A 288,358-nucleotide genomic window follows, 5' to 3' on the forward strand; every position below is an offset into this window, starting at 1 on the left:
CTTATGACATATGTCTTCTTGCTTTTATCTCAATCATGCGCGCGCGCACACACACACATCCCACGTATACATGTATACCTCTCACTCATGCACGTTTAAGGTCTCTATGTCTCCATACGTAGTTAATTACCCTCAACCCTAACGCCACATCGAATCGTTCTCTTCTTGTGTGCACATAACTTACGCATGGATGGGTAAAACACACACTCACACTTAACAATCTCCTTCTAGCTACCCCCCTCTCACTCTTCCCCTATTTCCCCGAAACCAATAATACCATCCCTTCGTTTAATTCCCGCCTGCATGCACCATCGATATATAGTAGTCTTCCTCGGTGTCTCTCGAACAAACACGTTCTCTCGATGTCGACTACTCTCACGTGCACACACCTTCTCTTCCCTCTCTACGGGCATTTTCTCTCTCGCACCCCATCGTTGGTGGCCTCTACCATACACATCACCTCTCTATGATGAAGCCATGCACACTTAAATTACATCCTCCACCGAGGACCCCGCGACACACACACACGCACGCACCCACCCACCCACCCACACACACACACAAACACACACACACTAAGACTCCATCACACACACGCACACACACACACACTAAGACTCCATCTCTCTCTCACACACACAAACACACACACACACACTGAGACTCCATCTCACACACACATGCTCTAGGCGGAGCATTTGTTCCTACCACCCTTCATCCACCCTTACCCGTATGATAAACAATCACCTTAATTTACTTGTATAACATGGACAAATTCCACTTTACTTTAGTAGTTAGCAAACTTATCATCTCTACCCTTATAAAAAACCGACTTTGCGATGATGGTGTGCCTGCCATCTTGTAATATAGACCATTTTATCTATATCTGACGGATAGAAAGAAAACTATGATAATTTTACAAAAGATAGCCGCACCTCTCTCCACATCCTTATCTCCCACAACCTCATTGCTAAGCAATTAAAAAAGAAAGTCTCTGGAACAATCTAGCATGGTGGCCGCTGCCGCCTACCGGCGCCGTCCATCCCCATGCCTCCACCCATTCCGACCACCAGTCACCACCATGCTCCACTCCTCCTCACCTTATCTCTCATCTTTCATTTTCTCGATGACATTCTCGAGATACCAGTTTTCTGATAAAATTCTCGAAATATCATTAGTTTTTACACATGGGATTACTCATGCATGGGTAAATCACAACAGGTGTTTTGTAAAAAAATGCATATTGATGTTCCGTGCAATGCACGAGCATCTTGCTTGTAATTATATAACACAAATCACGAGCAGGAAGTGACATTTTTTTACACAACCACGTTAACATGGCCACGTAAATCACTAGATAAAGTAAATACCATTATACTTATATCCTGATGCGAAAGGTTGAGTACATGTCCGAAGAGTAGAGTCGCACACACGCACTCTGTCTCTCAGAATCTCACACACACACACACACACACCAGTTACGTGACGCCCACTTAAGCAGACACGTATGTTACAATTTGTGCACCCGCGGGTACACGTGATGCTGTGCATTTATTTAAGCCGGAAGGCGAACCCAAACAGTAGCTGCATTCATTCCCCTCCCGCCGCCTCTTCTCTGGTCGCCGTCGCCCGGTAGCCACGGTCCGGCCAAAGGTAACAACATACGCCATACTCCCGCCGGAGCGGCGCTTTAATCTGGAAATTTTAGTGGTCATGCATGCATCTTTTTGTGCTAGCACTCCTATATAAGGGTTGATCGGTCGCTTCCCGCGGACGTGCGCGGGCGGTGGAAGAGGAAGGAGAAGGGAAGCCGGCTGTGGAGTAACATTTTTTACCACAATTTCTTAGGAAACTGAGTGCAATAATTGAGTAGTTTTGCAAACTACCAGTACTACACCTGAAACGGTTCAAAACCTATACTCCCTTGCCAGCGCGCGCTTCCCGCGTGAAACAGTCAGCGTCGCCCTGGAGCGTCAGTGTCGCATTAATGCCCGGCCAGAGCAGAGGCGACCTCTCACTGGTGCCTGCTTTGAAGCGGCGCGACGGCCGAGAGAGCGCCGCTTCCCGGTGCACACGACTGCTCCGCGTCGAGGCTGGCCATAGGCCCTGTTTGGATCCATGGGTTAGAGTTAGTTTGAGCTAGTTGGGGCTCAAATAGCCTTAAAGTATCCAAGCATGAGGGTTTAAATTGGAGCGTGTTGCACCGAACCCACCAAAAAAACTATCCCACCCAAGAGGTGCTAACTGGAGATAGTTCTCATTGGGACCATTAAAAAATCACTTTTCTCTCTCTCCATCAAGTGCATTTATTGTCAATCTAACCCTGTAACCCAAACACCTCTTTGGCTACAATTAGTTCAGGGTTAGTCATGAGTTAGTAACTTGCATGTCCTATACTGCTCCTATTTGGATACTCTATCTTAGCTAAAGAGGTTAGACTAACTATACCGCTTCCCTACCATTCTGTGTGCGGTCGTGGGCAGAAAGGAACTCGGCACGGCGGGATGCCATCGCTTTCTTACCGGTTAGTGTGCGGCGCGGTGGCATGAACGACGCTTGGTGACAGCTCTGGGGTGGAGTCGCCGGACAGCCGTAAAGTGCATTGGTTTGTCAAGAGCTCAAGGACAGAAGACGAAGGAAATTTGGATTCCCCTTCAATCCTAGTCATTTATTACCAAGTAAAATGCATTGGCGGTCATTGAACTTGTCTTGATAGCTCACTATGATCATTGGATACGAGATATGGTGATTATACGGTCACTGGCTCAGCGTATAGCTCTGTATTTGTCTGGTTGACCAGTCAAACAGTCCACATGCGCCTCATCAGCTCGTGTTCTTATCTATCTATCTATGCGGGCCTACCTGTTAGTGGAGAAACAAATAAAAACCAAAATTATGCGTATGTGACATTACTGTTTAGACATTTGCTGGAGGCCTCCGCGAACACCGAGCATGTAGTCACCTGGCTCAACACCAACGGTCATACTCGTGACTCGGCGCCTTGCTCATGTATATCGTCCATCACAACGACAATCTATAAAACAGCCTAGCTAGAGAGGGTACTATGGTGCGGAGTATGTACTATCGTGAGCAACCGATCATAGTGCCACTGCACACGAGTGTGCGTCTGATCGATTCGTCCATTATTCGTAAGTTATGCATGGTTGTGTGGTGTCTAATGGTGGTCGCCGAATGCTAGCTGGCGGCAAGAGCGGTTGCATGGACGCCTGGTTGTCAATACGTGCCGCATACGCTTCAAAGGCTCGTCATCCATGAGTTCACATTTTACCACCACACCAGCGTCTGACCGCCCTGGCCTACCAAAACCCCTTCCATCGCTAGCGCGCGCTTCCCACTTGAAACGATCACCGTCTCTCCAAAACGTCAATGTCGCATTCACCGGCCTTAATTGCAGGTGCAGTTGGTGAGTCACTGACATGCAGGCCAGATGCCCATTGGGCCCACATGTCAGTGAGACAACGCACCTGCGATTAAGTCACTGAAGCAGCGTCTGCATTCACGCCCGACGCGACCTCTCACTGGCGCTGGCATTGCAGCAGCGCGATGGCCGAGAGAGCGCCACCCGCGCGGCATCCCAGTGCAAGCGACTGCTCCGCGTTAATGACACCACGACCATCCTTCCGTCTGCCGCCAACATTAATGACACACGGCTGCCGACGAACCTACTCCGGTGCCAGTCGTCCATCCCTCGGTCGCGGCTCATTGCCATTCACCTGCTATATAAACTTGAGCCCCAGCTCCCAGCCATAGCCAAAGACCCACACTCATTCTCCTCCGGTCCCTTCCTTCTGTTGGCACCACTCCAACCATGGCCTCCGGGCACTCCAAAGCTCTCTTGGACGTACTGTCGTAGGAGCAGACGAAGGACATCGGTGGCTCCGCTTCGGGCACGCTCCGAAGCTCTCTTGGACGTACTCTCACAGGAGCAAACGAAGGAGATCGCTGGCTCCCCCCCGGCCGCCCTCCGCCGCCACGACCACGAAGCCGGCGCTCGTGCGCGGGCGCAGCCGGCAGCGAGGAAGAGTAGTACATGGTAGGTCGCCACTGCTCTGGTCCCAGGAAGGCCACTGGTCCTCCACTCAGTCGACGCCGACCTTGGTGGGATAAAAATTGGCGGCCGATTAGTAGCTTGACGGTGACGTGGAGGCGGAAATCTTCATAACCTTGTGCTCCGGAGGAGGAGGTTATCGAGGCGGATAAGGAGGAAGCAAAAGCAATGGCCGGCTTTCTAGAGTTCATGGCCGGACATGGTGGTCGCGGCCCGGCGATCCTTTAGATTAGGTTTACAGTAGGTTTTAGTACGGTTTGTGCAAAATATGTAATGAATTTCGTCCAGTTTATAGGAAAAGTTCTCGAAATGTAATGAATTTCATCCGGTCAATTTGAAATTTGCTTTGTTTGCACGAATTTTGTCCGGTTAGTTCATATAGGGGTCGAAAGGTATGCGGGCAGCATTGGATGGCATCCATCAGTGTCCTCGGACAGATGCCGGTGTAAATTTGAGGGCCTACGCTAGAGATGCCCTAACTATCATGCTATAATCGCTAACAGTGCTCCATTATTTCACAGGGAACAGTTATCCCTCGATCAAAATCAGATCCGCCGTGTTTCGCACTCCTCCCACGTAAGAGTGTAGACTCTTGCTTACATAAAAATGGAGTAAGTGGACGGCACTGAAGCATGTCATATCACTCAAACTAGTCCGCCTAACGCGCGGGAAAGCACCGCCCTCGTCATTTTGTTCTGGATTTCTATCAATCGATCGCACGAAAATGTTATGCTTTGCAAGTTCAAAAGGAAAAGGCGGCACACTTACAACTCGTACGCGTCGCGTTCCCGTCGCACCCCCGACAGTCTGGCTCGCACGCCGCTCACCAGAGGGGACACGTGTTGTCTTGCATTTTCACTGACATGTGGGACTGCAATTGAATAAACCGTCGATAGCCGAAATCTAATCGCTCGGCGGGCGTCGGCTGAGAGGAGAGAGACGCGGGAGGGAGAAGAGATCGCCCACCCACCGTGCACGGCCTCCAAGAAATATGTGGTGATAATGTGAGGTGGGCCATGCGGGATTCCACACCGCTTCCAAGCCCGCTTCTTACCGCCCTGGCCCACCAGAACCCCTCCCCCACCCCACCACCTCCCCGCGCACACTCCCCCCTCAGAGGCCAGTTGCCCGCATTCATAGCAAGTAGTACCAATAAAATTCTGGGCTATAAAGGGCATGTACAATGGTTGATAAGATAGTATTATCATAAGTCTTGCATGTAATTTAGAGATGACAAAAAAACATGTGTACAATGGATCATCTCTTAGCCTTATCTTCAATAACTAGTTATTCCTAAAAACATGGTGAAACATATTGTGCTAAGAGATCATCTCTTTAAGGGAAGACAAGCCTTTTCTTATGATTTCTCTTTCCTCCACCTCATCATTTATCCTATGTGGCATCCCTACAATAGAACCATTCTACATGCCCTAAGCCCGCTTATGTGGAGGAGAGAGAGGCATTGACAAAGTCAAGGAGTGGGATCTGCAGGAGCCCGTCTCTACACGTGCTCCTAGGTATAAAAAACTAATTCTAAAAAAGAGGCATAAAAAACAATTGTGTCTAAAAAAATAAAGGTAAAACACATTTGAGAGGAAATAGATAGAGAGAAAGTGAGAAAAAGTTGTAACCTTATAGCCAACCTTATAGTCAACACTATGGTAGTATTACATGAGGAAGGAGGGAGTGGTGCACATGCCAAGTTCACTTGGCTGCGGTGTTTCACACTCCTCCGTCGTAACAGTGGAGACAATAGGTTTCATCAAAAATAAACAATGAATACTCGTCGGTCGTCCACTATATAGGAAAGAATACTTTCATTCGCCGACATGTGGGATGTTGACCATCCTGGTCCACCTGCCATGCACAAAATTATCCTAGTCCACCCCGGTCGTAGCGCAGGCTCAACCTTTCCCACTGTAAGTTAGTCGGACGAAGAAACCATCATGACTTCGTTGAATTCCGCTTCTTCAAGAAAACTTACTCTACCCACAGTACTGCTACCACACGCGAAGACTGGATGACAATGTACCACGTCATATCACTAAAACCCACTAGGCCAAACTAGCCCTCCTAGGATTTGTACTCCCTCCGTTTCAAAGTTAGTAGTACAAAGTTGACTCATCTATTTTGGAACGGAGGGACGTCTCTGTACTGCTATGATTTTGTGTTGTACGTCTTTGTACATTTGCTACGATTTTCCTACCCTATGAACCAAATGAGGCCTGAACATATCTGTGTCGACTATTGTCTGATCGATCGCTAAGCCTACAATTTTAGGAGCTTGGGCTATTGGCCGATCGATGACGGATCAGTATAAGCGTACCACGAGCTCATCAGCCCCAACATTTCTCTTCGGTGAGTGTTTTGCAAGTACTATAGCTCACACAGTAGCTAGCCTACTAACACCAAGAATCATCAAATAAGTCCTGCTGATATGATAAACAGTTCAAACTTACATCTAAGCATGCCATATATTACATCAAAAGCTGCTGAGGATATTTTTGTTTCCATAACTCGGAGAGGTTTCGCATGATTCACTATCAAACAAAAGTAGCAAGTACCGCCCACACAAGACAGTGCACTAGCCCTAAGATGGTTTGATAACACGCATCGTTCTGGTAATTAAACACAGGGCAATGCAAACTACCCTGAAGGATTAGCGCGACCAACTATTTCTTGTGATCGATCTCTCGGGCATTGACCACAGCACGGACAACGGCATGGGAATCGATCTCTGGGGCGATGTCCACAGAACTGACCGCGACATCGAAATCGATCTCTGGGGCGATGTCCACAGGATGGACAACGGCATCGGAATCGATCTCCGGGGCGATGCCAACAAGATGGACCGCGACATCGAAAACAATCTCTGGGGCGTTGTCCACAGGACGGGCCGCGACATCGGAATCATCAAGGACGTCCACCGGCACCTGCACAACCCAAACATATTAGCAAGCACATTGCAAATAATCAAAAACCACAACTATGGTAATAAGGCATTATTTTTTACCTTGTGCAGCTCACCCGGGGATTCCATCCCTCCGGGAGCCATCTCCTCGTCCTCGATGGGGGCCATCACCTTGCCAGGGGAATACTGCTTCTCAACGGCGACTATCTCCTCAAACTCGCCCTTGAGCCTCGCATAGGTGGCCATCAGAGTTTCTGGGGTAGGCACGGTGGGGCCCTTGCTGTTCTTCCAACTTTATTTGAGGAGTTCGTCCGCCAACGTCGTCAACTCTTTGGCCAGTGCTTGTTTCTTGGAGTTCTTCGTCTCCATGGGTTGGCTCGCCAACATGGTCAACTCGTTGGTCAGTGCTCGCTTCCTGGAGATCGCTGTCTCCACTGGGTTTTCCGCCGGCAACTCTTTGCCTAGTGCTCCAGGATCCACCAATGAACTGACAAACAAAAAGCAATCGAAAGGAAACCACAATTGCAATGGAAACGGGAAAAGAATAGGCTGTGAGAATCGGTCGGTGCTTCGCAAAAAGAAGATTCTTGGAATGAAAATATAGCAGCATCACTGATTCGCCCACCTTTCCTTCGTCGGTATAGAAGAAAAATGGTAGAAGTGAGTAGCCTGGAGTGAGGTTTTCTTCAAGAAAAGGGAGAAAGGGCTTCAACGAGCGTTCCAGTGAAATGATGGTTGCTTCGTCCAATCCAACTTCGAGGCCACTTTACCACTGCTGGTAAAGGTGTGGGTTTTGTGATATGACGGGTCATAACGGCCACACCGGGGTGACCGGTGAGTTTCGACTGTAGCACCTCGCTGTGATTTGGTGGATGGCACGCGGGCCCGGATGCTTTGATGTCCCGCATGTAGATAGAGCGGCTAGTCATATAGGAGTACTCAATATTGTGCACTGCGACTAAGGCGGAGAGGAAAACGAGAGAACTACGTAATTAATGCATGAGTTTAATTAGGGTAGTTTTGATGAGATTTGAGCCCTATAAACTGGAATGGAGATTTGAGATTTGAGATACTGCACGCGGTGTAGTCTAGTCACTTGTTGGAATCTCTAGAAAGACTTATACCGCATGATTCTTTGATCCTTCTTACTACTACGTAGTACTTCGCCGACATGTGGGACAGCCAGCAGCATCCGGGTCGACGTAATATGTGTCATGCACCAGATTAGAGTGCAGAACGGATGGGGGGCATCACCCCGGTCGTAGTGCCTGGCCCTGTTTGGATACTCTAACTCAGTTAAAGGTTAGAGTTAGATTCTAATCCTGAACTAACCCTGAAGTAACTCTAGCGAAAGAGGTGTTTGGATGACAGGGTTAGATGGAGCGCGGATACGGCGAGGTGCCTTCATGGGTGGTGCGATAGGGAGGGAGGGAGAGGATGAGAAGCTTCGAGGAAGTGGGGAGGGATCTGCTGCAGGGAGAGCGAGAGAAAAATGTGTTTTTTAGTGTCCCGAGAAGAACTAACCCAAATAAGCACCTCTTGGGTGGGTTAGATTTTTTGAATGGGTTAGATGCATCTAACCCAAACTAACCCTCCTGTTTGGATATTTTTGGGTTAGTTGAGTTCAAACTAACCCAAACAAACTCTAACACATGGATCCAAACAGTAATGCGCCGTCAAATCGCACAGCCCGACCTTTCCAGCAGTAAGTAAGTTGAATCCGCTACTCCCTCACCCTCCTCGCATCTCTGTCAAACCGCCTATGCGAAAACTGCCGCGCGTACTGCCCGGGAAAAGCCCCGCCCTCAACTTTTAACTATGCAAAAATAGTTCGAGCTTGTTCGTTCTATATAAATACTAGTACTGTATGTTTATTCACCCGTGGGGTTGTTCAATGAATGGAGGGCCGGGGAGCGCAAGTGAACAATACTACTACTAGTAGTAGTAAGTAGGAGTAGTACAGTTAGTGACCTTAAATAGAGAGAGTTTCTTTTCTTTAGTGCCACGGACACAAATTGAAACGCTTGTTGTGGAGAGAAAAAGATAATCACTCCACTATATATGTACGCAAGGGCCTGAGTGCTTGCTTTACTAGGGTTGCTCTCTTCATTCTCTCATCCTCTCCAGATATAAACAAGACAGTGGTAGCAAAATTTTCCCTCTGATCACCGCTAGTCACAGATCCGGCCGGATCCCTTCGGCTGGTGTGTGTAGAGGACTAGGTTCATTGTTCACGCGGTCATCGCCGGCGAGGGAGGAAACCCACAGCTGCCAGAGGGGCCCAATCCTCTGCCCGTGCCGTTCTCTCCGACACAGCGCCGACTCGGGAGGTCCTCCGACCCTTCTTCCTCCCTGCCGTATTGTCCGTAGATCCGACCTGTCGCCACCGACATTCCGACGACCCTCAGGTATAAGTTCTTCGAAAGCGGCCTTGCTCTACTGCCCCAGCTCCCCACGTGTCTGCATGTGCATCTTTTTCTACTCCCATCAGCTCTTCCAAAGCCACCTAAATTTTTAGTATTATTAGAGGTAAAGCTACTTCATGCATTCGAATCTAGGACTTTGTTCAAACAACGAAGAAAGGGGGGAAAGTTGCACCATGAATCTAGGACTTGATTCAAAGAGGAAATAATATGGTGAAAGTAGTAGAGACCGGATACCCAACCAGTCTCTTGGTTGAAAAGGGAAATAATGGGAAAATGCAGTACAAACTGGATAAGGAACAGATCTATTATTGGTTGAAAAAAGGATAGAAAGTTGCGGCTGGTGGACAAGTCAATAGAGTATGTCCAGGATTAGATTTGTTGCCCTCACATAGTAAAAGGTCTCTAGGATTAGAATTGTTGCCCTCACATAGTAAAAGGTCTCAGGATTAGATTTGCTGCCCTCACATAGTAAAAGGTCTCAGGATTAGATTTGTGCCCTCACATAGTAAAAGGTCTCCAGGATTAGATTTTCTGCCCTCACATAGTAAAAGGTCTCCAGGATTAGATTTGCTTCCCTCACATAGTAAAAGGTCTCCAGGATTAGGTTTGCTACCCTCACATAGTAAAAGGTCTCCAGGATTAGATTTGCAGCCCTCACATAGCATGAACAAACTCGGCATCACCACTTTATGCCTCCTTGTAGGTACATTGTGCTGATGCGTCCACTGTCGCATGTCCTTATACCAACCTTTTGTTGTTGTTAATGTAAGGTTGCATGTAAAATGAAGCGATCACACTGTTAGCTTAGGGACATCTCTAACCAGTGTTATTGTTAATCTAATGCCTCCAGTGATAAGATGCAATTAAACTGTGTTACAAATGGTACTCCTGTTGTTTTCCCCAGTATGATAAGTAAGTTGCTCCTTTACGCTGCTGAGTGTCCTGGTGTCCCCACGTTCCCATGCCCTTAAACCAACTCTTTAGCTGCTGTTGATTTACTGTATCTGGTAAACAAGCAATGCCACCATTAAAGTAATCCCATATTTGAGGAATCTCATTGTTGATCGTAATGCTTCTGGTAACATGAAGCATTGTCGGCGTTTTAAAATTCCTACTATCCTTGCATGATTGCCATGAACATAATTAAGATGCTTCTTTTCATTTCGTATATGTTTTGTATATTCTTATTGACCAGCAACTGTTTACTTTCATGTTTTTGTGCAGATAGGGATATCCATTTCACCATGTTGCTATTGTGACCTTTTAGTGAACTGCACAAAACATTTTTTTGGAATGAGTGTCTTGTGCAGTTCAACTAAAATGTCACTTGGGCAACATCTCTCAATTTTGGTGGAACTGCACAAAATGGTGATTGGAGTTTCCAAAATCTCCGTCAAATTCTGCTGGTAATCTCGTGTAACATTTTATTAGCCTTTGCAAGATGAGCCGTCACTGTCACCACAATGGCACTTTATTTTAGTGGAACTGCACAAAAGGATAAGCAAATTATAGTTGCACCTTACATGAGCCGGACAGCCAACCTTAATGTTCCTCAATTTTAGTGCAACTACTAAAGAGGAACCTGCCAGCTCACGAGAGCAAGTACTTCTTGCTAGCCGAATGATGCAATCTTTGCTTCATTTCAGGTGAACTGCAGAAAAAGGTGCATGAATTGAATCATGGAAGTCCAGGCAGGCCTCATCTGAGTGGAGCTGCAGGTTGAGTTCAAAGAGTGCCACTATTATAGTAAGCATGCTCTTCTTGTTTGTGTTGTGCAAACAGGAATACTCAACTACAGATGTTGTGACGGTCAAGAGCATTCGCCAAGTTCTTCGATTGTATGACATGGCTAGCCAAGATGGATTTAATCCCGATATTCACTTTATCAAAAGGCTCTAATGGGTTGGTTCTAAATCTTGCAAGCTGGGAATCAATGAGATGTGTAGGCATCTTTGTTGTACTTATTATTTGGATCTTATTTGTTGGTTCTGAATCTTGCAAGATGGGAATCAATGAGATGTGTAGGCATCTTTGTTGTACTTATTATTTGGATCTTATTTGTTGGTTCTGAATCTTGCAAGCTGGGAAACACGACATGATGATGCAGAGGACAACAACCATAACAAACAGTTCAAACTTGGTAGTATTATCTTTGTGAAAGTGCGACAAATGTGTTGATCGTGTGCGTCCTGAGAATAATAATTCTAATTGTTGTGCATGTTGATCCTGTGGCACTGATAGAACGAGTCAATGCATTGCTAGTTTTAAGTATAAATTTCTATTAAAGCTAATTAAATTTAAGTAAAGTGACCACTAACTCCTATTATCACAGTACCAATACAGACGCGCTCGTGAACCGATGTGTGGCCGGACTAGGTTTCTTAATGGACGCGTTTGAATGCGTCCAGGGTGCATCTTCTGTCGGGCGTGCAGCGGACGAGGGAGGGGTAGTAACTGTTGTCGCCTGTGCACACTCAGTTTACTGTTGAATCCAGTTCCCCAAGAGCTGAAAAACGAATTGCTGCCGCCGCCTACACACTCGTTCACTTGAAGAGACTCCAATGGCGATCCGAGGGGTGAGCCTGCTGGATATGGACTTCAGCAAGGAGTTCCCCTTTGAGTTCGCCATTCAGTCCTATGGCTGCACCAAGTTGAATGTGATGTACACCAACGATCCGGACTCGGTGAAGCTTTGCCTCGCCGAGTTTAAGCAGTACCTACAGGACGAGAAAGCACAAGGTTGCAGGACTAGACCTTGTGCCCGTCCATTCGCCTCCTGAAAGGGACCAGCGGATCGCCGTCGCCCAGGTATGTGTGCGGGACGAGGTTCTCATCTACCACTTCTGTAGGGCCATCAGAGGTTCTGGAGCATTCGGCCATTTCATCGGCAGCACCGACTGCACCTTCGCTACGGTGGAGAGAAGGAAGAACGCGGCGATTCGGCCATCTGGTGCAACAAGCTTGTCGACATCCAGAAGCAATACAAGATCATCAACAACAGGCAGGAGAAGGACTCCGTGGTTGACTTCGCCGAGACCATCATCGACCCCTGATACGCCAACATGAAAGAAGACAACGATACCAAGGACCTGAACACATGGGAGGTACCTCTGAATCTAGCCTACATAACCTACGCGGCCAAGGACGCATACGCATGCTACGACATGTACAGGCAGATCTTGGACATGAGGGCGTGTCTACTTCCCGTAACCGACGAGTACATGGACAGCCGCAGCGTCATGATCAAGCGTGCCAGGAAGGTCTAGATGTTGTACTTTATCTGTTTATAAGCACCTTTATCATCTGGGTGTTTCATGCATTAGCCTATGTGTCGTAATTATCTGTTTTGTCCAAAATATTTCTTTTAAGAACCCATTAACCTGTTTGCTTTTTTAGTGGCTATTTGCTTATGTATGTAACTAGTTCACTTGTCCGTTAAAAAAACTAGTTCACTCGGTTGTCATGCTTTGATTCTACTTCCTCACAACATATTTCCCTCCTCAGGTGAACCCAGCAGGTCTCGTACACAGACATATGGGACCAACCACCTATCCATTTGTATTTCTTTATTTTGTTCAATCTTTCGTCCTCTTCCTATACAACGGCTGGCCATCATAGCCTATGGCGTTGGCCAGGCCATCCCTCTACTACCACACATTGTCCGGCGGCGGCAGCTCCACCGGCCCACCCTGCACCCGAACAAGTCAACCCTCATACTCCCCTCTGCCTGCGTCTTCCCCCACTCCGGTTCGTTCGGCCGAGGTCTCGACGTCGTCCTCCGCCATGGTGCTCTAGCCGCGGCGCCTCCGTCTATCGTTCCCAACATGCTCAGTAAAACAAGAGGAATCGGGAGACAACTGTTCATTGAGAGGCTGACAGTCCCGGGCCCACCAGGTCCATGGCCTAGGTTTTGTTGTTTAACATGGGCAGCCCACGACATGTTTCAACATTTTTTGGATCCAGCAGGTATCAAGCGGCCTCTGGGCCTCCCAACCTAGCTTGTCTATAACATCAGCAGCCCAAGTTATGTTTGTTTTTTCAAGACGACACACAACTCAGTTCTATTTTTCTATAAGAATGCAAAATTGAACCTATTTTCTATAAGAATGCAAAACTAAACCTATATTTATATCTTATTTTATTATATATATATATATATATATATATATATATATATATTAGAAACAACATAAGTTTCCTTTAAACTTGTCGTTTGTCCAACCATTTTATAGACCTTCCCACTTCCTTTATTTTTTCGTTTTCATTAATCCTATATCTGAATTTTCTCCCACTTTCTTTTTCGATGTAAACTGAGTTTTCTCCCAGTACTTTTCCCTAGAACCTACTCAACTGTCCCACGTCTAGCCTAAAAAATAATAATACCCCACGTACTATTAACTCATCAAATTAAAATTATATTTTATTTCGTAAGTTGAAAGTTCTTAAAAAATAATAATAATAATAATAATAATAATAATAATTGTTTATATATAACTTGGCAAGTTAACTCCTAGTGATTGCGTACATAAGCTTGCAAAGATTTTACTGACCAATGCAGTAATAGACGTGCAATCATGTGTTTATGTTTTTATAACATTTCTCCGCCTAGCCCAACATGATATTTTCACCCAGCCCAGCAAGTCCGCGGATTTCGAGAAAAATGCAAATCGGCTTTAAATTCTACCATATATATAAACAGGCTACATAGATGCTACATCATTGTTTCACCCAGCCCACCAAATGGACTAAAAAACAAATGGACTGGCTGACATGTGGGCCAGTAGGTCGAAGCCTAAGAAGGTGTTGGATTTACATCCAACGGCTGGCATTCTTCTTCAATCCCTCGTCTTCTTCCCCCAGCACTGCCGGGACCGCCTGCTCCAGCCTTCGGCGTCCAGCGGCATTGTTTTGCGCTCCTCAGCGAAACACTACCCCACTGACGGCTAGGCCATCCCTCCACTCCGCACCTCCTATTATTCTCTGCTGAGTGTAGGCCCACTCCGCACCCGAACCAATCAAGTTTCCCACTCCTCTCCATTTGTGACTCCAGTGCCGCATCTTCCCCATCTCAGGGTCATTCCAGTCTGGGGCCTCGCCGTCGTCCACCGCCTCGGTGCGCTCGGCACGGCGTGGTCAACATACAAGAGTCATCGAAAGAGGACTATACGTGGAGAGCCTGACGGCTAGGACCCACGAGGTCCATGGTCGCACGCAAGGAAAGTTCCTCCTTATTACGCACTGTATGTGGACTGTACGTGGGAAGGGCTTCTGTATTTCGCGAAAAAAACGTCCCCCCGCTGACAGGTCAGACCCACCTGCTATATCTTCGCACGCAAGGAAGTGCCTCCTTATTACGCACAAAAAAATGAATACCCCCTGCTAGCTGGGACCCACCATAGTGGGTGGCTGACTTGTTGGCCTACTAACTTGACGGGGACGGAGGGCTTTGTCAACTTAGTCAATATGAACGATTCTAGCTCCAGTGACCGTACGATGTCCATCCAACGGCCATAGTGCTTCTTCAACCTCTGGTCTTCTTGCTCCAGCCGCCCAAAGCAGCGCCGGTCGAGCCGCCTGCTCCTGCCTCCCGTGGCTGGCTGTGCTGCCGCGGAGGCCTCACCGCCCCCATACTACTCCCACAGCTGGCCAGGCCATCCCTCCACTCACCCACATCCCCTGTTATTCTGCGGCGACGACAGCCTCACACCGCAGCCAAACCAGTGAACCCTCGTACTCCTCTCCGCATGGGCATCCACTGCCGCGTCTTCCTCGGCTCCACGTCGTCCCCTTCCTAGGCCTCGCCGTCGTCCACCGCCTTGGTGCTCTCGGCGCGGCATGGTCAATGTGGTCAACAACCGACTTCCATCGGAAGAGTACTGTACGTGGAGAGGCTGACAGCTGTGTCCATGGCCGCAACTGGGTCCACGGCCACAGCCCAGTTTTTTTGTGATTTGCCAAGTAAGTCGCTTTGTCAGGCCTGTTGGGCTGCAAATCTTTCAAGGCGAGGAGAGCTTCATTCGGCTGGACGAGAAAATGGCCTATTAGTAATGAGAAATGGGTTGTACATTTTTAAAACACATCAAACCGGCAATTAGTTTCAAATTTCTTTTTTTCATTTCGAGATTTTAAATTGCATTGATTTTTATGCGTGGACAATTTGTTGGATTTTATATTAATATACATTTATTTTTAAAATCAGTTTGAATGTGACTCGGAATTTCGGGATTAAAAATAGTTCGGACCGCACCGAAATATGCAAAATTTCGTACAATTTTTTAACCGTGGCCACAATATGGGCTGTAATGCTAACAAAAAGAATACGGGCTCCAAAAAAAAACTTAAGAATTAGCAAATGGGCTGTAAATTATTAGAAATAATGGCAGATGGGTTGTATGTTATTTTCCAGAGATTTGAGGCTTTCCTATAAAAAGGTTGACGGACAAGCAGTGACTGTTGGATGTCCATCCAACGGCCGTCGTGCTTCTTCAATCTCTGCTCTTCCTGCTCCAGCCGCTCAAACAAGCGCCGGTGGGACTGCCTGCTCCCACCTCCCCGCAGCCGGCTGTGCTGCCGCGCAGGCCTCACCGCCCCACCGTACTCCCATCGCTGGCCTAGCCATCCCTCTACTCACCCACATCTGCCGTTATTCTCCGGCGACGGCAGACGAACCAGTATACCCTCGTACAGTCGTACTCCCCTCTGCGTGGGAAACAACTGCCGAGTCTTCCCTGGCTCCGTGTCGTTCCCTTCCTAGGCCTTGCCGTCGTCCACCGCCCTCGTGCTCTCGGCGCGGCCTGGTCAACGTGGTCAACGACCGACATGCATCTAAAGTGGACTCTACGTGGAGAGGCTGACAGCTGGGTCCATGGCCGCACGGAAGGAAATGCCTCCTTATTACGCGCAAAATAATGATTCCTCCACCTGACATCAGGGACCCACCGAAAGGGCCTCTGTATTTCGCAAAAAAAATGTTACCGCCGCTGACAGCTCGGACCCACCAGCTATATCTTCGCACACAAGGAAGTGCCTCCTTATTACGCACAAAAAAACTGAATACTCCCCCTGCTAGCTGGGACCCAGTATAGTGGCAGGCTGACTTGTGGGACTACTAAGTTGACGGGGACGAAGGGCTTTGTCAACTTAGTCAATATGCACGATTCTAGCTCTAGTGACCGTAAGATGTCCATCCAACGGCCGTAGTGCTTCTTCAACCTCTGGTCTTCTTGCTCCAGCCGCCCAAACCAGCGCCGGTCGTGCCTCGTCCTCCTGCCTCCCGTGGCCGGATGTGCTGCCGTAGAGGCCTCACCGCCCCCTACTACTCCCACCGCTGGCCAGGCCATCCCTCCACTCACCCACACCCCCTGTTATTCTGAGGCAACGGCAGCCTCACACCACAGCCAAACCAGTGAACCCTCATACACCTTTCCGCGCGGGCTTCCACTGCCGCGTCTTCCCCGGCTCCGTGTCGTCCCCTTCCTAAGCCTCGCCGTCGTCCACCGCCCTGGTGCTCTCGGCGCGGCGTGGTCAACGTGGTCAAGGAACGGCTTCCATCGGACGTGGACTGTACGTGGAGAGGCTGACAGCTGGGTCCACAGCTGCAGCAATGAAGTGCCTCCTTATTACGCGCAAAATAATTATTCCTCCACCTGCAGCGGGGACCCACCGGACGGGCCACCCTATTTCGTGAAAAAACGTTTCCCCCTGACTGCTGGGACCCACCAGCTACATCTTCGCACGCAAGGAAGTGCGTCCGGGCAAAAAAAAACGATTCGCCCCCCTAACTGCTGGGACCCACCAGCTACATCTTCACACGCAAGGAAGTGCCTGACAGTCGGGACCCACCTGGTCGAAGCGTACGCAGCGTTGTTATTCTGGTCGCGAACGTGTACGTACATACTGGTCGATGTAGAGGCGCGCACGTGTCGTAGTAGAGGCGCGCACGTAGCATGTACACGTACGTACAGCGGCGAGTGTGCAAGAAAGAAAATACGGTCACGTACGTACATACGGGCAGGGTCTCGAACACCTACTCGCGCATATGTACGGCCAGGGCTCGTGTACATGGCTGGGTCGGAACGGAGAAACAGCGTCATCGTCGTGTTCAACGGGAGCCAACCGGCTGGGTGGGAACGGAATGTGTCGTCGTGTTCATCGGGAGGGCTTGAAAACGAGGCCTGGCGTACCGTAGAACGGAGGAAACGGCCTTGTGTTCGACCAGCCACGTTCGAAATGGGATCCTGTTCATCGGGAGGGGTCTAGCGTACCGCAAAACGGAGGAAACGGACCTCCTACGATCGAAACGGGGGTCCTGTTGATCGGGAGGGGTGTGGCGTACACCAAAACGGAGGAAACGGACTTGTGTTGGATCGCTACGGTCGAAACGGGGGTCCTGTTCATCGGGAGGGGAGTGGCATACCGCAAAACGGGACTCCACGGGATACTGTTCATCTCCACCGTCGACCCCCTTGATGTCTACTACGCAACCTTCTTCTTGTAGACGTTGTTGGGCCTCCAAGTGCAGAGGTTTGTAGGATAGTAGAAAATTTCCCTCAAGTGGATGACCTAAGGTTTATCAATCTGTGGGAGGCGTAGGATGAAGATTGTCTCTCTCAAGCAACCCTGCAACCAAATAACAAAGAGTCTCTTGTGTCCCCAACACACCCAATACAATGGTAAATTGTATAGGTGCCCTAGTTCGGCAAAGATATGGTGATACAAGTGCAATATGGATGGTAGGTATGGGTTTTTGTAATCTGAAAATATAAAAACAGCAAGGTAGCAAGTAATAAAAGTGAGCGTAAACGGTATTGCAATGCTAGGAAACAAGGCCTAGGGTTCATACTTTCACTAGTGCAAGTTCCCTCAATAATAATAACATAATTGGATCATATAAATATCCCTCAACATCGAACAAAGAGTCACTCCAAAGCTACTAATAGCGGAGAACAAACGAAGAGATTATTGTAGGGTATGAAACCACCTCAAAGTTATTCTTTCGGATCAATCTATTAAAGAGTTCGTACTAGAATAACACCTTAAGACACATATCAACCAAAACCCTAATGTCACCTAGATACTCCAATGACACCTCAGGTATCCGTGGGTATGATTATACGATATGCATCACACAATCTCAGATTCATCTATTCAAACCAACACAAAGTACTTCAAAGAGTGCCCCAAAGTTTCTACCGGAGAGTCAAGACGAAAACGTGTGCCAACCCCTATGCATAGGTTCATGGGCGGAACCCGCAAGTTGATCACCAAAACATACATCAAGTGGATCACGTGATATCCCATTGTTACCACAGATAAGCACGGCGAGACATACATCAAGTGTTCTCAAATCCTTAAAGACTCAGTCCGATAAGATCACTTCGAAGGGAAAACTCAATCCATTACAAGAGAGTAGAGGGGAAGAAACATCATAAGATCCAACTATAATAGCAAAGCTCGCGATACATCAAGATCGTATCACCTCAAGAACACGAGAGAGAGAGAGAGATCAAACACATAGCTACTGGTACACACCCTCAGCCCCGAGGGTGAACTACTCCCTCCTCGTCATGGAGATCGCCGGGATGATGAAGATGGCCACCGGTGGGGGACCCCCCCTCTGGCAGGGTGCCGAAACAGGGTCCCGATTGGTTTTTGGTGGCTACAGAGGCTTGCGGCGGCGGAACTCCCGATCTATTCTGTTCCCCGATGGTTTTAGGGTATATTGATATATATAGGCGAAAGATGTCGGTCAGGGGAGCCACGAGGGTGGAGGGCGCGCCCAGGGGGTGGGCGCGCCCAGGGGGTGGGCGCGCCCCCCTACCTCGTGCCTTCCTCGTTGATTCCCTGACGTGTACTCCAAGTCCCCTGGATTGCTTCCATTCCAAAAATAACTCTCCCAAAGGTTTCATTCCGTTTGGACTCCGTTTGATATTCCTTTTTTGCGAAACACTAAAACAAGGGAAAAACAGAAACTGGCACTGGGCTCTGGGTCAATAGGTTAGTCCCAAAAATAATATAAAAGTGTTTAATAAAGCCCATAAACATCCAAAACAGATAATGTAATAGCATGGAACAATCAAAAATTATAGATATGTTGGAGACGTATCAGCATCCCCAAGCTTAATTCGTGCTCGTCCTCGAGTAGGTAAATGATAAAAACAGAATTTTTGATGTGGAATGCTACCTAACATATTTATCCATGTAATTCTCTTTATTGTGGCAAGAATATTCAGATCCATAGGATTCAAGACAAAAGTTTAATATTGACATAAAAATAGTAATACTTCAAGCATACTAACAAAGTAATCATGTCTTCTCAAGATAACATGGCCAAAGAAAGCTATCCCTACAAAATCATATAGTCTGGCTATGCTCTATCTTCATCACACAAAATATTTAAATCATGCACAACCCCGATGACAAGCCAAGCAATTGTTTCATACTTTTGATGTTCTCAAACTTTTTCAATCTTCACGCAATACATGAGCGTGAGCCATGGACATAGCACTATATGTGGAATAGAATGGTGGTTGTGAAGAAGAAAAAAAGGAGAAGAAAGTCTCACATCAACTAGGCATATCAACGGGCTATGGAGATGCCCATTAATAGATATCAATGTGAGTGAGTAGGGATTGCCATGCAACGGATGCACTAGGGCTATAAGTATATGAAAGCTCAACAAAAGAAACTAAGTGGGTGTGCATCCAACTCGCTTGCTCACGAAGACCTAGGGCATTTTTAGGAAGCCCATCATTGGAATATGCAAGCCAAGTTCTATAATGAAAGATTCCCACTAGTATATGAAAGTGACAACATAGCAGACTCTCTATCATGAAGATCATGGTGCTACTTTGAAGCACAAGTGTGGTAAAAGGATAGTAGCATTTCCCCTTCTCTCTTTTTCTCTCAGTTTGTTTTAGGCCTTCTCTTTTTTTATGGCCTCTCTTTTTTAGTCCGGAGCCTCATCCCGACTTATGGGGCAATCATAGTCTCCATCATCCTTTCCTCACTTGGGACACTGCTCTAATAATGACGATCATCACACTTTTATTTACTTACAACTCATGAATTACAACTCGATACTTAGAACAAAATATGACTCTATATGAATGCCTCCGGCGGTGTACCGGGATGTGCAATGACTCATGAGTGACATCTATGAAAGAATTATGAACGGTGGCTTTGCCACAAATACAATGTCAACTACATGATCATGCAAAGCAATATGACAATGATGAAGCGTGTCATAATAAATGGAACGGTTGTAAGTTGCATGGCAATATATCTCGGAATGGCTATGAAAATGGCATAATAGGTAGGTATGGTGGCTGTTTTGAGGAAGATTTATGGTGGGTGTATGATACCGGCGAAAGGTGCGCGGTATTAGAGAGGCTAGCAATGGTGGAAGGTTGACAGTGCGTATAATCCATGGACTCAACATTAGTCATAAAGAACTCATACACTTGTTGCAAAAATCTATTAGTTATCGAAACAAAGTATTACGCGCATACTCCTAGGGGGATAGATTGGTAGGAAAAGACCGTCGCTCGTCGCCGACCGCCACTCATAAGGAAGACAATCAATAAATAAATCATGCTCCGACTTCATCACATAACGGTTCACCATACGTGCATGCTACGGGAATCACAAACTTTAACACAAGTATTTCTCAAATTCACAACTACTCAACTAGCATGACTCTAATATCACCATCTTAATATCTCAAAACAATCATAAGGAATCAAACTTCTCATAGTATTCAATGCACTCTATATGAAAGTTTTTATTATATCCCTCTTGGATGCCCATCATATTAGGACTAATTTCATAACCAAAGCAAATTACCATGCTGTTCTAAAGACTCTCAAAATGATATAAGTGAAGCATGAGAGTTCATCTATTTCTTCAAAATAAAACTATCTCCATGCTCTAAAAGATATAAGTGAAGTACTAGAGCAAACGACAAACTACTCCAAAAGATATAAGTGAAGATCAATGAGTAGCCGAATAATTATGCAACTATGTGAAGACTCTCTAACATTTAAGAATTTCAGATCTTGGTATTTTATTTAAACAGCAAGCAAAACAAAAGAAAATAAAATGACGCTCCAAGCAAAACACATATCATGTGGTGAATAAAAATATAGCTCCAAGTAAAGTTACCGATGAACGAAGACGAAAGAGGGGATGCCATCCGGGGCATCCCCAAGCTTAGGCTTTTGGTTGTCCTTGAATATTACATTGGGGTTCCTTGGGCATCCCCAAGCTTAGGCTCTTGTCACTCCTTATTCCATAGTCCATCGAATCTTTACCCAAAACTTGAAAACTTCACAACACAAAACTTAACAGAAAATCTCGTGAGCTCCGTTAGTATAAGAAAATAAATCACCACTTAGGTACTGTTGTGAACTCATTCTAAATTCATGTTGCTGTAATATCTACTGTATTCCAACTTCTCTATGGTTCATACCCTCCGATACTACTCATAGATTCATCAAAATAAGCAAACAACACATAGAAAACAGAATGTGTCAAAAACAGAACAGTCTGTAGTAATCTGTATCAAACGTATACTTATGGAACTCCAAAAATTCTGAAATAAATTGGTGGACCTGAGGAATTTGTCTAGTAATCGCATGCAAAACGAATCAACTAAATAGCACTCTCTCGTAAAAAGTTTTAGCTAATCTCGTGAGCGCTAAAGTTTCTGTTTTTTACAGCATGATCATAAAGACTTCACCCAAGTCTTCCCAAAGGTTCTACTTGGCACAAACACTAATTAAAAAACAAAATCACATCTAAACAGAAGCTAGATGGATTATTTATTCCTAAACAGAACCAAAAAGCAAGAAACGAAAATAAAATTGGGTTGCCTCCCAACAAGCGCTAACGTTTAACGCCCCTAGCTAGGCATGATGATTTCAATGATGCTCACATAAAAGATAAGAATTGAAACATAAAGAGAGCATCATGAAGAATATGACTAGCACATTTAAGTCTAACCCACTTCCTATGCATAGGGATTTTGTGAGCAAACAACTTATGGGAACAAGAATCAACTTGCATAGGAAGGTAAAACAAGCATAACTTCAAGATTTTAAGCACATAGAGAGGAAACTTGATATTATTGCAATATATAGAAGCATATGCTCCTCTCTCATAATAATTTTCAGAAGCATCATGAATGAATTCAACCATATAACTAGCACATAAATCATTCTTTTCATGATCTACTAGCATAGAATTTTTATTACTCTCAACATAAGCAAAAATTTTCTCATGAATAGTAGTGGGAGCAAACTCAACAAAATAACTATCATGTGATTGAAAATTTAGATCAAGATGACAAGTTTCATGGTTATCATTATTCTTTAAAGCATACATGTCATCACAATAATCATCATAGATAGGAGGCATGCTTTCATCATAGTAAATTTGCTCATCAAAGCTTGGGGGACAAAAAATATCATCTTCATCAAACATAGCTTCCCCAAGCTTGTGGCTTTGCATATCATTAGCATCATGGGTATTCAAAGAATTCATACTAACAACATTGCAATCATGTACTTCATTCACATATTTTATGCCAAGCATTCTATGTAATTCTTCTTCTAGTACTTGAGCACAATTTTCCTTCCCATCATTTTCACGAAAGATATTAAAAAGATAAAGCGTATGAGACAAACTCAATTCCATTTTTTTGTAGTTTTCTTTTATAGGATAAACTAGTAATAAAACAAGAAACAAAAGGATTCGATTGCAAGATCTAAAGATATACCTTCAAGCGCTCACCTCCCCGGCAACGGCGCCAGAAAAGAGCTTGATGTCTACTACGCAACCTTCTTCTTGTAGATGTTGTTGGGCCTCCAAGTGGAGAGGTTTGTAGGACAGTAGCAAATTTCCCTCAAGTGGATGACCTAAGGTTTATCAATCCGTGGGAGGCGTAGGATGAAGATGGTCTCTCTCAAGCAACCCTGCAACCAAATAACAAAGAGTCTCTTGTGTCCCCAACACACCCAATACAATGGTAAATTGTATAGGTGCACTAATTCGGCGAAGAGATGGAGATACAAGTGAAATATGGATGGTAGATATGGGTTTTTGTAATCTGAAAATATAAAAACAGCAAGGTAGCAAGTAATAAAAGTGAGCGTAAACGCTATTGCAATGCTAGGAAACAAGGCCTAGGATTCATACTTTCACTAGTGCAAGTTCTCTCAACAATAATAACATAATTGGATCATATAAATATCCCTCAACATGCAACAAAGAGTCACTCCAAAGCTACTAATAGCGGAGAACAAACGAAGAGATTATTGTAGGGTATGAAAACCACCTCAAAGTTATTCTTTCGGATCAATCTATTAAAGAGTTCGTACTAGAATAACACCTTAAGACACATATCAACCAAAACCCTAATGTCACCTAGATACTCCAATGTCACCTCAAGTATCCGTGGGTATGATTATACGATATGCATCACACAATCTCAGATTCATCTATTCAAACCAACACAAAGTACTTCAAAGAGTGCCCCAAAGTTTCTACCGGAGAGTCAAGACGAAAACGTGTGCCAACCCCTATGCATAGGTTCATGGGCGGAACCCGCAATTTGATCACCAAAACATACATCAAGTGGATCACGTGATATCCCATTGTCACCACAGATAAGCACGGCGAGACATACATCAAGTGTTCTCAAATCCTTAAAGACTCAATCCGATAAGATAACTTCAAAGGGAAAACTCAATCCATTACAAGAGAGTAGAGGGGAAGAAACATCATAAGATCCCACTATAATAGCAAAGCTCGCGATACATCAAGATCGTATCACCTCAAGAACACGAGAGAGAGAGATCAAACACATAGCTACTGGTACATACCCTCAGCCCCGAGGGTGAACTACTCCCTCCTCGTCATGGACATCGCCGGGATGATGAAGATGGCCACCGGTGAGGGATCCCCTCTCCGGCAGGGTGCCGGAACAGGGTTCCGATTGGTTTTTGGTAGCTACAGAGACTTGCGGCGGCGGAACTCCCGATCTATTCTGTTCCCCGATGGTTTTAGGGTATATTGATATATATAGGCAAAAGAAGTTGGTTAGGGGAGCCACGAGGGGCTCACGAGGGTGGAGGGCGCGCCCAGGGGGGTGGGCGCGCCCCCCTGCCTCGTGCCTTACTCGTTGATTCCCTGACGTGTACTCCAAGTCCCGTGGATTGCTTCCGTTCCAAAAATAACTCTCCAGAAGGTTTCATTCCGTTTGGACTCCCTTTGATTCCTTTTTTGCGAAACACTGAAACAAGGGAAAAACAAAAACTGGCACTGGGCTCTGGGTCAATAGGTTAGTCCCAAAAATAATATAAGAGTGTTTAATAAAGCCCATAAACATCTGAAACAGATAATATAATAGCATGGAACAATCAAAAATTATAGATACGTTGGAGACGTATCACCCCTACAGCCTCCACGGGCTACTGTTCATCCACCGTCGACCTCCTCCAGTCTCCACCTGCGACTGTTCATCCACGGGCTCCTGTTCATCCAGCCTCCACCGCACGCTACTCCACCGGCTACTATTCAACCAGCCCTCTCCACGGGCTCCTGTTCAACCACCCCTCCACGGGCTACTGTTCATCCAGCCCTCCACTGTCTACTTTTCATCCAGCCCTCCACGGGGTGGTCCTGTTCATCCAGCCCTCCACGGGGTCCTATTCATCCAGCCCCAACCGGCTCGATCGATGGGGACCTGTTCATCCAGAGGCAACACCACGGGGTCATGTTCATCCACCCCCACCGGGAACTGTTCATCCAAACCCCCCAGCAACGCTCACTGTTCATCCAGAGGCAGCATCGATCGGCTTCAGTTAGCAGCAATAGCGAAGGAATCGCTCGATCGGGTTCAGTTAACAGCCATCGATCGATCGCTTGGGTTCAGTAACGCGTAGCCTGCAGTGCAATCGCTCGGGTTCAGTTAGAGCCCAATGCCTCGCTCGGGTTCAGTTAGAGCCCAACGCCTCGCACCCACGCGCGTGCGTGTACGAGAGAAACGTGCATCGCTTGGCCCCGACCACCCACCGTAACCGGGAGCACCCTGATATTTTCCTCGCCCTCGCTTCTACCACGGTTTTTTCCGTCATGGACGACCCAAAGAATGTCATGCAGCTGCATCTCCGGCCTGCCCAGGACGAAAAGCCCATTTTCTGTCATGATTTTTTGTCATAGAAGTAGGAGCCCACCACATCTATGATGATACCGGGGTCACAATTATCGTCATAGAAGTGTCATAAGTATGATAGAAAAAAATTCGTTCGGCCCAAAATGTCACGGATGTGTCTTTTTTTTGTAGTGTAGGGCCACCGCCACCAGCATGGCCATGGTCGCCTCCAAGCTACACCAACCTCGTCGGCTACGAGGACGAGCAGTGGGCTGCAGCTCCACCGCGCGCGCGTGCTTCGTTGGCCACCATAGTTAGATCTATGGTTTAGTTATTTTTTAGTTATATTATTTTAGCTTAATTAATGGAACGGATTTTTGAAGGCCATTTATATACTCCCTCTAATTTAAACACACTTATATTTACTTATATTTCTTTATGGAAGGAGTACTTTAAATCAAAAAGGGAAAAACCTGAAATGTGTCATGCGCGTTGCGTGCACTTGCAGGCCCGTGGATACAGGAGAATATTTGGTGTTCCCTTACTACCCAAATGGACAAAAAAAGGACACATTTTGTGTCCATTTGAGTTTGTCCATTGGAGTTTCCCTTATGTACATACTTTTTTTTATATTCTCTTTCTATAATTTTAAGATAACGGTTTTAACTTTCTTTTGTGAGAAACTTTCCATCTGTTCGTCTTCAATCATGGCAGTGCAAAGAACAATAGAGATAATAAAAATTACAACCATGTTCGTGGACCATATAGTGATGACTACATGCACTGGAGCGAGCTAAAGACGCAATACCGTCATTGCCCCTCCATCACCGGAGCCGGGCAAACCTTGTTGTAGTAAACATGTTAGGAATTCGTCGTGTTAAGGCCCCATAAGACTAGCACACCAGAGCAGCAACCATCACCCATGAAGAAAGTCGTAGATCTGAATGATCAAAACTGTAAACACCCAAACGAAGACCGGATCGAAACAGATTCATAGAACAGGAGCACCGACCGAATCCCGTGAAATGCGGTGAAGACTTTGCATGCCCTCCGATGATGTTAGATGCACCATCTGGACGGGGATAGAATGTGGGAGACATTATCCATACTAAAGGACATCGAAGCCACACAGTCCGAACCAAGACGTTGAACCTATCAAAAACGAGAACGGGGTCCCTCCCGCCGGTGGGGTGCCAAGATTCTCAGCACCTCCATGGTCCAGAGGCCTTCAGAGATGGGGCGGACCGGGGCGACGCCAACGGAAGGAGAAGGGGCATTTTTTATGGAGGAGGAAAGAGATAACAGTTTTAATTTTAATAAGGAAACAGGGTTCCGTGAAGCTCGGGATATAATTTGCACTTATCCATCCTCAGTTTGAAGCTCTCGGCTTTTTTTGCGGGCAATTCAGAGAGCTTTATTTAAGCAAGAGCATTCCTTGGACAGTCAGCCAGAAGGCTGGTCACAAGGAAGCTAGGGGTCTCGCCGACCAACTTTCAGCCAAATTCAGTATGCAGGCATGTTTTGCACAGAGATGCGCTGGTAAGTTTGCTGACCTGCTTCCATGATGAACATCAAAGGTAGTAACAAAAGTACTAAGCTCTCCTATTTCTAACAAAATCGGAGCCACAATAGATCGAGAATTCTGGCGAGTTTCCCAGAGCATCACCAGCTCGAGACAGTCGACCTTCATCATCACATGCTGGAAGCCTCGTAGAGTAGCCAATCGGACTCCTTCCTGCAGTGAACACGCCTCAATGATCAGGGGATCAGACACCCCTATAAAAGGTTTGCACCATGCGCCTAGGAACGCAGTGGATGAACGAGCAACACCACCAGCGCCCTTCGTCCGTCTGTGAAGTTAAGTGCGCCATCCGTGATGACTTTAATAAGCCCCACATCAGGTGGTCGCCAGCCAAAACCTGGCAGGATCGAAGCCGCCTTCCGAGGCAGTTGTAGAAGAGCAATCGCCTCCTTCGTGGATCGGATGGTTGCAGTAGGATCTCGACCTACCTCCCCATGCTTGATCCGATTCCTAGAATGCCATATAGACCACATAATGGTTGTGATCTTTGCACGATCATCATCAGAGAAATGTGGGCTACATGTGATATCACATGCCCATGTCTCCCGCGAGAGATTCGGCAGCCGGAGATCAAAGCATGCACATGCCTCCTCTCAAAAAGGCCGAGCATGCGAACAGGAGAGAAGAGCATGGTGCAAGTCCTCCTCACCGGCCAAGCAAACTTTCAGCTACTAACGTCTGCAATATGGCGGTTCTTGAGCGTGTATTCATCTGGGAGAATGCCACGAAGTACTCTCCATCGGAATACTCTTACTTTTGGAATAACATTAAGTTTCCATAGGGCTTTCCACATCTATTTATCATCCTCTGAGGTCCCGGTAGCCGTCCCTTGCTCTAGAGCTAGTCGCTCTTCCTGAGTCACTAGAGCTCGGTACGTCGTCTTCATAGTGTAGTTGCCCGATCTATCAACCGCCCATGCAGGAAAATCAGGTCCCCCTCCTTGTCGAATAGGAATGTTTATAATAACAGCTGCATCCGAGGCAACGAAAGTCTTCCGAATCAAATCCTGTCGCCACGTCCAAGTATCTGAATCGATTAAGTCTGACACCTTCTCGACATGTGTGTTTGGTGGCCTCGCTGATGGAGTCATGGAGATGGTGCTCGGGATCCATTTATTAGCCCACACTGATATAGTGGAGCCATCCCCCACTCGGGAAATCAAACCAATCTCAAGAGCCTCTCTCCCCGCTATGATAGCCTTCCATGTAGCCGAGGCCGACTTGGGTGCTGTTGCTTGCATGAAGTCTGAATCTGGAAAATAGCGACCCTTTAGAACTCTTGCGCATAGCGAGTTTGGATTTGTCAAAAAACGCCATCCATGTTTACCCAACATAGCCAGATTAAACGGATGTAGATCCCTGAAGCCCATACCACCATTACACTTGGGTGTAGCCAGTTCCTTCGAAGACACCCAATGCATCGACTTTTGGTTAAGAGAACTAATCAAAAAATACTTAGCCATAGGAGAAGTTATGCTCTTACAAACCTTCTTGGTCAGTAGAAAAGTACACATCGGGTAAGTAGGTATAGCTTGTACCACTGTTTTCGGCAAGATCTCACGTCCTGCACATGCTAACAGCTTCTCTGACCAACCATAAATTTTTCCACGAGCTCGTTCACTCATATGATCAAAAGTACCGCTCGTGATACGCCCGACTGCCGTGGGCAAACCCAAATATTTCTCACTAAAGGTCACCACCTGAATGTTCAGTATCGCCTTCAAAGAATTCCTCACAGTATTAGGAGTGTTAGAAGAAAAGAAAATGAAACTCTTGTCATGATTAACACGCTGACCTAAAGCATCTCCATATATTCTGAGAATCTCATTCAATCTTAATGCGCTTGTTGTTTTTGCATTGATGAAAATCAAGCTGCCATCTGCAAACAGCAAATGTGTTACCCAAGGTAATCAGTAGCTAACCCGCAAGCCTCGGTCAACAGTACCTCCATTGTAATTCTTGAGCAATGAGGAAAAACCTTCCCCGCAGAGCAGGAACAAATACGGCGAGATAGGATCGCCTTGTCGGAGTCCCCAGGACGGGATGAAAAAAGGTAAAAGCTCACCATTCACCCTGACTGAGAACCGCACAGAAGTCACACACTTCATAATTAACCTGACAAAAGCTATGCTAAATCCAAGTTTTGATAGTATCGCTTTCAGGTGATGCCACTCGACACGATCATAGGCATCATCATATCAAGCTTGACCGCGCAAGAATAATTTTTTCCTTTTTTCCTCCTCTTCATAGTATGCACACTCCCATATGCCACTAGAACATTATCAGTGATTAGCCGGCCAGGAACAAAAGCACTCTGTTCCTCGCTAACAATCTCATCCATAATACCCCTTAGCCTGTTAGTAATTGCTTTGGATGCAATTTTATAAAGAACCGGACAAAGGGCAATAGGGCGATACTGAGATATGGACTGTGGGTGTTTTACCTTGGGTATAAGAGTAATAGAAGTATCATTTAAGCTCGAAGAGTAATAGTGACGTCGCCACCCAAGAGGCCCCAGTGTCGTTGGTAAAAACCTGCTGTGTATCCATCCACACTCGGCTGAGAACTTCTAGACGCAAACTAGTTGGTGAATACTCCCTCCATTTCATAATGTAAGACGTTTTTTGACACTACACTAATGTCAAAAAACGTCCTATATTATGGGACGGAGGGAGTACTTTCGTAAGGGGTATGTACAAGGAAAACAAATCCTTGAAAAGTAGAGTAGTACGTACTAGGATAAGTGGATGAGGCCACGCAGACGTGGACAAAGGGCTTGTTTGATTGAAGACCTGGTAAAAATTTGCCTGGCCTGAAACTTGCCTGGGAGTTGCTTGGAGTATGTTTGGTTGGTATCCTCAAAATGTGGACACTAGCCTGGCCTGGAACGTAATTAGCGGGGCCCGTCTTCTCAGTCGTTCTATTAACCAAAAATGACCCAAAATGATCCGGGACTAGTCCTTTAGCCGCCCCAGCTGTTGCTTCCAAACTCGATTAATCCAAGCGGGGCCGGTCTTCTCAGTCGTTCTATTAACCTAAATAGTATATCATTTCATAAGTGTGCGTGGGGTAGCTTGGCGTGACGAGACCGTATCTCGTCTGGCGGGCCTACCAATATTCCGTATTATTACGTAATCTCTCTCCTCAGCCTGTCATCTAGCTGAAGCTGATGCCGTGATTAAATTATTTGTTTCGGTGCAGTGCGACGTCGACCGTAATAGAGTAGCATTAAGGTAGCCCGCTGTTCTTTTCTCTTCGGAGAAATAAGTGCAGATCCGGAGATGCCATTGCTTTGGCGCTCACGTGCAATCGGACGGCGGCCGTCGACAAGTGATACGACTCCTCTCAGTAAAAAGACAAGTGATATGACTGTGCTCGCTGCATGCATGTGCCTGGTCATGAGTCATCAGCTGTGGATTAGTTAGGTACGTGACCCTAGCAAGACACGTCGCGCTGTCTAATTTTCTTAGTCCATCCCTCTCCAAGAGTGGGTGACACTTTGTTCTGTTCCATCTTGTATTTTGTTTTTTTACTTGAGACGTGGCAGTGCGTGTCAAGCATGATCATGGACACCATGCTGTTGCCTGTTACGTGCATGTTGCATGCATGCAGCATACTAGAAGTCGGCATGCACACACTGCTCCGAATAAAAACGTCATGTCTTGTGACTGTGTGCAAGAAAACAATTAACTGTTGATCCTACTAACTCCAATTATTGCGACAGGCAACTATGTCATCTCATCATGTTGCATGAAAACACCCACATTAGAATGCACATGCATGCCAATCATATTCAAGACCAACTTCAATTATCCTACCATGCAACTATGTCATCTCACCATGTCATCATGCATGGGAAAGTGCCCTCATTGAATGCATCATGCATTCTACTCATGTTCAATAAATATTGTATAACTATAGAATTATAAAATGGAACAAATTATATGTATTTTGGTTTCAGTACACATATTGTTAGTTTAAATAGTAATGTTTCATACAACAAAATCACACCAAAACAGTTGCATCCATTTCACGAATTTCCGTAGCAACGTGCGGGATATCATCTAGTTAGTACAGTGATGGGTGCAAATACGCGAGGAATATATAGAGCAATCTGGGTATTCTTTTTAGCGGACTAGCAATATACACAACAATTTTGGTAGTATCCGTTTGGACGCTTGATTGACTGAAAGGTGATAAAAGTTGATAATAATGGGCATTACACACCTTGATACCCATGAAAAACCAAGCACGCACATACATGCGGATTACCAACATATATGCTTGCTTGACAGCCGATGAATTGGCTTGCTAACATTTTTCTTTTCTGAAATGGATTAATTAAGGCAAAAGCTACTATGATATTCTAATGATGGAGTAGTCAAACTTTTTTGAGTCCGACTATGATGGTAATAAACTAGGTCATAAAAATCTATTATTGCTTAGAGAAATATCAAGAAGGGAATAATGGATCTACCTATGTAGACTTTAAAGATCGCGTGTATTCCAAATCTTTAATACGTACATTTTAATTTATCTTACTTCGATATTTTTATTCTTTCATTAGTCATTACCGAATCAATAAAATCATGTTTGTATGCATGTCCCTAACCACTTTGACCTCCCTAACATATCCTTATTCTGATGATCTGATCGTGTGTACTTGCGTACGGATCTGTGCCTCTCAAAATAAATACATCATATTGTTGTTCTGAGAAGATGCATATCCTAACCACTTCTGTGTAAACAAGGCCTGGCAGTGATCTCCTACGCTAAACGTAGATGCCTCCGGATGCACCTGCTCGACCTGGACAATGTCAGCCCTATCTATCTTCTAGAGACTTCTATCTCCTTCTGTGTGATAAGGACTCCAGAAGGGACGAGCTGTCCCTTTTGGTTGATGCAAGCCTTCTGTATATCTCCTTCCTGGGTCCTCTCGTTCGGCCTTTTGTTTATACCGTTCTTCTTCGACGGAGGCAAAATATTGGTCTCATATATTTAATAAGAAAGAATAGAGTTTAAGTTACACGAGCCAAAAACAACAGGTTGTTACTCTCCCGGCATATAGTGCCCAACTTCTTCGCCCCGGCGGTAATCCAAAGGATGGCCTCGCCCTTGATGATATTCAGCAATATTAGGGGAGGGTTGCTCTTTTGCCTGAGATCACTATATATTATGATTCTCGTCACTCCCATATATACCGGACGAGCTGTACATACATCGATCTGTACCTCCAGGCCAGGTCGAGGGGTCGGCGTGCATGGCAGGAAGTTAGGGTGCACGCAAGAATTAGCTCTTGGCGCATGCAGCGAGACATAACCCCGCTGCACCGCGTCTCCGTCGACGATGAAACCAGAGCTCTCTACGCCTCTACATTTTCAAATTTTGCTTTCAGAAAACAGAAGACCGCGATCGATGCGACAACTAGCCAGTAGTTAATTAGTGATATAGGCCCGGCCGGTACGTTGCCGTCAGAACCGCGATGGCCGCTCGTTGCTGAGAGCTAGGGCAGCTGAGCTAGTCCACACAGTTGCTCGTCACCATGCGGCGGTGAATTCAACCGGACACCTGTCACATTCCCTGTGGCTATCCGGCGGTAATACGACCCGGTGCACGTGGGTGATCGGGTGCACCTACCGGTCCGGGTGCCGGTGAACGAATGGATATCTTCACTGATTCCGATCGGATAGATCGTGTGTGACACACTTGATAGCTTTGGGCCGACGGCCGGCCTCCTCCATCATCAATCGCATCTCGGCGGGTTTGGATACAGTATCGGATAAACAAATCGCAGGCGCGCGGCGCGTGCTACTTGTTGTCAAACACACAGTAGTAGAGTATCGCTAGACAACTAGCGAAAAAGAAAAACACAACAGCTCGAGTGAGTGTATCCGTGTAGTACATATCCACAGCTTTATGATCTATCGGATTAACAAATCGTGCCCGCCGTGTACTATCGCCGTATATAACACGCCGAAGGACAGACAGATCGAGTGTGTGTGATGGTTGAACCCGGCCCAGATACATAAGCTTGGCAGATGGGAACAAATCCATACATTTTTTTAAGAAGAGCGGTTCACTCGCCGTAAAAGAAACTCTACCGCCGGTCCGCCTAGTCTCCGGTGGCCTTAGGATTATGGGAGCGCGACAGATCCTGGCCCTTACTGGTGGGAGGGCACCGTTTTTATATGTGTCTTCGAGATTTGTTAGGGTTTGTGTCCAACTCAGGAAGGCGAGACGGCGGCGGCTCCCTGTAGATGGAATAAGGTTCTCCCCGCCTAGCCCCCGTTCCGGCAGTGCGTTTAGCATCGTCGGTGGGTATGTGGATGTGTGTCTCCGGCGGATCTGTCCTTGGTGGATTTGCTCGGATCTGTTTGTCGTTTGTCTACGTTCGTGTGTTTTCATGTAGGATCCTTCCGATCTACGCTACTCTTTATCGGCGGCGGTTGATGTTTTGGTGCGCTGGTCCTATTGGGCCTTAGCACGACGACTTCCCGACTGTCTACTACAACAGGTTTTGCCCGGCTCCAGTGAGGAAGGGGCCATGACGGCGGCGCGCCTTCGGCTCGCTTCAGTGCTTGTAGTCGTCGTTAGGTGGTTTACGGATCTGGATGTAATTTTTATTATTTCTAGTGTTTGTTGTACAACCATGATTGAAGATGAATAGATTAGATGTTTTCCTGCAAAAGAAACTCTACCAGTGGGTTCATAGTAGGTCGAACTCGTCGTTTTGTCAAACACATGGCAATGTTGTTTCTCAAATATACCCTTACACTAGTGAGGAATCGTGCTAGACCCGTTGTCTATTGGGGAACGCAGTATTTTAAATTTTTTACCTATGATCACGCAAGATCTATCTAGGTGATGCATAGCAACGAGCGGGGAGAGTGTGTACACGTACCCTCATAGACCGAAAGCGGAAATGTTGGGAATATAACTATTGGGTGTGACCTGCCCAGGAGGGGCCGGGTCATACCACTGGCGGTTCATAATGACAAGGCTCATGAAGATGTTGAAGATGGCGGTTCGCGAAGCAGGCTTACTGAAGGGCCAAGACCCAAAGACGGCTTGAGGCCCACGGGTGTGAACCGCCATATATGTATGACTTGTGTTGTAAGGCATGTGTAGTTAGTCACCGAGCCGGACACGTTGTGTATGAGCCGGCCAGGACTCTGTGAACCGCCGGGCGTCTACCTGTGTATATAAAGGGACGACTCGGCGGCGGTTTAGGCAAGAAAAAAGAGATCGAAAACTAGGTCAAGCGTATTCGCTCCCTGATAATCGAAACCCAAGCAATACCACCTAAAACTGGATTAGGCATTTACCTTCACGGCAAGGGGCTGAACCAGTATAAACTCCCTGCGTCCTTTGTCCCGTTTAACCCCTTTAAGCTAACCTAGTTGCGACGACTAAGTCTTTCCGCTAGGACATCTGCCGTGACGATTCCACGACAGTTGGCGCCCACCATGGGCCCAGCACATGGTGGTTTCGAGTTCTTACAGGGCAACTTCGAAGGGACCAAGGGATATGATGTGGGCCGGATGACCAAGAGTCGTCGCGGCAAGCCCTACATCGACGATGCAGGCTAGGGCCCCAAGGCCGGCTCAATCGAGTACGGGTACCGGGTCCTCTTCGGCGAAATCCACGTCTTCATCGGCAAGATCGGCGAACCGGGCCCTGAGGCGGACATCTGCACCGACCTCCTCGAGACGGCTCAGCGTGCGCGACCCGCCCGGGTTCAACCCGCCGTGAAGCATGCCTTTGTTGGTTTCATCCATGGGGCGGAAAATTGAAGACGGATCCGAGTCTGGCGGTGAGACGACCATCTATTCTGATGGTGAGTCGTCCACGGGCGAGACGAATTCATTGTATCAACTGCAAGACGGCCGGCTTGGGGGCTATTCCGATGGTGACAGTATTCCGGACCCCTATGAGCCGCCGAACAGGGTTGCGATCTTCATGGTCGGCACGCAACCAGCGCTTGGTTCAACAACCGCCGCGGCTATGACCTCCAGTTCAATGGCTGCGGCGGTGGCTGGTGCTAGCGGCTCTGCGCGCCCGTCGGCTCAAGTTCTCACAGAGTTGTTAGAGGCTCTGGCGACTCTGATGGGGGTGGAAGTAACCCCGGACAACCAGGAACAGCACAAGGTGGATGTGGCTAAACTGCGAGATGAGATAGCTCAAGCCAAGGAAGAGTTGGCGGCTGAGAACACCAAGATGGCTGCAGAACGGGCTGTCTTGTATGCTCAGGCACAACGGATCCATGCAGATTCCTTCCGGCTCACCGTCGGTGTCAAAACCAGCGGATCTCGGGTAGGGGGTCCCGAACTGTACATCTAAGGTTGATGGTAACAGGAGACGGGGGACACGATGTTTACCCAGGTTCGGGCCCTCTCTATGGAGGTAATACCCTACTTCCGGCTTGATTGATCTTGATGAATATGAGTATTACAAGAGTTGACCTACCTCGAGATCGTAATGGCTAAAACCCTAAAAGTCTAGCCTGTATGACTATTATTATGATTCTTGCCTCTACGGACTAAGCCCTCCGGTTTATATAGACACCGAAGGGGACTAGGGTTGTACAAAGTCGGTTACGGAGAAAGGAATCTTCATATCAGGGCGCCAAGCTTGCCTTCCACGCCAAGGAGAGTCCCATCCGGACACGGGAGAGAGTCTTCGGTCTTGTATCTTCACAGCCCATCAGTCCGGCCTACGTATCATAGTCCGGACGCCCGAGGACCCCTTAATCCAGGACTCCCTCAGTAGCCCCTGAATCAGGCTTCAATGGCGAGGTGTCCGGCGCGCAGATTGTCTTCGGCATTGCAAGGCGGGTTCCTTCTCCGAATACCCCAACACAGTCTTCGAACACAACGAACGTGTCCGGCTCTGCAAAACAAGTACCACACACCACCGCGGAGAGTATAATATTTCACGAGTCCAATCCGCTGACAACTTTTTTTGTAGCGTGATATCACGTCACCACCCGGTTATTATTTTGAACCATTTTTAGCCTGTCGCTCCACGTTTTGAGACGCAGTTTCATTGGCTCGTCTTGTCGAAGCAGAGATCGTGTACCCTTATTGCGGGATCCTCATCAATACGGGTGTGGGTATCCCAACCGTTCTGTTGGCATGATTCCTTAGGAATAGGCAGGTTTTAAAGCTTAGGAGGAGGCGTTCGATATTCATCGCCTTTATAAAGGGGCTAAGACCCGTCTTGCTCCTTCACGCCAACCCTTTCCTCAACCTCTCCAACCTCGAGTTCCAGCACCCAAGGTTCAATTTAATGGCTTCGAGCTCCCCAGTCATGTCCGGACCCAGCCCTCAAGGTCGGTGGGTGGCTTCCTCTGTCACAGAGGAGGATATTGCGAAGCTCCGGGCAGCAAGATACCTGACCGCAGAAATCCCCCACAGGCTTCCTGCTCAAGGACAGGTTATTCCTACTCCCAGATCCGGCGAGAGGGTTGTATTCATCTCCCACTTCCTCTGAGGGCTAGGGTTCGCTCTTCACCCCTTTGTTTGAGGGCTCATGTTCTATTACGGGCTAGATTTTCACGATCTAGCTCTGGACTCCTTTCTTCACGTCTCGGCATTCATTATCATGTGCGAGGCTTCCTCCGTGTTCCCCCACACTTCGGCTTGTGGCTCAAGACTTTTAATGTGAAGCCGAAGGTAGTTGATGGGAAACAAGCGGAGTGCGGTGGTGCTATAGTGAGCAAACTCATCAATGCTTCTTGGCTAAAAGGATCCTTCACAGAATCTTCCAACTTATGGCAGCGGGAGTGGTTTTACATCACTGAACCCCATGTTACCAAGTGGGTAGCTACACCCGCGTTCCGATCTGGCCCTCCAATTCAGATCGCATCATGGATCAATCGACGAAGTGCAGACTCTACAGAGCCGCATCCGGAGTCTCCTTGAGAAGGACGCCGATCTCATCGACATGATTCAAGTAATGTTAGTCCGCCGGGTCCTCCCGTGCCAGCGACGGCCCCTCCGTATGTGGGAGTTTAATCCAGAAGGACCACGAACCCTTCAGCACGTCTTCGGCGCGATGCACAGAGGAATGTGGAAGTTATTTTTCGGGACACGAAAACAGTGGCCGGACACCACCGAGGACATCGGCCTCGACTGCAACCATCCGGATACCTCGGTAAGCACTTGACTCCTGAACACAGCTTAGTTAAATATCCTGTGATAAGATACTGAGAAAACCATCTTCTTCCAGGGCTGGATAAAGAAGGCGGAGCGAATTAGGTGTTCGGCCCCTCTTCCCGAAGACTCAGCTAGTCCTGTGCTAACAAGGATGCTGGTCCCGGCACCATGCCAGGTGCCGGTGAAGGAGGACAATGAGGAGAGCAGGAAGGCCAAAGGTAGCCTCCATTCTGAAGGTACACCAAACACTGAGTCCGGGGAGATTAAGGCTCCCTCTTCCGAACGCAAAAAAGAAGGAGAAGCTGACATCCTTTCTCCCCATGGTAAGAAAAGGGCCGCCTCCGAAGGTTGGGAGGTAAAGGCTCCTAAGCGAGGTAAGACGCCCCTGTCAGGCGGTTTGGGCTCGGAAGGCGACGTTGTCGCACAGTTTCTCCGTAAGGACAAGCCTTTAGCCGAATCATAAGTGAATAAAGGTGTTTTAAACATATCCCATTCCTTTTCCTGTTACAAGGGTAACATCTAGAATATATGTTTTGCAGTCCCACACACGGTCTTCCTCAACAATCCTCTTCCTTGGGGGATCTTCTTCCAGAGATGATGGAAAGCGAGAAGCCTTCCTACCTCTTGAGCACTGCGTTGGTTTTCCCTTGAAGAGGAAAGGGTGATGTAGTAAAGTAGCGTAAGTATTTCCCTCAGTTTTTGAGAACCAAGGTATCAATCCAGTAGGAGACCACGCGCGAGTCCCACGCACCTACACAAACAAATAAGAACCTCGTAACCAACGCGATAACGGGGTTGTCAATCCCTTCACGGTCACTTACGAGAGTGAGATCTTATAAAGATGATAAGATAATATTTTTGGTATTTTTATGGTAAAGACTAAAAGTAAAGAAAGCAAAATAAACGGCGCCAGAAATAGCTTGTTGTTGAGAGATTAATATGATGGAAAATAGACCCGGGGGCCATAGGTTTCACTAGTGGCTTCTCCCAAGATAGCATAAGTATTACGGTGGGTAAACAAATTACTTTCGAGCAATTGATAGAATTGAGCATAGTTATGAGAATATCTAGGTATGATCATGTATATAGGCATTACGTCCGTGACAAGTAGACCGACTCCTTTCTGCATCTACTACTATTACTCCACACATCGACCGCTATCCAACATGCATCCAGAGTATTAAGTTCATAAGAACAGAGTAACGCTTTAAGCAAGATGACATGATGTAGAGGGATAAACTCATGCTATATGATATAAACCCCATCTTTTTATCCTCGATGGCAACAATACAATACGTGTCATTTCCCCTACTGTCACTGGGATCGAGCACCGCAAGATTGAACCCAAAGCTAAACACTTCTCCCATTGCAAGAAAGATCAATCTAGTAGGCCAAACCAAACTGATAATTCGAAGAGACTTGCAAAGATAACCAATCATACATAAAAGATTCAGAGGAGATTCAAATATTGTTCATAGATAATCTTGATCATAAACCCACAATTCATCGGATCTCGACAAACACACCGCAAAAAGAAGAGTTACATCAAATAGATCTCCAAGAGAATCGAGGAGAACTTTGTATTGAGATCCAAAGAGAAGAAGCCATCTAGCTAATAACTATGGACCCGGAGGTCTGAGGTAAACTACTCATAAATCATCGGATAGGCTATGGTGTTGATGTAGAAGCCCTCCGGATCGATGCCCCCTCCGGCGAAACGCCGGAAAAGGCCCCAAGGTGGGATCTCACGGGTACAGAAGGTTGCGCCAGTGGAAATAGGGTTTTGGCTCCTCCGCTGATGGTTTGGGGGTACGTAGGTATATATAGGAGGAAGAAGTAGGTCGGTGGAGCTACGAGGGGCCCACGAGGGTGGAGGGCGCGCCCCCTTGCCTTGTGGCGTCCTCGTTCGTTTCTTGACGTCCACTCCAAGTCCTCTGGATCACGTTTGTTTCAAAAATCACGTTCCCGAAGGTTTCATTCCATTTGGACTCCGTTTGATATTCCTTTCCTTCGAAACACTAAAATAGGAAAAAAACCCAGCAATTTGGGCTGGGCCTCCGGTTAATAGGTTAGTCCCAAAACTAAAATAAAAGTGTATAATAAAGCCCATTAAATATCCAAAACAGAATATAATATAGCATGGAACAATAAAAACTTATAGATACGTCGGAGGCATATGAAGCATCCCCAAGCTTAATTCCTGCTCGTCCTCGAGTAGGTAAATGATAAAAACAGAATTTTTGATGTGGAATGCTACTTAGGATAATTTTCAATGTAATTCTCTTATTTGTGGTATGAATATTCAGATCTGAAAGATTCAAGATAAAAGTTTAATATTGACATAAAAGTAATAATACTTCAAGCATACTAACTAAGCAATTATGTCTTCTCAAAATAACATGGCCAAAGAAAGTTCATCCCTACAAAATCATATAGTTTGGTCATGCTCCATTTTCGTCACACAAGAATGCTCTCATCATGCACAACCCCGATGACAAGCCAAGCAATTGTTTCATACTTTAGTAATCTCAAACATTTTTCAACTTTCACGCAATATATGAGCGTGAGCCATGGATATAGCTCTATGGGTGGAATAGAATATGATGATGGGGGTTATGTGGAGAAGACAAAAAAGGAGAAAGTCTCACATTGACGCGGCTAATCAACGAGCTAGGGAGATGCCCATTGATTGATGTCAATGCAAGGAGTAGGGATTGCCATGCAACGGATGCACTAGAGCTATAAATGCATGAAAGCTCAACAAAAGAAACTAAGTGGGTGTGCATCCAACTTGCTTGCTCATGAAGACCTAGGGCATTTGAGGAAGCCCATTGTTGGAATATACAAGCCAAGTTCTATAATGAAAAATTCCCACTAGTATATGAAAGTGACAAAACAAGAGACTCTCTATCATAAAAATCATGGTGCTACTTTGAAGCACAAGTATGGAAAAAAAGGATAGTAGCATTGTCCCATCTTTATTTTTTTATTTTTTGGGCATTTCTCTTTTTCTTTTCTTTTGGGACAATGCTCTATGAATGATGATCACACACTTCTATTTATTTACAACTCAATGATTACAACTCGATACTAGAACAAAGTATGACTCTATATGAATGCCTCCGGCGGTGTACCGGGATGGGCAATGAATCAAGAGTGACATGTATGAATAATATGCATGGTGGCTTTGCCATAGATATGATGTCAACTACATGATCATGCAAGGCAATATGACAATGATGAAACGTGTCATGATAAACGGAACGGTGGAAAGTTGCATGGCAATATATCTCGGAATGGCTATGGAAATGCCATAATAGGTAGGTATGGTGGCTGTTTGAGGAAGATATAAGGAGGTTTATGTGTGATAGAGTGTATCGTATCACGGGGTTTGGATGCACCGGCGAAGTTTGCACCAACTCTCAAGGTGAGAAAGGGCAATGCACGGTATCGAAGAGGCTAGCAATGATGGAAGGGTGAGAGTGCGTATAATCCATGGACTCAACATTAGTCATAAAGAACTCACATACTTATTGCAAAAATCTACAAGTCATCAAAAACCAAGCATTACGTGCATGCTCCCAGGGGGATAGATTGGTAGGAAAAGACCATCGCTCGTCCCCGACAGCCACTCATAAGGAGGACAATCAAAGAACACCTCATGTTTCAAATTTGTACACAACGTTTACCATACGTGCATGCTACGAGACTTGCAAACTTCAACACAAGTATTTCTCAAATTCACAACTACTCAACTAGCACAACTTTAATATCACTACCTCCATATCTCAAAGCAATCATCAAGTATCAAACTTCTCTTAGTATTCAACGGACTTATAAGAAAGTTTTTACTAATCTTGGATGCCTATCATATTAGGACTAATTTCTCAATTTAGGCAAATTACCATGCTGTTTTGTAGGACTCTCAAAATGATATAAGTGAAGCATGAGAGAACAATAGTTTCTATAAAACAAAACCACTGCCGTGCTCTAAAAGATATAAGTGAAGCACTAGAGCAAAAATTATATAGCTCAAAAGATATAAGTGAAGCACATAGAGTATTCTAATAAATTCCAAATCATGTGTGTCTCTCTCAAAAGTGTGTTCAGCAAGGATGATTGTGGTAAACTAAAAGCAAAGACTCAAATCATACAAGACACTCCAAGCAAAACACATATCATGTGGTGAATAAAAATATAGCTCCAAGTAAAGTTACCGATGGACGAAGACGAAGGAGGGGATGCCTTCCAGGGCATCCCCAAGCTTTGGCTTTTTGGTGTCCTTAGATTTACCTTGGGGTGCCTTGGGCATCCCCAAGCTTAGGCTCTGCCACTCCTTGTTCCATAATCCAGCAAATCCTTACCCAAAACTTGAAAACTTCACAACGCAAAACATAACAGAAAATCTCGTGAGCTCCGTTAGCGAAAGAAAACAAAACACCACTTCAAGGTTGTAACACCCCGGATGTAACTTGCCATATTTGTAACTCCGACTCTTGCCATTTCTGTCTATGTGTTATGATTTTCCCTCCGTTGTCGGGTTTTGTTTTTCGTTTTTGCATTTTGTTCATGACATGCATTTCATATCATGTCATCATGTGCATTGCATTCGCATACGTGTTCGTCTCTTGCTTCCGAGCATTTTTCCCGTTGTCCGTTTTGCAATCCGGCGCTCATATCTCCTCCGGTGCACCCCTCTTGTTTTCTTTCGTGTGCGTGTGTCAAACTTTCTCGGAATGGACCGAGGCTTGTCAAGTGGCCTTAATATACCACCCGGAGACCAGCGGTCAAGTTTCGTTCCATTTGGAGGTCGTTTGGTACTCCAACGGTTAACCGGGCATCCGCAAGTCCATTTGTGTGTGCAGCAAAACCGCCTCTAAAACCAGCCCAAAACCAACCAAACTCTCTTCCATTCTCTAGGTCGTTCGATCACGATCGTGTGGGCGAAAACCGCACCTCATTTGGAGCCTCCTAACTCCCTCTACCTATTTATATGTGAGCACCCCGAAATTACAATCGCAGTCCAAACCCTACCTTTCTTCCACCTCGCGCCCGGACGAAATCCTCCGCCGCCGGACGTGTCCGCGCCGCCGTCCCGGACGAATCCCGTCGCGCCACCTCATCCCGCGCCGCGCCCTATCTCTCCTCCCCGCGCCGCCGGCCCGCCGGGCCCAGGCGGGGCCCGCCCAGCCCAAACCGCCGCCGCCCGCGACGCCTGCCCGTGCCCGAGGCTGCGCCGGCGCGCCACCGCGGCCCCGCGACGCCGCCCGCCGCCGGCCTCCCGTCGCCGCCCTCCGCCGCCGCCCTCCTCCTCCGCCACCGACGGCGCACTCCTCCTCCGGCCGCCGGCGCCTCGTCCTCATCTCCTTCCTTCGACACCGGCCTCCATTGACGAGCCCGAGGCCAGATCCGATCGATAGAGCACTGTACGCGTTGACTTCTCCCGTGCCCGATTTTTTCCCAAGTCCTTGATTTTTTTACAGCATGTGCACTTGTTCGTGATGCCATAACTCCTTGCATGTAGCTCGGATTCGCGCGTGTAATATGTCAAATTGTTCGTATCATGATGATCTACATTTTGTTCAATTGCACCATGTTCATTAGAGGTCATCTTGATGCCCGAATCTCTGTTGGAAGAGGGCTAGTTGCTGTTATTCTCTGGTTCTTAGCAGAACTTGGAGATTTGTCATTTTTGTATCATTTAATCTGTGTATCTTTTCGGCATGAGCTCTACATGTGTTTTGAAGTATGCCATGCCATCTTTCCAGTGGTATATTCCATGTATTTTTGTGATCTTGGTGGTGACTATCACAAGCATGCAAATTAGGCCCCGTAATATTTCTGATTTCAGGGACTTAGTGATTTCTCTAAGTCCTTGTCTGCTGTTATTTTGTTGTCATGTAAACTTGATGCTACAGAGAGATCCGTGCATATTTTGGAAATGTTCAGTAAGGATGTTTTGTAGCTATTGTTGTAATTGATCCAGTCCTGCCCTTTTTTGCAACTATGGTGTGCCATAGCATGACTCAATCTTGCTCTACTTGTGCTATAAAATATTTCTGGCAGATTCTTAACATGATATGCAATTTTTCCAAGCTTATTGTAGTTGATCCATTCATGCTATGCTTGTGTTCTTGCCATGGATAGCTTCATAAACATGCCATCTTGCTGTAGGTATGCTTGGTTTGTCATGCGTTGCTCTGTAGTGAGTGCATCAAACTCACAAAGAGGCCTACATATTATTATTTCTGCCATGCTCTGTTTTCTGCTTAGTCTGAAACCTGATAACGAAACTTGCTATGTTCACATGCTTGCTATCATATCTTCTATTCCTTTTTGGCTTATGGTCAGTAAGGGACTTTTGTCATATGCATTTAGTAGAACACTACCATGGCTTGTTTTGCTATGTTAAGTTCCTGTAGCATGTTGATTTCGTGCTCTGAACATTGCTACCTGATGCTGTTTTCTGCCATGTTCAGTTTTTCACCGTCTGTGATCCTGTTATCTTTTGCTCTTTTGCCATGTTTGTTTGAGCTTGATATGTTGTGAACTAGCCGTAGCTCAGTGTTCATCTTTTGTCAAGCATCTCCTGTAGTTTACTGCCATGTGCTTTGTTGCTATGTTGGAGTGCTGTAGCACTGTTGCTTGCTGCATTTTAAGTGCTATCATGCTGTTAACCGCAGATTCGTGTCATTCTTGTTTTGCTTGCCATTTGCAAACCGTGCATCCGTTTCCGGTGATCTTTATATCGATTTCGACCGAAATCATCTCATCTTTCCAGTGGCATGCTTGGTTTGCCAAGTTACTGCCTTGTTCATCATTTTCCTTCCGGAGCACTCATATGCATCGCATATCATATCTTGCATATCATACATGTTTTGCATCATGTTGCTTGTGCATTTCTCGTGGTTGATTGTGGTTCCGTTTGTTTGTGTTCTTGTCTTGGGTAGAGCCGGGAGACGAGTTCGTGAACGAGGAACCTGTTGAGTACGCTTACGATGATCAAGCTTTCGACAACTCTGAGAATCTTGCAGGCAAGATGACCACCCCTCGAAATCACTTCTATCTTTGCTATGCTAGTTGTTCGTTCTATTGCCATGCTCCGCTACCTATCACTTGCTATATCATGTCTCCCATTTTGCCATGTCAGCCTCTAACCATCCTTTCCTAGCAAACCGTTGTTTGGCTAAGTTACCGCTTTTGCTCAGCCCTTCTTATAGCGTTGCTAGTTGCAGGTGAAGTTGAAGTTTGTTCCATGTCGGAACATGGATATGTTGGGATATCACAATGTCTCTTATTTTAATTAATGCATCTATATATATTTGGTAAAGGGTGGAAGGCTCGGCCTTATGCCTGGTGTTTTGTTCCACTCTTGCCGCCCTAGTTACTGATATACCGGGATTATGTTCCTTGAGTTTGTGTTCCTTACGCGGTCGGGTGATTTATGGGACCCCCTTGACAGTTCGCCTTGAATAAAACTCCTCCAGCAAGGCCCAACCTTGGTTTTACTATTTGCCGCCTAAGCCTTTTCCCCCGGGTTTTCGCGAGCCCGAGGGTCATCTTATTTTAACCCACGGGCCAGTGTTCCTCTGAGTGCTGGTCCAAAGTAGAGCACCGTGCGGGACCGTCCCTTGGCAACTTGGGTTATGTTGGTACCTGTACGCTTCGCTTATCCGGTGTGCCCTGAGAACGAGATATGTGCAGATTCTATCGGGATTTGTCGGCACATTCGGGCGGCTTTGCTGGTCTTGTTTTACCATTGTCGAGATGTCTTGTAAACAGGGATTCCGAGACTGATCGGGTCTTTCCGGGAGAAGGTTTATCCTTCGTTGACCGTGAGAGCTTATGATGGGCTAAGTTGGGACACCCCTGCAGGGTATTATCTTTCGAAAGCCGTGCCCGCGGTTATGAGGCAGATGGGAATTTGTTAATGTCCGGTTGTAGATAACTTGTCACTTGACCCAATTAAAATACATCAACTCCGTGTGTAGCCGTGATGGTCTCTTCTCGGCGGAGTCCGGGAAGTGAACACAGTCTGTGTTATGTATGACGTAAGTAGGTGTTCAGGATCACTTCTTGGTCATTGGTAGATGACGACCGTTCCGTTGCTTCTCTTCTCGCTCTCATTTGCGCAAGTTAGCCACCATATATGCTTATTGCCGCTGCAGCTCCACCTCATTACTCCAACCTTTCCTATAAGCTTAAATAGTCTTGATCTCGTGGGTGTGAGATTGCTGAGTCCCCGTGACTCACAGATTCTACCAAAACAGTTGCAGGTGCCGACGATGCCAGTGCCGATGATGGGGTCGATCTCAAGTGGGAGTTCGACGAGGAACGTGGTCGTTATTATGTGTCTTTTCCTGATGATCAGTAGTGAGCCCAGTTGGGACGATCGGGGATCTAGCATTTGGGGTTGTCTTATTTTCATCTGGATTTTGACCGTAGTCGGTCCATATGTGTGTATTTTGGATGATGTATGATTTATACTCATGTATTGTGTGAAGTGGCGATTGTAAGCCAACTCTTTATCCCATTCTTGTTCATTACATGGGATTGTGTGAAGATGACCCTTCTTGCGACAAAACCACTATGCGGTTATGCCTCTAAGTCGTGCCTCGACACGTGGGAGATATAGTCGCATCGTGCACGTTCGCGAAGTTGGAAGGAAGCTCAAGTTGATAGGCGAGGTCGCCTCTTTTGCCAATGATCTTGAAAGGACCCACGTATCTAGGGACAAGCTTTCTAAAGTGGCTCATTTCCTTCCAATCAAAGAATCCATCACAGCAGCTCAGCTAGCAGAGCTTTACACCTCCAGAATTGTCTTCTTGACGGCATTCCACAATTGATTTCTTCAGATCGTGGAAGCATCTTCACCTCCAAGTTCTGGGACTCCTTCCAGAAGGCCATGGGCACTAACATTCGCTTCAGCGCAGCTTTCCATCCTCAAACTAGTGGCCAAGTCGAGCGAGTCAATCAAATTCTTGAAGATATGCTCAGGGCTTGTGTCATTTCCTTTGGCATGAAATGGGAAGATTGTCTTCCATATGCTGAATTCTCCTACAACAACAGCTTCCAAGCGAGTTCGGGCAAGGCCCCATTCAAGATTCTCTATGGCAGAAAGTGTCGTACTCCTCTAAATTGGTCAGAGACTGGTGAACGCCAACTTCTTGGCAATGACTTAATCACTGAAGCTGAAGAAATGTGTAAAGTCATCCGTGATAATCTCAAAGCCGTGCAATCGCGCCAGAAGAGTTACTATGATAGTAAGCATCATGATGTGGCTTTCGAGATCGGAGACCATGTCTACCTCCGCGTCTCTCCAATGAAAGGCACTCGTCGCTTCGGTATCAAAGGGAAGCTTTGATGGGAATCATAGCATAATTTAAAATTTTCCTACGCTCACCAAGATGCATCTATGGAGTCTACTAGCAACGAGGGGAAAGGAGTGGATCTACATACCCTTGTAGATCGCGAGCGGAAGCGTTCCAATGAACGTGGATGACGGAGTCGTACTCGCCGTGATCAAAATCACCGATGACCGAGTGCCGAACGTACGGCACCTCCGCGTTCAACACACGTACAGTGCAGCGACGTCTTCTCCTTGATCCAGCAAGGGGGGAGGAGAGGTTGATGGAGATCCAACAGCACGACGGCGTGGTGGTGGATGTAGCGTGTCTCCGGCAGGGCTTCGCCAAGCTTCTGCGAGAGAGAGAGAGGTGTTGCAGGGGAGGAGGGAGGCGCCCAAGGCTTAGATCTTGCTGCCCTCCCTTCCCCCACTATATATAGGGCCAAGGGAGAGGGGGGGGCGCAGCCTTGCCCCTTCCTCCAAGGAAGGGTGCGGCCAGGGGGGAGTCCTTCCCCCCCAAGGCACCTCGGAGGTGCCTTCCCCCTTTAGGACTCTCCCCTTTTTCTTATCTCTTGCGCATGGGCCTCTTGGGGCTGGTGCCCTTGGCCCATATAGGCCAAGGCACACCCCTTACAGCCCATGTGGCCCCCCGGGGCTGGTGGACCCCCTTGGTGGACCCCCGGACCCCTTTCGGCACTCCCGGTACAATACCGATAAAGCGCGAAACTTTTCCGGCGACCAAAATAAGACTTCCCATATATAAATCTTTACCTCCGGACCATTCCGGAACCTCTCGTGACGTCCGGGATCTCATCCGGGACTCCGAACATCTTTCGGGTTTCCGCATACATATATCTCTACAACCCTAGCGTCACCAGACCTTAAGTGTGTAGACCCTACGGGTTCGGGAGACATGCAGACATGACCGAGACGCCTCTCCGGTCAATAACCAACAGCGGGATCTGGATACCCATGTTGGCTCCCACATGTTCCACGATGATCTCATCGGATGAACCACGGTGTCGAGGATTCAATCAATCCGTATGCAATTCCCTTTGTCAAACGGTATGTTACTTGCCCGAGATTCGATCGTCGGTATCCCAATACCTTGTTCAATCTCGTTACCGGCAAGTCTCTTTACTCGTACCGCAATGCATGATCCCGTGACCTACGCCTTAGTCACATTGAGCTCATTATGATGATGCATTACCGAGTGGGCCCAGAGATACCTCTCCGTCACACGGAGTGACAAATCCTAGTCTCGATCCGTGCCAACCCAACAGACATTTTCGGAGATACCCGTAATGCACCTTTATAGTCACCCAGTTACGTTGTGACGTTTGGCACACCCAAAGCACTCCTACGGTATCCGGGAGTTGCACGATCTCATGGTCTAAGGAAAAGATACTTGACATTGGAAAAGCTCTAGCAAACGAAACTACACGATCTTTTATGCTATGCTTAAGTTGGGTCTTGTCCATCACATCATTCTCCTAATTATGTGATCCCGTTATCAATGACATCCAATGTCCATAGTCAGGAAACCATGACTATCTGTTAATCAACGAGCTAGTCAACTAGAGGCTTACTAGGGACAGGTTGTGGTCTATGTATTCACACATGTATTACGATTTCCGGACAATACAATTATAGCTTGAATAATAGACAATTACCATGAACAAATAAATATAATAATAACCATTTATTATTGCCTCTAGGGCATATTTCCAACAGTCTCCCACTTGCACTAGAGTCAATAATCTAGTTCACATCACCATGTGATTAACACTCACTGGTCACATCACCATGTGACCAACATCTAAAGAGTTTACTAGAGTCATCAATCTAGTTCACATCACTATGTGATTATCACTCAATGTGTTCTGGTTTGGTCATGTTATGCTTGTGAGAGAGGTTATTAGTCAACGGGTCTGAACCTTTCAGAACCGTGTGCTTTACGAATATCTATGTCATCTTGTGGATGCTACCACGCGCTATTTGGAGCCATTTCAAATAATTGCTCTACTATACGAATCCGGTTTACTACTCAGAGTCATCCGGATTAGTGTCAAAGTTCGCATCGACGTAACCCTTTACGACGAACTCCTTTCCACCTCCATAATCGAGAAAATTCCTTAATCCACTAGGTACTAAGGATAAGTTCGACCGCTGTCATGAGATCCTTTCCCGGATCACCATTGTACCCTCTTGACCAACTCATGGCAAGGCACACTACATGTGCGGTACACAGCATAGCATACTATAGAGCCTACGTCTAAAGCATAGGGGACGACCTTCGTCCTTTCTCTATCTTCTGATGTGGTCAGGTCTTGAGTCTCACTCAATACTCACACCTTGTAACACAGCCAAGAACTCCTTCTTTGCTGATCTATTTTGAACTCTTTCAAAATCATGTCAAGGTGTGCTGTCTTTTGAAAGTATCATCAGGCGTCTTGATCTATCTCTATGGATCTTGATGCCCAATATGTAAGTAGCTTTATCCAGGTCTTCCTTTGAAAAACTCCTTTCAAACAACCCTTTATGCTTTCCTGAAATTTTACATCATTTCGGATCAACAATATGTCATTCACATATACTTATCAGAAATGTTGTAGCGCTCCCACTCACTTTATTGTAAATACAAGTTTCTAACAAACTTTGTATAAACCCAAAAACTTTGATCACCCCATCAAAGCGTATATTCTGACTCCGAGATGCTTGCTCTAATCCATGGAAGGATCGCTGGAGCTAGCATACCTTTTAGCATCCTTAGGATCGACAAAACCTTTCTGATTGTATCACATACAACCTTTCCTTACGAAAACTGGTAAGGAAACTTGTTTTGACATCCATCTGCCAGATTTCATAAATGTAGCTAATGCTAACATGATTCCGATGGACCTAAGCATCGCTACGGATGAGAAAAACTCATCGTAGTCAACTCCTTGAACTTGTGAAAATACTCTTTGCCACAAGTCGAGCTTCATAGATGGTAACATTACCGTCCATGTCCGTCTTCTTCTTAAAGATCCATTTATCTCAATGGCTTGCCGATCATCGGGCAAGTCCACCAAAGTCCATGCTTTGTTCTGATACATGGATTCTATCTCGGATTTCATGGCCTCGGGCCATTCGTCGGAATATGGGCCCACCATTGCTTCTCCATAGCTCGTAGGTTCATTGTTGTCTAGCAACATGACTTCCAAGACAGGATCACGCATTACTCTGAAGTAGTGCGCATCCTCGTCATCCTACGAGGTTTGGTAGTGACTTGATCCGAAGTTTCATGATCACTATCATAAGCTTCCACTTCAATTGGTGTAGGTGCCACAGGAACAACTTCCTGTGCCCTGCTACACACTAGTTGAAGCGACGGTTCAATAACCTTATCAAGTCTCCACCATCCTCCCACTCAATTCTTTCGAGAGAAACTTTTCCTCGAGAAAGGACTCGTTTCTAGAAGCAATTACTTTTGCTTCCAGATCTGAAATAGGAGGTATACCCAACTGTTTTTGGGTATTCTATGAAGATGCATTTATCCGCTTTGGGTTCGAGCTTATCAGCCTGAAACTTTTTCACATAAGCATCGCAGCCCCAAACTTTTAAGAAACGACAACTTAGGTTTCTATAAACGGTGTCGTCTCAACGGAATTGCGTGGTGCCCCTTTTAAAGTGAATGCGGTTGTCTCTAATGCCTAACCCATAAACGATAGTGGTAATTTGATAAGAAACATCATGGTATGCACCATATCCAATAGGGTGCAGTTATGATGTTCGGACACACCATCACACTATGGTGTTCCAGGCGGTATTAATTGTGAAACACTTTCCACAATGTCTCAATTGTGTGCCAAACTCGTATCTCAGATACTCATCTCTATGATCATATCACAGACATTTTATCCTCTTGTTACGACGATCTTCACCTTCACTCTGAAATTACTTGAACCTTTCAATAATTCAGACTAGTGTTTCATCATGTAAATACATTCAGCATCTACTCAAATCATCTGTGAAGTAAGAACATAACGATATCCACTGCATGCCTCAGCACTCATTGGACTGCGTACATCAAAATGTATTACTTCCAATAAATTGCTCTCTTGTTCCATCTCACTGAAAACGAGGCCTTTCAGTCATCTTGCCCATGTGGTATGATTTGCATGTCTCAAGTGATTCATAATCAAGTGAGTCCAAACGATCCATCTGTATGGAGTTTCTTCATGCATATATACCAATAGACATGGTTTGCATGTCTCAATCTTTTCAAAAATGAGTGAGTCCAAAGATCCACCTACATGGAGCTTCTTCATGCGTTCTACACCAATATGACTCAAGTGGTAGTGCCACAAGTATGTGGTACTATCATTACTATCTTATATCTTTTGGCATGAACATGTGTATCACTACGATCGAGATTCATTTTAGGTGCAAGACCATTGAAGGTATTATTCAATAAACAGAGTAACCATTATTCTCCTTAAATGAATAACCGTTTTGCGGTAAACATAATCCAATCATGTTCAGCGCAACCACCAAATCTCGATGGTAGAGGGAGCATGCGATGCTTGATCACATCAACCTTGGAAACACTTCCAACACATATCGTCATCTCACCTTTAGCTAGTCTCCATTTATTCCACAGCTTTTATTTCGAGTTACTAACACTTAGCAACCGAACCAGTATCTAATACCCTGGTGCTGCTAGGAGTACTAGTAAAGTACACATTCATATAACATATATCCAATATACTTTGTCGACCTTGCCTGCCTTCTCATCTACCAAGTATCTAGGGTAGTACTGCTTCAGTGACCGTTCCTCTCATTACAGAAGCACTTAGTCTCGGGTTTGGGTTCAACCTTGGGATTCTTCACTAGAGGAGCAAACGACTTGCTGTTTCATGAAGTATCCCTTTTGCCCTTGCCCTTCTTAAACTAGTGGTTTTACTAACGATCAACAATTGATGCTCCTTCTTGATTTCTACTCTCGCGGTGTCAAACATCGCGAATAGCTCAAGGATCATCATAACTATCCTTGATATGTTATAGTTCATCACGAAGCTCTACTAGCTTGGTGGCAGTGACTATGGAGAACTATCCTATCTCATCTGGGAGATTAACTCCCACTCGATTCAAGCGATTGTGGCACTCAGACAATCTGAGCACACGCTCAACGATTGAGCTTTTCTCCCTTAGTTTGCAGGCTTAAGAAACTTGTCAGAGGTCTCATACCTCTTGACGTGGGCACTAGTCTGAAATCCCAATTTCAGTCTTCGGAACATCTCACATGTTCTGCGACGTTTCAGAAACGTCTTTGGTGCCACAATTCTAAACCGCACCGAACTATCACGTAGTTATCAAAACGTGTATGTCAGATGTTTTGTAACATCTACAGACGACGCTGAGGTTCAGCACACCGAGCGGTGCATTAAGGACATAAGCCTTCTGTGCAGCAATGAGGACAATCCTCAGTTTATGGACCCAGTCCGCATAGTTGCTACTACCAACTTTCAACTAAATTTTCTCTAGGAACATATCTTAACCAGTAGAACTAAAGCGCAAGCCATGACATAATTTGCAAATACTTTTTGACTATGTTCATGATAATGAAGTTCATCTGATTATGAACTCCCACTCAGATAGACATCCCTCTAGTCATCTAAGTGAAACATGATCCGAGTTCAACTAGGCCGTGTCCGATCATCACGTGAGACGGACTAGTCAAGATCGGTGAACATCTCCATGTTGATCGTATCTTCTATACGACTCATGCTCGACCTTTCGGTCCTCCGTGTTCCGAGGCCATGTCTGTACATGCTAGGCTCGTCAAGTCAACCTAAGTGTATTGCGTGTGTTCCGAGGCCATGTCTGTACATGCTAGGCTCGTCAACACCCATTGTATTCGAACGTAAGAATCTATCACACCCGATCATCACGTGGTGCTTCGGAACGACGAACCTTCGCAATGGTGCACAGTTAGGGTGAACACTTTCTTGAAATTATTATAAGGGATCATCCTACTTGCTACCGTCGTTCTAAGCAAATAAGATGCAAAAACATGATAAACATCACATGCAATCAAATAGTGACATGATATGGCCAATATCATCATGCTCCTTTGATCTCCATCTTCGGGGCACCATGATCATCTTTGTCACCGACATGACACCATGATCTCCATCATCATGATCTCCATCATTGTGTCTTCATGAAGTTGTCACGCCAACGATTACTTCTACTTCTATGGCCAACTCGTTTAGCAACAAAGTAAAGTAATTTACATGGCGTTATTCAATGACTCGCAGGTCATGCAAAATAATAAAGACAACTCCTATGGCTCCTGCCGGTTGTCATACTCATCGACATGCAAGTCGTGATTCCTATTACAAGAATATGATCAATCTCATATATCACATATATCATTCATCACATCTTCTGGCCATATCACATCACATAGCACTTGCTGCAAAAACAAGTTAGACGTCCTCTAATTGTTGTTGCAAGTTTTTACGTGGTTTGTAGGTTTCTAGCAAGAACATTTCTTACCTACGTATGACCACAACGTGATTTGCCAATTTCTATTTACCCTTCATAAGGACCCTTTTCATCGAATCCGTTCCGACTAAAGTAGGAGAGACAGACACCTGCTAGCCACCTTATGCATCTAGTGCATGTTAGTCGGTGGAACCTGTCTCACGTAAGAGTACGTGTAAGGTCGGTCCGGGCCGCTTCATCCTACAATGTCGCCGAAACAAGAAAAGACTAGTAGCGGCAAGAAGAATTGGCAAACTCAACGCCCACAACTGCTTTGTGTTCTACTCGTGCATAGTAACTACGCATAGACCTGGCTCATGATGCCACTGTTGGGAATCATAGCATAATTTAAAATTTTCCTACGCTCACCAAGATGCATCTATGGAGTCTACTAGCAACGAGGGGAAAGGAGTGGATCTACATACCCTTGTAGATCGCGAGCGGAAGCGTTCCAATGAACGTGGATGACGGAGTCGTACTCGCCGTGATCCAAATCACCGATGACCGAGTGCCGAACGTACGGCACCTCCGCGTACAACACACGTACGGTGCAGCGACGTCTCCTCCTTCTTGATCCAGCAAGGGGGGAGGAGAGGTTGATGGAGATCCAACAGCACGACGGCGTGGTGGTGGATGTAGCGGGTCTCCGGCAGGGCTTCGCCAAGCTTCTGCGAGAGAGAGAGAGGTGTTGCAGGGGAGGAGGGAGGCGCCCAAGGCTTAGATCTTGCTGCCCTCCCTTCCCCCACTATATATAGGGCCAAGGGAGAGGGGGGGGGGCGCAGCCTTGCCCCTTCCTCCAAGGAAGGGTGCGGCCAGGGGGGAGTCCTTCCCCCCCAAGGCACCTCGGAGGTGCCTTCCCCCTTTAGGACTCTCCCCTTTTTCTTATCTCTTGCGCATGGGCCTCTTGGGGCTGGTGCCCTTGGCCCATATAGGCCAAGGCGCACCCCTTACAGCCCATGTGCCCCCCCGGGGCTGGTGGACCCCCTTGGTGGACCCCCGGACCCCTTTCGGCACTCCCGGTACAATACCGATAAAGCGCGAAACTTTTCCGGCGACCAAAATAAGACTTCCCATATATAAATCGTTACCTCCAGACCATTCCGGAACCTCTCGTGACGTCCGGGATCTCATCCGGGACTCCGAACATCTTTCGGGTTTCCGCATACATATATCTCTACAACCCTAGCGTCACCGGACCTTAAGTGTGTAGACCCTACGGGTTCGGGAGACATGTAGACATGACCGAGACGCCTCTCCGGTCAATAACCAACAGCGGGATCTGGATACCCATGTTGGCTCCCACATGTTCCACGATGATCTCATCGGATGAACCACGGTGTCGAGGATTCAATCAATCCGTATGCAATTCCCTTTGTCAAACGGTATGTTACTTGCCCGAGATTCGATCGTCGGTATCCCAATACCTTGTTCAATCTCGTTACCGGCAAGTCTCTTTACTCGTACCGCAATGCATGATCCCGTGACTAACGCCTTAGTCACATTGAGCTCATTATGATGATGCATTACCGAGTGGGCCCAGAGATACCTCTCCGTCACACGGAGTGACAAATCCCAGTCTCGATCCGTGCCAACCCAACAGACACTTTCGGAGATACCCGTAATGCACCTTTATAGTCACCCAGTTACGTTGTGACGTTTGGCACACCCAAAGCACTCCTACGGTATCCGGGAGTTGCACGATCTCATGGTCTAAGGAAAAGATACTTGACATTGGAAAAGCTCTAGCAAACGAAACTACACGATCTTTTATGCTATGCTTAAGTTGGGTCTTGTCCATCACATCATTCTCCTAATGATGTGATCCCGTTATCAATGACATCCAATGTCCATAGTCAGGAAACCATGACTATCTGTTGATCAACGAGCTAGTCAACTAGAGGCTTACTAGGGACAGGTTGTGGTCTATGTATTCACACATGTATTACGATTTCCGGACAATACAATTATAGCATGAATAATAGACAATTACCATGTACAAATAAATATAATAATAACCATTTATTATTGCCTCTAGGGCATATTTCCAACAAGCTTGCCCCTAGATACGTGGGTCCTTTCAAGATCATTGGCAAAAGAGGCGACCTCGCCTATCAACTTGAGCTTCCTTCCAACTTCGCGAACGTACACGATGTGTTCCACGTGTTACAGCTCCGCAAGTGCTTCAAGACGCCTGAGCGCACTATCAACTTCGAAGAGATTGACCTCCAAGAAGATTTGTCTTATCATGAGCACCCCGTTGCTATTCTTGAAGAAACTGAGTGCAAGACTCGCAACAAGTCAATCAAATTCCTGAAAGTGAAGTGGTCGCACCATTCCGATCGGGAAGCCACCTGGGAACGCGAGGACCATCTCCGTTCCGAATATCCGGAGTTCTTTCAGTCCTAGATCTCGGGACGAGATCCTATCGTAGTGGTGGAGTGTTGTAACACCCTGGATGTAACTTGCCATATTTGTAACTCCGACTCTTGCCATTTCCGGCTATGTGTTATGATTTTCCCTCCGTTGTCGGGTTTTGTTTTTCGTTTTTGCATTTTGTTCATGGCATGCATTTCATATCATGTCATCATGTGCATTGCATTCGCATACGTGTTCGTCTCTTGCTTCCGAGCATTTTTCCCGTTGTCCGTTTTGCAATCCGGCGCTCCTATCTCCTCCGGTGCACCCCTCTTGTTTTCTTTCGTGTGCGTGTGTCAAACTTCCTCGGAATGGACCGAGGCTTGTCAAGTGGCCTTAATATACCACCCGGAGACCACCTGTCGTGGAATTGTCATGGCAGATGTCCTCGAGCTAGGACTTAGTCATGGAGCCATCGCAACTAGGAAGCTTAAAGGGGTTAATGCGGGACAAGGAACACGAGGGTTTATACTGGTTCGGCCCCTTACGGTGAAGGTAAAAGCCTACGTCCAGTTGAGGTGATATTGATTAGGGTTACGATCACCAGGGAGCTAAACTGCTATGCCCGGCTCTCGATGAGATTGTTCTTGTCCCTAAACCGCTGCCGGGTCGTGCCTTTATATAGGGAGGCTGACGCCCAGCAGCTCTCAGAGTCCCGGCCGGCTCATAAGAGTGTCCGGCTCGGACTCTCAACTATTCTTGGCTCACTACAAGTTCTACCATAATAATGATTGCAACTACGGGCCTTAAGCCATATCCGGGTCTTAAGCCCATCTTTGGCCCACCGTCTTTAAGCTTGGCGCCGGGCTTCTGGCAGTGACCATATGAGAAACCCGGCCCCTCCTGGCGGTTGACTCTAAGGTCTATATCCTCAACATTAGGCCCCAGATTGATTTGAGCCGGCTCATATCAATCTTCCATTCCTTTGACAGAAAACCTCCGGCTTACAATTGTGTGAAGGCCATAACCCGGCGTGACGTCATCCTCTGGACTCCGGATAATCCGCCGTGACGTCATCTTCCATTAAGTCCGTTTTTTACTCCGCCAGATCCGCAACGGATCTTTTCTTTACTGTCATCCCGAAAATCGAGGCGTTTCGTGGGGAGATAACCACGCCGTGGTCTCCTTGAATCTCGCGCCCACTTATGAACTTGCCTTATAAATAGGCCGGCCCGACGGGCTCTCAGCCACTTCTCTCTCCATCTTCTTCCTCGTGCCATTGCTCCTCTGCCCGAGCTCTGCTACTGCCACCGCCGTCACGCCCCCGGTCTTCGTCAACCTTGGCCGCTGCATCACGCTGACTCGGACCAGACAAACGGCGGCAACCTCCGCTCCTCTCCAGCTCCGGTGAGTCTCCGCTATTCCATAGGGCAGATCCGTACTAGGGCTCGAGTAGTTCGTCCGTGTTCTTCGTAGTTCATCACCATTGCCACAAACTCCGGTAGTTTTCTTTCTTATTGCTCCTTTTGATCTTAGATCTACATAGAACTATTGCGGTGACTGTTTAGCACCCATTTTACACGCAAGCAGCTCTCTTTTTACTGCATAGGAACTCTGTTTGAGCCCAAGAACCCTCTCGCTTCTGTTTCTAGGTCTAGAAATTTTTGTTTTGCCCGACCATTTTGATCCAAAAAAGTTACTGCAATGTGTGAAACCTGTTTTACCACACTTAGTAAAAAACTGCAATCATTGAATCCCGGCGGTTTATAGTTCTGGTTTAAAGAAACCACGCGCCGTAGAACCGTCCGGCTTAAAGAAAACCATGCGCCATAAAAATTTCCGGCTTAGCTGTAATAAGGCCTGTAGACGATCAAATTACTCTCAATCCCTCGGCGGCTTAAATAGCCTGATGCACTTAAGTGTATACCATTAGTCCCCTTCATAAGCCGCCACCTTGACATTGAACTGTAGATTTCCTCCGGCTCATAATTAACCCGGACGTTTTTTCCTTTTATCATAGACCGCCGACTTTCACCATGCCTCCCAAAGCTCCCATTACTTGCAACTGGATGAGGTCCAATGTCACCAATGAGACCCTAGCAGACTTTGTTAAGGCCGGATATCTGCCCAAAAAGGATGTCATGTCCTACCGTGCCCCTGACCCGTCTGAAGAGAGACCACAGCCAAAGGACGGGGAGGTAGTGAGTTTTGCGGATCATATGAGCCGGGGCTTCGCACCGCCCGGTTCAAAGTTTTTCAGAGACGTTCTGAACTTCTTCGACTTGCGGCCTCAAGATATAGGACCCAACTCAGTGTCCAACATCTGCAATTTCCAAGTCTTCTGCGAGGTTTATCTTGGAGAAGAACCTAGTCTGCTGCTCTTCAGAGAGCTTTTTTACTTAAACCGTCAGAATGAGTGCGCCAATGGACCAAGTCTAGAGCTAGGTGGCATCTCCATTCAGCGGCGAAGAGACTGTCTTTTCCCTTATGCCGAGCCGCCGAGCCATCCAAAGGACTGGAACATGACTTGGTTCTATTGCCAAGATACGTCACCGGCTGATGAAAGTCCGCTGCCCGGCTTTCGCCCATCACGTCTGGAGTCAACACACCCATTGTTAGACAAACTGACTCCGACGGAGTGCCAGCCTCTGCTTCCCACCATCAACAAGATCAAGGCTCTCCTGGGCAATGGTCTAAATGGAATCGATCTGGTCCAGGTCTAGATCTCATGGCGGGTGATCCCATTGAGCCGCCGCCTCGGCTTAATGTGTGAGTACACGGGCCGAAAAGACGACCCTCAGAGACACAGTCGCAATGATCTTCTTGAAGACGTTGCAGAGGAGATGACCAAGGCTCTCTTGAACGAGAGCCTGGCAGACTATGGAAGGACCGGGTTAGCCCCCTTCTGCAAGACCAACCCAGCCCCAGCGGTAAGCCGCCAATCTGATCATCCTATCTTCTTCTGTATATAACCTTCATCTGAATCGTTTGAAGAAATCATCATTGTATTTTTCAGGCTGACGACAAGTTCTGGTGGGTCAAATATGACCATGAGGCGGCCAAGAAGGCCAGAAAGGTGAAGAAAGCCGCCAAGAAAGCCGCTCCCCGTAAGAAGGGAAGTAGGCCCACTGCTTCGGAGCTGTTGCAGCTAAGTGACAGCTCCGAGTCTGAGGTAATTCCTAAACCTGTAAGCTCTTGTTATACTTGTCGTTTATTTCTGTCCGCCTTATCAATGCTGTTTATCAATAGGAGGACACCGGAGCCAGTAACCCGGTGGTCAAAGAGGTAACAATACTTTCCTCCGACTCGGAGCCCTTGCCAAGGCTGAAAACCCGAAGAGTAACCCGGAAAGTAAGCTTTTCCCATCCTTTAGCTTACCAAGATCCTCAATTTATTTTGAAGCGACAGGTTCACGAGAGCCGGCGGCACACCCGGACCAGCAAGGACACTGACCTCTCCTCCGGATTACCTAATGCATCAAGGAAACGCCGGACCGAGATGATCGCAAAATTATACCCTTTTCATCCTTTTGCGGGTGTTAGACGCCAACCGCTTAATTCTTCTGACTCAAATTACCAGGAGACTTCCCCTTCTTCTGGCGACTCTATGCAGTCGAATCTGCCGGCTTTCAAGACCGCGCCTGGGTAACGATAATCATCTCATGTTGTTCTGATCTTTATTCATATTTTTTGTACTAACCTTTGTTGTTCTTTCAGTGCCCAGGCAAAGCTCACCAAGAGGGTGAAGAAAACCAAGTCGGCCGGAGTGCCGGATTTGCCTGAGCCGGAGGTGACGGTCCAAGACCCGCCAGCTACCTCCGCCCCCGAAGCCACCACTCCAATGGACACGGCGCCTGTAGAAGCTTCTGCCGACCCGGAGGCCTCCGGCTCGGCCCAACCAACAAATGACCCGGACATGGTAATCACCCGGACGGAGTTCGTTGAACCGGGGAGACCTACCGTGCTAGCCAAGTGCTCCGCTAAGGGGGAGTTGCTGCAGCCCCACCGGGTGAACCTGGACCTCTCCGACTACACCAACCTGAGCATTGGAGAGCTCGTCTCTGGCTACATCAGCCAAGTGCACAAGAGCCGGGACGCCGAGGTTGCCATGGTGACCCAGATCCAGCAGAAGTCTGAGGTACCATCCTTTTGTCCTCTTATTTACTCTTTTGTCCTCTTATTTACTGCTTAGTTACCTGTACCATGCTAGCCCCCAAGTCGACGACTTATGACTGAGTACGTTGTAGACTTAGGTTCCGGCTTACTCCATTTGAACCGGCAATATGTAGATAGAAAATGTTCAATATGCATTAGCCCCCAAGTGCCAAGTGTCTTTGCTTGGAAAACGCTTGGGACTTTAAATTTGTAGAGTAATTGTTCATGCCATAACCCGGAAACTTACACAGGCTGCTGGCAAGAAGCTGGAGACTGACCTTGCCGATCTCACGAGCCGGCTGAAGATGCAAGAAATGGAGACCCGGAAGGCAAACACCAAGTTCGTGTCCAGCATCGCCGCGCAAGAGAAGCTGAAGACGGAGTTCGACGCTGAGCGGAAGGCATGGGCCGAAGAAAAGGCCGCATTGGTGACCCGGGCTGAACAGGCGGAGAAGACTCTCTCCGAGAAGACCGCTGAGCTCTCCGGCCTAAAGCGCCAAGTGTCCCAAATGGTGGCCACAATCTTCGGTAAGTCGTCTCGCCGGCTTTTATCAAGTTTTTAGAATGTGTATGTCTCATAATTTCATCCTTGTCGGCGGCTTATCTGTCTTTGTTAAACAGGTCCCAGAAGTGCCAACCTGAATCAGAGTGTGGTGACCAAGCTGAAGGCCGTATACACCCTGGTGGAGCAACTCTACACCGGGTCACAACGTGCCTTGGCTGTGGTGGCCCTCTCCAACGAGGTGCCGACTCACCTGGCGGAAGTCCTTCGCCGGCTCGCCGTTCTTCCTCAACGGATCCAAGAGCTGCGACGGGCCTCTGCAAGAGCCGGAGCAATCGCCGCACTGAGCCGGGCCAAGGCGTTCTTGCCAGAGCTAGACCCGGCGGACATCGCCCTCGGCTACCCAAGCCTGAAGGAAGACGGCACCGCCTTTGATCAGAAGGACTTCGCAGCTTGCGTGAAGGCTGTACGCCCGGTGGCTACTCTCATTGGCAACGATACAGATCTAACCAAGTACCAGCCGGGTTACAATGTAGAGAATCAGAGGATCCCAACCCCTCGCTATGAAGCCCTCAACTTGATCCCGCCGGCTCGTCAGCACACTTTCGCCCCGGAGATTGACCCGGCCGGTTAATTGACGAGGAAGCCCAATTCGAAGCTCTCAGCGGCATCGACTGGAAGTCATCAACTTTCCAGATCTTGGGATCAGCCGGAGGAGAAGATAGGGACGAGCCGGAGACTTCCGCTCAGCCAGCGTCGTAACTCAGCGGGCGGTTTATGAAACAATGCCTCACCCTTGTGGACTTAGCGAGTCTTGTAATAGAATAGGTGCAACAGTTTATCTCTGCCGTGCCATCGTGCACGTATTTAATGCTGAAGTCTTTTGAAGTTGTCTCTTTGATGTTTCCCCGGGTCATAATCAATCCTTTGTTTTTCTTAACCTCAAATGAGGTGCCTTTAATTATCCTGCATAAAAGGGCAAATCACAAGTCTCGAGGCGGTTTACCACCCTGAGAATCATAAATTTTAGATAACCCGGAATATGAATCAAAAAGGACATGTCTTCAATTATATCCTGAATACAGCCGTAAGAACATACTTAACGGCCGGCAAGCATACTTCTGGTTTAGATAACCCGGAGGAGAAAGGATGGTACCGCAACTCCGGTTTACCTGTCTTATAACACCCATTGCGTTCAGCAATACTGTAAACCAAAGTTAAGCCGGCAAAGTGAGACTCGGCTGTCCACACCTTGACATAATCAGAGAAAACTTGTGATAAAGCAGAAGAACTTAGGGGCTTCCGGTTCGAATACGACCAGAGACCCGGCCCAAAGGGGTTAAGCTAAGATTCGGATACGATCATATAGTCCCCAGTGGGTGTGGCGATGCCAATCAAGAGGGTACCGACAGCTATGTTCTCTTTGGTTCGAATACGACCCATGTTTGAACAGGAAGCCCCCAAGTGATTTTTAAGAATTGTTTAACGACGCTGATTCGAATACGATCCACGTCGGTTCTCAGAGGGGTTAAATTATGATTCAAATATGACCAAAGGTAACCTCCCAATGAGCTCGGCACTTTGGCAATCAAATGGGTATCGACAGCTATGTTCTCTTTGGTTCGAATACGACCCATGTTTGAACAGGAAGCCCCCAAGTGACCTTATTGCTTACGGCAAGATTCGAATACGATCATAAGCCGGATCCTCCTTTAAGTCATCATGTAATCTTGCAATGAAATCAACACGTGCATATTTGGAGGAGAAAAAAGGACAGAGGTCCTGTTTTATTACTTATCATAATATATACATGGCTGAAAGAAATATGTACACCACGAGAGCCGGTGGCTCAAGTGTAGTAAGGCCGAAGCTGAGCTATGTTCCACGGCCGACGGGTCTCTTCCTCCGACTTACGTGAATCTTTCTGCTCCCGAATGTCAATGAGGTAATATGACCCGTTGTGCAAGTTCTTGCTGACCACAAAGGGCCCTTCCCAAGGCGGGGATAACTTGTGTGCATCTGTTTGATCCTGGATGAGCCGGAGCACGAGATCGCCTTCTTGGAAGACCCGACATTTAACCCGGCGGCTATGATAACGGCGCAGGTCTTGTTGGTAAATCGCTGAATGGGCTGCTGCCACATCACGCTGTTCGTCCAACAAGTCCAGAGCATCTTGGCGCGCCTGTTCATTATCCGCCTCAACGTAAGCCGCCACGCGAGGTGAGTCACGACGGATGTCACTGGGGAGGACTGCTTCTGCTCCATAAACCATGAAGAAAGGCGTAAAACCTGTAGACCTGTTAGGAGTAGTGTTGATGCTCCATAACACGGAGGGCAACTCCTCCACCCAACAACCCGGCGTTCGTTGCAAAGGGACCAAAAGCCGGGGCTTGATGCCCTTCAGAATCTCCTGATTAGCTCTCTCAGCTTGACCATTGGATTGAGGATGAGCCACTGAGGAAACATCAAGTCGGATATGCTCTCGTTGACAAAACTCTTCCATGGCGCCTTTGGAGAGATTGGTGCCATTGTCAGTTATAATGCTGTGCGGAAAAGCAAAGCGGAAAATCACCTTTTTCATAAATTGAACCGCCGTGGCTGCATCGCACTTGCTAACTGGCTCAGCTTCCACCCACTTTGTGAATTTGTCAACTGCCACCAAGAGGTGGGTCTTCTTATGTTTGGACCTCTTAAAAGGCCCAACCATATCAAGGCCCCAGATCGCAAAGGGCCAAGTGATTGGGATCATCCTCAGCTCCTGAGCCGGCACGTGAGCCCGTCGTGAGAACCTCTGGCAACCATCACACTTACTGACCAAGTCCTCCGCATCAGCATGAGCCGTCAACCAATAAAAACCATGACGAAAAGCCTTAGCCACAAGAGACTTTGAGCCGGCATGATGGCCACAATCCCCTTCATGGACCTCACGCAAGATTTCCTGACCTTCCTCAGGGGAAACACAACGCTGAAACGCTCCCATAACACTGTGGTGATGCAACTCTCCATTGATAACAATCATTGACTTAGCCCGCCGGGTTATTTGCCTGGCCAAAGTTTCATCCTCAGGCAATTCGCCCCGGGTCATGTAAGCCAGATATGGCATTGTCCAGTCTGGTATGATATGAAGAGCCGCCACCAGTCGGGCCTCCGGGTCAGGGACAGCCAAGTCTTCCTCTGTAGGCAACTTAACAGAAGTGCTATACAGGACGTCCAGGAAAGTGTTGGGCGGCACCGGTTTTCACTGAGAGCCCAGCCGGCTTAAAGCATCCGCCGCCTCGTTCTTCCTGCGATCGATGTGTTCCACTTGATAACCCTGAAAGTGCCCAGCAATGGCATCGACCTCGCGGCGATAAGCCGCCGTGATAGGGTCCTTGGAATCCCACTTTCCTGATACTTGTTGAGCCACCAAGTCTGAGTCGCTGAAGCATCTTACCCGGCTTAAGCTCATCTCCTTAGCCATCCGAAGACCATGGAGCAAGGCCTCGTACTCAGCCGCGTTGTTAGTGCAAGGAAACAGCAACTGTAGCACGTAATTGAACTTGTCACCTTTAGGGGAAGCCAACACGACTCCAGCCCCCGAGCCCTCCAACTGCCTGGACCCATCGAAGTGGATAGTCCAATATGTGTTATCCGGCTTCTGCTCGGGCACTTGTGACTCTGTCCAGTCATTGATGAAATCCACCAAGGCCTGAGATTTAACAGCAGTGCGTGGCACGTACTTGAGACCATGAGGTTCGAGCTCTATAGCCCACTTAGCTACTCTCCCTGTGGCCTCCCTGTTTTGAATGATATCACCAAGAGGGGCAGAACTGACCACACTGATGGGATGACCCTGAAAATAATGCTTGAGTTTCCGGCTTGCCATGAACACACCATAAACAAGCTTCTGCCAATGCGGATATCGCTGCTTGGACTCAATGAGCACTTCGCTGACATAATAAACCGGCCGCTGAACCGGATGCTCCTTGCCCTCCTCCTTGCGCTCCACCACCATAGCCACACTGACGGCTCGTGTGTTCGCCGCCACGTACAGTAATAAGGGCTCCTTATCAACCGGAGCAGCAAGGACTGGGGGCTCTGCCAGCTCCTTTTTCAAATCCTCAAAGGCAGTATTAGCCGCATCATTCCAGACAAAGTTATCAGTTTTCTTCATCAACTGATATAATGGCATAGCCTTCTCACCCAAACGGCTTATAAACCGGCTTAAAGCAGCGATGCGACCCGCCAAACGCTGAACGTCATTTATACACGCCGGCTTAGCCAGGGAGGTGATGGCCTTGATCTTCTCCGGGTTAGCCTCAATGCCTCTATCAGAAACCAAAAAACCCAAGAGCTTGCCTGCAGGGACACCAAAGACACACTTGGCCGGGTTAAGCATCATTTTGTAGACCCGGAGATTATCAAAGGTTTCCCTTAAATCATCTATCAGGGTTTCCTCTTTTATGGACTTAACCACAATATCGTCCACATAAGCGTGAACATTGCGCCCAATCTGTTTCTGAAGGCAGTTCTGTACACAACGCTGGTAAGTCGCCTGTGCACACTTAAGTCCAAAGGGCATAGACACATAGCAGAAGGCTCCAAAGGGAGTGATGAACGCCGTCTTCTCCTGGTCCTTAACTGCCATCTTAATCTGATGATATCCGGAATAAGCATCCAAGAAACTTAAGCGCGCACAACCTGCCGTAGCATCAATGATTTGATCAATACGGGGGAGGGCAAAAGGATCAGCCGGACACGCCTTGTTTAAGTCCGTATAATCCACACACATCCGCCAAGTGCCATTCTTCTTGAGTACGAGCACCGGGTTAGCTAACCACTCTGGGTGAAAGACTTCAACAATAAACCCGGCCGCCAAGAGCCGGGCCACTTCTTCACCAATAGCTTTCCGCCTCTCTTCATTAAACCGCCGACGGAACTGCCTGACTGGCTTAAATTTCGGATCCACATTGAGAGTGTGCTCAGCGAGCTCTCTAGGCACACCTGGCATGTCAGAAGGTTTCCATGCGAAGATGTCCCTATTCTCACGGATGAACTCGATGAGCGCGCCTTCCTATTTTGGATCCAGATTGGCACTGACGCTAAATTGCTGAGATGAGTCTCCTGGAACGAAATCAACAAGTTTAGTCTCATCAGCTGACTTAAATTTCATCGCCGACTCATTCTCCATAGTCGGCTTCTTCAGAGAGGTCATATCTGTTGGGTCAACGTTGTCTTTGTAAACTTCAACTCCTCTGTTGCACAAACAGATTCTGCATAAGCCGCATCGCCTTCCTCACACTCCAGAGCCACTTTCCGGCTGCCGTGAACCGTAATGTCCCATTATGACCCGGCATCTTGAGCTGTAAGTATACATAACACGGCCGTGCCATGAACTTGGCGTTAGCCGGCCGTCCAAATATAGCATGGTATGGACTTCTTATCTTGACCACCTCAAAGGTCAATTTCTCCACCCTGTAGTTGTTCTCATCTCCAAAGGCCACTTCCAACTCAATCTTGCCGACTGGATAAGCCGACTTACCAGGTACCACCCCGTGGAAAATAGTGTTGGACTGGCTGAGGTTCTTATCAATCAACCCCATACGACGGAATGTCTCATAATAGAGGATGTTGATGCTGCTGCCTCCATCCATGAGCACCTTAGTGAACTTATATCCTCCCACCTGAGGAGCCACCACCAGGGCCAAGTGACCCGGATTATCCACCCGTGGAGGGTGATCCTCCCTGCTCCACACTATAGGCTGCTCTGACCACCGCAAGTAGCGTGGAACCGCCGGCTCAACAGCATTCACAGCCCTCTTGTGAAGCTTCTGATCTCGCTTGCACAAACTAGTGGTAAACACATGATACTGCCCACCGCTAAGCTGCTTTGGATTGGTCTGATAACCCCCCTGCTGCTGTTGATGACCCTGGCCAGACTGTTGATTAAAGCCCCCTTGACCGTTCTGAGGACCGTAATTTGAGCCGCCGCCCGGGCCATGAAAGCCGCCGGCGCCTGAGCCGCCGCCCGGGCCATTGTAATTCTTAAAGGCCTTCATGATTGCACAATCCTTCCACAGATGAGTCGCTGGCTTCTCTCTAGAGCCATGCCTTGGACAAGGCTCATTCAACAGCTGCTCCAGCATCGGACCTGACCCGCCGCCTCGGGGAAGGGGCCTCCCCTTACGTCGCTGGTTATTCCCTTGTGAGCTGGCGTTGGCCACAAACTCTAGGCTGCCGTCAGCCTTGCGCTTGCCTCCTCCTTGGTTCCCCGGGTTATGCTGAAGACCCTTGCCGTTGCCGTTCTTCTTTCCCTTCCCTGCCCTTTCATCATCTAAAGGGGGATCCTTGGTACCATCAGAATCGGCGTACTTAACAAGAGCCGCCATTAGTGTACCCATATCACCGCAGTCGCGCTTAAGCCGCCCGAGTTTCATCTTCAGGGGCACGAAACGACAATTCTGTTCCAGCATTAAGACTGCAGAGCCGGCATCCATCTTATCTGACGAATGTATGATCTCCTTGACCCGGCGAACCCAATGCATCGTGGATTCACCCTCCTGCTGCTTACAGTTAGTCAAATCCACAATTGACATCGACTGCCTGCAGGTATCCTTGAAGTTTTGGATGAACCGGGCTTTCAGCTCAGCCCAAGACCCGATGGAGTTCGGTGGTAGCCCTTTCAACCAAGTGCGGGCAGTCCCATCCAACATCATGGTGAAGTACTTGGCCATTGCCGCCTCACTGACCTCCAGTAGTTCCATGGCCATCTCGTAACTCTCGATCCAGGCTGCGGGTTGTAAGTCGGCTGTGTAATTAGGCACCTTCCTAGGGCCCTTGAAGTCCTTAGGTAGACGTTCATTACGGATAGCTGGCACTAAACAAGGGACACCCCCGGTCCTGGTAGGGATGCCCACGTCGACGGAAGTCGTCAGATAAGCCGGGGGGGTCTGGTAAGCCGTCAATTGAGGCACTTGCTCTGCCTCTTGCCGCGCTCTGTCCTGGTCTGCTGCGTAAAAGGCTCCATTGTGAGCCGGGCCGTGGCCAGGGGGCGGGTCATGGCGTCGGACGTTACTTGAGCCGGTTGCTGAGACCATGTGCCGGCTGTAACTCGGACTCTGGCCTGGACGAGGGGTCGAGTGGATCCTGTCCCGGCTGTAGGAGTACGCCTCTTGCTGCGCCAGAGCTGTCTCAAGGAGTTCCCTGACCCGGCGGGTTTCAATAGCCGTCGGAGAGTCGCCGTCAACTGGGAGAGCCGCCAGCCGTGCTGCCGCAGCGACCATGTTCTCCAGCGGGTTATTATAATGACCCGGGGGTATTGGCACGTACTGAGGCGGGGCAGGGGGCACCTGGGGGGGCCCCATTACTCGTGGCTGAATAGGGGCTCCAGACCCGGGCACTATGACCCCTGGCGGGTTACTAGACCCTGCACCTGGCGTGTTGAAGAGGTTGCGTGGATCATAAACCGAAGGGAGTCGAGATTGGGTCTTTTGATGCCTCCTTCTCATGACCTCATTGGACGCGTTCTGATCCATCGTGAGTTGGAAGGACTGCGCCTGGATCAGCTGAGTTTGGGCATCGAGAGACGCCCTCTCTGCAGCCATCCTGATCCAATTTTAACTGTGTCACCTCTGCATCATGCTGAGCTTGATCCGCCGGGTCAACCGTGGCGGTTAACAGGGCTGTCATCTTGTCCGTGAGATCCATCAGTACCTGAGCTGGAGAAGGCACCGGGTTTCCCGCTCCAGCAGCGGGGTTCTGAACAGGCTGCGCGCCAGCCATAAAGACTCCAACCTGACTTGGCGGCTCAAACGGGTCCGGAATACTGTCACCATCGGAACAACCCATGAGCCTGCCATCTTGAAGCTGATACAACGAGTTTGACTCATCGGTGGCCGACTCGCCGTCAGAGCCGGCGGCCACCTCATCACCAGCCCCAGATAGATTAGAGGGCCCTCCGTGGATACATCCCACAAACGCGCGCCTTAAGGCAGGCCGGGACCGGGCGGGTCGTGCACGCTGAGCCGTCTCAATGAGATCGGCGCAGAGATCCGGCTCAGGGCCCGGCTCACCAATCTTGCCAATGAAAACATGAATTCCGCCGAAGGGGACCCGGTACCCGTACTCAATTGTGCCGGCGTCGGGGCCCCAGTTTGCATCGTCGATGTAGAGCTTGCCGCGATGACTCTTGGTCATCCGGCCCACAGCGTATCCCTTGAGCCCTTCGAAGGTGCCCTTCAAGAACTCAAATCCACCGTGCGCTGGCCCCATGGTGGGCGCTAACTGTCGTGGAATTGTCACGGCAGATGTCCTCGAGCTAGGACTTAGTCGTGGAGCCATCGCAACTAGGAAGCTTAAAGGGGTTAATGCGGGACAAGGAACACGAGGGTTTATACTGGTTCGGCCCCTTACGATGAAGGTAAAAGCCTACGTCCAGTTGAGGTGATATTGATTAGGGTTACGATCACCAGGGAGCTAAACTGCTATGCCCGGCTCTCGATGAGATTGTTCTTGTCCCTAAACCGCTGCCGTCGTCCCTTTATATAGGGAGGCTGACGCCCAGCAGCTCTCAGAGTCCCGGCCGGCTCATAAGAGTGTCCGGCTCGGACTCTCAACTATTCTTGCCTTACACTACAAGTTCTACCATAATAATGATTGCAACTACGGGCCTTAAGCCATATCCGGGTCTTAAGCCCATTTTTGGCCCACCGTCTTTAAGCTTGGCGCCGGGCTTCTGGCAGTGACCATATGAGTAACCCGGCCCCTCCTGGCGGTTGACTCTAAGGTCTATATCCTCAACACCACCGATCAAGTTTCGTTCCGTTTGGAGGTCGTTTGGTACTCCAACGGTTACCCGAGCATCCGCAAGTCCATTTGTGTGTGCAGCAAAACCCCCTCTAAAACCAGCCCAAAACCCACCAAACTCTCTTCCATGCTCTAGGTCGTTCGATCACGATCGTGTGGGAGAAAACCGCACCTCATTTGGAGCCTCCCAGCTCCCTCTACCTATTTATATGTGAGCACCCCGAAATTACAATCGCAGTCCAAACCCTACCTTTCTTCCACCTCGCGCCCGGACGAAATCCTCCGCCGCCAGACGTGTCCGCGCCGCCGTCCCGGACGAATCCCGTCGCGCCACCTCATCCCGCGCCGCGCCCTCTCTCTCCTCCCCGCACCGCCGGGCCCAGGCGGGGCCCGCCCGGCCCAAACCGCCGCCGCCCGCGACGCCTGCCCGTGCCCGAGGCTGTGCCGGCGCGCCACCGCGGCCCCGCGACGCCGCCGGCCTCCCGTCGCCACCCTCCTCCTCCGCCGCCGACGGCGCACCCCTCCTCCGGCCGCCGGCGCCTCGTCCTCATCTCCTTCCTTCGACACCGGCCGCCATTGACGAGCCCGAGGCCAGATCCGATCGATAGAGCACTGTACGCGTTGACTTCTCCCGTGCCCGATTTTTTTCCCAAGTCCTTGATTTTTTTACAGCATGTGCACTTCTTTGTGATGCCATAACTCCTTGCATGTAGCTCCGATTCGCGCGTGTAATATGTCAAATTGTTCGTATCATGATGATCTACATTTTGTTCAATTGCACCATGTTCATTAGAGGTCATCTTGATGCCCGAATCTCTGTTGGAAGAGGGCTAATTGCTGTTATTCTCTGGTTCTTAGCAGAACTTGGAGATTTTGTCATTTTTGTATCATTTAATCTGTGCATCGTTTCGGCATGAGCTCTACATGTGTTTTGAAGTATGCCATGCCATCTTTCCAGTGGTGTAGTCCATGTATTTTTGTGATCTATGTGGTGACTATCACAAGCATGCAAAATAGGCCCCATAATATTTCTGATTTCAGGGACTTAGTGATTTCTCTGTCCTTGTCTGCTGTTATTTTGTTGCCATGTAAACTTGATGCTACAGAGAGATCCGTGCATTTTGTGGAGATGTTCAGTAAGGATGTTTTGTAGCTATTGTTGTAATTGATCCCTTCCTACCCTTTTTTGAAATTATGGAGTGCCATAGCATGACTCAATCTTGCTCTACGTTTGCTATAAAATATTTCTGGCAGATTCTTAACATGATATGCAATTTTGCCAAGCTTATTGTAGTTGATCCATTCATGCTATGCTTGTGTCCTTGCCATGGATAGCTCCATCAACATGCCATCTTTCTGTAGGTATGCTTGGTTTGTCATGAATTGCTCTGTAGTGAGTGCATCAACCTCACAAATAGGCCTACATATTATTATTTCTGCCATGCTCTGTTTTCTGCTTTCTGAAACCTGATAACGAAACTTGCTATGTTTACATGCTTGCCATCATATCTTTTGTTCCTTTTTGGCTTATGGTCAGTAAGGGACTTTTGTCATATGCATTTAGTAGAACACTACCATGCCTTGTTTTGCTATATTAAGTTCCTGTAGCATGTTGATTTCGTGCTCTGAACATTGCTACCTGATGCTGTTTTCTGCCATGTTCAGTTTTTCAGCAAGTCTGTGATCCTGTTATCTTTTGCTCTTTTTCCATGCTTGTTTGAGCTTGATATGTTGTGAACTAGCCGTAGCTCAGTGTTCATCTTTTGTCAAGCATCTCCTGTAGTTTACTGCCATGTGCTTTGTTGCTATGTTGGAGTGCTGTAGCACTGTTGCTTGTTGCATTTTAAGTGCTATCATGCTGTTAACCGCAGATTCGTGTCATTCTTGTTTTGCTTGCCATTTGCAAACCGTGCATCCGTTTCCGGTGATCTTTATATCGATTTCGACCGAAGTCATCTCATCTTTCCAGTGGCATGCTTGCTTTGCCAAGTTACTGCCTTGTTCATCATTTTCCTTCCGGAGCACGCATATGCATCGCGTATCATATCTTGCATATCATACATGTTTTGCATCATGTTGCTTGTGCATTTCTCGTGGTTGATTGTGGTTCCGTTTGTTTGTGTTATTGTCTTGGGTAGAGCCGGGAGACGAGTTCGTGAACGAGGAACCTGTTGAGTACGCTTACGAGGATCAAGCTTTCGACAACTCTGAGAATCTTGCAGGCAGGATGACCACCCCTCGAAATCACTTCTATCTTTGCTATGCTAGTTGTTCATTCTATTGCCATGCTCCGCTACCTATCACTTGCTATATCTTGTCTCCCATTTTGCCATGTCAGCTTCTAACCATCCTTTCCTAGCAAACCGTTGTTTGGCTAAGTTACCGCTTTTGCTCAGCCCTTCTTATAGCGTTGCTAGTTGCAGGTGAAGTTGAAGTTTGTTCCATGTCGGAACATGGATATGTTGGGATATCACAATATCTCTTATTTTAATTAATGCATCTATATATATTTGGTAAAGGGTGGAAGGCTCGGCCTTATGCCTGGTGTTTTGTTCCACTCTTGCCGCCCTAGTTACTGATATACCGGGATTATGTTCCTTGAGTTTGCGTTCCTTACGCGGTCGGGTGATTTATGGGACCCCCTTGATAGTTCGCCTTGAATAAAACTCCTCCAGCAAGGCCCGACCTTGGTTTTACTATTTGCCGCCTAAGTCTTTTCCCCCGGGTTTTCGCGAGCCCGAGGGTCATCTTATTTTAACCCCCGGGCTAGTGTTCCTCTGAGTGCTGGTCCAAACTAGAGCACCGTGCGGGACCGTCCCTTGGCAACTTGGGTTATGTTGGTACCTGTATGCTTCGCTTATCCGGTGTGCCATGAGAACGAGATATGTGCAGATCCTATCGGGATTTGTCGGCACATTCGGGCGGCTTTGTTGGTCTTGTTTTACCATTGTCGAGATGTCTTGTAAACCGGGATTCCAAGACTGATCGGGTCTTTCCGGGAGAAGGTTTATCCTTCGTTGACCGTGAGAGCTTATGATGGGCTAAGTTGGGACACCCCTGCAGGGTCTTATCTTTCGAAAGCCGTGCCCGCGGTTATGAGGCAGATGGGAATTTCTTAATGTCCGGTTGTAGATAACTTGTCACTTGACCCAATTAAAATACATCAACTGCGTGTGTAGCCGTGATGGTCTCTTCTCGGCGGAGTCCGGGAAATGAACACAGTCTGTGTTATGTATGACGTAAGTAGGTGTTCAGGATCACTTCTTGGTCATTGCTAGATGACGACCGTTCCGTTGCTTCTCTTCTCGCTCTCATTTGCGCAAGTTAGCCACCATATATGCTTATTGCCGCTGCAGCTCCTCCTCATTACTCCAACCTTTCCTATAAGCTTAAATAGTCTTGATCTCGCGGGTGTGAGATTGCTGAGTCCCCGTGACTCACAGATTCTACCAAAACAGTTGCAGGTGCCGACGATGCCAGTGCCGATGAAGGGGTCGATCTCAAGTGGGAGTTCGACGAGGAACGTGGTCGTTATTATGTGTCTTTTCCTGATGATCAGTAGTGGAGCCCAGTTGGGACGATTGGGGATCTAGCATTTGGGGTTGTCTTATTTTCATCTGGATTTTGACCGTAGTCGGTCCATATGTGTGTATTTTGGATGATGTATGATTTATACTCATGTATTGTGTGAAGTGGCGATTGTAAGCCAACTCTTTATCCCATTCTTGTCCATTACATGGGATTGTGTGAAGATGACCCTTCTTGCGACAAAACCACTATGCGGTTATGCCTCTAAGTCGTGCCTCGACACGTGGGAGATATAGCCGCATCGTGGGCGTTACAAAGGTACTGTATTGAACTCATTATTTATTTATATTGGTGTTAAACCTACTGTATTCCAACTTCTCTATGGTTTATAAACTCTTTTAGTAGCCATAGATTCCTCAAAATAAGCAAACAACACACGAAAAACAGAATCTGTCAAAAACAGAAAAGTCTGTAGTAATCTGTAACTAACGCAAACTTCTGGAACTTAGAAAAGTCTACCAAAATAGGAAGACCTAGATAATTTGTTTATTGATCTACTGCAATTGGAATCGGTATTTTATCATGTTCTGGTGATTTTTAAAAATTGTTTTCGTGAACAGAAAGTTTCTGGAATTTTCAGCAAGATCAAATAACTATCATACAAGAAGATCCTATAGGTTTCACTTGGCACAAACACTAACTAAAACACAAAAACAAATATAACCAGAGGCTAGATCAAAATTTTATTCCTAAACAGGAGCAAAAAGCAAAAAATAAAAAATAAAATTGGGTTGCCTCCCAACAAGCGCTATCGTTTAACGCCCCCAGCTAGGCATAAAAGCAAGGATAGATCTAGGTATTGTCATCTTGGGTCTTTAATTTTTTAGCGGAGTTATGCTCGAATCCGGGAGTTCTTTACGTTTCCCTTCATATTCGGAAATTTTGAGATCTAGAGAATCCAACCGCTTATTGCAAAGGGTAATCAACATATTCATGTGGTGGAGATTTCCGCTAACACTCTTAAGAGGTTCAAGAGATTTTTGTAAAATCTTCGTTTCCTCGCAAATTTTCTCAAAAACTTGCGTTTCTTCCTGGGTATGACGAGGCCCCCCTTTTTGAGGTAGTGTTCCCACTATACCTTCTATAATGTCATGCGCAATACTGGGATCAATTTCAATAAAATTGCCTTTGGCAACCCAATCCAAGAGTTGTCTATGAGACATATTCAGTCCAACATAAAAATTGTGAAGCAAAATTCTAAAGTTCACCTCTAGGGTACAATTACAATAAGATTCCATCATTCTAAACCAAGCATCTTTTAAGTTTTCTCCTTGTCTTTGTTTGAAGTGAAGAACTTCAAACTCAGGAGACAATGGAGTAGTTAAGGGACTAGCCATAACGACGGAGTAAGCGAAAAAGAGGCGAACGGAAAAGAGGGCGAATAAAACGGCAAGGGTGAAGTGGGGGAGAGGAAAACGAGAGGCAAATGGCAAATAATGTAATGCGAGGGATAAGAGTTTGTGATGGGTACTTGGTATGTCTTGACTTATGCGTAGACTCCCCGGCAACGGCGCCAGAAATCCTTCTTGCTACCTCTTGAGCACTGCGTTGGTTTTCCATTGAGGAGGAAAGGGTGATGCAGTAAAGTAGCATAAGTATTTCCCTCAGTTTTTGAGAACCAAGGTATCAATCCAGTAGGAGACCACGTGCGAGTCCCACGCACCTACACAAACAAATAAGAACCTCGCAACCAACGCGATAAAGGGGTTGTCAATCCCTTCACGGTCACTTACGAGAGTGAGATCTGATAGAGATAATTAAGATAATATTTTTGGTATTTTTATGGTAAAGACTAAAAGTAAAGAAAGCAAAATAAACGGCGCCAGAAATAGCTTGTTGTTGAGAGATTAATATGATGGAAAATAGACCCGGGGGCCATAGGTTTCACTAGTGGCTTCTCTCAAGATAGCATAAGTATTACGGTGGGTAAACAAATTATTGTCGAGCAATTGATAGAATTGATCATAGTTATGAGAATATCTAGGTATGATCATGTATATAGACATCACGTCCGTGACAAGTAGACCGACTCCTGCCTACATCTACTACTATTACTCCACACATCGACCGCTATCCAGCATGCATCTAGAGTATTAAGTTCATAAGAACAGAGTAACGCTTTAAGCAAGATGACATGATGTAGAGGGATAAACTCATGCAATATGATATAAACCCCATCTTTTTATCCTCGATGGCAACAATACAATACATGTCGTTTCCCCTACTGTCACTGGGATCGAGCACCGCAAGATTGAACCCAAAGCTAAGCACTTCTCCCATTGCAAGAAAGATCAATCTAGTAGGCTAAACCAAACTGATAATTCGAAGAGACTTGCAAAGATAACCAATCATACATAAAAGAATTCAGAGGCGATTCAAATATTGTTCATAGATAATCTTGATCATAAACCCACAATTCATTGGATCTCGACAAACACACCACAAAAAGAAGAATTACATCAAATAGATCTCCAGGAGAATCAAGGAGAACTTTGTATTGAGATCCAAAGAGAGAGAAGAAGCCATCTAGCTAATAACTATGGACACGAAGGTCTGAGGTAAACTACTCACACATCATCGGAGAGGCTATGGTGTTGATGTAGAAGCCCTCCGTGATCGATGCCCCCTCCGGCAGAGCGCCGGAAAAGGCCCCAAGATGGGATCTCACGGGTACAGAAGGTTGCGGCGGTAGAAATAGGGTTTTTGCTCCTCTGCTGATGGTTTGGGGCTACGTAGGTATATATAGGAGGAAGAAGTAGGTCGGTGGAGCTACGAGGGGCCCACGAGGGTGGAGGGCGCGCCCAGGGGGTAGGCGCGCCCCTGCCTCGTGGCCTCCTCATTCGTTTTTTGACGTCCACTCCAAGTCCTCTGGATCACGTTTGTTCCGAAAATCACGTTCCTGAAGGTTTCATTCCGTTTGGAATCCGTTTGATATTCCTTTCCTTCGAAACACTGAAATAGGCAAAAGATAGCAATTTGGGCCGGGCCTCCGGTTAATAGGTTAGTCCCAAAAATAATATAAAAGTGTATAATAAAGCCCATTAAACATCCAAAACAGAATATAATATAGCATGGAACAATTAAAAATTATAGATACGTCGGAGACGTATCACGCCTCCACAAGCTTCCTCGCCCAATAGGGCGGACGACTTCGAGGTGTCGTCCCGGAGGATCTCTCCGGATCAACAGAGGATAATGAAGACAACGCCCCAAGGTGAAACTTCGGCCGCCCAGGGTCCTGGGTGTGCGGTCCCTAAGGGGACCAACAATAAAGGCCCAGACTATCCGGCTTACAGCCGGAGACGACTCTAGGGTCGAGCAAACATATCCTTTCAAACGGAGTCCGTACTCCCACAGCTGCTTCCAGGAATCCGGAGGCGCCGGATACACTGATGGACATGTTGCGATATCCGTCTGTCTCAGAGGAACATCGTACCTTGATGGGTACGGTGGTTGAGAGGATTCTGTCCGCAAAAAGAGGATTGAATGAAGCCTTGATGAGCCTGATAAGACGCTTCGAGGTACGTAATGTTATATTTTCGATTGTGCTCTATACGCAAAATGCACCTGTGTATAGGTAGTAGCCCCTGAGACTCTGGTTGGCGTCCAAAGGGAGGCAATCAGAGGATCGAAAAAGATATTCCCAGGAAATAATCTAATTAATTGGAACACAGGCTATTGCTTCCATGACTACTGCGCACGCTACAGAGGTTGCAGGTTTGAAGGAAAAAACTTGATGTGGCGGATGAAGACATCATGCTTATTAACCGGCGGCTCGACGAGGCGCGAGGTATGTTTTGGGGCGGTCAGTGTATGTATAATAACATGAGCACAAAGCTAGAATTATATACTGAGACATGCGTAACTGCAGATAGTGCTGCCGCGGTGGAGACCCTTCGGGTTGAGCTTGCCCGAGCCAAGGAGCAAGCCCAGATGAGTAATGTGGTTGCCAAGAAGGCAGCTGATGAGTTAAAAGCCGAGCAGGCTGCTCGGCTCCAGTGCGAGGAGAGAAGTCTACTATGGCGTGCGAGCTAAAGGAAGCCACTGTCCGGTGCGAATTCCTCGAGGGGGATAACAAATCCAAAGCGGCTGATCTCGACAAGGCCTTAAAAGAGGCGAGAGAAGCACGATCCGAGTCTAGAGCGGCTCGGGAGGAGATCCGGCAAGCTGGGGAGATAACAGCCGGTAAGCCTTTCTTATTACAGACTAAATTCGGCGATCCGAAGTATGGCCCGCTTAATCAAATGTGGAGCTCTCCAGACGCATGCTTGGACTTGCCGAAGAGCGCCTCCGATGCGGCGCAATTTTACCAAGCGCAGGAAGGGTACATATGCAACAAAGAAGATTTTCTGGTCACAATTCGGCACGCCAAAGCGCCCGCTGTTGCTGAACGAACAGATGGCCCAGTGGGCCCAGCTCCACAAGATATCCGGTTCCGCCATGAAGGACGTCATGGTCCGGCTGTGGCCGACTGAGCCAATTCCGAATAGTTATTTCGGCTTGATGCAGCGACTTGTTGATGTGGTGTCGCGTATCGACGCCGTTAAGCGGTCAACGTGCATTGAAGGTGCACGGATGGCCTTTGCCCGTGTCAAGACGTACTGGGCGAAGATAAAGGCCACCGATATTGCAGCGAAAAGTCCACCCAAGGGTTAGGACCATCACACGCTAGAGCATTATTTTGAGGAGGTCTTAGAGGGTGCCCGCTTGATAGAGGGTCAGTGGTCGAAAGATATGATATTCGAGTGAAATGTATTGAAATTGTAAAAACAATATTTTGATATTTTAAGGCTATGCCTAAAAGTTTTGGTTCCTCCTGTGCGGCCATTTTTGTATAATCTGAAAGTTTTCCAGTCGTCGGCTTTAGCCCCCTCGCATAAAATATGGGGGTGTTCGGAAAAGCACTTAATCACTCTTGACCCAACGTCTTGGTCCGTGAAGGAGGTGTCAATGCGGCGAACTAGGCAATCGGACTATAGGGCTTTAACACTTTCACTTAGCCATAGGAGTTTGATGGTGGGTCTACGATATAGCCCCTGGTATGTACGCAGTTATCAGAATACGGTGTGTTACATCGGTGACCAGAAGAACGGTCCTTCGTGTAAAACGGAAGGAATCACGAAAGATTCTGATAAGTCATCGAGTGGTTGACCAGCTCTGGCCGCATCATGACAGTCAATTTTCGGCTTTCTCTACTAAGGTGCTCATCCAGATAAATGTGACGCCCCGATTTGACCGTACACTAATCATGCACGCAAATGTGTACGATCAAGATCAGGGACTCACGGGAAGATAAATAAGTCATACAAGCATCATAATACAAGCCAGGGGCGTCGAGGGCTCGAATACAAGTGCTCGATCACAGATGAGTCAGCGGAAGCAACAATATCTGAGTACAGACATAAGTTAAACAAGTTTTCCTTAAGAAGGCTAGCACAAACTGGGATACAGATCGAACGAGGCGCAGGCCTCCTGCCTGGGATCCTCCTAACTACTCCTGGTCATCGTCAGCGGGCTGCACGTAGTAGTAGGCACCTCCAGTGTCATAGGTGTCGTCGTCGATGGTGGCGTCTGGCTCCTGGACTCCAGCATCTGGTTGCGACAACCAGATAGAAAGGAAAGGGGGGAAAGAGGGAGAGAAGCAACCGTGAGTACTCATCCAAAGTACTCGCATGCGAGGAGCTACACTACATATGCATGGGTATATGTGTAAAGGGGCATATCAGTGGACTGAACTACAGAATGCCAGAATAAAAGGGGGGATAGCTAGTCCTGTCGAAGACTACGCTTCTGGTCATCTCCATCTTGCAGCATGTAGAAGAGAGTAGATTGAAGTCCTCCAAGTAGCATCGCATAGCATAATCCTACCCGGCGATCCCCTCCTCGTCGCCCTGTTAGAGAGCGATCACCGGGTTGTATCTGGCATTTGGAAGGGTGTATTTTATTCAGTATCCGGTTCTAGTTGTCATAAGGTCAAGGTACAACTCCGGGTCATCCTTTTACCGAGGGACACGGCTATTCGAATAGATAAACTTCCCTGTAGGGGTGCACCACATAACCCAACACGCTCGATCCCATTTGGCCGGACACACTTTTCTGGGTCATGCCCGGCCTCGTAAGATCAACGCGTCGCAGCCCTACCTAAGCACAACAGAGCGGTCAGCACGCCGGTCTAATCCTAAGCGCGCAGGGGTCTGGGCCCATCGCCCTATGCACACCTGCACGTTACGAACGCGGCCGCGAGCAGACCTAGCAACCCACACGATCACGGCGGTTACGTCAAAGCGGTCCAACACGGCGCGCGCCACTCAGTCGCTGACGTCACGAAGGCTTCGGCTGATACCATGACGCCGGGATACCCATAACTACTCCCACGTAGATGGTTAGTGCGTATAGACCAAATGGCCAGACTCAGATCAAATACCAAGATCTCGTTAAGCGTGTTAAGTATCCGCGAACGCCGACCAGGGCCAGGCCCACCTCTCACCTAGGCGGTCTCAACCTGCCCTGTCGCTCCTCCACAAAGATCCACTTGCGGGTACTCCTACGAGCCGACCCGACTTTAGTCATCACATGTGTCATGTATATAGTATATAAGTATATACCCGTGATCACCGCCCAGGTGATCACGGCCCGATAGTATAGCACAGCAGACGGACAAGAATGTAGGGCCACTGATGGAAAACTAGCATCCTATACTAAGCATGTAGGATTGCAGGTAAAGGTAATAACAGTAGTAGCAAGGATAGGCTATGCATCAGGATAGGATATCGGAAAGCAGTAACATGCTACACTACTCTAATGCAAGCAGTATAGAGAAGAATAGGCGATATCTGGTGATCAAGGGGGGGGCTTGCCTGGTTGCTCTGGCAAGTAGGAGGGGTCGTCAACTCCGTAGTCGAACTGGGCAGCAGCAGTGTCGGTCTCGTAGTCTACCGGAGAGAAGAGGGGGGAAGAAACAGTAAATACAATGCAAACATAAGCATGACGATGCGTGACATGACAATGAACAGTGCGAGGTGTGTCCTAACGCGACAGTAGGCGGTACCGGCGAAGAGGGGGAACATCCGGGAAAGTATTCCCGATGTTTTGCGTTTTCGGACAGATGGACCGGAGGGGGAAAGTTACAAGTTTGATAGGTTAGGGAGGTGTGGTGGACGAACGAACTGCGTACCCGGATTCGTCTCGTCCTTCTGAGCAACTTTCATGTTGAAAATATTTTAATCCGAGTTACGGATTAAAAGATATGATTTTCTAAAGATTTTATTAATTTCCGGAATTTAATTAATTATTTAACTTAATTCGAAAATGGATTTATGACATCAGCATGATGTCATGCTGACGTCAGCATTCAACAGGGGTTGACTGGGTCAACCTGAATGGTGGGTCCCACCTGTCAGGGGCTGTTACCTAATTAACTACTGTTTAGTTAAATTAATTATCTAATTAGATTAATTTAAACAGGATTAATTAACTTAATTTAATTTAGTTAATTAATTAATTAATTAATTAAATTTATTTTTATTATTTGTTTTATTTATATATTTACTAATTAATTTATTATTTTTATTATTATTATATTTATTATTATTTTTTAAAATCATTTTTTTACTATTATTTTATTTTATTTTATTTTTCTTTTCTTTCGTTCTGTGGGCTGGGCCCCTCTGTTCAGTGGCACAGAGGCCATACAGGGGTGCGGGTGACGGGTTACGGGCGCGCCCCGTTCGGGCGCACGCCCAGGGGCACGCGGGCGTGGGCGCTTGTGGGGCACGGCGCTGGCCAGGGCCGGAGCGGGGCGAGCCCGGTGCGGGGCGCGACCGGTGCAAGGAGCGAGCGCGTTCGGGGAGCTCGACGGAGGCACTTGGTGCGGGCGACGGCGAGCCTGGGCGAGGGGGAAGAGGCCCGGCGAGGCAGGGCAGTGAGAGGTAGGGGCGGAGCCGAGCGGCGGGCGTGCGGGTGAGGCCAGGGACGAGCCCAGGCGCGGCCAATGGCACGGCGCCGGCGAGGCGCGTTGGCGCGGGGCGACGGGCGCGGCCAGACGGAACAGCGCGCGGCCAGGGCGCGGCCTGACCGCGGTGAGCGCGCGCGAGGGGTAGCGGGCGAGCGCGGTCAGGGACATGCGCGCGCGTGCGGGCGCCGGTGAGCGAGGCCCTGGCCGAAGTGGCCGGAGCAAGGGAGGAGGAGGGGATGCCAGGGCCTCACCACGAGGCGGTGGGGTCTAGGCAGCGGGGCTCGTGGAGGGGGGGTCGGGGACGACGGCGCCGGAGGGGAAGCAGTCCGTCGGGGACGAGACGAGGTCGAGGCGGCGTCGATCCAGGCGGCGGGGTCGTCGGGCGAGCGGGGGACTCCAGGGAGGAGGCGGCGCGGTGGCTCCGGCGAGGTGGCCGTGGCGGTGGCGTTCCGGGCGGGGACGGGCGCGGGGGCGCCCAGATCGAGCGGGGGGAAGAGGGGGACGTGCGAGAGAGAGGGGATCCAGAGAGGAGTGGGGTAGTGGGGGTGACGGGGTGGATAGGGTTAGGGTTTCGGGAGTGGGAGAGATAAGGAGGCCCGATTGGGCCTAGTGGGCCGGCCGGTGCGGCGGCTAGCTGGGCCGTTCTGTCCAGCTTGGGGGGGGTTATTTTATTTCTCTTTTTTGTAGTTTTTTTTTGTTTGTTTCCTCTGTTGCATTTTCTTTTCTTTTTATTTATTTTCTTTTCTGTTTTACATCATTTTTAAAATAGTTAGGCATTTTCTAAAAATATGTTTTCTCCACAATAATTATCAGTGCAATATCTGGCACCCACCGAACATTTTTGTTTAAATTTTTGAAAACTTTTATTATTGACATTAATTTGAATTTAAATTTTGAAACGGTTTCGAATCATCGCGAGGTTAACAACAGTAATCGTGGTGATGTGGCATCATTAGCGTGGGATTACTGTAGCTTAATTATCCGAGCGTTACAATAAACCAGGACACAATCGCAGTAGTTCTCCCTTTACTACCCTAACCGATAGAGCGGAACGTAAGGTAGTAAGCACAGGAGCCGGGCAATCCAACTATTGACCAAAGACACGATTCGGAGCTGATGCATATAAGGCCAAAATCGTGACGCCGAAGTGTGCTATGAAGCTGTTCGGACTTGCTAGCAATTTGGTTTTTCCTATATTGAGCCCCTGGCAATGTGTGCCGAGGTGCGTGTGACACAACCGAAGAAGCAAAATTCAGTTCTTTAGAAAAAGCGAATACTGAATACGGATTATGTTCACTGGAACCTGATTGATATGTCAATTGCCATTTTATAGATAATAACACCGCGACCCAGGATATTTGACATGCCGGTGGTCGAAGGCTGAGGGAGAAGGCACTTTACAGGCTCGAACTAGAGAGTGCGGTCTACGAAAAATTATTTGGACCTCCTGTCGCACGTCTGTGCCGCCCTGCCTCGGTGAAAGGACTCCTTAACAGGAATAGCCTTTGGGTAAGTGTACGAAGCCGAACTCCAGGGCAAGCTCCTGTTTGCGCTCAGCCAGCAGATCATGGGCAACCTTCAGTTCCTCGTGGGCCTGGCGGAACCTTTAGTTCAAGAAGATCCTTTCACTGAAGAGCCCCCGCAGCCTAAGAGCGCCACAGATCCGACTGAAGTCGAAGGCCCAGCCGTGGTCGACCTGATCATGGAGGTTTTGGTCATCACTCCCGACTGGACAGTGCCATACATTGCGTATATCCTTAGGAAAGAACTCCCAGAGGATGAAGAAGAGGCTCGACAGATCGTCCGTCGATCCAAAGCCTTTAGTGTGATAAAAGGACAACTGTTTAGGGAAAGTGTAACCGGAGTCAGCCAGAAATGCATCACACCAGAAGAAGGTCGATTGATCCTCAACGACATCCACTCGGCGACCTGTGGTCACCATGCGTCCTCTCGGACCATTGTGGCCAAAGCATACCGAGCCGGATTTTATTGGCCACGAGCAAATGAAATGGCGAAAGATATAGTCGACAAATGTGAAGGCTGCCAGTTTTACTCCAATATTTCCCACAAGCCTGTGTCAGCCCTGAAGACTATTCCACTCATCTGGCCCTTTGCTGTTTGGGGATTGGATATGGTTGGACCCCTGAGGACTGGTAGGAGTGGCTTCACTCATGTGCTTGTAGCAGTCGACAAGTTTACCAAATGGATTGAAGCCAAGCCTATCAAGAATCTTGAAGCCAGTACTGCCGTCAGCTTCATTAGAGAATTGACATTCAGATATGGAGTTCCACATAGCATCATCACTGACAACGGGTCGAACTTCGATTCTGATGAGTTCAGAGCCTTCTGTGCTTCCCAAGGCACATGAGTCGACTATGCTTCAGTCGCCCACCCCCAACCGAATGGACAAGCAGAAAGAGCAAATGGCTTGATTCTCAAAGGACTGAAACCCTGACTAACGCGTGATCTCAAGCACACAGCAGGCGCCTGGGTTGATGAACTTCCATCAGTTCTTTGGGGATTGAGGACAACTCCCAATTGGTCGACTGGCCGAACTCCATTCTTCTTGGTTTATGGAGCTGAAGTTGTCGTACTGAGTGACTTGCTTCACAATGCACCCCGATTCGAGCTCTTCTCTGAAGATGAAGCAGAACAGGCCCGGCAGGACGCAGTCGATCTCCTAGAGGAGGAAAGAGAGATGGCCTTAATTCGATCGACCATTTATCAGCAAGACTTGCGTCGATTCCACGCCAGAAACGTGAGGGACCGAGCCTTTCAAGAGGAATACTTCGTTCTTCGAGTGGATCAGCAGAAACCACACAAGCTCGCCCCTGCTTGGGAAGGTCCCTTCATTGTCACCAGAGTTCTCCACAATGGAGCATATCATCTTTACAATGTCGAGCATCAGAAAGACGAGCCACGGGCTTTTTAACGCGGAGCTGCTCCGCCCCTTTTATACTTAAGTACTCATTCGGATGAGATGTAATAAGAAATACCTTTGTAGTTTGTTTATCAAAGACAAGAGCTTTACAGTCTTCCTAAATGGTTGTTGTTACTTTTGTTTGCGTCTGAAATCCCCCAGTGGGTGACTTTGCCGTGAATCCGTTTCACCTAAGTTTGAAAAATCCTACCGAGTGGTGAACAAGCCTCTCACTCGGGGGGCTTAGCTGCAGTCCAGTACTCGCCTAAGTTTGTAAAATCCTACCGAGTGATGAGCAAGCTTCTCACTCGGAGGCTTAGCTGCAGTCCAGTACTCGCCTAAGTTTGAAAAATCCTACCGAGTGGTGAGCAACCCTCCCACTCGGGGGCTTAGCTGCAGTCCAGTACTCGCCTAAGTTTGTAAAATCCTACCGAGTGGTGAGCAACCCTCCCACTCGGGGGCTTAGCTGCAGTCCAGTACTCGCCTAAGTTTGTAAAATCCTACCGAGTGATGAGCAAGCCACTCACTCGGGGGCTTAGCTGCAGTCCAGTACTCGCCTAAGTTTGTAAAATCCTACCGAGTGGTGAGTAACCCTCCCACTCGGGGGCTTAGCTGCAGTCCAGTACTCGCCTAAGTTTGTAAAATCCTACCGAGTGGTGAGCAACCCTCCCACTCGGGGGCTTAGCTATAGTCCAGTACTCGCCTAAGTTTGTAAAATCCTACCGAGTGGTGAGCAACCCTTCCACTCGGGGGCTTAGTTGCAGTCCAGTACTCACCTAAGTTTGAAAAATCCTACCGAGTGGTGAGCAACCCTCCCACTCGGGGGCTTAGCTACAGTCCAGTACTCGCCTAAGTTTGAAAAATCCTACCGAGTGGTGAGCAACCCTCCCACTCGGGGGCTTAGTTGCAGTCCAGTACTCGCCTAAGTTTGTAAAATCCTACCGAGTGGTGAGCAACCCTCCCACTCGGGGACTTAGCTGCAGTCCAGTACTCGCCTAAGTTTGTAAAATCCTACCGAGTGGTGAGCAAGCCTCTCACTCGGGGGCTTAGCTGCAGTCCAGTACTCGCCTAAGTTTGTAAAATCCTACCGAGTGGTGAGCAACCCTCCCACTCGGGGGCTTAGCTGCAGTCTAGTACTCGCCTAAGTTCAAAGTCCATCCCCATCCGCAATGACGACGAGGTGCAGGTCGACTGCAACCTTCTCCTTCGGAGCTGCGCCAGAAGTATAATGTGCGCTCCATCCCTATCCGCGAGGACGACGAGGTGCAGGTCGACTGCAACCTTCTCCTTTGGAGCTGCGCCACAAGTACAATGTGCGCTCCATCCCTATCCGCAAGGACGACGAGGTACAGGTCGACTGTAACCTTCTCCTTCGGAGCTGCGCCACAAGTACAACGTGTGCTCCTGCCCTATCCGCAAGGACGGCGAGGTACAGGTCGACTGTAACCTTCTCCTTCGGAGCTACGCCACAAGTACTACGTGTGCTCCTACCCTATCCGCAAGGACCACGAGGTACAGGTCGACTGTAACCTTCTCCTTCAGAGCTGCGCCACAAGTACAACATGTGCTCCCTCCCTATCCGCAAGGACGACGAGGTGCAGGTCGACTGCGACCTTCTCCTTCGGAGCGGCGCCTTAAGGTCAATAGTTGCATCTCAAGTACAAAGATTATTGCAATTGAAGAAGCAAAATCCACTTGAAGGCAAACACAAGCATATTCAGAGATAAACCAAGTTCAGATAAATCCTAAAGTTCCGGACGACGGATCAAAAGTATTCGAGCATCAAGCCCGAAGAAGTTTAACGATTACACAATCACTCGGCATTCCGAGGCAAATAAAGGTGGAGCATAATGTTTTTCGGTCACGCGTCAGGAGGAGGACTGGCTGGATCGCAGAAACTGTCAAGGTCTATGCTGTCTGCAATACGAGTGGCAGCGTCAAGGAAAGTGTCCATGAAGGATTGGAAGGTGTGCCTCTTTGTGTTAGCAACCTTGAGCTCCGCCAGCTTGTCTTCTTTGACGTCTTTGCAGTGCACTCGGACCAAGGACAACGCGACATCAGCGCCACAGCGAGCAGATGACTTCTTCCACTCTTGCACTCGGTCGGGTATTTGATTCAGTCACGCCATCAGAGACTCGAGGTCTGGAGACAGTTCCGCCTAAGGCCAGAGTTCAGCATCAACCCGAGTCATCGCTGCCTTCAGGCGAGCAAGATAAGCAACCGCGCTGTCCATGCGAGATTCCAACCGCAGCACATTCATCGCAACATCATCCTTGACTGGACAATTTATGGGATCGAGACCCGTCTCGACCCGCCCAGTTTTTGCTTCAAAGTCTTGGCAAAGCTCTACACAGTCGAGTAAATGATGAGTCGACGATATAATCAAGCTGGACAGTCGACCGTAATAAGTGAGTCAATCATCAGTACCTTCAAGTTTTAGGACCAGCTTTGCAGCAAGCTGGCCCAGATAAGACTCCAACTCGCCCTTCTTGGCCTTGAGGCTCCCAAGCTCATCAGTCAGCCTGTCCTTGTCTTTCTTCAGTCGCTCGACCTCCCGATTGGCGTCAGAGATAGCAGTCTTCAGTTTGGAGTTCTCCTCTTCTAACTTGCCGACTGAAGCAAGCTTCTTGTCAGCAAGCGCCGTTTTCTCTCGCGCTTCCTTCTGTGCAGCAGCAAGATCCAGATCCTTCTTCTCCAAAGCCTGCTTCATTTTCTCTAAAGAAATAACATTCTTCAGACGGGCTTGGAGTTGACGGTTTTCACTACATACATCTGCTCGAGTGGAGTCACTCGGTTCAAAAAATGGAAAGGAAAAGGGCCGACAGTGAGAAAGACAGTGTATGATTGGTTACCTCCCATGGCAGCTACTTCATCACGAGCAGTCTTGAGATTCTTCTGGGCCAATTCCATATCAAGGTTGAGGCTGATTTGCTGCTTGTTCATTGCGGAAAGCTGAGCCCCAAGATCACAAGATTTCTGCAGTTTAAGCCATATCAGTTGACCGAGATAAAAAGACATCACAATGATAGCTACTCTAAGACTACCGCCGAATCAAACATTCAACGGCAGTCTCGGGGACTACACCCAGTGGGTGCACTTGGCGTTCCCCCACTGGTTTGAATAAACACTCGACATGGTCTGCCCAGTGCGAGAATAAAAAAAGCAGTTCTCAGACCATAGTCGACTGCCCGCAGTCAACCACGGTCTCGGGGACTACACCCAGTGGGTGCACTTAGCGTGCCCCCACTGGCTCTAGTGTCATTCGACCTGGCCAGTCCAGACCGAGTGACAAAATTCAGATTCTCTGACCACAGTCGACTGCCCGCAATCAACTATGGTCTCGGGGACTACACCGAGTGGGTGCACTAAGAGTGCCCCCACTAGTTCAAAGATTCAATCCAAGACGACTCAAATTGACTCGTGCAACTTCAAAACAGTCACACCCCAGTAGGTGATCGGATGAGAAATATGATCAACCGGAAATCAACTAACCTGGACATTGGTCTGCAGAGCAGCTCCGGTGTTGAAGGCCACCTGACTGGCATCATGCACCACTTTCATTTGCCCCATCACAAGATTCAACTGAAGAAGAGCTTCCTTGGCGGCAGACGGTGGGTCGTCCGGGGTTTGATATGTAGTGAAAAGCGATGATGGCAGAGCAGTCGGAGCAACCGCTGGGTCTAATGCGTGGGGTTGTATTGGTACAGCAGAAGTCTGAGCAGCTGATAGCGAAAGTGACGTTGGTACATGCCGGATCTGACGATCGTTCGACTGCTGTCCCAGGCGTCTCAGTCGACTGAGGAACCTGGGCCTCAGGCGCTTTCCCGCTCAGTTCCTTGTCCCTCCTCCTCCTTCCCCTCAGCGGTACTTCTTCTTCATCTTCCGGGAGCACAACAACGTCCCGTGGCGCTGCAACGAACAGAGAAAGTCAAGGAGATAGCTGACAAACAATCCAGTCATCCAAATAAACTCGAGTCGAGCAGACTTACTAGCTTTGGAGGTAGCTGCGTCGTCGGTTTCCTTGTTGTCTGGGGTCTTGTTGATATCCATATCAGTCGCAGCCGAGGCCGGGCTGTAAAGGTTCATCATCCACTCGGTCAGTACAAGAGAATCGGTCAGACCAAGAAAATACAGGGAGAAAATTTACCCAAAAGCAACAGGAACGTCCATCTTGATTCTAGGCAAGGTCTTCCGAGCCTTCGAAGGATTGATCTTGGGCTGCTTGGTGACCTTCTCAGCCAATTCTGGAGTCGAAGACCGAGCGCGCTTTTGAGATGGAGCGCTCGAGGCCACAGCCTTGCCGTGCCTGCCCGCGGGATCATGGTGCTGCTTGGATCGACGTTCAGAATGAGGTGGTGACTCGGCTACCTCCTCTTCGTCTGACTCATCACTCTCATCTTCATCATCGTCGGCTGGTGACTCCCACTCGCCGCTCTCCTCCGCGCTGTCCTCGCCTTCATGGTACTGCTCCAGAGCTTGTTCGCCATTGGGCATTGAGTACATCTCTGTATAAATCTACAAAACAAGGAGCCGAGTGGAAATCAGTCGGATCAACAAACAGTCAGAAAACACATCCAAATTCAATCAGTTGTAATGGCCAAACCTTGTCTGGCTGGTTGCTGTCGCTGAAAGGTTTGACTCTCCTGGCGCCCCTGGGGTTGTCCTTGTTCCCGGTGATGCCCCTCAGCCACTCGGCCACTGTTTTGGTCGTCACCTCCTCCGGATGAACCCGAGCGGTATCACCAGCCCCGGGGTACATCCACATGGAGTGGTCACGAGCTTGGAGTGGTTGAATGCGCCGACTGAGGAACACCTCCAGCAGATCCATCCCGGTGACACCTTGGTTGATCAGTTGAACTACCCTCTCGACCAACATGCCCGTCTCCGCCTTCTCCGCGGCGGTCACTTTCAACGATGATGGAGTCTGAACGCGATCAAAAGAGAAAGGGGGAAGTCCAGTTGAGTGGCCTGGGGTCGCGATATCCTGGCAATAGAACCAGGTCAACTGCCAGCCCCTGACCGACTCAGGAAGAGTCATCGAAGGGAAGGAACTCCTCTTCCTCTTCTGAATACCCAGACCCCCACACATCTGGATAACATGGGTTTTCTCGTCGTTCGAGTTCGCTTTCTTCACTGTTTGGGAGCGGATAGTGAAAATGTGCTTAAAAAGACCCCAGTGCGGTCGACACCCCAGGAAATTCTCGCACATGGACACAAATGCGGCAAGATATGTGATGGTGTTGGGAGTGAAATGATGGAGTTGAGCCCCGAAGAAATTCAAGAAACCTCGAAAGAAGGGGTGTGGAGGAAGCGAGAAGCCGCGGTCGACATGAGTGGCGAGCAGAACACACTCACCCGGTCGCGGTTGTGGCTCCGTTTCCCCCTCCAGCAGCTGCGCAGACTCATGGACGATCAGTCCTAGCTCGGCCATATCGTCCAAGTCTTCCTGCTGAAGTGAGGATTGGATCCAATCTCCCTGGATCCAACCCGACGGCAGCCCCGAGCGCGATGAAGATCCCCGATTCGCCTTCTTGCTTTTCACCGCCCCCGGCGCCTTCTTCACGCGTTCCAGCCCCGCCATTTTCTCCTTCCCCATGGCGGCGGAGCGGCGGCGTCGAGAGTGGAGAAGCCGGACGAGGTAAAGGAGCGAGCGGAAGAAGAAGGAGAATGGGCACACACAGTGCGGACGCCTCAACCTCGCCGCTTTTAAGGGCCTACTTCCGAGTGGCTGACGCGTGGGTCCGGGCCATCCTGTCAAATCCCATAACAGTCGCACATGGGATACGTGGCGTAAAAGGTGGCACAGAAATCGAAACGCCCTACTTATCTACTCCGCTTACCACGGCGTGCTCCGCCTGGCGCGCTTCCACCAAAATTTCGAATCCTGCGAAATCCGGGATCCTCTACAACCGATCACGCCAAAGATTCCATGCCAAAGATAACACTCGACGGATGACGTTATAAAACCAGTCGGTCATTTCTGAATCGATCAAGGCGACTGAAACGAAGCCGAAGTTCCAACAACTGGCATCCATTTGGAGATGAAAGCAAGAGCCAGAGCAAGGTCAACTTCAACCTTCTTTTCACTCGGACCTCAATCCATTCGGGGGCTAATGATGAGGACATAGACCTGGGATAGGGTAATAGGCCTGACCTATACCTCCTACCTAAGGTCCTTGTCCTAGAAGCAAAGAGTTTCAGGAGTAAATAGAGGGGACCGAACGAAGGTGTCGAATGCAATCCACTCGACGACCCCCCATGTTTATGTCACTCGACCACTAAACCACTCGACGTGCAGAAGACCTAAAGCCACTCCGCGCAGCAACGGTCGGGCATTTACTCTTAGACTTAATAGTCATTTATTTTACTTTACTACAGACGTTACCTGTAACGCTCCTTCTTTATGAACATTGAACTCCTTGTAATGTGGGCTGGCTAGGGTCCTGGCGCACTCTATATAAGCCACCCCCTCCACTGGCACAAGGGTTCGCACCCCCTGTAACACACACGCATATAATCCAGTCGACCGCCTCCGGGCTCCGAGACGTAGGGTTGTTACTTCCTCCGAGAAGGGCCTCAACTCGTAAAACTCGTGCGTACAGCTTCTCCATAGCTAGGACCTTGCCTTTACATCCCTACTCCCCATTCTACTGTTAGACTTAGAACCACGACAGGTGCCATGAAATTAACACTAGTGATCGAGTATGCGGTCCAAACTGGACGGGCCCGGATTGCTTCTTTCGAATGGCTTTTTCCGCTGACCAGATTTGGAGCCACTGAATCCGGCATTGACTGCCGTGTCTTCGCCGCTGTCGCCGTTGTTGCGGCGCTTGTGTCTGTTGCAACGTGGCCTGCCGTTGCTATCTTTGGCATCTGAATTGCCAGGATTTCTTGATGTGTTGTTGCTGCGAGCCAGCCAGCTGTCCTCGCCCGCACAAAAGCGGGTCATGAGTGTCGTGAGGGTTGCCATGGACTTCGGCTTCTCTTGGCCGAGGTGTTGGGCGAGCCACTCATCGCGGATGTTATGCTTAAATGCTGCTAAGGCCTCGGCATCCGGACAGTCGACGATTTGGTTCTTTTTAGTTAGGAACCGAGTCCAGAATTTCCTAGCTGATTCCCCTGGCTGTTGGGTTATGTGACTCAAGACATCGGCATCCAGTGGTCGCACATAACTGCCCTGGAAGTTGTCAAGGAATGCGTCGTCCAAATTCTCCCAACTCCCAATGGAGTTTGCCGGCAGGCTATTCAGCCAGTGCCAAGCCGGCCCTTTGAGTTTTAGTGGGAAGTACTTGATGGCATGTAGATCGTCACCGCAGGCCATGTGGATGTGGAGGAGGAAATCTTCAATCCATACCGCGGGGTCTGTTGTACCATCATATGATTCAATGTTTACGGGTTTAAATCCTTCTGATAATTCGTGATCCATTACTTCGTCAGTGAAGCATAGGGGGTGTGCGGCGCCTCTGTGCCGGGCTATGTCACGACGCAGTTCATACGAGTCTTGTCTGCTGTATTCGGCCTGGCCGGATTTGCTTTTAGTATATCCGGCGTGACGGTCGTCATCACATGTTGGGGCGCGCCCCCGTGATCCGTAGATCGATCTTGTATGTCTCGCAGGTCCTGCGTGTTGCCCCGGGCCTTGGTGTTTTTGTTTGACTAGCGACGGGGTGCTAGCTGGACTTCGGGCTGATATGCCGCTTTGTCTCGGCCACGAGGTGGCCGGTCAGCCGCATCATACGCTGGTAGTGTAGGCTTTAATGCTTCCTCCTCGAGTTGGGGTAGCTACCTGCACTTTGGGCAACTTTTGGTTGGGCGTTCGAGTTCGTATTCCTCGGCTGCCAGGACCTCGGTCCATCTATCCACTAGTAGATCTTGTTCAGCTTGAAGCTGCTGCTGCTTTTTCTTCAGGCTTTTTGCTGTGGCTATAAGCCGGCGCTTGAAGCGCTCCTGCTCGACGGGATCCTCAGGCACGATAAATTCTTCGTCGCCGAGGCTCACCTCGTCTCCGGAGAGGGGCATGCAATTCTCATCCTCTGATCGATTCTCCGTCTGTCGCCTGTTCCTTAGGGCTAGCTTGCCCATCCTCCCGCTCAAAGCTTGGCTGGAGGGGATTGTCTTTGTCTTCGGCACTATCCGCAGCATTATTGTCTCTTGTGCCGGTATAGCTGCTTTTGCTATGGCGGGGATTAGAGCGGCGTCGATGACGCCGGTGCTTAGATTGCTTCTCGGGGGGATTATCCTTCGTTGCCTTATTGCCAATGCTTTCTTTGGGGGTGTCCACCATGTATATATCATATGATGAGGTGGCAGTCCAGCGCCCTGTGGGCGGTGGTTCCTGTTCTTCTCCTGCATCGTTGTCCATACCGTCGATGTCTTCGGAGTCGAAATCGAGCATGTCGGTTAAGTCGTCGACAGTGGCTATTAAGTGGGTGGTGGGTGGGGAATGAATTTCTTCGTCGTCCGCTTCCCAGTCAAGCCGGACATAGTTCGGCCAAGGGTCTCCTGACAAGGAGAGTGACCTCAATGAATTTAGCACGTCGCCCAAGGGCGAGTGCTGAAAGATATCCACGGAGGTAAACTCCATGATCGGTGCCCAATCAGATTCGATAGGCATGGACACAGGCGGTTCGAAGCCCGTGGTCGGGGACGAATCCAAAGGTCTGGCAACACAGGTCTCACAGGAGGTAAGGTCAGTATTCGGCTCTATCGCCGCTGAGTGTGCGGCCTCCGTTGTGGGCTCCATCCGCCCGTCCTCGGACGACGCGATCTGATCCGGATTGAGGGTCGGAGTAGCCACAGGTGTGATATCCCGAACACCGTTGTTCCCATGCAGCTGCCAGCCCACCAACTAGGTGAGCACCTGTGTGGTGACGTGCGGCCTCTAGGTCAACTCAGCAAGCACCTGCGTGGTGGCATGCAGATCTTCGTGAAGACTCTGCCACCGCACCAACTCAGCAGCCAACCAGCCAGCATGGCGCTACACGCCTCGTCAACTCGGACGCGCTTCGAAGCCAGGCGAGGCGGCGACAGCTAGGACGAGCTTCCTTGCCGTCCTTGATAAAGCAAGAAGGGCACGTCGGCAGCGCATTAAATGCGTTTGTCCTACGGTGCCAGGAGATAGACTCGACTACTGTACAACTTTCCACCTCCTGTGTGCCATTGTGGCAGCCCCTGTGACTATAAAAGGAGGCCCGCGACGTACTGAGGAAGGATTCAGACTTTTTGGACCCTGCACGCTTTGTAGCTAGTCCAAGAACACCAGATAAACATAAACCAGCAGGAGTAGGGTATTACGCATCACTTGCGGCCCGAACCTGGATAATCCCCCTGCGTTGATCTCTCAATCCCGCTCTTTCCATAGCCCCGCACCCGCCAACCGTAGCAAAAGGGATTCCTCGTGATCCCGTAGGTGTTGTTTCCCCCGACACCATCCTGGGTCAACTCGCAAGATGCCTGCCCAATTGGAAGGCGGCCATGTTACCGAAGATTGGAAGGTAACTGCTGATTACGTCAGCCCTCTGCGCCATCCCAATTGATGCAATGTTGGTAATGGAAATGCCACCCAAAATGTCGATGGCGATGATCAAAATATGTTATGGATTCTTGTGGTGCGACAAGGAAGATGTCAATGGAGGATGTTTTGCGATGTGGCCTCGGACATGGTATGCCAGCCAAAGTGGGTGGGGGATTTGACCTAACTTACGTTAGCTAAACACCACACTGTAAGCCCTAACAAGAGAGGTAGATAATTCATCACTAATTTTTCAATCCCATTGTTGAAAACAAGAAGTCGTTCCTTTTCCAAGCTGCATCCCTCTCAAAAACCGTTGTGGCCACTGCTCCTTGTCGACGACTGTTGGGGAACGTAGTATTTCAAAAAAATCTACGATCACGCAAGATCTATCTAGGAGAAGCATAGCAACGAGCGGGGAGAGTGTGTCCATGTACCCTCGTAGACCGAAAGCGAAAGCGTTAAGTAACGCGGTTGATGTAGTCGAACGTCTTCGCGATCCAACCGATCAAGTATCGAACGCACGGCACCTCCGCGATCTGCACACGTTCAGCTCGGTGACGTCCCTCGAATTCTAGATCCAGCTGCGGCCAAGGGAGAGTTTCGCCAGCATGACGGCGTGTTGATGATGATGATGAAGTTACCGACGCAGGGCTTCGCCTAAGCACTACGACAATATGACCGAGGTGGAAATCTGTGGAGGGGGCACCGCACACGGCTAAGAAATCAACTTGTGTGTCTATGGGGTGCCCCCCTCCCCCGTATATAAAGGAGGGGAGGAGGGGGCCGGCCGGCCTCATGGGGCGCGCCCCAAGGGGGGAGGAATCCAACTCCTACTAGGAGTAGGTTCCCCCCTTTCCTAGTCCAACTAGGAGGGGAAGGAAAGGGGAAGAGGGAGGGAAGGAAAGGGGGGCTGGACCCTCCCCCAATTCGGATTGGGCTTGGGGGGTGCGCGCCTCCACTTGGCCGCCTCCTCCTCTCTTCCACTAAGGCCCATGAAAGCCCGTTGACCCCCTGGGGGGTTTCGGTAACCCCCCGGTACTCTGGTAAATACCCGATACACCTCAGAACCATTCCGGTGTCCGAATACAATCATCCAATATATCAATCTTTATGTCTCGGCCATTTCGAGACTCCTCGTCATGTCTGTGATCTCATCCGGTACTCAGAACTACCTTCGGTACATCAAAACAAATAAACTCATAATACCGATCGTCATCGAACGTTAAGCGTGCGGACCCTATGGGTTCGAGAACTATGTAGACATGACCGAGACTCATCTCCGGTCAATAACCAATAGCAGAACCTAGATTCTCATATTGGCTCCTACATATTTTATGAAGATCTTTATCGGTCAAACCGGATAACAACATACGTCATTCCTTTTGTCATCGATATGTTACTTGCCCGAGATTCGATCGTCGGTATCATCATACCTAGTTCAATCTCGTTATCGGCAAGTCTCTTTACTCGTTCTGTAATGCATCATCTTGTAACTAACTCATTAGTCACATTGCTTGCAAGGCTTATAGTGATGTGCATTACCGAGAGGGCCCAGATATACCTCTCCGACAATCGGAGTGACAAATCCTAATCTCGATCTATGCCAATTCAACAAACACCATCGGAGACACCTGTAGAGCATCTTTATAATCACCCAGTTACGTTGTGATGTTTGATAGCTGATGACCCACAAGTATAGGGGATCTATCATAGTCCTTTTGATAAGTAAGAGTGTCGAACCCAACGAGGAGCAGCAGGAAATGACAAGCAGTTTTCAGTAAGGTATTCTCTGCAAGCACTGAAATTATCGGTAACAGATAGTTTTATGATAAGGTAATTCGTAACGGGTAACAAGTAACAAAAGTAAACAAGGTGCAGAAAGGTGGCCCAATCCTTTTTGTAGAAAAGTACAAGCCTGGACAAACTCTTATATAAAGGAAAACGCTCCCGAGGACACATGGGAATTATCGTCAAGCTAGTTTTCATCATGCTCATATGATTCGCGTTCGTTACTTTGATAATTTGATATGTGGGTGGACCGGTGCTTGGGTACTGCCCTTCCTTGGACAAGCATCCCACTTATGATTAACCCCTCTCGCAGGCATCTGCAACTACGAAAGAAGAATTAAGGTAAACCTAACGATAGCACGAAACATGTGGATCCAAATTAGCCCCTTACGAAGCAATGCATAAACTAGGGTTTATGCTTCTGTCACTCTAGCAACCCATCATCTACTTATTACTTCACGATGCCTTCCCCTAGGCCCAAAAAATGGTAAAGTGTCAAGTAGCCGACGTTCACATAACACCACTAGAGGAAATACAACATACATCTCATCAAAATATCGAACGAGTACCAAATTCACATGCCTACTTATAACAAGACTTCTCCCATGTCCTCAGGAACAAACGTAACTACTAACAAATCATGTTCATGTTCATAATCAGATGGGTATTAATGTGCATAAAGGATCTGAACATATGATCTTCCACCGAATAAACCAACTGGCATCAACTACAAGGAGTAATCAACACTACTAGCAACTCACATGTACCAATCTGAGGTTTTGAGACAAAGATCGGATACAAGAGATGAACTAGGGTTTGAGAGGAGATGGTGCTGGTGAAGATGTTGATGGAGATTGACCCCCTCCTGATGAGAGGATCGATGGTGATGACGATGGTGATGATTTCCCCCTCCTGGAGGGATGTTTCCTCGGCAGAACAGCTCCGCCGGAGCCCTAGATTGGTTCTGCCCAGGTTCCGCATCGAGACAGCGGCGCTTCGTCCCGAAAGATTCCTTCTCATTTTTTCCAGGGCAAAAGACACCTTATACCAGAAGATGGGCATCGTGGGGCTTCCAGGTGGCCCACGAGGCAGGGGGCACGCCCTCCACCCTCGTGGACAGGGTGTGGCCCCCCTCTGGTGCTTTCTTCGCCCAGTATTTTTAATATATTCCAAAACTGACTTTCGTGGAGTTTCGGGAATTTTGGAGTTGTGCAGAATAGGTCTCTAATATTTGCTCCTTTTCCAGCCAGAATTCCAGCTGCCGGCATTCTCCCTCTTCATGTAAACCTTTTAAAATAAGAGAGAAAAGGCATAAGTATTGTGACATAATGTGTAATAAGAGCCCATAATGCAATAAATATGATATAAAAGCATGATGCAAAATGGACGTATCAACTCCCCCAAGCTTAGACCTCGCTTGTCCTCAAGCGGAAGCCGATATCGAAAAATATATCCACATGTTTGGAGATAGAGGTGTCGATAAAATAAAATATGGACATGAGGGCATCATGATCATTCTTAAAACAACAACATATATATATTGTCATATGATTTCTTATGCTAAAGTAACAATCTATTCACAGTGTAAAGTATGAACCAAAAACTTCATTGAAAACTAACAAACTATAATCTCAGTCATTGAAGCAATTGCAATTTATCATAACATCGGAAAGCGTCAATATAAGAGCTTTTCAGAAAGTCCACATACTCAACTATCATTTAGTCTTTCACAATTGCTAACACTCACGCAATACTTATGAGTATGAAGTTTTAATCGGACACAGAGAAAGATAGGGGCTTATAGTTTTGCCTCCCAACCTTTTACCCCAAGGGTAACGTCAACAACAATGCTTTATGAAAACCCACATCCAATTGGATATATATATATATGTATATATATATATATATATATCAGGATCTTTCCAACACATAGTGCTTGCCAAAGGATAAAGTGTAAAAAAGGGAAAGGTGAAGATCACCATGACTCTTGTATAAGGTATAAGACAAAAATGAAAGAAAGGCCCTTCGCAGAGGGAAGCAGAGGTTGTCATGTGCCTTTATGGTTGGATGCACAAAATCTTAATGCAAAAGAACGTCACTTTATATTGCCACTTGTGATATGGACCTTTATTATGCAGTCCGTCGCTTTTATTTCTTCCATATCACAAGCTCGTATAAAGCTTATTTTCTCCACACTAATAGATCATACATACTTAGAGAGCAATTTTTATTGCTTGCAACAACGACAACTTATGTCGGTGTACAAAAGAAGGGGCGCACCTTTGTACCCCTTTACCTGTGCACGGGCAGTCAGAGCCGCACCCATGGTCACACCAAGCAGAGCAGGGGAGGTGAACCGAGGTAAAACCGAAGCCCAAGACAACCAGAGCAATGCCAAGACCAAGGACGCAAAGAAGCAGAGGGGCGGAGCAGTTTCCCCCGGCAAGACCCTTGCCGGGGACGGCCTCAGCAGCCCCGGCAAGACCCTTGCCGGGGCAACACGCCCAAACACCAACAGAGCGGGCCACCCTTGAGCCCACGTCCCCAACACCATCAACCACATTGGGCCAGGGCTCGGGAGGCACCTCTGTGGTGGCATGCAGATCTTTGTGAAGACAAGGAATATTCAAGATCAGATGAGGATTAGAAGGCGGCGATCCTCGGCAAGACCCTTGCCGAGGGGAACCGCAAGACCCCCGGCAGGATCCTTGCCGGGGACGACAGCGCGCCACGACAAGGCCCTTGCCGGGCCACCCGGCAAGGCCCTCACCAAGGGCGCCAGCGGGGCCACTGCCAGACCTGCACCAACCAAGTCTCCGCCGCCGTTCGCATGCAGCTGCCAGCCCAACTAGTTGAGTAGGCACCTGCGTGGCAACATGCAGCTCCCAGGCCAACTCATCAAGCGCCTGCGTGGCGGCATGCAGATCTTCATGAAGGCTCCACCACCGCGCCACCTCAGCTGCCTGCCTGCCTGCCTACATGGCGCTGCACGCATCACTGGCCAGGGCGCGTGTCGAAGCGAGGAGGAGCGGCGACAGACGGGACGGGCCTCGCCCCCGTCCCCGATAAAGCTAAGGGACACCTCAGCGGCGCATTAAATGCGACTTGTCCTGTAATACAAGTGATAAGCTCGCAATACTGTAAGCCTTTCCACCTCCTGTATGCCACTGTGGCAGCCCCTTTCGACTATAAAAGGAGGCCCATGGCATACTGGAGAAGGATTCGGCTCCTTGGAACCACGCACCCCACCATAGCTAGTTCGAGAGCTCAAGAACTCTCTGAAATACACCCACCAAAGCAGGACTAGGGTTTTACGCATCTTCGCGGCCCGAACCTGGGTAAACGATCCTTGTGCTGGCTACTAATCCTGCTCTTCTCGCAACCCTGCGCCCCGGCAACCGTAGTAGGGATTCTTGTGATCCCATAGGTGTCGTTCCACACCGACAACTTACTTGAAGGATCTTACTCAATCCATAGGTAGATATGGTGGACTCTCATGGCAAAACTGGGTTTATGGATGTTTGGAAGCACAAGTAGTATCTCTACTTGGTGCAAAGAATTTGGCTAGCATGAGGGGGAAAGGCAAGCTCAACATGTTGGATGATCCATGACTATATAATTTAATTTGGATATAAGAAAACATAACACATTACGTTGTCTTCCTTGTCCAACATCAACTTTTTAGCATGTCATATTTTAATGAGTGCTCTCAATCATAAAAGATGTCCAAGATAGTATATTTATATGTGAAAACCTCTATTTCTTTATTATTTCCTATTAATTGCAACGATGACCAAAACTATGTTTGTCAACTCTCAACAACTTTTATTCATCATACTCTTTATATGTGAAATCATTACTCTCCATAAGATCAATATGATCTTTTTATTTCTTTTTATTCTTTCTTTTATTCCCTTAGGATCATAGGAAGATAGCAAAGCCCTCGACTCAAAACTAACCTTTATTATATATAGCTCACGGACTCGATTACATAGAAAGATCATAAAGCAAAACTCAAAACTAGATCATACTAAAAGTTTATTCTACTAGATCAAGATATTACCAAAAGGATAGCAGTGTGATGGTGATACGATACCGGGGCACCTCCCCCAAGCTTAGCAGTTGCCAAGGGGAGTGCCCAAACCCATGTATTTATGTCTCTTTCTTCGGAGGTGGTGATGTGATATTCTTAGCGATGATGCCTCTTAGAATATGATAACTTCTTTAAGCATCTTAATAGAGGTGTTATGATCAGCGCTACTAGTTGGAATAGCTTCTACCCACTTAGTAATGTAATCAACAGCAACTAAAATATGTGTATACCCATTAGAGGAAGGGAACGGTCCCATATAATCAAAGCCCCAAACATGAAATGGTTCAATAACAAGTTAATAGTTCATAGGCATTTCTTGACGTCTACTAATATTACCAATTCTTTGGCATTCGTCACAAGACAAGACAAACTTACAGGCATCTTTGAAAAGAGTAGGCCAATAAAAACCGGATTGCAATACCTTATGTGCAGTTCTATCTCCAGCGTGGTCTCCTCCATAAGCCTCGGAGTGACAGTTGCGTAGGATCTGTTCCTGTTCATGCTCAGGTACACAACGTCTAATAACACCATCTACTCCTTCTTTATAAAGGTGTGGGCCATCCCAGAAGTAATGTCTTAAATCATAGAAAAACTTTTTCTTTTGCTGGTGTGTGAAACTAGGTGGTATAAATTAGCAACAATGTAATTAGCATAATCAGCATACCATGGAGCAGTACGAGAAGCATTTATGACAGCTAATTGTTCATCAGGAAAGCTATCATCAATAGGTAGTGGGTCATCAGGAACATTCTCTAACCTAGATAAGTTGTCTGCAGCGGGGTTCTCAGCTCCCTTTCTATCAATAATATGCAAATCAAATTCTTGTAGCAAGAGAACCCATCTAATAAGTCTAGGTTTAGCATCTTTCTTTTCCATAAGATATTTAATAGCAGCGTGATCAGTGTGAACAGTTACTTTAGAATCAACAATATAAGGTCTGACTTATCACAAGCAAATACAACTGCCAAAAATTATTTTTCAGTAGTAGCATAATTTCTTTGGGCACTGTCTAGAGTTTTACTAGCATACTGGATAACATTTAATTTCTTATCGACTCTAGATACGTCTCCAACGTATCTATAATTTTTTCTTGTTCCATGCTATTATATTATCTGCTTTGGATTTTTAATGGGCTTTATTATACACTTTTATATTATTTTTGGGACTAACCTATTAACCGAAGGCCCAGTGCAAATTGTTGTTTTTTGCCTATTTCAGTGTTTTGCAGAAAAGGAATATCAAACAGAATCCAAACGGAATGAAACCTTCGGGAGAGTGATTTTTGGAACAAACATGATCCAGGAGACTTGGAGTGGACGTCAAGAAAGAAGCGAGGAGGCCACGAGGCAGGGAGGCACGCCTGCCCCCCTGGGCGCGCCCCCACCCTCGTGGGCCCCTCGCAGCTCCACCGACCTACTTCTTCCTCCTATATATACCCATATACCCCAAAAACATCCAGGAGCACCATGAAACCCTATTTCCACCGCCGCAACCTTCTATACCCGTGAGATCCCATCTTGGGGCCTTTTCCGGTGCTCCGCCGGAGGGGAATCGATCACGGAGGGCTTCTACATCAACACCATAGCCTCTCCGATGATGTGTGAGTAGTTTACCACAGACCTTCGGGTCCATAGTTATTAGCTAGATGGCTTCTTCTCTCTCTTTGGATCTCAATACAAGTTCTCCTTGATCTTCTTGGAGATCTATTCGATGTAATTCTTTTTGCGGTGCGTTTGTCGAGATCCGATGAATTGTGGGTTTATGATCAAGATTATCTATGAACAATATTTGAATATCCTCTGAATTCTTTTATGTATGATTTGTTATCTTTGCAAGTCTCTTCGAATTATCAGTTTGGTTTGGCCTACTAGATTGATCTTTCTTGCAATGGGAGAAGTGCTTAGCTTTGGATTCAATCTTGCGGTGTCCTTTCCTAGTGACAGCAGGGGCAGCAAGGCACGCATTGTATTGTTGCCATCGAGGATAAAAAGATGGGGTTTATATCATATTGCTTGAGTTTATCCCTCTACATCATGTCATCTTGCCTAATGCGTTACTCTGTTCTTATGAACTTAATACTCTAGATGCATGCTAGATAGCGGTCGATGTCTGGAGTAATAGTAGTAGATGCAGAATCGTTTCGGTCTACTTGTCGCGGACGTGATGCCTATATACATGATCATGCCTAGATATTCTCATAACTATGCACTTTTCTATGAATTGCTCGACAGTAATTTGTTCACCCACCGTAATACTTATGCTATCTTGAGACAAGCCACTAGTGAAACCTATGGACCCCGGGTCTACTTTCCATCATATAAGTTTCCAATCTATTTTTACTTTGCAATCTTTACTTTCAATCTATATCATAAAAATACCAAAAATATTTATCTTATTATCTCTATCAGATCTCACTTTTGCAAGTGGCCGTGAAGGGATTGACAACCCCTTCATCGCGTTGGTTGCAAGGTTCTTATTTGTTTATGTAGGTACGAGTCGACTTGCGTGTAGTATCCTACTGGATTGATACCTTGGTTCTCAAAAACTGAGGGAAATACTTACGCTACTTTGCTGCATCACCCTTTCCTCTTCAAGGGAAAACCAACGCAGTGCTCAAGAGGTAGCAAGAAGGTATACGCCAATAATGGCGCCGTTGCCGGGGAGATCTGCGCCAAGTCAAGACATACCAAGTACCCGTCACAACTCTTATCCCTCGCATTACATTATTTGCCATTTGTGTAAGTGCATCTAGTGCCCCTTAGTGATTTTGGTGTATTGAAGACTTATAGGTTAAGGGAGTAATGTGTTTATGAGTGTACACAGGTCTGTAAGTCTATGAGGAGTTTGATATTTACAGAGAAAGTCGACCCCTAAAAATGAAGTTCTTCGACTGAAGACTTTGAATTTCTGAAGACTTTCTGAAGACTTTGAAAGTGAAGAAATTGGTGTGACCTTGAAGACTTGGTATTCATTTGAGGAACATGAAGCGTGAAGACTTTTGTTTTAGTAGTTTCATTTTCTCTTTCTTGAGTCATAGGAAACACCGTACTGTTAAAGGGGGTCGAGGAAATACTAAGGAAAAATTTCCATGTGATGCTCAACTCAAAATCCTACACCTACCAATCCCTTCGAGTGAAGCCATTGGAAATCTCATACAGTTCAGTCATATTCTTCAGTGACAGAGACGAAGTTCTTCTGGTCTCTGAGGAATTTGTTCTGACTGAGTTAGGAATTCGCCAGTGCAGATTGCCTACACAGTGAGGAACATGATAGCCCTGGGGAATTTGATACTCAAATTTCCGACCGTTGCTGTGCTATGCGCCAGCTGTCCCAAAATACCTACCCACCTAACGGTCATATCATTGAAGGGCATTTATGTCTTATCATGTCGGGCTGCTCCCTAGGCTATAAATAGCCGCCCCCTACAACCACTAGCTGGTTGGCTGCTCTGAGAGAAACTAACACTTGTCATTTGAGAGCATCCCATCCTCCGAGGACTTTGAGCGAAAATCATCAAGTGAGGAAAACCCAAACTCAAACACCCACAAACCCAAAGTGATTGAGCATCACTGAAGAGATTGATCATGTGTGGATCCGACGCTTGTTACCTTTGAAGACTATGCTTCTTCCAGACGGTTAGGCGTCATGGTCTAGAGCATCCAAGAGGAAATTGTGGATCGCCGAGTGACCGAGTCTGTGAAGGTTTGGAAGTCACCTGAAGACTTACCACAAGTGATTGGGTGAGGTCTGTGTAACCTTAGCTCAAGGAGAATACGGTGAGGACTGTGTGTCCGGGACTGTGTGTCCTCAGGTTTAAATACCTAGCCGCTCCAACCAGACATACAACTGAGACAGCAGTTGGAACTGGTCTACCAAATCATTGTCTTCACCAAGCTTACTGGTTCTATTTCCTCAACTCTTTCATTTCCTCGTAACTGTGTTGTGCACTTGTTCATATCTGTGTTTGAAGACTTTGACTGAAGACTTTCTCAATTTCCTCAGTTCAATTTCTTCAGTCTGTTTGTCTTCATCCTGTGCTATCCTGTGTTTACGCTTCTGTACTCTGTGCTTGTCTTCATTTCATCATTATGACCATGCTTGTGTTCTGCTATGCATACTTTTGAGTACTTATTCCGCTTCAAGTAGTTCTTCGCTAAGGAATTTCCTCACTGGCCAATTCCTCAGTGAAGAATTCATAAAAATCACCTATTCACCCCCCCCTCTAGTCAATATAACGCACTTTCAATTTGCCTCTCGTTTTCCTCTCCCCCACTTCACCTTTGCCATTTTATTCGCCCTCTTTTTCTGTTCGTCTCTTTTCGCTTGTCTCTTGTGTGCCACCGTGTGTCGTCATGGCCAGTCCTTTATTTGCTCCTTTGTCTCCCGAGTTTGAAGTTCTTCACTTCAAACAAAGACAAGGAGAAAACTTAAAAGATGCTTGGTATAGCATGATGGAATCTTATCGTAATTGCACCTTAGAGGTGAGTTTTAGAATTTTACTTCGCAATTTTTATGTTGGACTAAATATGTCCTATAGACAACTCTTGGATTGTGTTGCCGAAGGAAATTTTATCGAAATTGATCCCAGTATTGCGCATGAAATCATAGAGGGAATAGTGGGAACACTTCCTCAACAAAAGGGGCCACATCATACCCAGGAAGAGACACAAGTTTTTGAGAAGATTTGTGAAGTAACGAAAATCTTACAAAAGTCTCTTGAACCTCTTAAGAGTGTTAGCGGAAATCTTCACCGCATGAATATGTTGATTACCCTTTGCAATAAGCGGTTGGATTATTTAGATCTAAAAATTTCCGAATATGAAGGGAAACGTAAAGAACCTCCCCGATTCGAGCATGACTCCACTAAAAAATTAAAAACCAAAGATGATAATACTTAGATCTATTCTTGCCTTTATGCCTAGCTAGGGGCGTTAAACGATAGCGCTTGTTGGGAGGCAACCCGTTTTTATTTTTGTTTCTTGCTTTTTGGTTCTGTTTAGTAATAAATAATTCATCTAGCTTCTGTTTAGATGTGGTTTTATGTTTTAATTAGTGTTTGTGCCAAGTAGAACCTTTGGGAAGACTTGGGTGAAGTCTTTATGATCGTGCTGTAAAAAACAGAAACTTTAGCGCTCACGAGATTAGCTACCATTTTTTACTGGAGAGTGATTTTAGGTTGATTATTTTTTCAGATGATTAATAGAAAAATTCCTCACGTCCACAAATTTATTTCAGAATTTTTGGAGTTACATAAGTATAAGTTTGATACAGATTACTACAGACTGTTCTGTTTTTGACACATTCTGTTTTTTGTGTGTTGTTTGCTTATTTTGATGAATCTATGCCTAGTATCGGAGGTTATGAACCATAGAGAAGTTGGAATACAGTAGGTTTAACACCAATATAAATAAAGAATGAGTTCATTACAGAATCTTGAAGTGGTGGTTTGTTTTCTTTCGCTAATGGAGCTCAGGAGATTTTTCTGTTGAGTTTTGTGTTGTGAAGTTTTCAACTTTTGGGTGAAAATTTGATGGATTATGGAATAAGGAGTGGAAAGAGCCTAAGCTTGGGGATGCCCAAGGCACCCCAAGGTAAAATTCAAGGACAACCAAAAGCCTAAGCTTGGGGATGCCCCGAAAGGCATCCCCTCTTTCGTCTTCGTCTATCGGTAACTTTACTTGAGGCTACATTTTTATTCACCACATGATATGTGTTTTGCTTGGAGCGTATTGTATGAGTTGAGTCTTTTCTTTTAGTTTACCAAAATCATCCTTGCTGTACACACCCTTTTGGGAGAGACACACATGAATCGTAATTTATTAGAATACTCTATGTGCTTCACTTATATCTTTTGAGCTAGATAATTTTGCTCTAGTGCTTCACTTATATCTTTTAATACACGGTGGTGGTTTTATTTTATAGAAATTAATTATCTCTCGTCCTTCACTTATATTATTTTGAGAGTCCTTTAGAACAGCATGGTAATTTTCTTTGGCTATAAAATTAGTCCTAATATGATAGGCATCCAAGATGGGTATAATAAAAACTTTCATAAAAAGTGCATTGGATACCATGAGAAGTTTGATACTTGATGATTGTTTTGAGATATGAAGATGGTAATATTAGAGTCGTGCTAGTTGAGTAGTTGTGAATTTTAGAAATACTTGTGTTGAAGTTTGCATGTCCCGTAGCATGCACGTATGGTAAACGTTGTGTAACAAATTTGAAGCATGAGGTGTTCTTTGATTGTCATCCTTATGAGTGGCGGTCGGGGACGAGCGATGGTCTTTTCCTACCAATCTATCCCCCTAGGAGCATGCGCATAATGCTTGGTTTTTGATGACTTGTAGATTTTTGCAATAAGTATGTGAGTTCTTTATAAATAATGTTGAGTCCATGGATTATACGCACTCTCACCTTTCCATCATTGCTAGCCTCTTCGGTACCATGCATTGCCCTTTCTCACCTTGAGAGTTGGTGCAAACTTCGCCGGTGCATCCAAACCCCGTGATATGATATGCTCTATCACACATAAACCTCCTTATATCTTCCTCAAAACAGCCACCATACCTACCTATTATGGCATTTCCATAGCCATTCCGAGATATATTGCGATGCAACTTTCCACCGTTTCATTTATTATGACACGCTTCATCATTGTCATATTGCCTTGCATGATCATGTAGTTGACATTGTATTTGTGGCAATGCCACCATGCATAATTTATCATACATGTCACTCTTGATTCATTGCCCATCCCGGTACACCGTCGGAGGCATTTAGATAGAGTCATATTTTGTTCTAGTATCGAGTGTAATCGTTGAGTTGTAAATAAATAGAAGTGTGATGATCTTCATTAATAGAGCATTGTCCCAAATAAAAAACGGCCAAATAAAAAAAGAGAAAGGCCCAAAAAAGGAGAAAAAGGGACAATTCTACTATCCTTTTTTCCACACTTGTGCTTCAAAGTAGCACCATGATCTTTATGATAGAGAGTCTCTTGCTTTGTCACTTTCATATACTAGTGGGAATTTTTCATTATAGAACTTGGCTTGTATATTCCAACGATGGGCTTCCTCAAATGCCCTAGGTCTTCATGAGCTAGCAAGTTGGATGCACACCCACTTAGTTTCTTTTGTTGAGCTTTCATACATTTATAGCTCTAGTGCATCTGTTGCATGGTAATCCCTACTCCCTGCATTGACATCAATTGATGGGCATCTCCCTAGCCCGTTGATTAGCCGCGTCAATGTGAGACTTTCTCCTTTTCTGTCTTCTCCACATAACCCACATCATTATACTCTATTCCACCAATAGTGCTATATCCATGGCTCACGCTCATGTATTGCGTGAAAGTTGAAAAAAGTTTGAGATTACTAAAGTATGAAACAATTGCTTGGCTTGTCATCGGGGTTGTGCATGACGAGAGCAATCTTGTGTGACAAAAATGGAGCATGACCAAACTATATGATTTTGTAGGGATGAACTTTCTTTGGCCGTGTTATTTTGAGAAGACATAATTGCTTAGTTAGTATGCTTGAAGTATTATTAATTTTATGTCAATATTAAACTTTTATCTTGAATCTCTTAGATTTGAATGTTCATGCCACAATAAAGAGAATTACTTAGAAAATTATGTTAGTTAGCATTCCACATCAAAAATTCTGTTTTTATCATTTACCTACTCGAGGACGAGAAGGAAGTAAGCTTGGGGATGCTTGATACGTCTCCAACGTATCTATAATTTCTGATTGTTTCATGCTATTATATTATCTATTTTGGATGTTTAATGGGCTTTATTATACACTTTTATATTATTTTTGGGACTAACCTATTAACCGAAGGCCCAGTGCAAATTGCTGTTTTTTTGCCTATTTCAGTGTTTCGCAGAAAAGGAATATCAAACGGAATCCAAATGGAATGAAACCTTCGGGAGAGTGATTTTTGGAACAAACGTGATCCAGGAGACTTGGAGTGGACGTCAAGAAAGAAGCGAGGAGGCCACGAGGCAGGGAGGCGCGCCTGCCCCCTGGGCGCGCCCCCACACCCTCGTGGGCCCCTCGCAGCTCCACCGACCTACTTCTTCCTCCTATATATACCCATATACCCCAAAAACATCCAGGAGCACCACGAAACCCTATTTCCACCGCCGCAACCTTCTGTACCCGTGAGATCCCATCTTGGGGCCTTTTCCGGTGCTCTGCCGGAGGGGGAATCGATCACGGAGGGCTTCTACATCAACACCATAGCCTCTCCGATGATGTGTGAGTAATTTACCACAGACCTTCGGGTCCATAGTTATTAGATGGCTTCTTCTCTCTCTTTGGATCTCAATACAAAGTTCTCCTCGATCTTCCTGGAGATCTATTCGATGTAATTCTTTTTGCGGTGTGTTTGTCAAGATCCGATGAATTGTAGGTTTGTGATCAAGATTATCTATGAACAGCATTTGAATTTCCTCTTAATTCTTTTATGTATGATTTGTTATCTTTGCAAGTCTCTTCGAATTATCAGTTTGGTTTGGCCTACTAGATTGATCTTTCTTGTAGTGGGAGAAGTGCTTAGCTTTGGATTCAGTCTTGCGTTGTCCTTTCCCAGTGATAGCAGGGGCAGCAAGGCACGCATTGTATTGTTGCCATCGAGGATAAAAAGATGGGGTTTATATCATATTGCTTGAGTTTATCCCTCTACATCATGTCAACCTGCCTAATGCGTTACTCTGTCCTTATGAACTTAATACTCTAGCTGCATGCTGGATAGCGGTCGATGTGTGGAGTAATAGTAGTAGATGCAGAATCGTTTTAGCCTACTTGTCACGGACGTGATGCCTATATACATGATCATGCCTAGATATTCTCATAACTATGCACTTTTCTATCAATTGCTCGACAGTAATTTGTTCACCCACCGTAATACTTATGCTATCTCGAGAGAAGCCACTAGTGAAACCTATGGCCCCCGGGTCTATTTTCCATCATATAAGTTTCCAATCTATTTTTAATTTGCAATCTTTACTTTCAATCTATATCATAAAAATACCAAAAATATTTATCTTATTATATCTATCAGATCTCACTTTTGCAAGTGGTCGTGAAGGGATTGGCAACACCTTTATCGCGTTGGTTGCAAGGTTCTTATTTGTTTGTGTAGGTACGAGGCGACTTGCGTGTAGTCTCCTACTGGATTGGTACCTTGGTTCTCAAAAACTGAGGGAAATACTTACGCTACTTTGCTGCATCACCCTTTCCTCTTCAAGGGAAAACCAACGCAGTGCTCAAGAGGTAGCAACTCTTTGTCCTAGAACAGCACCTACAGCATAATCACTAACATCACACATAATTTCAAAGGGTAAATTCCAATCAGGTGGTTGAACAATAGGTGCAGAAATCAAGGCTTTCTTAAGTAGTTCAAATGCTTCTACACAATCATCATCAAAGACAAAAGGAACATCTTTTTGTATGAGATTAGTCAGAGGCCTAGAAATTTTAGAGAAGTCTTTAATGTTCCTCCTATAAAAACCGGCATGACCGAGGAAACTTTTTATACCTTTAATGTCCTTGGGACACGGTATCTTTTCAATAGCATCAACTTTAGCTTTATCAACTTCAATACCTCTTTCAGAAATTTTATGCCCCAAGACAATACCTTCATTAACCATAAAGTGGCACTTCTCCCAATTCAAGACAAGATTAGTTTCTTCACATCTCTGCAAAACTCGATCAAGGTTGCTTAAGCAATCATCAAAAGAAGTTCCATACACGGAGAAATCATCCATGAAAACCTCAATAATCTTTTCACAAAAGTCAGAGAATATAGCAGTCATACATCTTTGAAAGGTAGCAGGTACATTACATAAACCAAAAGGCATACGTCTATAAGCAAAGGTACCGAAAGGGCAAGTAAAAGTGGTCTTTTCCTGATCCTCTTTAGACACAGGTATTTGAGAGAAACCAGAATAACCATCTAGAAAGCAAAAATGTGTATGTTTAGATAATCTTTCTAGCATTTGATCAATAAAAGGTAAAGGGTAATGATCCTTTCTAGTAGCTTTATTTAATTTGCGGAAATCAATTACCATTCTATAACCTGTGACAATTCTTTGTGGGATCAATTCATCTTTATCATTAGGAACAACAGTAATACCTCCCTTCTTAGGGAAACAATGGACAGGACTTACCCACTAACTATCAGCAACAGGATAAATTATACCTGCCTCCAGAAGCTTTAGTATTTCATTTCTTACCACTTCTTTCATCTTAGGATTTAACCTTCGTTGGTGATCAACAACCGGTTAGCGTCTTTCTCCAATTTTATTTTGTGCTGGCATAGAGTGGGACTAATGCCCTTAAGATCATCAAGAGTATATCCAATAGCAGCACGGTGCTTCTTCAGAGTTTTCAATAATTTCTCTTCTTCCTGCTCTGAAAGGCTAGCACTAATAATAACAGGATATATCTTCTTCTCATCAAGATAAGCATCTTTAAGAGTATCAGGTAATGGTTTAAGCTCAAACACGGGATCACCCTTAGGTGAAGGAGGATCCCCTAGAATTTCAACAGGCAAGTTGTGTTTCAAAATAGGTCCCTATTTAAAGAATACTTCATCTATTTCCCTCCTTTCATTCATAAACATATCATTTTGATGGTCTAGCAAATATTGTTCTAAAGGATCACTAGGAGGCATGACAATAGAAGCAAGACTTATAATTTCATCTTTACTAGGCAATTCTTTATCATGGGGTTGTCTACGAAATTTGGCAAAGTTAAAATCATGAGACATATCCCCTAAACCAATAGTAACAATATCCTTTTCACAATCTATCCTAGCATTAATAGTATTCAAGAAGGGTCTACCAAATATAATGGGACAAAAGTTATCTTGTGGGGAACCAAGAACAAGAAAATCTGTAGGATATTTAACTTTCCCACACAAGACTTCAACATCTCTAACAATCCCAACTCGTGAAATAGTATCTCTATTGGCAAGCTTAATTGTTACATCAATATCATCTATCTCAGCAGGTGCAATATCATGCATAATTTCTTTGCATAAGGAATGAGGTATTGCACTTTGATACGTCTCCGACTTATCTATAATTTTTTATTGTTCCATGCTATATTATATTCTGTTTTGGATGTTTAATGGGCTTTATTATACACTTTTATATTATTTTTGGGACTAACCTATTAACCGGAGGCCCAGCCCAAATTGCTGTTTTTTTGCCTATTTCAGTGTTTCGAAGGAAAGGAATATTAAACGGAGTCCAAACGGAACGAAACCTTCGGGAATGTGATTTTTGGAACAAACGTGATCCAGAGGACTTGGAGTGGACGTCAAGAAACGAACGAGGAGGCCACGAGGCAGGGGGCGCGCCTACCCCCCTAGGCGCGCCCTCCACCCTCGTGGGCCCCTTGTAGCTCCACCGACCTACTTCTTCCTCCTATATATACCTACGTACCCCCAAACCATCAGCAGAGGAGCCAAAACCCTATTTCCACCGCCGCAACCTTCTGTACCCGTGAGATCCCATCTTGGGGCCTTTTCCGGCGCTCCGCTGGAGGGGGCATCGATCATGTAGGGCTTCTACATCAACACCATAGCCTCTCCGATGATGTGTGAGTAGTTTACCTCAGACCTTTGGGTCCATAGTTATTAGCTAGATGGCTTCTTCTCTCTCTTTGGATCTCAATACAAAGTTCTCCTCGATTCTCTTGGAGATCTATTTGATGTAACTCTTCTTTTTGCGGTGTGTTTGTCGAGATCCGATGAATTGTGGGTTTATGATCAAGATTATCTATGAACAATATTTGAATCTCCTCTAAATTATTTTATGTATGATTGGTTATCTTTGCAAGTCTCTTTGAATTATCAGTTTGGTTTGGCCTACTAGATTGATCTTTCTTGCAATGGGAGAAGTGTTTAGCTTTGGGTTCAATCTTGCGGTGCTCGATCGCAGGGACAGTTGAGGAAACGACGCGTATTGTATTGTTGCCATCGAGGATAAGAAGATGGGGTTTATATCATATTGCATGAGTTTATCCCTCTACATCATGTCATCTTGCTTAAAGCGTTACTCTGTTCTTATGAACTTAATACTCTAGATGCATGCTGGATAGCAGTCGATGTGTGGAGTAATAGTAGTAGATGCAGGCAGGAGTCGGTCTACTTGTCACGGCCGTGATGCCTATATACATGATCATACCTAGATATTCTCATAACTATGCTCAATTCTATCAATTGCCCGACAGTAATTTGTTTACCCACCGTAATACTTATGCTATCTTGAGAGAAGCCACTAGTGAAACCTATGGCCCCCGGGTCTATTTTCCATCATGTTAATCTCCCAACAACAAGCTATTTCTATTACCGATTATTTTGCTTTCTTTACTTTTAGTCTTTATCATAAAAATACCAAAAATATTATCTTATCATCTCTATCAGATCCCACTCTCGTAAGTGACCGTGAAGGGATTGACAACCCCTTTATCGCGTTGGTTGCGAGGTTCTTATTTGTTTGTGTAGGTGCGTGGGACTCGCGCGTGGTCTCCTACTGGATTGATACCTTGGATCTCAAAAACTGAGGGAAATACTGACGCTACTTTACTGCATCACCCTTTCCTCTTCAAGGGAAAACCAAGCAGTGCTCAAGAGGTAGGAAGAAGGATTTCTGGCGCCGTTGCCGGGAAGTCTACGCACAAGTCAACACATACCAAGTACCCATCACAAACTCTTATCCCTCGCATTACATTTTTTTCCATTTGGCTCTCGTTTTCCTCTCCCCCACTTCACCCTTGCCGTTTTATTCGCCCTTTTTTTTCCGCTCGCCTTTCTTTCGCCATGTCTGAATCTGGGGAGGTTATCGCTAATGAAGGCAATAATAATAACATGGGAAACTTTGATGCCTTCGATGATCCTCTTGAGGAACCTACTATCTTGCATACTAAAAAGTTTCGAGTCGGTAGTGGTAATATTATTGGGAAAGGAGTTATTCAAGATTTCTTTACTTGTGTCGGTGCTTTGCCCATCATGGGTGGCTCTATTCTTCATAGAACTAGTAGCCTTGCGGATGCGATATCTTTGCTCGTAGTTGAACTTGAAAGGCAATTTCTTCATATGCATCCTTGCATACAAAGAATTTTCCTAGAATTTTCTAATATTGAGTACTCTTCTGTTAAGCGTGCCGCTACTATCTTTTTGGCCCGTGAGTTCAGATTTATAATGAAAGAGGCTAAAGAAATTTTTGCGCATTATAGGGTGGATGCTGGTCATCCTCCCATAGAAGCTATCATTTTTAATCAAGAAGACATAATGCGTTTACAATCTTTGGATCATGTTGCCTATAATGAAAACCTTAGAAAAAAGGTTCCTACTGATGTTTTAGTTGATAGAATTTCTGAACTTAATGACGACTTTGCTATTCAGAATAATGGGTTAGGTTTTTCTCTTGAGCAAAGACTCATGACTTTTTGTCAAAAGAACGCTTGTAATGATGAATTAGTTGTGCAATATAAGGGGCCAAGGCAGGAACCCATACCTCCCGAGCTTGATCTTGGGGACTTTTGTCCTATTAAACTTAACCCCTTTGATTACTTTTGCTTGCCACAAAGAAAACTTGCTGCTGAACGTAGATAATACGAAAGGAGTTTTCATGATTTACCTTACCATTATTATGGCAATACCTAGATCTATCCTCGCTTTAATGCCTAGCTAGGGGCGTTAAACGATAGCGCTTGTTGGGAGGCATCCCAATTTTATTTTTATTTTTTTTCTTTTTGCTCCTGTTTAGGAATAATTTTTGGTCTAGCCTCTGGTTAGATTTGTTTTTGTGTTTTAATTAGTGTTTGTGCCAAGTTAAACCTATAGGATCTTCTTGGATGATAGTTATTTGATCTTGCTGAAAATTCCAGAAACTTTCTGTTCACGAAAACAATTGTTAAAAATCACCAGAACGTGATAAAATACTGATTCCAATTGCAGAAGATCAATAAACAAATTATCTAGGTCATCCTATTTTGGTAGATTTTTCTGAGTTCCAGAAGTTTGCGTTAGTTACAGATTACTACAGACTGTTCTGTTTTTGACAGATTCTGTTTTTCGTGTGTTGTTTGCTTATTTTGATGAATCTATGGCTAGTAAAGAGTTTATAAACCATAGAGAAGTTGGAATACAGTAGGTTTAACACCAATATAAATAAAAATGAGTTCGATACAGTACCTTGAAGTGGTGTTTTGTTTTCTTTCGCTAACGGAGCTCACGGGATTTTCTGTTAAGTTTTGTGTTGTGAAGTTTTCAAATTTTGGGTAAGGATTTGATGGATTATGGAACAAGGAGTGGCAAGAGCCTAATATTGGGGATGCCCAAGGCACCCCAAGGTAAATCTAAGGACACCAAAAAGCCAAAGCTTGAGGATGCCCCGGAAGGCATCCCCTCCTTCGTCTTCGTCCATCAGTAACTTTACTTGGAGCTATATTTTTATTCACCACATGATAAGTGTTTTGCTTGGAGCGTCTTGTATGATTTGAGTCTTTGTTTTTAGTTTACCACAATCATCCTCGCTGAACACACTTTTGAGAGAGACACACATGATTCGGAATTTATTAGAATACTCTATGTGCTTCACTTATATCTTTTGAGCTATATAGTTTTTGCTCTAGTGCTTCACTTATATCTTTTAGAGCACGGCGGTGGTTTTGTTTTACAGAAACTATTGTTCTCTCATGCTTCACTTATATCATTTTGATATTCCTACAAAACAGCATGGTAATTTGCTTAAATTGAGAAATTAGTCCAAATATGATAGGCATCCAAGATTAGTAAAAACTTTCTTATAAGTGCATTGAATACTAAGAGAAGTTTGATGCTTGATGATTGTTTTGAGATATGGAGGTAGTGATATTAAAGCTGTGCTAGTTGAGTAGTTGTGAATTTGAGAAATACTTGTGTTGAAGTTTGCAAGTCCCGTAGCATGCACGTATGGTAAATGTGTAACAAATTTGAAACATGAGGGGTTCTTTTATTGTCCTCCTTATGAGTGGCGGTCGGGTACGAGCGATGGTCTTTTCCTACCAATCTATCCCCCTAGGAGCATGCGCGTAGTGCTTGGTTTTTGATGAATTGTAGATTTTTGCAATAAGTATGTGAGTTCTTTATGACTAATGTTGAGTCCATGGATTATACGCACTCTCACCCTTCCATCATTGCTAGCCTCTTCGGTACCGTGCATTGCCCTTTCTCACCTTGAGAGTTGGTGCAAACTTCGCCGGTGCATCCAAACCCCGTGATACGATATGCTCTATCACACATAAACCTCCTTATATCTTCCTCAAAACAGCCACCATACCTACCTATTATGGCATTTCCATAGCCATTCCGAGATATATTGCCATGCAACTTTCCACCGTTCCGTTTATCCTGACACGTTTCATCATTGTCATATTGCCTTGCATGATCATGTAGTTGACATCGTATCTGTGGCAAATCCACCATGCATATTATTCATACATGTCACTCTTGATTCATTGCCCATCCCGGTACACCGCCGGAGGCATTCATATAGAGTCATACTTTGTTCTAGTATCGAGTTGTAATCATTGAGTTGTAAATAAATAGAAGTGTGATGATCATCATTCATAGAGCATTGTCCCAAAAAAGAAGAGAAAGGCCAAATAAAGAAAAGGAAAGGCCCAAAAAAATTAAAAAAAGAAAAAAATAAAGAAGGGACAATGCTACTATCCTTTTTTCCATACTTGTGCTTCAAAGTAGCACCATGATTTTTTATGATAGAGAGTCTCTTGTTTTGTCACTTTCATATACTAGTCGGGATTTTTCATTATAGAACTTGGCTTGTATATTCCAACAATGGGCTTCCTCAAATGCCCTAGGTCTTCGTGAGCAAGCAAGTTGGATGCACACCCACTTAGTTTCTTTTGTTGAGCTTTCATGCATTTATAGCTCTAGTGCATCCGTTGCATGGATATCCCTACTCCTTGCATTGACATCAATCGATGGGCATCTCCCTAGCTCATTGATTAGCCGCGTCGATGTGAGACTTTCTCCTTTTTTGTCTTCTCCACATAACCCCCATCATCATATTCTATTCCACCCATAGTGCTATATCCATGGCTCATGCTTATATATTGCGTGAAAGTTGAAAAAAGTTTGAGATTACTAAAGTATGAAACAATTGCTTGGCTTGTCATCGGGGTTGTGCATGATGAGAGCATTCTTGTGTGACGAAAATGGAGCATGACCAAACTATATGATTTTGTAGCGATGAACTTTAGTTGGCCATGTGAAAGGATCGAGAAGAGGTGTCTAGAGGGGGGGTGAATAGACTCTAAGAAGAAAAGTTGCAGTTTTTAATTTCCTTAAGTTGATGTGGAGTTTTGGTACAAGTTTAACCATTCACAATACATATCAAGCAAGCATGACAAGAGTATATGAGCAGCGGAAAGTAAAGCATGCAAGTTGCAAGAATGTAAAGGGATGGGATTGGAGTGTGCAAACGCAATTTGGAGACACGGAGATTTTGTATCCGTGGTTCTGATAGGTGGTGCTATCGTACATCCACGTTGATGGAGACTTCAACCCACGAAGGGTAACGGTTGCGCGAGTCCACGGAGGGCTCCACCCACGAAGGGTCCACAAAGAAGCAACCTTGTCTATCCCACCATGGCCGTCGCCCACGAAGGACTTGCCTCACTCGGGTAGATCTTCACGAAGTAGGCGATCTCCTTGCCCTTACAAACTCCTTGGTTCAACTCCACAATCTTGACGGAGGCTCCCAAGTGACACCTAGCCAATCTAGGAGACACCACTCTCCAAGGGGTAATAAATGGTGTGTTGATGATGAACTCCTTGCTCTTGTGCTTCAAATGATAGTCTCCACAACACTCAACTCCCTCTCATAGGATTGGATTTGGTGGAAAGATGATTTGAGTGGAAAGCAACTTGGGGAAGGCTGGAGATCAAGATTTATGTGGTCGGAATGGAATATCTTGACCTCAACACAAGTGTAGGTGGTTCTCTCTCAGAAAATATATGTTGGAAGTGTACGCATGTTCTGATGGCTCTCTCCACGAATAAAGAGTGGGTGGAGGGGTGTATATAGCCTCCACACAAAATCTAACTGTTATACACAATTTACCAAACTCGGTGGGACCGAATCGTGAAACTCGGTCAGAACGATTCAGTTCATAATGTGACCGTTAGGGTTTTCGGTGGGACCGACTTGCCAACTCGGTGGGACCGATGTCATTAGGGTTAGGGCATAACGTAATCTCGGTGAGACCGATTACGCAAACTCGGTGGGACCAATTTTGGTAATAGACACACAGAGAGTTGGTCAGGCAAACTCGGTGGGACCGATTCGCTCATCTCGGTTGGACCGAAACGTTACAAAAGGGTGACAGAGAGTTTGCATTGCAATCTCGGTGGGACCGATTGCATATTTCGGTGAGACCGAAATTATTGCAATAGGCAACAGAGAGTTTGCAATCCCATCTCGGTCAAACCGAGATCCCTATCGGTGAGACCAGATTGACTAGGGTTTCTGGCAGTGGCTTGTCAACTGAACTCGGTGGCGCCAGATAGAAAGTTTCGGTGGGGCTGAGTTTGACTTTTGGTTTGGGACATATGTGGATGTGAGAAAGTAGTTGAGGGTTTTTGGAGCATATCACTAAGCACTTTGAGCAAGAAACTCATTAAGCAACACCTCACCCCCTCTTGATAGTATTGGCTTTTCCTATGGACTCAATGTGATCTTGGATCACTTAAAATGAAAAATGTAGAGTCCTGAGCTTTGAGCTTGAGCCAATCCTTTGTCCTCAACGTCTTGAAGGGGTTCCACATTCTCTAGTCCATGCAACTCCATTTTTGAACTTATCTGAAACATACTAGGTAGAAGCATTAGTCCGACAAGAGATATGTTTACATTAATTACCAAAATCACCCAGGGAGCACTTGTGCTTTCAATCTCCCCCTTTTTGGTAATTGATGACAACATACATCAAAGCTTTAGATAAAGATATAGAGAATAACAAGTAAAGCTTTGGAAAGACATGTAACATGCATAGGCTCCCCCTACATGTATGCAAACATGTAAATATGGAATATAGGAGCATGTGAATGCATAAGCATGACAGAGTAAGCAATGTGTTACATGTATCTTGGCTATATGCATCAGAGCAAATGATGTGAATATGGGAAATGTACCTTCATGCTCATGAGTCCTTCTTGCAAACAGTATGTACAACAGCAAGAAATCCTCATACACATGACTGTGATGCATATACTTACATTGTGGTCTTGAGTTGGCTTAGGAAGGAATGAACCTGAGTAAACAAGGTTAGTTAACACAGATACACCTACAAGCCAGAGCAAACAAAAGAAACCACAAGAGTACCAAGACTGGGATGACATGTAGAGAGTGAGTATTGAGTACTCTATTGGATATAGACACGTCCCCAAAGGTAAAGATGTGCAATGAATTCAAGAATTTCCTTCCCTTAGATGTCTTGCTCCCCCTGAATCTAGCATGGGATACTGGGAGAAGATAGGGAACAGAAAATCATAGCAAAGACAGGAAACAGAGCTAATGCAAATAATTAATATGAACATGTCTTTCCCCTCTTAAAGACATGTGACTTCTCTCCTCTTGAACACCAAGCATCTGGGGCTTCTACACTCTCCCCCTGAGCATTCTCTCCCTTTATAAAAATGATGGAGCTTTGATGTGATCTCTCTCTCCCCCTTTGACATCAATTTCCAAGAAGGGTTCTTCTGGGTTTATGTTTCAAATGGGTTTGGTCCTTGAGTCACAAAGCAAAGCAACAAGTTGAATGTGATGCTGGTAGAGGACAAGAATCATTGAGTGGAGCTGGAGTAAAAGAATGCAGGAACAAGTGGCAAGCTATCTTTTCTACAGTGAAATCGGTAGCACCGAGTTGTGTGCTTTGGTGGCACCGAAAGAATTCGGTTGGACCGAAGAAAACAAACCGATGTGACCGAGTTCATCATAGTGAAAAACACTTGTCACCTCAGCTCACTAGGCAAATAAAATCTCACAAGGATTTGCAAGGAATTAACTAAAAGATTTGCAATGAATTGGATGCAGGGAATGCAGAACAGAAATGAAAAGAAATGAAAAAAATCTAGATGAAGTTTTTTTTTGAAAGGGGAAACAAATATGCATGAGACAAATGCAAGAGCACGGAGAAACACAAGAGAACTTCATCTAGAATTGGTCGGTGACAAAGTCACCTATGTTAGAGTATATTGACTTAGGAGTCAAGTGAGGTCACTTGATCATAGGTCATACTCATAATTTAAGCTCAAAATGGGGTTACCATTTTTCATTTAAGCATCTTGATGTATTCACATCTTGTTGAGTTGCTTTGACCCATGACTTGGAGTAAAGCTTCTCTAAGATGGAATAACATACCTTGGGTGGTGGAGTTGATCTTGATCATGTAGTTGAACTTGTGTGGGTTGCTCAAGGTTGATGTAGCTTATCAAGAATTGGGAGCGGCACTTGGAATTTTAGTTCATCTACCTACATGGGTTAGTCTTGCAAGGAAGAGCACTTGTGTATCCAAAATGACAATCATAAAGCTTAATATAGAATTTGTCAAAGGATATGTTTGAAGGGTTTCGTGCTTCCTTGTCTTCAACCACCATTGTGTAGAGACTTGGTGATGTAGATATTGCTCAAGATGTGAGTGAGTTGCAATCTCATAGATTTAGATTCATCCAAGTACCTACAAGGGTTATATAGCATGCAAGGGTGCAAATATATCCAAGACATATAAATAGCATCATGAAAGAAATATCAAGGATTAGTCAAAGGCCCATGCCTTGCATGTATCCAAATGGAGTTCCTACTCCAAGTTTGAAGCATCAATGATGTTCAATTCACCTCTCAAACTACAAAAGACTTTCTCATCAAGAAGTTTGGTGAATATATCCGTCAATTGCTTATTGGTGCGAACATGCTTAAGATCAATGTCTCCTTTAGCAACATGATCTCGAATGAAATGACGACGAACTTCAATATGCTTAGTTCGAGAATGTTGCACGGGATTGTGAGCAATCTTAATAGCACTCTCATTTTCACAAAGCAATGGAACATGTTTCACATATATCCCATAATCCTTAAGAGTTTGGGTCATCCAAAGTAATTGAGCACAACATGAACCAGCGACAATGTATTCCGCTTCGGCGGTGGATAAGGATACCGAGTTTTGTTTCTTGGAGGACCAAGACACAAGAGATCTACCAAGAAATTGACAAGTACCCAAAGTGGACTTTCTATCAACCTTGTCTCCGGCATAGTCCGAATCGTAGTAACCAACAAGATCGAAATAAGACCTCTTAGGATACCAAATGCCAAAATTTGGTGTGTGTATTAAGTATCTCACTATCCTTTTCACAGCCTTAAGATGACATTCTTTAGGGGCCGCTTGATATCGTGCACACATGCACACACTTAGCATAATATCGGGACGAGAGGCACATAGATATAACAATGAACCGATCATAGAGCGGTAAACCTTTTGATCAACCGGTTCACCATCTTTGGTCAAATCAAGATGTCCACTAGTAGGCATGGGTGTAGTCATACCTTTGCATTCTTGCATATTGAACTTCTTGAATAAGTCCTTGGTGTACTTTGTTTGAGAGACAAAGGTACCTTCCTTAGTTTGCTTGATTTGCAAACCGAGAAAGAATTTGAGTTCACTCATCATAGACATCTCAAACTTCTCCGACATTAGCTTTCCAAACTTATCACTAAAGTGAGGGTTAGTCGAACCAAATATAATATCATCAACATAGATTTGGCACACAAATAGTTCTCCATTAACCCTTTTAGTAAAAAGAGTATAATCTATTTTTCCAATTTCAAAGCCTTTTTCAATAAGGAATTTGGTCAAGCATTTATACCACGCTCTAGGAGCTTGTTTAAGACCATAAAGAGCTTTGTGAAGTTTGTAAACATGATTAGGTTTCTTAGGGTTGACAAAGCCGGGAGGTTGCTTAACATAAACTTCCTCCTCAATTTCACCATTTAGGAAAGCACTTTTAATGTCCATTTGGTACAAGGTGATATCATGGCGATTAGCATAAGCAAGTAAGATGCGAATGGATTCAAGTCTAGCAACGGGGGCATATGTCTCACCATAGTCCATACCTTCGACTTGAGTGTAGCCTTGGGCGATGAGACGTGCTTTGTTGCGAACTACTTGTCCATCTTCATCTTGCTTGTTGCGAAACACCCATTTGGTACCGATGATATTGTGGTTGTTGTCGGGCTTCTCAACCAATGTCAACACTTGATTTCTCTCAAAATTGTGTAGCTCTTCATGCATAGCGTTTATCCAATCCGGATCTTCCAATGCTTCTTCAACCTTCATAGGTTGAATGCTAGAGCTGAATGAATAATGTTCACAAAAGTTAGCCAAACGAGTTTTAGAGCGAGTGATTCTCCCGGTTTGGATATCATTGTAGATTTGCTCGACGGGATGGTCTTTGGTGACTCTTGCTCGAACTCGTGGGAGCTTTTGCTTGGCTCGGGGTGGAACATCTTCTTCATCTTGTTCTTCTCCTTGGCCTTCTTCATTGTTGACGTTGTCATTCTCTTGTCGTGGTGGAGATGGAGGTTGTTGGTGTTCATCTTGGTGTACTTCCTCGTTTTGGTGTGTCCCACTTGTGGATGCTTCCATATCAACTCTTGGTTCACCTTGTCGTGAGGTGGAAGCTTCCACTTGGACGGACGAGGTACTCTCCTTCACCTCCGTTGGACGAATCTTGCCAATAGACAAGTCTTGGATTACTTCCGAAGGGTCTTTATCTCCTACATCAATTGGAAATTGCTCTACTTGCGAGCCGTTAGATTCATCAAACTTCACATCTACCGTCTCTTCAACCTTTCGGGTGAAATTGTTGTAGACACGGTAAGTGTGAGAGTTTGAGCCATAACCAAGTAGGAAACCTTCATGAGATTTAGGAGCAAATTTAGAACGACGATGCTTATCAAGAATGTAACACTTTGAGCCGAATACTCGAAAGTATCCAACTTGGGGTTTGTTACCGGTGAGGAGCTCGTATGCCGTCTTGCCGAGTAGCTTGTGAAGATACAAGCGATTTGTTGCATGACAAGCTGTCTCAACCGCTTCCGCCCAAAAGTGTTTTGGAGTCTTGTACTCATCAAGCATCGTTCTTGCCTTCTCAATAAGAGTCCGGTTCTTCCTCTCAACAACTCCATTTCGTTGAGGTGTGTACGTAGCCGAGAACTCATGTGAAATCCCCTCTTCGTCAAGAAAGGTATCCACATTTGCGTTCTTGAACTCCGTTCCGTTGTCGCTCCGAACCTTCTTGATCTTCACTTCAAATTGATTTTGGGCCTTCCTAGCGAAGTTTTTGAAGATCTTTTGGACCTGCGATTTGTCATCAAGAAAGAACACCCACGTAAATCTTGAAAAATCATCGACTATGACTAAACCAAATGAGTTACCACCGAGACTCTTGTAGGCATTGGGACCAAAGAGATCCATATGAAGTAGCTCGAGTGGTCTTCTCGTGGTCACGATGTTCTTCACGGGGTGACTCCCTCCAACTTGTTTTCCTGCTTGACAAGCACTACAAGTCTATCCTTGTCAAATATAACATCTTTTACTACAAGGATATGATCACCTTTAATAAGCTTATCAAGATTTCGCATGCCCACATGACCTAACCTTCTATGCCACAACCAGCCTTTAGAAGATTTAGCAATTAAGCAAGTTCTAGGTTGAGCCTTTTTAGTGAAATCAACAATGTAAAGATCACCTCTACGTATACCAGTAAAGACCATTTTATGATTTTCTCTTCGAAACACTTGGCAATCTACTTCAGTAAATACGACATTGAAACCGAAATCAGCAAGTCTAGATACTGAAAGTAAATTGTACCCAAGAGATTCAACGAGCATGGCGTTTTGTATGGAGCTATCATGTGAGATGGCCACCTTACCGAGGCCCACCACCTTACCCTTTGGGTTATCACCAAAAGTGACATACTTTCGAGGGCCGTCGTTTTCAGCAAGCTGGCGAAACATATCTTTGTCTCCGGTCATATGATCAGTACATCCACTATCAAGGACCCATTCCTTTCCTCCAGCCATGTAGCCGCGAAGATTAGCTATAAGACCAAAATGTCTCATCGCATTGTCAAGATCATAGTCACAATCATCATCCTCGTCATAGTATCCATGTTCAACATTGTCTTGTATTTGATCCATTCCTAGAGAGGGTAATTCATTAGATAAATGATCATCACAATGGTCACCTTTATGAATTCTAATAGCTTCGGATATGATATTGCTAATGATTCCAACATTTCCTTTGGCACGCATGAGATTGGTAAGCTCAAATAGACAATCACCAAAGCTAGGATACTAGAATTCATCTTACTCAAGGCAATAGACTTATGAAGAATTTCATCTAGGTTTTGCAAGGAATAGTTTGGAAATCTTTCCTCAAGAAATCTCCATATAGTGTAGGCACAATCAAGAGTAGGCAAACATCCAATCAAGTTTCTAGGCAAGCCTCTAGTGATAAGATTAACAGTTCTAAGGCTGCGGTTCATGTCAATAAACTCATCAAGGGTAGGATGCAAATGATCAACATGAGGTGCACAAGGGCTAGTAATGTACTTGTTCAAATGATATTCATTGAAAATCTCAAGCATTTCATTTTTCCACTCATGAAAGAACTCTCCATCAAGAATAGGCACTCTACGTCTAAGACTCCCCAACGTAGACTTATCCATCTTCCTCCAATGGTGATTAAACCAAAGCAATGGAGACCAAAGCTCGGATACCAATTGAAAGGATCGAGAAGAGGTTTCTAGAGGAGGGTGAATAGACTCTAAGAAGAAAAGTTGCAGTTTTTAATTTCCTTAAGTTGATGTGGAGTTTTGGTACAAGTTTAACCATTCACAATACATATCAAGCAAGCATGACAAGAGTATATGAGCAGCGGAAAGTAAAGCATGCAAGTTGCAAGAATGTAAAGGGATGGGATTGGAGTGTGCAAACGCAATTTGGAGACGCGGAGATTTTTTATCCGTGGTTTCGATAGGTGGTGCTATCGTACATCCACGTTGATGGAGACTTCAACCCACGAAGGGTAACGGTTGCGCGAGTCCACGGAGGGCCACCCACGAAGGGTCCACGAAGAAGCACCCTTGTCTAGCCCACCATGGCCGTCGCCCACGAAGGACTTGCCTCACTCTGGTAGATCTTCACGAAGTAGGCGATCTCCTTGCCCTTACAAACTCCTTGGTTCAACTCCACAATCTTGACGGAGGCTCCCAAGTGACACCTAGCCAATCTAGGAGACACCACTCTCCAAGAGGTAATAAATGGTGTGTTGATGATGAACTCCTTGCTCTTGTGCTTCAAATGATAGTCTCCCCAACACTCAACTCTCTCTCATAGGATTGGATTTGGTGGAAAGATGATTTGAGTGGAAAGCAACTTGGGGAAGGCTAGAGATCAAGATTTATGTGGTCGGAATGGAATATCTTGACCTCAACACAAGTGTAGGTGGTTCTCTATCAAAAAATATATGTTGGAAGTGTACGCATGTTCTGATGGCTCTCTCCATGAATGAAGAGTGGGTGGAGGGGTATATATAGCCTCCACACAAAATCTAACCATTACACACAATTTACCAAACTCGGTGGGACCGAATCGTGAAACTCGGTCAGACCGATTCAGTTCATAATGTGACCGTTAGGGTTTTTGGTGGGACCGACTTGTCAACTCGGTGGGACCGATGTCATTAGGGTTAGGGCATAATGTAATCTCGGTGAGACCGATTACACAAACTCGGTGGGACCAATTTTGGTAATAGACACACAGAGAATTGGTCAGGCAAACTCGGTGGGACCGATTCGCTCATCTCGGTTGGACCAAAACGTTACGAAAGGGTGACAAAGAGTTTGCATTGCAATCTCGGTGGGACCGATTGCATATTTCGGTGAGACTGAAATTATTGCAATAGGCAATAGAGAGTTTGCAATCCCATCTCGGTGAAACCGAGATCCCTATCGGTGAGACAGAATTGACTAGGGTTTCTGGCAGTGGCTATGTCAACTGAACTCGGTGGCGCCGGATAGAAAGTTTCGGTGGGGCCGAGTTTGACTTTTGGTTTGGGACATATGTGGATGTGAGAAAGTAGTTGAGGGTTTTTGGAGCATATCACTAAGCACTTTGAGCAAGAAACTCATTAAGCAACACCTCACCTCCTCTTGATAGTATTGGCTTTTCCTATGGACTCAATGTGATCTTGGATCACTTAAAATGAAAAATGTAGAGTCCTGAGCTTTGAGCTTGATCCAATCCTTTGTCCTCGACGTCTTGAAGGGGTTCCACATCCTCTAGTCCATGCCACTCCATTTTTGAACTTATCTGAAACATACTAGGTAGAAGCATTAGTCCAACAAGAGATATGTTGACATTAATTACCAAAATCACCCAGGGAGCACTTGTGCTTTCACCATGTTATTTTGAGAAGACAGAATTGCTTAGTTAGTATGCCTGAAGTATTATTACTTTTATGTTAATATTAAACTTTTATCTTGAATGTTTCGGATCTGAATATTCATACCACAAATAAGAGAATTACATTGAAAATAATGCTAAGTAGCATTCCACATCAAAAATTCTATTTTTATCATTTACCTACTCGAGGACGAGCAGGGATTAAGCTTGGGGATGCTTGATACGTCTCCGACATATCTATAATTTTTTATTGTTCCATGCTATATTATATTCTGTTTTGGATGTTTAATGGCCTTTAATATACACTTTTATATTATTTTTGGTACTAACCTATTAACCGGAGGCCCAGCCCAAATTGCTGTTTTTTGCCTATTTCAGTGTTTCGAAGGAAAGGAATATCAAACGGAGTCCAAACGGAATGAAACCTTCGGGAAGGTGATTTCCGGAACAAACATGATCCAGAGGACTTGGAGTGGACGTCAAGAAACGAACGAGGAGGCCACGAGGCAGGGGGCGCGCCTACCCCCCTGAACGCGCCCTCCACCCTCGTGGGCCCCTCGTAGCTCCACCGACCTACTTCTTTCTCCTATATATACCTACGTACCCCCAAACCATCAGCAGTGGATCCAAAACCCTATTTCCACCGCCGCAACCTTTTGTACCCGTGAGATCCCATCTTGGGGCCTTGTCCGGCGCTCCGCCGGAGGGGACATCGATCACGGAGGGCTTCAACATCAACACCATAGCCTCTCCGATGATGTGTGAGTAGTTTACCTCAGACCTTCGGGTCCATAGTTATTAGCTAGATGGCTTCTTCTCTCTCTTTGGATCTCAATACAAAGTTCTCCTCGATTTTCTTGGAGATCTATTTGATGTAACTCTTCTTTTTGCGGTGTGTTTGTCGAGATCCGATGAATTGTGGGTTTATGATCAAGATTATCTATGAACAATATTTGAATCTCCTCTAAATTATTTTATGTATGATTGGTTATCTTTGCAAGTCTCTTCGAATTATCAGTTTGGTTTGGCCTACTAGATTGATCTTTCTTGCAATGGGAGAAGTGTTTAGCTTTGGGTTCAATCTTGCGGTGCTCGATCCCAGTGACAGTAGGGGAAATGACACGTATTGTATTGCTGCCATCGAGGATAAAAAGATGGGGCTTATATCATATTGCATGAGTTTATCCCTCTACACCATGTCATCTTGCTTAAAGCGTTACTCTGTTCTTATGAACTTAATACTCTAGATGCATGCTGGATAGCGGTCGTGGAGTAATAGTAGTAGATGCAGGCAGGAGTCGGTCTACTTGTCACGGACGCGATGCCTAGATACATGATCATACCTGGATATTCTCATAACTATGCTCAATTCTATCAATTGCTCGACAGTAATTTGTTTACCCAGCATAATACTTATGCTATCTTGAGAGAAGCCACTAGTGAAACCTATGGCCCCCGGGTCTATTTTCCATCATATTAATCTCCCAACAACAAGCTATTTCTATTACCGATTATTTTGCTTTCTTACTTTTAGTCTTTATCATAAAAATACCAAAAATATTATCTTATCATCTCTATCAGATCTCACTTTTCGTAAGTGACCATGAAGGGATTGACAACCCCTTTATCGTGTTGGTTGCGAGGTTCTTATTTGTTTGTGTAGGTGCGTGGGACTCACGCGTGGTCTCCTACTGGATTGATACCTTGGTTCTCAAAAACTGAGGGAAATACTTACGCTACTTTACTACATCACCCTTTCCACTTCAAGGGAAAACCAACGCAATGCTCAAGAGGTAGCAAACTCGCACTAGCACCCATATCACATAAGCCATGGTAACAATGATCTCCTATTTTAACAGAAACAACAGGCATGCCGACAACAGGTCTATGTTTATTTTTAGTATCGGGTCTAGCAATTCTAGCAGCTTCATTACAGAAGTAAATAACATGCCCATCAATATTATCGACCAAGAGATCCTTAAGCATAGCAATACTAGGTTCAACTTTAATTTTCTCAGAGGGTGTAGGTGTTCTAGCATTACTCTTATGAACCACAGTTGAAGCTTTAGCATGATCCTTTATTCTAATAGGGAAAGGTGGTTTCTCAATATAACCGGTAGGAACAATAGGATCAACATTATAAGTGATAGTCTTTTCTTCAACTTTAATAGGTTCAACTACTTTCACTTCAATGGGAGGATGATATTTAAACTTCTCCTTAGGGAGATCAAGATGAGTAGCAAATGATTCACAGAAAGAAGCTACTATCTCAGAGTCAAGTCCATATTTAGTGATAAATTCACAAAAAACATCGGTATCCATAAAAGATTTAACACAATCAAACTTAGGTGTTATACCTGACTCCTTACCTTCGTCGAGTTCCCAATCTTCAGAGTTACGTTTAATTCTTTCCAATAAATCCCATCTGAATTCAATAGTATTCATCATAAAAGAACCAGTACAAGAAGTATCGAGCATGGAGCGATTATTGAGAGAAAGCCGAGCATAAAAATTTTGAATAATAATTTATCTTGAGAGCTCATGATTGGGGCATGAATATAACATTGACTTAAGCCTCCCCCAAGCTTGAGCGATACTTTCTCCTTCATGAGGCCAAAAATTATATATATAATTACGATCACGATGAACCAGATGCATAGGATAAAACTTCTGATGAAATTCCAATTTCAATCGGTTGTAGTTCCATGATCCAATATCATCACATAGCCTAAACCATGTCAATGCCTTTCCCTTCAAAGATAAAGGGAAGACCTTCTTCTTGATAACATCCTCAGGCATACATGCAAGTTTGAATAATCCACAAACTTCATCCACATAGATTAGGTGCATATCGGGATGTAATGTTCCATCTCCTATAAAAGGATTAGCTAGAAGTTTCTCTATCATACCCGAAGGAATTTCAAAGTAAACATTTTCAGTAGGTTTAGTAGGTTGAGGAGCAACTCTTTGCTCTACTGGTCGGGGTGAAGATACCCCGAAAAAGCCCCTCAAAGGATTATTTTCCATAGTAACAAGTGAAAGTAAATTTCAGCACACTATATAAATTTTTTCTTACCAAAGGAGCTTCACTCCCCGGCAACGGCGCCAGAAAATAGTCTTGATGACCCACAAGTATAGGGGATCTATCGTAGTCCTTTCGATAAGTAAGAGTGTCGAACCCAACGAGGAGCAGAAGGAAATGACAAGCAGTTTTCAGTAAGGTATTCTCTGCAAGCACTGAAATTATCGGTAACAAATAGTTTTATGATAAGGTAATTCATAACGGGTAACAAGTAACAAAAGTAAACAAGGTGCAGCAAGGTGTCCCAATCCTTTTTGTAGAAAAGGACAAGCCTGGGCAAACTCTTATATAAAGGAAAACGCTCCCGAGGACACATGGGAATTATCGTCAAGCTAGTTTTCATCATGCTCATATGATTCGCGTTCGTTACTTTGATAATTTGATATGTGGGTGGACTGGTGCTTGCGTACTGCCCTTTCTTGGACAAGCATCCCACTTATGATTAACCCCTCTCGCAAGCATCCGCAACTACGAAAGAAGAATTAAGGTAAACCTAACCATAGCATGAAACATGTGGATCCAAATCAGCCCCTTACGAAGCAACGCATAAACTAGGGTTTAAGCTTCTGCCACTCTAGCAACCCATCATCTACTTATTACTTCCCAATGCCTTCCCCTAGGCCCAAATAATGGTGAAGTGTCATGTAGCTTACGAGGTTGTGTCTCCCCGTATCTGTTTGGCCAGATTTGGGGTGGTCATCCAACCATATTAATTGCCTTCTTCTCCGGGGCGACAGTCTGTTTCCCAGATTGTCGTTGTCGACATCTTCACGCTCCGACAGGCAACTTCCCATCTGCTGTGTCAACAACGTTTCACTAGCTCTGATGGTGTTTGGAATGTCCAGATGGGTATTGTTGAGGATATAAACCTTGGAGTCACCCGCCAGGAGGGGCCGGGTTACTCATAATGGTCATCGCACGAAGCCCGGCGCCAAGCTTGAAGACGGCGGGCCAAAGATGGGCTTAAGACCCGGAGATGTCTTAAGGCCCGTAGTTACAACCGCCGTTATGGTAGAACTTGTAGTGTAAGGCAAGAGTAGTTGAGAGTCCGAGCCGGACACTCTTATGAGCCGGCCGGGACTCTGAGAGCCGCTTGGCGTCAACCTCTCTATATAAAGGGACGACCCGGCGGTGGTTTAGGGACAGGTAGGATCTCGTCGAAAGCCAGGCATAGCAATTAAGCTCCCTGGTCATCGAAACCATAAGCAATACCACCTCAACTGGACGTAGGCTTTTACCTTCACCGCCAGGGGCCGAACCAGTATAACCCTCGTGTTCCTTGTCCCGTTAACCCCTTTAAGCTTCCTAGTTGCGATGGCTCCACGACTAAGTCCTAGCACGAGGACATCTGCCGTGACAATTCCACGACAGTTGGCGCCCACCGTGGGGCCAGCGCACGGTGGATTTGAGTTCTTGAAGGGTAGCTTCGAAGGGCTCAAGGGATACGCTGTGGGCCGGATGACCAAGAGTCGTCGCGGCAAGCTCTACATCGACGATGCAAACTGGGGCCCCGACGCCGGCTCAATTGAGTACGGGTACCGGGTCCCCTTCGGCGGAATTCATGTCTTCATTGGCAAGATTGGTGAGCCGGGCCCTGAGCCGGACCTCTGCGCCGATCTCATGGAGACGGCTCAGCGTGCATGACCTGCCCGGGCTCTACCTGCCTTGAAGCATGCTTTTGTGGGATGTATTCATGGAGGACTCTCTGTAGGGTCTGGATCTGGAGATGAGACAGCCGCCGGCTCTGACGGCGAGTCGTCCACAGATGAGTCAAACTCGTTGTATCAATTTCAAGATGGCAGGCTCAGGGGTTGTTCCGATGGTGACAGTATTCCGGATCCTTTTGAGCCACCGAGCCGGGTTGGAATCTTCATGGCCGGTGCACAGCCTGTTCACAATCCTGCCGCTGGGTCAGGAAACCCGGTGCCCTCGCCGGCTCAGGTGCTGCTGGATCTCACGGACAAGATGATGGCCCTGTTGACCGCCACGGTTGACCCGGCGGATCAAGCTCAGCATGACGCGGAGGTGGCGCAGTTAAAGTTAGATCTAGTGAAAGCCAAGGAGGATCTGGCAGCGGAAGGGATCAGGATGGCTGCGGAGAGGGCGGCTCTCGACGCCCAGACTCAGTTGATTCAGGCACAGTCCTTCCGGATCACGATGGATCAGAACGCGTCCAATGAGGTCATGAGAAGGAGGCATCAGAAGGCCCAATCTCGACTCCCTCCGGTCTACGATCCTCGAAACGTCTTCAACACGCCAGGTGCAGGGTCTAGTAACCCGCCGGAGATCATAGTGCCCGGGGCTGGGACACCTATTCAGCCACAAGTGATGGGGCTTCCCCAGGTGAACCCTGCCACGCCTCAGTATGTGCCAATACCACCGGGTCATTATGCTAACCCGCTGGAAAACATGGTCGCCGCGGCAGCACGGCTGGCGGCTCTCCCAATTGACGGCGACTCTTCGACGGCTGTTGAAACCCGCCGGGTCAGAGAACTCCTTCAGACAGCGGTGGCGCAGCAAGAGGTGTACTCTTACAGCCGGGACAGGATCCATTCGACCCCTCGTCCAGGCCGGAGCCCGAGTTATAGCAGACACATGGTTCCAGCGACCGGCTCAAGTAACGTCCGACGCCATGACTTGCCCCTGGCCATGGCCCGGCTCATAACGGAGCCTTTCACGCAACAGACCAAGACAGAGCGCGGCAAGAGGCGGAGCAGGTGCCTCAGTTGACGGCTTACCAGACACCCCCGGCTTATCCGACGACTTCCGTCGACGTGGGTATCCCTACAAGGACTGGAGGTGTCCCTTGTTTAGTGCCGGCTCTCTGCAATGAATGTCTACCCAAGGATTTCAAAGGGCCTAGGAGGGTGCCTAATTACACGGCTGATTTACAACCCGGAGCCTGGATCGAGAGTTACGAGATGGCCATGGAATTGCTGGAGGTCAGTGAAGCGGCGATGGCCAAATACTTCACCATGATGTTAGATGGGACTGCCCGCACTTGGCTGAAAGGGCTACCACCGAATTCCATCGGGTCTTGGGCTGAGCTGAAAGCCCGGTTCATTCAAAACTTCAAAGATACCTGTAGGCAGTCTATGTCAATTGTGGATTTGACTAACTGTAAACAGCAGGAGGGTGAGTCTACGACACATTGGGTTTGCCGGGTCAAAGAGATAATACATTCATCTGATAAGATGGATGCCGGCTCTGCAGTCTTAATGTTGGAGCAGAATTGTCGTTTCCTGCCCCTGAAGATGAAACTCGGGCGGCTTAAGCGCAACTGCAATGATATGGGTACGCAGATGGCGGCTCTCGTCAAGTACGCCGACTCTGATAGTACCAAGGACCCCGCTTCAGATGATGAAAGGACAGGGAAGGGAAAGAAGAACGGCAATGGCAAGGGTCCTCAGCATAACCCGGGGAACCAAGGAGGTGGCAAGCGTAAGGCCTACGGCAACCTAGAGTTCGTGGCCAACGCCAGTTCACAGGGTAATAACCAGCGATGCAAGGGGAGGCCACCTCCCCGAGCCGGCGGGTCAGGCCCGACGCTGGAGCAGCTGTTGAATGAGCCTTGTCCAAGGCATGGCTCTAGGGAGAAGCCAGCTACTCATCTATGGAAGGATTGCAAAATCATGAAGGCCTTTAAGAATTCCAATGCCTTTAATGGCAACAATGGCCCGGGCGGCGGCTCGGGCACGGGCGGTTTTCATGGTCCGGGCGGCGGCTCAAATTCTAATCCTCAGAACGGTCAAGGGGGCTTTAATCAGCAGTCTGGCCAGGGTCATCAACAGCAACAGGGGGGTTATCAGACCAATCCAAAGCAGCTTAATGGTGGATAGTATCATGTATTTACCACCAGTCTGTGTAAGCGAGATCAGAAGCTTCATAAGAGGGCTGTGAATGCTGTTGAGCCGGCGGTTCCACGCTATTTAAGATGGTCTGAGCAGCCTATTGTGTGGAGTAGGGAGGATCACCCTCCCCGGGTTGATAATCCGGGTCACTTGGCCCTGGTGGTGGCTCCTCAGGTGGGAGGATATAAGTTCACTAAGGTGCTCATGGATGGAGGCAGCAGCATCAACATCCTCTATTATGAGACTTTCCGTCGTATGGGGTTGATTGATAAGAACCTCAGCCAGTCCAATACTGTTTTCCATGGCGTAGTGCCTGGTAAGTCGGCTTATCCAGTTGGTAAGATCGAGTTGGAAGTGGCCTTTGGGGACGAGTACAACTACAGGGTGGAAAAATTGACCTTTGAGGTGGTCAAGATAAGAAGTCCGTATCATGCCATATTGGGGCGGCCGGCTTACGCCAAATTCATGGCACGGCCGTGTTACGTGTATTTGCAGCTTAAGATGCCGGGTCACAATGGGACCATCACGGTTCATGGCAGCCGGAAGGTGGCCTTGGAGTGTGAGGAAGGCGATGCGGCTTATGCAGAATCTGTTTGTGCAACAGAGGAGTTGAAATTTTACAAGGACAATGTCGACCCAACAGATATGACCTCTCTGAAAAAGCCGACTACGGAGCATGAGCCGGCAATGAAATTTAAGTCGGCTGATGAGACTAAATTTGTTGATTTTGTTCCAGGTGACTCATCTCAGCAGTTTAGCATCAGTGCCAATTTGGATCCGAAATAGGAAAGTGCGCTCATCGAGTTCATCCATGAGAACAGGGACATCTTTGCATGGAAGCCTTTTGACATGCCAGGTGTACCTAGAGAACTCGCTGAGCACACTCTCAATGTTGATCTGAAATTTAAGCCGGTCAGGCAGTTCCTTCGGCGGTTTAATGAAGAGAAGCGGAAAGCCATTGGTGAAGAGGTGGCCCGGCTCTTGGCGGCCGGGTTTATTGTTGAAGTCTTTCACCCTGAGTGGTTAGCTAACCCGGTGCTCGTGCTCAAGAAGAATGGCACCTGGCGGATGTGTGTGGACTACACGGACTTAAACAAAGCATGTCCGGCTGATCCTTTTGCCCTTCCCCGTATTGATCAAATCATTGATGCTACGGCGGGTTGCGAGCGCTTAAGTTTCTTGGATGCTTATTCTGGATACATCAGATTAAAATGGCAGTTAAGGACCAGGAGAAGACGGCGTTCATCACTCCCTTTGGAGCCTTCTGTTATGTGTCTATGCCTTTTGGACTCAAGAGTGCACAGGCGACTTATCAGCGTTGCGTGCAGAACTGTCTTCATAACCAGATTGGGCGCAATGTTCATGCCTATGTGGATGATATTGTGGTTAAGTCCAGGGAGAAGGAAACCTTGATAGATGATCTGAGGGAAACCTTTGATAATCTCCGGGTCTACAAAATGATGCTTAACCCGGCCAAGTGTGTTTTTGGTGTTCCTGCAGGCAAGCTCTTGGGTTTCTTGGTTTCTAACAGAGGCATTGAAGCTAACCCGGAGAAGATCAAGGCAATCACCTCTCTGGCTAAGCCGGCGTGTATAAACAACGTCCAGCGCCTGGCGGGTCGTATTGCTGATTTAAGCTGGTTTATAAGCCGTTTGGGTGAGAAGGCCATGCCATTGTACCAGTTGATGAAGAAAACTGATGACTTTGTCTGGAATGATGCTGCTAATACTGCTTTTCAGGATTTGAAGAGACAGCTGGCAGAGCCCCCAGTCCTTGCTGCTCCGGTTGACAGGGAGCCTTTATTGCTGTATGTAGCTGCTAACAGACGGGCCGTCAGTGTGGCTGTGGTGGTGGAGCGCAAGGAAGAGGGTAAGGAGCATCCGGTTCAGCGGCCGGTTTATTACGTCAGCGAAGTGCTCATCGAGTCCAAACAGCGGTATCCACATTGGCAGAAGCTTGTTTATGGTGTGTTCATGGCAAGCCGGAAGCTTAAGCATTATTTCCAGGGTCACCCTATCACTGTGGTTAGTTCTGCTCCCCTTGGAGATATCATCCAAAACAGAGAAGCCACAGGGAGAGTGGCTAAGTGGGCTATAGAGCTCGGGCCTCATGGTCTAAAATACGTACCGTGCACTGCTGTTAAATCTCAAGCTTTGGTGGATTTCATCAAAGATTGGACAGAGCTACAAGTGCCCAAGGAAAAGCCGGATAATACATATTGGACTATTCACTTCGATGGGTCCAGGCAATTGGAGGGCTCGGGGGCTGGAGTTATATTGGCTTCCCCTAAAGGTGACAAGTTCCATTATGTGCTACGGTTGATGTTTCCTTGCACTAACAATGCGGCTGAGTACGAGGCCTTGCTCCATGGTCTTCGGATGGCTAAGGAGATGAGCTTGATCCGGGTAAGGTGCTTCGGCGACTCAGACTTAGTGGCTCAACAAGTATCAGGCAAGTGGGATTCTAAGGACCCTCTCATGGCGGCTTATCGCCGTGAAGTTGATGCCATTGCTGGACACTTTCAGGGTTACCAAGTAGAGCACATCGATCGCAGGAAGAACGAGGCGGCTGATGCATTAAGCCGGCTGGGCTCTCAGCGAAAACCGGTGCCGCCTAATACTTTCCTGGACATCTTGCATAACCCTTCTGTTAAGGTACCTACAGAGGAAGACTTGGCTGTCCCTGACCCGGAGGCACAGTTGGTGGCGGCTCTCCACGTCACCCCGGTCTGGACGGTGCCATACTTGGCTTACATGACCCGGGGAGATTTGCCTGAGGATGAAACTTTGGCCAGACAAATAACCCGGCGGTCTAAGTCAATGGTTGTCATCAATGGTGAGCTGCACCGCCGTAGTGTTATGGGAGTGATCCAGCGTTGTGTTTCCCCTGAAGAGGGTCAAGAAATCTTGCGTGAGATTCACGAAGGAGATTGTGGCCATCATGCCGGCTCAAAATCTCTTGTGGCCAAGGCTTTTCGTCATGGTTTTTATTGGCTGACGGCTCATGCTGATGCGGAGGATTTGGTCAGTAAATGTGATGGTTGCCAGAGGTTCTCGCGACGGGCTCATGTGCCGGCTCAGGACCTGAGGATGATTCCAATTACTTGGCCATTTGCGGTCTGGGGGCTTGACATGGTTGGGCCTTTTAAAAGGTCCAAGGATAAGAAGACCCACCTCTTGGTGGCAGTTGACAAATTCACAAAGTGGGTTGAAGCAGAGCCAGTTAGCAAGTGTGACGCAGCCACGGCGGTTCAGTTCATGAAGAGGGTGATTTTTTCGCTTTGGCTTTCCACACAGCATTATAACTGACAATGGTACCAATCTGTCTAAAGGCGCCATGGAGGAGTTTTGTCAACGAGAGCATATTCGACTTGATGTTTCATCAGTGGCTCACCCTCAATCCAATGGTCAAGCGGAGAGAGCTAATCAGGAGATTCTGAAAGGCATCAAGCCCCGGCTTTTGGTCCCTTTGCAACGGACGCCGGGTTGTTGGGTAGAGGAGCTACCCTCCGTGTTATGGAGCATTAATACTACTCCTAACAGGTCTACGGGTTACACGCCCTTCTTCATGGTTTATGGAGCGGAAGCAGTCCTCCCGAGTGACATCCGTCATGACTCGCCTCGAGTGGCGGCTTATGTTGAGGCGGATAATGAACAGGCGCGCCAAAATGCTCTTGACTTGTTGGACGAACGGCGTGACGTGGCAGCAGCTCGCTCAGCGATTTACCAACAAGACCTGCGCCGTTATCACACTCGCCGGGTTAAGTCCCGGGTCTTCCAGGAAGGTGATCTGGTGCTCCGGCTCATCCAAGATCAAACAGATGCGCACAAGCTATCCCCGGGCCCGGCGTCGCCGCCCCAGGCCGCCCCGCACCTCTCCTCCACCGGCCACCTCCTCCACCGCCCCGCCCCCCTCCTCCACCGGCCACCTCCTCCACCGGCCCTGCCCCAGGTGAGCTCTACCCCCTTTTTTCCTTTTTTCTATTTTTTTAGTTTTAGGTTTAGTTTTAGTTTAGTTTTAGGTCCGCAAACAACACACTAAAAAAAGTTCGTACATAAATTCTAGTTCGTACATAAATACTAAAAAAACTACTCGGCGTCGCTATCGAGGTCAATCACGGCCGGGCCGTTGCCGCCGTCATCGTCACTGCTGGACCGGTTCGCGACGTCGTCCCAGTCCACCGGGACGTCGTCCGAATCCTCTTCCTCCTCCGCCGCCGGCGCCTGCTGCCACTCCTGCTGCCACTCCGGCGGCACCTGCTGCCACTCCGGCGGCGCCATCGCCGCCTCCTCCTGGGCCTCCAGCGCCGCCGCCGCGGCGGCCTCCTCCGCTGACTGCGCTAGGATCGCGAGGAGCCCGGGCGTGTCCTCCGGGTCACCGTCCTGCTGGAGCGCCGCCTGCTCCGGCGGGATCACAACTTCGGCCGGGGCTGCTGGGGCGGGGGTGGGAGCGGGTATGCACCCGCGCGGCTAGGAGGGCCCGGCTCCACCAGAGAGATCACCGACAGGGAGCCCTCGGGCGGTGCGCTTGAAGGCGCCAATGACGTCGTCGAACCGCTTGCCCTTCCAAAAATGGCGGCGGCCCTTCCGGTTGTAGCGTCCCCCGGGGTGCGCGCGAAGCTCTGCCTTGGTCGCCGGTACGCCCTGCGTGGGGAATCCGTCCACGGAGATCCTCCACGGCCGCGGCACCTTCGCCGCCGGTGGCACGTAGAGGCAGAACCGAGCGAGGTCCTCCGTCTGCCCCAACGTGAGGCTCGACGGCCAGTGGCCGCCCGGTGCCGCGCCGTCGGAGTCCGAGTCGCTGGACGCCATCCCGCGAAGAGAACGCGCGTGGTGAAGAGGGAGAGGAGGGATGGACGGGCGGTGTGACCAAACTCGCCGCGCAGGGCGGGTTTTATAGCGCCGGGAATTAATGCGCGGCAGATGAGGCGCCGTGGCGGGGCGGGGCATTAAACTGCAACAGGGAGGCGCCGGGCCGCGGAAGACGAGATGGCGGCGTGCGGCAGGCGCGGGATGGGACGGGGCGGCGTGCGGAAGACGAGATGGCAGCGTTGACCGCGAGGCATCGGGGCACGCGGGGCAGGCGGGGCGGCAGCCGGCAGCGCGGCAGGCGTGCAGCGCGGCAGCGGGAAGCGGGGGGCAGGAGGTGTCGGGGCACGCGGGGCAGGCGAGGCGGCAGCGGGCAGCGGGGGCAGGCGGCAGTGGACAGCGGGGGCGGCCGACGCGACGTGACGCGGCGGCCGAGGCGGAAGCGGGGGCGGGCGAGGCAGAAGCGGGCGAGGCGGAAGCGGACGGCAAAGGCACTAGAAAGTTTGCCGTCCGCGGCGGACGGCAAAGGCCTTCCGTTAGCCACTTAACGGACTGAGAGCACAATTATTGCCGTCTGCTCTCTTTGCCGTCCGCGGCAGACGGCAAAGGGCCTTTGCCGTCAGCCGCCAGGAAGCAGACGGCAAAGTAGCTGTTTACCGTAGCCTACTTTGCCGGAGCCTTTTGCCGTCCGCGGCTGACGGCAAAGGCCTTTGCCGTCCGCCGTTCATGCCTTTGCCGTCCGCCATGGCAGACGGCAAAATAGCTGATTCCTGTAGTGATAGTCACTTGGGGGCTTCCTGTTCAAATATGGGTCGTATTCGAACCAAAGAGAACATAGCTGTCGATACCCATTTGATTGGCAAAGTGCCGAGCTCATTGGGGAGTTTTCTTTGATCATATTTGAATCATAGCTCAACCCCCTTTGGGAACCGACGTGGATCGTATTCGAATCAGCGTCGTTAAACAACTCTTAAGGTCATTTGGGGGCTTCCTGTTCAAACATGGGTCGTATTCGAACCAAAGAGAACATAGCTGTCGGTACCCTCTTGATCGGCATCGCCAAACCCACTGGGGGCTATATGATCGCATTCGAATCTTAGCTTAACCCCTTTGGGACGGGTCTCTGGTCGTATTCGAACCAGAAGCCCCTAATTTTTGATTTTCTGATTTACAGCAAGTTCTTCTGGTTGTATCAACAGTGTACATGGCGGTTCTTATTCCACCGACTTAACTTTGATTCATAGTGTTGGTCACACACAATCAGCATTATCAAGACTGGTAACCCGGAGTTGACGTACCAACCTTATTATCCAGGTTATATAAACCGGAAGCGTATCTGAAGGCCTGTAAGTATATTATTACGGTTATATCAAGGACATAATTGAGGATCAGTCTTTGGTGACTTAGATTCATATTCCGGGTTATATGTGTGAGACTATGATTCTCAGTGCGGTAAGCCGCCTAGAGACTTGTGACTTGTTTTTCTATGCAGGATAGTTAAAGACAGCTATTTGAGCTTAAGGAAAATGAATGATCAATTATGACCCGGAAGAATATAAGGAAGCAACTTCAATGGAATTAAGCATTCAACACGTGCACGATGGCACGACAAAGTTAAAATGTTGTCCTATTCTATTACAAGACTCCCCGAGTCCAAAAGGGTGAAGCATTGTTTAACAAAGCCGCCTAAAGAGTCAAGACGCTTGCCGGGTCGAAGCTTTCGGCTCATCCCTCACCGCTCCTCCGGCTGTTCCCAAGACCTGGAAGGTTGACGATTTCCAGTCAATGCCGCTCAAAGCTTCAAATTGAGCTTCCTCGTCAATTAACCCGGCCGGGTCAATTTCCGGGGCAAAGGTGTGCTTACGAGTCGGCGGGACTAAGCTGATGGCTTCATAACACGGAGTGGGGATCCTCTGATTCTCTGCGTCGTAGCCCGGCTGGTACTTGGTCAGATCGGTGTCATTCCCAATCAGGGTGGCCACCGGGCGCACGATTTTCTCACAGGCAGCAAAGTCCTTTTGGTCGAAGGGGGTGCCGTCTTCCTTCAAGCTGGGGTAACCAAGTGCAATGTCAGCCGGGTCTAGCTCTGGAAGGAAAGCCTTGGCCCGGCTCAGAGCAGCTATGGCTCCGGCTCTTGCAGAAGCTCGCCGCAGCTCTTGGAAACGCTGAGGAAGAACGGCAAGCCGGCGAAGCACGTCTGCCAGGTGAGTCGGAACCTCATTGGATAGGGCCACCACGGCCAAGGCGCGCTGTGACCCGGTGTAGAGTTGCTCCACCAGAGTGTACACGGCCTTCAACTTGGTCAGCACATTTTGATTGAGGTTGGCGCTTCTGGGACCTGTTTAACAAAGTAAGATAAGCCGCTGGCAATGATGGGAGTTATGAGACATAAGGACTATAAACTTGTCGAGAGCCGGTAGAAGGACTTACCAAAGATTGCGGTGACCATTTGTGACACATGGCGCTTTAAGCCGGAGAGTTCGGCGGTTCTCTCCGTCAGAGCCTTTTCCGCCTGTTCGGCCCGGCTTACAAGAGCAGCCTTCTCTTCGGCCCAAGTTTTCCTTTCAGCTTCAAACTTCTTCTTCAGCTTCTCTTGAGCAGCAATGCTGGATTCGAATTTGGCGTTGGCCTTCCGGGTCTCAGTTTCCTGAGTCTTCAGGCGGTTCTTCAGCTCCGAGATATCAGCCTCAAATTTCTTGCAAGCAGCCTGCACAATTTCCGGGTTATAGTATGAACAATTATTATGCAATTTTAAAGTCCCAAGCACTTTCCAAGCAAAGACACTTGGCACTTGGGGGCTAATGCATGTCGAAAGTTTCTATCTACAAATTACCAGTTCATGGAAGTAAGCCGGAAATTAAGTCTACAACATATTCTATCATAAGTCATAGACTTGGGGGCTAGTATGGTAAAGATGATTATGCAGTAAGCAATAGAGTGGTACCTCAGACTTCTGCTGTATCTGCTTCACCATGTCAATCTCCAAGTCCCGACTGCTGTGCACTTGATTGACATAGCCGGAGATGATCTCTCCAATGCTCAGGTTGGCGTAGTTGGTGATGTCCAACTTGGCCTGGCGGCGCTCTAGCAACTCTTCCTTCACAGAGCACTTAGCCAGCGCAGTGGGTCTCCCCGGCTCGAAAAACTCCGTCCGGGTCATCGGCCGGCTGAGCCGGGCTGGAGATGTCCGGGTTGGTGGAAGTCTCCATGGCTGGCTCGTCGGTTGGAGTGGTGGCTTCAGGAGCAGAGGCAGCTGGCGGCTCTTGAGCTGAAACCTCCTGCTCAGGCAAGACCGGCTCTTCGACCGGCTTATTCTTCTTCGCTCTCTTACTGAGCTTTGCCTGGGCACTGAAAGAACAAAAGGTTAGTACAAAAGTATGAGTAAAGATAAGCACAACAAGAGATGATCATCATTACCCGGGTACGGTCTTGAAAGCCGGCAGGTTCGATTGCATCGATTCACCAGAGGAAGGTGAAGTTTCCTGATAGTTTGAAACAGAAGAATTGAGCGGTTGACGTATAACACCCGCCAAAGGATGAAAAGGATATAAGTTGGAGATAACCTCAGTCCGGCGCTTTCTTGATGCTTCGGGTAAGCCGGAGGAGAGGTCTACATCTTCGTTGGTCCGGGTGTGCCGCCGGCTCTCATGAATCTGTTGCTTCAAAAGAAATTGAGGATCTTGATAAGCTAAAGGATGTGAAAATCTTACTTTCCGGGTTACTCTTCGGACTTTCAGCCTTGGCAAGGGCTCCGAGTCGGAGGAAAGTGTCATTACCTCTTCAGTCACCGGGTTACTTGCTCCGGTGTCATCCTGTGGATAGTCAAGTTAATAAGGTGGCCAAAAGACAGCAGAAAAGCGGAAACAAAAACAAGAGCCTACAGATTCAGGGGTTACCTCTGACTCGGAGCTATCGCTTAGCTGAAGCAGCTCTGAGGCAGTAGGCCTGCTTCCCTTCTTGCGAGGAGCGGCTCTCCTGGCGGCTTTCTTAGCCTTCCTGGCCTTCTTGGCCGCCTCATGGTCATATTTGACCTTCCAAAACTTGTCATTAGCCTGAAATATACAACAAAGATTTCTTAAAGTTCAGGGGGAAATTATTCAAAGGAAAACCAAGGTGTTCAGGTCAGGGACTTACCGCCGGAGCCGGATTAGCTTGGCAGAAGGGGTTCAAGCCGGTCCTCCCACAGTCGGCTAGGATCTCATTCAGGAGAGACTTGGTCATGTCGTCCACAACATCTTCAGGAAGATCATTGGGACTGTGCCGCAGAGGGTCATCCTTCCGGCCCGTATAAGCACACATTAAGCCGGGGCGGCGGCTCAAAGGGATCACCCGCTAGGAGATCGAAACCCGGACCAGATCAATGCCGTTGAGGCCGTTGCCCAGGAGAGCCTTGATCTTGTTGATGGTGGGGATCAGAGGTTGACGCTCCGCCTGAGATAGTTTGTCTGGCAGAGGGTGTTTTGGTTCCAGACGCACGGCACGAAAGCCGGGCAGAGGGCTCTCGTCAGCCGGAGACGTGTCCTGGCAATAAAACCACGTCTGGTTCCAGTCCTTTGGATGGCTGGGCGGCTCAGCGTAAGGAAAGAGGCAGTCTCTCCGGCGTTGAATGGGGATTCCACCAAGTTCCAGGCTCGGTCCGTTGGCGCACTCATTCTGGCGGTTCAAATAGAATAGCTCTCTAAAGAGCAGAAGGCTGGGCTCTTCTCCAAGGTAGACTTCGCAGAATACTTGGAAGTTGCATATATTTGACACGGAGTAGGGTCCTATGTCTTGTGGCTGCAGATCAAAGAAATTCAGCACATCTCTAAAGAACTTTGAGTCGGGCGGTGCGAAGCCCCGGCTCATGTGATCCGCAAATATTACCACCTCCCCATCCCTTGGTTGTGGTCTCTCCTCTGACGGGTCAGGGGCACGGTAAGACATGACATCCTTCTTGGGCAGGTAACCCGTCTTCACAAAGTCCGCTAAGGTCTCGTCAGTAACGTTGGATCTCATCCAGTTGCACGTGATGGGTGCCTTGGGAGCTTTGGGAGGCATTGTGAAAGATGGAAGCCTATGATAAAAGGAAATGTCCGGTTCAATTATAAGCCGGAGGAAGTTTACAGTTCAATGTTTAAAGTGGCGGCTTATGAAGGGGCCTAATGACATATGGCTAAATGCATCGGGTTATCTAAGCCGCTGAGGGCATCGTCAGTAATTCCGGTTGTCTAAAGCTCTATTATGAATAAGCCGGAATTTTATACAGCGTGTGGCCTCTTTTAAGCCGGAGATATGAGCCGCCATAGCTAAACAGATGCAATTTTTGACTAAGTGTGGCGCAAACAAGTTTCACATATCGCAGTAATTATTTTGGATCAAAACGGTCGGCTAAAGAGGAAAGTTTCTAGACCTAAAATAGACGCAGAAGAAGTTCATAGGTTTGAACGGAGCCTTTATGCAGGGAAAAAGGATCTATATACATTGGGAACGGGTGTGAAACAGCTACCGCAACAGTTCTATACAGTTTACAGATCGAGAAGGGGTGGTAATAATGAAATCTACCAAGAGCTCGTGATGAACGGCGACGAACACGGGAAGAACAGCAAGAACCCAAATGCGGATCTATTCTACGGAGTAACAAGGGCTTACGGGTACTGGAGAGTTGCGGAGGTCGCCGCCGTTTATCTGGTCACGTCAGGTTGATGCAGTGGCCTAGTTGGTGAAGACAGGAAGACCCGCGGCGGCGGCGATGGAGCTCGAGCGGGAGAACAGTGGCGAGAGGAGGAAGAAGAGTGACTAGAGGCTCATCGGGCTGGGCTATTTATAAGGTGAGGCCCATAAGTGGGCGCGAGAAACGAGGAGGCCACGGCGCGGTTATCTCACCATAAAAACGCCTCGATTTTCGGGACGGTAATTAAGGATAAGATCCGTTGCGGATATGGTGGAGTAAAAAATGGACTTAATGGAGGATGATGTCACGACGGGTCACCAAGAATCCAGAAGATGACGTCACGGCGGGTTATAACCTTCACACGGCCATAAGCCGGAAGATTTTTCTCTCAGAAGAATTGAAGATTGACATGAACCGGTTCAAATCAATCTGGGGCCTAATGTTGAGGATATAAACCTTGGAGTCACCCGCCAGGAGGGGCCGGGTTACTCATAATGGTCATCGCACGAAGCCCGGCGCCAAGCTTGAAGACGGCGGGCCAAAGATGGGCTTAAGACCCGGAGATGGCTTAAGGCCCGTAGTTACAACCGCCATTATGGTAGAACTTGTAGTGTAAGGCAAGAGTAGTTGAGAGTCCGAGCCGGACACTCTTATGAGCCGGCCGGGACTCTGAGAGCCGCTGGGCGTCAACCTCTCTATATAAAGGGACGATCCGGCGGCGGTTTAGGGACATGTAGGATCTCGTCGAAAGCCAGGCATAGCAATTAAGCTCCCTGGTCATCGAAACCATAAGCAATACCACCTCAACTGGACGTAGGCTTTTACCTTCACCGCAAGGGGCCGAACCAGTATAGCCCTCGTGTTCCTTGTCCCGTTAACCCTTTTAAGCTTCCTAGTTGCGATGGCTCCACGACTAAGTCCTAGCACGAGGACATCTGCCGTGACAATTCCACGACAGGTATCGAGCTTCCCTGATGGCAAGTGTAGAAGGAAGATTGTGTGTAGTTTTTCATTTATGTAAAGATATCCTTCTAAAGGTTGGTCGACTTTAATATAAGGCCTTTGGCCTTTTCACGCAAAAAATTATTACATCGCTGAACCATTTTTGAGCCGCTATCACACCCCTTCAGCTGAGGATGATGGCCATGATAGTCAGTTTCACCACTCGACTATCTGTATGTAGTTCTGTACACTGTGAGATCTTAATCCTTACAACCATCATCATCATTTCCAATCAATAAACAGCTATGATCCTAGCGTCCTACATCATGTCAGTTGGGGTATCTACAGCACAGCACTCATCACAAGGCAACCAGTGGTGTCGCGGCTCTGCTGTCGAAGCTCGGGAGGTTGTCGTCGACGAGCGAACCCATCCCAAAAATCTTGTCAATTCCCAGGTCACTCGAGATCCTATCACAGAGCTGCAAAATACATTCCAAGAAAGCAACATCATTAAGTTATTCACTCATTAAGCACCAGCACTGAAGATGTGTACAGTGAAGTTATGGCAGTTGCAAATTCAGTTAGCGCTCTTGTGTACCTGTCTGTACACTGCAGTGTCACCATGAGACTTCCTAAGCTCTACAACATGCAGAGAGGGGCCAAGCTCAAACACCTGGGACAAGAAAAAAAGAGCACCACAGCTGTTAGCAGTTGATATCCATTGGTTACCCTTCCCACGCGTTTCACCGAAGAAAGGTTCAGGTCGCCGAATTATACCTCGGCACAGACTAAGAATGGTGTGGGGTTGTTCAGTCCATTGCAATTGCCCGTTATTTTGAGCTGAAAGATAACACGGCACATCATTTTCAGTTCCTTCAAAACTTGTACTCAATCATGTGATGCTGAAAATCCTTTACAATGAGAAGCTTCTGCTCACCTTGCTATGCGCTCTCTGAACATGGAACCCCGACTGCGTCGCGGACACTTCAATCTTGTCAAACAAATCCTTCGGTGGATGTGCTGATGTGAACCTGATCTTTCTCTGCGACACTCCCTGCAACAAATTCAGTTGGATCAGATGAGTTGTTGTATAAGGCCGGTGAGGCAGCATTCAGTGATTATCTTGATCTAAGAATATGAGGTGTTTATCTTCAGAAGCTATGCATATGAGTTTTTCTTCCCAGCTTTGCAGACCAAATCACTCTAAATACAGCAAGGGAGGCACTGGAAAATGTTTGTGCATACCTCTTCCTCAAATAAACCTGAAAGATCGAGGGAAGATGACATTCCGATCAGCTGAAAAGCGTTCATCTGATAAGTACTCTTGTCGCCGGGTGCTTCACTAATTTGCTTCAGGATAGAAAAATATAAACCAAAATTCACCGATCAGCGGCTACAGATACGGAACACACGATGCCTATATTAGGACATAAATTGGTCTTCAGCATCATATAGTTTGTGTCATCTTTCCATACCTGTTTGATAGGTAGAATTGCACCAAGCCGTACATCTTCATCATCGTCATCATATGGAGCAGCAGGAATATAGTCCTTCTGAAACCATTCGTGTATTTTGATCTCTGCCATGTTAATCCTCTTCATCGGATTTGGTTCAAGAATTCGACGAAGAAGGTTTTGTGCACCAGGTGAAAGCCACTCCGGGATCTGAGTGTCACCCTTGAAAATCTACACACAAGCAGATAACAGTAGTATCATTGGAATGGCTTCAGAGAACTATCAGAAAGAACACCAAATAACACTTTTTCTTTTTCTTTTTTTTATCGAAGGTCTACCTTCTGATAAAGAACAACCATATTTCGGTCAACAAACGGAAGGTGTCCTACGAGCATTATGTAAAGAATTACTCCACAAGACCAGATATCCGACAATGATCCGTCGTAACCTCTGTTCTGCAGAACCTGGATATATTTGGCACAAGAATTAGCAAATATACAGTAAAACAGATAATTGATCTGAAGGTGGCCAGTCGTTTACCTCAGGAGCAATATAGTTGGGGCTACCACAGGTTGTATGCAGCAATCCATCATTCTGAAAAGTTGCTGATATTAAATTCAATAAAATGAAAATATCCTCGCAAAAAAATTAATAAAAATGATCAATACAAGAAAATCGTGTGATATTTTTTTCTGCCATACCCCAAGATGTTGTGGTAAAGCACTTAGACCAAAATCAGATATCTTGATGTTGCCTTTCCGATCAATAAGAACATTTTCAGGCTGTAACATGTAACAGCGGGGTAAATCAGGAGAACACAGAACAGTCGAGCCGTATTGGTTATCTCGCGAAGTATATGATGCTTCAATAAAAAAAGAACTTCAGTCGTCAGTACCTTGAGGTCTCTGTGGTAGACACCCTTTCCATGGCAATAGCTCACACCATCAATTAGCTGCTGAAAAAGCCTCCTTCCTTCTCGTTCAGATAGTTTTCTCTTTATTGCCTTTTATTTGTAGGAAGGAAATCAACTTGAAGTGTTAGAACTAACAAATGTACCTGACAGAGAATTTTATAGTGCAAAGGAAGGTTTTTAGACAACTAAAAACAAAAGTTATAGGGGCTTACAATCCTGTCAAAAAGTTCGCCTCCGTTGACAAACTCAAGCACCATATAGATCTTTGTTTTGCTAGCAGCAACCTAAAACCAAGAGTTAAAACAATCACAGGATTAATAATACGACAATGATGTTACTTAAACGACCGACGTGAACGAATTCATATGCTCATGTGCACCATGAGTTAGACACTTAGACCTAAAACAATTCTATTTCAATTCTATTTCACAGAAGACAAAGATCATTGCATAGTAGTAGAAAATAAGATGAAGATAAGGACGGGGCTGCCAGCAGCTGGTCGGCATTATTGGATCCTTGACGGCGACGCGTCACATGCAATCCAAATCAAGGATAATCTTAGCATGGAGAAGTGCGTGGCATGGAGTTGAATCTGCCTCTGTGGGACCACTAGCCCATGTCTTCAGGGTTGACCAAGAAGCAAAGATTATGCAACTAGAACTAGATCCAGCCAACTGGACCAACTCCACGTGCTACACGCTAATGATCTCTACCTGTAACGCGCAATGATCTGCAGGCTATTAGCCCACCCTACTATAATATTCAAAAGAGAACCCCCACAATTATAGATAAGTGTTCCTATGAATCTTTGAAAACATATATAGATAAACATTATGATGATTCTTGCAAACTTGCAATCTCCATCTCCAAGCAGGAGTACCATTTTTTAAGGAATCTGCGGTTGATAATTGTATTGTGATGCAGACCGGTCGCATGCCCAGGTCCCCGGATGGTTAGGACGTGACAATAAGTTGTCACCCACCCGAGTTGTCACCTGCCCGAGTTTGAGCCTCCCTTGCTCTGGGGCGGACACATCACTCTCCTTAATAAGCTGTCATTTTTCGATGATTGTAGCATATGATTGGTTGTTCCAGGTCATCATGTTTAGATATGAACTCCTATGTCCTATCCTCCCGCAAAAAGGAGAATGAACTCCTATCCGGTCAATGTTTTGTAACCCAGCTCGATGAGGTCTTTCTAAGTATTAATAATGAGTAATTAACAAACGATAATAATACGAGTAATATTTATGTAAAAAAAAAGAGATAATAATATGAGTTCACCGCCAGGAGAGAGGCAGCAGCACAGCACAGTATACATCGCACGCTGCTAAATGGAAATCTGCCTCTGTGGGGTCACCAGCCCATGTCTGAGGGTGGGCCAACGAACGGAGAACATGCAGTTGGAGACAACTTGCCAACTGGACCAACACCACGTGGTAGGTTTAGTGTCCTACGTGTATATAACACACTAATAAGAACTAATAATCCAAAGCAGAATCCCTCCAACAATTATGTACGAGGACATATATGGATAAGCATTACGATGATGCTCGCAATCCCCACTTCCAAGTGCCCTTTGTTTAAGGAATCTCAGGCTGATAACTGTACCACGGTTCCTCCCGGTAATCAAGATGTTTAGATATAATGAACGCCTATCCGATCAATGTTTTGTAACCCGGCTCGCCTTTTCCTCAAATTTACCAAGGATACATACATCTGATCTAGGGGAGGCAGCAGGCAGCGAAACATACATCGCACGGCACGCGGCTAATTCGTGAACGAATCCACTGGCCGATCACGGGGAAATGAAATCAACAGGAGCGGAGATCGCGATTAGTTCAGAAGAGAACAGGAGCGGCGGGGTAGCAGGAGCGGAGATCGCGATTAGTAGTATTACTAATTACCTCGTGGAGGCGGACGACGTTGGGGTGCGCGAGCATGGTGAGCGTGGCGATCTCCCTGCGGACCTGGTCGTCGGCGCCGCGGAGGGAGAGCACCCTGCCGCGGTCCAGGATCTTCACGGCGAAGTGCTCCCCGGTGGCGCGGTTGCGCGCCTGCTTCACCTTGCCGAAGTTGCCTTCCCCGAGCGTGCGCCCCAGCTCGTACGCGCCCAGCAGCGCCGCCCGCGCGCGGCACCCCGCCGCCGCGTCCTCCGCGTCGCCCGTCGCCCCCATCTGTCGCCTCCGCTGCTGCCTGCCCGGAGAGGGACTCGCTACTGGTGAATCGGGTCGGAGGCGTGGTTCGCGTGTAGGATGACGATGCGATTTGGAAAGTGCAAGGGGGCGTATTTATAGCTCTGAATCAATAATCCTCTCCGAGCTCGCCACTTGGTCTTTCCGTGCGTGTGTGGTTGCGGTTGTGTGTGGTGTGAGGTTTGCTCGGTGTTTGGATTACCTTAATCCTGAAGCCAGCCCAACAGAATAAATACTCTGGTCCATTTTTGTCTACTTTGCATATTAGTTTTGGTTGAAGCCAATTTTTTAAAAAATCGACCAAGTTTACAAAAAATAATATAAAAATTTACAGTAACAAATTTGTATGATGTGAAAATATATGCAATGCTGAATTCAATGATATATATATTTGGTGATATATATGTTAATATATTTTTCTACAAACTTGTTGAAAGTATATAAAGTTTGACTTTAGACAAACCTAATATGCAGAGTAAATAAAAACGGAAGGGGTTAATATTTTTACTGTGAAGGTGACGCGAACGAGGAAAGAAGCTAAGTAAAAAATAGTGTGTTAGGGCAACTCCAACGCAGATACACATTTTGTCTGTCTTTATCCGTTTAAATCTGCATGAATAGAAATTAAGACCCAACGCGACGACGCAAACCTAGTTCATGTCCGCTTCGTGTCCATGTGGGCGCAAATTCACCCTAAATTTGGGTCATGTTTACGTCACACGAACAACAGACAGACCCGCTGCACGTTCGCTCGGTGTCCACCCTGACTCCACACGGCAGTCACCCAACTACCACCGAGTAAGTCCTTTTTAGTGCACGCTTGGGGGGGGGGGGGGGGGCGCTCTTCTTCCTCCCTCTGCCCCCAGCTGGCCGACAGTCAACCCCTAACCATTTTCTGCTGCCCACCATGTCGTGGAAGTGGACGCCTGGAGCGCACGACCACGAGACCGGCCCCTTCTCGGGGCGGCGCTGTCGTGTGGCAACCTTCACCGTGACGCCGCCAGGGATGCGTCGCCGGCGCGTGACCATGTGTAAGTGTTGGTCGATCGGTGCCAGCACTACTGGGAACACACCATCCCTGTGCCCTAAACCAACATGCACCTGCCGAACGACTGGCATTTGAACCCGGATAGGGTTCCAGTGCCGGCCATTTCAGCCTTCGGTCACGCACGGGAGGCGCAGACCCGTCGCCATCGCGCTCAGCTACCAGGCGACCTCTGCCACGACCCAAAGTTCGCATTGGACTCGCCGCACTAGGACACTTGGTTAACCGACGAGCTCGACCAACGTCGCTAGTCATGCTTCACCGCTCGTGCACCAGCGCCCCGGCGCGCTCCAACGCCACAATCCAAGGAGGAGGACGAGGCCCTCAAGAAGGCCATCGAGGACTCCGAACTGGCTGAGCTGGTCTAGTGGCCTTACATGCCACTGGCGCTCCACGTCTCGGCGTTGGAGACCCCCGCGCCGACGCCGGAGCCATGGCCATTGGCAGGGCTAGTGGGGCATATGTGGGCGTGGATGTCCACGGTGCCTTGCACGCTTGAGTGGGTACAACTGGAGTAGCTGCACCCGGAGCAGTAGCATGCGTCGGCGGCAGGACCGACACCGTGGCCATATCCATGGTCGGCTCCAGTCTACATTGACCTCAATGATGAGGAAGACGATGAGGACAACAACGACGACCACTAGATCTAGGTTTAATTTATATAGTTTTGTTATCTTTTTATTTTAAGTAATGTTACGAATGGATTTTTGGTGGTACTATATATATTTTTTATTTGAAATTTCATTAAAACTGAAATGCGGGCGGCGCATTGGGCGCACTGATGGGTTCTGTGCCCGTTTGGCCAGCCAAAGGAATAAAAAAGGGACAATTTTCTACTACCTCCGTTTCAGTTTACAAGTCCTGCGCGTATATCTAGGTTGCCAATTTTATCACCCTAATATAAACTATATAAAACAAAAATTATACGGTTTGAAAATAGAACATCTGAAGTTTATATTGGTATATTTTTTATAATATATGACTTGTATTAGGTTGGTCAAATTGACAACTTAGAGGTACGCGCACGCCCTGTAAACTGAAAGAGAGGGAGTAGCTGTTTTGGTCGGTTCATTGAAGTTGCCCTTTATTTTTGGCGCATGTTTAGCTGTGCATTTTGACCATATTCACTTGTAAAACTAAGAAAGGCTTCCTTGCGCCCCTCCGGGTCAAAACTGGCAATTTTACAAACAAAACGAGAGAGAAGACAGGAATGCTTCCTCCTGTGGTGCGGCTATATATATTCGGTTTTATTAAGCCGGCGCTAATCTGCTTACCGCCCATTGAGGAAGAATAAATTTGTGTCGCCACCACTCGTGGTATGTTTGGCATTTGCTTTGCATTATAATATCCTTTTACGAAAAGTTCAAATGCCATATATTATATATTAAGCAGCACAAATCTTTAAAAAACATCCTTATGTTGGATTTATTGGTTTAGCCTGTTTATTTTATCCAATAATTTCTAGAAAAAGGTCAGAGGCCATGTGGCTCATTCTTGCAGGACAAGAGTTTTCTTTTCCAAAGAGGAGGATTACCCCAGCCTCTGCATCAAGCGATGCACACAATCATTTGTTGAACGAATATAGTATCAAAGTGTCAAAAATATCTCAAGTAGCTAATCGAAGAGAAGGTAAAAAAGAAATAGCCACAACCAGTAAAAATAAAAGATCATGCCTAAACACTTATCATATTATTGGACTGTCACCTAAACCGGTTGAACGTAGCACTTGCTATCGTCTCTCGTCGGTTGCACTCAAATGCCATAAGCTCCCTGGCTTCCGCTTAATGTAGTAATGACCACATATAGATCCATCCAACCTCTTGGTAGATCACATCCAAAAAGTTTGTAATATTTGTTTTGTTAAGCACATATTCATTTCGATAGTTTCAAATTGCCCAAAGTAATGCACAAACCCACACTCAAATTCGTACGGCCATATTAGGCTTTACCCCACCTTACAAGTTACCAAACAGATTGGGTATATTATTAGGCCGAGGTACATTAAATGACACATGTATTGTTTGCCATAATAACTAGGCTAGTAGGCTTGTAAGAAATAAGTGTTGAATCGTTTACTCATGGTCACAGAAACAACAATGTTTACTCCCTTCACACCCATGTGTTTACTGTTGGAAATATGAGCAATTTACCGAATGATTTTATTAACGGAAATACGAAATAAAGCATGACTAATATAGCAGAGATAAAGCAAGTCATGCAATCTGACAGAGAGAAGGTAAATAGCATCTGCATATATGAACTTGAGCTAAACACATCTAGAACAGACACTAGATGAAGTTGCATATATGAAGTAGAACCTAACATATGTAAGGCAGAGACTAGAGCAAAGAACTGTGGCAGGACTTCTAACAGAAAGAGGAAAAACACGTACGGGACAGCAACAGTAGAAGCACTGGACTTGGGGTCGACATCCTCTCCAGCCATGTCATTGATGAGGTTGTTGACGTCGGGGAAGAAGTCATCGTCGGGGAAGTAGTCGTCGGAGTCCGTGATGAAGAAGTCAGTAGTCGCACGGAGCGCTCCCCAAAAACCTTATCACCCTTCTCCCGTACAGGACTCAAAAGGTGCGATTCCGGAGGCCTACTGTCCCGACCTACGGTGCACGCCGCAAGCCGGGATGGGGTAGATCGTAGCAGCAACGCAGTGCTCAGGAACTTGGAGGCGAGAGGGTTGCGTTGTTCTGGTGTGTCTCTCTGGGAGGAGCGACCTCCCTTTTATAGGCACAGGAGAGGGACGCGAATAGGCTGCAACGGGAGGTGAAGCGAACAGGCAGCGACTGAAGAGGCGCGCCGTTCGAATTCAGTGTCCACTACAGAAAACGTTTCAGCTCCCGCGTGACCTTACGTATACCCGTCGTGTGTGGCAAAAACTTAGACATCGGCTCGGCTCATTCCCGCAACATGCGGCGCGTCGCGTCGCGACGAGGCGTGGCGTGGCGAGGCGGGCGGCGGAGGAGGAGCGCACGTGGATGTCCCTCTTGTTCTCATCCTCATACATGTGGAGAAAGAGCCTCCCTTATAAAGAGGTCCAACTCCATCTAAACTAGCAATGTGGGACTAAACTTTTGTTCCACCTCTTGCCTTGCACGAATGGGCTGCGTGGGCCTCTAGGATTTATTATGAATTTCTGAAACTGCTATTGGGCTAGGCCCAAAATAGACAAAATTCCAGCAATCCCCACCAGATCCCAGAGGCACACAAAATTTGCCTTTGGTTCCAAAACACTGTTTTATATACCGCTACTTCAGTGGAGACTGTTAAGTTGAACTTCCACCTAGAACTCTATGCTACACTAGTAAGCAACTTGAACAGTGGACCGGGCCTTGAACTGCAAGTTTTCTGCGAATCTAGCTTCACATAAAGCCTTGACCGATACGTGGCTACCGTGGGTCTTCCCCGCGGGTGGAGCTTATGCGTCATACTCCGAGACCTTTCATGAGTTTACTAGAGCGAACCCTACTCTCATAGATTGCGACGTTTAACAATCAGACTCATATAGGTGTGTTCTTCAAAGATGTTCTGCAGGACAACATCTCTGCTTAAAAGAGCCACTTAGAACACATTAAGATATACATCAACCAGCCATGCAGATTAGAAGAGTATTGCATCTTCATGGAGTGGTATTGTTAATAGTAAGGACACTCTCCTCTCAGTTGACCAACAGCTTGTCTTCCACATCTAATTCACGGGATCTCCGATCACAAAGAATAGGTTACCACTGTGAACAACTCATATTGTGGGTCTCATACCCATCTCCCTCGATGCATTATCTATCACATTACGTGATAGACCCTTAGTAAAAGGATCTGCCAGATTTTTAGACGTTTGGATATAATCCAATGCAATAACTCCGGAGTTTTTCATTTTCCTGACACACTTTAACCTTCTCTGAACGTGTCTTGATGACTTCATGTTATCCTTTGAGCTGCTCACTTTCGTGATCACAGTTTGATTGTCGCAGTTCATAAGGATACCCGGTACATGTTTCTCAACAACCGGCAAGTCATTCAAGAGCCGACGAAGCCAATCTGCTTCGACCGTACCTGTATCTAGTGTTGTGAGTTCTGCTTCCATTGTTGACCTCATTAAGATGGTCTGCTTGCAAGACTTCCAAGAAACAACGCCACCTCCATGAGTGAATACATACCCGCTCGTGGCCTTTATCTCATCAGCATCTGAGATCCAGTTTGAGTCACTATACCCTTCAAGCACCTTTGGGTGCCCAGTGTAGTGAATTCCATAACTCGCAGTGCCTTTCAAATAACGCAAAACTCTCTCTAGAGCTTTCCAATGCACATCTCCTGGTTTTGAAACAAACCGACTCAGTTTGCTAACAACAAAAGAGATGCCAGGTCTTGTAGCACTGGCTAAGTACATAAGCGAGCCAATAATCTGAGAATACTTCAATTGGTCTCTAGCAATTCTTTGATTTTTTCGAAGCAACACACTAGCATCATATGGTGTTGGAGAGGGCTTGCAGTCACTGTAGCCAAAGCGACTCAAGATCTTTTCCACATAGTGAGATTGAAGCAATGTAATCCCACCATCATCGTCTCTCAACAACTTGATGTTCAGAATGACATCAGCCACTCCTAAATCCTTCATCTCAAAACAGCGAGATAGGAAATCCTTGACCTCCTTAATAACATTCAAATTTGTTCCGAAAATCAGTATGTCATCAACATACAAGCAAAGGATAACTCCCTCGCCCCCACCATGGCGATAGTACACACATTTGTCAGCTTCGTTCACAACAAAGCCTGCAGCTGTTAAAGTTCTTTCAAACTTCTCATGCCACTGTTTGGGTGCTTGCTTAAGTCCGTACAAAGACTTTAGCAACTTGCACACTTTCCCTTCCTGACCATCTATTACAAGCCCATCTGGTTGTTCCATATAAATTTCCTCGTCCAACTCTCCATTTAGGAAAACAGTCTTAACATCCATTTGATGAACGAGAAGACCATGTGAGGCAGCTAGTGAAAGTAGAACTCGAATAGTGGTAAGTCAAGCCACAGGTGAGTAAGTATCAAAGAAGTCTTCACCTTCCTTTTGGGTATAACCCTTAGCCACGAGCCGAGCCTTGTACTTTTCAATAGTACCATCAGGCCTAAGCTTCTTCTTGAATACCCATTTGCATCCTATAGGTTTGCACCCATAAGGACGATCAGTTATCTCCCAAGTTTCATTCGCCAAGATGGAATCCATCTCGATACTAACCGCTTCCTTCCAGTAGTCAGCATCTTCAGATGCATAGGCCTCTGAAATAGAACTGGGAGTGTCATCTATGAGATACACAAGAAAATCATCACCAAAGGACTTTGCAGTCCTCTGTCTCTTGCTCCTAGTAGGAACTTCATTGTTCTCCTCCACAGGACTTTCAAAGTGTTCCATCGAAATGGCAGATTCGGTAATTGTAACTGGTTCCTGATTCGATGAACTAGGCATCTCCTGATTAGATGAGGTAGCCATATCCTTCATGGGAAAGATATCTTCAAAAAAGTCGCATCATTCGACTCCATGATCGTACCGACATGCATGTCAGGTACCTCATATTTTACAACCAAGAATCTATAACCAATGCTATGAAAAGCATATCCCAGAAAAACACAATCCACAGTCTTTGGTCCAAGCTTCGGCTTCTTTGGAATTGGAACATTGACTTTCGCCAAACAACCCCATGTTCGCAGATAAGAGAGTTTTAACCTTTTCTTCTCCCATTCCTCGAATGAAGTTATCTCTTTGTTCTTTGTGGGGACTCGGTTTAGGACATGACATGCTGTCAATATCGCCTCCCCCCACCATGCCTTGGAGAGACCCGATGTGTCTAACATGGCGTTAACCAAATCAGTTAGAGTACGGTTCTTTCTTTCGGCCACCCCATTTGACTGAGGTGAGTAGGGAGGCGTCCTCTCATGGATTATACAATATTCCGCACAAAAAGCATCAAATTCATTGGAAAAATACTCTCCACCACGGTCGGACCTAAGCCTCTTGATTTTTCGATCAAGTAGGTTTTCCACTTCAGTTTTATAGATCTTGAAAAAGTTCAAAGCCTCATCCTTAGATTTCAGAAGATACACACAACAGTATCTAGTGGAGTCGTCAATTAACGTCATGAAATATTTCTTTCCACCTTTTGTCAAAACACCATTCATTTCACATAGATCAGAATGTATGAGCTCTAGTGGTGCAAGATTTCTCATTTCCGCAGTCGTGTGAGACTTACGAGGTTGCTTAGCTTGCACACAAACTTGACACTTAGATCCCTTGGCAGTGGTGAAACTAGGGATTAAGTTCAACTTTGCTAGTCGCGACATGCAACCAAAGTTAACATGACAAAGATGTGAATGCCATACATTTGATTCACTATTGTTGCAAACATGATTAACAACTTTATTGCAAACATCTGATAAGGATAAACGAAACAGGCCTCCTGACCCATAGCCTTTACCAACAAAGGTTCCATACTTGGATATTACAAATTTATTCGAATCAAAGACAAGCTTATAGCCATCTCTACACAGAAGAGATCCGCTAACAAGATTTTTATTGACGGAGGGGACATAATGCACGTTCTTCAGCCGCACGATCTTCCCCGAAGTAAACTTCAGATCGACCGTGCCAACACCACGAACAGAAGCACTTGAACCGTTGCCCATCAGCACGGTTGAAGTCCCTGCGGTCTGATAAGACGAAAACATGGAAATATCACCGCATACATGCACATTAGCACCCGTGTCAATCAACCAATCAGGAGAATGACATACTGAAAGAATAGTGGGAAATATACCATACCCAGCATCCTTCATGTCAGTGTCTCCAATGACAACATTAGCGGTCTTGCCGCCTTTCCTAGGATGACGCTTGTCATAGCGATTAGGGCAACTAGGAGCCCAATGATCAGGATCCCCACACACATGACAAGCACCTTTCTTCTTGTCACTCTTCTTCTTGAAGTTTGTGTGTTGCACAGTCTTTTTCTTCCCATCAAACTTTGCTTTACCATCAAACTTGCCCTTGTTCTTGAACTTGTGGGGATGGAAGTTCTTCTTTTGTACCAGATTGGCACTAGATCCTCCCTCAATACCTCGAGCACGTGTGTCCTTTGCTCTTGCCTTTTCTTCCACATCAAGAGTACCAATGAGATCCGGGACGGAAAACTCCTGTCTCTTATGGTTCAGTAAGGTAGCAAAGTTCCTCCATGAAGGAGGAAGCTTAGTGATAATACATCCGGCAACAAACTTGTCCGGTAGCATACAATTGAAGTGCTCAAGTTCTCTAGCAAATGACTGTATCTCATGAGCTTGCTCAACCACGGAGCGCTCTTTAGTCATCCTGTAATCATAGAATTGCTCCATGATGTACAGCTCAGTGCCAGCATCCGAGACCCCAAACTTGGCCTCGAGTGTGTCCCACATATCTTTTCCATTATCAATTGACGCATAAGCATCAACTATGTTCTCACCAAGAACACTCAAGAGAGCAGCTTTAAACAGAGTATCCATTTTCTGAAAAGCATCAAGCTCTCCTTCAGGTTTGCCAAGAGTGGCGTCATAGCAACTCATGGTTTGAAACCATAAGACTGCTCTCACGCGCCACCTCTTATAGTGGATACCCTCAAACATAGGAGGTTTCATGGAAGCAGCAAAACCACTCGGGGTAAATTGCCTATAACAAGGTTTTTGGATTGTTGGAAATATGAGCAATTTACCGAATGATTTTATTAACGGAAATACTAAATAAAGCATGACTAATATAGCAGAGATAAAGCAAGTCATGCAATCTGACAGAGAGAAGGTAAATAGCATCTGCATATATGAAGTAGAACCTAACATATGTAGGGCAGAGACTAGAGCAAAGAACTGTGGCAGGACTTCTAACAGAAAGAGGAAAAACTCGTACGGGACAGCAGCAGCAGCACTGGACTTGGGGTCGTTGTCGACGTCGGGTAAGAAGTCATCGTCGGAGGCCTTCGTGCGAGGCGAGGCGAGCCGTGGCGAGGCGGGCGGCGGAGGAGGAGCGCGCGTGGATGTCCCTCTTGTTCTCATTCTCATACATGTGGAGAAAGAGCCTCCCTTATAAAGAGGTCCAACTCCCTCTAAACTAGCAATGTGGGACTAAACTTTTGTTCCACCTCTTGCCTTGCACGAATGGGCTGCGTGGGCCTCTAGGATTTATTAGGAATTTCTGAAACTGCTATTGGGCTAGGCCCAAAATAGACAAAATTCCAGCATTTACCAAATTGTACTTTGTTAGAATCAGGTCCTTATGTACAAACCACATGAAAATCTTGATATTTAAACACCGTTGTTTCTATGATCATGTACATAAGGAAGTGATTCTAAGAAAGGTACTTCCCACCTATCCTCCGCCGCATGCCTCGCCCGCATGTTGTGATCGAGCCGAGTAGGATCGAGACCTATGCCACGTGTGCCCGCTCCCTTCTTTTTATCGTACAAAAATGAAGCCGGGATGTTTTTGCGCTAGTGGAGAATGAAACCGAACGGTTGTGAATGTTCCCCTTCGTCTCCCCATTAGTGTCTCGGTTTCACTGAATCCACTTCATTTCCAACGTGCCTGCCTCCTAGTTTGGATGCTTTGCGACACCTACCGCGTTCTCATCTCGCTTCTTGGCGTGCCCCGAGAAGTGAGAAGGCAGGCCTCCAGAGCCCTGTCTCTTGCGATCTTATTTTGGGGGAGCGCTCTAGTGCGAATGTTGGATCTTCCTCCACCGTGGTTGAGTAGGACGATGATATCTTCCCCGACGTCGACTACCTCTTCGGCGATATGATGAACTACGCATGTGCATCTTGTTCCACCGCTACAAATGTCTTGTTTTGGCTAACACTTTGCTTTGTTAGTGCTTCTCGGTCTTTTATTGGTGTGGCCAGTGTTCCATAAGAGTATTGTTCTTTTATAGTTAGAATTTTATATTTAGCGACAATCGTATGGGTTCTGCATATATTCATGACGGTTGTTTTCTCTCGAGCCATGTTTTTTCACCAAGAACTGTCTGAAATAAAGGGTCTTGTATTATAAAGGATCTTGTATTGTGTTCAGCTGTATGACTCCCAAGCTATACGGAGGTCCTTATTTTTCTTTAAAAAAAGGAACATGTGAATTTTATTTAGAAGTTCCTAAAAAATCTGAAGTTTTCTACTCCCTCCGATCCATATTAACTGTCACTGATATAGTACATAGTTGTACACATCTAAATGTGTTCTATGTATCTGTAAAATTTCATTAAAAAGTATGTCAAATTGTAAGGTATAAAAAGAGAGACGTTTGTGAATAATCCACATTTTTTTTCTTTTTTTGGTAGCCCATAGATGGAAGATTTTAAAATAGTTCACATATTTATGCGCATGCCATATTTTTTTCATTTTTAAACACTGTTAGAAACATGAAGCTTGGAGTCTACTCCCTCCCTATCAAAATATAAAATGTTTTTAAGACTAGTTTAGCCCAAAAAACGTCTTATATTTTGGTACTAATTTGCATCTGCGGTCTTGTATTACCCTCGTCCAGTGAGCTTACTCTTAAGAGCAACTCCAATGGGGCGACCCATTTCGTCCGCTGCCGTCCGTTTGGGTCGGTGCGGACAGAAAAGTCGGCCCAACGCACCAACCCAAACGGACGCGCGTCCGCTTTCATCCGCCTGCCGACCCATTCCTGGCCCATTTTTGAGCCGGATTTGCGTCGGCGCAGACACAAGACGGACGCGCGCGCTCGCCCTCTCTCCTCCCCCGGTCCGCTGGTCGGTGGCACATCCAACAGCACACCCTCGCCCGCCTACTTCGTCGCCGATGCCGCTGCCCATTTTTTCCGATAGAAAAAGGATACATATATAGTTTTAGCGTACACAGATAAAAGAAAAGATCAACTACTCGTCGCTTTCCGACTCCGACTCGGTAATGTCCTCCTGAATGTAGGCGTCAGCATGCTGCTCGTCCTCGAAGTCCCACCCCGACGTTCCTCGTAGCTTCAGTTTCAATTGAGCAGCCTACTTCCGCGCACGCTTGTCCTCCCGATAGGCAGCTCGCTCCGTCCTCCTCGCCTCCCTCTCTGTCCTCCTTTGCTTGTAGAACTCGCGCTCGTCGACGATGTCCTGCGGGAAGCGTTCGTGCCACACAAATGTCCATCTCGGCGATGGTGAGGCGACGCTGCCGCCTCCGATGGACACTGTCGGTGTCAAAACCGGCGGATCTCGGGTAGGGGGTCACGAACTGTGCGTCTAAGGTCGATGGTAACAGGAGACAGGGGACACAATGTTTACCCAGGTTTGGGCCCTCTCTATGGAGGTAATACCCTACTTCTTGCTTGATTGATCTTGATGAATATGAGTATTACAAGAGTTGATCTACCACGAGATCGATATGGCTAAAACCCTAGAAGTCTAGCCTGTATGAATATGGTAATGAGTATGTCTATCCGGACTAAGCCCTTCGGTTTTTATAGACACCGGAGGGGAATAGGGTTGTACAAAGTCAGTTACAGAGAAAGGAATCTTCATATGCGGTCGCCAAGCTTGCCTTCGACGCAAAGGAGAGTCCCATCCGGAGATGGGTAGAGTCTTTGGTCTTCGTATCTTCACAGCCCATCAATCCGGCCCATGGCTAACAGGCCGGACACCCGAGGACCCCTTAGTCCAGGCTTCAATGACGAGGTGTCCGGCGCGCAGATTGTCTTCGGCATTGCAAGGCGGGTTCCTCCACCGATGACTTCAAAGAGATGTATTCGGCCTTCCATTTAATATCATACCCCTCGACTTCTGTGCACCAGCAACTTCAACCTCCACGTGTTGAGCGAATGCGAGAGGTCGGGGTATTTTTACAGATAACACCCCAGCCATGTAAGAAAAGCATCAATAAAGAGATTGGATCTCAGATCCATTCAGCGCCACACAGAAAAAATCCTCAGAGCCTCGCCAGAGAAGTCCATTCCAGCATGGCTAGTGTTCCCAGCTCTTCTTCCCGTCCCTGCGGCCCAGAAAAAGGCGAGTGGGAGTGGTGCTCCGTTCCCCATAGTCAGCTGGAGAAGCTACAAACACAGGGATTTCTTCCTCCTGCGGATCTGGTCCCTGTTCTAGCAAGGTTGACCTCCTTCAATGGTGAGGCCTAGGCAGAGAATTTCCCCAATCCGTCGAAGGGGGAACGAGTCTGTTTCGTCCCCTATCTGCTGAGAGGCGTCGGGTTTCCAATTCATCCGTTCCTCCGAGGGCTTCTGGAGTATTACTGCCTCCAACTGCACAACTTTACTCCCGCCTCCATTCTGCATATCGCGGGTTACGTCGCTCTTTGTGAGTTGTTCCTGGGTTGTGAGGCCCACTTTGAATTGTGGAGGAAGCTATTCTGCCTTGTCCCGCGTAACCACGAGGGATCAATATTTGAAGTGGGCGCAGCCAAAATATGGCGCATCGCTGAGACCGGATACTTATCCGGCACACCAAAGAAGGCATCCAAAGAGTGGCCTCTCGAATGGTTCTATATTGAGAACGTCGCACTTCCAGACCCAGTTCGGAGGGGTCTTCCCGAGTTCACAAGCGTTCCTTTGAAGAAACGCCACAGCTGGCACCCTCGGAGCCTCGAGGAGGAAGATAGTGCGGAAGTTCGTCAACTCATGAGCAAGATAAAGACACTCGCTCAGTCCGGATTATCGATAGTCGAAGTAATGGCGACTTCCATAGTACGGGGGGTTCAACCACTCCAATACAGAGGGCTTCCCATGTGGAACTACAATGGGGAGGATGACGCCTCCCGCTGCGGCAGAAAGGGTCCGAATACCCCCGCCACTCTGGCCAAAGTATTGGCCGAACTGTTCAAAGGGGAGGAAGAGGAATTCCTGCGTATCAAGCGCAGAGATGGATTTTCCATGTATAGTCCTCCTAGCTGGGTAAGCCCCGACTCCTCTGCTCTACTCGTTCCACTCCCTGAGCTACTTTTAATGAATATTAACCCGTCCATTTATAACAGCACTGGCGAAAGATTTCCGAAGGGCTTCACAGCCCCGCCCCGCAGCCCGAGCGCCACAATCGAGACCTTGACCCCGGATTCGAAGAGGATCCGCATATATTCGTGGTGCTCGAGGACGGGGTGTTTTACCAGGCGAGCTACGATGGCACAAAAGTGGCTATCATCGCCGATTATCCCGGTCTTCTCCCCGCTTCACATGTAAGTAATCAGGAGACATCTCATCCGAAAGAGTTCTCTCATTCTGCCTCACCCACTGCACCGTCATGTGCTCAAAAGGGGAGGCGTTCGACGCGCCATGCTGCCCCAGGGGCATCTCCCAAGAGAGCGGCCCCCACGCCGGGCAAGCCTTCGAAGAGGAAGGCAAACGAAGACACAACCGATCCATCATCGAAGAGGTATGGATTTGCAAATATGTTATTCAGCAGTCGCATCCAATTGTGACTTCTATGTTTGTCCTGTATCAGGAAAAGAGTGTGCCGGGCTATGTCCAGGGGTCTGGCCGGTCATACTCCCCCCAGCCGGGATCCAAATCCCGCCGTAAAGACGGGGGCTGATACGGGGATGACGTCGGATTGTCCTCCAGCCGAGGATTCGGATGATGTATCCGTCACCAACTCGGAAGTGGAGAGCGCCATGAATCATCGGCGCCGAAGGGCCGTTTTACGAGACCCCAGCTTTTCAGAAGAGGCATTTAATGCCTTCAGCTCGGCTGATGCATACATCCGAGCTGCTCGAGACAGGCTTAACAGAGCCATGAGTCAACATTTAAAAGATGTGCAAGTAAGTTTATTTTGTCCGAATATGCTAACCATATGCCAGTAGCCCCCGAGACTTGAAGTAGTTGGCCCAACTGATTTAAGGATCGTTGTACAACCAGGTTCTTACAGAGAAGAACATCCTACTATCCCAAGAGCTAGAAAAGTGTCGGACACAGCTAACTGCTGCTACCGCCGAACTAGAAATGTCCAAGAAGGCGTCTTCTGGTAATATTTCCCTCCATCGAGAAATAATAATTATATACCAGTTATGCTAACACTGTTACTTATCTCATGACAGGATCGTTAGATAATTTGGAGGAGAAGCTGAAAACCACACAGGCGGGAGAGAAAGAGGCCAAAAGACTACACGCCACGGGCGAGCGAGTGCTGACCCGAGCCAGGGAGGAGAAAAACAAGCTCCAAGATTTGAACACCCAGCTGGGCGAAGAGCTGAAAGATTTGCGGGCCCAGCTGTCCGACTCCGTAAAAGAAAATAAAAGGCTGTGAGCCGGCATATTCAGTATGTGACCAAACTTTACCTTATAGTAATTCGGAGATGAAGGGATCTGACAAAGCTATGTTTGTAGGTATGCTAACGGGCCGTCCTGAAGAGGAGGTATCCGGATCGTCGAGCGATCTACTGCAAGGGTTGTCCCAAATGCACGAGCAAGCTCAGCAGGCAATGCGGAGTGTTGCCAAGGCCTTATGGCCATCCGCCTCCCCTCCAGGAAGTATGGAGGAGCTTGTAGAGCTATTCAAGGGAGCGTGGCGGCGTATCCGATTATGGAAAATATCGGCCTGCCGGGAGGGTGCGCGAGAGGCCTGGGTGAAGGAAATATGCCCTAGAGGCAATAATAAAGTTATTATTTATTTCCTTATATCATGATAAATGTTTATTATTCATGCTAGAATTGTATTAACTAGAAACATAATACATGTGTGAATACATAGACAAACAGAGTGTCACTAGTATGCCTCTACTTGACTAGCTCGTTAATCAAAGATGGTTATGTTTCCTAGCCATAGACATGAGTTGTCATTTGATTAACGGGATCACCTCATTAGGAGAATGACGTGATTGACTTGACCCATTCCGTTAGCTTAGGACCCGATCGTTTAGTATGTTGCTATTGCTTTCTTCATGACTTATACATGTTCCTATGACTATGAGATTATGCAACTCCCGTTTACCGGAGGAACACTTTGTGTGCTACCAAACGTCACAACGTAAATGGGTGATTATAAAGGTGCTCTACAGGTGTCTCCAAAGGTACTTATTGGGTTGGCGTATTTCGAGATTAGGATTTGTCACTCCAATTGTCGGAGAGGTATCTCTGGGCCCACTCGGTAATGCACATCACTATAAGCCTTGCAAGCATTGTGACTAATGAGTTAGTTGCGGGATGATGTGTTACGGAACGAGTAAAGAGACTTGCCGGTAACGAGATTGAACTAGGTATCGAGATACCGGCGATCAAATCTCGGGCAAGTAACATACCGGTGACAAAGGGAACAACGTATGTTGTTATGCGGTCTGACCGATAAAGATCTTCGTAGAATATGTGGGAGCCAATATGGGCATCCAGGTCCCGCTATTGGTTATTGACCGGAGACGTGTCTCGGTCATGTCTACATAGTTCTCGAACCCGTAGGGTCCGCATGCTTAAAGTTACGATGACAGTTTTATTATGAGTTTATGTATGTTGATGTACCGAAGGAGTTCGGAGTCCCGGATGAGATCGGGGACATGACGAGGAGTCTCGAAATGGTCGAGACGTAAAGATCGATATATTGGACGACTATATTCGGACTTCGGAAAGGTTCCGAGTGATTCGGGTATTTTTCGGAGTACCGGAGAGTTACGGGAATACGTATTGGGCCTTATTGGGCCATACGGGGAAGAAGGAAAAGGGCCTCAAGGGTGGCCGCACCCCTCCCCTTGGTCTGGTCCGAATTGGACTAGGGAAGGGGGGCGCCCCCTTCCTTCCTTCTCTTTTTCCCTTCCTCTTTTCCTATTCCATATGGGAGGTGGAATCCTACTAGGACTAGGGAGTCCTAGTAGGACTCCACACTTGGTGCGCCCCCTCCTAGGGCCGGCCTCCTCCTCCCTTGCTCCTTTATATACGGGGGTAGGGGGCACCCCATGGACACAACAATTGATCCTTGAGATCTCTTAGCCGTGTGCGGTGCCCCCCTCCACCATATAACACCTCGATAATACCGTTGCGGAGTTTAGGCGAAGCCCTGCGTCGGTGGAACATCATCATCGTCACCACGCCGTCGTGCTGACGAAACTCTCCCTCAACACTCGGCTAGATCGGAGTTCGAGGGACGTCATCGAGCTGAACGTGTGTAGAACTCGGAGGTGCCGTGCGTTCGGTACTTGATCGGTCGGATCGTGAAGACGTACGACTACATCAACCGCGTTGTGTTAACGCTTCCGCTATCGGTCTACGAGGGTACGTGGACAACACTCTCCCCTCTCGTTGCTATGCATCACCATGATCTTGCGTGTGCGTAGGAAAATTTTGAAATTACTACGTTCCCCAACAGTGGCATCCGAGCCAGGTTTTATGCGTTGATGCTATGCACGAGTAGAACACAAGTGAGTTGTGGGAGATATAAGTCATACTGCTTACCCGCATGTCATACTTTGGTTCAGCGGTATTGTGAGATGAAGCGGCCCGGACCGACATTACGCGTACGCTTACGCGAGACTGGTTTCACCGTTGCGAGCACTCGTTGCTTAAAGGTGACTGGCGGGTGTCTGTCTCTCTCACTTTAGTTGAACCGAGTGTGGCTACGCCCGGTCCTTGCGAAGGTTAAAACAACACCAACTTGACAAACTATCATTGTGGTTTTGATGCGTAGGTAAGAACGGTTCTTGCTAAGCCCGTAGCAGCCACGTAAAACTTGCAACAAGAAAGTAGAGGACGTCTAACTTGTTTTTGCAGGGCATGTTGTGATGTGATATGGTCAAGACATGATGTGATATAATTTGTTGTATGAGATGATCATGTTTTGTAACTGAGTTATCGGCAACTGGCAGGAGCCATATGGTTGTCGTTTTATTGTATGCAATGCAATCGCCATGTAATGCTTTACTTTATCACTAAGCGGTAGCGATAGTCGTAGAAGCATAAGATTGACGAGACGACAACGATGCTACGATGGAGATCAAGGTGTCGCGCCGGTGACGATGGTGATCATGACGGTGCTTCGGAGATGGAGATCACAAGCACAAGATGATGATGGCCATATCATATCACTTATATTGATTGCATGTGATGTTAATCCTTTATGCAACTTATCTTGCTTTGTTTGACGGTAGCATTATAAGATGATCCTTCACTAAATTATCAAAGTATAAGTGTTCTCCCTGAGTATGCACCGTTGCGAAAGTTCTTCGTGCTGAGACACCACGTGATGATCGGGTGTGATAGGCTCTACGTTCAAATACAATGGGTGCAAAATAGTTGCACACGCGGAATACTCAGGTTAAACTTGACGAGCCTAGCATATAACAGATATGGCCTCGGAACACGGAGACCGAAAGGTCGAGCGTGAATCATATAGTAGATATGATCAACATAGTGATGTTCACCGTTGAAACTACTCCATCTCACGTGATGATCGGACATGGTTTAGTTGATATGGATCACGTGATCACTTAGAGGATTAGAGGGATGTCTATCTAAGTGGGAGTTCTTAAGTAATATGATTAATTGAACTTAAATTTATCATGAACTTAGTCCTGATAGTATTTTGCAAATTATGTTGTAGATCAATAGCTCGCGTTGTTACTTCCTTGTTTTTGATATGTTCCTAGAGAAAATTATGTTGAAAGTTGTTAGTTGCAAAGATGCGGATTGGATCCGTGATCTGAGGATTATCCTCATTGCTGCACAGAAAAATTATGTCCTTGATGCACCGCTAGGTGACAGACCTATTGCAGGAGCAGATGCAGACGTTATGAACGTTTGGCTAGCTCAATATGATGACTACTTGATAGTTTAGTGCACCATGCTTAACGGCTTAGAATCGGGACTTCAAAGACGTTTTGAACGTCATGGACCATATGAGATGTTCCAGGAGTTGAAGTTAATATTTCAAGCAAATACCCGAGTTGAGAGATATGAAGTCTCCAACAAGTTCTATAGCTAAAAGATGGAGGAGAATCGCTCAACTTGTGAGCATGTGCTCAGATTGTCTGGGTACTACAATCGCTTGAATCAAGTGAGAGTTAATCTTCCAGATAAAATAGTGATTGACAGAATTCTCTAGTCACCATCACCAAGTTAGTAGAACTTCGTGATGAACTATAGTATGTAAGGATGACGAAAGTAATTCCCGAGCTCTTCGTGATGCTGAAATCGACGAAGGTAGAAATCAAGAAAAACATCAAGTGTTGATGGTTGACGAGACCACTAGTTTCAAGAAAAGGGCAAAGGGAAGAAGGGGAACTTCAAGAAGAATGGCAAGCAAGTTGCTGCTCAAGTGAAGAAGCCTAAGTCTGGTCCTAAGCCTGAGACTAAGTGCTTCTACTGCAAAGGGACTGGTCACTGGAAGCGGAACTACCCCAACTATTTGGTGGATAAGAAGGATGGCAAAGTGAACAAAGGTATATTGGATATACATATTATTGATGTGTACTTTACTAGTGTTTATAGCAACCCCTCGGTATTTGATACTGGTTCAGTTGCTAAGAGTAGTAACTCGAAACGGGAGTTGCAGAATAAACAGGGACTAGTAAAAGGCGAGGTGATGATGTGTGTTGGAAGTAGTTCCAAGATTGATATGATCATCATCACACACTCCCTGTACTTTTGGGATTAGTGTTGAAACTAAATAAGTGTTATTTGGTGTTTGCGTTGAGCATGAATATGATTTGATTATGTTTATTGCAATACGGTTATTCATTTAAGTTAGAGAACAATTGTTGTTCTGTTTACATGAATAAAACCTTCTATGGTCATACACACCAACGAAAATGGTTTGTTGGATCTCGATCGTAGTGATACACATATTCATAATATTGAAGCCAAAAGATGCAAAGTTAATAATGATAGTGCAACTTATTTGTGGCACTGCCGTTTAGGTCATATTGGTGTAAAGCGCATGAAGAAACTCCATACTGATGGGATTTTGGAATCACTTGATGCTTGCGAACCGTGCCTCATGGGCAAGATGACTAAAACGCCGTTCTCCGGAACTATGGAGAGAGCAACAGATTTGTTGGAAATCATACATACAGATGTATGTGGTCCGATAAATATTGAGGCTCGTAGCAGGTATCATTATTTTCTGACCTTCACAGATGATTTGAGCAGATATGGGTATATCTACTTAATGAAACAAGAGTCTGAAACATTTGAAAAGTTCATATAATTTCAGAGTGAAGCAGAAAATCATCGTAACAAGAAAATAAAGTTTCTACGATTTGATCGTGGAGAAGAGTATTTAAGTTACGAGTTTGGCCTTCAGTTAAAACAATGTGAAATAGTTTCACTACTCACGCCACCTGGAACACCACAGCATAATGGTATGTCCGAACGTCATAACCGTACTTTATTGGATATAGTGCACTCTATGATGTTTCTTACCGATTTACCACTATAGTTTTGGGGTTATGCATTAGAGACAGCTGCATTCACAAAAAAGGGACACCATCGAAATCCGTTGAGACGACGCCTTATGAACTGTGGTTTGGCAAGAAACCAAAGTTGTCGTTTCTTAAAGTTTGGGGTTGCGATGCTTATGTGAAAAGGTTTCATCCTGATAAGCTCAAACCCAAATCGGAAAAATGTGTTTTCATAGGATACCCAAAGGAGACAGTTGGGTACACCTTCTATCACAGATCCGAAGGCAAGACATTCGTTGCTTAGTATGGATCCTTTCCAGAGAAGGAGTTTCTCTCGAAAGAAGTGAGTGGGAGGAAAGTAGAACTTGTTGAGGTAACTGTACCTGCTCCCTTATTGGAAAGTAGTTCATCACAGAAATCTGTTCCTGTGACTCCTACACCAATTAGTGAGGAAGTTAATGATGATGATCATGTAACTTCAGATCAAGTTACTACCAAACCTTGTAGGTAAACCAGAGTAAGATCCGCACCAGAGTGGTACGGTAATCCTGTTCTGGAGGTTATGTTACTAGACCATGACAAACCTACGAACTATGAGGAAGCGATGATGAGCCCAGATTCCGGGAAATGGCTTGAGGCCATGAAATCTGAGATGAGATCCATGTATAAGAACAAAGTATGGACTTTGATTGACTTGCCCAATGATCGGCGAGTCATTGAGAATAAATGGATCTTCAAGAGGAAGACGGACGCTGATAGTAGTGTCACTATCTACAAAGCTAGAATTGTCGCAAAAAGGTTTTCGACAAGTTCAAGATGTTGACTACGATGAGAGTTTCTCACTCGTATCTATGCTTAAGTCTGTCTGAATCATGTTAGCAATTGCCGTATTTTATGAAATATGGCAAATGGATAAACAAAACTGCATTTTCCTTAATGGATTTATTAAAGAAGAGTTGTATATGATGCAACCAGAAGGTTTTGTCAATCCTAAAGGTGCTAACAAAATATGCAAGCTCCAGCGATCCATCTATGGACTGGTGCAAGCATCTCGGAGTTGGAATATACACTTTGATAAGTTGATCAAAGGATATAGTTTTATACAGACTTGCGGTGAAGCCTGTATTTACAAGAAAGTGAGTGGGAGCACTACAGCATTTTTGATAAGTATATGTGAATGACATATTGTTGATCAGAAATAATGTAGAATTATTCTGCAAAGCATAAAGGAGTGTTTGAAAGGAGTTTTTGAAAGAAAGACCTCGGTGAAGCTGCTTACATATTGAGCATCAAGATCTATAGAGATAGATCAAGACGCTTGATAAGTTTTTTCAATGAGTGCATACCTTAACAAGATTTTGAAGTAGTTCAAAATAGAACAGTCAAAGAAAAGAGTTTCTTGCCTGTGTTACAAGGTGTGAAATTGAGTAAGACTCAAAGCCCGACCACAGCAGAAGATAGAAAGAGAATGAAAGTTATTCCCTATGCCTTGGCCATAGGTTCTATAAAGTATGCCATGCTGTGTACCAAATCTATTGTATACCCTACACTGATTTTGGCAAGGGAGTACAATAGTGATCTAGGAGTAGATCACTGGACAGCGGTCAAAATTATCCTTACTGGAATAGGGATATGTTTCTCGATTATGGAAGTGACAAAAGGCTCGTCGTAAAAGGTTACGTCGATGCAAGTTTTGACACTAATCTAGATGACTCTAAGTCTCGGTCTAGATACATATTGAAAGTGGGAGCAATTAGCTAGAGTAGCTCCATGCAGAGCATTGTAGACATAGAAATCTGCAAAATCCTTACGGATCTGAATGTGACAGACCCGTTGACTAAAATTATCTCACAATCAAAACATGATCACACCTTAGTACTCTTTGGGTGTTAATCACATAGCGATGTGAACTAGATTATTGACTCTAGTAAACCCTTTGAGTGTTGGTCACATAGAGATGTGAACTATGGGTGTTAATCACATGGTGATGTGAACTATTCATGTTAAATCACATGGCAATGTGAACTAGATTATTGACTCTAGTGCAAGTGGGAGACTGAAGGAAATATGCCCTAGAGGCAATAATAAAGTTATTATTTATTTCCTTATATCATGATAAATGTTTATTATTCATGCTAGAATTGTATTAACCGGAAACATAATACATGTGTGAATACATAGACAAACAGAGTGTCACTAGTATGCCTCTACTTGACTAGCTCGTTAATCAAAGATGGTTATGTTTCCTAGCCATAGACATGATTTGTCATTTGATTAACGGGATCACCTCATTAGGAGAATGACGTGATTGACTTGACGCATTCCGTTAGCTTAGCACCCGATCGTTTAGTATGTTGCTATTGCTTTCTTCATGACTTATACATGTTCCTATGACTATGAGATTATGCAACTCCCGTTTACCGGAGGAACACTTTGTGTGCTACCAAACGTCACAACGTAAATGGGTGATTATAAAGGTGCTCTACAGGTGTCTCCAAAGGTACTTGTTGGGTTGGCGTATTTCGAGATTAGGATTTGTCACTCCAATTGCCGGAGAGGTATCTCTGGGCCCACTCGGTAATGCACATCACTATAAGCCTTGCAAGCATTGTGACTAATGAGTTAGTTGCGGGATGATGTGTTACGGAACGAGTAAAGAGACTTGCCGGTAACGAGATTGAACTAGGTATCGAGATACCGACGATCAAATCTCGGGCAAGTAACATACCGGTGACAAAGGGAACAACGTATGTTGTTATGCGGTCTGACCGATAGAGATCTTCGTAGAATATGTGGGAGCCAATATGGGCATCCAGGTCCCGCTATTGGTTATTGACCGGAGACGTGTCTCGGTCATGTCTACATAGTTCTCGAACCCGTAGGGTCCGCACGCTTAAAGTTACGATGACAGTTTTATTATGAGTTTATGTATGTTGATGTACCGAAGGAGTTCGGAGTCCCGGATGAGATCGGGGACATGACGAGGAGTCTCGAAATGGCCGAGACGTAAAGATCGATATATTGGACGACTATATTCGGACTTCGGAAAGGTTCCGAGTGATTCGGGTATTTTTCGGAGTACCGGAGAGTTACGGGAATACGTATTGGGCCTTATTGGGCCATACGGGAAAGAAGGAAAAGGGCCTCAAGGGTGGCCGCACCCCTCCCCTTGGTCTGGTCCGAATTGGACTAGGGAAGGGGGGCGCCCCCTTCCTTCCTTCTCTTTTTCCCTTCCTCTTTTCCTATTCCATATGGGAGGTGGAATCCTACTAGGACTAGGGAGTCCTAGTAGGACTCCACACTTGGTGCGCCCCCTCCTAGGGCCGGCCTCCTCCTCCCTTGCTCCTTTATATACGGGGGCAGGGGGCACCCCATGGACACAACAATTGATCCTTGAGATCTCTTAGTTGTGTGCGGTGCCCCCCTCCACCATATAACACCTCGATAATACCGTTGCGGAGCTTAGGCGAAGCCTTGCGTCGGTGGAACATCATCATCGTCACCACGCCGTCGTGCTGACGAAACTCTCCCTCAACACTCGGCTGGATCGGAGTTCGAGGGACGTCATCGAGCTGAACGTGTGTAGAACTCGGAGGTGCCGTGCGTTTGGTACTTGATCGGTCGGATCGTGAAGACGTACGACTACATCAACCGCGTTGTGTTAACGCTTCCGCTATCGGTCTACGAGGGTACGTGGACAACACTCTCCCCTCTCGTTGCTATGCATCACCATGATCTTGCGTGTGCGTAGGAAAATTTTGAAATTACTACGTTCCCCAACACTGGGCCATGGTGAAAACACGGTATACCAAGCTTGATCCGAATCGCATGGCCCGAGTCAGACCTCTAGGGTCAGATGGGAAAGAAGTTCCTGTAAATTTGGTGTAGGACCAAGTAGAAGAAGCCCCCCGGTATTCCCAGCAGGATTGTAAGTTAGATAGCCTGCTGGACGGTATAGAGGAGGAAATTTTTGAGTACATGTGATTATGTATTTTCCTTCTAGCTGAATTGTAAAACGATTGTCATGGCAGACCTTTTCACTTTGACCTCTGGACCCGAAGGTGCAGAGTGTTTCCGAATACCTGAGCGGTAAAATAGACCGGGGTATGCATGGAAACCAGGCGTAGGGGTCATGGTTGCTTGAACAGACAAGTTGTATCCAGCTAGTTATGTTATATTACATTATGATTGTAAGAAACATTTTCCAGAGAGAATAGTTCCATTAAGGGTTCCTTTCCCTGGGTGTGCATGCGTAAAAATGCATGTTCGGACTGTGATTGGAACAATCGTAGTATAAGTAACATCTGGGGGTTCACGATGGGGTGAAAGCAAAAACATCCTTAATCCACTGACCGAATATTCCCTTAAGAATGCTAGCTTTCGGCTTCACCCAGTCTGAGGTACACGTCCGGATGACCCGGCGGTAACAATGGCAGACGTGCTCCCTTCATGCCCTTGCCGAACTAACGGGAACGTAGCACTACAAAAAAAAAGACACATCCGTGACATTTTGGGCCGAACGAAAAAAAAATTCTGTCATAATTGTGACAAAACCCGGTATCATCATAGATGTGGTGGGCTCCTACTTCTATGACAAAAAATCATGACAGAAAATGGGCTTTTTGTCCTGGGCGGGCCGGAGACGCAGCTGCATGACATTCTTTGGGCCATCCATGACGGAAAAAACCGTGGTAGAAGCGAGGGCGAGGAAAATATCAGGGTGTTCCCGGTTACGGTGGATGGTTGGGGCCGAGCGATGTGCGTTTCTCTCGTCCACGCACGTGCGTGGGTGCGAAGCGTTGGGCTCTAACTGAACCCGAGCGAGGCGTTGGGCTCTAACTGAACCCGAGCGATTGCACTGCAGGCTACGCGTTATTGAACCCGAGCGATCGATCGATGGCTGTTAACTGAACCCGATCGAGTGATTCCTTCGCTACTGCTGCTAACTGAAGTCGATCGATGCTGCCTCTGGATGAACAGTGAGCATTGTTGGAGGGGTTTGGATGAACAGTTCCCCGTGGGGGTGGATGAACAGGACCCCGTGGTGTTGCCTCTGGATGAACAGGACCCCGATCGATCGAGCCGGTTGGGGCTGGATGAACAGAACCCTGTGGAGGGCTGGATGAACAGGACCACCCCGTGGAGGGCTGGATGAACAGTAGACGGTGGAGGGCTAGATGAACAGTAGCCCGTGGAGGGGTGGTTGAACAGGAGCCCGTGGAGAGGGCTGGTTGAACAATAGCTGGTGGAGTAGCGCACGGTGGAGGCTGGATGAACAGGAGCCCGTGGATGAACAGTCGCAGGTGGAGGATGGAGGAGGTTGACGGTGGATGAACAGTAGCCCGTGGATGAACAGTCGCAGGTGGAGGTTGGAGGAGGTCGATGGTGGATGAACAGTAGCCCGTGGAGGCTGGAGGGGGTCGACGGTCGAGATGAACAATATCCCGTGGAGTCCCCTTTTTTGGTACGCCACACCCCTCCCGATGAATAGGACACCTGTTTCGACCGTAGCTCCCCAACACAAGTCCGTTTCCTTCGTTTTGCGGTACGCCACACCCCTCCCGATCAACAGGATCCCGTTTCGAACGTGGCCGGTCGAACACAAGGCCGTTTTCTCTGTTCTGCGGTACGCCAGGCCTCGTTTCCATCGGCTGTTCCGTCCAAGCCGGTTGGCTCCCACACGTTCCGTTGCCTCCTGATGAACACGACGCATTCTGTTGCCTCCCCATGAACACGACGACGACGCAGTTTCTCCGTTCCGACCCAGCCATGTACACGAGCCCTGGCCATACGTATGCGCGAGTAGGCGTTCAAGACCCCGCCCGTATGTACGTACGTGGCCATATTTACTTTCTTGCAACATGGCCGCTGTACGTACGTGTACATGCTACGTGCGCGCCTCTACTACCACACGTGCCCTTCCTTGCAAGGCCACGGTTCATCGCTGCACCCTGCAGACAAACAGATCGACCAGTATGTACGTGCACGTTCGCGACCAGAATGACAACGCTACGTACGCTTCGACCAGGTGGGTCCCGACTGTCAGGCACTTCCTTGCGTGCAAAGATGTAGCTGGTGGGTCCCAGCAGTCAGGGGGGTGAATCATTTTTTTTGCCCGGACGCACTTCCTTGCGTGCGAAGATGTAGCTGGTAGGTCCCAGCAGTCGGGGGGAAACATTTTTTTTGCGAAATACGGTTGCCCGTCCGGTGGGTCCCTGCTGTCAGGTGGAGGAATCATTATTTTCCGCGTAATAAGGAGGCACTTCCTTGCTGCGGCCGTGGACCCAGCTGTCAGCCTCTCCACGTACAGTCCACGTCCGATGGAAGCCGTTCCTTGACCATGTTGACCACGCCGCGCCGAGAGCACCAGGGCGGTGGACAACGGCGAGGCCTAGGAAGGGGATGACGCGGAGCCGGGGAAGACGCGACAGTGGATGCCCACGCGTAGAGGAGTATGAGGGTTCACTGGTTCGCTGCGGTGTGAGGCTGCCGTCGCCGTAGAATAACAGGGGGTGTGGGTGAGTAGAGGGATGGCCTGGCCAGCGGTGGGAGTAGTAGGGGGCGGTGAGGCCTCCACGACATCGCAGCCGGCCATAGGAGGCAGGAGCACGAGGCACGACCGACGCTGGTTTGGGCGGCTGGAGCAAGAAGACCAGAGGTTGAAGAAGCACTACGGCCGTTGGATGGACATCGTACGGTCAATAGAGCTAGAATCGTTCATATTGACTAAGTTGACAAAGCCCTCCATCCCCGTCAACTTAGTTGGCCCACAAGTCAGCCTTCCACTATTGTGGGTCCCGGCTAGCAGGGGGTATTCATTTTTTTGTGCCTAATAAGGAGGCACTTCCTTGCGTGCGAAGATATGGCTGGTGGGTCCGACCTGTCAGCGGCGGGAACGTTTTTTTTCGCGAAATAGAGAGGCCCTTCCGGTGGGTCCCAGCTGTCAGGTGGAGGTATCATTATTTTGCGTGTAATAAGGAGGCATTTCCTTGCGTGCGGCCATGGACCCAGCTGTCAGCCTCTCCACGCACAGTCTACTTCCGATGGTGTCGTTCGTTGACCACGTTGACCACTCCGCGCCGAGCGCATCCGAGGTGGTGGACGACGACGAGGCCCCGGACAGCAGCGAGCCGGAGATGGGAAGACGCGGGAGTAGAGTCGCAGACGGAGAGGTGTACGAGGGTTAACTGGTTCTGGTGCGGTGTGGTTCGGCAGTCGGTGGAGAAAAACAGGAGGTGTGGAGGGATGGCCTGGCCAACGGTGGAGTAGCGCTTCACAGCGAAGCGTGCTAAGCAGAGCTGCTAGCAGCAGGAGGCGGGAGCAGGTGGTCCCGGCAGTGCTGGAGGAAGAAGACGAGAGATTGAAGATGGATGCCGGTCGTTGGATGTAAATCCAACGGCTAACAATGTCAGAATCATTTGTTGACTGAGTTGACAACGACTTGCATTGGCTTCGACCTATTGGCCCACATTTCAGCCTCCAAAAATGTGGCACGTATTCAACCCATTTTTTCAGAATTTACAGTCTTTTTTTGCGGGGTAGAATTTACAGTCAATTTGATCTCTTTTTTTTGAATTACAGTCCATTAGCTGGGCTGGGTGAACCAATAATGTATCGTCCATGCGGCCCATTTATGTTTTTTCTAAAAAATTACAGGCCATTTGCACTTTCTCGAAATACACGATTTTGCTGGGCTGATTCTAATTATAATGTTGGGGTGGGCGCAGCAATGTTATCAAAAAATAAACAGGGGCTGAGCATTTTGTTATATATGTATATATATATAAATAATAAGTGATTTATTATTACATTGGTCCTTAAATCTTACCAAGCTTTTGTACACAATCACCAGGATTTTTCTTGCCAAAAAAATCCAGGATTTTATTGTTAAGAAATTATTTTTATAAGTTAATAAGATGTGGGATATTGTTTTCTTATATATGTAAGTATCTGTTAAATATATGATGACAATAACAATAATATATAATAACATATAAAATAATTTAAATATATATAATATAGTTAGAAGGGAAACATAAGTTGGACCAGGCGTTCCTATTTTTATATAGAAAAATAGAACAGACATCCGCGTTTTCTTCAAAAAAATACATAAATTGGGCTGCCGATATTTCAGGAAAAATAAAACCTCTGATGGGAGGTCCATAGGCCGGTCAATACATGACGGCCCTCAAGAAAATACAAACAGGCCTATGGACCTCCCATCTGAGGTCGTGGGTTGCGCATGTTAAAAAAGAAAGGCTAGACGGGGCAGCCCAAAACCCAGCTGATACTTGCTGCCCCAGTGATAATAAATGATACCTGCCAGCTCCCCGGCTTCGTTGTGAATTTATCTCCTATAGTAACTACGTTGAAGGACCTAAAAAATGTAACTATGTTGACAAACCCGTGGGCCCCAACGTCAGTATAGCATTAGGAGGAAGTATTTTTTCGATGAGGCACTTGCTTGCGTACGACCATAGACTTGGTGGGTCCCGACTGTCCACCTCTCCACGTACAGTCCTCTCCGGATTCCTCTCGTTTGTTCAGCATGTTCACAATGGCAGACAGCGGCGTCGCGGCGAGCACACAAAGGCGCAGGAGGAGATCCGACCACCTGAGGAAGTGCCTTATTAGTAATGAAACAACTGAACTAGCCTAGTGGCCGAGTGACACTAGCCGACAGCTCTTCCGCCCGGGTTCGATTCCACCTGTGCAGAGAAAATATCTCCAAATTTTTTGCCTCTGCCTTTATTGACATGTGGGTCCCAATTGTCATCTAGGCACACCACGTCCAACACTTGCCAAAACTTCGTCCCTCATTTTCTCTGTTTTCGCACACTCGACATTGTGTGGGCATTTTGAAAATAGCATATCATTTTGACTGTGCATCATATGAAGATGTGCTATGCATGAATGTTGATCAGCATGATGTTAACTGGCTGGTAGTTCCAGTTTCGACCATGAATAAAACTTCCAACATGATGTTAACACTGTTTGAAAAGGCCGTGTTAATATAAATGCTCTGCCTCTGAAAGTTGCAGTTTCTTATCTGAAACTGAACTTGGAGTTTCTTATCTGAAACTGAAACTTGCAGTTTCTTCTCTAAGAATCACATTGTGTGCACTTTTATACTCCTATGAAACTACATTTTTAAGTGCTAAAAATAGATCTCTAGAATTCATAAAATACTTCATATGCTCAATACTGCAAATCTGAAATTCAAAAGACATTCATATCTGAAAGTACTCTCAAAATACACAACACAAAACACAATTCACAACCTGCAAATACTGACGACCCTAAGCTCCTCCTGACAATTCACAACCTGCCCGACTATTGGGCTGGGGGGGGGGGCAGTCCCTCCTATTCCTCGGCGGCAGACAGCCGCCCCGTGAGACAATGTGAACGGCGAGGGAGAGGATGGCGGGAAAGCGTCGTCGGGCCAACTGTTTTTCTCCTCTTGTAGTTGGGTTCGCTCGACGAAGACTCCACCGGCTCGCTCTGGCACGACAGCCTCACAAATGGCACCCAGTAAATGCTCGATCCTTCAATCTCTGGTGGATGCTCTATCTGGGATCGATACTCCCACCACCGCTCCCTCACGATCGGATTCGGTGAATCTGTTTGCTCCATGGCCCAGAGGAGCAGCTCTATGTACTCCCGCACGACACCCTCCGGGAGTATCGCCGCCTTTTCGCTCTGTTGCAGATATTTGGCCATGGATGTCACCGTCTCCGCTAATTGGTCCTTGTTGTCAAACCAAGACTGTATCTCCAACATCCTAGCTAGCTTCACAGGGCCACCATCTGCGATCCTCACATATCGGTTGTACTCCTCCATCGATCTACTTCTCCACAGCACCTTCACTCGCCGGCGGTGGTTTTTGAATGGAAGAGGAGAGGAGCAGCACTGGTTTTGGATTAGAACGGGAGAGGAGCGACACTGGTTTTGGATTGGAACAGGAGAGGAGGGGCGGTGGTTTTGAAATGGAAGAGGAGAGGAGCGGCGCTGGATTTAGATTGGAACAGGAGAGGAGCGGCGGTGGTTTAAGAGGAGAAGAGCGGAAGAGCGGCGTTGGTCTTGGAAGTATTTTTTTTGTTTTGCGTATTTTGGGTCAAAGTTTGACCACGTACAGTATTTGACAAGCAAAATGTGAATGCATGTCACCAAAAATTGTATCATTTGGTTCATATCTGAATGTACTTTCAAATTATATTATTTTTGCAACGTATAACATATATTTCATTTGCGAAAATCATGGTCAATTATGACCCAGAATAAAAGGGAGACTAGTTAATTTGGGGTCGCTTTCTTAATTGAAGGGTAAATTGATTTTGATTTTGATCCAGTCACAGTGCGCGGGCCCTTTCATCCAATCCTAAATTGCTGTCGCACGCTCCTCTCCCTCTTCTCCATTGCAAAACCACCTCCTCTCCTCTCCATCATCTCCATTCAAAAACCACCATCTCGCCTCTCCCTCTTCTCCATTGCAAAACCACCTCCTCTCCTCTCCATCATCTCCATTCCAAAACCACCGTCTCGCCTCTCCCTCTTCTCCATTGCAAAACCACCTCCTCTCCTCTCCAGCATTTCCATTCCAAAACCACCATCTCGCCTCTCCCTTTTCTCTATTGCAAGACCATCGTCTCTCCTCCCATCTTCCAAAGCTAGCACCAGACCACTTAGAAGGACATTTATGGAGAGGATGCAGCAGCGAATCAGGCAGATCGCCGGCGGCGACCAGGCAATGTTAGCCAGGTTGAAGGAGATCCTTACTTGGTTTGACAATGAGTGGGAGATTTCGAGGACGGTGAGGGACATGTGGCAATGTATGAAAAAGAGCAAGACGACGGCGATGAGGGCGGCGATGTACATGTACTCCTCGGCGGCAGTCACGCCGCAGTCCTTCGAGTTCATCGAGTATCTCCTCTGGGCGATGGAGCAGACAGATTCGCCCGAGGCAAAAGTTAGGCGGAGGTGGTGGGCGTACAGGTCGAAGGTCGAGCACCCAGAGGATAACGAATCGATCGAGTACGGTGTGCCGTTCGTGAGGGTGCAGAGCCAGCCGGAGCCACAGGAGTATTCGTTCTCCCACCGCAAGAGGAGGCCGGATGGCGCGACGTCGCTTCCCCGCCGTTCTCCACGGTTCCCTCGACGCTCGCCTCGTTTCAACGGCGGCGCTAGGTTTTAAGGTAAGCTTCGCACTAACCTAATCTTCCACCTGCTCATGCTTACAATCAGTGTGACAGCTAATGAAAATCATGCCTACAATCAGTCTCCGAGTACTACGCCAATCACCCTTAAATAGCTCTGGACCTTTGGGTCAAAGTTGTGACACTGTGTACAAATAAAGAAAAATAGATTGCTGCTTCTTTCAGAAAAGAGTACTCCCTAGAAAACTGCCAATATAAGCTACTAGTATTTGGTTAGAGGATTTGCTGCCAAGAAAGATCCGTCCACAGAGAGCGCCACACATCCCACTGGTGGTGGTGGATGCCAATGCGTGCATGGAGCATGGTTGGTGTCGGTAATTTTTACTTGGCACACCTCGCACTCTGCATATATGCGGGTTCCATCCGTACATTTGTGCAGTTCCACCAAAATGCAGCTGAATAACCCTGTTTGCACAGATAATGAAAAAGTGTGATTACATAATAGTGGCACTAGTTGATGAAACACGCAAAATAAATAGAAGAAAATATTGCGATAGTATCATAGTATGCCATGCTGCGAGGGCGAGATGGGACCTGCGACGCCTCATACTGGAAATCGTCCCAAGTCTCCCCGATACACCTTCTGCCAGTGATGAACATCAGTGTACAACGGTAGTACAAGGAGGGGCCTTAAGACATTCAAATCTCTATTTTTGTGCAGATCAACTAAAATTAAGCACCCCAGTTTGCAGAAACGCTTAAACATTAACAATGGGACCAGTTGATGAAACATACATTAACAAAGAGAAGCACTTTCTTTATCTACATTGGAAATGAAATGATAGAGAGGACACTCGCTCTATTTTAACTATATTATTACTTCATTTATCAGTGACACTAGGGTTGAGCAGGTGGCAAACGAGGTGTACCGTGCGTCGCAAGGATGAAGGCCGGGGGTGCTTAGACTGGGATGCTGAAGCTGGCTCTTTCAGTCCCTATCTTCCCCCTGATGTTTCTGTGGTAGCATTTGGGTTGTAATCCAAACTTGGTCGAGCTGTTGCTGCGTCCCCCTACCTGCCTAGCTTATGTGGCGAACTTGTCTCCTGCTAGTACTCAGTCCGTTCTAGTAGTAGTTGCATAACTGCCCGTTTGCACTGAGATGTTGTTGGATAATAGTTCTCTATGGTTGGGTTTCTTTAATGAAATTGGAGGGAACCCCCTCTTTCGATATATAAAAAAACAGTGGCACTAGTGGTGCCAAAACATTGCCTCAAATTAATAGTGCCACTAGATTAAGGTGCAAAATAATAACATTACTGCTTTATCATGGCAGTGCCAAAATAGTAGCACAAGAGCAGGATCAACATGCAGGATCTTTTGCAAACGGTCAGACCAAAAAGGAACATACCTCGTGATGGGAACCATATCTGCAGTCAACGCCATCGTAGAAGGGATGACACCAGTCACCAACATGGATGATTCAATTCATGGGACCTTTTGGTGCGGTTCACCTAAAATGAAGCAATGTCCCATGAGCTAGCATCTTCTTTTTTTTAACAAAAGGGCTCCAGCCCGGTTCCATTTCCATCAGAAAATGAAACCCACAGAGCTTCTTCTTCATCAGTTGCAATAAAATTGAGCAACATCAAGGTTGGTCGTGAAGGTCCTGGAATGTTCAACTATAATTTGGATATCATTTGTGCAGTTCAACTAAGATCAAGTGTGAAATGTATATCTCTGTTTGCACAAAAAAGGTGGAAAGGAGGGTGACTAACAAGTGATGAAACACGCATCAAATGAAAAAAAGCACGTTCCTTATCTGAATGGCAATCGTACAAGGACAGTAGCAATTTCTAGCAGCATTGCTAGATATTAGTGAAGGAAATATGCCCTAGAGGCAATAATAAAGTATTATATATTTCCTTATATCATGATAAATGTTTATTATTCATGCTAGAATTGTATTAACCGGAAACATAATACATGTGTGAATACATAGACAAACAGAGTGTCACTAGTATGCCTCTACTTGACTAGCTCGTTAATCAAAGATGGTTATGTTTCCTAGCCATAGACATGAGTTGTCATTTGATTAACGGGATCACCTCATTAGGAGAATGATGTGATTGACTTGACCCATTCCGTTAGCTTAGCACCCGATCATTTAGTATGTTGCTATTGCTTTCTTCATGACTTATACATGTTCCTATGACTATGAGATTATGCAACTCCCGTTTACCGGAGGAACACTTTGTGTGCTACCAAACGTCACAATGTAACTGGGTGATTATAAAGGTGCTCTACAGGTGTCTCCAAAGGTACTTGTTGGGTTGGCGTATTTCGAGATTAGGATTTGTCACTCCGATTGCCGGAGAGGTATCTCTGGGCCCACTCGGTAATGCACATCACTATAAGCCTTGCAAGACTTGTAACTAATGAGTTAGTTGCGGGATGATGTATTACGGAACGAGTAAAGAGACTTGCCGGTAACGAGATTGAACTAGGTATCGAGATACCGACGATCGAATCTCGGGCAAGTAACATACCGATGACAAAGGGAACAACGTATGTTGTTATGCGGTCTGACCGATAAAGATCTTCGTAGAATATGTGGGAACCAATATGGGCATCCAGGTCCCGCTATTGGTTATTGACCGGAGAGGTGTCTCGGTCATGTCTACATAGTTCTCGAACCCAAAGGGTCCGCACGCTTAAAGTTACGATGACAGTTATATCATGAGTTTATATGTTTTGATGTACCGAAGGTTGTTCGGAGTCCCGGATGTGATCACGGACATGACGAGGAGTCTCGAAATGGTCGAGACATAAAGATTGATATATTGGACGACTATATTCGGACACCGGAAGTGTTCCGGAGAAGTTTCGGATTAAACCGGAGTGCCGGAGGGTTACCGGAACCCCCCGGGGAAGTATTGGGCCTTAGTGGGCCTCGAGGGGAGAGAGAGGGCAGCAGCCAGGAGGTGGCGCGCCCCCTCCCAGGAGGAGTCCTAGTTGGACTTGGAGAGGGGGGCGCAGCCCCCTTTCCCTCTCCCTCTCCCTCTCTTTCCTTCCCCCTTCTTTTCCTAGTAGGACTAGGAAAGGGGAGTCCTACTCCTACTAGGAGGAGGACTCCCCCCTCTCTTTGGCGCGCCAAGGGCAGCCGGCCTTCCCCTTGCTCCTTTATATACGGGGGCAGGGGGGCACCTCTCTACACACTTGATATACAATATTTTAGCCGTGTGCGGTGCCCCCTCCACCATATTACACCTCGATAATACCGTTGCGAAGCTTAGGCGAAGCCCTGCGTCGGTGGAACATCATCATCGTCACCACGCCGTCGTGCTGACGAAACTCTCCCTCAACACTCGGCTGGATCGGAGTTCGAGGGACGTCATCGAGCTGAACGTGTGTAGAACTTGGAGGTGTCGTACGTTCGGTACTTGATCGGTCGGATCGTGAAGACGTACGACTACATCAACCGCGTTGTGATAACGCTTCCGCTGTCGGTCTACGAGGGTACGTGGACAACACTCTCCCCTCTTGTTGCTATGCATCACCATGATCTTGCGTGTGCGTAGGAAAACATTTGAAATTACTACGTTCCCCAACAGTGGCATCCGAGCCTGGTTTTATGCGTTGATGCTATGCACGAGTAGAACACAAGTGAGTTGTGGGCGATATAAGTCATACTGCTTACCAGCATGTCATACTTTGGTTCAGCGGTATTGTGAGATGAAGCGGCCTGGACCGACATTACGCGTACGCTTACGCGAGACTAGTTTCACCGTTGCGAGCACTCGTTGCTTAAAGGTGACCGGCGGGTGTCTGTCTCTCTCACTTTAGTTGAACCGAGTGTGGCTACGCCCGGTGCTTGCGAAGGTTAAAACAGCACCAACTTGACAAACTATCGTTGTGGTTTCGATGCGTAGGTAAGAATGGTTCTTGCTAAGCCCGTAGCAGCCACGTAAAACATGCAACAACAAAGTAGAGGACGTCTAACTTGTTTTTGCAGGGCATGTTGTGATGTGATATGGTCAAGACATGATGTGATATAATGTGTTGTATGAGGTGATCATGTTTTGTAACCGAGTTATCGGCAACTGGCAGGAGCCATATGGTTGTCGCTTTATTGTATGAGATGCAATCGCCATGTAATAGTTTTACTTTATCACTAAGCGGTAGCGATAGTCGTAAAAGCAATAAGTTGGCGAGACGACAACGATACTACGATGGAGATCAAGGTGTCGAGCCGGTGACGATGGTGATCATGACGGTGCTTCGGAGATGGAGATCACGAGCATGGTGCTTCGGAGATGGAGATCACAAGCACAAGATGATGATGGCCATATCATATCACTTATATATTGATTGCATGTGATGTTAATCCTTTATGAATCTTATCTTGCTTTGATTGACGGTAGCATTATAAGATGATCTCTCACTAAAATTTCAAGATAAAAGTGTTCTCCCTGAGTATGCACCGTTGCGAAAGTTCTTCGTGCTGAGACACCACGTGTTAATCGGGTGTGATAGGCTCTACGTTCAAATACAACAGGTGCAAAACAGTTGCACACGCGGAATACTCAGGTTAAACTTGACGAGCCTAGCATATACAGATATGGCCTCGGAACACAGAGACCGAAAGGTCAAGCGTGAATCATATAGTAGATATGATCAACATAGTGATGTTCACCATTGAAACTACTCCATCTCACGTGTTAATCGGACATGGTTTAGTTGCTTTGGATCACGTAATCACTTAGATGATTAGAGGGATGTCTATCTAAGTGGGAGTTCTTAAGTAATATGATTAATTGAACTTAAATTTATCATGAACTTAGTACCTGATAGTATCTTGCTTGTCTATGTTAATTGTAGATAAATGGCCCGTGCTGTTGTTCCGTTGAATTTTAATGCGTTCCTTGAGAAAGCTAAGTTGAAAGATGATGGTAGCAATTACACGGATTGGGTCCGTAACTTGAGGATTATCCTCATTGCTGCACAGAAGAATTACGTCCTGGAAGCACCGCTAGGTGCCAGGCCTCCCACAAGAGCTACGCCAGAAGTTATGAACATCTGGCAGAGCAAAGCTGATGACCACTCAATAGTTCAGTGTGCCATGCTTTACGGCTTAGAACCGGGACTTCAACGACGTTTTGAACGTCATGGAGCATATGAGATGTTCCAGGAGTTGAAGTTAATATTTCAAGCAAATGCCCGGATTGAGAGATATGAAGTCTCCAATAAGTTCTATAGCTGCAAGATGGAAGAGAATAGTTCTGTCAGTGAGCATATACTCAGAATGTCTGGGTATAATAATCACTTGATTCAACTGGGAGTTCAACTTCCGGATGATTGCGTCATTGACAGAATTCTTCAATCACTGCCACCAAGCTACAAGAGCTTCGTGATGAACTATAACATGCAAGGGATGGATAAGACAATTCCCGAGCTCTTCGCAATGCTAAAGGCAGCGGAGGTAGAAATCAAACAGGAGCATCAAGTGTTGATCGTCAGTAAAACCACTAGTTTCAAGAAAAAGGGCAAAGGGAAGAAGAAAGGGAACTTCAAGAAGAACAGCAAGCAAGTTGCTGTTCAGGAGAAGAAACCCAAGTCTGGACCTAAGCCTGAAACTGAGTGCTTCTACTGTAAGCAGACTGGTCACTGGAAGCGGAACTGCCCGAAGTATTTGGCGGATAAGAAGGATGGGAAGGTTAACAAAGGTATATGTGATATACATGTTATTGATTTGTACCTTACTAATACTCGCAGTAGCACCTGGGTATTTGATACTGGTTCTGTTGCTAATATTTGCAACTCGAAACAGGGGCTACGGAGTAAGCGAAGATTGACTAAGGACGAGGTGACGATGCGCGTGGGAAATGGTTCCAAAGTCGATGTGATCGCCGTCGGCACGCTACCTCTACATCTACCTTCGGGATTAGTTTTAGACCTAAATAATTGTTATTTGGTGCCAGCGTTGAGCATGAACATTATATCTGGATCTTGTTTAATGCGAGACGGTTATTCATTTAAATCAGAGAATAATGGTTGTTCTATTTATATGAATAATATCTTTTATGGTCATGCACCCTTGAAGAGTGGTCTATTTTTAATGAATCTCGATAGTAGTGATACACATATTCATAATGTCGAAGCCAAAAGATGCAGAGTTAATAATGACAGTGCAACTTATTTGTGGCACTGCCGTTTAGGTCATATCGGTGTAAAGCGCATGAAGAAACTCCATACTGATGGAATTTTGGAATCACTTGGTACTTGCGAACCATGCCTCATGGGCAAGATGACCAAAACACCGTTCTCCGGAACTATGGAGAGAGCAACAGATTTGTTGGAAATCATACATACAGATGTATGTGGTCCGATGAATATTGAGGCTCGAGGCGGATATCGTTATTTTCTCACCTTCACAGATGATTTGAGCAGATATGGGTATATCTACTTAATGAAACATAAGTCTGAAACATTTGAAAAGTTCAAAGAATTTCAGAGTGAAGTTGAAAATCATCGTAACAAGAAAATAAAATTCCTACGATCTGATCGTGGAGGAGAATATTTGAGTTACGAGTTTTGGTCTACATTTGAAACAATGCGGAATAGTTTCGCAACTCACGCCACCCGGAACACCACAGCGTAATGGTGTGTCCGAACGTCGTAATCGTACTTTATTAGATATGGTGCGATCTATGATGTCTCTTACTGATTTACCGCTATCGTTTTGGGGATATGCTTTAGAGACGGCTGCATTCACTCTAAATAGGACACCATCGAAATCCGTTGAGACGACGCCTTATGAACTATGGTTTGGCAAGAAACCAAAGTTGTCGTATCTTAAAGTTTGGGGTTGCGATGCTTATGTGAAGAAACTTCAACCTGATAAGCTCGAACCTAAATCGGAGAAATGTGTCTTCATAGGATACCCAAAAAAACTGCTGGGTATACCTTCTATCACAGATCCGAAGGCAAGATATTCGTTGCTAGGAATGGATCCTTTCTAGAGAAGGAGTTTCTCTCGAAAGATGTGAGTGGGAGGAAAGTAGAACTTGATGAGGTAACTGTACCTGCTCCCTTATTGGAAAGTAGATCATCGCAGAAATCAGTTTCTGCGACACCTACACCAAGTAGTGAGGAAGTTAATGATAATGATCATGAAACTTCAGATCAAGTTATTACTGAACCTCGTAGGTCAACTAGATCAAGATCCGCACCAGAGTGGTATGGTAATCCTGTTCTGGAGGTCATGTTACTAGACCATGACGAACCTATGAACTATGAAGAAGCAATGGTGAGCCCAGATTCCGCAAAATGGCTTGAAGCCATGAAATCCGAGATGGGATCCATGTATGAGAACAAAGTATGGACTTTGGTTGACTTGCCCGATGGTCGGCAAGCCATTGAAAATAAATGGATCTTTAAGAAGAAGACTGACGCTGATGGTAATGTTACTGTCTATAAAGCTCGACTTGTTGCGAAAGGTTTTCGACAAGTTCAAGGGATTGACTACGATGAGACCTTCTCACCCGTAGCGATGCTTAAGTCTGTCCGAATCATGTTAGCAATTGCCGCATTTTATGATTATGAAATTTGGCAAATGGATGTCAAAACTGCATTCCTGAATGGATTTCTGGAAGAAGAGTTGTATATGATACAACCGGAAGGTTTTGTCGATCCAAAGGGAGCTAACAAAGTGTGCAAGCTCCAGCGATCCATTTATGGACTGGTGCAAGCCTTTCGGAGTTGGAATAAACGCTTTGATAGTGTGATCAAAGCATTTGGTTTTATACAGACTTTTGGAGAACCCTGTATTTACAAGAAAGTGAGTGGGAGCTCGATAGCATTTTTGATATTATATGTGGATGACATATTACTGATTGGAAATGATACAGAATTTCTGGATAGCATAAAGGGATACTTGAATAAGAGTTTTTCAATGAAAGACCTCGGTGAAGCTGCATATATATTAGGCATTAAGATCTATAGAGATAGATCAAGACGCTTAATTGGACTTTCACAAAGCACATACCTTGACAAAGTTTTGAAGAAGTTCAAAATGGATCAAGCAAAGAAAGGGTTCTTGCCTGTACTACAAGGTGTGAGATTGAGTAAGACTCAATGCCCGACCACTGCAGAAGATAGAGAGAAGATGAAAGATGTTCCCTATGCTTCAGCCATAGGCTCTATCATGTATGCAATGCTGTGTACGAGACCTGATGTGTCCCTTGCTACAAGTTTAGCAGGGAGGTACCAAAGTAATCCAGGAGTGGATCACTGGACAGCGGTCAAGAACATCCTGAAATACCTGAAAAGGACTAAGGATATGTTTCTCGTTTATGGAGGTGACAAAGAGCTCATCGTAAGGGGTTACGTTGATGCAAGCTTTGACACTGATCCGGACGATTCAAAATCGCAAACCGGATACGTATTTACATTGAACGGTGGAGCTGTCAGTTGGTGCAGTTCTAAGCAAAGTGTCGTGGCGGGATCTACATGTGAAGCGGAATACATAGCTGCTTCGGAAGCAGCAAATGAAGGAGTCTGGATGAAGGAGTTCATATCCGATCTAGGTGTCATACCTAGTACATCGGGACCAATGAAAATCTTTTGTGACAATACTGGTGCAATTGCCTTAGCAAAGGAATCCAGATTTCACAAGAGAACTAAGCACATCAGAAGACGCTTCAATTCCATCCGGGATTTAGTCTAGGTGGGAGACATAGAAATTTGCAAGATACATACGGATCTGAATGTTGCAGACCCGTTGACTAAGCCTCTTCCACGAGCAAAACATTATCAGCACCAAGACTCCATGGGTGTAAGGATCATTACTATGTAATCTAGATTATTGACTCTAGTGCAAGTGGGAGACTGAAGGAAATATACCCTAGAGGCAATAATAAAGTATTATATATTTCCTTATATCATGATAAATGTTTATTATTCATGCTAGAATTGTATTAACCGGAAACATAATACATGTGTGAATACATAGACAAACAGAGTGTCACTAGTATGCCTCTACTTGACTAGCTCGTTAATCAAAGATGGTTATGTTTCCTAGCCATAGACATGAGTTGTCATTTGATTAATGGGATCACCTCATTAGAAGAATGACGTGATTGACTTGACCCATTCCGTTAGCTTAGCACCCGATCGTTTAGTATGTTGCTATTGCTTTCTTCATGACTTATACATGTTCCTATGACTATGAGATTATGCAACTCCCGTTTACCGGAGGAACACTTTGTGTGCTACCAAACGTCACAACGTAACTGGGTGATTATAAAGGTGCTCTATAGTTGTCTCCAAAGGTACTTGTTGGGTTGGCGTATTTCGAGATTAGGATTTGTCACTCCGATTGCCGGAGAGGTATCTCTGGGCCCACTCGGTAATGCACATCACTATAAGCCTTGCAAGCATTGTGACTAATGAGTTAGTTGCGGGATGATGTATTACGGAACGAGTAAAGAGACTTGCCGGTAACGAGATTGAACTAGGTATCGAGATACCGACGATCGAATCTCGGGCAAGTAACATACTGATGACAAAGGGAACAACGTATGTTGTTATGCGGTCTGACCGATAAAGATCTTCGTAGAATATGTGGGAACCAATATGGGCATCTAGGTCCCGCTATTGGTTATTGACCGGAGAGGTGTCTCGGTCATGTCTACATAGTTCTCGAACCCAAAGGGTCCGCACGCTTAAAGTTACGATGACAGTTATATCATGAGTTTATATGTTTTGATGTACCGAAGGTTGTTCGGAGTCCCGGATGTGATCACGGACATGACGAGGAGTCTCGAAATGGTCGAGACATAAAGATTGATATATCGGACGACTATATTCGGACACCGGAAATGTTCCGGAGAAGTTTCGGATTAAACCGGAGTGCCGGAGGGTTACCGGAACCCCCCGGGGAAGTATTGGGCCTTAGTGGGCCTCGAGGGGAGAGAGAGGGCAGCAGCCAGGAGGTGGCGCGCCCCCTCCCAGGAGGAGTCCTAGTTGGACTAGGAGAGGGGGGCGCAGCCCCCTTTCCCTCTCCCTCTCCCTCTCTTTCCTTCCCCCTTCTTTTCCTAGTAGGACTAGGAAAGGGGAGTCCTACTCCTACTAGGAGCAGGACTCCCCCCTCTCTTTGGCGCGCCAAGGGCAGCCGGCCTTCCCCTTGCTCCTTTATATATGGGGGCAGGGGGGCACCTCTCTACACACTTGATATATGATATTTTAGCCGTGTGCGGTGCCCCCTCCACCATATTACACCTCGATAATACCGTCGCGAAGGTTAGGCGAAGCCCTGCGTCGGTGGAACATCATCATCGTCACCACGCTGTCGTGCTGACGAAACTCTCCCTCAACACTCGGCTGGATCGGAGTTCGAGGGACGTCATCGAGCTGAACGTGTGTAGAACTTGGAGGTGCCGTACGTTCGGTACTTGATCGGTCGGATCGTGAAGACGTACGACTACATCAACCGCGTTGTGATAACGCTTCCGCTGTCGGTCTACGAGGGTACGTGGACAACACTCTCCCCTCTCGTTGCTATGCATCACCATGATCTTGCGTGTGCGTAGGAAAACTTTTGAAATTACTACGTTCCCCAACAGTGGCATCCGAGCCTGGTTTTATGCGTTGATGCTATGCACGAGTAGAACACAAGTGAGTTGTGGGCGATAAATGTCATACTGCTTACCAGCATGTCATACTTTGGTTCAGCGGTATTGTGAGATGAAGCGGCCTGGACCGACATTATGCGTACGCTTACGCGAGACTAGTTTCACCGTTGCGAGCACTCGTTGCTTAAAGGTGACCGGCGGGTGTCTGTCTCTCTCACTTTAGTTGAACCGAGTGTGGCTACGCCCGGTCCTTGCGAAGGTTAAAACAGCACCAACTTGACAAACTATCGTTGTGGTTTTGATGCGTAGGTAAGAACGGTTCTTGCTAAGCCCGTAGCAGCCACGTAAAACATGCAACAACAAAGTAGAGGACGTCTAACTTGTTTTTGCAGGGCATGTTGTGATGTGATATGGTCAAGACATGATGTGATATAATGTGTTGTATGAGGTGATCATGTTTTGTAACCGAGTTATCGGCAACTGGCAGGAGCCATATGGTTGTCGCTTTATTGTATGAGATGCAATCGCCATGTAATAGTTTTACTTTATCACTAAGCGGTAGCGATAGTCGTAAAAGCAATAAGTTGGCGAGACGACAACGATACTACGATGGAGATCAAGGTGTCGAGCCGGTGACGATGGTGATCATGACGGTGCTTCGGAGATGGAGATCACGAGCACGGTGCTTCGGAGATGGAGATCACAAGCACAAGATGAGGATGGCCATATCATATCACTTATATATTGATTGCATGTGATGTTAATCCTTTATGCATCTTATCTTGCTTTGATTGACGGTAGCATTATAAGATGATCTCTCACTAAAATTTCAAGATAAAAGTGTTCTCCCTGAGTATGCACCGTTGCGAAAGTTCTTCGTGCTGAGACACCACGTGTTAATCGGGTGTGATAGGCTCTACGTTCAAATACAACGGGTTTTTGAATAGCTGATCGATCCTATCTACGAGGGGGCCTGAGAAATAGTAAAAGATACAAATGCAGCGACGTCAGGAGCTCGGGAAGTAGAGCAAGGCCGGTTTCGAAGGAAGTTATACCTGAGGGTCACCGGGATGTCGCTAGGTGGGCGGCGGGAGGCCGGATCTGCCCACACTACGACAGCGAGGAAGAAGGGGTGGGAGGCCCTCCCTCGCCAGCGATGCTTGGGAGAGAACGGCAAGGCACGCTGATCGGAACGCGCCGGCAGTGGGTAAGAGCCGTCGCCGAGGACGACCCCGTGAACGTTGCACCTTCTCACCTTCCCCGGCGGAGAGGATCCGGCTGGATCTGTGACCAGCGGTGAGCAGAGAGAGAGTGTGGCCACTGCTGTCGTGTTTAGATCTGGAGAGGACGAGACAGTGTGAAGAGAGCAACACTAGCAAGCAAGCGCGGAGGCTCCTGCCTATATAGTGGAGTACTAGTTTTCTTTTTCTACCGGCCGGAGCTGGCTTGACCTCGGCAATGACTGTCAAGAAGTCTTCATGCACGTGCCCCGGAGGCACAGTTGTCGTCATTTTGATCTGAAGCACCGGATTATAACATATAACACGAAAAAATGCCACATGACAAGAAATCATAACCTCACTGCCCAAAGGAGACAAGATGAATCCCGACGGACAAACTAGACGAGGATCAAAGCTCAAATTAAAGATAAACTCGTAGGAAAGGGGTCCGTCGATAGATGTCCTAATTAACATAGCCGGCTTGACCTAGATGGAAGCCGAGTAGTCTTCGTGCATGTGCCCCCAATGACTAGCCCAACTCAGTTGTCGCTGTTTAACCCTCGCAGTGATCCGAAGCACATGACACCTAATTTTGCGAGATGACAAGAAACCTTTTTTTTTTGATTTCTCACCAGAACTACAGGCCTGTACAACATAGCCTGCACGATATGTAGACGATAGCCAATCCAGGCGTGTCTGCTGGAGTCTGGTCACATGCATGGACGAACTGATCTTCTGTGTCTTGCAGGGATCGTCCAGGTACCAACGTATGTACTCCTACAACACTTCTCTAGTAGTACTATCGCTCGTCTCTCTCTTCTATTAACTCACCTGACTTGCGGGGCCAGGGAGTGTGCCTATGGTCGGTTCTCAATTGCGGTCCCACATGTGTGTGCAAACGCAATATGACGCGCGTTCCATTCGGAGAGCGGCGTGGCAGACCGACCGACCGTCTGGAGTGCGACGCGAACGCGACGGGCGTGCTGTATACTCTGTACATGTGTACCGCCGTTTTCTTGAGGCTTTGCTCCATGGCGCAATCCATGGATACAAAATTAGTATACTGTATTATTTAAAAGTCGAGGGCAGGGCTTTTCCTGCGCGGTAGGCGGGGCAGTTTCGCCTAGTTGGTTCGACAGAGACGCGAGAAGATGAGGGAGTAGGCTGCTGTAAACGTAGGGCTGTGTGATTTCACAGCGAGTTACTGTTGGACAGGTGGGGCCCCGTGATTTGACTTGCCATTATCATTTTAACTATGGTGCTATGACCGGCGTTAGTCTCCCGATTCCTGACCACCTCCATATAGGTACCTCTCCCAATGCTCCACCATGTAGAGGCTGGCTCTTGCATGAGAGCCCACTCCTCCACTTTTTCCTTGCCTCTTTCCTCCACATATGCAAAAATGCCATCTAAAGCGGGCTTATAGCCCACTATTGTACTCCTTCCGTTCCAAAATAGATGACCCAACTTTGTACTAACTTAAAGTTAATTTAGTACAAAGTTGAGTCATCTATTTTGGAACGGATGGAGTACTTACTTGCTCCTACAGGTGCTAAGCTTGCCACATAGGCGTCTGATTTGGCAAGTTAATTAAGAAGAGAGAGACTAGTTTGGTGACCAAAGGAAGAAACGGTGCTAAGCGCATGTACCTGGGTGAAAAGATAATTTTGAGTCTATAGTTAATTAAATGAAGCAAACTTAGCAACAAAAAACTAAGCACCTATGCATTGGGAACTTGATTGCTAAGCCATTTAATGCCCTTAGCACTTCATCTAAGCACCATTTCATTGAAAGAGGTCACTCCTTGGCAAATGCAATAAATACTACGAAGAAAGAGATAGAGAGAAGTAAAAAAATACTCTTATAGCTAACCTTGTTGTAGTATGAGTGACTAAGTGATGACTATGTATGACATGCCAACATCAGATAGCCTAACGCAATGTGTTAAATCTCCAAGGGCACGACCGCACGAGCGAGGCAACGGTCGTGGTAGGCGGCGCGACCATGATATGGGCTGCTGGCAGCCCTTGGATCTGAGATCGAACGGTCGCATGCTAAGTTGCTGAAAATTTGCAGAATAACCCTCCAAGATAGGATATTCGCCCATAGGTCTAGAATCACGCCATGCAACCGTTCGATCTCAGATCCAAGGGCTCTCGGAAGCCCGTATCATGGGAGAATGGAAAGCTTCGTATCACCTATAATTTTCCCGACGCTTGACATGACATCGAAAGCCATTTAATTGGGCATCGAGTAGACATGACATCTAATTTGGCCCCCATAGCACTGTGCATGAATCCATTTATCCAGCAGGCAAGCCACTACCCTGCCGTTCGCACGCCCCACTTAGCATTTTTACAATCGAAAAACCGCTGGCAGTTCGCTCCTACTCGTCCCCGGACGTCCTTTAACATTACGGCAGTTCGCTCCTAGTCCTCCCGTCCTTTCACATTACGGCAGTTACACTAATCCTAACCATCCTCCCAAATTCATGGCGTCCCAAATCTCCATGATCGGCCGTGAGTACAAGGTTAGAACCATCACCGTCGATGAGTTCGACGTCATCTACACCCGTTCCTCCGCGACGGTGAAAGGATGCCTTGCTCGCTTCAGTCGCATGTTCGAAAACTCAAATGATGAGCGGGTCGCTGGGCTAGATGTTGAGTACACCACAGTCCTGGGACAAGAGAAGGATCTAAAGGAGGAAGAGAAGAAGAAGCCCGCCGTGATCCAGGTTCGCGTGCATGACTTATGCTTGGTTTACCACATATGCCATGCCGACGTTGAGTGCGAGGAATTTAAGAACTTCCTCAAGGGCAGCCTAGTCAAATTCGTTACTGTAGACTTTACGAATGACAAAAGAGTCATGGGTCAGATAGGCCTCGTTGTAGGCAACCCATTCGACCTCCAGAAGAATCGGCTGGTGCCCTCCCGTGGTCAGCCTTCAATGCTGACCCTGGCAGGAGCCATGGTTCATCCTTCGTACGGTAAACTAGAGAAACCTCCATACACGTTTCATTGTCATGCATGGCAGTGGAATGTACTAGATATAGAACACATCCTCTACGCTGCAATGGATGGCTACCTTTGTTTCAATATCTACAATGGTTGGATGAAGAGCAAGAGCTAAGTGTGTGGTTCAAGCAAAGAAGTTGTCGGTGTACAAAAGTAGGGGCTCTCCTTCTGACCCCTTTACTTGCAGTCAGAGCCGCGCGCGCGCCACGGTCACACTCAGCAGGGCAAAGGAGGGGATCCGGAGAGAAGCCAGAGCACAAGATGGTCAAGGCAATGCCAAGACCAGAAACACCAAAGAGCAAGACGGCGAGGTGGACTCCCCCAGCAAGGCCCTTGCCGGGGCGGCCTCCGCGGCCCCAGCGAGAGCCTTGCCGGGGCAACTTACCTGACACCAACTGAGCGAGCCACCCTTGAGCCCGCGGGTTCCGACCCAACCAACTATGTTGGAACCAAGGCTTGGGAGGCACCTCTATGATGGCATGCAGATCTTTGTCAAGATCATAAACATGTGAGATCAGATGAGGACCAGAAGACGGCGACCCTCGGCGGAATCCCAGCCGAGGAAATCCACAGGACCCCCGGAAAGCGCCTTGCTGGGGACGACTGCAACGCCACGGCAAGACCCTTGCCGGGCCCCCGGCAAGGCTTTTTTCGAGGGCGTCCACGGGGCAACCGCCAGGCCCGCGCCGGCCAAGACTCCACCGCCGTCCCCGAGCAGCTGCTAGCTCAACCAGTTGGGCAGGCACCTGCATGGCGACGGGCGGCTTCCAAGCCAACTCAGCAAGCACCTGCGTGGTGGCATGCAGATCTTCGTGAAGACCCTACCACCGCGCCGCCTCAGCTGCCTGCCTACCTACATGGCGCCACATGCATCGCTGGCCTGGGCGCGTGTCAAAGCAAGGCAAGGCGGCGACGGACGGGACGGGACGGGCCCCATTCCCGTCCCCGATAAAGCTAAGGGACACCTAAGCGATGCATTAAATGCGTCTTGTCCTGTAATACGGGCGATAAGCTCGCAGCACTGTAGACCTTTCCACCTCCTGTGTGCCACTGTGGCAGCCCCTTTCGACTATAAAAGGAGGCCCATGGCATACTGGAGGGGGATTCGGCTCTTTTGGGCAAGTTACACCCCGTAGCTAGCTCAAGAACACAAGAGCACTTAATACATCCACCAAAGCAGGACTAGGGTATTACGCATCCTCGCGGCCCGAACCTGGGTAAACGATCCGTGTGCTTCTTGTTAGACCTGCTCTTCTCACGACCCCGCGCTCGCCAACCGTAGAAGGGATCCAAGTGATCCCATAGGTGTCGTTCTCACCGACATCTTTGGCGCGCCAGGTAGGGGGCGCGGCTGAGAGAATCTGGTTTAGCAACCAGCTTAGCAGCTCCTCGTGGCCGTGGTTTCTAAGGAAGAATATGACCAAGAGGACGACGCTGCCTGCAAGCGCGAATGGCGCCAGAGAGGTGACAAGAAAGCTAAGTCATGCCGAACTTTAAATGTTTTCCTTTTTATATAAGGTTGTTCCCCTCGGAGATCTTGTTCTTTGTATGGAAAACCTGCACGCAAAGGGGCCCTCCCGTGATTGGGAACGCCCTTGTTCTGTTTCGAGTCTGCTCAACAGCTCAAGCGGCCGTGTCGAGAGTGGCAGGGTAGCCTTCTGATACGTCCATTTTGCATCATGCTTTTATATAGATATTTATTGCATTACGGTCTGTTATTACACGTTATGTCACAATACTTATGCCTATTCTCTCTTATTTTACAAGGTTTACATAAGGAGGGAGAATGACGGCAGCTGGAATTCTGGGCTGGAAAAGGAGCAAATATTAGAGACCTATTCTGCACAACTCCAAAAGTCCTCAAACTCCACGAAAGTCATTTTTGGAAATAATAAAAATATTGAGCGGAAGAAGTACGTCAGAGGGGGCCCCACCTGGCCACAAGGTTGGGGGGCGCGCCCTACCCCCCAGGGCGCGCCCCCTGCCTCGTGGGCCCCCTGTTGGCTCTCCGGTGGCCATCTTCTGCTATATGAAGTCTTTCGTCGAGGAAAAAATCATAAGCAACCTTTCGGGATGAGATCCGCCGCCACGAGGCGGAACCTTGGCGGAACCAATCTAGGGCTCCGGTAGAGCTGTTGTGCCGGGGACACTTCCCTCCGGGAGGGGGAAATCATCGCCATCGTCATCACCAACGCTCCTCTCATCGGGAGAGGGCAATCTCCATCAACATCTTCACCAGCACCATCTCCTCTCAAAACCCTAGTTCATATCTTGTATCCAATTCTTGTCTCCAAGTCCGGGATTGGTACTAGTAGGTTGCTAGTAGTGTTGATTACTCCTTGTAGTTGATGCTAGTTGGTTTATTTGGTGGAAGATCATATGTTCAAATCCTATATGCATATTAATACCCCTCTGATTATGAACATGAATATGCTTTGTGAGTAGTTATGTTTGTTCCTGAGGACATGGGAGAAGTCTTGCTATTAGTAGTCATGTGAATTTGGTATTCGTTCGATATTTTGATGAGATGTATGTTGTTTATCCTCTAGTGGGGTTATGTGAACGTCGACTACATAACACTTCACCATTATTTGGGCCTAGAGGAAGGCATTGGGAAGTAATAAGTAGATGATGGGTTGCTAGAGTGACAGAAGCTTAAACCCTAGTTTATGCGTTGCTTCGTAAGGGGCTGATTTGGATCCATATGTTTCATGCTATGGTTAGGTTTACCTTAATACTTTTGTTGTAGTTGCGGATGCTTGCAATAGAGGTTAATCATAAGTGGGATGCTTGTTCAAGTAAGAACAGCACCCAAGCACCGGTCCACCCACATATCAAATTATCAAAGTACCGAACGCGAATCATATGAACGTGATGAAAACTAGCTTGACGATAATTCCCATGTGTCCTCGGGAGCGCTTTTCTCTTTATAAGAGTTTGTCTAGGCTTGTCCTTTGCTACAAAAAGGATCGGGCCACCTTGCTGCACTTTATTTACTTTTGTTACTTGTTGCTCGTTACAAATTATCCTGTAACAGCCCCAAAATTGGGTTATCAATTTTTGTGCTATTATTCCTTCCTGGCACTCATTTTCAAAATTTTCTCCTGAGTTTGCTGGATGACCCTGAGAAAATTTTGTCATTTCCAACCTTTCAAAATCCTGCTCATGTCTTTTTCAGTGGGCAAGACCTCATTTGCATCAGCTCAATTCCTCTTAAACCCTAATTCCAAATTTTTGGAATTTGGATATGCCCTTGTGATTACAAAGGAGCCACCATTTTCCTTGTTCTGTTGATCCTCCCAATTGATCCCAGAGATCATCCTATCTTTCTTAACCTTGGATATGCAAAATATTGCTAAGTCCAATGCAATATTTTTGAATTATGATTTATTCCTTTTCTTGCCTTTCTGAGGAATAAAATCCAAAGGCATATCTAGCCATCTCCTAAATTCATGAGAATTGGTGGAGTTGATGCTTATGCCTAATCCAAGCGCTGGCAAGTATATTGGCCATAATTAAATAAGGAAAATTGCCTTTTCCTATTTAATGCCAATATGGCATTTCTGCCAATTTCCAAAGGAACTACTATTTTTATAGCAGAGCAAATTCCCACATAAATTGTGGAGCTTGTCCTTGCTATATATTCACTAGTTCCATCCTAATATCACGATTCCACAGTTCAAAATTTGGCACATGATCCAATGCAAGTTTCTGCCCTCTCTGAAATTGTGCAAAGGAAGTGCTTTATTGCTAAGTCCAATTGAGCTGCAATTTGGCAGGGTGTTGAACATTGTTAAATAACCCATGGATACCAAAGATGAGCTCAATCCATTCAACCTAGCTCACTGTGCAATTTTTCAAAGTTTCTGACCAGAACACAAGATTGTGATGGAAGTACCTTCATAGTGTTTCCAAATGGGATGAAACTTTTCCATCCTCTCAAGTATCTCAAATCATTATCCTCCACCCAAATTCAGTTCATTTTATTGAACTATGTGAGCACAGGAGCAATTCTTGTTTTCTGTCCAAATTTTCAGTTTGTGAAGCAAGTGTATTTTATCTTGCTCCATTATGGCTGATAATTTTTCCAGGCCTTCTGCTACTCATATAACCTATATCCACAAGATTGTGGCTCATTTCACTTGACCAATTGGCCTGAGGATTTTTTTGATGTTTTTGGACAGAAATGATAGCTGTGAAGGAAGTACCATTTTGGTGAGTCCATTTGGTATGAACTGTTTACAGCATCATGGTATGTTAGAATCATCAGGCTTTGCCAAGCTATAGCCCAATCCATCACTCCTAGTGAGTGTTTCATCATGATTAAGTTTCTGGGTCAGTTTTGGTGGTTGTACAGCAACTATGGTAAATAGTTGTCCATTTTACCTCAAAACTCCCAGGACCGTAGTCCTTTCTACCCCAAGCCTCCCGGACATAAAGTTTACCATTTAACCTCTCTGGTTTAATCTCTAGGATGTTGCCAAGTTTGCAACAGCATACTTGTGGAGCTTGTTTCACTCATCTCCATTTGTCTCTGCCCGATCTTTCACCATGGTAACACTCCACGCTGGAAGGACTACGCGGTACACATGAATTTACATCAGTTAAAACCCCAGAGCGTGCCATGCCAGTGGTGACCACGTGTGTAACCAGCCAAAACGGTGGTCTAGCCACTGTGGTCGTCGGCATCGCTGCCCCGACCGCCTCTGGCCTCGCCATTAATGCCCAACCGTCTTCCCTCTGGACCGCTGCCCCCCTTCGTTTTCTTCTCCGGCGAGCCGTGCCAACGAATGGAACAATGCGCTCCTGTGCATCGTCGCCTTCCTCCCCGATGTCCTCTTCCTCCGTTCGTCCGCAAGCTTTGGTCGATTCCGTGAGCCTCTAGCACTCGTCCTCACCCTCCTCGTCGCCTTCCTGCCGCTTCCCGTGAGTATTGGCCGCGTCTGCCGACACTGCGCCCCTCGCCGGCGCACGGACACGTTGCCTGCCGCGTGCCACCTGCTCGAGCCCTCCCGCGGCTATTTAAGCACGCCTCGAGCATCCTCGCAGTCCACAAGCCCCTCCCCGAGCCTCTCCCCCAGCTCAGAGCCTCTCTCTGACCCCATCACCACCGTGGTCGCCGCCTCGGGTCTCTCCCGATTCCGGCGATGCGGTGTTTCCCTCTCCATTCTCTCACCACCACCGCATCCCCCATGCTCCAGTGAGCCTCCCCATAGCCTCGGCCTTCCATTTCCCTCACCGGAGCCCCGTGTCCACCCGAGCCTGAACCCCCTCTCCGCCGCAGGCCCTGCTGCTCCTTCTCCCGCGCTCCTCGCCAGCAACAGAGACCACCCCGAGATGCGCCTCTCCGTCCTGCGCATTTCGATAGGTCGCACGGCCCGAGAGCTGGCCGGAGTCGCCGTCGAGCGCCGTCGGGGCAAACGCCTCTCTCGGCCACGCTCGCTCCCGCGCGGGAGGAAGAAGAAGGCGTTGACCTGGCCAGGCGGGCCCCGCACCTTTCCCTGACCCCACCTGGCAGCGACTCTGGCGCCCGGCCCCGCCTCTGCCATGTTGACCGGTCCTGCCAGCGTGGATAAGTTTTGGCGCCCCCCGCCAAAAAGCCGTTTCCTCCACGCGAAAGCGTATTGCTGGATAGTGCGCTTTCAATCACCGAAAGCGTATTCTTCCCCTTCTTTGGGCCGGAATGCATTTTCCTTTCTGGAAAGCGTATTTCTGAGAAAGACGCGATCTGTTTTTCTGCCAGGGCCCAGTTTGTAATGATTTTCTTTACAGATAGGCCCCTAGTAGTTAAACAGTCATATCTTTTTACCCGTAGCTCCGAATCAGGTGATTCCAAAGCCCACGTCTTCGTTTCGCCGAGCCCTTTCCGTTGATATCATTTTCATAATAATTTCACCCAGTGAAAATGACCATTTGGCCCTTGCCCGTAAACAGCCCCCTCCGAGAGAGAACTGTTTCTGCCAAATCTTTTTGCGATCGTTTCACACTTCTTCCCAGAGTATTTGTCGACCCCCAGGCAAACCAACCTCTTATCATGAGCCCTGAACTTGCATGTTGACTTTGCTTGCACCTTGTGTGTGTGTGTAGTTGCAGTTGTTTTCTATCATTTTCATCCGCAGTTATTTCTTTATACCTATCTTGCATGCTTGTGTTTCATGATACCTTTGCCATGTTAATTAGAATGTTATTATTAATAATGCCATGCCACTACTCTACTTTATTTGCATGTCATCGTTATAAACTGTTATGAGGATTGTAATGCACCGTTGATATACTATTGTCGTGTCCTTTATGTTATAGTTGTGCACTTGAGGAGTTCAATATTTTGTTCGTGCATTTGTATGCGGCATGTTGCACTCATGTTAAATATGTTCATGATGATGGAGAAGGAAATAAAATGACTTAATAATAACAAACCTCCTCCGTCATCGATGGGATCGAGTCATAGTGCCGCCAAACCGAACTTTTTCAGTGCAGCCACATTTGCCTTCTGGGAGGCCTTAATGCGAGCTATTGTCGTGACCTCTCGCCGGTGCCTCCCACTAGGGAAGGTTATGGGCGTGCTTACCCTGATCAGGTAAGCGGACATAACCTTGTGTGCTCGATTTTGAGATTTTTGGTACCAGTCCCCGAGTGGGAGTGTCCCCGAGTGGGAGTTGACCACGACGGTGGTCGGGGTGTCTTTGGTAGACACGGGGCCACCCAGGACCAGCCCGTTGGGGATTGGGTCGGAGTGGCCGGGAGAGCGTCATGGCAGTAGGTTGGTTTCGTCGGAATGCCGTTGGTCCACCCGAATGGGATGACGAGGCCATGGGTTCCGTGGTGTGGGTACAGTGTGCTACCTCTGCAGAGTGTATAAAGTCTATCGATAGCAACACAGTTCGTAGTAGGTCCCACTATCAGGTCTTGGTCGAAATGGAGGATAAACCTTAAATAATTAAATTGGTAAATAAATATGTGATAACAAAAATATGGTGACTTGAACTATGAGATAGTCGTGAGGAGTCACGACGATATTTTGATGATGAGATAAGTGGTTGTGATCGCCGTAAGGATCACGGGCCAAATATTGGTCGTGGTTGTGATCGCCACGGTTGGAGACCAAGTGTTGGTCGTGGTTGTGCTCGCCGTAAGGATCACGAGTTGTTCTTGAGAAAGACCACTTTGGTGGTGTGTTTGTGATCCAGAGATGATCACAGTTGATAAGAGAGTCCGAGGGACTCGATGCACAAGTTTGGTTGCATTGCTGGAATAATATATCATTATTTGCATTTAAAGAACCATGATAGAACAGAAGATGATTGCATAATGTTAAAATGCTATGTCTGCATTGGATATTATTGGTAGTTTATTTTCAGCATAGTTTCTTGGTGCCTTGCTATGCTTTGATTGACATGTTAAGTTATGCCATGATTGAGATAAAATTCTATGTTTTGCTATTACAATTTTGTAATCATGTTCTGATATGCCATGTCATTGCCGTGTTAGTAGATGTTATGATTTTGTTCATGCTTAGTTGATTTTTATCATGCCATGTTTAGTAATTGATATGAGATAGGGTGTTGCATGCGCTCGGTTCTTGCTTTGTCTGCAGCTTGTTTGGATGCTATGTATTTGGTTGTCTTGCAAGTACATGCAATGTACTGACCTAGCGTGTCATGCCAGTTTTGTAGGTCGTACCCGTATTGCTCGCTTGATCTGTCGTGCTAGGCCGTAATCTTGCCAGTCCTGTGAGTTGTGGAGCCCAGCCAGAGTTGATGAGCCGCCAAACCAAGACTTCCGCCGCCTTTTTAATAGACTTCCGCTGCCATTCAAATAGCCGTAGGGCTATGCCAGATGGTTGTATTCATCAAGGATGTAATCTCATATACATGTATTTGATGAATATTATTGTACCTGGAATGCTGTATTATGGACCTGTCGTGCATCAGGTGTTATCCTTGGCTGACGTGCGAAGGCCCCCTGCTCCATGCGGATCGGGGTGCCACAGGGCACAGTATGAGAGCAGCCAGGCTGGCATAGGTTATCCTAGTATTAGATCACCGCTCCCATTAACCCATAATGGCCCTAAGGGATTTGACCCATACCTGGCATCCGGCATGGCCACTGTTAATCAACAGGTGGCGCAGTCGGGACCGACACGTCCTCACCCCGCTGTCCCCGCCTAGTTATCCGTGGAACGAATAGCAACCATATCCTTTCAGGTCGGCCACACCGCTTGCCCTTCGCCATTAAGGGAAAGGGGCCACACCATGAAGGCATGTCCCGCATAGCCGCCTATTAAAGCCTCCTTTCCTCTCGCCGTATCGCTCACCCCTCAGTCAGCCATGTCCCTGCAGAGAAGCCTAGCTAGTAGCACTCCAGCCATGACTGGCACCTTCAAAGCTCCCAAGTTTCACAGCCGCACCGGTGCCATCAACCACACTGGCTTTTCACCCCTTCTTGTTGAGATGCTCACCAAAGCCTTTGGCTGTAAGGCTAGCCCCGATTACCTGGTGTTCCAATCATCACCCATCCCTCACCTTCATCGCTTCGATGCAAGAGTGTGCATCAGCCTAGCAGCGGATGGCCAGCCGTTGGTTTTTCAGGGTAGAGCTATGCCTACCTCTGATTAGCCATTCAGGCCGCTGCTGTGGAGGCTATGCTTCACCTCCGAACCAGATACCCGCATATGGCAGCAAGGCGTGATTTCTGCTTCTACCCCATTGTGACAGAGGTAGGAATGCAGCCTTCTCCCGCTAGCCAAGGAGATGACCCCGCAATCACTCGCCTGGTGCCGTATATTACTGCCCAGGGGATGATGATTTCCCAGATGCTTGCCGAGATTTGAACTCTGGACAACGATGCGGTGCGAGTCGTCAAGGAAGCTTACCGTGAGGCTCGTAAATTCGCGTCTCAAGTCATTTGCCCAACGCCATCCGAACCAATGCTATCCTCTCAGCGTGTGTTGTGGCCTAGACCCAACATCGTTACCCTCGACAAGGCTCTTTTATGGATCCACTAGCAGCATTTGCTTGGATCAATTTCAGCCACACCCCCAACAGCCGAACCTCAACCCATAGTGCTGTCGGACGATGAAGATGGAGATTGGCTCAGTCTTCGTCCTCCCGGAGAGCCCCAGCAAGACAAGTCCTCTGCATGACCTCAGTCAAGCAGTAAGATGATCAGTCTGTCGGTTCATCCTCGATATGAGGGTAGAACTATGTATCCCTAGATGAGCTGCTTCGTTTAGCGCGTAGCGCGTTCGTGTTCTGTTGTCTGCTGGTACTGTTGTAGTCCGTATGCTGTGTTCTATGTATGTTTTTGTGCTTTTGTTTTTGTGTTGTTTTTGCTTGTCTCTCTGTCAAGCAGAAATGTTTGACAAGGTTGACACTGTGTTGCTAACAAGATTTTAATTAGTAGATCACATACACTAAAATAACATTGACTCGTCTCGAGTCTATAATAAAATGCGCGCTGGTGTAGGTATATATATGCCAGGATTATATATATACCCAATAGCATTAAAACACCTTAGAATGATTTTGCCTGGTGTGTTTTTTCCATTGCATGTTTATTGTTTCTGTCCGTTTGCTAGTTTAGATTTTTCTGCATACTGCACGCATACCCGGTTCACCCACGAGTACATTCGGGTAGTACTCGGGGAAATGCAAAGTCACATATCCCTATATATCTGTGCATACGCCGTGTGCCGGATTTCCAACTCTAGAAACCCCGCAGAGGCATTTCCGCTTGGAAATTCCTCGTCTCTAATTCTTTTTCCTGATTTCATTTCCGGAGAAACACTGCCAATTTTATTTCACTCGATCCAGTACATCTACCCCGATACAGGTTTCACCCTTGATTCTACCTCGACACCTACGTTTCGTGGAGGAATCCGCGAATTTTTTTCTCGGTGCCCCCAACTCGTTTGAATTTAACCAAAGGGTTAAAAATTAACCCCGAGGTTTTTCTCCAGAGTTGTTATTCTTCCGTTTGTGCTGTAACCCTAGGAATCTCGAGGACGAGATTTCTTTTTAAGGGGGGAAGAGTTGTAACAGCCCCAAAATTGGGTTATCAATTTTTGTGCTGTTATTCCTTCCTGGCACTCATTTTCAAAAATTTCTCCTGAGTTTGCTGGATGACCCTGAGAAAATTTTGTCATTTCCACCCTTTCAAAATCCTGCTCATGTCTTTTTCAGTGGGCAAGACCTCATTTGCATCAGCTCAATTCCTCTTAAACCCTAATTCCAAATTTTTGGAATTTGGATATGCCCTTGTGATTACAAAGGAGCCACCATTTTCCTTGTTCTGTTGATCCTCCCAATTGATCCCAGAGATCATCCTATCTTTCTTAACCTTGGATATGCAAAAATATTGCTAAGTCCAATGCAATATTTTTGAATTATGATTTATTCCTTTTCTTGCCTTTCTGAGGAATAAAATCCAAAGGCATATCTAGCCATCTCCTAAATTCATGAGAATTGGTGGAGTTGATGCTTATGCCTAATCCAAGCTCTGGCAAGTATATTGGCCATAATTAAATAAGGAAAATTGCCTTTTCCTATTTAATGCCAATATTGCATTTCTGCCAATTTCCAAAGGAACTACTATTTTTATAGCAGAGAAAATTCCCACATAAATTGTGGAGCTTGTCCTTGCTATATATTCACTAGCTCCATCCTAACATCATGATTCCACAGTTCAAAATTTGGCACATGATCCAATGCAAGTTTCTGCCTTCTCTGAAATTGTGCAAAGGAAGTGCTTTATTGCTAAGTCCAATTGAGCTGCAATTTGGCAGGGTGTTTAACATTGTTAAATAACCCATGGATACCAAAGATGAGCTCAATCCATTCACCCTTGCTCCCTGTGCAATTTTTCAAAGTTTTTGACCAGAACACAAGTTTGTGAAGGAAGTACCTTCATAGTGTTTCCAAATGGGATGAAACTTTTCCATCCTCTCAAGTATCACGAATCATTATCCTACACCCAAATTCAGTTCATTTCATTGAACTATGTGAGCACAGGAGCAATTCTTGTTTTCTATCCAAATTTTCAGTTTGTGAAGCAAGTGTATTTTATCTTGCTCCATTATGGCTGATAATTTTTCCAAACCTTCTCCTACTCATATAACCTATCTCCACAAGATTGTGGCTCATTTCACTTGACCAATTGCCCCGAGGATTGTTCTGAAGTTTTTGGGCAGAAATGATAGCTGTGAAGGAAGTACCATTTTGGTGAGTCCATTTGGTATGAACTTTTTACAGCATCATGGTATGTTCCAATCATCAGGCTTTGCCAAGTTATAGCCCAATCCATCACTCCTAGTGAGTGTTTCATCATGATTAAGTTTCTGGGTCAGTTTTGGTGGTTGTACAGCAACTATGGTAAATAGTTGTCCATTTTACCTCAAAACTCCCAGGACCGTAGTCCTTTCTACCCCAAGCCTCCCGGACATCAAGTTTACCATTTACCCTCTCTGGTTTAATCTCTAGGATCTTGCCAAGTTTGCAACAGCAAACTTGTGGAGCTTGTTTCACTCATCTCCATTTGTCTCTGCCCGATCTTTCACCATGGTAACACTCCACACTGGAAGGACTACGCGGTAGACATGAATTTACATCAGTTAAAACCCCAAAGCGTGCCATGCCAGTGGTGACCACGCGTGTAACCAGCCAAAACGATGGTCTAGCCATAGTGGTCGTCGGCATCGCTGCCCCGACCGCCTCTGGCCTCGCCATTAATGCCCAACAGCTCCCCCTCGACGTCGTCCTCCCTCTGGACCGCTGCCCCCCTTCATTTTCTTCTCCGGCGAGCCGTGCCAACGACTAGAACAGTGCGCTCCTGTGCATCGTCGCCTTCCTCCCCGATGTCCTCTTCCTCCGTTCGTCCGCAAGCTTTGGTCGATTCCGTGAGCCTCTGGCGCTCGTCCTCACCCTCCTCGTCGCCCTCCTGCCGCTTCCCGTGAGTATTGGCCACGTCTGCTGACACTGCACCCCTCGCCGGCGCACGGACACGTTGCCTGCCACGTGCCACCTGCTCGATCCCTCCCGCGGCTATTTAAGCACGCCCCGAGCATCCTCGCAGTCCACAAGCCCCTCCCCGAGCCTCTCCCCGAGCTCATAGCCTCTCTCTGACCCCATCACCACCGTGGTCGCCGCCTCGGGTCTCTCCCGATTCCGGCGATGCGGTGTTTCCCTCTCCGTTCTCTCATCACCACCGCATCCCCCATGCTCCAGTGAGCCTCCCAATAGCCTTGGCCTTCCATTTCCCTCACCGGAGCCCCGTGTCCACCCGAGCCTGAACCCCCTCTCCGCCGCAGGCCCTGCTGCTCCTTCTCCCGCGCTCCTCGCCAGCAACAGAGACCACCCCTAGATGCGCCTCTCCATCCTGCGCATTTCGATAGGTCGCACGGCCCGAGAGCTAGACGGAGTCGCCGTCGAGCGCCGTCGGGGCGAACGCCTCCCTCGGCCACGCTCGTTCCCGCGCGGGAGGAAGAAGAAGGCGTTGACCTGGCCAGGCGGGCCCCGCACCTTTCCCTGACCCCACCTGGCAGCGACTCTGGTGCTCGGCCCCACCTCTGCCGTGTTGACCGGTCCTGCCAGCGTGGATAAGTGGCGCCGCCCCCGCCAAAAAGCCGTTTCCCCCACGCGAAAGCGTATTGCTGGATAGTGCGCTTTCAATCACCGAAAGCGTATTCTTCCCCTTCTTCGGGCCGGAATGCATTTTCCTTTCTGGAAAGCGTATTTCTGAGAAAGACGCGATCTGGTTTTCTGCCAGGGCCCAGTTTGTAATGATTTTCTTTACAAATAGGCCCCTAGTAGTTAAACAGTCATATCTTTTTACCCGTAGCTCCGAATCAGGTGATTCCAAAGCCCACCTCTTCGTTTCGTCGAGCCTTTTCCGTTGATATCATTTTCATAATATTTTCACGCTGTGAAAATGACCATTTTGCCCTTGCCCGTAAACAGCCCCCTCCGAGAAAGAACTGTTTCCGGCAAATCTTTTTGCGATCGTTTCACACTTCTTCCCGGAGTATTTGTCGACCCCAGGCAAGCCAACCTCTTATCATGAGCCCTGAACTTGCATGTTGACTTTGCTTGCACCTTTTGTGTGTGTGTAGTTGCAGTTGTTTTCTATCGTTTTCATCGGCAATTATTTCTTTATACCTATCTTGCATGCTTGTGTTTCATGATACCTTTGCCATGTTAATTAGAATGTTATTATTAATAATGCCATGCCACTACTCTACTTTATTTGCATGTCATCGTTATAAACTGTTATGAGGATTGTAATGCACCGTTGATATACTATTGTCGTGTCCTTTATGTTATAGTTGTGCACTTGAGGAGTTCAATATTTTGTTCGTGCATTTGTATGCGGCATGTTGCACTCATGTTAAATATGTTCATGATGATGGAGAAGGAAATAAAATGACTTAATAATAACAAACCTCCTCCGTCATCGATGGGATCGAGTCATAGTGCCGCCAAACCGAACTTTTTCAGTGCAGCCACATTTGCCTTCTGGGAGGCCTTAATGCGAGCTATTGTCGTGACCTCTCGCCGGTGCCTCCCACTAGGGAAGGTTATGGGCGTGCTTACCCTGATCAGGTAAGCGGACATAACCTTGTGTGCTCGTTTTTGAGATTTTTGGTACCAGTCCCCGAGTGGGAGTTGACCACGACGGTGGTCGGGGTGTCTTTGGTAGACACGGGGCCACCCAGGACCAGCCTGTTGGGGATTGGGTCGGAGTGGCCGGGAGAGCGTCATGGCAGTAGGTTGGTTTCGTCGGAATGCCGTTGGTCCACCCGAATGGGATGACGAGGCCATGGGTTCCGTGGTGTGGGTACAGTGTGCTACCTCTGCAGAGTGTATAAAGTCTATCGATAGCAACACAGTTCGTAGTAGGTCCCACTATCAGGTCTTGGTCGAAATGGAGGATAAACCTGAAATAATTAAATTGGTAAATAAATATGTGATAACAAAAATATGGTGACTTGAACTATGAGATAGTCGTGAGGAGTCACGACGATATTTTGATGATGTTATAAGTGGTTGTGATCGCCGTAAGGATCACGGGCCAAATATTGGTCGTGGTTGTGATCGCCACGGTTGGAGACCAAGTATTGGTCGTGGTTGTGATCGCCGTAAGGATCACGAGTTGTTCTTGAGAAAGACCACTTTGGTGGTGTGTTTGTGATCCAGAGATGATCACAGTTGATAAGAGAGTCCGAGGGACTCGGTGCACAAGTTTGGTTGCATTGCTGGAATAATATATCATTATTTGCATTTAAAGAACCATGATAGAACAAAAGATGATTGCATAATGCTAACATGCTATGTCTGCATTGGATTTTATTGGTAGTTTATTTTCAGCATAGTTTCTTGATGCCATGCTATGCTTTGATTGACATGTTAAGTTATGCCATGATTGAGATAAAATTCCATGTTTTGCTATTACAATGTTGTAATCATGTTCTGATATGCCATGTTAGTAGATGTTATGATTTTGTTCATGCTTAGTTGATTTTTATCATGCCATGTTTAGTAATTGATATGAGATAGGGTGTTGCATGCGCTCGGTTCTTGCTTTGTTTGCAGCTTGTTTGGATGCTATGTATTTGGTTGTCTTGCAAGTACATTCAATGTACTGACCTGGCGTGTCATGCCAGTTTTGTAGGTCGTACCCGTATTGCTCGCTTCATCCGTCGTGCTAGGCCGTAATCTTGCCAGTCCTGTGAGTTGTGGAGCCCAGCCAGAGTTGATGAGCCGCCAAACCAAGACTTCCGCTGCCTTTTTAATAGACTTCCACTGCCATTCAAATAGCCGTAGGGCTATGCCAGATGGTTGTATTCATCAAGGATGTAATCTCATATACATGTATTTGATGAATATTATTGTACCTAGAATGCTGTTATATGGACCTGTCGTGCGTCAGCTGTTATCCTGGGCTGACGTGCGAAGGCCCCCTGCTCCATGCGGATCGAGGTGCCACATATCCTATCACAAAACTACCTGTTACCACTTATTTCAGTACTTGCAGAGAATACCTTGCTGAAAACTGCTTATCATTTCCTTCTGCTCCTCGTTGGGTTCGACACTCTTACTTATCGAAAGGACAACGATAGATCCCCTATACTTGTGGGTCATCAAGAATCTTTTCTGGCGCCGTTGCCGGGGAGTGAAGCGCCTTTGGTAGGTGGAATTTGGTAAGGAAAAGTTTATATAGTGTGCTGAAATTTACTGTCACTTGTTACTATGGAAAGTAATCCTCTGAGGGGCTTGTTCGGGGTATCTTCACCCCGACCAGTAGAGCAAAGAGTTGCTCCTCAACCTACTGAACCTACTGGAAATGAAAATGTTCCCTTTGAAGTTCCTTCGGGTATGTTAAAAAAACTGCTAGCTAATCCTTTTGCAGGAGATGGAACAAAGCATCCTGATGAGCATCTAATCTATGTGGATGAAGTTTGTGGATTATTTAAGCTTGCAGGTATAACCAATGATGTTGTTAAGAAGAAGGTCTTCCCTTTATCTTTGGAGGGATATGCATCGACATGGTATAGGCTATGTGATGATACGGGATCATGGAACTACAAACGATTGAAATTGGAATTTCATTAGAAATTTTATCCTATGCATCTTGTTCATCGTGATCGCAATTATATATATAATTTTTGGCCTCGCGAAGGAGAAAGCATCGCTAAAGCTTGGGGGAGGCTTAAATCAATGTTATATTCATGCCCCAATCACGAGCTCTCAAGAGAAATAATTCTTCAAAGTTTTTATGCTCGGCTTTCTAGTAATAATCAATCCATGCTCGATACTTCTTGTGCTAGCTCTTTTATGATGAAGACTATTGAATTCAAATGGAATTTATTGGATAGAATTAAACGCAACTCTGAAGATTGGGATCTCGACGAAGGTAAGGAGTCAGGTATGACACCTAAGTTTGATTGTGTTAAATCTTTTATGGATACCAATGTTTTCCATAAATTTAGCACTAAATATGGACTTGACTCTGAGATAGTAGCTTCATTCTGTGAATCTTTTGCTACTTATGTTGATCTCCCCAAGGAGAAGTGGTTTAAATATCATCCTCCCAAAGAAGTAAAAGTAGCTGCACCTATTAAAGTTGAAGAAAAGACTATCACTTATAATGATCCTGTTGTTCCTACTTCTTATGTTGAGAAACCACCTTTCCCTGTTAGGATAAAGGATCATGCTAAAGCTTCAACTGTGGTTAAAAGCAATATTAGAACTTATACACCTCCTGAGCAAATTAAAGTTGAACCTAATATTGCTATTGTTAAAGATCTCTTGGCTGATAATATTGATGGGCATGTTATTTATTTCTGTGGTGAAACTGCTAGAACTACCAAGACTTGTGCTAAAAATAAACATAGACCTGTGGTAGGCATGCCTGTTATTTCTGTTAAAATAGGAGATCATTGTTATCATGGCTTATGTGATATGGGTGCTAGTGTAAGTGCAATACCTTATTACTTATACAAAGAAATTATGCATGATATTGCACCTGCTGAGATAGAAGATACTGATGTCACAATTAAACTTGCCAATAGAGATACTATTTCACCAATGGGGATTGTTAGAGATGTTGAAGTCTTGTGTGGGAAAACTAAATATCCTGCTGATTTTCTTGTTCTTGGTACCCCACAAGATAGCTTTTGTCCCATAATATTTGGTAGACCTTTCTTGAACACAGTTAATGCTAGGATAGACTGTGAAAAGGATGTTGTTACTATAGGCTTGGGTGATATGTCTCATGAGTTTAATTTCTCTAAATTTAGTAGACAACACCGTGAAGAAAAATTGCATAGTAAGGATGAAATTATTGGTCTTGCTTCTATTGCCGTACCTCCTAGTGATCCTTTAGAACAATATTTGCTAGACCATGAAAATGATATGTTTATGAATGAAAGAAGGGAAATAGATGAAGTATTCTTTAAACAGGAACCTATCCTGAAACACAATTTGCCTGTTGAAATCCTAGGGGATCCTCTTCCACCCAAGGGTGATCCCGTGTTTGAGCTCAAACCTTTACCTGATACTCTCAAATATGCTTATCTCGATGAGAAAAAGATATATCCTGTTATTATTAGTGCTAACCTTTCAGAGCATGAAGAAGAAAGACTATTGAATACTCTGAAGAAGCACCGTGCTGCTATTGGATATACTCTTGATGATCTTAAGGGCATTAGTCCCACTCTATGTCAACATAAAATAAATTTGGAAGAAGATGCCAAACCGGTTCGTGATCATCAACGAAGGCTGAATCCTAAGATGAAAGAAGTGGTAAGAAAGGAAATACTAAAGCTCCATGAGGCAGGTATAATTTATCCCGTTGCTGATAGTCAGTGGGTAAGTCATGTCCATTGTGTCCCTAAGAAGGGAGGTATTACCGTCGTTCCTAATGATAAAGATGAATTGATTTCACAAAGAATTATTACAGGTTATAGGATGGTAATTGATTTCCGCAAATTAAATAAAGCTACCAAGAAAGATCATTACCCCTTACCTTTTATCGATCAAATGCTAGAAAGACTATCCAAACATACACATTTTTGCTTTCTAGATGGTTATTCTGGTTTCTCTCAAATACCTGTGTCAGCCAACGATCAATCTAAAACTACTTTTACTTGCCCTTTTGGTACTTTTTCTTATAGACGTATGCCTTTTGGTTCATGTAATGCACCTGCTACCTTTCAAAGATGCATGATGGCTATATTCTCTGACTTATGTGAAAAGATTTGTGAGGTTTCATGGACGATTTCTCCGTTTATGGATCCTCTTTTGATGATTGCTTGAGCAACCTTGATCGAGTTTTGCAGAGATGTGAAGAAACTAATCTTGTCTTGAATTGGGAAAAGTGCCACTTTACGGTTAATGAAGGTATTGTCTTGGGGCATAAAGTTTCTGAAAGAGGTATTGAAGTTGATAAAGCCAAGGTTGATGCTATTGAAAAGATGCCATGTCCCAAGGACATCAAAGGTATAAGAAGTTTCCTTGGTCATGCCGGATTTTATAGGAGGTTCATTAAGGACTTCTCAAAAATTTCTCGGCCTTTGACTAATTTATTACAAAAAGATATACCATTTGTCTTTGATGATGATTGTGTAGAAGCATTTGAAATACTTAAGAAAGCATTGATCTTTGCACCTATTTTTCAGCCACCTGATTGGAATTTACCCTTTCAAATTATGTGTGATGCTAGTGATTATGCTGTAGGTGCTGTTCTAGGGCAAAGGGTTGATAAGAAATTAAATGTTATTCAATATGCTAGTAAAACTCTAGACAATGCTCAAAGAAATTATGCTACTACTGAAAAAGAATTCTTCGCAGTTGTATTTGCTTGTGATAAGTTCAGACCTTATATTGTTGACTCTAAAGTAACTATTCACACGGATCATGCTGCTATTAAATATCTTATGGAAAAGAAAGATGCTAAACCTAGACTTATTAGATGGGTTCTCCTGCTACAAGAATTTGATTAGCATATTGTTGACAGAAAGGGAGCTGAGAACCCCGTTGCAGACAACTTGTCTAGGTTAGAAAATGTTCTTGATGACGCACTACCTATTGATGATAGCTTTCCTGATGAGCAACTATATGTCATAAATGCCTCTCGTAGTACTCCATGGTATGCTGATTATGCTAATTACATTGTTGCTAAATTTATACCACCTAGTTTCACATACCAGCAAAAGAAAAAGTTTTTCTATGATTTGAGACATTACTTTTGGGATGACCCACATCTTTATAAAGGAGTGGAAGGTGTTATTAGACGTTGTGTACCTGAGCATGAACAGGAATAGATCCTACGCAAGTGTCACTCCAAGGCTTATGGAGGACACCACGCCGGAGATAGAACTGCACACAAGGTATTGCAATCCGGTTTTATTGGCCTACTCTCTTCAAGGATGCCCGTAAGTTTGTCCTTTCTTGTGATGAATGCCAAAGAATTGGTAATATTAGTAGACGTCAAGAAATGCCTATGAATTATTCACTTGTTATTGAACCATTCGATGTTTGGGGCTTTGATTATATGGGACCTTTTCCTGCCTCTAATGGATATACACATATTTTAGTTGCTGTTGATTACGTTACTAAGTGGGTAGAAGCTATTCCAACTAGTAGTGCTGATCATAACACCTCTATTAAGATGCTTAAAGAAGTTATTTTTCCAAGGTTTGGAGTCCCTAGATATTTAATGACTGATGGTGGTTCACACTTTATTCATGGTGCTTTCCGTAAGATGCTTGCTAAGTATGATGTTAACCATAGAATTGCATCTCCTTATCACCCACAGTCTAGTGGTCAAGTAGAATTGAGTAATAGAGAACTCAAATTAATTTTGCAAAAGACTGTCAATAGATCTAGAAAGAATTGGTCCAAGAAATTTGATGATGCATTATGGGCCTATAGAACTGCATATAAAAATCCTATGGGTATGTCTCCGTATAAAATGGTTTATGGAAAAGCATGTCACTTACCTCTCGAACTAGACCATAAGGCTTATTGGGCTATTAAAGAGCTCAACTATGATTTCAAACTTGCCGGTGAGAAGAGGTTATTTGATATTAGCTCACTAGATGAATGGAGAACCCAAGCTTATGAAAATGCCAAATTGTTTAAAGAAAAAGTTAAAAGATGGATGACAAAAAGATACAAAAGTGTGAGTTTAACGTAGGTGAGTATGTATTGCTATACAACTCCCGTTTAAGATTTTTTGCAGGAAAACTTCTCTCTAAATGGGAAGGCCCTTACGTTATCGAGGAGGTCAAGTTCCGGTGCCATAAAAATCAACAACTTCGAAGGCACAAATCCGAAGGTGGTAAATGGTCAAAGAATCAAACATTATATCTCAGGTAATCCTATAAATGTTGAAACCAATGTTATTGAAACCGTAACCCCGGAGGAATACATAAGGGACACTTTCCGGAACGTTTCAGACTCTGAAAAGGAATAGGTATGTGGTACGGTAAGTAAACCGACTCCAAAACAATTTTTATGGCAAAATTTCTCCATTTTGGAATATTTAGAAAAATAGAAAAATAAGAAGCAGTCCGGGAAGGACACGAGGCCTCCACGAGGGTGGAGGGCGCGCCCTACCCTACTGGGCGCGCCCCCCTACCTCGTGGGCACCTCGTGTGCTCTCCGGACTCCGTTTTCTTGCATGATACGTATTTTGGTCGGTAAAAATTCGTTATATAACCTCCCGAAGGTTTTGACTCCTGTATCACGCAAATATTCTCTGTTCTTGTTTCGAGCTGTTGCTGCTGCAGATTAGAGCAAGATGTCTTCTCAAGAGTCAGTTCGGGAGAGCCGGGTGTCTCATCCGGCATCGGAACCAAGGACAAACAGCGATGCAGACCACTTTGGGCCAGCAACGGAGGAAGAGATGGAGGCTGACTTGATGAGGATATATGCCATGGAGGAGGATCAAGAAGTCACTTCTCGCTTCCGAGCTGGATTTACGATGGGGGAACTACAGAGCTCAGCTATTCCAAACTCGGTTATCCCTTCCAATGTTAGATTTATTTCTTATGAAAATATAAAGATGAGTGTCACTTGTTCTCCCGCAGCTATGCAACACCCTTGGGTGCAAGGAGCCTTAGTCGTTACAGGAAATCTTCGTAAGGAAATAATGGACCTCAAGCAGCAAGTCAATAAGATCGAGGAGGAGAATCGTATCCTGAGGGGCATCATCGCCAAGAATATTACACCATCACCAAAGAAGGAGACATAATCACATGGGTATGGGCACTCCCCTTGGCAACTGCCAAGCTTGGGGGAGATGCCCAGGTATCGTATCACCATCACACTCCTATCTTTACCGTTTTTCCTAGTTCGATCCTATTAGTAGTATCTTGATCTAGTAGAATAAAGTTTATGGCATGATCTAGTTTTGAGTTTTGCTTTATGATCCCTTTATGTAATCGAGTCCGTGAGCTATATAATAAAGATTAGTGTTGAGTCAAGGGCTTGATTATTTTGCCATGATCTTGAGTGAATAAAAGAAAGGAGAAAAGAATAAAAGGGAAACAAAGAGATCATATTGATCTTGTCAAGAGTAATGACTTCACATAGAAAGAGTATGATGATTAAAAAATTATTGAGAGTTGACAAGCATAGCTTTGGTCATCATTGCAATTAATAGGAAGTAATAAGGAAAGAGAGGTTTCACATATAAATATACTATCTTGGACATCTTTTATGATTGGGAGCACCCATTAAAATACGACATGCTAAAGAGTTGATGTTGGACAAGGAAGACAACGTAATGGGTTATGTTTTCTTATATCTGAGATAAAGTATATTGTCATGGATCATCCAACATGTTGAGCTTGCCTTTCCCCCTCATGCTAGCCAAATTCTTAGCACCAAGTAGAGATACTACTTGTGCTTCCAAAAAAAGTTTTGCCATGAGAGTCCACCATATCTACCTATGGATTGAGTAGGATCCTTCAAGTAAGTTGTCATCGGTGCGAGCAATAAAAATTGCTCTTTAAATATGTATGATTGATTGGTGTGGAGGATATAAGCTTTATACGATCTTGTGGTGTGGAAGAAATAAAAGTGACGGACTGCATAATAAAGGTTCATATCACAAGGGGCAATATAAAGTGACATTCTTTCGCATTAAGATTTTGTGCATCCAATCCTGAAAGCGCATGGCAACCTCTGCTTCCCTCTGCGAAGGGCCTATCTATTACTATTATCTTCTACCTTATGCAAGAGTCATGGTGATCTTCACCTTTCCTTTTTACATTTTATCCTTTGGCAAGCATAGGGTGTTGGAAAGATCCTGATAGATATATCTAATTGGATGGAAGTCAGCATGAGTTATTATTGTTGACATTACCCTTGAGGTAAATGGTTGGGAGGCGAAACTATAAGCCCCTATCTTTCTCTGTGTCCGATTAAAACTCTGTAACCACAAGTATTGCGTGAGTGTTAGCAATTATGAAAGACTAAATGATAGTTGAGTATGTGGACTTGCTAGAAAGCTCTGACATAGACTCTTTCTGATGTTATGATAAATTGCAATTGCTTCAATGACTGAGATTATAGTTTGTTGGTTCTCAATAAAGTTTCTGATTCATACTTGGCATTGTGAATAGATTATTACTTGAGCATGAGAAATCATATGACAATATCCATTTATGTTGCTGTTATGAGAATAATCATGATGCCCTCATGTCCGTATTTTATTTTATCGACACCTCTACCTCTAAACATGTGGACATATTTATCGTTATCGGCTTCCGCTTGAGGACACGCGAGGTCTAAGCTTGGGGGAGTTGATACGTCAATTTTGCATCAAGCTTTTATATAGATATTTATTGCATTATGGGATGTTATTACACATTATGTCACAATACTTATGCCTATTCTCTCTTATTTTACAAGGTTTACATAAGGAGGGAGAATGCCGGCAGCTGGAATTCTGGGCTGGAAAAGGAGCAAATATTAGAGACCTATTCTGCACAACTCCAAAAGTCCTGAAACTCCACGAAAGTCATTTTTGGAAATAATAAAAAATATTGAGCGGAAGAAGTACGTCAGAGGGGGCCCCACCTGGCCACGAGGGTGGGGGGCGTGCCCTACCCCCCAGGGCGCGCCCCCTACCTCGTGGGCCCCCTGTTGGCTCTCCGGTGGCCATCTTCTGCTATATGAAGTCTTTCATCGAGGAAAAAATCATAAGCAACCTTTCGGGATGAGACTCCGCCGCCACGAGGCGGAACCTTGGCGGAACCAATCTAGGGCTCCGGTAGAGCTGTTCTGCCGGGGACACTTCCCTCCGGGAGGGGGAAATCATCGCCATCGTCATCGCCAACGCTCCTCTCATCGGGAGAGGGCAATCTCCATCAACATCTTCACCAGCACCATCTCCTCTCAAAACCCTAGTTCATCTCTTGTATCCAATTCTTGTCTCCAAGTCCGGGATTGGTACTAGTAGGTTGCTAGTAGTGTTGATTACTCCTTGTAGTTGATGCTAGTTGGTTTATTTGGTGGAAGATCATATGTTCAGATCCTATATGCATATTAATACCCCTCTGATTATGAACATGAATATGCTTTGTGAGTAGTTACGTTTGTTCCTGAGGACATGGGAGAAGTCTTGCTATTAGTAGTCATGTGAACTTGGTATTCGTTCAATTTTGATGAGATGTATGTTGTTTATCCTCTAGTGGGGTTATGTGAACATCGACTACATAACACTTCACCATTATTTGGGCCTAGAGGAAAGCATTGGGAACTAATAAGTAGATGATGGGTTGCTAGAGTGACAGAAGCTTAAACCCTAGTTTATGCGTTGCTTCGTAAGGGGCTGATTTGGATCCATATGTTTCATGCTATGGTTAGGTTTACCTTAATACTTTTGTTGTAGTTGCGGATGCTTGCAATAGAGGTTAATCATAAGTGGGATGCTTGTTCAAGTAAGAACAGCACCCAAGCACCGGTCCACCCACATATCAAATTATCAAAGTACCGAACGCGAATCATATGAACGTGATGAAAACTAGCTTGACGATAATTCCCATGTGTCCTCGGGAGCGCTTTTCTCTTTATAAGAGTTTGTCCAGGCTTATCCTTTGCTACAAAAAGGATCGGGCCACCTTGCTGCCCTTTATTTACTTTTGTTACTTGTTGCTCGTTACAAATTATCCTATCACAAAACTATCTGTTACAACTTATTTCAGTACTTGCAGAGAATACCTTGCTGAAAACCGCTTATCATTTCCTTCTGCTCCTCGTTGGGTTCGACACTCTTACTTATCGAAAGGACTACGATAGATCACCTATACTTGTGGGTCATCACCTTCCGCAAATGGCAACGCTCTCGATTCTGACTCGAGTCAAGCTCGACAGTTCGAGCGACCGCGTTAAGGCCGATAAGGTGGTTCGCCCGGCAGCAAGCACACCCGGCAGGCCATTGGGGATCCGTCCTCAAGACGCCGCCCTGGGTTTACGCGCCAGTAAGCCTACCCGATAAACATAGGGTGGACATACAAAGAGAGGTTGAACAGGAAAATAACATGCATCATATCAAAAGTATTGCAGAGATATATTACATCAATTGCCGCCGCGGTTCTAACTAAAGATAGAAATTGTCTTGGTCATGAACCTGCAGCGACGATAAGAAACGGGGTGCCTAATCCCGGCGCTGGCCCTCCACCCTCTGAATTCTGTCGATACCGCTGATGACGGGCTTGATACGCTCCATGAGCCGCGCGAGGTCAGCATCCTCCAGCAAGCTCTCCAGCGCGGCGTCGAAGTCGAGGTCGGGATACCTGTACGCCACCTTTGTGAGGACCTTGGTTATGGCACCCGGCAAAGTCTCCGGGACTCATCGGCCAGGGAGGCCACCCGGTTGGAGTGAAGCTGCTCCAGGGCCCCGAGGATGCCCTCGAAGAACAGGGACGGAACACGAGTGACGTACCCGTGCCGGGCTGGGAAGCAGAAGTCCCCTCCCCGCCAACATTTGGCGCCGAGGCGAAGCCACCAGCGCCCAGGTTCTCCTCCTCCTCCTCCTCCTCCTCCATGTGCATGGGCTCGGTGCTTGGCGCCCTTGCCGGGGATGCCCCTCGGGGCGGCGTAGTCGATGGGGGCGGCATGTTGGGGGTAGCCCTCTGTGGCTCCTCCTGCTGCTGTCCTCCTCCTGCAACCGTGACAAGATCAGCACCAAGAGATCGTGCCCCCAACACACGTCGACGAGTGGTGAGCGGTGAACTTACGCTGGGGGCTGTGCCGGGGGCTGCTGTCCGGGCTGCTCAACACCACTAGCGGTGTGCCGAAAGTGCCTGCCGGGGGCTGGCCGCTCGCCGAAGCCCTGGCCCTCTTCACCCTGTGGGCCAGTGTCTCCGCATCCCTGTAAGATGAAGATGAATCAAGATAAGTGGCATGACCCGAGGAAATGGAGATGACAGAAAGGGACAAGATACTTACTCATCCTCCACATCCTCCTCTGCTGCTTTCCTCTTCCTCCTTGGGCTGAGGGACCCGAAGTCAAAGGTGACCTCCGCATCGATGTCCGCGTCGACGTCTGCCGGGGGAGGGGAGGGTGGCGGAGTGTGGACGCGCTTGGACGAAGAGGAGGGAGATGCTTTCCCCTTCGCCACCACAGCCTTCACCAATTTCTTCGCAGCCGCGGCCCTCGTCTGGCGCACGGATGCCTCCTGAGCTTGCTGGGGCTGCCCGACCCTGCCGGGCCAAACCGGCTCGCCAGAGGCGGCCCGCCGCAGGATTCGCCCCATCCCCATGGCCGGAGGGTCGACAACCTCGGCCTCCTCCTCCGACAACTCGTCGACCACATCCTCGACAAGAGGAGCCCCGGTGCCGATGCTGCTGGCCTCCCTAGCTGCCTCCGCCCACTAGGCAAGTTCCTTCTCCTCCGCCTCCGTCGCGGTCTTGTCCTCCATGCCGCTGGTGCTTTCGGCCTCCTTGGCGAGCTCTGCCTCCACCGCCCTGGCGGCGACGTAGTCCAGCTCTGCCTGGGTGGTGTCCTGGACGAGCCGCGGCTCGTCGGTGACGTACCCCTCATGCAAGGTGTCGAAGAACTCCTGCACTTGAATTTCCTCCGGCTCGACCCAGCTCGGGTCAAGGCCATGCACGTTGAAGTCCGGCATCATGGCGATGATGTCAGTCCGGCGAGAGTTGTTGCTCAGCGGGACCACTCCCGCCGGCAACTTAAACAAGGGCCCCTTGGCGACCTTGCCTGTAACACACACGATGCGGCTATATCTCCCACGTGTCGAGGCACGACTTAGAGGCATAACCGCATTGTGGTTTTGTCGCAAGACGGGTCATCTTCACGCAATCCCATGTAATGAACAAGAATGGGATAAAGAATTGGCTTACAATCGCCACTTCACACAATACATGAATGAAATCATACAACATTCAAGATACACACATAGGTCCGACTACGGAACCAAAAGAAAAGAAGACAACCCAACTGCCAGATCCCTGATCGTCCCAACTGGGCACCACTACTGATCAATAAGAAAAGAAACAACACAATGAACAAGATCTTCATCGAGCTCCCACTTGAGCTCGGTTGCGTCACCTGCACTGGTATCATCGGCACCTGCAACTGTTTTGGAAGTATCTGTGAGTCACGAGGACTCAGCAATCTCACACCCGCGAGATCAAGACAGTTTAAGCATAAGGTTAGGAAAGGGGTAGTGAGGTGGAGCTGCAGCAAGCACTAGCATATATGGTGGCTAACATATGCAAATAAGAGCGAGAAGAGGGGCAACGGAACGGTCGTGAACTAGCAATGATCAAGAAGTGATCCTGAACTCCTACTTACGCCAAACATAACCCAGAAACCGTGTTCACCTCCCGGACTCCGCCGAGAAGAGACCATCACGGCTACACACGCGGTTGATGTATTTTAATTAAGTCAAGTGTCAAGTTCTCTATAACCGGATATTAACAAATTCCCATCTACCACATAACTGCGGGCACGGCTTTCGAAAGATAATACCCTGCAGGGGTGTCCCAACTTAGCCCATTATAAGCTCTCACGGTCAACGAAGGATATACCTTCTCCCGGGAAGACCCGATCAGTCTCGGAATCCCGGTTACAAGACATCTCGACAATGGTAAAACAAGACCAGCAAGACCACCCGAATGTGCCGACAAATCCCGATAGGAGCTGCACATATCTCGTTCTCAGGGCACACCGGATGAGCAGTCCGTACAACTAAAACCAGACCTCAAGTTTCCCTGAGGTGGCGCTGCAAAGGGCTCTAGTTTGGACCAGCACTCAGAGGAGCACTGGCCCGGGGGGGGGGGGTTAAAATAAAGATGACCCTTGAGTCTGCAGAACCCAAGGGAAAAAGGCTTAGGTAGGCAAATGGTAAAACCAAGGTTGGGCCTTGCTGGAGGAGTTTTATTCAAGGCGAACTGTCAAGGGGGGTCCCATAAATCACCCAACCGCGTAAGGAACGCAAACTCAAGGAACATAATACCGGTAAGACAGAAACTAGGGCGGCAAGAGTGGAACAAAACACCAGGCATAAGGCCGAGCCTTCCACCCTTTACCAAGTATGTAGATGCATTAATTACGATAAGAGATATTGTGATATCCCAACATGAACATAATCCAACATGGAGCAATCTTCATCTTCACCTGCAGCTAGCAACGCAATAAGAGGGGCTGAGCAAAGCGGTAACATAGCCAAACAACGGTTTGCTAGGAAGGTGACAAAGGTTAGAGGTTCATGGCAATTTGGGAGGCTTGAAGAGCAAGTGAATAGGTAACGCGGCATAGCAATAGAGCGAACAACTAGCAAGCAAAGATAAAAGTGATTTCGAGGGTATGGTCATCTTCCCTGAGATCCCGCAAGGAAGAAGAACGAGTCCTTGAAGAAGACAAACGGGCGTAGTCGAACGAATCCTCACAACTCTGGAAAGAAACCGAAGCTAACGAGAGAAGCAACCCGGAAAGAAACAAACAACATAGTAAACAACCACCACATACACATGGCATGATGCAAAAACAAATATGATGCATGCCCGGTTTAAATATGCATGGCATGGCAAAGTGCACAAACGAAACTACAAGTTAAGTGGAGCTCAATATGCCACGAGTTGCATATTGACGGAACACCACATCAATTATTTAGTTCTCTCTCTTTTATGGACCCAATAATATTAAATGTTGATTAACATGGCAAGAGGTGAAGCATAAGTAAACTATCTATTTAGGCATGTTTAAATGAGGCCGGAACAACGAACAACAATTCCGGAAAATCCTCATGTGCATATTTTGGTTATGGTACTGTTCTGCCATAAACACAATTTTAATGTTGTTAAACAACAAAATAAAGTGCACCAAGTTAAACTAGGCATTTTTCTACCCCATTTACATATAAAGTTTATTTAAATCCGAGCTACGGTTATTTAGTTATGAAATAAATCATTTTAACATATTATTCGAGCAAATTTAATCAAACAACATTTTAAACAATTTTAACATGGGTGAAAGTGGCATATTATTAAACTACACAAAATTCTAAGCATTTTACATGTTTAAATTATTTACATATGATGCATGGTTGATTAGTTATTAAATGCATGAACATCAAGGGTTTTTTTGCAAAACTGTAAATCCTCGGATAATTACTAAAATCGCCGGAGGGAAAAAAAACAAGCACTGGGCCGAATCTAACTGGCCCAACAGTGCAACAGGTTTGGGTGGCTGCTCACATCGGGCTCTCGGGCCGGAAGCGGAGAGGCGGCTGGGCCTTCCAGGAGATAGGCGCGGCAGGGGAGGTCAATGCGCGCGGACATGCGGTCGTCCTCCTGCTCGAAGCAGAGGATGCAGGGGGCGATGACCACGGCCGGACTTGAGGACGAGGACGGCGAGGCGAGGTGGAACAGATCCAGGTGGAGGCGACCAGGAACAGTGCGCGGGTGCGGATCCGATGGAGACAAGCTTGAGGCGTCGGCCATGGGAGCTCCAAGGAGGGCGGTGGCTGTTGCTGTTTCCTGAAGAAGGAAAAGACAGAGAGAGGATTCAGAGAGGGAAAAGATGAAGGGAAGCAGAGAGAAGGCGAGCAGGAGAAGGACAGGAGGAGGAGGCACGACGACCTGGAGACGAACAGGGCTCGAGCGTTCCCTCCCTGGCACGAGATGCAGAGGAGGTCAGCCAGCAGATGGGAGCAAGGGGAAATCCCCGGATCCAACAAGGGAAAGGGCCGGGACTGACCTGAACGGTTCGGGGAAGTGCCGAACTTGCCCGAGATGGTGGTGGAGCAAGGACGAGGTGGCACTGGAAGCTCGCACGGGCGTCCATGGCGCGGGACGCGGGGCGGCGAAGGAGCAGGAGGCTGACGAGGTCCCGTACGGGCGGCTTCGCGGATCCATCGGGGACGAACGGCTGACGGCGTGCACGGGGAGGCGGCTGCTGCTCGGAGGCTCGGCGAGGGGTGGATTGGGTGCTCGGGGTCCTGTTGGTGGGTGGAGGAACGAGGAGAAGGGGATCCCGAGGTGGATCGAGAGGAGATGGATCCAAGGAAGAGGATCGGTGGTGGCTGGTTGGCTTGATGGATCCCGAGGGGGATTTGGTAGAGAGTGGCGGCGGGCAGGAGGATGGATGGGACATCTCCCTAGAAGTTAGGGTTTGTCCATATTTAGATTAGGGGTCTTTATATAGGGAAAGAAAGGGGTACATCTGATTAAAATCGGACGGCTGAGAAAATATAGTTTAGGAAGTCCAATGAAGAAAACGGTGATGTTTTGTAGATGTTTGGGGATGATCCGAATCCAACGGTAACAACAAACCGGGTCGGGTACGGGACAACTTTCGGACGCGCGGGAGGGGATCGCGGGCTGACGAGAGAGGTTAGTTGGTTTGACAAGAGGGAACCGAAAACACGGTTGGTCTCGAAACGGTCAACGAAAGCAAGGGGGGAAGGCGGCAACTACGATTGGATGCATGTTTTTTTAGAAACAAAGACGACAACGAGTGCTGATGCAATGCGAATGATGCGATGAAGAATGCAACAACAAAATAAATAACAGAGCTGACATGCAAAACATGGAACGCATCTGGAGCGTCGGTCTCGGGGCGTTACAACACTCCACCACTACAAGAGGATCTCGTCCCGAGATCTAGGATGACACCGGAGAGAAGCAGAAAAGGAAGAGGAGAGGTAAACTGAGTTGCTTCTTAGACAAATGAGTGAAACCAAAGAACCTTGAGAGGTCGCAAAGCTTGAGGAAATGACACAACAGAGATAAGCGAATTGAGAGAACTCCGTAGTAAACGGAAGCAAAGAACACCATGAGAACCTTGAGGTTAAGTGACACGATAGATATTTAAACCACTCCTGTTGAAACAAGATAGGAAGGAATAAGAATGATATAATTTGGGAAGCACTCCGACTGTAAATGGAAGGAATTGAACATGATCTTGACAAGATGAGAGGATACTCGATGAATTTAACAACACACTGCCTCCGTAACTAACGAAAGAATGGCACAAGGGGTAAGAAAGATTTCAGGCAGCCCTCCTGTTGAGGAAGGAGGCAAAACTTGATAAGATGAGAGACCTCGAATGAAAACACGACACTCCGGCTAAACGGATAAGAAAGGAAAAATTACATGATCTTGACAAAACAAGAAGAAGGGTCGAAGGGAGCAATATCACAAAGCCTCCGGAAACAATGCATGATAGTTAGATAGTTGGAGTGAATAGAACGAAGAATGAAACTAACATCTCCTAGCATAAATGAATTTTAAGGAGCATCCTTACGAAGTAGGATTGAACAGAGTTGTTGGAAAACCAACAACGAAAAGAATAAGCTTGTAGTGGGCTTATGGGAACATCCCAACATTATGAGGTGACAAACTGCCACTAACGGAAACAATGATTGATTGAATTGGGATCAACAAGGAGATGAAAACTTCTTCACCAAGAGGATAGGAGAAAACTTGGATCATTGATAAACACCACAAATAGCTACGGCATTTGGAGTAAAATCCAGAAGGTGGAAGCCATAGGTGTGCATGACGTCATTGAAGAAATCGAAGAAAGTAGGGCAGAGGCCACAAGAAAAGTAATCGACAAAAAACGGATACCGATTCGGGGCGGCCTCGGCACAATTGGCGGGGATGACGCGCGTGGCTGGATGCCCCGTCATCTCTCCCCCCATCTTGCACCCCCACAGGGGCCTGAAGCATTCCTGGAGCTCTAACACATCGACCGTCGAGGGGAAGTAGGCGAGCTGCGTCCGCTGCGCCGCCAACGCACTCTCCGGCGGCTCCGTCGCTCCGGCGTCCTTCCCACTCCCTTGCCCTTGGTGGATTTGTGGGCCATGGCGGTTGCGAGGGTCGGGGACGGAGTACAGCAAAGATGCAATAACGGCGAGCAAAGGCGAATAGCTCGAGAAAGAGGACGAAGGGAGGAGGCGGTGGCTCTGAGATTGGAGAAGACGCGGGAAGGGGGTAAAGTGAGCAGCGCGCCCGCGGTTATCCCTTTTTACAGGGAAGACGCGGGCCGCCTCCTTTCCCATTAACTGCGACGTGACGCATGCGTGCGGGAACTGCATCACGCATGACCCCCACGTCACGAACGACCCCCCCCATGTCGCGCGTTCAACACGGGTCATGGGGAAGCGCAGCGGACACAAAATTTACTGCGGTAAAATCTGCCCCACCTGCCCGCGCACCGCTCTGGGCCTGACCCAACAACGTGTCGCGCTTATGTGTGGCCCAGGCCCGAGGGCTCCTGTCGGTGTACAAAAGTAGGGGCTCTCCTTTTGACCCCATTACTTGTGCACGGGCAGTCAGAGCCGTGCGCGCGCCACAGCCACACTCAGCAGGGCAAAGGAGGGGAGCCGGAGAGAAGCCAGAGCACAAGATGGTCAAGGCAATGCCAAGACCAGAAACACCAAAGAGCAAGAGGGCGAGGTGAACTCCCCCGGCAAGGCCCTTGCCGGGGCGGCCTCTGCGACCCCGGCAAGAGCCTTGCCGGGGCAACTTGCCCGACACCAACAGAGCGAGCCGCCCTTGAGCCCACGGGTTCCGACCCAACCAACTACATTGGAACCAAGGCTCAGGAGGCACCTCTGTGGTGGCTTGCAGATCTTTGTCAAGATCACAAACATGTGAGATCAGATGAGGACCAGAAGACGGCGACCCTCGGCGGGATCCCAGCCGAGGAAATCCACAAGACCCCCGGCAAGCGCCTTGCCGGGAACGACTACAATGCCACGGCAAGACCCTTGTCGGGCCCCCAGCAAGGCCTTTGCCGGGGGCATCCGCGGGACCACCGCCAGGCCCGCACCGGCCAAGACTCCACCGCCGTACCCGAGCAGCTGCTAGCTCAACCAGTTGGGCAGGCACCTGCGTGGCGACGGGCGGCTTCCAAGCCAACTCAGCAAGCACCTGCGTGGTGGCATGCAGATCTTCATGAAGACCCTACCACCGCGCCGCCTCAGCTGCCTGCCAGCCTACATGGCGCCACATGCATCGCTGGCCTGGGCGCGTGTCGAAGCAAGGCGAGGCGGCGACAGATGGGACGGGCACCGTTCCCTTCCCCGATAAAGCAAAGGGACACCTATGTGATGCATTAAATGTGTCTTGTCCTGTAATACGGGCGATAGCTCGCAATACTGTAGACCTTTCCACCTCCTGTGTGCCATTGTGGCAGCCCCTTTCGACTATAAAAGGAAGCCCATGGCATACTGGAGGTGGATTCTGCTCTTTTGGGCAAGTTACACCCCGTAGCTAGCTCAAGAACACAAGAACACTTAATACATCCACCAAAGCAGGACTAGGGTATTACGCATCCTCGCGGCCTGAACCTGGGGAAACGATCCGTGTGCTTCTTGTTAGACCTGCTCTTCTCATGACCCCGCGCCCGCCAACCGTAGAAGGGATCCCAGTGATCCCATAGGTGTCGTTCTCACCGACAGAAGTATCGGCCAAGAGGAAGAGGGACAAGGACGAAGTCGAGGACGTGGACGAGGACTCCGAGTAAGGTGGCAGTGTTGTTGCTCATGGTGGTTCGAATGCAGTGTCTACCGGATTAGTTGCATAGTTTAATTTCAGGTGTGCTTAGTTTAATTTGAGGGGTGTGTTGTGCTGAGCCCCCAACAGAACTATGTTATGTTTATTCTCGTTATATTTCGTACATTTCATCTTTTAGTTGGTATAGTACTACCACTCGTTTCTTCACATTATATACGTACAATATATATGGCCAACATCATATAGCCAGCAGTTCAGTTGTCAAAGAATTTCAGGGTGCTTAGTTTTGTCAAAGAATTCCAGGGTGCTTAGTTTTATTTGAGGGGTGTGTTGCTGGACACCATTAACTTATCATTGTGAGAATCGGCTTATTTTTGTCATCTAACATGGTCAATGGGTTTGACGTGAAAATAACAATGTCTAATGGCATTTCTGAGCAAACATCTAACTTAACGATGGCATTTTTTAGATATCTAATTGCATTTTTGAGCAGGCATCTCACGGATCGATGGCATTTTTGAGTAGTTGTAACTTCTAATGGCAAAACTGAGTAGTGATACACAACTAGTGGCATAAATAATAAGAACCCAAGAATTAAATAGGTATGCTAATTTCTTTATTTCTTTATACCTTTGTGTGTGAAACAATATACGCTGCCTCCCCCCAGATTTTCTTTACAGAGGCAACATAGAACTATATGAGTGCCCTGTTAAATTTTGGAATTATTCCGGGTTCGTTTGGCCTTTTTTATACATTAATTGAGTTTCTGGTCATTTAATGTGCATAATTCAAATTTGAACTACAAGCACATGCTCCCGTTCACCAAAGTTGATTGAAAAATCATATGTGTGTCCTCGGGTGAATTTCTAGGTCCCATGCAAGAAATGGGAATGAAATTCAAACATCTGGGCATCGTGGTTCGGCCGAGAAAATTGAGAAGCTTGGTTTTAAAATTCTTGTAAATCCAAAACACGCCTGAAAATCATGAAACTTGGCATGGTGTCATGTCATGGTACTACCATGCTGTGGTAAAAAAATTGCAGAATATGAACAAGTTTTGGTATAAGTTTCTTGCAAACCGGAGCTTCTCTCAAGAAGGCTCGTGGTTCTGAGAGGGAACGTGTCACCTTTGTGTGCATAATTCAAATTTTAAATACAAGCACATGCTCCAATGCACCAAAGCTGGTTGAAAAAACACATGTGTGTCCTTAGGTAAATTTCTAGGTCCCATGCCAGAAATAGGAACGAAATTCAAACATCTGGGCGTCATGGCTCGACTGGAAACATTGAGAAACTTGGTTTTTTAATTCTTGTAAATCCAAAACACGCATGAAAATCATGAAACTTGGCTTGGTGTCATGACATGGCACCAACATGCTGTGGTAATTTTGCTGTCCGATTTGCGAAGGCGCACACATTAACAATCAACAAAGTCATTTTGGAACAAGTGCTGTCATGTTACAATTGGAAACCCAAGTATTATTGAAACCATGGGCGTTCTATTTACCATTTACGTGCCGCCACGCATCCCCTTTTTTTATTAGCTAGGAGGCGCCGTGCAGGGTAGCTATTTGAGTACGGGAGGCGTGCGATCAGACCCCTACGCGTGCTTATCGGGAGGAGAGCCCTTTGACCTCCATCTGCCGTCCACCTCTCTCCCAAGGTCTCCATTAATGGAGCCCGAGCCTCTGTTTAATGGCGTGTCAATGTCTCACTCGACTGAGATTTAAGAGAGAAAAAAGAAAATCTGAAAAGAAAATTTTGCACGGATCTTGATGTTAGATCCGACGGACCTATATAGCATCTACTGCGACTTATAGCAAGACTGATGAATATATATAAGGACGACGAGAGTGGATAATAATTGTCTTACATAATTAGGAAGGTAATTAAAAAAGCCACATGCGGCTACGCCCGAAATACACAAGGGCAAAAGAAGAAGGAAGACGCATACAACGATCTGGCTCGTTGATCTCTACTTTCTTTATGCGTTGCAGGTCGCGGAGACTAGTTCTCACGGCGGGCGATGATCTCTTTCATCAGTTTCATGTCCTTAAGACGCTGCTTGGCAGCATCCATGGATCCTCCACCAGCCTGTTGCGCTCGATGCGGAGCATGGCATTATCGTCCATAAGTTACCGGATGCGGCTACGCCCGTCCTCTGGAACAAGGCAGCGGTTTCCTCCTCCTGCTTCGCCCTTCCGGCGATCTTCGCCCTTAGCAGGTCGCGCTCGCCCAGGAGCTTCGCATTGCCCTCCCCTAGTTACCGGATGACGCCGGTAGCGTCGTCCTACAACCTCGCCCAGCCGGAGATCTGATCCATCTGGCTATGGACCATCGCATGCATGCGCCTGTAAGAGTCCTCGCCTGCCCGCGAGAAATTTTCCCAAACCTCCGCGGTGCGGTGGGACCTTCGTGCTGCTTCGGTAGCGCAGCGGGACATCTCTGCTGCTTCCGCGGCGTGGCCGGACCAGTCTGCTACATCGACGGCATGGCGGGACCTCCGTGCTACTTCGGCGGCGCGGCGGGACCTCGGTGCTACTACTGCTGCGCGGCTGGACATGTCGGCTGCTTTCGCGGCGAGGCAGGACATCTCTTGTGCTTCCTATTCCATGCTCACCTCTCCCTGGTGGAAATCTCTCGACCCAGAACTCACGCTGGCCATGGCTTGATTGACTTGATTGTTTTTTGTGGATGAGGAGTTGAGGAGGAATGTGCAGTCATCTTAGCATAGTAGTATTTATAACCGAGTACTACTAATACGCTCCTAAGTGGGAAACCTTTTAGGTTGTGATCGGTGTGAACAGGTTTGCAATTAAATATAGCGTGGTAGTAGTAGTAATTTGGAATGTGACAAGACACGCTCCAAATTTATTGGCGGTTCTAGTTTCGAAGTGCGGCACTATTCCCGGATGGCATAACGTCGACACGTTTTCTCGACCGTGGTGTAGCATATGCCATGGTACTAGTTCTTTTTCTACTGCTGTGTATGTGCAAAAACTGGCACCGTCGGATACATATCTTACGCTTGGCGTTCGACAGGAATAGCCTCGTGGCGAGCTATAGACTAGTCTTTTTTCAGACGCATTACACCTATCTCTCGGGACTTATCACACGCACCATCACTGCTCCATAGGTCGATGCCACCCACATACACTTGTACTCTGAGAAGAGGTGCACGCACGCACTCGTCCTCTCTCACACACGCATCTATAGCTACGAATTGTAGTGTTCTCAACCATCCGATTGGCTCTATCATAGGTTTCACGTTGCTCCTTGGCCTTGAGATTGAGAAGTTTAAAACGCGGAGGCTAAGATGGAGGCGCGAGGTTTTGGTTAATGTGCGGGCCGCACACGGCACCAACACGACACGAGCTTCGTCTACCTGGTGCGCATGCAGTCGGGTGAGTTGTCCAAGTATAGACACAACCAGGCCCTCGTTGGTATCCGCGCCTCGACTTTGGCTGGTCATAGTGGAGAGTAACATAGACTAGTAACTAGTCTATGTTACTAGTACCTTCATAGTGGGTAGTGTCATATAGTATATGCATAATTTGGCGACGAGCGCTCTCTATATGTACCACCTTTTTTGTTTCATTTCATCTTGTTAGTTTTGCTCCATGGCGCAATCCATCGATACTACTACTGTACAAATGTATACATTTTTTAAAAGGCTAGAGGGCGGGGCAGTCTAGCTTGGTCCTTTTCACGAGAGGCGAGGGCCTTTGTGCTTTGACGGCTCATTACTACTGGAAGGCGGGGCCTTGTGATTTGACTGCTCGTATAAATGTGCCGACGACCTGAGGAGGAGCAAAGAACCGTGCGGTATACTCAAGTTTTCCACTGGAGTAGTACTACAACGTAGGAGCACGAAAGACAGCAGCCCAGTGCCATATGGCGATAAAAAATGATCTAATTTGCTAGTCATCTCATTGTTAGCATTGTTCTATTCATGCCACGCAGAGAACGTGACACGTGCGGCAAAACAACCGAAGCAAAAGAAGAAACACAAGAGCAAAAGAAGAAGGAAGATTTTCACCCCAAATGATCTAATTCGCCACGGAGTCGTAACTGCTTCATCATCGCCTCCACGACCTCCATCTCCTTGCACGTCTCCTCCGTCATCTTCTTCATTCTGTCCATGACGCGGGATTTCTCGACGCGAGCCTTCATCATCTATTCCACGGCCGCATTATGTACCTTGACAGCAGCCGGGTGCTCGATGCGGAGCTTCGCCAACTCCTCCTTCTGTTCCATGACGAGGGCCTGCAGCATCTTCATCGAGGAACTACTACTCTCATGCAGCTTCTTCCAGCCGGCGTTCTTCTCCTTCAGCAGGTCGAGCTCATGGCAGAGCTTCGCCTTGTCCTCCTGAAGTTGCAGGATTTCGTCGGTCGCCTTCTTCTCCGAGGCAATGCTCTTCTTTAGTAGCATCACCAAGCCGGCGGTCAACTCCCCCTGCTTATTGAGCTCAGCGGGCATGTCATCGAGGCTCTCCTTTAGCAGCTCCACCAAGCCGTGGATGAACTCCTTCTGCTTATTGAGGTCCTTATTGAGCTGATCGGGCATGCCATCGAGGGATAACGACTCCAGCGCCGCCAGCTCGGCATGTTCGCCTCTGCGGCTAGGGCGCTCCTGGGAGCCATCGCTAGCCCATGAGAGATCTTTCGAGGTCTCTGCGTGGCGGCAAGCCCTCTCTTTTTTTCCGCAACCTTGGTTGCCGCTCCCTTGTTACGAGTAGTTCTCGACTTAGAGCTCTGCGCACCGGACATGGCAAGGACGGACGAAGAAGAAGCACTTATGAGGAGGAAAGGTAGAGTAATTTTTGGTTAGGTAGTTCCCCTTTTTATAACCTAAGTACTAGCACTAGTACTAATACCTGCATGGTGGGAACACGTTCAGGTTTGGTACGTACTAGTAGGTGTGAGCAGGCTTGCACTTAATTGTAGCACTAGTACTTTCGAATGTGATGGGAACAAGGTAAAGATAAATTGATGGGTTTTGGTTTCGAGGCCCGTAATGGCTCCCGATGAGTTTAGTGGAACATAAATTTCAAGTAGACTACACTGCTCAGATGCGTAAATATTATGTTACTATCAAAAATTGGCACAAAATACGAAGGAGACCAATGGAAGTACTACTAGCAACCCATGATTTAACTACTCGCATGCGCGCAGTGGAGTAGTAATGTCTTTCTTCCGCCCTCACGTCCATTCAATTTGCATGCGCTGTATTAATTGACCATCAATGAAGTGAAGGACTTTACACGCGTCAAATTATCACATGGGGTGGATCTTGGTACAAAATTGTGTCCGCCCGTGTACCCGCGTGTGCGTGCGAGGGAATGAGTGCATGTGTGGCGTGCGTGCACATCTTCGCTTCGTGCATGTACCGCCAGTGTGGCTCAGGGAGGACGGGCACATTCTTCTGGAACCAGCAGCACGTCACCGTGATCAATCCACACAAGGATGTCGCGACAACGCCTCCACATGTGCCACGTGGCTTCATGAACTGTGAGAGAGACACTGTGTAGCGTGCCATTGTGTTTTGCACATACTCGAAGTACTAGTAAGGTACACGTACATTGCATGCATCAGATTTTGCAACCAAATTATGAATAAATACCACACTATCGCATGTAAGCTCCGAGTCATATATGCCTGATGTAGACCTTCGTTTAAATCTTATAGTTCATCTCATTTAAAATCAATTAGGTTTTATAAAAAAACTAGGGCCTCTTTGATTCGTAGGATTTCCAAAACGCGGGAATAGGAAGGACATGGGATTAGAGTGGAATGTCGTCTTGAATCCTATAGGATTGTACGAGTGTTTGATTGTGCATAGAAAAAAACGTAGAATTCTTTCAAAGAGGTTTGAGTGGATGGGATGTTTCCTATGAAATCTAGTGCAAATGAATCATATAAAAAAATTCATATGGTTTACAATCCTACGAATCAAACAACCAAGATAGGAAAAATTCCTAAGGAGTAGAATCCTCCAAAATTCCTTTGAGAATCCTTTGAACCAAAGAAGCCCTTAATCTATTTTATGATTCATGGAATTGTGCCTTGTAAAGCATAAAGTAAAAACAAATAATGGCAATTCAACTAGAAAAGAAGTTTGGGCAGTTATGATACAGAAGATTCTAGAACAAAGGAGAACCACTATTGTTTTGAGATTTGTGCATTATGCTTAAGTTCAACCATGGAGTCTGCTAGATTGTACATGTGGCAAAATCTAGTGGGGGGCTAGAAGATGGTGCGAGGGGCCGAGTGGAGGGAGACAATGAAGGAGTGCACAACTGCGAGATCGATATTTAGAGGGAGGGGGCGAGAACGTGCGCTGTTGCGCGCAGTGGCGGAGCTATGAAAAATGTCCCATGAGCTAGGGGGCCAAGCATGGCTAATCCTTTACGAGGAGGGCCAATTCATCAACTTAAACCTTTTTTACCAGCAATTGTCTAATGATCACATTCATATTAGCCTCGATATATAGTGATGTGAGGGGGGGCAGGGCCCTTGCTGCCCCCTGTCTTCGCCATTGTGCGTGCGTCTGAGAGATGAAGCGGAAGGCATGGATGATGAGAGGGGGGCGTTGGATATATAATTAATGTGGGTGTATTAGCTATATATGTAATCCTATATAGAGAGGTATAGATTGATCGATGTGGACGTGGGAAAGAGGGTGAGACCTCACTAGATATATAGATTGATCGGTTTATGTGGAAAACTATGAAAGACCTAGCTATACACACACACACACATAGAGGAACACCGATTGTTGCGCATGCACGTGAGAGATAAAGAATGCCCGATAGGATGGAGAGAGGGATGTGTGTGTGTGTGCCTTCATGGGAGACCGACCTGAAGAAAAAGATTGCATGTGTGCGATGGATAATGCCGACTGGTAGTGTGTGTGCATGCATGCACGAGAGAAAGTTAGTGGTACAATTATAAAGAGAAGACCAATGTGTGGGTGTAAAAGACTAGGTGAGGTCATAATCAATGTAAAGTTGAATTCAAATATTTGAATAAGAGATCATGATGTTTGAAACCCATGCATGCATGAATATAACGGAGATCTGCGTGGTGTGGTTTGGAAATGAGCATGTTGTAATGTATACACATTGAACAAGGTCAGACTGGTTTGAATTTGAGATACCGATGGCAGACATTGTTTGCCCACATTGCATCCGTGCATGGACACACTATTCTAATTGGAGATAATGGGTGGCTTTCGCATCACATATCTATATCTATACCCCTATATATATTATATTTTTTATTTTTTATATAGTGTGCAGATAACTTTAACTTTGAAGATGGTCGTTGGATGAGGCCAATCCGATGGTGCAGAGCTGGAAAATTTGAGCACTACTGGCCGTTGGATATCATCTAGATTCCACCAGATTTTGCCACATGTACAATCTAGATGACTCTACGGTTGAACTTAAGCATAATGCACAAACCTCAAAACACAAGGACTTCTTCTTTGTTCTAGAATCTTCCGTATCAGAATTGCCCAAATGTTTTTCTACATGATTTGTTTTTACTTTATGCCTTACAACGCACAATTCTATGAATCTTAAAATAGATTAGCTTTCTTATAAAAACTAGATTATTTTGAATGAAATGAACAATAAGAATTAAATGAACATCTACATCATGCATATATGACTCAAAGCTTACATGCTATCATGTGGTATTTATTCATAATTTGGTTGCCAAATCTCACGCGTGCAATGCACGTGTACCTTACTAGTCTAAATGGTGTGTGTGTGTGTGTGTTGTGTGTGTTAGACACATTGTATGTAGTATATCATACTAGTCTAAATTGTCTTTTTTTGGGTACATGTTAAGCTTGTTCTCCCGAAATTTCAAGCCGCGCCTTGTTATGCTGTAATTTCAAGCTAGCGTCTCTGTCTATCGTGCTGCGAAACTCTCGCCTCTTCAACCCGCGCCTTGTTACCCCGAAATATTTAAGATAAATCTTTGTCTCGTTGTGCTCCGACAACTCCCTCCATCTCAACCCGCGCCTTTCTATTCCAAAATTACAACGCGCGCGAAAACTCCCACCTCCTGTGAAATCCCGACACGCGAAATGCCCATGATACCCCTGAACCGAAAGAACCGCCTCAAATCGGTGGGGGTACTTTCGTAACTTACCCCACATTTTGGAAAAGCGCGTCCCTAAGCCATGGTTCCCCACTCCCATCCCATCCGCCCACCCATTCGTACACCGAGGCAAGGAAAACCCGCGAAGTCCCACACCCTCCTCCGTCTGCCACCCAGCCGGAGCCTCTTCCCCGACAACATCGTCCACAACAACACCTCGACATCCCTCATCCACCGTACCGGATGAGGATCCGTCTTTGATCTGGTCGTCCCGCCGTTTCAGCCACCCCGTCCTCCACCTCCAAGGAGCTGCCCCGACGTTCCCCTCGTCTTTTGCGCCACCTCCATTCCCACACCGCCGTCTTCACCTGCACCACCGGAAGAGCATCATCATCACCGTTTCCTTGGATGAAGCTGCGGCCTAATCGGTGCCACCAAAGAGGTTGTACACCAATCGTCGCATTTTCTTCTTGATTCGATCTCACGGTGCTACCGGCGCACGATCCTGAGCCGACACGGCCCGGCTCCATCCACGGCGGTGTCGCCAGCCACTTCCTCCATGGCGTCGCTCCCTCGGCGGCAACGTCCACATCAGTAGGAGCTGCTGCTGCTTTAGCTCTCGCTGCTGCTCTGCTCTTGCTCTCGGTCCCCTGCCTTGTCTGCTCTTGCTCTTGCTCTTGCTCGAGCTGCTGCTCTCGCTCTTGCTCTTGCTTGCGATGCTGCTCCGATTTAGCTACACTTTAGTCGACTGAATCGACTTTTAGGTCAGTCGATTTTCAGGGGGTGGGGGCGCTCGCCGGAGTTAAGGAAGAACCAGCCGAAGCGGGGAGGGGGCTCGCCGGAGAGGTACCCCACTATCTATCTTAGGGTTCAGGGTGGGGGTGGTGGTCGCCGGCGGTGGTGGGCCGGTGGCGTGGGGATCGCCGGAGAAAAAGCTCGGCACGGGGTGGCCTAGAGGGAGGGCCGGGGCGGCGGCGGACCGGCTGTGGGGAGTGTTTTGGGGCGGGCGGGGCAGCGCACCGCCGGCCGCGGGCGGCTGTTTGGCCGGTGGTGGCAGGCGGCTCAGGGGGGTGGAGGTTGAAGATGAACTGCAGGCCCTTGATTTCGTGTCCACCGGCTGCAAAATTGACTGACCAGAGATGAAAAAGTCAGTCGACTGACGAGTAGCCTCACCTCTAGTGCATTCCGTTTCGACAGCAAAATTCAGTTTCGACAGCAAAATTCAGTTTTGACAGCAAAATATAGTTTCGACAGTCAAGTTCAGTTTCGACAGTTAAATTCAGTTTCGACAGTTAAGTTCAGAGATGAGCGGCTGATGTATTTTACAGCTAGCACTTTGTGGTTATGTATTTTACGTCATCTATTGGAGATGCTATTAGAATTCCACTCAGGTAAACGTTGTCTCTCTTGTCCTACTTCAGCCTCGGCGTCGTACAACTCACCGGAGCTGCTCCAACGACGAAACCCTCCATCACAGCGGAGCAATACCTCGGGCTCCATCTCCAGACGCCTAAGATCTTCTTCCCCTCCTCCGGCAGCCAAGTCAGCCGGAGCATGCTCACCGGCCAACCCAATTACGCTGAGATCGACATGGCTTCGCCAAAGAGGTTGTACACTTGTTGCATATCTTTTTTACTCTACATGTTATATATATTGTCCACTGAGCACACGGAGTAATGGGAAATACGATTATTTTATCCTACTATATGACAAGCAGTGAGGTACCAGGCAACTTAGCTATCTGTGATGGACTCTCTTGAACGCCATCATTATTTATCTCTGTGCGTTTGAGCTATGCATTTGTCGATGGCCCTGGGAGTTGAGCTAGTAGGGCAGTGGCCTGGGTCCAAAGTAATAGAAGTAGCACAAAAACATTTTTTGAGTGTAGGTTTTTCCTTGCTCAAGCCTGCCTACTAGAATCGCCAGTGCTTGAAAGGAAAAGTGAATGAAAAACATAGGAATTGGAAAGTTTCGTATGGTACTACTTTTCATGAATTTGGTGCAAAGGAATGGAGCAAAAGAAAACTGTAGGATTTGTTCCTTTAGTGTCTCCTTGAAAGAAAAATCGTAGGAATTTTAATTTCCACTTGTCCTCCTTTTCAAATTCCTATTCATGAAGCACAAGACTAAGAGATAGTAGCATAATAGCATTATAACCGTACATTTTCTTGTGGTTTGACTTAATCTCACCATGCTTCTTTGCATCCTGTGATCTTCCAATTCTTGTGAACCAAACACCCAGATTGGCAAAAATCCTGTGTTTTTAAATTCTTTGTTTTGCACATGCATTCCTATGCTATTCCTGTCTATTTCCTATCCCTGCATTGTTAGAATCCTCAAATTCAAACAAGCCCTCACACAATGACTTCTGTTAGAGATATGTGTCAAAGAACACCTTGTGTGGTTTGTCCTGCTCCTGCGGTGCTGTGTTCCACCCCAGCTTAGCTGCTCCAACGATGGAAGGGTTCACCACAGCAGGGATCCGCTCTCGAGACTGTCTTTCGCCGCCTTAGATCTTCTTCCCCGCCGCCGGCAGCCACGACAACTGCATTACCATCATCAACTGAGCAGATGACCTTGAGGACTACACGGGTCCGCAAGAGAGGTCGCACTCTTCAGTGTCTGCTTACGTTATGCATCGCTTAATATGATGACATGCTACTTTATCGTCATGTGCACCTATTAGACTCTAAGTCAGGTCCAAACTTATGCTGAAACTTGGGTTTTTAAATGGTTGTGGGGTACATATTGGGGCAGCAATCAGTACTATCTGTCTACTATCTGGTCAATCTCGGGTGTCTACTATGAGTTTCATTTTGGGTGCAAACAAACATTAAAGGAGCCATTATCTGTATTTTTTAACTAAAGCTATTATCTGCCTGCTATCATTGGTTTTGGGTCTATCCACAGTTTGCTACCATCACTCTGGATTTGTGCATGCACTCCTTACATAATCTCACTATGTTTTATTCCTATGCATGTCAGTTATTTTACACAATGGAACTGAACATGTAGAGCAAAAGAGACGAGCCTTGCGTGGCAATAAAATTTCATGCAGACGTCGCTCCATGGTGGGCGTAAAGGCAGCCCCCCTCCACCCATTTCGGATCGTAATCAAGAGGAAGATAACTGTTCTGAGGGGGATTCAGAAGCAGAAGACCACTCCTATTGACCCCATGAGGTCTTCCCTCTAACTTGGCATACTGATGTTGGTAATATCATGCATGTGGTGCCTTGCATTGCTTACTGTATACATCAAAGATGTCATCTGCTTAGTTTAGACATGCTTTATGTCAATGCCATCTGTTTAGTTTCTTTATCGTATATGAGAATCATGCAGTGCCATCTTGTTTAGCCAGGCATCATATATGTGAATTTTGCAATGCCACCCTGGTTAGCCAGTCATCTTATATGTGAATTATATCATGACATCATTTTTTATTACGTGTTAAATTTGTCAACAATTTTAGTACATTCAATTACTCTTCCTATGCATCAGCCATTCGACACGGTCATGGAGAAATCTGGAGTGGAAACAAGGTCTTCAGAGCAGGCAATTCTATCTGACGAAGCGCATATCTTGCTGGTTACAGATAGCTCCTCAGAGGAGGATTCAGAGACAGATGACCAGTCCTATCCCCCCCCCCCCGAGGTGCATGCACTAACTTGGCAGGGTTATGTTGCTCATATCGTGCGTATGGTACCTTGCATTGCTATGTCATTTGCTCAGTTTAGACATGCTTTGTGTGAATGCCACCTGTTTAGTGTCTAATTACCATATATGTGAATTATGCAATGCCATCTTGTTGCAAGACATTATATATGTGAATTATGCAATGCTATCTTGTTGCAAGGCATTATATATGTGAATTATACAATGCCATGTTGTTTAGCCAAGCGTCATATATGTGAATTATGTCATGCCGTCCTTTTTTGTATTTCTCATTGCTTTTGTTGACAATGTTTGTATATTCAACTGCTCTTCCTATGCATCAGCCATTTGAATTGGTGATGGAGAAATCTGGAGTGAAAACAAGGTCTTCAGAGCAGACAATGCTACCTGCTGAAGCAGATATCTTGCTGGTTACAGATAGCTCTTCACAGGAGGATTCAGAGGCAGATGACCAGTCCTATTATCCCCCTTAGGTGTATGCTCAAACTTGGCATTACTCATATCATGCATATGTTGTATTGCAATGCTTAGTTTTTACATCATATACACGATATTGAATGCCATCTCCTTAGTTGACACATCATATATGCGATTGCCCTCTGCTCACTTCCTTAGTATATAAATCATATATTTGAATTATATCATGCCATGATGTTTACATAGACAGCATGTATCTGAATTATGGCATGCCAACCCATTTCTAAAGACATAATATAGTTATATCATCTCATCCTGTTCACATAGTCATCATATTTTGAATTATGTCATTCTATCCGTGAATTATAACATGCCATCATGTTTCCATCGACGGCATGTTTGTGATTTATGGCATGCCAACCACTTTAATAGACACATCGTATAGTTATATCATGTCATCCCGTTTACATAGTCATCATATTTCGAAGTACGTCATTCTATCCTGTTTAGTTAGCCATCATACATGTGAAATTATAATAAAGCCCAATAATGTCCAAAACAGAATATAATATAGCATGGAACAATCAAAAATTATAGATACGTTGGAGACGTATCAACCATCCCCAAGCTTAATTCCTGCTTGTCCTCGAGTAGGTAAATGATAAAAACAGAATTTTTGATGTGGAATGCTACTTGGCATAATTTCAATGTAATTCTTCTTAATTGTGGTATGAATATTCAGATCCGAAAGATTCAAGACAAAAGTTTAATATGGACATAAAAATAATAATACTTCAAGCATACTAACTAAGTAATTATGTCTTCTCAAAATAACATGGCCAAAGAAAGTTATCCCTACAAAATCATATAGTCTGGCTATGCTCTATCTTCACCACACAAAATATTTAAATCATGCACAACCCCGATGACAAGCCAAGCAATTGTTTCATACTTTTGACATTCTCAAAAATTTTCAATCTTCACGAAATACATGAGCGTGAGCCGTGGACATAGCACTATATGTGGAATAGAATGGTGGTTGTGGAGAAGACAAAAAGGAGAAGATATTCTCACATCAACTAGGCGTATCAACGGGCTATGGAGATGCCCATCAATAGATATCAATGTGAGTGAGTAGGGATTGCCATGCAACGGATGCACTAGAGCTATAAGTATATGAAAGCTCAACAAAAGAAACTAAGTGGGTGTGCATCCAACTCGCTTGCTCACGAAGACCTATGGCATTTTGAGAAAGCCCATCATTGGAATATACAAGCCAAGTTCTATAATGAAAAATTCCCACTAGTATATGAAAGTGATATCATAAGAGACTCTCTATCATGAAGATCATGGTGCTACTTTGAAGCACAAGTGTGGTAAAAGGATATTAACATTGTCCCTTCTCTCTTTTTCTCTCATTTTTTTCCTTTTTTTATTTGGGCCTTTTCTTCATAGTCTCCATCATCCTTTCCTCACTTGGGACAATGCTCTAAAAATGATGATCATCACACTTTTATTTTCTTACAACTCAACAATTACAACTCAATACTTAGAACAAAATATGACTCTATGTGAATGCCTCCGGCGGTGTACCGGGATATGCAATGAATCAAGAGTGACATATATGAAAGAATTATGAACGGTGGCTTTGCCACAAATACAATGTCAACTACATGATCATGCAAAGCAATATGAGAATGATGGAGCGTGTCATAGTAAACGGAACGGTGGTAAGTTGCATGGCAATATATCTCGGAATGGCTATGGAAATGCCATGATAGGTAGGTATGGTGTCTGTTTTGAGAAAGGTATATGGTGGGTGTCTGATACCGGCAAAACGTGCGTGGTATTAGAGAGGCTAGCAATGGTGGAAGGAAGAAAAGTGCGTATAATCCATGGACTCAACATTAGTCATAAAGAAATCATATACTTATTGCAAAAATCTACAAGTTATCAAAGCAAAGTATTACGCGCATGCTCCTAGGGGGATAGATTGGTAGGAAAAGACCATCGCTCGTCCCCGACCGCCACTCATAAGGAAGACAGTCAATAAATAAATCATGCTCCGACTTCATCACATAACGGTTCACCATACGTGCATGCTACGGGAATCACAACTTTAACACAAGTATTTCTCAAATTCAAAACTACTAAACTAGCATGACTCTAATATCACCATCTCCATATCTCAAAACAATTATCAAGCATCAAACTTCTCATAGTATTCAACACACTCATAAGAATTTTTCGTTTTCTCTTTACTAATCTTGAATGCCTATTATTGTTAAAGGAAACTACCATGCTGTTTTGTAGGACTCTCAAAATAATCTAAGTGAAGCATGAGAGAACAATAGTTTCTATAAAACAAAACCACCGCCGTGCTCTAAAAAATATAAGTGAAGCACTAGAGCAAAAACTATATAACTCAAAAGATATAAGTGAAGCACATAGAGTATTCTAATAATTTCCGAATCATGTGTGTCTCTCTCAAAAGGTGTGTACAGCAAGGATGATTGTGGTAAACTAAAAAAATAAAGATTCAAATCATACAAGACGCTCCAAGCAAAACACATATCATGTGGTGAATCAAAATATAGACGAAAGAGGGGATGCCTTCCGGGGCATCCCCAAGCTTTGGCTTTTAGGTGTCCTTAGATTATCTTGGGGTGCCATGGTCATCCCCAAGCTTTGGCTTTTAGGTGTCCTTAGATTATCTTGGGGTGCCATGGGCATCCCCAAGCTTAGGCTCTTGCCACTCCTTGTTCCATAATCCATCAAATCTTTCACCCAAAACTTGAAAACTTCACAACACAAAACTCAGCAGAAAATCTTGTAAGCTTCGTTAGCGAAAGAAAACAAAAGACCACTTCAAGGTATTGTAATGAACTCATTATTTATTTATATTGGTGTTAAACCTACTGTATTCCAACTTCTCTATGGTTTATAAACTATTTTACTAGCCATAGATTCATCAAAATAAGCAAACAACACACGAAAAACAGAATCTGTGAAAAACAGAACAGTCTGTAGTAATCTGTAACTAACGCAAACTTCTGGAACTCCAAAAATTCATCCAAAATAGGAAGACCTGGAAAATTTGTTTATTGATCAGAAGCAATTGGAATCAATATCTTATCACGTTCTGGTGATTTTTAACAATTATTTTCTTGAACAGAAAGTTTCTGGAATTTTCAGCGAGATCAAATAACTATCATCCAAGAAGATCCTATAGGTTTAACTTGGCACAAACACTAATTAAAACATAAAAACGAATATAACCAGAGTCTAGATCAAATATTTATTCCTAAAAAGAAGCAAAAAGCAAAAAATAAAAAATAAAATTGGGTTGCCTCCCAACAAGCGCTATCGTTTAACGCCCCTAGCTAGGCATAAAAGTAAGGATAGATCTAGGTATTGCCATAAAGTGGCTCTCATAATAGATTCATAAGGTAATTTTATTTTCTTTCTAGGGAAGTGTTCCATGCCTTTCCTTAACGGAAATTGGAATATAATATTCCCTTCCTTCATATCAATAATTGCACCAATCATTCTAAGGAAAGGTCTACCAAGAGTAATAGGACATGAAGGATTGCAATCTATGTCAAGAACAATAAAGTCTACGGGCACATAGTTCCTATTTGAAACAATAATAACATCATTAATTCTTCCCATAGGTTTCTTAATAGTGGAATCCGCAAGGTACAAGTTTAGAGAGCAATCATCAAAATCCTGGAAACCTAGCAAATCGCGCAAAGTTTTTGGAATTGTGGAAACACTAGCACCCAAATCACACAAAGCATAGGATTCATGATCTTTAATTTTAATTTTAATAGTAGGTTCCCATTCATCATAAAGTTTTCTAGGGATATAAACTTCCAACTCAAGTTTTTCTTCATAAGATTGCATCAAACCATCAACGATATGATTGGTAAAGGCTTTATTTTGACTATAAGCATGAGGAGAATTTAGCACGGATTGCAACAAGTAAATACAATCTATCAAAGAGCAATTATCATAATTAAATTCCTTGAAATCCAAAATAGTGGGTTCATTATTATCTAATGTTTTGATCTCTTCAATCCCACATCAATTTTAGCATCAAGATCTAAAAACTCCGAATTTTTGGAACGCCTTCTAGGTAATGGTGGATCATATTCAGTCCCATCATTATTAAAATTCATATTGAAAAACAAAGATTTAATAGGGGACACATCAATAACTTTTAGATCTTCATCTTTATTTTCATAGAGATTTGAAGAACACGCTTTCACAAAGCAATCTTTCTTAGCACGCATCCTAGCGGTTCTTTCTTTGCACTCATCAATGGAAATTATCATGGCTTTGAGAGACTCATTGATATCATGCTTAGGAGGAATAGATCTAAGTTTTAAAGAATCAACATCAAGAGAAATTCAATCAACGTTCCTAGCCAATTCATCCACTTTAAGCAATTTTTCTTCAAGCAAAGCATTGAAATTCTTTTGCGAATTCATAAATTCCTTAACACTAGTCTCAAATTCAGAGGGCATCTTATTAAAATTTCCATAATAATTGTTGTAGGAATTACCATAATTATTAGGGGAATTACTAGGATAAGGCCTAGGATTAAAGTTTCCTCTTTACGCGTTGTTACCAAAATTATTCCTACCAACAAAATTCACATCCATAGGTTCATTATTATTCTCAATCAAAGTAGACAAAGGCATATCATTAGGATCAGAAGAAACACTCTTAGTAGCAAATAATTTCATAAGTTCATCCATCTTTCCACTCAAAACATTAATTTCTTCTATCGCATGCACTTTTTTAGTAGTAGATCTTTCAGTGTGCCATTGAGAATAATTAACCATAATATTATCTAGGAGTTTAGTAGCTTCTCCTAAAGTGATTTCCATAGAAGTGCCTCCCGCGGCCGAATCAAAAAGATTTCTAGAAGCAAAATTCAGTCCGGCATAAAAAATTTGTATAATCATCCACAAATTCAAACCATGCGTAGGGCAATTATGTATCATTAATTTCATCCTCTCCCAAGATTGTGCAACATGTTCATGATCAAGTTGCTTAAAATTCATAATATCGTTTCTAAGAGAGATGATCTTAGCGGGAGGAAAATACTTAGAGATAAAAACATCTTTGCACTTATTCCAAGAATCAATACTATTTTTAGGAAAAGATGAAAACCAAGCTTTAGCACGATCTCTAAGCAAAAAAGGAAATAGCTTCAATTTAACAATATCATTGTCCACATCTTTATTCTTTTGCATATCACACAAATCAACGAAGCTATTTAGATGAGTAGCGGCATCTTCACTAGGAAGGCCAGCGAATTGATCTTTCATGACAAGATTCAACAAAGCAGCATTGATTTCACAAGATTTGGTATTGGTAAGAGGAGCAATCGGAGTGCTAAGGAAATCATTATTCTTGGTATTGGTAAAGTCACATAATTTGGTATTACCTTGAGCCATCGTGACAAGCAAGCAATCCAACACACGAGCAAACAAGAAGCGAACAAAAAGAGGCGAACAGAAAAGAGAGGGCGAATAAAACGGCAAGGATGAAGTGGGGGAGAGGAAAACGAGAGGCAAATGGCAAATAATGTAATGCGGGAGATAAGGGTTTGTGATGGGTACTTGGTATGCTGACTTTGCGTAGACTCCCCGGCAACGGCGCCAGAAATCCTTCTTGCTACCTCTTGAGCACTGCGTTGGTTTTCCCTTGAAGAGGAAAGGGTGATGCAGCAAAGTAGCGTAAGTATTTCCCTCAGATTTTGAGAACCAAGGTATCAATCCAGTAGGAGGCCACGCACGAGTCCCTCGCACCTACACAAACAAATAAATCCTCGCAACCAACGTGATAAGGGGTTGTCAATCCCTACACTGTCACTTACGAGAGTGAGATCAGATAGATATATATGAGAAGATAATATTTTTGGTATTTTTATGATAAATATGCAAAGTAAAATAAAAGGCAATAAAAATAGCTAAGTGTTGGAAGATTAATATGATGAAAAATAGACCCGGGGGCCATAGGTTTCACTAGTGGCTTCTCTCGAGAGCATAAGTATTTACGGTGGGTGAACAAATTACTGTTGAGCAATTGACAGAATTGAGCATAGTTATGAGAATATCTAGGTATGATCATGTATATAGGCATCACGTCCGAGACAAGTAGACCGACTCCTGCCTGCATCTACTACTTTTACTCCACACATCAACCGCTATCCAGCATGCATCTAGAGTATTAAGTTCATAAGAACAGAGTAACGCTTTAAGCAAGATGACATGATGTAGAGGGATAAACTCATGCAATATGATATAAACCCCATCTTGTTATCCACGATGGCAACAATACAATATGTGCCTTGCTGCCCCTACTGTCACTGGGAAAGGACACTGCAAGATTGAACCCAAAGCTAAGCAGTTCTCCCATTGCAAGAAAGATCAATCTAGTAGGCCAAACCAAACTGATAATTCGAAGAGGCTTGCAAAGATAAACAATCATACATAAAAGAATTCAGAGAAGATTCAAATATTGTTCATAGATAAACTTGATCATAAACCCACAATTCATCGGTCTCAACAAACACACCGCAAAAGAAGATTACATCGAATAGATCTCCACAAGAGAGGGGGAGAACATTGTATTGAGATCCAAAAAGAGAGAAGAAGCCATCTAGCTAATAACTATGGACCCGAAGGTCTGAGGTACACTACTCACACATCATCGAAGAGGCTATGGTGTTGACGTAGAAGCCCTCCGTGATCGATGCCCCCTCCGGCAGAGCTCCGGAACAGGCCCCAAAATGGGATCTTACGGGTACAGAAGGTTGCGGCGGTGAAATTAGGTTTTTGGCTCCATATCTGGTAGTTTGGGGGTACGTAGGTATATATAGGAGGAAGGAGTACGTCCGTCGTATCTACTTTTCCAAACACTTTTGCCCTTGTTTTGGACTCTAACTTGCATGATTTGAATGGAACTAACCCGGACTGACACTGTTTTCAACAGACTTTCCATGGTGTTATTTATGTGTAGAAACAAAAGTTCTCGGAATGACCTGAAACTCCACAGAACATCTATTTGGAAATAAGAAAAATACTGGTAGAAAAAGCCATGTCAGGGGGCCCACACCCTGTCCACGAGGGTGGAGGGCGTGCCCCCTACCTCGTGGGCCCCCTGACGCTCCATCGACCTCAACTCCAACTCCATATATTCACTTTCGGGGAGAAAAAAAATCAGAGAGAAGGATTCATCGTGTTTCACGGTCCGGAGCCGCCGCCAAGCCCTAAAACCTCTCGGGAGGGCTGATCTGGAGTCCGTTCGGGGCTCCGGAGAGGGGAATCCGTCGCCATCGTCATCATCAACCATCCTCCATCACCAATTTCATGATGCTCACCAACGTGCGTGAGTAATTCCATCGTAGGCTTGCTGGACGGTGATGGGTTGGATGAGATCTATCATGTAATTGAGTTAGTTTTGTTAGGGTTTGCTCCCTAGTATCCACTATGTTCTGAGATTGATGTTGCTATGACTTTGCTATGCTTAATGCTTGTCACTAGGGCCCGAGTGCCATGATTTCAGATCTGAACCTATTATGTTTTCATGAATATATGTGAGTTCTTGATCCTATCTTGCAAGTCTATAGTCACCTACTATGTGTTATGATCCGGCAACCCCGAAGTGACAATAATCGGGACCACTCCCGGTGATGACCATAGTTTGAGGAGTTCATGTATTCACTATGTGTTAATGCTTTGTTCCGGTACTCTATTAAAAGGAGGCCTTAATATCCCTTAGTTTCCATTAGGACCCCGCTGCCACGGGAGGGTAGGACAAAAGATGTCATGCAAGTTCTTTAACATAAGCACGTATGACTATATTCGGAATACATGCCTACATTACATTGATGAATTGGAGCTAGTTCTGTGTCACCCTATGTTATGCTTGTTACATGATGAACCGCATCCGGCATAATTCTCCATCACCGATCCAATGCCTACGAGCTTTTCATATATTGTTCTTCGCTTATTTACTTTTTCGTTGCTACTGTTACAATCACTACAAAACACCAAAAATATTACTTTTGCTACCGCTACTTTTGTTACCGTTACCACTACTATCATATTACTTTGCTACTAAATACTTTGCTGCAGATACTAAGTTATCCAGGTGTGGTTGAATTGACAACTCAACTGCTAATACTTGAGAATATTCTTTGGCAACCCTTGTGTCGAATTAATAAATTTTGGTTGAATACTCTACCCTCGAAATCTGTTGTGATCCCCTATACTTGTGGGTTATCAAGACTATTTTCTGGCGCCGTTGCCGGGGAGCATAGCTCTATTTTTGAGTCACTCGGGATTTATATCTGCTGGTCACTATGAAGAACTTGAAAGACGCTAAGACAACAATTTATCCCTCAACTACGAGGGGAGGTAAGGAACTGCCATCTAGCTCTGCACTTGATTCACCTTCTGTTTTGAGTAAGCTTGCGACACCTAAACCTGCTTCTGCTATTCGTTCTGATATGTCGCATATTATTGATGATGCCACTTCTGCTATGCATGATACTTATGATGAAACTACTTCTATGCTTGATACTACTGTGCCACTTGGTGAATTTCTTGATGAACAACTTGCTAGGGTTAGAGAGAAAGAAATTATTGAAAATGATAATATTGATGAAAGTGATGATGAAGACTCTTCCCCTAATAAATATGAATCTCCCGTTATTCCTGAGGGTTCTGTTTTTGAAAAAGAAGCTGCTTTAGCTATTTTAGCTTGCAAAGATAGATATGAGATCAAGAGGTTATTAGCTAAATGGAAGCAGCAATCTCCTAATGCTAGAATGAAACCTGACCATGCTTTTGCTACTTCACCTATCTGTGTTACTGATAAGGATTATGAATTCTCTGTTGATCCTGATATAATTACTTTGGTTGAATCTGATCCTTTTCATGGCTATGAATCTGAAACTGTTGTGGCACATCTTACTAAATTAAATGATATAGCCACCCTATTTACTAATGATGAGAGAACTCGTTACCTATATATTCTTAAAATATTTCCGTTCTCATTAAAGGGTGATGCTAAGATATGGTTTAATTCTCTTGATCCTGGTTGTGTGCGTAGTCCCCAGGATATGATTTATTACTTCTCTGCTAAATATTTTCCTGCTCATAAGAAACAAGCTGCTTTAAGGGAAATATATAATTTTGTGCAAATTGAAAAGGAGAGTCTCCCACAAGCTCGGGGGAGGCTTCTCCGATTACTTAATGCTTTGCCTGATCGTCCTCTTAAGAAATATGAAATAACTGGATATCTTTTATAATGGACTAACCGATGCTTCCAGAGATTACCTAGATAGTTGTGGTGGTTCTGTTTTCAGGGAAAGAACACCGGATGAAGCTGAAATTCTATTGAATAATATGTTGACAAATGAAAATAATTGGACACTTCCTGAGCCAGCTCCTGAGCCAATTCCTGAACCTATTCCTAAACCAACTCCGAAGAAGAGAGGTGTTCTATTTCTCAGTCCTGAAGATATGCAAGAGGCAAAGAAATCTATGAAGGAAAAGGGTATTAAAGCTGAAGATGTTAAGAATTTACCTCCTATTGAAGAAATACATGGTCTTAATTTACCGCATGTTGAAGAAACATATGATCTTAATCCTTCACCTATTGAAGAAATTCATTGTCTTGATAACCCGACACAGGTAGTAAAGGTAAATTCTCTCTATAGATTTGATAAAGGTGATATTCCTCACTATAAGTCTGCTAGACAATGCTTAGAAGAGTTTGATAATTTTATTGTCAAACAAGAAAACTTCAATGCTTATTTTGGTAGACAATTGAAATACAATTCCGATACGCTTGAACACTTGGGTGATTATATGTCTAGAGTTAAAGGTGAACTTAAACTTATTACTAAACATGCTTCTATGGTTACCACTCAAGTAGAACAAGTACTTAAAGCTCAGAATGATTTGCTCAATGAATTGAATAGTAAGAAAAATGATTATGCTGTTAGAGTGGCTACTAGAACTGGTAAAATGACTCAGGAACCTTTGCATCCTGAAGGCCACCCTAAGAGAATTGAGCAAGATTCTCAGAGAAATAATATAGATGCACCTAGTTCTTCTAAAAGGAAGAAAAAGAAAAATGATACGACTTTGCATGCTTCTAGTGAACCTATTGCTGAACCACCTGAGAATCCAAATGATATTTCTATTTCTGATGCTGAAACACAATCTGGTAATGAACATGAACCTAATGAGAATGTTAATGATAATGTTCATGATGATGCTCAACCTAGCAATGATAATGATGTAGAAATTGAACCTGTTGTTGATCTTGATAACTCACAATCAAAGAATCAACGTTATGATAAGAGAGACTTTGTTGCTAGGAAACATGGTAAAGAAAGAGAACCTTGGGTTCAGAAACCCATGCCTTTTCCTCCCAAACCATCCAAGAAAAAGGATGATGAGGATTTTGAGCGCTTTGCTGAAATGATTAGACCTATCTTTTTGCGTATGCGATTAACTGATATGCTCAAAATGAATCCTTATGCTAAGTATAAGAAAGAAATTGTTACCAATAAAAGAAAGATACCGGAAGCTGAAATTTCCACCATGCCTGCTAATTATACTTTTAAGGGTGGAATACCAAAGAAACTTGGAGATCCAGGAGTACCCACTATACCATGCTCCATTAAAAGAAACTATGTTAAAACTGCTTTATGTGATCTTGGAGCCGGTGTTAGTGTTATGCCTCTCTCTTTATATCGTAGACTTGATTTGAATAAGTTGACACCTACTGAAATATCTTTGCAAATGGCTGATAAATCAACTGCTATACCTATCGGTATTTGTGAGGACGTGCCTGTTGTAGTCACAAATGTTACTATTTTAACGGACTTTATTATTCTTGATATTGCCGAGGACGATAGCATGTCTATTATTCTTGGAAGACCTTTTTTGAATACTGCAGGGGCTGTTATTGAATGCAACAAAGGCAATGTCACTTTTCATGTTAATGGTAATGAGCATACGGTACACTTTCCGAGGAAACAACCTCAAGTCCATAGTATCAATTCTATTGGAAAAATCCCATCAATTATTTTTGGAGGTTTTGAATTTCCTCTTCCTACTGTCAAGAAGAAATATGATATTCTTATTATTGGGGATGTGCATATCCCCGTTGAGGTAACATAGTATTATTCTAAATTTCTCCGGTTCCATGTTATTCGAAATGAGTTTGTTAACAAGACTTGATCAACCCTCTTAGTGGATTCCATTTGATGAGCATGAGATGGATGAAACTAGAAGGCACAACCTTCTGTACCCTCCTTTTACTTTCTGTTATTTAGTTGAAATAAAGTAAAAATAGTATTTTCCTGTCTGTTTTCTGATTTATCCGTGTAATATAAAAATACCCCGAAAATTAAAGTTCTCCAAATGCCCTGAAAATGGAATATGATTTTTTCTGGAATATTTGAGAATATCTGGCACTGAGAACACAACAGGAGGGGCAAGCACCTGGCCACGAGGGTGGAGGGCGCGCCCTACCCCCCTGGCCACCCCTGCCTCATGGGCCCACGGTGGCTCCCCTCCACTTATTCCTGCACCCATACACTTCTTCTTCCTCCCAAAAAATTCACCATCCAGCTCAAGCATGAGTTCTAGCTCATTTTGCTGCGATTTTCGATCTCCTTGCTCAAAACACCTCTCACAAAACTACTTGGGGGGATTGTTCCTTGGTATATGACTCCTCCATTGGTCCAATTATATTTTGTTCTAGTGCTTTATTCATTGCAAATTTGTGCTGCCTATGTGACCATGTTCTTGAGCTTGCATGTCAAATTTATATGGTTCCAAGTAGTTCTAATGCTTGATATAGGCTCTAGGCACTTGTAGGAGTAGTTTCTATCAATTTTATTGAGTTTGGTTCATTTTTATTTGAAGTGACTAAAAATTTCAGAATTTTTCAGAAAATAATGAAGAGATTTTTGAGGGGCTCATCAAGCCGAAGCTCGAAGGAAAAGCAAAGTGAAGAAGCATAGAGGCCAAAATATATTTTGCCTCGCACCGTGGAGGTCCGGCCGTGTGAATGGCCTTCCAATGATTTCTTGAGAGAAGCCGGGATTTATGATGATTTTTATGAATTGGCTGAGAATGCAGGCCTCACCGACTTCCTCCGCGACCAACGCAATCAGTATCTCTTACTCACCAATACTTTTGTGCAAAACTTCTACTATTATCCTAAGGAATCACCTCCTTCAGTAGAGTTTCATTTATATGATGTTGTTTAGTAGATGCCACTAGATGAATTTTGCAAGGTTTGCAAAATACCTTTTGAGGGTAGTTTAGAGGAACCGCATCGTAAAGATGTGGACGGGTTTATTGATACTATTACTGTGGGGGAAACTAGGAAGGTTTCCGATGCAAGAATCTCTAGCATACATTTTCCTGTTTTACGCTAGTTTGCCATATTTGCTAGTCATTGCTTAATTGGTCGCGTAAACTGTGGAAACCTTAGTGTTCCTGATATTATCATTTTGTTCCATGGTTTATTCTGCGATAACACTGTTAGTATGGGCGGTATTATTGCCAAACGGTTAAGTTTGAACCATACAAAGGGCCCCATCTTTGGAGGTATTTATGCTTCACGCCTTGCTGCACATTATAACATACCTATTAGGCATTATGAAAAAGAAGAAAAATTGCTGCCCACTGCTTATTTAGATTATAAGAGTATGGTAGCGCATGACTTTATTGTTAAGAATAGGGAAGGAGCGCTTAAATACAAATTGTTCTTTGATAAACATCACCCTGAGACTATTACCTTGCCTGCTCCCTCCTTGTTTAATTTATCTGAAGGTTCGTATCTCGTTCCGTTGGCGGCCATTCACGCCTACCGGAACCCTACACCAGCTACGGAGCCGGAACCACAGTTTGAACTTCCACGACAGTCTAACTACGAGTGGGATCCGGATATGATTGCCAACTAGTGGCAGTCAGAGTCTTCTTCATCTCAGTACGACCCCGGCTACAACTATGGATACCCGCCAGGCCATCCGTGGCAATAAACCAACTTAGGCCAAAAGCCTAAGCTTGGGGGAGTACGTATTTGTCATCGACATTACATGTATGCTCACACACTCATTGCTAAATGTCGGTGCTCATACTCTTTCATTGTAATATCCATGCTAGTTCATTTTCTTTTTCTTGCTTTCTTCTTGTGTGTTTAATAAACCTTAAGAAAAAACAAAAAAAATAGTGTAGCTTTTAGTTAGTTTACTTTTCTTGCTGTAGTAGTAATAATTAAAAAGAAAACCCAAAAAGATGTCCCGTTGTTCTTTTGCTTGTTGGGAGCTTTCCCGTGTAAATAGTTTTATTTCTTTTCTTTTCTTTGGGGGTCGTTAGGAGAAGACCATAATTAAATTGTTGAAGTGGCTCTTATATGCTTTATTGTTGATTTAACCAAGAGGCCATATTGCCTTGTCTTCTCCTGTTTATTGGATGCTCGCAGATTCCAGCTTAGTCCAATGCACGTGCACTCTTATTATTTTCACATCGTTCGGTCGTGCAAGTGAAAGGCAATTATGACGACATATGATGGACTGACTGAGATGAGAGAAGCTGGTATGAACTCGACCTCTCTTGTTTTTGTAAATATGATTAGTTCATCGTTCCTGATTCAGCCTATTATGAATAAACATGTTTGCAATGACAATAAGAGATCATAGTTGCTTGTGCCATGCTTGATTAGCTATGAGTTATGGTTTACCTTGCGTGCCAACATGCTATTAAAATGGTTGTGATGTGGTATGGTGGGGTGGTATCCTCCTTTGAATGATTTAAGTGACTCGACTTGGCACATGTTCACGCATGTAGTTGAAACAAATCAACATAGCCTTCACGATATTTATGTTCATGGTGGATTATATCCTACTCATGCTCGTACTCAACGTCTATTAATTTTAATGCATGTTCATGACTGTTGTCGCTCTCTAGTTGGTTGCTTCCCAGTCTTTTGCTAGCCTTCACTTGTACTAAGCGGGAATACTGCTTGTGCATCCAGTCCCTTAAACCCCAAAGTTATGCCATATGAGTCCACCATACCTTCCTATATGCGGTATCTACCTGCCGTTCCATGTAAATTTGTATGTGCCAAACTCTAAACCTTCAAATGAAATTCTGTTTTGTATGCTCGAATAGCTCATGTGTCAACTAGGGTTGTCCGTATCTTCCATGCTAGGCGGGTTATTCTCAAGAGGAGTGGACTCCGCTCCTCACTCATGAGAAAATGGCTGGTCACCGGGATGCCTAGTCCCATGCTTTATGCAAACTAAATCAAAATAATTGCAAACAAAACTCCCCCTTGGTTGTTGCTAGTTGTTTCGAGCAAGCCATGGATTGATGCTTGTTGGTGGAGGGGAGTATAAACTTTACCATTCTGTTTGGGAACCGCCTATAATGTGTGTAGCATGGAAGATATTGCCATCTCTTGGTTGTTATGTTGACAATGAAAGTATGCCGCTCAAAATATTATTTATCTCTATTTCAAAACCGAGCTCTGGCACCTCTACAAATCCCTGCTTCCCTCTGTGAAGGGCCTATCTATTTAATTTTATGTTGAGTCATCACCCTCTTATTAAAAAGCACTAGCTGGAGAGCGCTGCTGTCATTTCCATCCATTACTATTAATTTATATTGGGTATGACTATGACTGGATCTCTTATACCATGAATTACAATGTCTAGTCAGTCCTTGATCTTTAAAGGTGCTCTGCATTTATGTTTTGCGGTCTCAGAAAGGGCTAGCGAGATACCATCCTGTTATATCATATCATGATTGTTTTGAGAAAGTGTTGTCATCCGAGATTTATTATTATTGCTCGCTAGTTGATTATGCCATTGATATGAGTAAACATGAGACCTCAGAGTTATTGTGAATGTGGTTAGTCATAATCTTTGCTGAAAACTTGAATGCTGGCTTTACATATTTACAACAACAAGAGCAAACAGAGTTTGTAAAAGTTTTTCTTTATCACTTTCAGTTTATCAACTGAATTTCTTGAGGACAAGCAAAGGTTTAAGCTTGGAGGAGTTGATACGTCTCCGTCGTATCTACTTTTCCAAACACTTTGGCCCTTGTTTTGGACTCTAACTTGCATGATTTGAATGGAACTAACCCGGACTGACGCTGTTTTCAGCAGACTTTCCATGGTGTTATTTATGTGCAGAAACAAAAGTTCTCGGAATGACCTGAAACTCCACGGAACATCTATTTGGAAAATAAGAAAAATACTGGTAGAAAAAGCCACATCAGGGGGCCCACACCCTGTCCACGAGGGTGGAGGGCGCGCCCCCCTACCTCGTGGACCCCCTGACGCTCCACCGACCTCAACTCCAACTCCATATATTCACTTTCGGGGAGAAAAATCAGAGAGAAGGATTCATCGCGTTTCATGATACGGCGCCACCGCCAAGCCCTAAAACCTCTCGGGAGGGCTGATCTGGAGTCCATTCGGGGCTCCGGAGAGGGGAATCCGTCGCCGTCGTCATCATCAACCATCCTCCATCACCAATTTCATGATGCTCACCAACGTGCGTGAGTAATTCCATCGTAGGCTTGCTGGACGGTGATGGGTTGGATGAGATCTATCATGTAATTGAGTTAGTTTTGTTAGGGTTTGCTCCCTAGTATCCACTATGTTCTGAGATTGATGTTGCTATGACTTTGCTATGCTTAATGCTTGTCACTAGGGCCCGAGTGCCATGATTTCAGATCTGAACCTATTATGTTTTCATGAATATATGTGAGTTCTTGATCCTATCTTGCAAGTCTATAGTCACCTACTATGTGTTATGATCCGGCAACCCCGAAGTGACAATAATCGGGACCACTCCCGGTGATGACCATAGTTTGAGGAGTTCATGTATTCACTATGTGTTAATGCTTTGTTCCGGTACTCTATTAAAAGGAGGCCTTAATATCCCTTAGTTTCGATTAGGACCCCGCTGCCACGGGAGGGTAGGACAAAAGATGTCATGCAAGTTCTTTACCATAAGCACGTATGACTATATTCGGAATACATGCCTACATTACATTGATGAATTGGAGCTAGTTTTGTGTCACCCTATGTTATGCTTGTTACATGATGAACCGCATCCGGCATAATTCTCCATCACCGATCCAATGCCTACGAGCTTTTCATATATTGTTCTTCACTTATTTACTTTTTCGTTGCTACTGTTACAATCACTACAAAACACCAAAAATATTACTTTTGCTACCGCTACTTTTGTTACCGTTACCACTACTATCATATTACTTTGCTACTAAATACTTTGTTGCAGATACTAAGTTATCCAGGTGTGGTTGAATTGACAACTCAACTGCTAGTACTAGAGAATATTCTTTGGCCCCCCTTGTGTCGAATCAATAAATTTGGGTTGAATACTCTACCCTCGAAAACTGTTGCGATCCCCTATACTTGTGGGTTATCAACGCACCAATTTTTCACCTCATCGGCTGTGAAGTTGGAGCCGTTGTCGGTGATGATGCTGTGTGGAACACCATAACGGTGTACAACGCCAGATATAAAGTCTTTGACTGGTCCGGCTTCGGCCGTTTTAACTGGTTTGGCCTCTATCCACTTAGTGAACTTATCCACCATGACCAACAGATATTTTTCTTATGGCTTTCTCCTTTAAGGGGTCTGACCATATGAAGCCCCCAGACCGCGATAGGCCAAGTGATGGGGATTGTTTGCAGAGCGGTGGGTGGCAAATGGCTCTGGTTGGCAAAAAGCTGGCATCCGACGCAACGTTGGACAAGGTCCTGCGCGTCTGCTCGGGCCATCGGCCAATAAAAACCTGTATGAAAGGCCTTGATAACAAGGGCCCAGGCTGTGACATGGTGGCCGCTGAGACCGGCATGAATTTCAGCCAAGAGCTGCCGCCCCTCCTCCTCGGAGATACATCTTTGAAGGACTCCAGTAGTGCTTTTCTTGTAGAGCTCTCCGTCGTGAACCTTGTAGGCCTTCGAATGCCGGACAATGCGGCGGGCCTCGTTCTGATCCTCAGGGAGTTCTTTCCTTAAGGTAGGCAAAGAAGGGTTTAGTCCATGGGGCAATTACTGTCATAATGAGATGGGCCGACGGTGTTATTTCGGTGGCTGAGCCCCCGATGATATCGGTGTGTTCGGAATCTGGGGTTGTGTTCGAATTCGGACTGGTGTTGCCGCTCTCCCCTTGCCACACGATGGATGGCTTAAAAAGCCTTTCCAGAAAGATGTTAGGTGGGACGGGGTCATGCTTGGCGCTGATGCGAGCAAGGACGTCTGACGCTTGATTACTTTCTCGAGCCACGTGATGAAACTCGAGCCCCTCGAACCGAGCCGACATTTTCAGGACGGCATTGCGATAAGCCGCCATCTTCAAATCTTTGGCGTCAAAATATCCATTTATTTGAGATATTGCGAGGTTTGAGTCCCCGCGCACTTCTAGGCGTTGTATGCCCATGGAGACGGCCATCCGAAGACCATGCAATAAGGCCTCGTATTCGGCTGCGTTGTTGGAGTCTGTATATAATATTTGGAGTACGTACTGGACTACATCTCCAGTGGGGGACATTAAAACGACGCCCGCTCCTAATCCTGCCAGCATTTTGGAACCATCAAAATACATGACCCAGTTGGAATATGTGCCGTACTCTTTAGGGAGTTCGGCCTGTGTCCATTCGGCGACGAAGTCAGCCAGTACTTGGCATTTAATGGGTCGACGCGGTTTGTATGTTATGTCAAATGGAAGGAGCTCAATGGCCCATTTAGCAATCCGGCCCGTAGCATCGCGGTTGTTTATTATGTCATTGAGTGGTACTTCAGAAGCCACTGTGATCGAACACTCCTGGAAGTAGTGTCGTAGCTTCCGGGATGCCATGAAGACCGCGTATTCTATCTTTTGATAATGAGGGTACCAGGATTTGCATGGTGTGAGGACAGTGGATACGTAATATACTGGCTTCTGAAGCGGGAATTTGTGTCCGTCCTGTTCTCGTTCAACGACGAGCACGGCGCTCACAACTTGGTGTGTTGCCGATATGTATAATAACATGGGTTCGCCGACGCTCGGCGCGGCCAGGATTGGGTTGCTCGCTAGAAGGGCTTTTATTTCTTCCAGTCCGGCCGTTGCCGCATCCGTCCACTCGAAGTGATCGGTGCGCCATAGAAGGCGATAGAGTGGCAATGCCTTTTCTCCCAATCTGGAGATAAAGCGGCTTAGAGCTGCCACGCAACCGACAAGTTTTTGGACCTGTCTAAGGTCCGTTGGCGTAGCCAACTGTGACAAAGCTCGGATTTTGGCTGGATTTGCTTCAATTCCTCTATTGGAAACGATGAAGCCCAGCAGTTTTCCAGCGGGGACGCCGAAAACACACTTTTCCGGATTGAGCTTAATGTCATATGCGCGGAGGTTGTCAAATGTGAGACGTAAATCGTCTATAAGTGTTTCGACGTGTCTAGTTTTGATGACGATGTTGTCCACATATGCTTCAACTGTCTTGCCGATCTGTTTCTCCAGGCATGTCTGAATCATGCGTTGGTAGGTGGCGCCAGCATTTTTGAGTCCGAAAGGCATAGTGTTGAAGCAGAAAGGCCCATATGGGGTAATGAATGCCGTTGCGGCTTGATCGGACTCCTTCATCTTGATTTGATGGTATCCAGAGTACGCGTCGAGGAAACACAGTGAATCGTGTCCTGCGGTTGCGTCAATGATCTGATCGATGCGAGGGAGGGGGAAGGGATCCTTAGGGCAGGCCTTGTTGAGGTCTTCGAAATCGATGCATAGGTGCCAGGATTTATCCTTCTTTGGTACCATCACCAGGTTTGCTAGCCAGTCCGGGTGTTTGATATCTCTGATGAATCCGGCTTCGAGTAACTTGGCTAGCTCTTCTCCCATAGCTTGTCGTTTGGGTTCGGAAAAATGCTGCAGTGTTTGTTTGACCGGTTTATATCCTTTTAAGATATTGAGGCTGCGTTCGGCTAGCCTGCGTGGGATTCCTGGCATCTCAGAAGGGTGCCAGGCGAATATGTCCCAGTTTTCACGCAGGAACTCACGTAGCGCGGCATCGACTGTTGGTTCGAGTTGTGCCCCGATAGATGCTGTCTTGTTGGGGTCCGTTGGATGGACTTGGAATTTGACTATTTCTTCTGCTGGTTTGAAGGAGGTGGATTTGGGTAGTTTGTCTAGGATCACGTCATCCCTGTCCACCGTGGAGCGCATTGCAGTTAATTCTTCAGCCGCTGGGGCTTCAGATAATGCCTCTAGGGCCAGGGATGCGGTTTTATTTTCGGCGCGGAGTGCTATGTCCGGGTCACTGGCGAGAGTGATTATGCCGTTGGGCCCGGGCATCTTAAGCTTCATGTACCCATAATGAGGTATAGCTTGGAAGCGTGTAAATGCCTCCCGCCCCAATAGGGCGTGATATCCGCTGTTAAAAGGGGTCACTTGGAAGGTTATCTCTTCGGACCGATAATTCTCCGGCGTGCCGAATACCACGTCAAGTGTTATTTTCCCCGCGCACCGCGCCTCCCGGCTGGGAATGATTCCTCGGAAGGTTGTGCTGCTTTGCTCGATGTGGCTCCTGTCTATTTCCATTTTGTGGAGTGTATCCTCGTAGATGAGGTTTAGTCCGCTGCCGCCGTCCATGAGAACCTTGGTGAGCCGAAAGCCGTCCACAATTGGACTGAGTACCAAGGTGGCTGGTGCTCGGACCGTCCTGTATTTGGGTTCGTCACCGGCATTAAAAGTTATAGCCGTGTCGTTCCAGGGGTTTCTTGCTACAATTTGGCAGACTTCGGCGAGTTCGCGGAGTGCCCTTTTGCGCCTGTTGTTTGAAGCGAATGTCTCGAAGACCGATAATACTTTGAGGTCGTCGTCTTCCTGGGGGTGTTGTTCTGGGGTATTCTTGGTGAGGATATCCTCGCCGCTCTTGGCCACTTGCCGGAGTATCCAACATGCTCTAAGGTTGTGGGTTGGTATATTATCCGGTGTTGTGTGTATTTTGCATGGCCCGTCGAGCCATCCTTCCAGAATGGTTCCGTGCCCCGTAGTGGGCTTGTATTTCTTTACTATTGGTCCGGGCATGCCACGAGGGTGTGCCCTTTTCGCCTGAACGAGGGGTTGAGTGGGGACCGATGGTTCCTAACGGGCTGCCTGAGTTTTCCAGGCACTTTCCATTGCGCTGTACTTCTATACGATAGTTGCCAAGTCAGTGAAGTGTAATATGCGACAGCGGTTGATGGCGTTGAGGATTCCTTCGTCCGTGCAATTGGTGCGGAACGCTGAAATCGCGTCTTCGTCGCAGCAATCTTTAATCTTGTCTTTGACAAGAAGGAATCTGGCCTAGAAGTGATGGACCGTTTCCTGAGACTGCTGTTGTATGCTCCTAAGAGCGTTAATGTCTGGGTGGGTGGGTGGATTTAAATCTGAACCTTGACCCAATTTTGGATTCGGAGTCTGAAGATCTTCCGGACTCAACGGTCCAGGCTCCGGGATATCAACTGATTTTTTTGGCTTGTCGTCCGATTTTATGTTCGGAGGACAAGATGCATCTCTTTGCAGGTGGGTGTCCGGTTCTTCGAGGCCGGAGATCCGGACATAGTCCGTCCTTAGTATGGAGGAAGAGTTGTCAGCTCGCTCCTTGACTACCGCTATCTGGTGGGTGATCGGTGGAGCTTTGATTTCTCTCTGATCGGGTTTAAGCCCAATTCGATCGTAGTCTGTAGCGAACCCCAGGGCGGCGATGCGATCTAAGAGCTCGTTTAAAGACGAAAGCTCCACCGGATCCATCTGCTTGGAGTGTTCGGAGTCAATGCGAAGGGGATTTTCGATGACCTGAGAGGTCATCGTCGGCTTAGCGGTCGAACGGGCGGTCATGGTAAAGCCGCCCAGCCGGAGGGTTTGGCCTGGGGCTAGTGCCCCTTCAGAAGTGATATTGTCCTTGAGAACAAGGCGAGCCATCGGTCCTATCTTCGACGTCACAGTGGAACTCTCAATGAAAGCACCAATGTCGGTGTCAAAACCGGCGGATCTCGGGTAGGGGGTCTCGAACTGTGCATCTAAGGTCGATGGTAACAGGAGATGGGGGACACAATGTTTACCCAGGTTCGGGCCCTCTCTATGTAGGTAATACCCTACTTCCTGCTTGATTAATCTTGATGAATATGAGTGTTACAAGAGTTGATCTACCACGAGATCGGTATGGCTAAAACCCTAGAAGTCTAGCTTGTATGACTATGGTAATGAGTATGTCTATCCGGACTAAGCCCTCCCGTTTATATAGACACCGAAGGGGACTAGGGTTGTACAAGGTCAGTTACAGAGAAATGAATCTTCATATGCGGTCGCCAAGCTTGCCTTCCATGCCAAGGAGAGTCCTATCCAGACACGGGTAGAGTCTTCGGTCTTCGTATCTTCACAGCCCATCAATCCGGCCCATGGCTAACAGGCCGGACGCTCGAGGACCCCTTAGTCCAGGACTCCCTCAGACACGACGATCCTCGTCGGTGAAAAGCCGCGGGAGAGGCCCAAGATCATGCGCCCGCTGGCTCAAAACATCGGGAAAATTCATCTCCCGACGAGGCCTCCGGAGGCGCCACGCCGCCGCGTCGTGCACGCGGGCCGCCTCCTCTGCGGTGTCGAAGGTGCCGAGGATGAGGCGTTTCTCGCCAAACCAGATCTCGGAGGAGAAGGCGCCGGAGCGGCGCTCGTGGACTCCGCGAAAATCCAAAGCGCCCAGGCGGCGCATCGACATGGTGGTCCAGAGGCGGCGAGGCTAGTGAGAGGGGGCGAGATGAGTGGGCGGCGGACAGAGTGTGGAGGGAGCTCCTTCTTATAATGAGCGCCGGCCTCGGCGCGCCAAAACAAGCGCGCGAACCTTTCCCGCTGTAACACTCCGGATGTAACTTTCCATATTTATAACTCCAACTCTTGCCATTTTCGGCTATGTGTTATGATATTCCCTCCGCGGCCGGGTTTTGTCTTTCGTTTTGCATTTTGTGCATGTCATGCATCTCATACCATGTCATCATGTGCATTGCATTTGCATACGTGTTCGTCTCATGCATCCGAGCATTTTCCCCGTTGTCCGTTTTGCAATCCGGCGCTCACATCTCCTCCGACGCACCCCTCTTGTTTTCTTTCGTGAGCGGGTGTCAAACATTCTCGGAATGGACCGAGGCTTGTCAAGTGGCCCTAGTATACCACCGGGAGACCACCGGTCAAGTTTCGTTCCATTTGGAGGTCGTTTGGTACTCCAATGGTTAACCAGGCATCCGCAAAGTCCATTTGTGTGTGCAGCAAAAACCCCTCTCTAAACAGCCCAAAACCCACCAAACTATCTTCCATGCTGTAGGCCGTTCGATCATGATCGTGTGGGCGAAAACCGCACCTCATTTGGACTCTCCTAGCTCCCTCTAGCTATATATAAGCACCTCTCCCGAAATACTTTTGCAGATAAAACCTTAACCTTATCCCTCCGTGCCGCCGGACACGTCCGTATGTCGCCGGACAGACCCGCCGCCGCCCGCAGCCTCTCCGCGTCCGTCACGTGGCGCGTCCGCCGCCCCCGCGCCGCCGGCCTGCCAGGCCCGCGGCGGGCCCCCGAGCCCGTTCGCCGCCTCGCCCGCCCTCTCCGCCTCCCGCGCCAGGCCCGCCGCCTCGCCGTCCCCTCCGGCGCCGGCGCCGCCGCGCCCCGCCGCCGTCGCCCCGCCGGGCGCCCGTCGCCGCCCGCAGGTCGCCGTGCGCCGCCGCCTTCTGTCGCCTCTCCGCCTCCGCCGGATCTCGCCGGCGCCACGCCCCTCCACCGCGCACCCGAGCTCCTCTCTTCCTCTCCTCCGGCCGCCGCGCTACCGTCTCCATCACTCCGGCGAGCTCGAGCAACCACCGGCCGATCCAGATCTGAGACGCCCGTGCGTTGACTTTTTCCCCTCTCCCTTTTTCTCTAAGTCCTTTGCTCTTCACAGTACATGCACTTGTTCATAGCATCATAACTCTCTGCATATAGTCCTTTGCTCTTCACAGTACATGCACAGTCCTTTTCGACTCGTGATGCTGTACATTTTGTTCAATTGCACCATGTTCATTTGAGTCAATCTTGATGCCCAAATCTCTGGTGCAAGAGTGCTAGTTGCTGTTATCTGCTGTTACTTAGCAGAACTTGGAGATTTGTTAGTTTTGTATCATTTAATCTGTGCATCTTATGGGCATGAGCTCTACATGTGTTTTGTTGTATGCCATGCCATCTTTCCAGGGGTGTATGCCATGTATTTTTATTATCTCTGTGGTGACTAGCACAAGCATGCAAACTAGGCCCCGTAATGTTTCTCATTTCAGGGACTTAGTAATTTCTCCAAGTCTTTGTCTGCTGTTATTTTGTTGCCATGTATACTTGATGATACAGAGAGATCCATGCATATTTTGGAGATGTTCAGTAAGGATGTTTTGTAGATATGGTTGTAATTGATCAATTACTGCCCTTTTTTCCAATTATGGAGTGCCCTAGCATGACTCAATCTTGCTCTACTTTTGCTATAAAATATTTCTAGCAGATTGTTTACGTGTTATTCAATTTTGCCAAGCTTGTTGTAGTTGATCCATACATGCCATGGATAGCTTCATCATCTTGCCATCTTGCTGTAGGTATGCTTTTTTGTCATGCATTGCTTTGTGGTGAGTGCATCAAGCTCACCAAGATGCCTTCATATTATTGTTTCTGCCATGCTCTGTTTTCTGCTAAGTCTGAAACCTGTTAATGAAACTTGCTAAGTTTACATGGTTGCCATCATATCGTCTGGTCCTTTTTGGATTATGGTCAGTAAGGGACTTTTGTCATATGCATATAGTAGAATACTTCCATGCCTTGTTTTGCTATGTTAAGTTCCTGTAGCATGTTGATTTCGTGCTCTGAACATTGCTACCTGATGCTGTTTCAGGCATGTCCAGAAATTTCACCAAGTCTGTGAACCTGTTATCTTTTGCACTTTTGCCATGCTTGTTTGAGCTTGTTATGTTGTGATCTAGCCATAGCTCAGTGTTCATCTTTTATCAAGCATCTCCTGTATATTACTGCCATATGCTTCTTTGCTACGTTGGAGTGCTCTAGCATTGTTACTTGTTGCATTTTATGTGCTATCATGCTGTTAATCGCAGATTCGTGTCATTCTTGTTTTGCTTGCCATTTGCAAACCGTGCATCCGTTTCCGGTGATCTTTATATCGATTTCGACCGAAATTATCTCATCTTTCCAGTGGCATGCTTGGTTTGCCACGTTACTGCCTTGTTCATCATTTTTCTTCCGGAGCACGCATATGCATCGCATATCATATCTTGCATATCATTCATGTTTTGCATCATGTTGCTTGTGCATTTCTCGTGATTGATTGTGGTTCCATTACTTGTGTTCTTGTCTTGGGTAGAGCCGGGAGACGAGTTCGTGAATGAGGGACCTGTTGAGTACGCTTACGAGGATCAAGCTTTCGACAACTCTGAGAACCTTGGAGGCAAGATGACCTCCCCTCGAAATCACTTCTCTCTTTGCTTTGCTAGTTGTTCGCTCTATTGCCTTGCTGCGCTACCTACCATTTGCTATATCATGCCTCCCATATTTCCATTTCAGCCTCTAACCATCCTGTCCTAGCAAACCGTTGTTTGGCTAAGTTACCGCTTTTGCTCAGCCCCTCTTATAGCGTTGCTAGTTGCAGGTGAAGTTGAAGTTTGTTCCATGTTGGAGCATGGATATGTTGGGATATCACAATACCTCTTATTATATTAATGCGTCTATATATATGGTAAAGGGTGGAAGGCTCGGCATTATGCCAGGTGTTTTGTTCCACTCTTGCCGCCCTAGTTTCCGTCATACCGGTATTATGTTCCTTGAGTTTGCGTTCCTTACGCGGTCGGGTGATTTATGGGACCCCCTTGACAGTCCGCCTTGAATAAAACTCCTCCAGCAAGGCCCAACCTTGGTTTTACCCTTTGCCACCTAAGCCTTTCCCCCGGGTTTTCGTGAGACCGAGGGTCATCTTTATTTTAAACCCTCGGACCAGTGCTCCTTCGAGTGCTGGCCCAAACTGGGCGATGTCCGGCGCCCCCTGGGCAACCAGGGTCTATGCCAACCCGACGTCTTGCCCATCCGGTGTGCCCTGAGAACGAGATATGTGCAGCTCCTATCGGGATTTGTCGGCACATTCGGATGGCTTTGCTGGTCTTGTTTTACCATTGTCGAAATGTCTTGTAAACCGTGATTCCGAGACTGATCGGGTCTTTCCGGGAGAAGGTTTATCCTTCGTTGACCGTGAGAGCTTATGATGGGCTAAGTTGGGACACCCCTGCAGGGTATTATCTTTCGAAAGCCGTGCCCGCAGTTATGAGGCAGATGGGAATTTGTTAATGTTCGGTAATAGAGAACTTGTCACTTGACCCAATTAAAATACATCAACTGCGTGTGTAGCAGTGATGGTCTCTTCTCGGCGGAGTCCAGGAAGTGAACACGGTTTGAGTTATGCATGACGTAAGTAGGAGTTCAGGATCACTTCTTGGTCATTACTAGATGACGACCGTTCCGTTGCTTCTCTTCTCGCTGTCTTTTGCGTATGTTAGCCACCATATATGCTTATTGCCTGCTGCAGCTCCACCTCATTACACCATCCTTTCCTATAAGCTTAAATAGTCTTGATCTCGTGGGTATGTGATTGCTGAGTCCTCGTGACTCACAGATTCTACCAAAATAGTTGCAGGTGCCGACGATGCCAGTACAGATGATGGGATCGATCTCAAGTGGGAGTTCGATGAGGAACGTGGTCGTTACTATGTGTCTTTTCCTGATGATCAGTAGTGGAGCCCAGTAGGGACGATCGGGGATCTAGCATTTGGGGTTATCTTATTTTCATTTGGATCTTGACCGGAGTCGGTCTATGTGTGTATTTTGGATGATGTATGGATTATATGTATGTATTGTGTAAAGTGGCGATTGTAAGCCAACTCTTTATCCCATTACATGGGATTGTGTGAAGATGACCTTTCTTGCGACAAAACCACAATGCGGTTATGCCTCTAAGTCGTGCCTCGACACGTGGGAGATATAGCCGCATCGTGGGCGTTACAAATTGGTAATCAGAGCTATCCCCGACTTAGGAGCCCCCTGCTTGATCGAATCGCTGGCGTTGTTGAGTCTAGAACAAAAATGTTTTGTGTCTTAGGATTATATATATCGGAGAGTAGGATTCTTTTTACTCCTCAGTCCCTTCGTCGCTCTGGTGAGGTCTCCTGACGTAGAAGTTTTGACTATTCTCTCCTCCAATTTCACTAAAAAAATTAGGATCACGTGCGTGTCTTGGAATCGTTCCGATGGTTTTGTGACGAGAACATTGTTCTTGGTGCCTCCTGACATTTAGGGGTTGTGGCAGTGTCCCGGGGAGTTGAGCTCCGAGGTGTTGTCGTCACAATTTTATCGTTGCAGTTCTGGAATACCTGAGTTTCGCCGACATCGAAATCTCTTTTATGCAGTTGTTGGTGAGATCACCTCGACGCCACCCAGTACTAGGGCGGGAGTTCGGGAGTATTGCCATAACTCGTATAACGGATGCTTTTCGAAGGTTGAGGTACACGATTTTCGAAGGTTTCTTGGTTATGTGTTGACGGATGGATACAGCTGGATCTAGGGATTCCTAGTTTGGGTGATATATTTTGTGACCCCTGTATCCCCAACACCAGATTGCATAACCAGAAAGTTTCGGGGGTTTATAAGTGGGAATTCAAGTAGCTCTTAGGATATCTTTCCGACAGACGCATGATATGAGATTGGGGTTCGACGTCTAGTGGTCCGCCTATACACGGTTGGTTTTACAGTGGTCTCGTAGTGTCTTAAAGAGTCCTTGGCTATGCCGACTCGGGGACGCTTCGTATGTCATGTGCACAGCCTTGTACATGATGGTGCTGTACGATTGAGCCCGTGTGGGCCCTGCCACGAAAACTTCGGACGAAATCTCTATCATATGTTTGTTCCGGCTTATTCTGCAAGCCAATACTTTGTTTTGTTTTCATTTGTGGTATTCAAGTTGCTTCGAAATCAAATGTTGATTCCATATCTTTTTCAAGTGGCTTCTCAACTTACGGAAGTGTGATGATTTACTATGGAATTCATTCGTTCATCCTCGTTCGAATGTTTATTGTGAAGACTATATGTTGCAATTTCTATCCGTTGATTATACTGATCTATTTGTCTATCAAGATGATAACGGATGTCAACCTCTTCAGGATGGCTCCGCCAACGCATCAGAATCCGGATTGCAATGAAGGGAGTCAGGCGAACCCTCCGCCACCACCTCCGCCTCCGGAGGCATGTTAAGCTATCATGGCAGCCACCAATGCCAATGCTCAGATGATTCTGCAACTCTTGCAAGAACGCACCCAAGGGCAAGGAAATCAAGGAAATCAAGGTCAAGGCAACAATCAGCCTCACTTCGCTACCCTCAACCAGTTTCTCGCAAATCAGCCCAAGTCTTTCAGCTACTGTGCCGAGGCCACGGATGCCGATGATTGGCTCGTGGACATCAACAAGCATTTTGAATGTAGCAATGTCAGGCCTGAGGACTATGTCAAGTTCGCTTCTTTTCAGCTCAAGGACCAAGCTGCTGATTGGTATCAACAATACAAAGATTCCAGAGGAGGTCGTGTGATCACTTGGACTGACTTCTGTCGGGATTTCAAAGCGCGCCATATTCCACAAAGTGTTGTTGAGAGCAAGCGTGAGGAGTTCCGCAATCTCAAGCAAGGCAACATGTCTGTGTATCAATTCAACATCCAGTTTCAGAAACTTGCTCACTTCGCTAAACAAGACGTTCCTGATGAAAAGAGCATGATCTATCACTTCAGAGGTGGCCTTAGAGAGGATCTGCAGTTAGCTCCCGTTCTTGTTGAGCCTACTCAGTTTGATCAATTCTATAACATGGCACTGAAGCAAGAGGCTGCTCAGCTCAAGTGTGAGGCTTCTAAGAAGAGAGTCAGAGACGCAGTTCAGTCTTCTTCTTCCTCACTTGTGGCTGCTAAGCAACATAAGTTCTGGTTACCTCCTCCTCCTCTGTTTCGTGAGCCTTACCAGCAGAAGAACAAAGGTGGCCATGGTTCTTCCCACTCTTCCAACTCTGGCTATCAGAACAAGTCTCAGACAAGCTCCAAAGTCGAATGCTCCTTATCACCGTCCACTCTCAGAGGTGACTTGCAACAAGTGTCAGCAGAAAGGTCACTATGCTAACAAGTGCTTCAACCAAAGGCGTCTTCCGCCTCCTCCTCCTGTCAGATCTTCCAGCAATGCAGTGGTCAAGCATAATCCAAAGTCTGCAAAGGTGAACATGATGAATGCAACTCAAGCGAAGGAGTCTACTGATGTGATAATGGGTAATCTTCCTGTTAATGATATTCCTGCAAAAGTCTTGTTTGATACTGGTGCATCCATTTCTTTCATATCAAGACCTTTTGCATCCATGAACAATTTGCATACTGTTGATTTGCCTAAGCCGATAGCGGTTTCCTCTCCGGGATTATTCATGAATACCAAAATGATGGCTCCCGATGTTTCTATCAAGATGGGAAATTATAAATTTCTGTCTAATCCAATGGTTCTTGGTGACAAGGATATTGATCTTATTCTCGGGATGGACTGGCTTTCTAAGCACAAGGCTCAACTTGATTGTGCTGCCAGGGAAATTCCATTGACACACTCTTCTGAGGATGTTATCATTTATGCCGCTCGTGATGAAACCATTCGGTTGTTTTCTCTTAATGAGAAGGGCGAATTAAATGCCATCTCTCAAATTCCAGTCGTTTGTGAGTATCAACATGTCTTTCCAGAAGAGCTTCCGGGTATGCCTCCTCACCGGCCAGTTGAGTTCGTTATCGATCTAGAGCCTGGCATGGAACCCGTTTGCAAGCTTCCATACAAGCTTGGACCCAAGGAGCTGAAGGAATTGAAGAAACAGCTCGATGAACAAGAGCGTCTGGGTTTGATCAGACCGAGTTCATCTCCATGGGGTTGTGGTGTTCTTTTTGTAAAGAAGAAGGATGTCACGGACCGACTCTGTGTCGACTACCGTCCATTGAACAAGAAGACAATCAAGAACAAGTATCCACTTCCCAACATCAATGAGCTATTCGAGCAACTCAAAGGTGCTAAAGTATTCTCCAAGCTTGACCTTCGTATGGGTTATCATCAGATTCGCATTCGTGAAGAAGATATTCCCAAGACAGCATTCAGAACAAGCTTTGGCTCTTATGAATATACTGTCGTGTCTTTCGGCCTTGTCAATGCTCCTCCAACATTCTCTCGGATGATGAATTTCATTTTCAACCCCTATACCAATGAATTCGTCCTGGTGTATCTCGATGATATATTGGTCTTCTCCAAGAATAAGAAAGATCATGCCAAACATTTGCGATTGGTGCTCGACAAGCTCAGAGAGTATCAATTCTATGCGAAGTTCTCAAAATGTGAGTTTTGGCTTGATGAAGTTCTTTACCTTGGTCACATCATCTCTGCCAAGGGCATCGCTGTTAATCCTGAGAAGGTGTCCGCAATTGTGAATTGGGAACCTCCTAGAATGTCAAGCAGCTCCGCAGTTTTCTTGGTCTTGCAAGCTATTGCCGAATATTCGTTGAGAATTTCTCTAAGATTGCAAAGCCTCTTTCCAACCTCCTCCAGAAGCATGTGAAGTATGTCTGGTCTCCTGAGTGTGACGTTGCATTCAACACTCTCAAAGAGAAACTTGTCACAGCTCCTGTCTTAACTCCTCCTGATGAATCCAAGCCATTTGAAGTTTTCTGTGATGCTTCTCTCCAAGGTCTCGGTGTTGTGTTAATGCAAGAGAAGAAAGTTGTGGCCTATACCTCTCGTCAGTTGAAGCCCAACGAAAAGAACTACCCCACTCACGATCTTGAGTTGGCGGCAGTTGTCCATGCATTAATAACGTGGAGACATCTCTTGTTGGGAAGACAAGTGGACATATTCACCGATCACAAGAGTCTCAAATACATCTTCACTCAGCCCAACCTCAATCTCAGGCAGACTCGATGGGTCGAAATGATTCAAGAGTACAATCCGAGTATTGAATACACTCCAAGCAAAGCCAATGTCATTGCAGATGCTTTGAGCAGGAAGGCTTATTGCAACAGCTTAATTCCCAAGCCATTCCAACCGGACCTTTGTGAAGCTTTCCGCAAGCTGAATCTCCAAGTTGTTCCTCAAGGCTTTCTTGCCAACCTCATAGTCTCTCCTACCTTGGAAGTTCAAATTCGTGAGGCACAACTTCTTGATGCCATGGTGAAGAAGGTGAAACGTGGTATCGACAAGGGTCTTTCCAAATACAAGTGCTATCGCATTGATGACAGAGACACTTTATTCTTCGAGGACCGGATTGTGGTTCCTAAAGGTGATCTAAGGAAAGTCATTATGAACGAGGCGCACAATTCTCTTCTTTCCATTCATCCTAGAAGTACGAAGATGTACCATGACCTCAAGCAGTCGTACTGGTGGACTCGAATGAAGCGAGAAATTGCTCAATTCGTGAATGAATGTGATGTCTGTCGAAGAGTGAAAGCAGAACACCAACGACCAGCTGGTCTCCTTCAACCTCTTGCTATCCCAGAGTGGAAGTTTGATCATATTGAAATGGACTTCGTGACTGGTTTTCCAATGTCCAAGCGTGGAAATGATGCTATCTTCGTTGTCATCGACAAGCTTTCTAAAGTGGCTCATTTCCTTCCAATCAAAGAATCTATCACAGCAGCTCAGTTGGCAGAGCTATACACCTCCAGGATTGTCTCTTTGCACGGCATTCCACAATTGATTTCTTCAGATCGTGGAAGCATCTTCACTTCTAAGTTCTGGGACTCCTTCGAGAAGGCCATGGGCACTAACATTCGCTTCAGCACAGCTTTCCATCCTCAAACTAGTGGCCAAGTCGAGCGAGTAAATCAAATTCTTGAAGATATGCTCAGGGCTTGTGTCATTTCCTTTGGCATGAAATGGGAAGATTGTCTTCCATATGCTGAATTCTCCTACAACAACAGCTTCCAAGCAAGTTCGGGCAAGGCCCCATTCGAGATCCTCTATGGCAGAAAGTGCCGTACTCCTCTCAATTGGTCAGAGACGGGTGAACGCCAACTTCTTGGCAATGACTTAATCACAGAGGCTGGAGAAATGTGTAAAGTCATTCGTGAAAATCTCAAAGCCGCGCAATCGCGCCAGAAGAGTTACTATGATAGTAAGCACCGTGATGTGGCTTTCGAGATCGGAGACCATGTCTACCTCCGCGTCTCTCCAATGAAAGGCACTCGTCACTTCGGTATCAAAGGGAAGCTTGCCCCTAGATACGTGGGTCCTTTCAAGATCATTGGTAAAAGAGGCGACCTCGCCTATCAACTTGAGCTTCCTTCCAACTTCGCGAGCGTGCACGATGTGTTCCACGTGTCACAGCTTCGCAAGTGCTTCAAGATGCCTGAGTGCACTATCAACTTTGAAGAGATCGACCTCCAAGAAGATTTGTCTTATCATGAGCACCCCGTTGCTATTCTTGAAGAAACTGAGCGCAAGACTCGCAACAAGTCAATCAAATTCCTGAAAGTGAAGTGGTCGCACCATTCCGACCGAGAAACCACCTGGGAACGCGAGGACCATCTCCGTTCCGAATATCCGGAGTTCTTTCAGTCCTAGATCTCGGGACGAGATCCTCTCGTAGTGGTGGAGTGTTGTAACACCCCGGATGTAACTTTCCATATTTGTAACTCCAACTTTTGCCATTTTCGGCTATGTGTTATGATATTCCCTCCGTGGTCAGGTTTTGTCTTTCGTTTTGCATTTTGTTCATGTCATGCATCTCATACCATGTCATCATGTGCATTTCATTTGCATACGTGTTCGTCTCATGCATCCGAGCATTTTCCCCGTTGTCCGTTTTGCAATCCGGCGCTCCCATCTCCTCCGGCGCACCCCTCTTGTTTTCTTTCGTGAGCGGGTGTCAAACATTCTCGGAATGGACCGAGGCTTGTCAAGTGGCCCTAGTATACCACCGGGAGACCACCGGTCAAGTTTCGTTCCATTTGGAGGTCGTTTGGTACTCCAACGGTTAACCGGGCATCCGCAAAGTCCATTTGTGTGTGCAGCAAAAACCCCTCTCTAAACAGCCCAAAATTCACCAAACTCTCTTCCATGCTGTAGGTCGTTCGATCACGATCGTGTAGGCGAAAACCGCACCTCATTTGGACTCTCCTAGCTCCCTCTAGATATATATAAGCACCTCTCCCGAAATACTTTCGCAGATAAAACCCTAACCCTATCCCTCCGCGCCGCCGGACACGTCCGTACGTCGCCGGACAGACCCGCCGCCGCCCGCAGCCTCTCCGCGTCCGCCACCTGGCGCGTCTGCCGCCCCCGCGCCGCCGCCCCGCCAGGCCCGCCGCGGCCCCTGAGCCCGTTCGCCGCCTCGCCCGCACTCTCCGCCTCCCGCGCTAGCCTCGCCGTCCCCTCCGCCGCTGGCGCCGCCGCGCCCTGCCGCCGTCGCCCCGTCGGGCGCCCGTCGTCGCCCGCAGGTCGTCGTGCGCCGCCGCCTTCTGTCGCCTCTCCGCCTCCGCCGGATCTCGCTGGCGCCACGCCCCTCCACCGCGCGCCCGAGCTCCTCTCCTCCTCTCCTCCGGCCGCCGCGCCGCCGTCTCCATCACTCCGGCGAGCTCGAGCAACCACCGGCCAATCCAGATCTGAGACGCCCGTGTGTTGACTTTTTCCCCTCTCCCGTTTTTCTCCAAGTCCTTTGCTCTTCATAGTACATGCACTTGTTCATAGCATCATAACTCTCTGCATATAGCTCCGTTTCGTGCATGTAATATGTCAAATTGTTCGTCTCGTGATGCTCTACATTTCGTTCAATTGCACCATGTTCATTTGAGTCCATCTTGATGCCCAAATCTCTGGTGCAAGAGTGCTAGTTGCTGTTATCTGCTGTTACTTGGCAGAAGTTGGAGATTTGTTATTTTTGTATCATTTAATCTGTGCATCTTATGGGCATGAGATCTATATGTGTTTTGTTGTATGCCATGCCATCTTTCCAGGGGTGTATGCCATGTATTTTGGTGATCTCTGTGGTGACTAGCACAAGCATGCAAACTAGACCCCGTAATGTTTCTGATTTCAGGGACAGTAATTTTTCTAAGTCTTTGTCTGCTGTTATTTTGTTGCCATGTATACTTGATGATAAAGACAGATCCATGCACATTTTGGAGATGTTCAGTAAGGATATTTTGTAGATATTGTTGTAATTGATCCATTTATGCCCTTTTTTCCAATTATGGAGTGACCTAGCATGACTCAATCTTACTCTAATTTTGCTATAAAATATTTCTGGCAGATTGTTTACGTGTTATTCAATTTTGCCAAGCTTGTTGTAGTTGATCCATACATGCTATGCTTTTTTTCTTGCCATGTAAAGCTTCATAAACTTGCCATCTTGCTGTAGGTATGCTTTTTTGTCATGCATTGCTTTGTGGTGAGTGCATCAAGCTCACCAAGATGCCTTCATATTATTGTTTCTGCCATGCTCTGTTTTCTGCCAAGTCTGAAACCTGTTAATGAAACTTGCTAAGTTTACATGGTTGCCATCATATCGTCTGTTCCTTTTTGGATTATGGTCAGTAAGGGACTTTTGTCATATGCATGTAGTAGAATACTGCTATGCCTTGTTTTGCTATGTTAAGTTCCTGTAGCATGTTGATTTCATGCTCTGAACATTGCTACCTGATGCTGTTTCAGGCATGTCCAGAAATTTCACCAAGTCTGTGAACCTGTTATCTTTTGCACTTTTGCCATGCTTGTTTGAGCTTGTTATGTTGTGATCTAGCCATAGCTCAGTGTTCATCTTTTATCAAGCATCTCCTGTATATTACTGCCATATGCTGTTTTGCTACGTTGGAGTGCTCTAGCATTGTTACTTGTTGCATTTTATGTGCTATCATGCTGTTAATCGCAGATTCGTGTCATTCTTGTTTTGCTTGCCATTTGCAAACCGTGCATCCGTTTCCGGTGATCTTTATATCGATTTCGACTGAAATCATCTCATCTTTCCAGTGGCATGCTTGGTTTGCCAAGTTACTACCTTGTTCATCATTTTTCTTCCGGAGCACGCATATGCATCGCATATCATATCTTGCATATCATTCATGTTTTGCATCATGTTGCTTGTGCATTTCTCGTGATTGATTGTGGTTCCATTGCTTGTGTTCTTGTCTTGGGTAGAGCCGGGAGACGAGTTCGTGAACGAGGAACCTGTTGAGTACGCTTACGAGGATCAAGCTTTCGACAACTCTGAGAACCTTGCAGGCAAGATGACCTCCCCTCGAAATCACTTCTATCTTTGCTTTGCTAGTTGTTCGCTCTATTGCCTTGCTGCGCTACCTACCATTTTCTACATCATGCCTCCCATATTGCCATGTCAGCCTCTAACCATCCTTTCCTAGCAAACCGTTGTTTGGCTAAGTTACCGCTTTTGCTCAGCCCCTCTTATAGGGTTGCTAGTTGCAGGTGAAGTTGAAGTTTGTTCCATGTTGGAGCATGGATATGTTGGGATATCACAATACCTCTTATTATATTAATGCATCTATATATTTGGTAAAGGGTGGAAGGCTCGGCCTTATGCCAGGTGTTTTGTTCCACTCTTGCCGCCCTAGTTTCCGTCATACCGGTATTATGTTCCTTGAGTATGCGTTCCTTGCGCGGTCGGGTGATTTATGGGACCCCCTTGACAGTTCGCCTTGAATAAAACTCCTCCAGCAAGGCCCAACCTTGGTTTTACCCGTTGCCACCTAAGCCTTTCCCCCGGGTTTTCGCGAGCCCGAGGGTCATCTTTATTTTAAACCCCCGGACTAGTGCTCCTTCGAGTGCTGGCCCAAACTGGGCGATGTCCGGCGCCCCCTGGGCATCCAGGGTCTATGCCAACCCGACGTCTTGCCCATCCGGTGTGCCCTAAGAATGAGATATGTGAAGCTCCTATCGGGATTTGTCGGCACATTCGGGTGGCTTTGCTGGTCTTGTTTTACCATTGTCGAAATGTCTTGTAAACCGGGATTCCGAGACTGATCGGGTCTTTCCGGGAGAAGGTTTATCCTTCGTTGACCGTGAGAGCTTATGATGGGCTAAGTTGGGACACCCCTGCAGGGTATTATCTTTCGAAAGCCGTGCCCGCGGTTATGAGGCAGATGGGAATTTGTTAATGTCCGGTAATAGAGAACTTGTCACTTGACCCAGTTAAAATACATCAACTGCCTCTGTAGCCGTGATGGTCTCTTCTCGGCGGAGTCCGAGAAGTGAACACGGTTTGAGTTATGCATGACGTAAGTAGGAGTTCATGATCACTTCTTGGTCATTACTAGATGATGACCGTTCCGTTGCTTCTCTTCTCGCTCTCTTTTGCGTATGTTAGCCACCATATATGCTTATTGCCTGCTGTAGCTCCACCTCATTACACCATCCTTTCCTATAAGCTTAAATAGTCTTGATCTCGCGGGTGTGAGATTGCTGAGTCCTCGTGACTCACAGATTTTACCAAAACAGTTGCAGGTGCCGACGATGCCAGTACAGATGATGGGATCGATCTCAAGTGGGAGTTCGATGAGGAACGTGGTCATTACTATGTGTCTTTTCCTGATGATCAGTAGTGGAGCCCAGTTGGGACGATCGGGGATCTAGCATTTGGGGTTATCTTATTTTCATTTGGATCTTGACCGTAGTCGGTCTATGTGTGTATTTTGGATGATGTATGGATTATATTTATGTATTGTGTGAAGTGGCGATTGTAAGCGAACTCTTTATCCCATTCTTGTTCATTACATGGGATTGTGTGAAGATGACCCTTCTTGCGACAAAACCACAATGCGGTTATGCCTCTAAATCGTGCCTCGACACGCGGGAGATATAGCCGCATCGTGGGCGTTACACCTGCGCGCTGGAGTGCCAAAAGCAGCGCGTGCTAGGCCGACCCCCCCCCCTCCGCGCGCGCGCGAACCTTTCCCGCGTGCTGGAGCGCCAAATCCAGGGCGAGGACATGGCCGCTGGCGTGATCTAAAGCGCACACGGTCATGAAATGGGTCGGCGAGTTGGGCGCACTGCCGACCCAAATCTAAAAGAGGGCGGACGGCCGACCCAAACGGACAAAAAGCGGGCAAAAGCGTCGTCCGTTTGGGTCGGCCCGCTGGAGTTGCTCTAACAGTTCGAACTTATCCTCAGTCTCTGGTTCTTGGGCTGAGAACTTTTGTATGGAAAGTAACTGAGTACTTCTCCAGGGGTATACAAGAGGAACCCGTGAAAACCTTTACTATGATAACCTTCTTTTGTGAGAAGAAGTAGTACTAGGATGGCAAAAAAGAATTCGAGGGGGTCTTCATTGGTAAGCTCATAAGCACAGAGAACAACACATCTTACGACCAGTCCAAAAAGAAGAGAGAAATACAAATAAGTCTCTGGGCTTTAATAGAAAGGACCTCAAGGTGGGAAACAAAAAAAGGAGTACTAGGATAAATTTGGTTTTTTTACAAGAGTACTAGGATAATTGGATGAGAGCAAGCAAGACATGGACAAAAAGATCCGGGACTCGCCGCATGGCCGCCCATAGCCGACCTGTTGCTTCCAGGCTCGATTGATTCAAGGGGATTCTTCCGGTCGTTGGGTGTTCATTTGTTTAATTAGAGCATTTTACAAGTGTTCGCTCGCTTGGTGTGAGGAGACTGTATTTATTTTTTATTTGTTTTAGAACGAAGGCTCAAGTCGAGCCCGGCTTTGAATTAACAAAGCCATCAACCGGCCAAGATTACAAACTGCCAACAACTTACAAGCACGAGACGAAAAAAAGGAAAAAGAACCACACGGCTGATACAAGATGCATAGATTTAACAGCTCGAAGGCCCCGGCATAAGCGATCAGAAGCATCATTATGACATGGCCATCGCCCTATGGTACAACCTACACCAGCAGAACAGACTAAGGACTACTGAGGAATGCATCACCGCGCTTGAATTGATGTCGCAACCACCCTCGAATGGCCAAACATTGACATGACCACCATCTGGATCCGTCACCGCGGAAGGCCCTGTGCGCCCTCGATTCAATCGTACACTAATCATACACGCAAATGTGTACGATCAAGATCAAGGACTCACGAGAAGATATCATACACGCAAATCGTACACTAATCATACACACAACTCTAGACACAAATTAAAATAATACAAGCTTTATATTACAAGCCAGGGGCCTCGAGGGCTCGAATACATAAGCTTGAAAACACAAGAGTCAGCGAAAGCAACAATATCTGAGTACAGACATAAGTTAAGCAAGTTTGCCTTAAGAAGGCTAGCACAAAAAAAACAACGATCGAAAAGGCAAGGCCTCCTGCCTGGGAGCATCCTAACTACTCTTGGTCATCGGCGGTCTTCACGTAGTAGTAGGCACCCTCGGGGTAGCAGTAGTCGTCTGTGGTGTCGTCTGGCTCCTGGACTCCACCATCTGGTTGCCGCATCCGAGAAGAATGGAAAGAGGTGGAAAAGGGGGAGGAAAGCAACCGTGAGTACTTATCCAAAGTACTCGCAAGCAAGGATCTACACTACATATGCATCGGTATCAATGAAAAGGGTTGTATCTGTGGAGTGAACTGCAGAATGCCAGAAGAGAAGGGGGAAAGCCTAGCCTATCAAAGACTAGCATATTCAAGCTGCTCCAAGCATCATGCAGCATCAGAAGAGATAAGAGTAGCATAAAGTAAAGTAGTAGAAGTGTTATCAACCTCGGCCAGAGATCCTTTCTCGAATCACTGCGTGAAAGCAATCCCAGAGCCATACTATCTATTTCTCATATCCACGTCTCATCTCAAGTATCTAGTTCTAGTTGTATCGATTGGGATACAACTCCAAGTGTCTGTTACGTAGGACAGGCTGTCGATAGATGTTTTCTTCCCTGCAGGGGTGCACCAAATTAACCACCACGCTCGATTAACTCCGGCCGGACACACTTAATTTCCTGGGTCATGTCCGGCCACGGCCAGACAAAACGCCGCAACCCGACCTAGGCTTAATAGAGAGGTCAGCACGCCGGACTAAACCTATGCCCCCAGGGGTCATGGGCCATCGCCCCGGGAACTCCTGCATGTTGCGAGGCTGGCCGGTGAGCAGACCTAGCTACCTCCTTAAAAAAGGCAGGTGCTTACCAGTCCAACCCGGCGCGCGCCACTCAGTCGCTGACGTCTATTAAGCTTTGGCTGATGCATACGACACTTAACGCCCATACTATGCCCACGTGAAGGTTAGTGCTATCAGGCCAGAGGCCCCTCGGATCAAATATCCAAACCGTTAGTGTGTTGGTAGTGCGGTCACGAGCAGAGACTCTAGAAAGATGTGACCCCGTCGCCCCATCTCGAGGACTTGCGGCAAGGGCTAAGAATGTCCGGCCATGCCTCGTATTCAACTCTCGGGTACCCTCCAGGTCAACCCGTCTCCACATCACTCGCGGGTACCCCTCAGGGTCGACCCGCCTTTCCAAGTAACAGTTGTAAAGTCCAAGTATCCGTGTGTCCAAACATCAAGGGGAAAACCCGAGGAATCACCCCTGGTGAATTCCACTCAATGTAATCATCAAGGTGAACGTAAGAGGAACCACCCCCGAGGTTCACACTTGAGGGGTTGCACGACAAAGTTGTATCAGAAGTGGTTAAGGAGGAATTCACCCTCGATGACCACGACCGAATAGCGACACTATAGAGATCTCATCAGGAGTGATGTATAGGTTCCACCCTCGGCACTCGATGGTAACTCTGCAGAGTCGAGCATCAAAAGGGGAAAGTGATGTGCAGTGTCGGGGCCTGGTCTTCAATCCCGTTGATCTGGTCTTCGATTATGAAGCAGGGGAAACAAGGACAAGGTGGGGGTCACTGATGGATCACTAACCAACCTATACTAAGCAGTTTAGGATAAGCAGGTAAGGTACAATGAGCAGGTTACAAAAGCAGGCTATGCATCAGAATAGGAGCAAACAATAACAGTAGCAAAATCTAATGCAAGCATGAGAGAATGGAATGGGCGATATCGGGATGATCAAAGGGGGGGCTTGCCTGGAAGCTCTGCTGAATAGGAAGAAGTGTCGTCGTCGACGTAGTCGATCACAGGGGCATCATCAGTCTCGGGGTCTACTGGAGAGAAGAGGGGGAAGAAACAGTAAATATAAGCAAACAGAGGTACCACTAAGCATGACATGACAAAAAGCAGAACTAGGGTGTTCTAACGTAGTGCTGCACGATATAGGTGAAGGGGGAATTCAACCGGGAAGGTATTCCCGATTTCGGACCTGTGTTAGATAGATGACCGGAGGGGGAATGTTCCATGTTCAGATAGTTAGAGGCATCTGACATGTAAACGGGCCGCGTATTCAGATTCGTCTCGTCGCTTTGAGGAACTTTCATGTATAAAACATTTTCAACCGAGCTACGGTTTATTTTCTAGGAATTTTCAAAGTTTTAACCATTTTTCTTTCTTGTTTAACTCGAATTTTATTATAGAAATACATTTGTTACCCTATGTTTGTCCAGCCATAGCGTATGACTAGTGGGCCAAGGGGGTGCTGAGTCAGCTAGGTCAATAGCAGTTGACCAGTCAACATTGACTGGTCAACAAGGTCAATGGGACCAGCATGTCGGTGTCATATTGCTATTGCAGTTTTAGTTTCTTTTAACTAGGTATAATTTAACAGGGTTGGGTCCAGCAGTCATACACTAATTAGGATGGGGGGTGGTTAGCAATTAGGGTATTAACCCTAATCTAACAGGGGGCGGCCCCACTGGCCAGTGTCCGTAGCCAGTCCCTGGTTGTGCCCGCACACACACAGCGGGGCTCGGCCATGGCCATGCGAGCGCAGGGGGAGGGGAGCAGTCGGGCGCGGCGGGGTGCGTACGGTGCGGGAACAGGGCGAAGCAGTGGGCCGCAAGGGGCAGGGGGCGGCGAATAGCAGCAGGGCAAGCGGCGGCGGCAAGCAATGGCAGAAGTGGCAGCGGGCGTGAGCAGGAGGCGAGCAGCACGGGCGGGGCGAAGCCGGAGCGCAGGGTTAGGGCGGTAGCGGCAAGGCAGCGCAGGCGCGTGCGGGCCAGGGGACGCAGGCGGCAGTGGGCGGCCACGGCGCGGGGGAGCAGGGTGGCGCTGGGCAGCACCAGCTGCCGCACAACAGCAGCAAGCACGGGAGCAGGCACGCAGGAGCCATGGGGAAGCAGCAGGCGCGCAGCAGCGGCAGCGCAAGCAGCAGGCAGGGCACGGGGTGTGAGCGCAGCCATGGCGTGGCATGGTGCGCGACATGCGCACGGAGCCTGGCCAGAGGGCGACCAAGGCGCGGGCTGGATGCGACGAGCACGGGATTCGGGGCGGCCACTGCGAGCCTTGGCCAGGCGGAACAACGACGGAACGGAGGGGATTCGAGGGGGAAGAAGGGGAATGGGCGATGGCTCACCCCGGGGAGGCCGTGGACGAGCTCGGCGAGGCCGGGAGGCACCGATGTTGCAGATCAACGACGAGGGGAAACGGGCGCGGGCGCAGCTGGGAGGCAGCGGCCAACTGGAGTTCTAAGCAGCAGCGGCGGCAGCACAGTGTTGGAACACGCGGTACGCTACGCTAGCGCCAAATAAATTTTCTACCGCGCACCCAAGATCATGCTGCTAGAAATAGATCACGGGATCGGGTTTACCACTAGACGCGCAGTCACCGCAGCGGAAGTAGAGTTGGTGATGCATGTAGTCGATCTCCTGGGCCGTCTCCTCCTCACGTTGCCGATCTCCCGCAAACAGCGAAGACCCGTGAACGGTGATCTCCCGCGAACGGCACCTCACGGTTCCCTCGAATGGTTCGTCCAAGCACCGCAGATGCGATGCCTCCAAGGTATCCACACGTACGGGGAGCAGCGTCGAGCGGCGGACTGCTAGGTCCGGTCGTGCAGCATGGGCATGGGGAGTGGCGGTGGCTAACCAGGGTTCAATCTGATCAACCTAAGTGGTGTGCCCACTCCCGTTTATATAGACCTCCGAGGTGGCTCAACACTTGAGCCCACTAGGAGTCCACATCCATTTTCCACTCAGATCCAATCCGAATGGGCTGCAGCCCCTTAAGTGTGCGACCCTATAGGTTCATGTACACATGGACACGACCAGAGTCGATAGTTGGTAGCGGCTCCTAGCAGAACGTGCCAACTCCCATGTGGGCGTAAAGTCGTTTGACGAACCTCAACAATGTGGCATATGCAACATTCCTTTTGCCTCACGATATTTGTTGTCGAGCTCAAGGCGAGTACTTGTCACCCTTGTGTTAGCTCGACCTCTCTTCTCGAAACCATGATACAGATTCCCGAACTGGGTTAACACTTAACCCAAGTCGCATGGCCATGCTTTCCGAATCTGATCACTTGAGAGGGCCCAGAGAATATCTCTCCAAATAGGAGGGGCAAATTCCATCTTGGTCAACCATGTCTCGCGGCATGTCTCACGACTCACCTGAAAGCTACCTTTATAACTACCCAGTTACGGAGTAGCGTTTGATAGACCCTAAGTGAGTCGATCCTCATCCCGAGAACATGCGAGGACCTCAGGTCTAGGACATGGCATAGACATTGCACTTGAGACTAACAGATGACTATATCTCGCTGCGTCTCAAAGTGGGTATGTCCGGCTCGGTGATCTCCATGCCCGAGCCCATACTATCGGTTTAGCATCTCCATGCACATGACTTGTGAAACATATTCATCAACCGAGTCGTATACTAGTCAAGGATATGTGTCCGCATAACCTTATCAACTAGGGACCATTAAAACAATCATCATACAATACATAGTTCCACAAACAAGTCACATACTTATTGATACATATCATTGATGATGTTCAAGGACAATACAAAGGACTCATGAATACATATGGAAATATCATCATCACATGATTGCCTCTAGGGCATATCTCCAACAGTCTCCCACTTGCACTAGAGTCAATCATTTAGGCATCGTATGCTCATGGAGCTCATGTGCGCCTCATGCTTCGGACGTGGGAGAGGCTTCGTCAATGGATCAGCAACATTTGCATCCGTGTGTACCTTGCATATGTTTACATCAGCTCTTTCGACAATGTCGCGAATAAGGTTAAAACGCCTGAGTATGTGTTGGGTTTTATGATGGTTCTGTGGTTCCTTGACTTGCGCAATGGCACCACTATTATCTCAATAGAGGTCCAATGGATTAGATGTGCCCTCAACCACACCACGATCAGAAATAAAATTCTTCACCCAAACACCTTCTTTTGCAGCTTCAGAAGCCGCAATGTACTCGGCCTCTGTTGTAGAATCAGCTAACGTATCTTGCTTGGAGCTCCTCCAGCTCACTGCTCATCCGTTCAGAATGAACACAAACCCAGATTGCGATCGACTATCATCCCTATCTATTTGGAAACTAGCATCAGTGTAACTATTTACAACGAGCTCATCCTCACCTCCATAAACCTGGAACATATCCTTAGTCGTTCTCAAGTACTTAAGGATATTCTTAACCGCTGTCCAGTGACTCTCCCCTGGATCAGCCTGGTATCTGCCCACCACGCTAAGAGCAAAACTAACATCGGGACGAGTACATACCATAGCATACATGATGGACCCAACAGCCGAAGCATACGGAATCCCATCCATGCGTCTTCGCTCATCAGGAGTCGTAGGACTCTGAGTCTTGCTAAGACTAATGCCATGTGACATGGGCAAGAAACCTTTCTTGGCATCTTGCATGTTGAACCGCTTCAACACCTTGTCAATATACGCACTCTGGCTTAATCCAATAAGCCTTCTCGACCTATCACTATAGATCTTGATTCCCAAAATGTAAGCTGCTTCTCCCAAGTCCTTCATAGAAAAACTATTTTTCAATGAGTCCTTGACAGATTCAAGCATTTGAACATCATTTCCAATCAATAATATGTCATCCACATATAAGATCAGAAATGCAACTAAGCTCCCACTGACCTTCTTGAATACACAATGATCACAGTCATTCTTGATGAAGCCAAACTCTTTGACAGCTTCATTAAAACGAATGTTCCAATTCCGAGATGCTTGCCTTAATCCATAAATGGATCTCTAAAGCTTGCATACCATGCTAGACTTCTTTGGATCGACAAAATCCTCGGTTAAATTTCCATTAAGGAAAGCCGTTTTGACATCCATCTGCCATATTTCATAGTCGAAATATGCCGCTATAGCAAGAATGATCCGAATTGATTTAGGCATCGCTACCGGTGAGTAAGTCTCATCGTAGTCAACTCCTTGAACTTGTTGATAACCTTTAGCAACAAGTCGAGCCTTATGGACTGTGACATTTCCGTCCATATCAGTTTTCTTCTTAAAGATCCACTTGCACTCAATCGCTCGAACGCCATCTGGCAGATCAACCAAGTTCCAAACTTGATTGTCATCCATGGACTTTAAGTCGGATCTCATGGCCTCAAGCCATAACTCGGAATCAGGGCTCTCCATCGCTTCCGCATACGTAGTCGGCTCGTTGTTCTCCAAGAACAACACATTGCAGTCATGCAAATTGCGTAACCTTTCCGACCTCCGTGGAACCGGTGTCGACTCCACTATGGGTTCCCTGACTAACTCCGGTGTGACTGTATCACCTACCGGAACGTCCCCGTGTGGTTCTCGAATTTCTTCTAGTCGGACCGTCCTCTCACTAGCCTTTCGATTGAGAAACTCTTTCTCAAGGAAAACTCCATGTCGAGAGACAAACACTTTGCCCTCTTCACGGTTGTAGAAGTAATATCCCAAGGTTTCCCTTGGATATCCCATGAATATGCACTTGTCCGATTTGGGTGTGAGCTTATCCGACTGGAGTCGCTTGAAATATGCTTCACATCCCCAAATTTTCAAAAAAGACAAACTGTGACTCTTCGCAGTCCATATCTCATATGGTGTCTTATCTATGGACTTAGATGGTACCCTGTTTAGTGTGAAAGCTGCAGTTTCTAGAGCGTATCCCCAAAATGACAAGGGTAAATCCGACTGACTCATCATCGATCGGACCATGTCCAACAGGGTCCGATTCCTCCGTACTGACACACCATTTCTCTATGGCGTACCCGAAGGAGTCAGTTGTGGAACTATTCCACGATTCTTCAGATGATCATCAAACTCCTGGCTCATATACTCACCGCCACGATCAGATCGTAGAAGTTTGATTTTCTTGCCGAGTTGATTTTCCACTTCGTTCTGAAACTCCTTGAACTTTTCAAAAGTTTCTGACTTGTGCCTCATCAAGACATATCCATATCTACTCAAGTCGTCGGTGGAAGTCACGAAGTATTGGAAACCACCTCTGGCTGCCGTGCTCATTGGTCCACATACATCACTATGTATAAGTTCCAACAACTCGGACGCCCTCTCGCAACTCTTTGCAAAAGGAGTCTTAGTCATCTTACCTAGTAGGCAAGACTCGCATGTCTCGAATGATTCAAACTCAAACGAAGTTAGAATTCCATCATCATGGAGCTTCTTCATGTGCTTTTGACTAATGTGTCCTAGTCGACAATGCCAGATGTAAGTCGGATTTATCTCATTAGGCTTATGCCTCTTGACATTTATGTTATAGACGGATTCACCTTCAAGATCTAGGATAAATAACACATTTACAACGGGTGCAAAGCCATGAAACATATTATTCAAGTAAATAGAACAACCATTGTCCTTAATACTGAATTCATAACCTTGTCTCATCAAACATGAGGCAGAAATAATGTTTCGACTCAAAGCAGGAACATAATAACAATTATCAAGTTCCATTACAAATCCTGAAGGTAAATTAAGTTGCATAGTGCCGACGGCCAATGCAGCAACTCTTGCTTTATTCCCGACGCGAATGTCAACTTCTCCTCTTGCGACATTCCTAGTTCTGCTTAGCCCCTGCATCGAGTTGCATATGTGAACAACTGATCCGGTATTATATACCCAAGAGCTACTGGAAACATCAGCAAGATAAATGTCTATAACATATACAACAAGTGTACCTGAAGAAGAAGTCATACTTCCAGTCTTCTTGCCCTTCTCAGCAAGCCACTTGCTACAGTTCCTTTTCCAGTGTCCGGGTTCCTTGCAATGAAAGCAAATACTCCCCGAAGCCGTCCCTGACTTAGGCGCAGCGGCTGTAGTTGGAGTTGCCTCCTTCTCTTTGCCCTTTGCCTTAGCCTTTTTCTTGGACCAGCTCTTCTTGAACTTAGCCGAGTTCTGCACCATCAACACTTGATGATGTGTACCTTTCTTGATATCCTGCTCTGCCACTTTGAGCATCCCATGCAATTAAGTGAGCTTCTTTTCCATCCCATGCATATGGTAGTTCGAGATGAACGGCCCATAGCTGTCCGGAAGAGAACCTAGAATTGTATCTATGGACAACTCATCCCCAAGTGGGAAGCCCAGCCTATCCAGAGCTTGCATGTACCCGATCATCTTGATCACATGCGGGCTCAGTGGATCACCCTCTTTCAGCTTACAATCCATCAAGGATCGCCAGACGTTGGACCTTTTGGTCCTAGCCTGCATTTGACACATGCTCTTAAGGTTCTCGATCATATCGAAAGCCTCAATATTTTTGAACCGCTGCTGCAGATCGGGCTCCATAGAAGCCAGCATGAGACAGCTGATCTTGTTTGATTCATCAACGAGTTTCTGGTAGGCATTTCTGGCTGTGGCATTAGCATTATCGGCAGGTTCCTCTGGAAGTGGATTCTCTAGAACTTGTTCCTTTTTCTCATGCCTAAGAACAATTCTCAGGTTTCTATACCAGGTGGTAAAGTTTGTTCCATTCAATTTATCTTTTTCCATGATTGATTTCAACGCAAAAGGGGTAACTTGAGCAGGTGGTGCCATTGATCTACAACAGAAATATGCAGAACACTAAGACATGTATTCATGAAGAGTAATTCATATTAAACATTTTAATAAGATCATTACTCCCACTAAAATCAACATCCCTCGGTTGATATTTAGTGATTCAAGATCCAAGATCAACATGTCAACTAGTGAGCTTTTGCATCACCACTAGAGGATAAGATCACTCGGTAAGCAACTCTTGCTAATCGTATCTCCATATGACTCTTGTTGTTGGGGACATCTCATGCCTCACCAACTCCTATGCCTCGTATCCCAAACTGTTTTGATAGCCACGACAAGTCAACCAATGCAACGCATCACTTCAAGGAGATCTAGTGGCACCCTAATTTCATAGGCCCGCCACTAAATATACTTGACATGTCAAGGTGCAGCAATTGGGGAGGCATTTATACTTGACATTCTTTGAGGGATCACCCTACTTAAAACATCTACCATGCAAAAGGAAGGGTGCATAAAAGGGATAAACTTTCACAGGCAGTTTGTGTATGTGTGATATGGTATAGCCCCTTTTCACAGCGCGTGGTGATCTCCATCTCCATGTGCGCAGTCTGCCCATGCATGGTTGTCCTTGTGGTGATCTCCATCTCCACGCCATGGTGTCAACCGCCAAGTGCTACATAAGATACTATGCTATTATAAACTAATAGCTACTGAAAGTAAATTACATTACATGGCTTCTCATGTTGACATGCAGGTCATTAATACAATAATGGAACAACCATATGGCTCCTGCCGGTTGCCGCACTCATGACACGCACGTCAGGAAACAATAATATACAAGCAACATAAATGGGCTATACCAAATCACAGTCATTCCCTGCAAAAATGAGTCAGACGTTCTACCGCCGAAGATAAAACCTCCTGAAACTCTATCTTCCAAGCGGATTTTGGCCTAGCCAGAAGCGCTGAAATCCTGTGCTAGAATTTCACCGCTAATCCAGCTTTTCGTTGGCTTCAGTTTGACAGGTCGTGGAGCAAAATCGGAGTTCGTATGCAAAAGTTACAACTGTTTTACCGAGACCGCTCCAACAGATTTCAGCACCGCGGAAATCACATTTCCAAGGTGTTGATCTATGTTCCGATTCAATCAATCTCATTGATCTTCGTGTGCTGCATCCGGATTTACGTTCCACTATCTACCCCGATGGTGGACAACCGACCGGTAGGGGTAAGTTGTGTCACGACCTCTGCATCATGATCACGGAAACAAGATCACGAAACCAACCTTCAACACTGACATGCGCGACCGATCTCATCGACCCGCACCTGAACCTGTTGAGGATATAAACCTTAGAGTCACCCGCCAGAAAAGGCCGGGTTACTCATAAGGGTCATCACTTGAAGCCCGGCGCCAAGCTGAAGACGGTGGGCCAAAGATGGGCTTAAGACCCGGAGATGGCTTAAGGCCCGTAGTGATAAACCGCCGTATGGCGAGACTTGTAGTATAAGGTAAGAATAGTTGAGAGTCCGAGCCGGACACTTTTATGAGCCAGCCGGGACTCTGAGAGCCACTGGGCGTCAACCTCTCTATATAAAGGGACGACCCGGCAGCGGTTTAGGGGGAAGAAAGATCTCATCGAGAGCCAGGCATAGCAGTTAAGCTCCCTGGTCATCGAAACCCTAATCAATACCACCTCAACTGGACGTAGGCTTTTACCTCCACCGTAAGGGGCCGAACCAGTATAAACCCTCGTGTTCCTTGTCCCGTTAACCCCTTCAAGCTTCCTAGCGGCGATGGCTCCACGACTAAGTCCTAGCTTGAGGACATCTGTCGTGACAATTCCACGACAGTTGGCGCCCACCGTGGGGCCAGCGCACGGTGGATTTGAGTTCTTGAAGGGCAACTTCGAAGGGCTCAAGGGATATGCTGTGGGCCGGATGACCAAGAGTCGCCGCGGCAAGCTCTACATCGACGATGCAAGCTGGGGCCCCGACGCCGGCTCAATTGAGTACGGATATCGGGTCCCCTTCGGCGGAATTCATGTTTTCATTGGCAAGATTGGTGAGCCGGGCCCTGAGCCGGGTCTCTGTGCCGATCTCATTGAGACGGCTCAGCGCGCGTGACCCGCCCGGGCCCTGCCTGCCCTGAAGCATGCTTTTGTGGGATGTGCCCATGGAGGGCACTCTGATAGATCTGGATCTGCTGATGAGACAGTCGCCGGCTCTGACGGCGAATCATCCACAGATGAGTCGAACTCATTGTATCAGCTTCAAGATGGTAGGCTAATGGGTTGTTCCGATGGTGACAGTATTCCGGACCCGTTTGAGTCGCCGAGCCGGGTTGGAATCTTCATGGCCGGTGCGCAGCCTGTTCAGAACCCTGCTGCTGGGGCAGGAAACCCGGTGCCCTCGCCGGCTCAGGTGCTGATGGATCTCACGGACAAGATGACGGTCCTGTTGACCGCCACGGTTGACCCGGCGGATCAAGCTCAGCATGACGCGGAGGTGGCGCAGTTAAAGTTAGATCTCGTGAAAGCCAAAGAGAATCTGGCAGCGGAAGGGATCAGGATGGCTGCGGAGAGGGCGGCTCTCGACGCCCAAACTCAGTTGATTCAGGCGCAGTCCTTCCGGCTCACGATGGATCAGAACGCGTCCAATGAGGTCATGAGAAGGAGGCATCAAAAAGCCCAATCTCGACTCCCTCCGGTTTACGATCCTCAAAACCTCTTCAACACGCCAGGTGCAGGGTCTAGTAACCCGCCAGGGATCATAGTACCCGGGTCTGGGACCCCTGTTCAGCCACAAGTGATGGGGCCTCCCCGGGTGAACCCTACCCCGCCTCAGAATGTGCCAATACCACCGGGTCATTATGCTAACCCGCTGGAGAACATGGTCGCCGCAGCAGCACGGCTGGCGGCCCTCCCAATTGACGGCGACTCTCCGACGGCTATTGAAACCCGCCAGGTCAGGGAACTCCTTCAGACAGCACTGGTGCAGCAAGAGGCGTACTCTTACAGCCGGGACAGGATCCACTCGACCCCTCGTCCAGGCCGGAGCCCGAGTTATAGCAGACACATGGTCTCCGCGACCGGCTCAAGTAATGTCCGACGCCATGACCCGCCCCCTGGCCATGGCCCGGCTCATAACGGAGCTTTTCACGCAGCAGACCAAGACAGAGCGCAGCAAGAGGCAGAGCAGGTGCCTCAGTTGACGGCTTACCAGACTCCCCCGGCTTATCCGACGACTTTCGTCGACGTGGGTATTCCTACCAGGACTGGAGGTGTCTCTTGTTTAGTGCCAGCTCTCCGCAATGAGCGTCTACCCAAGGACTTCAAAGGCCCTAGGAAGGTGCCTAATTACACGGCTGACTTACAACCCGCAGCCTGGATCGAGAGTTACGAGATGGCCATGGAACTGCTGGAAGTCAGTGAAGCGGCAATGGCCAAGTACTTCACCATGATGTTGGATGGGACTGCCCGCACTTGGTTGAAAGGGCTACCACCAAATTCCATCGGGTCTTGGGCTGAGCTGAAAGCCCAGTTCATCCAAAATTTCAAGGATACCTGTAGGCAGTCTATGTCAATTGTGGATTTGACTAACTGTAAGCAGCAAGAGGGTGAGTCTACGACACATTGGGTTCGCCGGGTTAAGGAGATAATACATTCATCCGTGAGAATAGGGACATTTTTGCATGGAAACCTTCTGACATGCCAGGTGTACCTAGAGAACTCACTGAGCACACTCTCAATGTTGATCCGAAATTTAAGCCGGTCAGGCAATTCCTTTGGTGGTTTAATGAAGAGAGGCGGAAAGCTATTGGTGAAGAGGTGGCCCGGCTCTTGGCGGCCGGGTTTATTGTTGAAGTCTTTCACCCAGAGTGGTTAGCTAACCTGGTGCTCGTACTCAAGAAGAACGGCACCTGGCGGATGTGTGTGGACTACACGGACTTGAACAAGGCGTGTCCGGCTGATCCTTTCGCCCTTCCCCGTATTGATCAAATCATTGATGCTACGGCGGGTTGTGAGCGCCTAAGTTTCTTGGATGCCTACTCTGGATATCATCAGATTAAAATGGCAGTTAAGGACCAGGAGAAGACGGCGTTCATCACTCCCTATGGAGCCTTCTGCTATGTGTCTATGCCCTTTGGACTCAAGAGTGCACAGGCGAGTTATCAGTGCTGCGTGCAGAACTGTCTTCATAACCAGATTGGGCGCAATGTTCATGCTTATGTGGATGATATTGTGGTTAAATCCAGGAAGGAGGAAACCTTGATAGATGATCTGAGGGAACCTTTGATAATCTTCGGGTCTACAAGATGATGCTTAACCCGGCCAAATGTGTTTTTGGTGTTCCTGCTGGCAAGCTCTTGGGTTTCTTGGTTTCTAACAGAGGCATTGAAGCTTACCCGAAGAAGATCAAGGCCATCACCTCCCTGGCTAAGCCGGCGTGTATAAACGACGTCCAGCGCCTGGCGGGTCGTATCGCTGCTTTAAGCCGTTTTATAAGCTGTTTGGGGGAGAAGGCCATGCCATTATATCAGTTGATGAAGAAAACTGATGACTTTGTCTGGAATGATGCAGCTAATACCGCTTTTGAGGATTTGAAGAGACAGCTGGCCGAGCCCCCAGTCCTTGCTGCTCCGGTTGACAAGGAGCCTTTATTGCTGTATGTGGCTGCTAACACCCGAGCCGTCAGTGTGGCCGTGGTGGTGGAGCGCAAGGAAGAGGGTAAGGAGCATCCGGTTCAGAGGCCGGTTTATTATGTCAGTGAAGTACTCATTGAGTCCAAGCAGCGGTATCCGCATTGGCAGAAGCTTGTTTATGGTGTGTTCATGGCAAGCCGGAAGCTTAAGCATTATTTCCAGGGTCACCCCATCACTGTGGTCAGTTCTGCCCCCCTTGGAGATATCATTCAGAACAGGGAGGCCACAGGGAGAGTGGCTAAGTTGGCTATAGAGCTCGGACCTCATGGTCTGAAGTATGTGCCACGCACTGCTGTTAAATCTCAGGCTTTGGTG

General features: G+C 46.6%; 1 protein-coding gene across 1 annotated transcript; it reads right to left on the reverse strand.

Moving 5' to 3' along the window:
• Positions 1–142,795: 142,795 nt before the first annotated feature.
• Positions 142,796–147,421, reverse strand: LOC109768849 (CBL-interacting protein kinase 17). The gene is made up of 12 exons (XM_020327583.4): positions 146,979–147,421; positions 145,285–145,356; positions 145,055–145,162; positions 144,861–144,941; positions 144,700–144,753; positions 144,498–144,623; positions 144,181–144,390; positions 143,951–144,055; positions 143,643–143,759; positions 143,483–143,545; positions 143,304–143,378; positions 142,796–143,184 (listed from the first exon to the last, which is right to left on the reverse strand). The coding sequence occupies exons 1-12, from the start codon at positions 147,246–147,248 to the stop codon at positions 143,065–143,067; spliced, it is 1,401 nt and encodes a 466-aa protein (XP_020183172.1). The 5' UTR covers positions 147,249–147,421; the 3' UTR covers positions 142,796–143,064.
• Positions 147,422–288,358: the final 140,937 nt, after the last annotated feature.

Source organism: Aegilops tauschii, chromosome 1, assembly GCF_002575655.3.
Source record: "Aegilops tauschii subsp. strangulata cultivar AL8/78 chromosome 1, Aet v6.0, whole genome shotgun sequence".
NCBI classification, from domain to species: Eukaryota; Viridiplantae; Streptophyta; class Magnoliopsida; order Poales; family Poaceae; genus Aegilops; species Aegilops tauschii.

Bases quoted from the DNA above. Each gene is read 5' to 3' on its own strand.
- LOC109768849 (XM_020327583.4), bottom strand. From the start codon at position 147,248: ATGGGGGCGACGGGCGACGCGGAGGACGCGGCGGCGGGGTGCCGCGCG. The intron at 145,357-146,978 runs GTAATTAGTAAT...TCTTGGTTTTAG, and splicing joins ACGTCGTCCGCCTCCACGAG to GTTGCTGCTAGCAAAACAAA. The intron at 144,056-144,180 runs GTATGGAAAGAT...TCTATCCTGAAG, and splicing joins CAATTCTACCTATCAAACAG to CAAATTAGTGAAGCACCCGG.